This window comes from Lepidochelys kempii, chromosome 11 (genome assembly GCF_965140285.1).
Source record: "Lepidochelys kempii isolate rLepKem1 chromosome 11, rLepKem1.hap1, whole genome shotgun sequence".
In the NCBI taxonomy this organism is placed as follows: domain Eukaryota; kingdom Metazoa; phylum Chordata; order Testudines; family Cheloniidae; genus Lepidochelys; species Lepidochelys kempii.
Genome location: NC_136390.1, coordinates 43542505 through 43830862, shown reverse-complemented (window position 1 = coordinate 43830862; position 288358 = coordinate 43542505). Strand labels below are relative to the sequence as shown.

Genomic DNA, 288358 nt, shown 5'->3' with positions numbered 1-288358 from the left:
TTGAACATCTGGCCCGTAATATTTGATAACATAACTGATTTTTGTTTGTTAGATTAATGCTAGTTACCCCTCAAACTTGTCATTATTGGTCAGCTGCTTGCTTGTTGTCATCACTGTTGAAATGGGCCCTTAGGATAGACTTAAATGCTGGTAGGGTATCGTGTTTTGGACCAGTTCAGGAAGGATGATCCCAGCATAAAATAAATGTGATCAATATTTGTCATAGTTTCATGTCAGACATGTGGGGAAAGGGAGCTGGATCTTGCCTTGAATGATGCTTTCTCCAAGATGGTGAGTTATTTTACCCCCACCATCCTTCTACACTTATACAGCAGTAACTTGGTTAATCAGCTCTATAAATGTCTTGCTTTTCTATTAAAATGTTGAATATAAATATTTTAAAAGTGTGACACCATTATTCTCCCTTTATCCTTATGTGCATGTTTCTTAGAGTTCTCTGTACATATTTTCTCCACTTGACCTAGATCAATATCACCTAGAAGGAGTCTGAGCTAATCTGTGATGGCACATCAAATAGAACCCGGCAGTAGTGTGAGCAATCTGCTGTATGCTTGGACTATAGAAATTATACATGCAGGCGGATGGTTCTCCTAAACTTACAGAAGCACTGATGTTCCTTGTCTAAACTCTCCCCTCACTGAAACCACACCATTCATTGAGGGTCACGTCACAGCTCAGCTAGGCTGAATATTATGCTGGAGGAAGGTAGGATTGCCAGGTGTCCAGTTTTCGACCAGAATGCCCAGTCGAAAAGGGACCCTGGTGGCTCCAGTCAGCACAGCTGATTGGACTGTTAAAAGTTCAGTTGGTTGCAGCAGCCAGCTCTGTGTGGCTCCTGGAAGTGGTTGGCATGTCTCTCTGGCTCCTACGTGCAAGGGCGGCTAGCAAGACTCCGCGCAATGCCCCCACCCCAAGGGTTGACTCTGCTGCTCCCATTGGCCGGGAACCACAACCGATGGGAGCTGCAGGGATGGTGTATGTGGACAGGATCAGCACACAGAGCCCCCTGGCTGCTCCTGCACATAGGAGCCAGAGGGATGTGCCAGCTGCTTCCGGGAGCCACCTGAGGTAAGTGTTGTCTGGAGTCTGCACCCCAAACCCCCTCCCATGCTCCAACCCCCTGTCCCAACCTTGAGCCCCTTCTTGCACCCAAACTCCCTCCCAGAGCCTGCGCCCCCTTCTGCACCCCAAACCCCTCATCCCTGGCCCCACTATGGAGCCCATACCCCCTCCCACGCCCCAATCCCCTGCCCAGCCTAGAGCCCCCTCTCACACACTGAACCCCTTGGTCCCACACTGCAGCCCAGAGCTCCCTCCTGCACCCCAGCCCTTTGCGCCAGCCCAGTGAAAGTGAGCGAGAGTGGGAGAGAGCAAGGGATGGAGGGAGGAGGGATGGAGTGAGTGGGGGGTGGGGCTTTGGGGAAGGGGTGGGGCCACAGGGCAGGGGTGGGGCAAGAGTGTTCAGTTTTCTGCAATCAGAAAGTTGGCAACCCTGGGGGGTCCTTGTTTTGCATCTTTTCACTCCATGCCCTTTTTTATGTGTTAAGGATGATTTGGAATGGCAAATAGCTATTTCTTTCTAACATGGCTAGGGGGCTGGGTACGGCCAACAATTACAGTATCACAAAGAAAGAGGGTGGAAGGTCAGTATCTCTCCTGGAAACCATAAATCCTCCCACCTTGTTATAAACACATACAGTCTCTCTCTCTCTATCTTGCTCCTGCCCCTCCCCAACCTCTCTTACACAAAATTTAACAGGTTATTCACCCTCATTTTTTTAACTTTATCATTTTAATTGAAGACATGCATAATGTGCAGTATTTATTGTACAGAAGTTGTGGTTCACGTTGTAAAGAGTGTTGTGTTCATATTTTGATTGCATTCATGCTTCCCCTGGCTTGTATTTTAAAAAGTTCAGATACAAAATTTTACTATTCTTAAGAAAAAAAGGAAGGGGAGGGGAAAGAACAAAATGCCAGTGGTTTCTCATGTTACTAGGAATGGGCTCTTGTTTCTGGGCTAACAGTGTAACTATTTCTGAACTCTTTATTGATGGCACCCAGAGATAATTAATTTTCATGCAGCTTTCCATACATATTCCTCAGTGACTGTTTTGTCTGGTATCATTGTTACCCAGAGGGTTGTGTGAGGTTTAGATACCATAGAAAGTGAAGTATACAAAAGTGTGGGTGTTTCCCCAGAACCTTGTTAGGAACTGGCATTAGAGAACAAGCTTGTAATAACTCCTAGGTGATATTGAACTAGGTCAAATATTTATATTCAGTGTTTTAATATAGCAAGACATTGATAGAGCTGAGCTACAGGGGATCAGCCATCTCCTGCTATCACTGAACATGGACTTTTTGGGTAACTTTCATCTGTGCTGCAGTTTTCATTGCAGGATCTCAAGATGTTTTGGTCAGGCATTTTTTATCTATGCTTCAGATCCTAGCGTGGCACCATATTCAGGGGAGTACTCTGTCCTTGATGTGCATTCAAAATGTACATTTATATTAATGCAAGTTATGTGAATAAATCATGGGGAGGATAGATCACTCAGGGTGAAATTCCCATCCCTTGATGCTCCCACATAGAACCTGAATAAGTGGACCTTGTGCAGGGGAAGGGGCAGGGTTAATGTGGTGCCCCCAATAAAGTTATGGGGCAGCTCCACAGCCTTTCTTCAATACAGCTGCTAAACCTACACTTCCCCTACAGCAATCTGCTGGCTCTTAGAGCCATTCTTTAGCCTATAGTGTCTACTTGGTTTTGTTTCTTATATATGATCACTGACAGCAATTAAACAAAGTTAGTAGGAAAGACACATGTTGTCTCTCCTAGGGATTTACTAGAGCTGGCTGAAGGAAAAATGCTTAATTTATTCTTCAAATGGTGGGGAAAATCTTCACAAACAATTAGGGATTATTATGAAACCAGCTTTAGCTATTACATATGATGTACATGATATGAATTCTTAGTATGGAATAACCATGTTTTGGAGAGTTAGACATAGATTGTGGAAATAAGTTCTTGGTTTAGTTTCAATAGAGTTTAAAATTACATCTAATATATAATGTATCTTGTTTCCTTGTATTATTACTCTACATACTAAAATGTAAGCCTAACTTTAAAAAAAAAAGCCCACATTAGAGACAAATTCTTAGCTCTCCAAACTTTTTTTTTACTTCAGTAGAGGTAAAGAAATAAATTAAAAAACTGAGGTAAATGGGACCCTTTGTACAATACAAGGACAAATTTTGGCCCTTCCTATGCTTCTGCCTTTAACCTGCAGATTTTATGATGAACTTTTTGGAGCAAATTATTGCACTGAATCAAATTTGGAGTTGTTAAACCAATGATACCCTGCAATTAATCTTGGCATTTACAATTTACAAAACTCCAAACACATTTCTTTTGTACACACTACTGAGGAATGTTACATAAAATTAAGCACCAAGTAATGATTTAATTTGTGGTTAATTAATAATACACAGATGATCACACTGCTGAAAAGTCTATCTCTTGGGACAGTAAGAGAGATACAGGCAAATGAGAATTTGAAACTGGCAGGCTATGAGCTATACATTTAAGAGGGAAAAGTCAGATGTACACCATCAGTATTTCTGCGTACTTTACCACACAAGCCTCATGGAAGGATTTTATCAGGAGAAGCCATCCTGCATGACCTTTTGTGTTTCTTAGATTACTTGCAAGTTTTTTTTGACTCCTTGCCCAGAGCAGGGATTTTACAAAAACTGAAAGGGGCCCTAGCTTAAGTTCCCACAATGGTCTAGACTCCCACACCATAATATGAACTACTGCATTTCACAAGCTACTGTAAAATTTCTTGGCAATTGGTGATAAACAGATATGCCTTATGAGGAAACCTTTCTTCCTTTTTCTTTTTTCTCTGTTCCTTTTTTTTTTAAACGAAAAATAAAATTCCAGACTTAATCCAGAATGAAATCAAACACTGTCACCATGTAGAAATAAAAAGGGTTAGTAATATAATTTGGATATGATGCATAAGAGCTAGATTGTGCCTTTAGGCTCGGCCAAGATGGAATGAATGGGTGGCACACAACTGTTCCACCTCAAAACAGCAACAGGAAGGAATTCTGAGTCATAAGCGCTGCATTCTCCCTGTTCCTTACCGCCCACTTCCTCACAGGGGAGAATATTTGGAAAATTGGACTGCTTTCTACACCAGATGCAGGTTGTCTGATACTACTACACATCACTCTAGTATCAAACTCTAAGGATACTACACTGCAGGTGAGAGTCCCAGTTCAAGGAGACACGCTCACTCTAGGTCTCATGGAGATGCACACTAAAAACAGTAGTGCAGCTCTGGTAGCATGGGCAGTAGCTGGTAGCAGGAGAATCTAGCTGTCCTGAGTACAAACCCATCTAAACCATGTGGGTACATTTGCAGTATTGGCTCAGGCTACCCACCCATGGCTACACTATTATGTTAATCCACTAGCTCGATGAATTTAATTCACTGACTCAATGAAAGCTAGTGTGGGTATGTCTTTTAGTTGGGAATCACACCCCAGCTCCAAGTGTAGACATATCCTATGATAGACCCAGACCCAGGATCCAAATAGGCTGAGCAAGAGGGTGAGGGGAAGCATACTCCCCCTTATTCCTTTGCTTGACTGAGTAAGGTTTTGTCTACATTAGAGACCTTACAGTGGCACAGCTGCACCTCTGTAAGGTCTCCCATGTAGCCACCCTATGCTCTCCCATGGGCATAATTAAATCACCCCAACGAGCATCTCCTGCTGACCTAGTGCTGTCCATGCTATTTGTCTCTTTTTTTCCCCTGTTCATTTTGTGTGTCTTCTATTTCTCTACACTACATTCCCCCCCTCCTCTCCGCAATTTCTTTCTTGCTCCCTTCAATTTGGGTTTCTCCTCTCTCCCCTAGTAGCTGCACTCCCGGTTCCCCTGAATACTATGATGTTTGGCAGGGGAGCTAAGCTGAGTACCAGAGTGTAGAGGCAGCCGTTATCATATGAGATGCTCTGGAGGTGGGTACATTAGGGACTGCCAGAGGAACAGGCCGAGGTGAAGTGGGGGTTGAAGGGATTAGATTTCAAATAAATATCTGGATGATTCAACCAAGAAAAATATTACCCTTTGAAAAAATAAAAAGTGCAAAGTGCTGAAAGGCTAACGAAGTTGCTAACTTTACTTGTATGTAACTTTTTGGATATGGTATTTTTTTTTTTAAAGTGAGGTACCTTTTCAAGCAATCTAGCCCCATTTTCTGCTAAAGTACATGCAGCACTAAGAGCAGTAAACCCTGAAGTCCTTATTCTATATTTCTTTTTCAATTCTATGATGCCCCAAATATTCAGATTATGAGGGATTTTGTGGGTTAATACTTTTATATCCCTGTAAATTAGTGTTGTTTTTAGCAATATTAGCTATTGCCCATTTGTTTAAGATCATAATGTTTTTCTTCTAATTTGGTTTTGCCAACTAGTACATTTTTTTTGAGGTGTGAAAAAAGCCATTTGGCTCATGAAGGCTCATTCGCTTTATTAATAAACACGTACCATCCACAATCTCATTGTACTTGGTGCATTAAGACAGTCTCTTATTTTATGGTAATACAGAACTGATTTTTCAGTATGTAAAAGGCTTTGTACTGTCACTGTTTTACTTTGAATTTCTAGTTAGTGGGGTTGAGTAGATGTAAGAAAGCAGAAGCTGGCTCTTAACACTCAAAAGTGTAATTAGAAGAATTGACTTGACAAAGTATAAGGATTGGCTAAAGCCTGCAAGGTTGCTCATCTTAGAATGTGCCACTGCTGAGTCACCCTTAGGGTTGGACCAACAGTGTATGGTGCCTTTATAGGAGATGTAGGTCACAGTGCCTGGTCTGAGTAGCTGAGCTAACACAGCGGAGGTGTGCAGAGCAGGAATTATCCTCACTTATTCCATGGAATGGCTGCAAAGTCACTCTAGAATGGCTGAATGCAGCTTGTTTACTCAGGTTTCAGAGTAACAGCCGTGTTAATCTGTATTCGCAAAAGGAAAAGGAGTACTTGTGGCACCTTAGAGACTAACCAATTTATTTGAGCATGAGCTTTCGTGAGCTACAGCTCACTTCTGTAGCTCACGAAAGCTCATGCTCAAATAAATTGGTTAGTCTCTAAGGTGCCACAAGTACTCCTTTTTTTGTTTACTCAGTCTCTCCTCACCCCCATGTTGGGGGTGGGACTGAGGAGCCACACAATAGGAGATCATTTGTCCCTGTTCTCTCCTTTCCATATGAGCATACTGTGTAGGAAGTGTCACAAACAGGATGTACAACCTGTTGATGGTTCTACCAAATCGTCCTCCCCCTTGCCCACACATCTTTCACAGTGAAACCTTGCCATTCTGATGCACGTGGGCCTTAGTGCAGAATTCTATAATTTCATTCTATCTTGCCCAGATTTATCTTGTACTGTTCTAAGTACTTATTCAGCAGTTCTACCGAATGTTTTTAAATCATGTTAACAACATTATCTATTATGTATTACACCATATTTTTCAGTCTTATGGTCCCATTTCAGTTCTATTCCTTGTGTGTTGGTATTAATTATTTTTGTCAGTACTATCTGTGTTTGTCAATAATACATTAGATTTTCCATATGTCAGTTCTTCAGCCAGTCAAAGCACCCTGTCCTACTAGTTCTTAATCTTTTTTTCACTCATCAGCCACTTTTTTTTTTTTTTTTTTGCCGACAGCCAAAATTCAAAACTAGAGATGTGCTGAGAGGTGGTGTTTAGATCCAAATTTGGGGTTCAAGGTTGAATCAGGGATAAGGTTGGTTTTGGAACTGATAGTGTAAGTAGAATTTTGATAGCATGAAGAGCTTGTGCTGGTATTCTGCATAGGGTGAATTATTAAATGCACTGTCACTGCTTGCTTTTTTTCTATAACCCTCTCAAAACTTGAGTCTGTTCTGCCCTAAATATAATCTGACAGTATGTATCTTATTACTATACTTAGCAAACTGTAAATAACTAATCCAAAAAATCCATCTTGCTAGTATGTTTCTATGAAACCTCTGACTTCAACCTGGAAGACTTATTTATGGTAGGGTTTCCACTATCAGAACTTTCTAATGGCTGTGTGATTTTTAATAACGTGAAATTTAGACATCTGCTTTTTTTTAAAGTATTAAAAACAAAAAATAGCACTTGTGCTTTTAATTTCCTTATGTCATCCTGTGTGATAAGCTACAACAAGATAATATGTTGCAAGTAATAAGTCAGTGTTTCCAAAGCAATAGATGCATTGTGCATCCAAATATACAAGGCTATTTCTAATTATCTGCATACCATTTAAAGTCCAGGATAATTCAGTGTCCACATCTGTACTTCACCTCTACTTATTTCCATTACCTTGCATATTATAGATGTCAAATTGATGGGCCTGCAGTTCCCTAGAGTGGCCATTATAAATATCAGTACTACAGTGAAATGCTTCCAGTCTTCTGGAACCTCATTTGAACTAAGCAAGTTCTCTATAATGATCATTAATGATGTATTGCTTGCATATAAATGTTGGATATTAATCTTTTGTATATTTACACTATTCTGTCAGAGGTTTGTTCATCCCTCTAATACACAGCTAATCAATGAATGAAACAGTGTTGTGCTTATGAGAACTCTGCATGTATACTTAGTGAAGTACTATTTTTATTTGTAGCTCGTTTGGTGGTGAGCCTTTTCACAATTCTAACTCTCTTCTGTCGAATGAACTGCAATGTCCTTTAAAACCAAACGTTGAAAATGCACTGAATAAATTAAGATGTACTCATAACATAAAAATATTTGCCGATTTTTATATACATTTGCTGATCATGTGAATTCCCCTTTGCACGTGTTTTTCACGAACATTTGAGTGATTGAATCACAAAAACCCAAATGTTCATGGAGTGTTAATTGCAAAGTTATAGAATCTGATGATGATTCATGTTTCAAATTAAAATGCAAAAGTGCTTCTCTAGTCATCCATTGAAGGAACAGAAAAAAACTTAATGTGACTTTTCTGACCAATTATGACTAAACAGTGCAGCTTAACTAACAAGCCCTGAATTCTTGCAGTGACTATTCATGATTTACAGAATTTTAAAAAAGTATATGTGGAGGGGAGAGAGAATGAATAACAAATACATTTGAAGAAATGAACTGCTTATCGACATTCCAAGAGTGGAGAAAAAAGAGGCTAAATTAGTTGAGACAATCCTAAAATTAGGGGCAGGAGTTTTGTCCTGCTCCTGGTGGGATAGGTGAGAGGTGATTTTTGTCCTGTGTGGATTTTTTTAAGTGTGTATTTGTACTGGAATGAGGCAAGTATAAAGCTTTGTCTGAGGTTATGATGAGTGTCCATTTCAGTCTTTTCAGGTGTTGCCAGCTCTTATGATTTTATCACCAGTCTCATGATATTTAGGGGTTTTCTTCAAGCTCCAAATCCTGAAAGCTTGTGAATCAATGAGTATGTAAAATTTTATTTTGAAATAAAGTCAATTTCTAGCCCTAATGGTCATGGAGAAAAGTTTGGAAAAGCAGCCCAAGTGTCCCTTGACGGCTCAAATCAGATAAACATTTTTGAAGTATTGTATTTTAAGTCAATCTTGTGTGTGTGGCATGACTTTTTTTTGTGTGTGGTCTAACTCATGATGGTAGAATGCTTGGATTTGGCAGTAGTGATGCCAATTTAGTTTTCTCCATATTCCAAAACTGATGATGCTACTTTGCCTTGGACTGAAGGGAAGTAGGCTCCTCCTACCATGAAAAAGGTGGCCTGTTAGAAACTTGTAACTGATATCAAAGAAGCAAGGAATAGTGTGTGTACTGCAAGTGAAATTTTTCAATCACACCTAAGGCACAGATCTTCAGAATGTACAGTATTTAGGCTTTTAACTTCCATTGAAAACAATGGAAAATAAGTGCCGGAATGCCTTTGAGGGTCTGTGTGTCAGTGATTTTAGAAGCACAGTTTCCATTGAAAGGGCCTTTTGTGTTCGTGTACATTGGTGTAGCTCCACTGACGTCAGTGAAGTTACTCATATTTATACCAGATGATGATCTGGCTCTCTTTCAGTGCATAGATGAGTGCCTTTCTGCAGCACAGTCAGCAGCCAAGCTGTTTGCTGCTGCTTGTTATAGAGGAGACATGCAGTGTGACTTCTCACTGAGACCTTATTCTTGTGCTTTCATGATTTGTTGTGCTGTTAATCTAAAATAAAGGTCATTCTGACTCAGCAGATATAGAATATGGAAACATAACTGACACATTTCAGTTGGAGAGGCTCTTAGTTGGTTCCATCAGCAGTTTTTAATGATCTCAAAATCAAAAATGAAGACTACAAAAAGTGGAAACATGGATGAATTGCTACGGAGGACTACGAAAGAATAGCACAAGCATGTAGGGCCAAAATCATAAAGGCTAAGGCTCAAAAATGCCTGCATACCTAGCAAGCGACATAAAGAAAATAAGAGGTTCTTTAAATACATTAAGAGGAAGAGAAAGACAAAGAAAAGTGTAGGTCCTCTAATTAGCAGGGAAGGAGAACTAATAACTGATGAGATCAAGATAGCAGATGTTTAATGCCTATTTGCTTCAGTCTTCATTAAAAAGGTTAATGGTGACCAGACACTCAACACAATTAATATTAACAAGGGGAAGGAACGCAAGCCAAAATAAGGAAAGAACAGACTAAAGAATATTTAGATAAGTTAGATGTATTTATGCTGGCAGAGCCTGATGAGATTCATCATACTGTACTTGAGGAAGTAGGTGAAGCAACCTCAGAATAGTCAGCAATTGTCTTCAAGAAGTCATGGAGGACAGGTGAGGTCCCAGATGAATGGAGAAAGGTACTATATTTACTCATCTTTAAAAGGAGGAACAAACAGGTCCCAGAGAATTATAGACCTGTCAGCCTAACTTTTATATATAGAAAGATACTGGAACAAATTATTAAACTATCAATTTGTAAGCACTTTGAGGATGATAATATAAGGAATAGTCAGAATGGATTTGTCAGGAACAAGTCATGCCAAACCAACCTAATTTCCTTCTTTGACGGGGGATTACTGGCATAGTGGGTAGGGGAAAGCAGTAGACATAATGCATCTTGTATTTTTTAATAAGGCTTTTGACACAGTTGCATATGACATTCTCATAAGCAAACTATGGAAATGCGGTCTAGATGAAATTACTATAAGAAGGGTGAACAACAGGTTGACAGACCATACTCAAAGAGTAATTATCAATGGTTCGCTGTCAAACTGGGAGGGTATATCTAGTGGAGTCCCACAGAGGACAATGTGAGATCCAGTAAGAGTCAATATTTTCATTAAATGACTTAGATAATGGAGTGGAGAGTGTGTTTATAAAATTTGTAGATGACACCAAGCTGGGAGAACAGGATTAGAATTCGAAAGGACCTTGACAAATTGGAGAATTGGTATGAATTCAACCGGATGAAATCTTATAAAGATAAGTGCAAAGAACTTCAGTTAGGAAGGAAAAATCAAATGAACAACTACAAAGTGGGGCATAGCTGGCTAGGTGGTAGCACTGCTGAAAAATATATGGGGATTATAGTGGATCATAAATTGAATGAGACAACATGATGCAGTTCAAAAAAGGCAATATCATTCTGAGGTGTATTAACAGGAGTGTTGTCTGTAAGATGTGGAAAGTAATTATCCTCCTCCACTCTGCACTGGTGAGGCCTCAGGTGGATTACTGTGTCCAGTTCTGGGAACCACACTTTAGGAAAGATGGGGATAAATTGGAGGGAGTCTAGAAGAGAGCAGCAAAAATGATAAAAGGTTCAGAAAACCTCACCTCTGAGGAAAGGTTAAAAAAATCCTGGGCATGTTTAGGTTTGAGAAAAGACTGAGGAGGCACCTGATACCAGGCTTCAAATATGGTAAGTGCTGTTATAAAGAGGACTGCGATCAATTGTTCTCCATGTTCACTAAAGGAAAGACAAGAAGTAATGGGCTTACTATGGTTTTACTTTGGGGTGTCTATGGCACGAATAGCTAAGATTCTGCACCATTCAGATCTGATGAGTGAAGTATATGAAAGCAGACATAGGACATGCAGAGTATTTGAAAAACGTGGCTGAAAGGTGCTGTCTGGCAGGACTAAATGGACACTGAATAATGCCTAGCTACACTGGCATATTTAATGACTTGTCACTTGTATTTTATAACCCTTTTGTGGTCTTGAAAATTTGCTTAGTTTGTACCTTGTAATAAAAGCTTGTGGCAGGATTTTTTTTTATTACAAGCGTAGCCCACACCCCCACTTCTCCCACACCAAAAAGTGGTAAATTAACATTCTGAAGCTCAAATGATTTTTATGTCAAAAGGCATGATTTTGTTGTATATTGCTGAAAAACATAAATTGGAGCCCCTGGAGTATTTTGTGTCAGAACAAATCATCTTTGAGAGAGTCATTTCTTTTAAGGAAGTCATTTTGCCAATCACTAATTTATTTCAGTCAGAGTTTCATAATATTTTTTCATATGACTTTGTGTGATCATTTTAAAAACCTTAGCATGAAACCTTCTAATGTGTGGAGGAAGAGTTGACACAGAGTTCTTGAGACTGTTTAGGGAGGGGCTGAAGAACCTAAGAACTCTCTCTAGACCTTGAACGCAGGGCTGTCTTGCCTGAACTCTGCAAGAGATACTACATTTGAGAGCTATTAGCTGCAGTTTTGCTTTTGTCATCAATATCCCCCTTCCAAGGTGTACATGCCTGTCAATAAAATTAGAGTGGAAATTCAGTATCCTATGTGTACATCTATGTGCTTTTCTTCCAACATGGAAGTAACTCACTGCAAGATTCCCAGCTGCCCAGAAGCTGGGACAGTGAATTTTAGAGCTTGTCTAAATTTAAGTATAGTCATATGGAGTAATTTATCCATATGCCTATACTTAAGTCTCTCTAGAAACAATACTCGGTCCAGAATAAGAGTGACCATATAGGAAGTTATGCCAGTATGATTATACTGCTGTGTGCATGCTAGTAAGCTTCCACATATAGATAAGCCCTGAGTCACACTCTTAACTTTATTAAATTGCAGTTTCTGAGTATGAATAACAGTATATGGAATCTCAGAAATTACAGGTGGAAATGATCAGTTAAGTTATCTCATCAATCCACTGGGGGCCAGTGCATGATTGTATCCACCATACATTGTTAGTGCTTTGTCCCTTCCAACTTTAAATGTTACAAGGGATGGGCTTTCGCCATTTCCACTGAGATACTATTCCACAGCTCATACTTCTTAGTGTGAAAAAGATACCCCTTATACTGTGCCTGCATTTTCCTTTAATTTGATGGCATTTTTAACTGTCTGGGGAATTAACAAAAATAGAGTGAATATTGTGAACGAGGAACTAAAACAAACTTTCTCCTATTTTTAAAAATATATCCCCTTAATGATCAGGTTAATGAATTTTATTCATCAGCTGTTTTTGCTGTCAAAGCAGAGCAAGTAGTTTTCAGAAAACAAGTTGAACTTCCCCTGTAAACAAAAGAGGGAAAATACCCCGGATTCATTGTCATGGATTTCTATTAATTTCACGTCTGCTTTAAATAAAGGAGTTTTTGTCATAGTTTACAAATAAAGACCTTGAAATGAAATGTAGAAGGGGGAGTTAACATTAAAAACATACCGGCTTCCTCCCAAACAGGGAGTGCTGACAAGTATAATCATATTACTGAAGTCACATCAGCAATGCGATATATTAAATAAAAACATTGTCTGCAGCAAGACTAGTTTGTATTTTGTTCATGAAAACACTGTTACATCAATCTGCCCAGAAAATGGGATACATCAGAAAACAATGTTAAAAAGGCTTTTAAAACACATCATTGAGATTACAACACCTTTAAAAATAAACAGCACTGAATACCAACGCAGGTAAAATGTCATTGTGAAACCAAGATCTGAAATTCAACAGCATGCTTTATCGCTTTCCAGTGTGTGATAAAATCTGTTCACCAGATGTACTATCTGTCTCCTGTGTAGCATACTTGAGCATCCTGTAGGCCCGAGGCCCATTTATTTCATGTAATTGCCTTCCCTGTGCACACCTCAGGGCACCCTAATTCTCCATTTTATTTCAGGCACTGTTCAGGGTACCATCTGGTAGAGTTAAGCTCATCTCATTTACTGCGCTACTGCAGTGGCTATATTCAGCCCTATAGCATTTTTTCAGTGGAGAGAGATCTTACTGCCAGCTATTTATTGTTGCCTGAAACAAGGTAATCTTTAACTATGCACGTTCAGAGTTCACAGGTGTATCAGTATTCCCTGAAAAACAGGTCACCAGTTTCCACTTCACGTTCTGAAATAAATAGTGAATTGCTAATATCCAGGTACAGTGCCATGTCGGCAGAGCATTTTCTTCTGTTAACTTGTGGGAGCAGTAGTTCTAAATTCTACTCCTGGTATTTCAGCTACTGATGTCTCTTTAGTATCTCATTTTTATTATTTCTATTAAAATGAGCACAAAATATTGTATCACCTTGAAAAAAGGTACCTTACTGAAATAGCTTAATATTCAAAGAAAGCAATACATTTCTCAACTGTACCTCATTACAAGGTTCATTACTATTTTAGGCCCAAATTTACTCCATCCCTCATAGACATGGTGTTATCTTATTGTTTATCATTGTAAATCATTGATTTGATACAAAAGGGTTGAACTTGAAAGTGAGATCGTGGAAAACTTCATCCATTTCCAGCATCTTCCTTCTCCTCTGATTTTTTTTTTTTTTTTTTTTATGATCTCTCTTTCTCCTTTTGGGTTTTGGTCATGTATTTTAGTGGCCTCACTCTTCCCCCCCCCCCCCCCCCCGGCAATATAACTTCCCTTTTTGTGCCTGCAATTTTGAGCCCACAGTTATTGCCATTTAGATGTCTGTCTACCCAATTGTGCTTACAGATTCGGTGTTCAGTGTAATTGCTCCCAATTTTCATGTGCTAATTGAAAGTCCTGCATCCCTAACTCTGACTCCAAAAGATGGGGGTGAATCATCTTCATACCTTTATGGATTTGAAACTTACATCCAGTAGAATTCAAAGAGCCAAATTCTGTCTTGATGTAAATCCCATTGACTTCAGCACAGCTGCAAGGCGCATAAGGCAGTACAGAATTTGCCCCACGACAGCAGCTTTCTCTTGTAGGAGAGAGATGCCCCTTCTCCAAAAGTCGCTATGAAACGGTGTATGCATCATATAAAACATCCCCAGTTTCAACTTTGGACAAATCCTATTGAAGCCTTGAGTAAAGACCACAGAACTTGGCTCAGCGTTTCTTAGGTGTGTAACCAGCTTCTCTAGAACAAAAATTAGCTACTACCCTTCAGGGTCCAATCCCACATTCCTTGTGTACACTAAAATTTCCACTGAGATGAGTGGGATTGTTGACTATGCAAATATGCAGGACCAGGCCTGTGGCCTTGAGAGAAATAGATCCTATTTTTCCTGTCACAGCAGCATGCATGTTAAAAAATGAGCTACTCTTCTCCCGCTAGCCTCTTTTTAACAAAACATCTAAATCATACTTTCATTGCATCCTCTTCACCTGAACTTTCTCTCCAGGCAAGGTCAGGGCAAGATTATGGCAATCTGATGTAGGCACACTGTAACATGGCCCTTTGTGGCTCTGCCTCCACTTCAAGTGGCAGTGACAGTAACATAAGGCCAACGCTGCGCTCTCACCCAGGAGTAGCAGCAGGAGGGTCCTCCTTCGAGGCAGAGATGGCGGCTTGGGAACCTCAAGTACTTAGCCCAGCAACTGGGATATATCTGCTTGGGTAGGTCGGCTAGGCCCACTGCACTTCTTGATACATATGGAGTGGCTTTGGCAGGATGCCCAGAACAGTGGGTCTTGGAGCTAATACCCCATTAAGATAATAGAATCATAGAATATCAGGGTTGGAAGGGACCTCAGGAGGTCATCTAGTCCAACCCCCTGCTCAAAGCAGGACCAATCCCCAACTAAATCATCCCAGCCAGGGCTTTGTCAAGCCTGACCTTAAAAACTGCTAAGGAAGGAGATTCCACCACCTCCCTAGGTAACACATTCCAGTGTTTCACCACCCTCCCAGTGAAAATTTTTTTCCTAATATCCAACCTAAACCTCCCCCACTGCAACTTGAGACCATTACTCCTCGTTCTGTCATCTGCTACCACTGAGAACAGTCTAGATCCATCCTCTTTGGAACCCCCTTTCAGGTAGTTGAAAGCAGCTATCAAATCCCCCCTCATTCTTCTCTTCCGCAGACTAAACAATCCCAGTTCCCTCAGCCTCTCCTCATAAGTCATGTGTTTCAGTCCCTTAATCATTTTTGTTGCCCTCCGCTGGATGTTTTCCAATTTTTCCACATCCTTCTTGTAGTGTGGGGCCCAAAACTGGACACAGTACTCCAGATGAGGCCTCACCAATGTTGAATAGAGGGGAATGATCACGTCCCTCAATCTGCTGGCAATGCCCCTACTTATACATCCCAAAATGCCATTGGTCTTCTTGGCAGCAAGGGCACACTGTTGACTCATGTCCAGCTTCTCGTCCACTGTAACCCCCAGGTCCTTTTCTGCAGAACTGCTGCCTAGCCATTCGGTCCCTAGTCTGTAGCGGTGCATGGGATTCTTCAGTCCTAAGTGCAGGACTCTGCACTTGTCCTTGTTAAACCTCATCAGATTTCTTTTGGCCCAATCCTCTAACATGTCTAGGGCCCTCTGTATCCTATCCCTACCCTCCAGCGTATCTACCTCTCCTCCCACTTTAGTGTCATCTGCAAACTTTCTGAGGGTGCAATCCACACCATCCTCCAGATCATTAATGAAGATATTGAACAAAACCGACCCTTGGGGCACTCCACTTGATACTGGCTGCCAGCTAGACATGGAGCCATTGATCACTACCCGTTGAGCCCGACAAGCTAGCCAGCTTTCTAAGCACCTTATAGTCCATTCATCCAGTCCATACTTCTTTAACTTGCTGGCAAGAATACTGTGGGAGACCGTGTCAAAAGCTTTGCTAAAGTCAAGGAACAACACGTCCACTGCTTTCCCCTCATCCACAGAGCCAGTTATCTCATCATAGAAGGCAATTAGATTAGTCAGGCATGACTTGCCCTTGGTGAATCCAGGCTGACTGTTCCCGATCACTTTCCTCTCCTCTAAGTGCTTCAGAATTGATTCCTTGAGGACCTGCTCCATGATTTTTCCAGGGACTGAGGTGAGGCTGAGTGGCCTGTAGTTTCCAGGATGCTCCTTCTTCCCTTTTTTAAAGATGGCCACTACATTAGCCTTTTTCCAGTCGTCCGGGACCTCCCCCGATCACCATGAGTTTTCAAAGATAACAGCCACTGGCTCTGCAATCACATCCGCCAACTCCTTTAGCACTCTCGGATGCAATGCTTCCGGCCCCATGGACTTGTGCTCATCCAGCTTTTCTAAATAGTCCTGAACCACTTCTTTCTCCACAGAGGGCTGGTCACCTCCTCCCCATGCTGTGCTGCCCAGTGCAGTAGTCTGGGAGCTGACCTTGTTCATGAAGACAGAGGCAAAAAAAGCATTGAGTACATTAGCTTTTTCCACATCCTCTGTCACTAGGTTGCCTCCCTCATTCAGTAAGGGGCCCACACTTTCCTTGACTTTCTTCTTGTTGCTAATATACCTGAAGAAACCCTTCTTGTTACTCTTAACATCTCTTGCTAGCTACAACTCCAGGTGTGATTTGGCCTTTCTGATTTCACTCCTGCATGCCCGAGCAATATTTTTATACTTTTCCCTGGTCATTTGTCCAATCTTCTACTTCTTGTAAGCTTCTTTTTTGAGATTAAGATCAGCAAGGATTTCACTGTTAAGCCAAGCTGGTCGCCTGCCATATTTACTATTCTTTCTACACATTCTTTCTACACATTCTGTCCCTGTAACCTCAATAAGGATTCTTTAAAATACAGCCAACTCTCCTGGACTCCTTTCCTCCTCATGTTATTCTCCCGGGGGTCCTGCCCATCAGTTCCCTGAGGTTGTCAAAGTCTGCTTTTCTGAAGTCCAGGGTCTGTATTCTGCTGTTCTCCTTTCTTCCCTGTGTCAGGATCCTGAACTCTACCATCTCATGGTCACTGCCTCCCAGGTTCCCATCCACTTTTGCTTCCCCTACTAATTCTTCCTGGTTTGTGAGCAGCAGGTCAAGAAGAGCTCTGCCCCTAGTTGGTTCCTCCAGCACTTGCACCAGGAAATTGTCCCCTACACTTTCCAAAAACTTGCTGGATTGTCTGTGCACTGCTGTATTGCTCTCCCAGCAGATATCAGGGTGATTGAAGTCTCCCATAAGAACCACGGCCTGCGATCTAGTAACTTCCGTTAGTTGCCAGAAGAAAGCCTTGTCCACCTCATCCCCCTAGTCCGGTGGTCTATAGCAGACATCACCCTTGTTGCTCACGCTTCTAAACTTAATCCAGAGACACTTGGGTTTTTCTGCAGTTTCATACCAGAGCTCTGAGCAGTCATACTGCTCTATTAGATACAATGCAACTCGCCCACCTTTTCTGCCCTGCCTGTCCTTCCTGAACAGTTTATATCCATCCATGACAGTACTCCAGTCATGTGAGTTATCCCACTAAGTCTCTGTTATTACAATCACATCATAATTCTTTGACTGTGCCAGGACTTCCAGTTCTCCCTGTTTGTTTCCCAGGCTTCTTGCATTTGTGTATGGGCACTTGAGATAATTTGCTGTTTGTCCTGCTTTCTTAGTATGAGGCAGGAGCCCTCCCCTTTCGCGGTCTCCTGCCTGTGCTTCCTCCTGGTATCCCATGTCCTGACTTACCTCAGGGCTTTGGTCTCCTTCCCCTGGTGAACCTAGTTTAAAGCCCTCCTCACTAAGTTAGCCAGCCTGCTTGCGAAGATGCTCTTCCCTCTCTTCATTAGATGGAGCTCGTCTCTGCTTAGCACTCCTCCTTTGTGGAACACCATCCCATGGTCTAAGAATCCAAAGCCTTCTCTCCAACACCACCTGCGTAGTCATTCATTGACTTCCACGATTTGACGGTCTCTACCCAGGCCTTTTCCTTCCACGGGGAGGACATTATCTGATGATTATAAGATAAGTTCAAACCTTTCATATTGTTCCAGGCTGATACTCCTGCTTTGATCACACTCAGTTTGTGTTTTCAAACTTTTCTTTGCAACCATGAGGACTAGAAACTTACTTTAAAAAAAAATCTGATGTAATCACATGACTCCAGGAGCTGTGGCCTGAGGTACTGTTGAGCAGTGTCTGTGTCTTAACTTAGCCCTGGTCAAGGTGATGGGTGAGGGGCTACTTTTCTGGTCTGTGGAAGTACTGCTTCTCAAACAGGGAAGGGATTGTAAGTGATAGCTCACCTGCCACTTTGGTGCTCAAATTGGTTATCTCTCTGCATTATCTGCAGCATTTGACAAGAAGAAGATTCCAGAATCATTCAGAGCACAATCTGTTATGGCTGAGGTAACCAGCACAAATCAATCCTAGACCAAATCATTTCTAAAAATGCATCTTTTCCCGTTCTCCTCCCTTGTTACATTAATGATTGGTAATAGTCAGAGGATGGCATTTCACAGCTGCGTCTGAGAATACTGTCTTCTAGGTAAACTATAATATCGTAATTCCACTTTTTAAAAAGAGAGTTTGTTGTGTGAATTCTGTATGTTTTGTACTCATGGGCAATGACAAATGTAGGTAGATGCACCTGGATGTAGCTGTCTGCTTTGATATAAAATAGGGTTGAAGGAAAAGGATAATGCCCACTGTTATCCATTGTTGTAAGGAGAGTTTATTTTTACTATTTTTAAACTCAGCTGAAATCAGAAGTGCTGGATTATTATCAAACTGACAAATTCTTAATAGCCATAAAAATGCCTTTGGCTGATGTCTTGTAAATCCTTGGAAGTGTCCAATGACCAAATAGATTCATATTTATTTTCCTGGCAATTTACCCCTTTGAGATTGCTTGAGAGTTAGTCTATAAAAATGTTAATGTTGATTTCAATCTGAAGAGTAATTCTCCTCCCCCCATGTATTCTGTCAAACATTGCTTCCTAATAATTACACTTGCTTCCTTGTGCTAAGAGCAAAGTGGATGAACAAAGCAACCACAGGCCTTTGAGGACTGGGAGCTTGGAAATTTTTTAGCATATAATTCAATGCTGAGGCTTTTTGGATACCAAATATACTAAGAAAATATTCCTTAAATAGAGGAAAAAAGATCCACCATGGCCTCAATCTGCAGTTGATAGTGCATGGTGCCCTGCTGTATTCATGCTTTCATGTCTGGGACTGGAGCCTTAACCAGTGGTGAGCTGGAGCCGATTCACACCAGTTCGCGCGAACCAGTGGTTAAATTTTGAAGCCGGTTTAGAACCGGTTGTTAAAGGGGTGGGCAAACTCCGGCCCGCAGGCCACATGCGGCCCGTGGGACTGTCCTGTCCGTCCTGCCTGAGCTTTAAGCTGGGGAGGCCCCCCTGTGAATTTTTACTCACCCAGCAGCATTCCGAGCCTTCGGCGGCACTTCGGCGGCGGGTCCTTCAGTGCCGCCGAAGGCTCGGAGCGACTGAAGGAACAGGTTCTTCAGCTTCTGGCAGCTCATCACTGGCCTTAACTATAATTAAGGCTGTCTGTTTTCCTCCCCATGAGACAGACTAAGGCCTCAGCTATTTCATTGATCAAAAAGGCAAGTGATAATTTAATTTAAAGGGGGAAAAAAAAGAAAAGTCATGGCACACAATTCTTAAATTTATTTTCCATTAGTCAAGTGCTAATTAATTGCCATTAATTTGTAGAAAAACACACTCCAAAAATCCAGCTATGTTAACAAATTCTCTGGAAGAGTCTTGCATAGTCTTGTGTGGACACCAGGGTAAAAAACACCTTTTTAAAAGGTCCACAAAAATCATGGCTGTGACAGCCATACAGTCTTAGTTATGACCATATGAGTTACAACTACCTAGGCAATAGTTGTACTGCGTGCAGTTGCAGTGATATAAAAGTGATACTGAAACAGTCTTCCCTGTTTCTGCCATTGTATAGTGAGGAAAATATTAGGGTTTCCATTGTACAGCCTTTCAGAGGAATTTCCATTGCAGCATCTGAATCTAACCCATGTTTTCTCTAAGTCTGAAGGGTGGCTTCTTAGCCTGATTTCTCTCTTAACCCTGGGAGACAATGAGTGAAGTAATATTTTCAGACCAACTTCTGTTGTTGAAAGAAACAAGCTTTCAAGCTACACACCACTCTTCTTCAAGTCACCCTGAGCTCATTCTTGATCAGGTCCCATTGAATTTGACAAGAGCTTTGCGTGCATATGGCCGGCAGCATTCCCCACCTCCCGCCCCCCGCCCGGTGTTTGTATGGTAAGCCCTGCTGGCATTTCCTGTTTATTTCAGGCTCTGGTCTGGATCTTGGAACACAAGGCCTCAGCCTGGAAATACTGTTCTTATTAAATGTAATATGTGTTCAAATTCCTGACAAACTATTTGGCTATTATATTTTATAGAATATTCCTGTAATAAAACAATTGGTTCATTGTCCCCTTGAACTGAAACTTACAGAATTTCAGTCCATAAAATGGGGTAGGCCCTTTTCCCAGTTATACACAAAATCCATAATAATCAATCCCACATCTGAGATAGTGAAGATTAAAATCAACCATTGTGTAGTAGATGAACAGTAACTATTTTTCATAAGGATTTTTACTGCACATTTGGGATTATGATTTCGTATTATGCACATACATTTTATGAATCCATAACACAGAAATGTGTTCTATTGTTAATACACATTTGCTGCCTATCATATAAAGACTCTAAAAGAGCTATTTTGGTGTCTGCTGTCAATGTGTATTCTGAATAATAAACAAAACTTGGCTAGACATATTCTGTATTCTGGAGAAATAATAATAAAAAAATCATACTCCTGTTAATATTCACTGACAGCATATACTCTAATGTCCCAAAAGGAGTCGTTCCAGTGCACATGAATGTTAAGAATACAGAAAAGTTGCCTAAATCATAAAGGATTGTGGGCGGAGCTGCTGTTGGGTCAGCTGTATCAGTGTTTCACTCAGAATGAAGGGGGAAAACTCAAAGTGAAATAGATGCACCCAAATCTCCGTTCTACATGCCAGTCACCTCTTAATTTCATAATGGGATAGCCCTTCTACGTGAAGAATTTGTCAGGGTAATTTCCTCCAGTGCCAACGCCAGTAAAGTAATACGTCTGGAAAGGGTCATTGCTGTACATACTCAACTAGGGGCTCCAGAAAGCAGTGGCAGATTGAACAACCTAGTACCCACCACAAAGTCCTGAGGAGTACTTTCAAAAGTGTCCTAAATGAATGAGTTGTATGCCGTGTAGTTGTAGCCATGTCAGTCCCAGGATAGTAGAGAAATGAAGTGGGTGAGGTAATATCTTTCATTGGACCAACTTCTGACGGTGAGAGAGACAAGTTTTCAAGCCACACAGAGCTCTTCTTCAGGTCTGGGTGGCTTGAAAGCTTGTCTCTCTCACCAACAGAAGTTGGTCTAATAAAAGATATTATCTCACTCACCTTTGACTCTCTAAATGAATATGCTCACGCGTAACTAAAAAAGATACTTACAATACCCTACCTAGAATCTAAACTGTAGCCAACACTGAATGATATTTAGTTTGAAAAAGCCATAAAACCCATAGGATCTCTTTTTTCTTCTTCTTTAATATTAAGTAAAAACAAAGTAAACCACTATATATCCTACCTCCAGGCTGATGTATGTCCACAAAAATTATGAATGCAGCAGTTAAAAATGACTTGCAATTAAAGGGCATGCTCCTTCTTCCATTGATTTTTTTTTCATGGACTTCAGGCCTATATGCTGAATGCCTCTTTTTATGTAGTCCATGAAGCTGCACCAGCTGGTTTCACTCTGCTGTGATGCCCCGGAATGCATCTTTCTCTGGTATCACTGCTCTCAAGGTAGCACAGCTGGAGCCTGCCACATAACTATGCCATATAATTTTTTAAAAAAATACTACTCATTCTAACTCAGTGTGCTGGCCTTGTACCCGAAAAGTGTGTGTTTGGTATGTATGATATCGCAGAACAATACCTTCTGGGGTTTCGCTATGGAGTTGGCCAGTGCAACTTTGGGGGAAACAGAGAGAAATGGACAAATAGGTCAGACTTATGGTTTGCACAATCAAGTATTTAGCTAGGTTAGTAAGGGTATTTTTCTGGAGTAAATGAAATGGCCTTGTTTAATTTCAGCTCAGTTTTATAGCTGAAACTCTTATCCTAAATTACTTTATATCATATCTGGTGTAGACATTAAAAGGAATCATGCCCACATAAGCTTCAGTACCAGAAGTCTTAATTTTGGATTACTTGTACTAATGGGTTGAAGACAGACTTTGAATATTATTTTGACTATTATTCTGTAAGACTTGGAGCTGTATTATGGTACTTCTAGCTTAACAACCTCTCTGCTAGTAAAGCTAGAAAAAATTAACAGAAGAGAATAAATCAATACAAAATGCCTGAAAGGCAAGGTCTCTAGAAAAACTAGTTTTGCTCAAACACACTTTTCTATTTTGAAAATTCATGCAAGTGTCCATTAAAGAAGAATCCATTTCTCTTGGAATGTTACAAGCATGGCATCCAAGACTAAAGAGATGTAAACACTCAAAATTATAGGGTTTTTAATGAAAATTGCATAACTATAAAGCCTTTTCCCCCCCTACTGCAGAATAAATTTGTATAGGTAATTTCAGAAAACATTTGGAGAATTGGAAGTGTTTTTCTATCCATATGGTTCTTTATGAAGAGGTAATTTTTATCTGTGCTCCACTTAATTGAATATTTATAAGACTGCTTGGCCTCAAAGGTACCTGTTAAAAAAAATACAATTGCCCTAGAATGCCTATAGTAAGATTTATTCAGTTACCCTTTAAGTACTTTGCAAGTTATTTTCATTTTCTTCCTATACAGTAATTTCGCTCCCAGTAAAATCCTATATTTTTCTAATATGCTTTATTTTAATTGGTCAATTCACTCTTAGTTGTACAAATAAGCAGTTTTAAGTTTGAGACTGTAAATCAGTCATCCATTTAAAAACTCTATTTCCTCATACTGCAAGTTTGATTCATTTAGAAGAGAAAAAACATTGGCATGGAACAGAATTATGCAATGTCATGGACACATTAACATTTGGATCAAAATTTTACATTGTGTCAGCCAGTAAACAGTATAAATGGTTCAGATTTGCAATAAATAATTGTCTATTAATACTCTGGCATGGTGTAGCAAATTAAAGTCTCACTCCAGTAAGCACAGATGTAGGTAAGAGCTAGGGCCTAAAGCAAAGCAACTGCCATACAGCATCGAATAGTAAGAGAGCATCATGAAGCATTGTTCTCATTGCTAGAAAAAAGCAATGTCTACAAATTTAAACAGCAATATAGAAGCATAGGAGGAGGTACATGGTGGGTGAAGAATCCAAACATTTCAGATTAGGACCATTATGTTTTAGGTGCCCCGGCAGTGGGAAACATATGTTATAAGAGTCAGAAGGGCATTCTTATTCGTAAAATGGTATGCTGTTTCTAGATCTGAACCAATAATTTATTCCATGAAGTTAGCCTCCTTTCTGTTTACAAATTGTCTGAAACTATCTTGTGATTTGTTTTCAAATGTATTCACTAATTAAATCTTTTTGCCAAATTACTTCTGTGATTTTCTTCATCTGTAGATTGTTTGTTTGTTTGCAAGCAGATAATCCTGAGTATTTGATATCTGAAATTCACAATTTTAGATGCACGGGTTAGTTTTTTTCTTGGACACACTGGGGCATGTGGTATTTTTGCTACCTGATTCTGTGATTTGCATTCATTGACTCAGGGATCTGGTGAGACTACTTGTGTATAGGAGTCTAACATTCAATTTCTTAGCATGTACTGTTTCCTTGACAATTCCTGCAGGTAAACTATGCTTGCTAGTTCAGGGTGGAATATGAACACAAATTGAGGTGTAAACAGGGACAAAGCAAATTCATCAGAAAATCCAAATGAATAGAAATGTTTCTGTTATTCACCTAGCTCTAGCTGATGCACTGTAGGACAGTTGAACCTTAGAATCCAGAGTGTGTTCTCTGTGTACTATGCTTGTTGTTAGAATCGACTCAAAACTGCTGTATTTGCCTTTTCTAACTGAATCAGTCTGTACTACCATAACACAATCTAGTCTTTCTCTACTCTAATGAGAAGGCCTTAGCAAATAAGGTGCTGTCTGTTACATTAACCATAGAGCAGAATATCCCTTTTCTTTTCCATATACTGTTTAAATATGAAGATCCAGTATGCTGGATGACACAGTTTTAACACAGTGTCTGCTTGGATGGCCAGAGAATCTCTTATCTATCTAGGCATTTCTACTGTGTTCATCTCCTTAGTATCTGGGTGTTTGGATCAGTGGGCTTTTGTGAAAAATGTATTGTTCCCCCCAAATATATAGGGATTGCACTTTGTAGGTAGGATAAGCATTTAGGGTCAAATTGACCATGGCCCTTATGCGCGTGCACGATGGGGAAGAAGGGGAAAGGAACTTCCCCCACCCCTTTGTACTTTAAAGGCCGCAGCTCTCAGGGGAACTCAGAGCAGGGAGGCCTGGGATTGAATCAAGATGGCTAGTGAACCACCTCCAATGTCACCCCTTGAGGTCACATTCCAAGTCAGGATTGAGGCACACTGTATTGGTATGAGGGAAGTCTAAACTGTTGCTGTCCATGCTATAGTTGTCCTATGGACAAATAAAAGATAGTCAGCCCTAGAGACTTAATGTGTCACTTTTCATGAACCTTACTTCTACCATTTCTATGAGTACGTACTTAATATATGAAAGAGTCCCTTAATGACAGCTCTCAAAGTTTTGCATCTTAGAACACAAGAATTAACTGGATGATACGTGACAAAACTTCACCAATTCTCCAGAAGATTGCAAAGTATTATTTAGATGAAACCTTTCATAAGGAAAATAATTTTTTTCTGTGTCTAATACATCTCATTGCAGCCCCAACATTACAAAGGCACACAGGCAGCATGCAAAAAATATGATCAGCATATAGGAATTTTCACAGTTAATTATAAAAATTCAAATAAAAAGCAACAATGAGAAGTTGTAGGTGAATGTATTAGACTAATTAAAAATATAAAGAAAGTGGGCCCTGACTGAGCTTTTGACATACCACTAAAAACATAAAATTGAGTCAAGTACAACAGTAGATTCAATATAACAGAGTGGAATAAAATAGCGAGGTCTGAATTTACAATGTTTAAGTATCTCTTGCTCTTCTTAACTCAGTTTCCAGGGTTTGATGAATAGAGCGCAATGCTCAAAATTTCAAGTCCCATGTAATTTACTGTATTAAGTGAAAGATCATCTGCAATTTCCTCTTGTTTTTTAAATCATTATCTATTTGACTAGCAGCATCACCACTTGATTACATCTTCATTGGTCATTTTTAACCATGAATGAGTCATTTTCAATTATCTGAAATTATTTCAATCTACAGATACATATTTTCTGTTTTGAAAAGAGCATTGATTTGAATTGGGGCAGATTTGGTGCTGGTGTGTCATCTTTGGTTTTCAAGTAACCGGTAGCTGCAGGATCATGGTCTGGTAAGCATTTTTTTTCATAGTGGTCATGGTATATGGGTTGTTCCAATGGCTCACTTTGTGAATATCTTTACTGTTGGCCTTTGGTGACACTGGTGAACATACTGGGCATGAATTCTCTTACTTTGACTTCAGTGGAGTTCCTCCTGATTATACCGGTGTAAGAGAGAATCAAGCCTGTTGTTTCTGTAGTTATCTTTTTGGGATAAAATTCTGCCCTCATTCAGGCATGCAAAACTCCAATTCACATCTTCAGAAGTCTGGATTAGAGGGCTGATTTGAACATACCTTTCCTGACTAGACACCTTTGCATCCTTTCCTGCCTAGACACCTTCACATCCATAGCTCAGTTTAGAGTGTGAGGAATTGTCTCCTTGTTATGACTGGAGAACAGCCTGGTGTGCCATTGTGTTTTCAGCAATGTTCACTTCCCCCAAATGATTTGACAATAAGGAGGAGACCATAAGTCCTATAATTAAACAAGAAAGGTGAATTTTCTGCTGATTGTTGACCAGACCGGGAAACTTTCAAGAGGGGTTTTTTCAGTGTTTAGTCTGGGAAGCTCACCTCAGCTCAGCTTCAGCACTTGATTTTCAAGGAAGTCATCTTGCTTTTTATCCATTTCCTATATTTTGGTTGACTTAGAACCCACATACATCAGGCTTCATACCAAATTGAGGAACAGTCTTGAACAAAGTCTCAACCAATTTGGTTTCTAACACAATTTGGCCAGCCAGTGACAGGGCCAAACCATGTTTTAACCTCCCTCTCTCCTCCTCTCCCCACAACATGTTATAGCCTAGGTACAGAGTCAGACACTGCATGCTTATGTGTCAGTGCTCAAAAGGGGTAAGGAGACAGAAACTGTTTCCCTCTTAGATACCTGCACAGGGGACAGTCAGAATCTTGATGCTGAGCATAAGGGATATGGGAGGGGGAGGGAATGTAAGTGCCATCAGGAGTGCTAGACATCCCAAAGAGGACATAGCAAGGGAAAGGACATAGTTAGTGTCTAGAGTCCATCACTGCTAGGAGTGTGCACAATACCCTTTTAAAAGGTGTAGCAGTTGCTGCCTCAATCTGTCACCTCCAGCACTCTGAAAGCATTCTTCCTGCCTTTCTCCATAGTAGGAATCATACCTCTGGCATTTGCCACTGGTGCTGTGCACCTCAGCACATTTCCTTACTCCTCAGCATAGCTGTTCTTTAACAGCCACATTCCAGTGTTTGGATTAGAACAGTTTTACTATGTCCATATGGAGCAGGTGAATCGTGCTAGAAAATGTTTTAACTGGAGAAGTGTTTAACTGAACTGAGAAACCATATTTAAATTCAGTTATTGGTCTGGTGTGGATGGAGCCTCAGAAACCAGGTAAATGAGTAGCACAGGTTCACCCATGATCCGCCTAATGCCCAGCTCTTTTCTGCTGCCACTAGCTCACATGGGTATCTTTTCCGTAGCATCTAAGTTTGATCAGTCACAGAATTACTAAAATACTATAAAACAATAGAACAGGACAGAAAATTGCTTTCTTACATGACGGCAACAACATGCTCCTTCTTATACCCTCTGGAATGACAATGAGACATTTATCTTTGTGCAAAAAATACCAGTTCACTGTATGAATTGCCGAGTTATATATGGCTAAAACATTCCACTCAAAAAGTTATTCTTTGCTAAAATGAAAACTTCCCTTTTTTAAAGATCACAGGGAAAATCTTAAGCTTCTGAACACAATAATACCAATAGGTTAATATTTATAGACTGCCTTAAAACTTTTCTCCCAGTCATTCTTCTTCCTGATAATATTTGCTTGAAACTTGTGCCAAACTCTCGAACGACCTTATTTTTCTTAAATATTTTTAAATCTACTCACAAGGGGAAATGCTCATAAAATTCAGCTTCAGCCACAATCTGGACTACGGCCTGCCAAGCTCCACAGAAATAAATCATCAAGTCATTTTGGCATCCTGTGGGCCAGAAAGACCATCTTCTGAGGTAGATTTAAAGCGACATTGTTCTGTAAGCTATGTCTTCTGTGAAAGAAATTGAGCAGTAGGTTGAAAGGCTGTATTTTTGACTCTTACTTACTTGAATTTCTGCATATGATCATCCTAAATAAATCATGGGTGGGTGCGGGGGGGAGAGGAGACTGTTAATTACAAAATCATGGATCCCAGGACTGGTCATGAGATTCCCAGGCCAGCAGGAACTTGAGGGGCACTGTAGTGACCCCTCTAGCTAGCTGAGGAATGGCAATGCTAGACCCAAAGGAGTCCTGTTCATCTGACTCCTAAGAAAGGAAGGTTTCCTTGTGGGAGGGGTCTAAAATAAACCAGAGTGACCTGTTTTCTGCATCCAAAAAGGCAAGTCACAAGAGACCATAGTCTGGCCCAAGGTCTCTTGACAAACCAGTGAAAGAGTCTTTACTGATTTCAGTGAATGGCACTGGGGTTGTGGCATAATGACAGACATAGGAAACTTGGCTTATTGTACTTGGACTGTGTGAAACTACTGAACGGTAACAAAAACAACTCAGAGGAAACTTGGTAGTGTCAGGTTTTGTTAGAACCCAAAACTTGGGGCAGATTCACAAAATATTCAAGACTCTAGTCTTGCCTGAGAAGGTTTTTGGGTGGAAAGCAAGCAAAATATGATGGCCTTGAAACCAGGCAAAAGTCAGAAGTTTTGTCTGAGTTTTGCTTTTTGTGGTTTCACTACAACTCCAAGGAAAATACTGAGGCATGCAAACTTGCATGAACTGAAAAAGGAAAATATTTGAACTTCCTGGGAAGTGAAGCAGCAGAATCTGGCAACGCTCCAACTGCACCATCAGTGGATCAATAACTGTTTTATGCCACCTCTGGTGGGGATGTAGCTGCTGCAGCCAGAATCTGGGAGCCATTTTCAATTGTCACCTGTGAGATGTAATCACACTAAAACAATTGTGGCTGTGCCTTCTAAAATCCTAATGGAAAAATTTCCCTTGAAGTTAAAAACAATATATGTTATGTGAAGACATGGTTACCTATTTCATTATCATTACTGATGAGCAGAGTTGGGCCTATGCTTTAAAACTTGGACCTGGATCTAGATCTGAAATCAAATTTCAAATACTCCAGAGTTTGTGCTGGTTCAGAGGCAGGGCTTTGGCTGGTCCGTTATATACACAGCAATCATTTAAAAAAACGTGGATTTCCCTCCCCCCCCAACTTCTCTCAAAGCTGAAGTTTCAGCTCATCTTTATTTATACAAAGAATCCTGTTAAATATTTTAGAGATCAACTGAATCAAAATAATTTTTCACCAGGATTGGATGACTCTGCAGATTATGTGTCAGGTTACAAGCAGTGTGGTCTAACTCTACTGAGACAGGACAGTAGGTATAGTTATCAGATAATTCCTCCTTGATTCTCTTTTAATTAAATCTCTGTTTTTGTAGTAGTGGCAAGATAAGACTGATTTCAGCACTGCTTGGTTGTTGGAGCATTTATGCACTTATTTCCCTCATACACCTTTGAGCTGCAAAGAGGTACTGAGAAATACATACCAGGCAGTTAGAGGTTAAGGATCATTTGCATAAATTAGCAAGTTTTGCAAATGAATTCATCTAGTGAAAAGTAAGACACGGGACACTGCATTTTAATAATTGACATTCCACATGAAATGCAATGTTCTTGAGGAGGAAATTGAGCTCCAGGTTGCTATTAGACCCAGCGGAGCTGCAAGAGCTGGAAAGAAATGCCATCTCACATTATGAGAGTTACTGCTCCTGCATAACAACTATCTTCCATGCTGATGGACTTTTTAATAAAATTACTAGTAGGCATAGAGAGGGAATCAGGAGAAATTCAGGCATCAACAATACTGGACAGGAATCTAAAATGCAAGAGGTCTTTATGATGTGGTCTAAACATCCAGCCAGGAATTCATTATGCTCTGCTTCTAAAACAACCTCTCATTTTCCATTTTATTTGGCAGCAAAAATCCCTTTACTTTGTAATTTTACTAACCACTTATAAGATTACTTCAAAGTATGCACGGCTGAGTGGAAATTATAAATTATCTATTTTTGTGCCTTGTCACAGCTTTGGTTAAATTACAAAATAAAGATAAGTGATCCACTTACCTGCCTCCTGCTGTCCTGATCAGTTTAAGAACACATTATGTTACAAATATTGGTCTTGGTACATAAGTAATGACTTTCATAAGGTGCTAGTCAGTCATTCAATGTCAGAGTACCTACATCATGTGCCATAAGTACAAATTATGCTCAGGAAGAGTTGGAAACAAATCTGCCCTTAATGTTTCCTGGCTTAATTTAAAATGATCTTAAAGTGAATTAAATCATTTTACTCAATGATATACTTTCCTAGGTTCAGGAAGAGTAACTATGTCATATCAATTAAATCTCAATGAACTGCAGCAGCCGATAAAATTTTCCCCATTGACTTGTAATATTCCTAGATATTGATGGGAGAGTTATTGTCATTAATCTGAATATAAACCTGAAATCATGTAGGGTGAGTGCTCTGGTAAACTTCCTGCACTGGAAAAATAAACTGATTAACTATACTAGCTGTACACTATCTTTACCATTGTGTTGTCCTTTCTCACTGTGTAAATTGTATACCGATACACTCTTACTTTTTGTATGTGTAATTGTAGTTACCCCATTTCTGCCACTGTATTTTCTCCATATTTTGCAAGTAATCTGCTAGCCAGTTAAGAATGACGGGATGAGATAATGTTACTAAGATTCTCTCCCTCCAGAGCTTGGAACACTTTGAAACTAGATTGTACAAAGTACTAGGAAATATACGGCAGTGAATAATGCTTTACTGGTAGCAGGTTGGACAAGTTCACCTAAAAGGTCTTTTGTGTCTCTAATTTCTATGATCCTATGACATGAAAGAATTCTTGATGGTTTATTTGTATTCTTGAATATGCTGTATTTCCTTCAGCAACAAACCCTCAACCTTATTAATGATATTTATTATAAAAACAATTAAGACTTTTAAACTTTGAAATACAGACATTGAGATTCCTAACTGAAATGAGTTTTGTGGTCTCAGCACACTGTTGAGTTGCTATGGGTCACTTTATCCTCAAAAATGCCACAGACATTATTTAGGCAGATGACAGTCCATGCTGAAGAGTGAATTCATTCAGACTGACTTCAGTGGGGTCAGGACTTCAACCATAGAGTGAATTCTGTAGCTCTCAACCTAAGAAGTATTTTCTAAGTCTTTGGATATATCATATTATGGAGAAGTTCCTTCAGGACTGTTTAGCAAGCCTCTGGATAAATAGAACTTCAATTTTTAACTCTTCATGAACACAAACAACCATCCCCCACAAATATTAATAGGAATGTTCATACAATTGTTTTCCAAGAAAATAAAAAACAAAGGGGATCTCAGATTTTTCACTGTAGGATAATTTAATATGTTTTCCCAACAAAAAGAAAAGGAGTACTTGTGGCACCTTAGAGACTAACCAATTTATTTGAGCATGAGCTTTCGTGAGCTACAGCTCACTTCATCGGATGCATACCGTGGAAACTGCAGAAGCAAGTTTTTTCATGCAGTTGATAGATTTCCACTCCATACAGCTAAATGCAGTGCCTTGCATAATGACAGGTTTCAGAGTAACAGCCGTGTTAGTCTGTATTCGCAAAAAGAAAAGGAGTACTTGTGGCACCTTAGAGACCAACCAATTTATTTGAGCATGAGCTTTCGTGAGCTACAGCTCACTTCATCGGATGCATACCGATGAAGTTTCCATGGTATGCATCCGATGAAGTGAGCTGTCGCTCACGAAAGCTCATGCTCAAATAAATTGGTTAGTCTCTAAGGTGCCACAAGTACTCCTTTTCTTTTTGCGAATACAGACTAACACGGCTGTTACTCTGAAACCTTTCCCAACAAAGTAACCCTGTATCTTAGATCAGTTTAGCCCTACAACATGTCATGTGCAAAAGAAACAGTCAGCTGGCCTAATAGATGCCCACAGCTCCATGGAATGAAACTTTATTCTTAAGAGTGTGGTAGCAGTATAAAGAGCCTTTTCACCAGTGTATTGCTGATGGATCTGAGCTACTTTTCATGTATGGATGCTACAGACTCCTTATATTTCTACATTTTAATAACAGTGAACAGCATAAATTATCTCTAATTCTTGATTCTGCAAGGAAGCAGCCATCTGGTCTAATACCACTGTGACAGTGATATAGGACTGAACACTCTGTGCTTGGTCTGCTGCACAGAAAAGGACAATAGGACATATTTTAAAATGTCAGGATACATCAGAACCATATTCAGGAAAGTTTGCATTTATGAAAATTGATTGTATTGGAGATATATCATGATGCAGATCTAATCATGGCTGCTGGTGTGGTGAATTAAATTAAGAGCTGATTTGAATTTTTCTAATTAAAGATGTTGTTCCTTCTCCCATCATGCTTTCTCTTTCTGTAAAGGAAGCTTATTTAAACAATTTTCAGAAAAGCTTAGTGGGACAAAATTAAAGCATTAACAGAGAGTCCTGAGTTCAATGGTCAGGTACATGAAGTGAGTTTGATTGCCTCATTTCTGTATTCAGTGGGCCCTCGTTTGTATCCCAAAACTATCAGTGGTATTTGCATAATACTTATTATTTGAACTGGACAGGCTTAGTAACAAGCAGATCACAGGTACAGCAAGTTAGCATTGAGGTACATAGGCAGAGTGGTTTGGAGAGCCTGCATGGTGCATGGTCTTGGATTTGCAAAAGTCTCTCATACACAAGACAGAGAAATGTAGCCTTTTTTGGAAGTAAATAGTCTTTAGAGGTAAGCAAATGAGTAAAACCAAAGGTATGGCTTGCCATTGACAAATTAATTTCAGCTTTACTTAGTAGTTTGTTAAATATTTTTGAATAAAGAAGCAAATTTCTGAAAACTTGTTAAGCTGTCATTAAAATTAATGGTATAGTGTATAGCTTTAATTTCACTGGTGGCCTACCAAGTTTTCAGACACTTACATTTGATTTAAAAATAAACTTTAAATACTACTTTATACAGCAGTTAAACTGTGGAGGGCAAAGAGTTAAATACTGTAGCAGGATTTTTAAAGGGCTACATAATTTTATGACCAGTAATAACATTTGTAGCTTTACTTGCTAGAATGGGGCAATCAAACTGCATAATTCAGGGTGATGATTACCATAGAGATATGAAGTAACCCTCCCACCCTTTCCACCATGGCGAACCCTGCATAATTGGCCAGCTGTTTTTCTTTCGGAGCATCAAACATAGTCCATTAGCAAGACAGAACTCCAGTCTTGATGGATAATTGGTCCAATCTGGTATGGTAAACTGTATGTTCCTTAGATGAGATATGGTTGGGTTTTTCAGCCTTCCAACTTGCTGTTCTGCCAGTACGTATGCCAGGACTCTGAATGAAAGGAAGTGGTACTTCTGGGACTAGATATCATCGTTCCTGACAATCAGAGTTGTCAAATGCTGTGACTTCACTTCAGGAAGCATAATTTCTAGAAGCATTATTTCCTGGACTTCATTCAGAATGATGCCACATGCCAGTCTTTCTGGGTAAGTTGTGTAGTATCTGATCCATCTTTGGTGCTCCTCTAGATTCTGACATCACAGCCAATTCATCTTCCCAGTACCATAACACCCCCCATTCCTGGAATGATGCTTTCATTGATTAATTCCACCTGAGAGAGAGAGAGACAAAAACCAAATCAGTGAGGTTAGAACAAGATATGCACAAACAAAGGTAGCTTCCAGCTAAAGTGATCTGAGCATAGTTCCTAATGGGTTGGCCAGAGGGAAAGTCCCTGCTAGAGCTTCTGCCTAAGGACAGCCAGAGCTCTTTGAATCACAGTTGTGGTCATGTATACAATGCAAACAGGGTGAGTACAGTCACCAGATGTGAGGTTATGATAATTAAGGGCTTGATCCTCCATTTTTTGTGCACACCAAAATCCTGAGCAAAGAACCTGGAACCTAACTGTATCTAGCAGAGTCTCACATCTTACATAAACATAGTGTGTGTTTGTGTGCAAGGAATGCAAGGATCCAGTCCAGTGACTGTGCTTTATGTTCAGCCACTAGTTGGCCGCCACAAAAAAATCAAAACACTCATTCAACCCAGAGGTATCCGGAGGTTTTCCAGTGTTGAAGAGCACCTAATTTTTTTTGACAATAGTTTGGCTTATCTCTACTTAAAATTTATATCAGAGCTTGAGGGAAGATATAAAGAGTGATGGGTGATAAATATAATAAAGCTTCTTCAGGTATTCGAGATGCCCCGTTAGCTCACTGATAGATCACTTGACGAGCTAGTGGAAAAGCCAGGGGGTTTTAAAATTATTTCTCCCTATTTCCTTCTGTTGCATATCTGATTCTTTCCTGTTCCACCATTTAACTTTGTGTTGTAGCTTGGTAAATAAAAGTGTAGTTAGGAAGCCTCTGAATGTAATTTTGTAACCCTTCTATTCCATAGAAGTGGCTACAAAGTATAGCAAGAAAATCAGTTTGACTTAACTATTTTGTCCGCCACTTTTGGGGGACCAAAGGAGAATCTATTTAAATCTATTTAGCTTAATAGGAAAAATGAACTTGAGTCTCCTTCCTTTCCCTGACAAAGAGAGTAGTAGAAATAGCAGTTTCCTAAAATTTCCACGTAATTACTGCAAATTCTATACTTTAGAAAATTGCTATCCTGGAAGCTGTAACTAGATGGAAATTAACAAACATACCTGGCCATATTCATATGTATCCCTTTTGCAACTCCATTAATGTTACACTTCTGTAGGTGAATGAGGTTATACAAGGGATAAATTCAACCCACTGTACTGAATTAAGGGTAAGAACTCTCGCTATGGGATGTATTATTAAAACAGGACATTAACAGCAATTTTGTTTTGTAGTTGAGGTGATTCACTCAGTGAAGTTTTGACCTTCTCTTCTCCTTTCTTTATATTTTAAACAAGTCTGTTTCCTCCTGCTAGTGCTTCTTCAACCTAAGATATTTAAGTCATGGGTTGAGGGGAGGGAAGAAGTAGACACTGATTAATGACCCTGCAATCAGGGGTGTTGGAATAATTTGTATAGTGGGGGTGCTGAGAGCCATTGAACCAAACTGTAAACCCGGCATATGATTGAAACCACTTGAAGCCATGGGGTGCAGCAGCACCCCTAGTTCCAGCACCTATGCCTACAATAACTCCTTGGGCTGGGATCTTGTCACGACTCTGAAGTAAGGCAGGGTCATGCCTGGCCAGTGCTTGTATGGGAGTCCTCTGAGAAAAACCCAAGATCGTACAGTAAGTAGCTCTCTTCTCTGTGCGTCGGTTCTCAGCCAGTGCCCAAGATCAGTGCTATGGGGAAAGCAGTGTGCTGTTGAAAGTATTGATTTTTGGGGGATGAGATGTAAACCCAATGTCTTGACTATTTGAATAGAAGAATATCAACTCAGATCATGGTCCAGAACCTTAATATATATGTTAGCAGGGCTCAGGAAAGTATAAAGAAGTAAAACCTTAGGACAAATTCATTGCTGAGATTGTAATCCAGCAAGAAGCTTGCCTTGTCGTGTAATCCAGAAAGAGGCTTGCCTTGTCAATGTGAAAGATTTATCTGAGCATGTCCACTATGGGCAACTGAGGAAGGCTGGAATGGTAAAAAAACTGACCTGGGTTAGAGGGGAAGTGAAGGGATCTATAAAAAATTGTATATAAGAAAGGAGAAGTTCATAGTAATGAATATGAATCAGAAGATAGGAATTGTAGAAAATTTAATAAGGGAACAAAATGACACAAGGAGAAATCTATGTCCAGCTGAGTTAAGGACAATAAGGAGTTTTAAAGTATATTAGGAACAAAAAGAATCCTAACAATGGTTTTGGTCCATTAGTAGATAGAAATGTTAGACTTATCAGTAATACAGAAAAGGCAGAAGTGTTCAATTAATATTTGTTCTATATTTGGGGGGGGGGGAACAGCAGATGTGATCATATATGATAACTCTTTCCATTTCTTTAGTGTCTGGAGAATGTTAAATAGCAGCTACTAAAGTTAAAAAAAAGTTTTTAAAATCAGCAGGTCCTGATAACTTGCATCCATAAATTTTAAAAGAGCGAGGTGCTTGCTGAACTCTCAAATGTTGATTTTTTTCAAAAGTCTTGGAACACTGGGGAAGTACCAGAAGAGTGGAAGACAGCTAACATAGTGATGGTATTTAAAAAGGGTCTACACAATGACCTGGGTAATTATAGACTTGTCAGCGTAACATTGATCCTGGGCAAGATAATGGAGCAGCTGATACAGGACTTGATTAATATAGAATTAAAGGAGGGTAATATAATTAATGCCAGTCAACATGGATTTATGGAAAATAGATCTTGTCCAACTTGGTATCTTTTTATGATGAGATTACAAATTCAATTGATGATAATTTATACATAATAATCTGTAATATTCTTTTGCCTTCTATAAGGTTCTTGATTTGGTACTGCATGGCATTTTGATTTTAAAAAACTAGAAAGATGTAAAATTAACATGGTACACAGTAAATAGATTAAAAACTGGCTAACTGATAGGACTCAAAATCCGAGTAATTGTAAAGGGGAAAATCCTTATCAAACAGATGTTTCTACTGGGATTCCACAGGGATCAGTCCGTGCCCCTACACTATTTAATACTTTTATTAATGATATGGCAGGAAGAATCATCACTGAAAGTTTGCAGATGACCCAAAAATTAGGGGAGTGGTAAATAATGAAGAGGACAGGTCACTGATCCAGAGCAATCTGAATCACTTGGTAAACTAGGTACAAGCAAACTATGCATTTTAATAAGTCTAAATGTAAATGTGTACATCTAGGAACAAAGAATGTAGGCCATACTTACAGGATGCAGGACTCTTTCCTGGGAAGCACTGGTTCCAAAAAAGATTTGGGGGTCGTAGTAGATAATGAACTGAACATGAGCTCCCAGTACAACGCTGTGGCCAAGGGAGTTAATACAATCCTTGGATACATAAACAGGGGAATCTTGAGTGGGAGTGAGAGGTTATTTTACTTCTGTTTCTGGCACTGGTGTGACTGCTGCTGGCACACTGTCCAGCTCTGGTGTCCGCAATTCAAGAAGGATGTTGATAAATTGGGGAGGGTTCAGAGAAGAGCAAGAGAATGATTAAATGTCTAGAAACATGCCTTATAGTGATAGACTCAAGGAGCTCTATCTATTTAACTGAAAGGTTAAGAGGTGACTTGATTAGTCTACATGTATCTTCCTGGCAAACATATTTAATAATGGGCTCTTTGATCAAGCAGAGAAAAATATAACATGATCCAATGCCTGGAAGCTGAAGCTAGACAAATTCAGACTGGAAATAAGGTGTAAATTTTTAACAGAGTAACTAAACATTGGAATAATTTACCAAGGATCATGGTAGGTTCTCAATCACTGACAACTTTTAAATTAAGATTGACTTTTTTCCTAAAAGAGATGTTCTGGGAATTATTTTGGGGAAGTTCTGTGGATTGTGGTATACAGGAGATTAGACTAGATTATCACAATTGTCCCTTCTGACCCTGAAATCTCTGAATCTGGATATGAATGGGTGCTAGTGAGGAGAAGATTACCAAAGCCTTGAACCTTTACTGTGTATGAACAGTGCTGAACAGCTCGTTTTCTATATCGTGATTAGGTTCTCTGGAAGCTGAGCAAAAGAAATCCAAAGAGAGTTTCAGAATACAAACATCAGAAAATCCACTATCTGTACATTCTAAAATTAATTTTCAGTATTATATAACTACAGTAGAACCTCAGTTATGAACACCTCAGGAATGGAGGTTGTTCGTAACTCTGAAATGTTCGTAACTGAAAAAAATTATTTTCAAAAGTTTACAACTGAACATTAACATAATAGAGCTTTGAAATTTTAGTATGCAGAAAAAGTCTGCTTTCCCTTTATTTTTTAGTAGTTTACATTTAACACACAACTGTACTGTATTTGCTTTTTTGGTCTCTGCTGCTGCCTTATTGTGTACTTCCGGTTCCAAATGTGGCGTGTGGTTAATTGATCAGTTTGTAACTCTGAAGTTCTACAGTATAGCCTGGTCCATGTTTCTTGATTAAACAGCAGGCATCAGTTGACTCAGATAGTTTTGTATAACCCACATATCATGAAAAGCAGTTTGAACTTCCTTTAACTAGCAGGAGAACTTCACCACTTATGCAGCTTGATTATTCACTCCAATTCTATGCATTCTCTGATTTTAAAAAAATACATAGGGTTTTGAGAGGAGGAAAAGTAAATAAAAGGACAGTTCCAGTATATTTTCTGATAAAATCTGCCACACTGGAGATACTTCCTCCTCTGTACCATAATGAACTATGTGAAACACAATGAAATTTACTGAATGTAAAAGGAAAGTAAGACATTGCATGTTTCATAATGTGGGAAATATAGACAGCAGAACAAAACAGAAGCTGGATGGTTTTATGCTACATTTTATCCTATTATTTTAAAAGGCTGAAAATATTTTTTCTGGATTAGTGATATAAATAATACTTTTTTGTGTGTTCACTCAGTAGACTGTTAGCAAACGTTTTCCTTTCAATCAATCACTCAAGAAGTCAAAATCTTTAACCACATAAAAGTCTATTGAGAACAAGTTTTATTTACAATGGTGACCTGGCCAAGAAGGCACAGTAACTGAAATATGTGTCATTACTTATAGACAGACAAGCACTGTTGTATATTACTAGAAAGCTCCCAAACATCTCAGAATGCATAAATCAATTATATAAAATACCACAAACATCAAATAAAACAATAAAATAGAAAAGGTCATAACGCCACCAGACAGGTCATGAATAACTGCTACAAGCATCAGCCAGTGATTGATCCAGACTGAATAAAAGACCAAGAGATATACAAGTTGTTCCTATTGGAGCCTTTTGTGCTGTGTTCAAAAAAGTGTCACAACCTTTGATATTGTCTCTAACTTTCATTACTTTGGTCTATATTTCATTATAAGACATTAATTTTAAAGCTTTATATTTATCAAAACTGGGTTTTACATGCTTTGTATAAATGCTCATTCTTAACAGGTATATGTTGCTTTACAATTTTCAGTTTTCAGGCTATATTTATGAAGATTAATAATATTTGGCCCACAGTAATACTGTCTGAGCTATTGTAGAACCATTTATCCAAGAGAATTTGGTCAAGGAACATTGTTGGTGATGACACTTTTTTAGATAACCACATTTTTCCATAATTCAAAGTAACTGATTTCAAGAACACTGACAGTTTGAAATAATATTGAGCCAAATCTTGAGAGGCTGAAATCAGTGGGAGTGGTGAGTGCTCATGACTTCTAAGAATTTGGCTGATTGTTTGTATTTATATGTATTTGTCTTACGTACAGACAGAAATATAACAACAATCAAGTCAGTCTTTAAAGCTGATATAATCAGCATGTCTGAGCTATCTTCAAAGATAAAAAATCATGGATAATGCAATTTTAAATACAAGATCAGGGCTTTGTTAGTATTTATTTGTATGTCCTGTTCCCAGGTGCCTGTGCCCATGCCAAATGCCCACAAGCTCTGAGGGCCCTACTGCCCACTGCCTTGCACCTTATGAACTTATTTACATCTGTGTAAACCAGTGGCTCTCAACCAGGGATACACATACTCCTGGGAGTACACAGAGGTCTTCCAGGGGGTACATCAACTCATCTAGGTATTTGCCTAGTTTTACAACAGGCTAAATGAGAAGCACTAGTTAGCAGTACAAACTAAAATTTCATATGGACAGTGACTTGTTTATACTGCTCTATATGCTATACACTGAAATGTAAGCACAATATTTATATGTCAATTGATTTTTTTCATAATTATATGGTAAAAATGAGAAAGTAAGCCAGTTTTCAGTAATAGTGTGCTGGGACACTTTTGTATTTTTATGTCTGATTTTGTAAGCTGGTTATTTTTAAGTGAGGTGAAACTTGGGGGCACGCAAGACAAATCAGACTCCTGAAAGAAGTACAGTAGTCTGGAAAGATTGAAAACCACTGTAAACCATAGGCATAGTTTGACTTCTATATTTGCGTTGGGGGCAGCCATAGTCAGGCCAGTGGGGTCACACGTGGGGGGAAAACTCCACACCTGCCCATGGCTTGCAGTTTGGGGGGGCAACGCCCCCACATGCCACCCCCAACTATGCCCATGGTGTAAATTCTGCCATTCTGATTAGGTAACATCTTACTCTTGCTTTGCTCAGGCATAAATGACTACCTCAGATCAAGACAGTGGAGAATCAGGTGCTGAGACTAAATTGTTTGTTATCTTGGAGTTTTTCAAAATTAGGAAGCCACATATGAAATTCAGAATGCAGCATGTATAAAAAGATTTATTTAGCACTTTCATTGCACAGCATGTAAGCATGCACCAGATGCCAGTCAACCATAATGTCAGTCAATCAGATAGCATGTTGCAGCACCAGGTTGTAGGGTCTCATCAATAAGATCTGGCATATAATTCAAAGTTCAGACCTTTCCAATGAAGATTTCAGCCATTTACATTCTAATACTGTGCAATTCCTGTTCTCCTAGCCTGGACAAAGTGATTTACTAAGCTGGCAATGCAGTGCCCTGCTTGAAATAGGATTCATTATTTAAAGAAAAAGAAAACCACCATCTTTGTGACTGCACCAAAAGCTTGTTGAATGGAAGGGTAAATGTGGCTGAAAACATTAGCTCAGATAAATTCCACCTCATTCAGCTCCAAATATGGCCATAATATTTATATTGAAATTCAGAGAAACTGGATCATACAGATGCTGTATTCACATCTCCAGGCTTCAGAGGGTTTTGGGTAAAAAAACTTAGAATGCTAAGCCATTTTGGACACAATAGTTTTTGCTTCATTGATGACATATGCATTTAGAAACAAATACTTCCCATTTAAACAACAAACAAAAAGCCCCCTTCAGTTTTCAAATACAGACCCTCCTCGCATACAGAGCCCGAGCAATCTGTTTTGCAACATGACATCCAATATGATTAAGAAATGTAATACATACTAAGAAAGTCTTAGATAATTTACATTATATATTAAAGTATTTTGCATGAGAATATAGTATGATGCAGACAGCAGAAGAATTATGTCTTTCATTAAAAGGTTTGAAACTCAGTGTGTTAGGATGTAACTACAGCAGTTTTTCTGTCTCAGTGAAGGCTTTTTATTTTAAACACTGCCTTGAAAACCAAGGGATGCATATTGCAATAGCACTACTTTAGCGATATGTTTTAACTTAATATCACCTCTTTGTAACGACACACTGTCAGTTTGCCTGATGTCCTGGGGTTATGGGTGAACAACTGTGTTGTCACTGTTCTTCATCTTGGTGCATCTGATGTGAGCTGTAAAATAAGGGGGCATTTTTTCATCATTTAAAGTAACAACAACAAAAAATCCTAGTTCAAAGGCTATTTGAAGCTGTGCATGAAGAATGATCTACATTCAGGTCAGGATTAAAAGACAACCAGTTACATGGAAGAAATATATATATGCCACAGATCTCTTATTTGTAAATCAAGATGTGTATTTGTTGCCTAATTTCAAAAGCAACAAGAACAACTTGCAGTGGTACATTTGGATAGCCTTTGAAGAAATGCAGATTTAATTTCTATGAAACTTAAGATGGAGGGAGGGGAAATATAGCATGATTCACCTGAGAAGGTGGCTCACGTGTTGGGAGAGATCCGGGCTCTTATTCTACTTACTTTGTACTGCTTGAGTGGTACAAAGCAGATGAAAAGTTGGTTTACCTGCATAGGATAATTCCCATGTAGTATACCACATGTATAACCCGATCATACCCCTACCCCATCTTTGTTGCCCTGCGCAGGATGGGAGTAGAGGAGATAAAAGGGATATGGCCAAGATGTTGCTGCACTTCAGTGCTTCCTTATTGTCAGAAGTGCCGCCCACACACCTCAATGGCTGGGGGAAGTTGATTGGGCTGGTAGTGAAGAGGAACAGCTCCAGCAGTGAGGGAGGGAGATACTCGTTGAGGGACACTGGGTAGCTCCTCCCTCCCTTCTTAGAGTCATTGGCCAGTCGGAGGAGGGAGGAAGCGGCTTGTGAGGTTCTGGCCAAGGGTATTACTGGTGGTCCTGCATGTGCTCACTCAGGGAACCACTCTGAAGGGGCCAGGTGGAATGCTCTGTCCCCTCTCAGGATGATGGAGTGTGGGTCGGGGCACACCTAAACTTTGTGTGCTGAGTGGTGGTGCCCGGTGAGGCATTCTGTGCCCATCTGGCATCACCCCACCCCACCCCACCTCAAAAAAACCAACAAAACCTGTCCACTTTACAGGAATCACCAGGGAAATGAAGTAAGATTTAGAAATGTGGGAAAGATTTCTGGAGGAGTTTAATAGGTTTCAATATGGTGTTCAGACTGGTTGCTCAAGGCCAAGCTGCAGGTATAATCCAACACCTTGAGGAGTGAGTTTTTTGGGGTTTACTTTCAAGGTAAGGGATGTGCTCAGAGGTGGCCAGAAAGTTGGGTGGCTCAGGGCACTTTGTGGATGTCACCTTGCTAGAGGTTTTTTCCCCTGTAGTGGTGGCAGTCATCATATCTGGAGCGACAACTGATCCGTGCTCCATATGGTGAGTAGACCGTTGGCTAAGAATGCTTGAAGCATGGGGCAGGTGAGGGCCTTCGTTTTACACTGCCGGTGGTTAAACATCCTTTCTTTTTATAAAGAGTTTTATGTTCATGAACTGCCTGTCCCAGGAGTGGATAATAGTGCTGCTGGGGCTCTATCTCAATTTCAGGATAGCAGATTATCACCCCGCCTGTCAGCAGGGATGCATGGGCAATGCCTTTGGAACCTGGATAGCTATAGGACTAGTGAGGACTCAGTTGCCCTGTGGACTCAGTGGGCCTATCAGAGTTCACAGAATTTAGGGCACAGGAAGAGTTTGATCACAAATGGCCCATACTTATACACCTGGTGGTGGGATACACTGTGTCTTTGGCTCCCTCCACTATATTCCAGAACTGGCTACTGGTACGCCATGTGGGTACTTCATAGTACAGACGCTCTTAAAAGGTGGTCCAGGAGAGAACAACAGGTTATCCATAACAGTGGAGACCCTGACCTGGCTATTAAAGGCTCTAGCATGTGTATGCAGCTGTGGTAGGGAGGCCATTTTATTTAGAGTGGCATTTGTTGCTGCCTCCTTCTGCACTTTCAGAGCTAGTGAGCTGGGCTGTTTGGAGCCACAGACAGATCCCAGTGGTCATTGAGCTCTGAAACACCGGCACTGGAGCTACTTAAATGTCTGGTATAGGAGAGTATGGGTGAACGGTGAGTAGTGCCCCTTCCCTGTGTCTAAGTTATAGTTGTGGCCTGCTGCTTAAAATCCATCCCTGTGTCTGGTCATTTCACTGCTGGGTCTGGAGCAATGGGCCCTGACAGAGGCTTAGAAAAGCTGGCTATGAGGATCTAGCCTTTTGTGTGTATTTTAATGCTGTTCTAGAAATCAAATCCAGTACAGAGGCATAGATTCAGTTTGCAGTAGCATTTTTCTAAAGCAGTATATTGTCATTCAGGTGACTTCGTCTCTTCCCCATTTCAGCCAACTCACTGCTGTACCTCCTACATGCTCTGTTGTTTTTGTCTTCTCCTGTCATCTTCCTACTTTATTTCAACATCTCTCCTCAAGTTACAACATGCATTTGTAATGCCTACAAGCTTATCACATTTTTATGATAAATGTTTGGAATGTTGTTAACAAAACACATGAGAACAATTTTTCTACTGCAAAACTTCTCCCTTACATATTTTCAGGAAACGAACATGGAATTCATTCTTTGTCTTTCTCAAACAACTAGAGACTGTGTAAATGACATTTCACAGAGCCATAATTTCAGCACTTAGCCTTTGAAAAACTGTATTTCAGACCTGCTCAGTAGACACTTGGAGTGGCTAAAATCTCTGGAGATTTCATCCTCAGTGGCATGCTCAAGCCTCTCTCAGCTCCTAGTGCTGCCCAGACTGCACATGCGCTATCTCCGCAGAGCAACTGAGCACGTTTCCTTCAGCCTAGGGGCAAAGCCAGTCTTTCCCTGTAATGGCCACTTCTGGGCACTAGAATTGAGAGCAGGGACTGTCTCTCTTGTACTCTCAATGACCCACTCTGTAGGCACCCAGGTAGTGTGTAGAAGGAAGCCCTCTGATTTGAATGTAGAGGGATAAAATCCAGAGGGGTGAGGGAGGGAAATTACTAGAGTGGGACAAAGAGTCTGATAAGACTGGAACTGGGTATAGATACTGGCACTGGCTAGGCAGGGAGACTAGGAGCTGGGAGGGGAGGCTGGGACTAGTTGGCCAAGGAAACAGGCTGGGAACTGATAAAGGAAATGAGCGGGGGACCTGGGAGCCAGTTGGCTGGTGGGGAGACAATGTGACTGGGCAAGGAGCTGGGGTAGGGAAAGAGACTGGAGCAGGCTGCACAAAGACTGGGACTAGGGACCAGAGGTAGGGAATGGGAAGAGGGGAGGGGAAACGGATCTGAGAAGGACTTGGAGTTCAGTGGGAGAACTTGTACTGGCTGGGCAATGACACAGGGCTGAGGAGCCAGGGAGGGGGAGACTGGGCAAAGGAAATGGGGGCTGGAGACTGAGATTGGATGAGGAGTCTGGGGAGGGAGACTAAGATTGGGAGCAAGTGGGGTGAGGAAGGGAATAGATATATCTGACAAGGAGCTGGGAGGAGTAACTGGGAATGGCTGGGCAAAAAGACTTGGACTGGGTGTGGAGAGGAGGAGAGACTGGTACTTGGACAGTGAACCTGGAGGGGAGACTGGGACTGGCTGGAAAAGGAGACTGGGTGAGACTCCTGAGGAGTGATTACAGGCACTGGGTAAGTCAAGGAGAGTGGGACTGAGACAAAGATGCAGGGTGGGGAAAAGACAGGACTGTGATAGGGACAAGTTGAAGGGATGGGGCAGAAGGGGATCCAACTTGGTGTAAAATGGGCAGTTGAATCTGTGCCCACTACAGCACACTCCACTTCAGAGCCTGTAAAGGAACCCAAGATTCCTGAGTTTCACCCTTCCTGTACTTTCAGTAATTATCTGTGAAAACCTCTGGCAAAGTGTGTGTTTCATTCCCCCCTAGTGCTGGTCCACACAGAGGATGACAGCCTACTATTGCTATTGGTTACTCTGTGTGCTCAAGAGGCAAAGATCTGTATGGTGGATCTAAAGGTTCTGATCATGTGGTTGTCAGTATGATGCCATATGATGGAATTTCTGGTTGTTTTTTTTTTTCTGTTTGTGTTCCTAAAAACATAGGAAATGATACATACACAAACTACATTGAAAGTACATTATTAAAGTTGCAAAGTCAAGCACTCAAAAGTTAGGAAATGCCAGAATTAAAGTTGTTTGTGCAACCTTAATTCAGTCCCCTTGTGCATATGCATTATTATGCTGTCTTTAATTACATGATCACATGCTATTTTCCCCACAGGTCCCCTGCCTCATTCAGTGCACAGGATGAACAGTGATCGATTAATGAATATCTATTCAATATATTATTATAATTACATGGACAACCTTAATTCTGGCATGTTCTAACTTTTTTGACTATGTGGCTTTGCAACCTTAATGTAGCTTTTGGTATAATTATTATATATATTGGTTGTGACCTTGAGAATCCAACTTGATTTCTTCTAATTAAGGCCCATAAGCTATTTCTTTTGATACAAAATATTAGGGAAATACTAGTATTTCACTTAATCTATGTATGTAACCAGGAGCATTCTGTGCTTCTACAGATGTTTGTATCCATAACTAATCATGGACAATTATTAATAAGAATTTAGGGAATGTTGCTTCTTTTGTGGTGTGAAGTTATATAAATCATTCAGCAGAAAGGAGAAGATGCCCTGGAGATATACAGTATATTGAATTTTTCAGAGGAAAATTATGTGTCAGTGTTTGCCATTTGATTCAATGATTGCCATGGCAAATGAAAGCATTTTAGAAAAAATATAATTTACATAGATTATCACTCTTTTCTCCACACCAGGGAGTCTTACATTTATGACAAGGAAATTTCTCTGTGCTTTGATTATCCTTATTTAGGTTTCAGGCCTTAGATGTCCATATAACATTTTGCTTTAGATGTCTTCTGCTTGGTTGAATTATGAAGATTTAAGGTATTGAGGTTTACAACCTGGAGTGGAGGCAGACTTAGGGAGTAGTTCAGAATGGTTAGCCCTCTGTGCTGTTGCTCTGAAATGTGAGATTCCTCTCACTAGTCAGGACTTGTGGCCTTTTCCCCCTTCTGAGGCCTATAAACTTGTCTCTATTGGGGTGGGGGTGGGGGTTTGATGGAGAGAAGGGATGTTCACTTCTGCACATAGCTTCCTATACTAGTTACTCATTACTGGGGATTTTCCCATCCAAAGTGATGATTTTGGCCTCTTTATCTGGTATAATACTTTATCTCTCAAACTCTTGTATAAATGGTGAATGAAGGACTGTCAGTCCCACTACTGGACCAAATATATACCCAGTGGCATCTCCCTGCCTTGTTTTTTTTTTAAAGTATGAAGTGCCACTTAAATTTCACAATGAAATTAAGGGCTTCTGTGTATCTTCATTGATATTGTTTTGCACATATCCATTGCCTCATATCCTAAACAAACGACTTCACATTATCTGACAAATCACATACAATGTTCTTTTTTGGCCCAGTTAATAGAAATGACATATAATGTATTACTGATCCATAACAAGGGGAGATGAATACATACTGCTACCGCAAAATAAGATCAAATTTCTAAGTTTCACTAATGAAATCAGAAAATCAAAATTATGGTTGTAAGTTTGTTTAACTGGCTCTGCTGTCATAGGTTTTATCACACATATAAATCTTGTTATGGTGTTGCTGAGCATCTGAAACTTCTACTGAGCACAGTAAGAATTGCAGGTATCTAGCATGCTGCAAAACATTATATGTTTCAGCATGAAGTTTGAGGCAGAACACTGCACTGCCCGACTTCCTGCTGGCTGACTCAGAGACAGGAACTAGCTGCTGAGACTGGGACAAGGAACAGAGCCAGGCTAGATCATAGAAGCACCAGTAATATGTTTACTTTAGAAGTTATTTGTTGCTATTAGCTAATAAATAAATTATTCTAAAAGCTGGCCTCAGTCATCACTGAAATACTACACCCAACATTAAGCCAATTAGAGCAAAATAGCCCACTGTTCTAAGGTTCCTGAAATACATAAGTAACTATGGAAGGGTGGCTTTAAGTCTACATTTCCTTGTGTGCAATCACTTTGTTAGATCTTTAGCCTTATTTTATTTTTTACTCTTATATATTCCTGTTCAGCTTATACAGAGGTGTCACTGTCACCTGGGTGGCAAGAAGGTGCCTTGCTAATAGCTTGGCTTTGTACCTCCTCTTAATTGTTAAACTTCTACACATTAAGAACTGTGGAATAGGTTTTTAGTTTGCCTTGTGTCTATAATTTACATATTTATTTGAGCAGACATGCAGACTGGACAGTACAGTATCAAAAAGACACTAGAAGTATTAAGTTCCCCAGATTTCACTTATCTTATGTCATAAAAATAGAAAAACTGTTTTGTTTTTTTTTTAAAAAACTGATGGATATGATATACTATTGTATATGTCTTAGGCAGTTAGAGAGATCACTAAAGGATGCCCTGTTCTTTTCATTTAGAATACATTTCAAAATTATTTGCAGTTCATTCCAATGGCACAATAGGAAAGATAAAGGCCCCTATTTCTTATAGTTGGTAATGTTTCTTAGATCCCGAGTTCTGCTCTAAGGCCTTGCAGGATCTGGCACTTAACGTAATCTGCTAGCTTGAAAAATGAAACAGAAAAGACTGATGTAATGGTTCTATCACACATCTCAGTATATTGTACATTAATATTTATGTCCAGGGAGAGTACACTGCACTGGCTTACAGTCCCATTGACTTCCTGTCACAGGGTGGCTGGCCCCAGTAAATGAAGTATGTACAGCTCCCTTGTAATAGTGCATGTCCATTCATGTGGCCAGTTAAGAGGGTGGTGCAGCACCTAGAGCCTATAAAAGGTCAAGGAGAGACCCATGAGGAAGAGAGTCCCAGTTAGAGTAGAGTAGGTCAGGTCTTTGGGGAAAGCTGCAAAGAGTACTCGGCAGGCCCTTCCTGGGAAGAGGGAGGAATTGAAGGCAGTAGAGATGCAAGAGGAGTTTGCTGGCTGGTATCCCTGACCAGGCCAGAGGGCCGAAGACAGGATGAGCAGTAGCAGTTCCCTTTGCTTGCTGGCTCTAAGCTGGAGAGCTGGAGCTAAGGGACAGGAGAGGGTTGAAGGCAGGGGAGCCACAGAGGAGTTTACCTGCTGACATCACCATGGGCTAGAGAGCTGGACCCAGAGGAACTGAGAGAGAGAGAGAACTGGGGAAGTGAGGGACGCTCCCCAGGCAGTGATGCTTCCAGCAGAGGTTGTGGGGGTTCCTGCTGGGAAGAGTGGGGTTGCACTGCAGTTGGAAGGCTTTGGGTGGCTGTAGGGTTGCCAACCCTCCAGGTTTAGTCTGGAGTCTCCAGGAATTAAAGATTAATCTTTAATTCAAGATAATGTCATGTGATGAAACTTCCAGGAATTCATCCAGCCAAAGTTGGCAACCCTAGGTGGCTGCCTGGTACAAGGACACGAGAACTAGGGTATGGTGAGAGATGCCAGGGCTGTATGGTGTATGTATCTGGACTATGCTGAGGGAAATCTGGACTATGGTTGTAGGACTTGTGTTTTGATTTATATGCATGTGACTTTTATCCTAAATAAACCCTGTGAGGGCTGTCCTTCTACTTGGGGAGTGTCTGTGGACTTAATTCAGGCAACTCTGGGTAGATAGAAAACTGCAGAGGGCATGTCTGTCATGCTGTAGCTTGCTGCAGGAGGGTGCTCTGGATGCGGTGGCCCTATAAGACTTCCAAATATACTGTAATAATTTGGCCTGGTATTTAGCAGTTGATTATTTCCACCAGTGGCTCTCAACCTTTCCAGACTACTATACCCCTTTCAGGAGTCTGATTTGTCTTGTGTACCCCAAATTTTACCTCACTTAAACTACCTGCTTACAAAATCAGACATAAAAAACAAAAGTGTCCCAGCACACTATTACTGAAAACTGGCTTACTTTCTCATTTTTACCATATAATTATTAAATAAATCAATTAGAATATAAATATTGTACTTACATTTCAGTGGATAGTATATAGAGCAGTATAAACAAGTCATTGTATGAAATTTTAATTTGTACTGACTTTGCTAGTGCTTTTTATGTAGCTCATTGTAAAACCAGACAAATATCTAGATGAGTTGATGTACCCCCTGGAAGACCTCTGTGTACCCACAGGCGTATGTGTGCCTCTGGTTGAGAACCACTGATTTACACTATCGATATGACTATCTACAAATATAAACAATATAAAAGTGGAGGATTTTGTCTCATAAAGGGTAATTAAAATTGGCTACATATATTTTTATTTCATGTCTTTTCATATCTTCTAAAACTTCATCTCACAATTAATGCAGTGGCTTCCAACATAAGTGTTCCCTTTAGCCCAGCATGTGCTGAGGCCCCAGTCCTGCAAGCACTTACATATATGCTTGACTTCAATGGGACATAAAGGTAAGCATGTGCATATAGAGATAGAGATAGCAGAAGGGCCTTGCTATGTCAATGGTGGATGATTATTTCTATTTGCTGGGGAAGAAGCCTGAATTTGAAATGGGAAAATAAACAACTTTTTTTCCCACTCAGAGTCCAAATGAAACTTTTAAAACTGGGTTTTCTTTCTCCGTAATGAACACCCTCACTTTGAGGCAAACTGTACTTCTGAAGTATGTTCTACCTGCAATTCCCTGTGTGGAACTCCCACTGGTGGCCAGGGAAGATTAGCACAGTGAATTGATTGAGGACAGTCATGGCCTCATCCAAAGCTCATTTGTGTCAATGGAATAATTCCCACTGATGTCAGCCGACACTGGATTGGGACCTACAAGGCTCAAAGAGATCATTCTAGAGAGTTGCTGCATAATTGTGGACCAAAAGCGTTTGAAGGCAAAATTCTTCTCTGTGATCTGCACCGATATCTGCTTACCCATGCTGCAGATCAAACAATTCTGTGTATTCTACACAGAAGTCTCAGCGCCATCAATGATATGTGAAATGAGTGCATGACATCTGAATGGAAATACCCCCTGCAGACATGTTACTCTCAGTGCCTATTCATATTTTTTTTTTGGTAAAAATACTCAAAGCCATATATGTTTGATTCAGACAGCAGTCAGGTTAAAGCCTTATTTACTGTAGTACTTGAAGGGTTATTTGTTTTATTTTGAAGGTGTACTTAATCCATTGTAGTTGGTTAAGGAAACATATCTTAGTGAATCCAGAATTTTTCTTTACAGAACACTTTTTTTTGTTTTGGAAAACATATAATTTAAATGTACTTTCTCTTTTAAAGTTTTCCTTGCCTTGGCTCATGCATGTACAATATTACAAATATATCCGCTCGGAAAAAGTTAACTATGGAAATGATCCAGTACTAGAATAATAGAAATGTAGGGATTGGAAGGGACCTCACGGTCATCTAGTCCATTCCACCCTCCATGCAGAGGCAGGATTAAGTATACTTTAAATATTCGTTGAAGCCAATGAACTCTTTGTATTGATGTCAATGGTCATCCGACTCGGCACTAAAATCATAAAAGGGTGTGTGTGTCTGATTAACTCCTTTATTTCTTCAGAAACAGAGTGCATTAATTGTCTACAGGATTGTTTTAATCTTTATTTATGCTGTTTGGTCTACTTTGTTGATATTTCTAGTACCATCCAGTCTTAAATTGTAAGTGACACAAATTAATTACATAAGCCCTTAACATGGGTGTAGTTTGGCAGGGAACAGGGGGCGTTGCCCCCCCAAACTGCAAGCCTTGAGCAGGTGTGAAATTTGCCCCCCCCCATGCAGCCCCATTGATCTGACTGGCGCTGACTCCCCAAATATAGAAATCAAGTTACGTCTATGCTTACTAAAGCAAAGGTCCCACTGAGTTTAGTAGGAGTTTTGTCTTAGTACTGCCAGACCAGGCTCATAGAAGTTTCAGAAAAATAGGGCAACCTACAGTTACCGTAACTACAAGGTAGCTCCATGTTAAGTATACCAAAACTTGCTTAAGCACTGCTTCATTATCTATTGATAACTGTGCACTTAACTCAGATCACTGGTGTATAACATAGAACAACTAAGGAACTTTGAAAAACATATATTCCAGTTGTGAAATTTTGACCCCATTGATTTGATGGCAAAACTCTGAGGTATTTAGTTTCTGTGTGGTAAAATCTGTAGTCCTTTTGGAATCAAAACTTCCCTTCCCTTTAATAGAATCTATACACATGAAAAGGTCTGCAAGATCAGGCTCTTGTTCCTGAAAAGATTAGATTCATAGATACTAAGGTCAGAAGGGACCATTATGATCATCTAGTCCGACATCCTGCACAATGCAGGCCACAGAATCTCACCCACCCACTCCTGCGATAAACCTCTCACCTATGTCTGAGCTATTGAAGTCCTCAAATCGTGGTTTAAAGACTTCAAGGAGCAGAGAATCTTCCAGCAAGTGACCGCTGCCCCATGCTACAGAGGAAGGCGAAAAACCTCCAGGGCCTCTTCCAATCTGCCCTGGAGGAAAATTCCTTCCCGACCCCAAATATGGTGATCAGCTAAATCCTGAGCATATGGGCAAATGTACTGGCCAGATACCCAGGAAAGAATTTTCTGTAGTAACTCAGAACCCACTCCATCTAACATCCAATCACAGGCCATTGGGCCTATTTACCATGAATACTTAAAGATCAATTAATTACCAAAATCATGTTATCCCATCATACCATCTCCTCCATAAACTTATCGAGTTTAATCTTAAAGCCAGATAAGTCTTTTGCCCCCACTGCTTCCCTTGGAAGGGCTATTCCAAAACTTCACTCCTCTGATGGTTAGAAACCTTCGTCTAATTTCAAGTCTAAACTTCCCAATGACCAGTTTATATCCATTTGTTCTTGTGTCCACATTGGTAAGGAGCTTAAATAATTCCTGTCCTTCTCCGGTATTTATCCCTCTGATATATTTATAGAGAGTAATCATATCTCCCCTCAACCTTCTTTTAGTTAGGCTAAACAAGCCAAGCTCCTTGAGTCTCCTTTCATAAGACAGATTTTCCATTCCTCGGATCATCCTAGTAGCCCTTCTCTGTACCTGTTCCAGTTTGAATTCATCCTTCTTAAACATGGGAGACCAGAACTGCACACAGTATTCCAGGTGAGGTCTCACCAGTGCCTTGTATAACGTTATCTATGGGTCCAGTATTCCAAATTCCAGTGTGTCTATATTCTAGTTTGTCAGCATATAAGATCATTTTATACAAAAGATGTTGAATGACCTTTCCAAATCTGAAGTGAAATGTTACATTTATCTAAATTGATTTTTCCACTCTAGCCTTTACTTCATGTGTTTGAGTACACAGATATAAATCCTCTGATAAATTAATGAATTGGAGATATTTTTAATTTTTTTGTAAAGTCTAAGACAGTGCAAGGTTTGCCTATGTTTTTATTGTAATGTAATTAATTCATTTAAAATATAATTACTTTTGAAATTTAACTTTCTTCACATACATAAAGGGGAAAACCCCAGTCTATTTTATGTGATTGTTGTCTTTCCAGTGATGATAGAGAATTGAATATAGCTATGACCACACGTAAACATGATGTTACCCAAACAGTGTGCTGGTCTTAGAATCAATCCTTACTAGTGAAATTATAGAAGCTTGGATGGCAAACAGTATCCAAAGAAGATAATTGCAACTTTATCAGGCTGTGCTCAAGTAAGTGCTGTCACTGCCTGAATCTGGTGATAAATTGCATTGTTCATGTAGGTTACAGAACCCCTATCAGTATCAAAGAAAAGACATTATGTTTTGACAAAAAGAAAAGGAGTACTTGTGGCACCTTAGAGACTAACCAATTTATTGACAGTGGTGCCTCCTTTGCCAACTTCTGGAAGTGTTGTACTGCACTACTTTGAATGGCTTATTTAATAAATGTTTGTAAATTTTAAAGCAGAACTGTATTACTATCAATGTAAAAATATTTGGAACATTTTAGAACACTTAATTTTAAAGAGCAACTTCAACTAGGTAACAGTTCTTAACGACAACCATGCTAATATTATCGATATTTGTTTGTGGAAAGGCTTTGCTAACTACACCAATCATACAAGAGCATCACATTAAGTATTATGTGATCAGTTACTGTGAGTTTGGCAGGAGCAGTGAAGGGAAGAGTCTAGAGGTGAAATCCAGGCCTTGAAGTCAATGGGAGTTTTCCACGTCTGTTTGTTTATTAAGGCCCCATACCTTCCTTCCTTGGGTTCATTAGCATTGTTGTGCTTGTGCAAGGAGTTCTAGATTAAGCCCACAATCCTAGTATTTAATTTGATAGTATATTATTGATCTTGCCACACAGGACTAGTACTCAGGACACAGCTATGTGTGGTTAAAATATTAGGTGATGCTACAACTATAGGCCTGCCTTGACATAATTTCTTGCCTCATTTCTTAGTGGGCATAATTGGGATGGTGAATGGAAGGTTAAGTTGTAAATACAGGCTTGACAAACAGTACGCTGGAGTCAGGATGGCTGTGCTAGCTAAAATAAGTAGCAACACCTGGATGCTAGGGACTATGAATAAGATAAATCCGGAATGTAAAGATCAGGTTCCATGTGAACAACATGCTGTACAGGGATTCTTTCCTGCAAAGTAACCAAGCCAATTCTAAAAGGTGTGGTGTAATGTGTAGCAAATGCAGTGTCATATGTAAATAAAGGAAGAGATTGTTGTGTAACTTTGGATGTGGTATGCCCTAAACCTACCCCCTACACTGAGTCTGATCAACTCAGCATAGCTTTGCTGTATGCCAAATAAAGGAACCTGAGTGACGAAATCTAGAGTCGAACTAAATGTTTTGTATCCCAGAAAACTGTATGAAGTGCTCTACCAGAACAGGATGAGATGTTCTGGATAAGCCGGGTGGAAAAGGTTTCGGAGGGAGTCCCAACAACAACTTTATTAATTTTAAACAACAAATTGGAATTAAAAGGGAAGTCATATCAACCACCCACTATTTAGCACATAACTATCCAGTGCAAATTTTCTATACCTGGCCTCACTCCTGCTAAAAGAGGGCCCCATAAGCCATATATAGAAGGAAAGCTGTCAAACTACCTCTGTCCTTAATAAAGGGATATACTCCTGCAACTGCATTCCCTGGCTATACCTTTCTCATGTGAGAGTTACAGTTATAGAAGAAAGGTTTCAGAGTAACAGCCGTGTTAGTCTGTATTTGCAAAAAGAAAAGGAGTACTTGTGGCACCTTAGAGACTAACCAATTTATTTGAGCATAAGCTTTCGTGAGCTACAGCTCACTTCATCGGATGCATACTGTGGAAAGTGTAGAAGATCTTTTTATATACACACAAAGCATGAAAAAATACCTCCTCTCACCCCACTCTCCTGCTGGTAATAGCTTATCTAAAGTGATCACTCTCCTTATAATGTGTATGATAATCAAGTTGGGCCATTTCCAGCACAAATCCAGGTTTTCTCACCCCCACGCCCCCTCCCCCCCACAAACCCACTCTCCTGCTGGTAATAACTTATCTAAAGTGACCACTCTCCTTACAATGTGTATGATAATCAAGGTGGGCCATTTCCAGCACAAATCCAGGGTTTAACAAGAACGTCTGGGGGGGGAAGAGGGGGCAGGAAAAAAGAAGGAGAAATAGGTTATAGATGAGGGGAGCCTCAATCCCCATTCAGCTTTGAGACTCTCAGTTGCCTTGCATAACATACCACACCCAAAGCTTCCTTTGGGTCATCAGTTTGCTAACCAGGCATTGAAAAGGCCACAATGCACAGTGGATACCTGCAAAAGTTGAGACATAAACATGGATAACACGAGAAACCATGATCTTTCGGTTACTGAGATGAAGCTGCAAAAGCCCACTCTGCAATTTTGGCATCATGGAAAAAATTCCTTCCTAACCCCAAAATGCTATTGAACTCAACACTTGGGAAAAATCCAGCACTAAACATACAGCTACTAACTAAATCACAGGGTGAAGGGAAAAGTGGATGTCAGATATGGCAGTCAGTCTAGGAGAACAAAGAAATCCCTGAAACGAATGAAGTCCACTTCTATGGCTGCTGGACCCCACAACAGCCATAGAAGTGGACTTCATTCGTTTCAGGGAATCAGAGGCTGCTGAGCATTCACACAGCTCCTCCCCCACCACAAGGTGTACAATAATGTAAAGCAAAGTGGGAGAACCTCCAGATCTTCTCCATCCTTGACCAAAACCCTCCTTATGTCTGGCTGACCAGCTCACATTCCCATTCCTTGGAGCAAGGTGAGTGGTATTTGTTGCCCTCTGCAGTTCAAAATAACATTTTTGCCATGATCTCAGTTTTGTATTCTCATGTTAAGATATAAAGTGTATATTTCCATGGTTTTCATTTCTACTTCATTTCTTGGAAGAGTGGAATTTATCTCCTCTTTACACTACTCATCACCATGGTATCTGAGCACCTTATTAATCACTAGGATGCCTTGTATTTACTCTACTATTTTGGCTTGTGCTCTTCCTACTCACAGGCTGTGAGCCTGCTACTCTTGAAGTAAGTTTCAGTGGGAGCAGGATCATGCTCTTTATTGCTTCCTTTATTCTTTTATTACTTTCTCAGTGCAGCAAGTCTCCATGATAGTTTCCACATTCATAGCTGTTTTGCCCTCCCCCACATACACACACAGTTTGTATGTAGTAGTATAAAGCATATACTTACCAACATGATAGGAAAGTAACACCAGCTTTATAGATGGAAAACGTTTAAGGTGAGCATGTGGCTAATTTTGAGCATTGTCGTTAGAACAACTGACTTTCCCATCCAGCGCTCAATATTGACAAATACAGAACAGGCATCTAATACTTCTGTTCCTTGTTAAAACAGAAAATCAGATCTTGATTTCCTTGCACTTATGCCCATTCAACAACAGATATTTTGGAGAGGTAGGTTTTGAGTTTCGATGTAGCCTTTTCTCTCTGTGTTTCTTAGCTGTTTCTTAAGTAATTCTACTCTGATTTTTAAAGGAGTCAGGGACCACATCAACTATCTTAGCTGGCTTCAATAAAGAGTATTCGGAATTCAAAATAAACTGTCCCACAGGGTATGCCTGCTAACAAATTTCCACTAATTGACATCAAACTGGTTAATTTCCACATAATAAGTGTTGACTGATTCAAGGGCTTGATTCAACTGACTAAGACTTTCCTTGCAATGCTCACATATAGGCAACCTGTTTGGAACACAGAGTGCAATATTTAAGGTCTTGCCAAATTCAAAGATGCTGGGACTTGGAACAGTGTTTTTAATCTTTAGCTCTTTTGGCTACTAATTATGTGGCAGAGGCATAAATTGGGTTTTGCAAATCATTATTTCCATTAGAAAGGTGTTGGAAGCAATTCCACTGAGGATTTCCCTCCTATTTATGCAGCTGTTACTCCCACGGGAGGAGGCCATTGCAGTCCTGGCTGAAGCATGGGCTTCTGTTCTGTTTCCACAGCACTTGGAAGAAAAACAAAATAGGACTAATGAAAAACACACACGGGAAATGCTTTATTATTTCATCATCCTCACCTACTGAGATCTGGCACCACTCTGTGTTTAGGAAGAACTTCTCCCGCCCTCTCTCTCTCTCTCTGAGTATGGTTATAGAAGGCTGACACTCTGTCATTTCCTGTCAGATCATTTCAGAGGAATTTGCTCTTATTTCCTCCCAGCCTCATCCTGGCCTCAGCATTGGCCACATGCCCCAACACCCATGCTGTGTTTACTTAACCACATGGAGCACTGGGCAGGCTATGCTAGAAATTCTGGGGCACCACACACCCATATTAGTGAAACATTGCAAAACTTACCCTTCTATTCTGGAAGAATTTACATTTCTGTAAGGAAAACACCCAGGGTTCAAAACAAACTTATCCAGAGTTTAGTCAGATTCTGTGTTGGTGAATTTTAACTTCTCCACAAAATTCTGACAAAAAGGTCATTCAACCAAAATCAGACTTGGTTGGATTTTAGGCATGTCAACAAACCTCCCCAGGAAATGCATCTTTTTCTTGATAGCTGTAGCTAGTCAAACATGGATAATATGCTTAATTTATCTATACATCTGTGAGTTCAAACTGCATTTCAGACCAATTAATCAGGACCATTTTAAAATCCAAATAAAATTAGATATTTAAATAGATAGAAATTAAATTGTGTAGAAATATTTAACACACCCAACAAATGTGTGAAAGTAAATCAACTGGCAACAGGACATTTATACTTGACATGTGAAGTTTTTCAGTGCTTAAAGTGGTCACAGTTGGATGCCTTTTAAAAAAAATAGACTTAAGTTACTAATAATCTTCATACTAAGATTTATGGTAAGGAAGGAAAAAAAGGTAAATTATCTGACTGAGGAGTCATATCTTCCTTCCCTGGCAGCACAAGGTTTGTTTTAATGCTGTTAGGAAAAGTCCAATTAAAATAATTTCTGTCAGAAAGCTAGGAGATATGTAGCTCCAGCCCCAGTTCAATGGTCTTGAGCTGGAATGACAAATCTTTCCTTAATTGGTACTTAATATGGTTGTGTGGGATTGGTAGTTTTCCGGGATAAAAGAAGATGGGAAATAGAAAACAGTGGAAATTAGATTAATAAATACTTCTCTCTGAAGTAGTTAAATCAACAACCATGATTTTGGGCATCGTTTATGAAATAATAGGTAACTAAGCGTATTTTATGAGATCTTTTAAATGGCACTTAAACACAAACACCTATCTTCAATGGAGAAAGAGAAACTAATGCCTGCCATTCCATTTACAACTCATTTTGTTCGTCCAGCCTGTTGTGAGGGTCTCAATCATTGCACACCTATGAAATTCTGTACTTCTATTGCTTGGAGCACTGTGGACTTCCTAGTGGATCTGTGGTCCCAGCTGAGACTGGAAAAAAACTACAGTTGTTCTTTTGATATCCTTTTTAGATTCATTTATTTTGCTTTATCACTGTTACTAAAATTTATTTAAACATAATAGATACAAACAAGAAAATAGCATACAACATTTCCATTGGCACACTATAGATTTTTCAAATATAATGAGCTATCAAAGAATTTTTAGGATTCATCAGTCGTCCTGGTACATATTTAAAAATGGAAGTTATTAGAAAAAGCCTCGATTGCCAAGATAAAAATATACCCTAAATTCTAATAGTATCAGAGGTATGTTTCTGTGTGATTGAATGTTTGCTATCAATTTAATATTACAGCATCATTATACATGTACAGGCCCAGATTCTGTCATCTTTAGTATTTATCAATAAAACTTCCCGTTTTAAATTAATTGGTCTGCTACAGGAGTAAAGTGCAACTCAACCTGAGGAAGGGTTGCAGAGTCTGAGCCATAGAAAGATGAATAGAATGATCAGGTCATTTAGTTTTCCTTTTGCTGTATAGTACATTTCCTAGTACTTTGTCCAGTTCAGATGTCCCAAGTGATGGGGCCTCCATCACTTACTAGGGAGAGTTTATTACACAGTTTAATAGATCTCATTGTCAGGATGGTTTTCCTGATATTCAGCCTAAGTCTTCATTCTTATTTCTTGGTATACTGTCTTTTTTACCTCCTTGCTGCTTACATTCTTTAAATATTGGAACAATAGATTATCTCATACCACTGTTAGTCATACTCATTTAGGCAAGCTATACACTTGTAGCACTCTTGACCTTTCTTCATATTTCAGTCCTTCTGGGTTCTCCTAGTAATTAAGGCCAATCAAAAAATATTGAGTATTTTCAGTGAACATTTTTTAAAAAGTAACATTTTTGTTTTGTTTTTGAATGGAAAAATTCAATTCCATAATGAACTGAACGGAAGCATAACATGTTATGTTGAGTAAATAATATATGACAAATATCATATTTGACGTATTTAGCCTCTTTTTCTGCTCATGGACAATCCCTGAGATGACAGTGATTGTCTTGAATGTATTCAACAACTCTTTACCTCAATGAGCTGATCATGAACAATTTTGCTGAGAATACTCACTACTTGATAGTCAAAATCTGAGCTAAGTTGCTTACTTGTGATTTGGCAGATAAGTCATATCAGTCTTGCCATCTTGGCATTTATACCAAAATCATCATGGTCCTAGAGGAGCATCTTAAAATAAAACAAAGCAAGTGTTTATTGCCAGACAGTTCTCTCAATCCTCAGCTCCTGAAATATAGAGTCTAATCCCTGACTGGATGAATTGGCAAGGAGAAGGGGAGAGGAATTGATTACTGGAGCAGGGAGGAGCCTGAAGGGATTTGCGCCTCCTCACAACTTCATCCTGTACTGAACTTGGTATTGGCCATGAGAAAATGCAAAGAAAAAGAAAAGTGGTTGAGTCAGGAATGCCACTGCCTAATTACTCCTCCTTAGGGCATGTTTACACTTAAAATGCTGAATTGGCACAACTGCACCGATGCAGCTATGCTGCTTTAGCACTTTAACAAAGATGCTCTACGCCTACAGGAGAGATCTCTCATATCGGCATAGTTAATCCTCTTACCAGAGAGGCAGTAGCCAGGTCAATGAGAGAAGCTTTCCCAGCAACATAGCGCGGTCTACACGGTGGGTTAGGTTGGGATAACTACGTCACCCAAGCGTGTGGATTTTTTATACCCTAGTGACCTAGTTATACCAATATAGGTCTGTAATGTAGACCAGACCTCAGATAGGTATTTGAAACACTATATCGCCAAAGCTAAATATCAGAATTTGATTTTATTATTTGCTCAGTGTTGATAGTGTGCTAAGTACCAGGAAAGAGACAATTCCTGTTCTGAAAAGCTTCCAAACAACTATGACCTAACTTTTTTTTGGATTTTGGTCCACTGTGCCTAATAGCAGCCAAATTCTGATGCAATCCTAGCACCTAATGACATACTATTCATATTTTTCTTTGAGGAAAGTGATTGGTGGCAGTGTTTGTTAAGCACAGATCCATTTTACCAGGACACGTGCACATACATTGTGATTCCTCATGTCGTTTAGGAAATGGTTGTGCACTCTCTCTAGTTGAGGCCTGATGGTCCTATCCTTTAAACTGATGTATATCAGGAGGAACTTCCCAGAAATCAATGTCATTACAACAGTGTAAGATAGAATCATGCCTTGTATGTTTTTAAAGGAAGTTCAATAATGCATATTTGGTAAATTGACATTACTTTACAATAATTCAACTGTAATGCACACAAAACTAAGATCCATTACTTTCAAATAGGAGAATGCTATGTATACAGTAAACTTACTTTGCTTCAACAGACTTGTACAAGGACTTGTTTTCATTAAATCTGGCTTGAATTCAACTTAAAATATTGTTTTCTTTCTTTTTTTGTCTTCCTGTCCATAACTATTCCTCTGCAGTGTGAAAATACCACAGCCTATGTTTGATGTCTTCACCACAGTGGAATGCTTTTAAATTTAATGAAGAGTTGCAATAAATCAGTACATTTCATTCTGCTTTCTATCATCAACACATATATACTTTCTTTAGTATTAATCCCCTCAGAGATTCTTAGAAATCAGAGGGACAGGCTAGAAGTAATTGTTGTTAACTTGTAAAAGGGTGGTGCTGGCATCATACCTGATAGTTATCTTGTCTTCATCTGAAATAACATTTTGATATTGCCCAATTATTAATTCTTTGATATTAGCAGTAAAACAGCATGGGATGGACTATGACATTTAGCCCAGCCCTGCTTTGGGGTGGTGAAGCCCATGGGACTGCTCACTGTACATAAAATTAAGCATGTTCATAAATCTTTGCAGGATTGGTACCTTAGATTGTAAACTATTTGGGGCAGGGACTATATCAAACTTTGTGCTTTTGTTCAAAACTAGCATAATGCATCCTGACTGATGGCTGTGGGTACTACTTTAATATTATACTAATTGTAATCATAAATCTCATGAGAACAGACTTTGTCAAGATTTCTGCTATATCTTAGTTCCAGACAAGTGGAAATACTTCGAGGATAGATTTTTCTCTAGGTATTTTAGTATTTACCCATCTGTTTTCAGTGCACGTTCAGAACAGGAAATACAGATGGGAGTGAACCAATCGCCTGTTTCAACGCCTTGAACCTGAGAAATTTTGGATCCATATTTGAACTTCCCATCAGGATCCTTGCTCTATAATGGGCAAGACAAAAACCCAGGTCCTGTTGATGCTCCCAAAATTTGGGAAAGCTCAGACCCATCTCTACCCGGAAGTGATAAAATACACTAAGAATTTATAAATAACACGTACACGCTCTCATCTCATTGGTATAATTTGAACCTCATTAAAGCCTTTGGTCAATTTAAGTTTGGATAAAGATCCAAGTGAGCTCTTGTACTATCAGAACCAGTTTTCCCACCCCTCTTCCCAGTGACATAATTATATCTTAATTTAAATAACTCTAATTAAACAACACTCTTCTATGAGAGGCATTGGCTTTAGAGGGTTTATTCCTATGTCTAAATGACAATAGTAACCTATTAAGTAAAAGTGAAAACAGAGACGAATTATCTCATAGACTTCTTGATTTCTCTGGGTTTTTTTTATATGCTTTGGTGAAATGGAGACTGAGTATGTGATTTTTACAAATAAGAGTCTATATTGTAGACATTTGTTATGTGCAGAGCCAGTGCGAGGCATAAGCAGACTAAACAATTGCTTAGGGCCCTGAGCAGCTCCAGGGCCCCCCCTATTAATTATAAGTATGTGGTGTGTGTGTGGAGGGGGGGCAAAATATTCCTGCTTAGGGCCGCCAATGGGCTAACACTGGCACTGGTTATGTGATGTGATGTCTGGCTTCTTGGTGGTCTGAAATTGTATTAGAACTCTGTTTATTAACCGAGGTTCCACTAGGGTCCAAGGTATCAGTCCCTAAAGTCATCACATTATTGTCTAGAAAAGCTAATTTAGGTCATATTTAAAGGTGTTTTATTTTCACTTATCTCTTCCTCTGAGTTCTGGACTCATGATAACTCAGGTACCTGACTTATAGGTAGGGCAAGACAAGAAATAGTCCCAGTAAACATTTTTAAACTATTACTAATAAAACATTCCTAAAATAGTTATCTGCTGTATATTCATTATATCCAAAATGCTCAATGGCATAAACAGAATTAAAATGTTATTGGCACTTTGTTTGGGATGATCTGCATCAGGACTTGAACTGGGGGAAAGGCAGGGATATGGTGGTACTCTCATAGATTCTGCCCACAAGTCAAACTCTACCTACTTGAGTTAGCAAAATGACCATGCAGCACAGGTGCTGAAACTAGGGATGCTGGGGGTGGTGCTGCACCCCCTGGCTTGACATGGTTTCCATTATATGCAGGGTTTACAGTTTTGGTTCAATGGCTGTCAGCACCCCCACTATAAACACTGTTCCAGCACCTCTGCCATGCAGGTATTAATCAGACAATGTCCACTGGGCTTCTCAGCTTGGCATCCCCTCACCTGGGTCAGATGCACCCTTGGACAGACCAGATTAAGACATAGCATAGGCTTAGATCCTTATCTCCTAGATTTGTGTGATGATCTCAGAATCTAAGTTCATTTAAAAAATATTTTTAGCCCTCATGGTTCTAAAGAAAAGTCTCAAAATGTGACCTTAGTGTAATCAATATATCGATGTCTGTCTGCCTGAGTCTGCTGACAGCCTCCAGCAGAAGGCAGGGAAGAAGCACTTGGCTTCATATCCATAACCAGAGCATTTCTCAGGGGAGGGAAGTGCTGGCTTGTTGCATTGCTTGGATGTCCACTTAGCTCTGTAGCAGTGGCTCTCTCAGTGGGATTTGGATGTAGTCCTGATTTCTGTGGAATTGGCTTCTCTTTGGTGAGGCTTAAATACACTGTAGGGCTCTGCTCCACCCATATAACCTTTAGACTCCACAGGTCCTACTGAGGGGAGGAAATCTTCCCCCAAATTGTATCCACTTGTGCCACCAAAATAAGACTTGACTCCCAAGAGATAGAGTGATGATTACAGATCTGCAACTTTCTTATATGCTTTGCAAGCCGTGAAATAGTTTAGCAAATAGTTTAAATAATCATCATTGAGCATCTGAGTTAATACTCCATTGTGATGAAATGAGTACTCACTCCCCTCAGAGCTATTGTTTCAGACTCTCTGCAAATGAAGGTATGTGTCACTACATTGGTTTATACTTGTGAAGAAAACCTTGAAAATATTAAATATGGGCTACAGACTTCATTTTTTTAAAATGAAAACTGAGGTTCTGGAGAACAATACAGCAGCCTCGGAAAAGTGCCAGGTTACCAACTCAACGTGACTTTCTTAGGCCGATTTGAGCCCTTATCTCTATCTTTCTCTTGTGGCTTTTGCAGTTATGTGGAATGCAGCCATCCCAAACTCATGCTAATAAAACCTATACAACTCAAAAATGAAACCTTTTTAAAGCCAGTATTTATTTATTTAGGAGCTGTTGGATGCTAAACAAATCTTTTAAAAAACTATCAGATTTCTGTTATGTTATCTGTTATGATAGTTATGTTACTATCTGTTATGATAGTTATGTTACTTAGCAGCAGATAATACATTATCTGAAAGATGACTGTGATGAATGCCATCTATGTACAACATATTGTAATTTAAAGTGCAGAGTACTTGAATATAAAGAAGTACTAGTAAGAAACGTAATTAGAGTTTTGGAACACCCATCGACTAATCAACCCTTTGCACATGTGCAGTGAAATACCTAGGCTATAAGGTTTCCAATTGTCTTTGCTATTAATGTATGACAGCTATACTTTACGTTTTGCCTTGGGCTAAACTCATTTTCTGTTGACTACATCTAAGGCATATAGCCAACTCTTAAGTTCACTTTGGGGTTATGAGGTTTACATTTTATAGGTACTAACGTATAGATACAACAGTTAGCTGGATGTTTTATAATTGGAGTCTCACTCTCCTTTTGTGGGCACTGAACCAGATCGGCTGTATTAGTTTATTGCCCAGAACTCTTCACATTGAATTACTTAAGTTGCTTGTTCATAAAAGAAAAAAAGAAAAAGAAAAAGAGTCTGCTAGCTTTGTGTAAATTCACCGTCAATTTATATTGAAATACAGGGTTTTGCCACTGGTTTGCTTTTTGTTTTTGTGTGAAGATAACTGTGTAACTAATGGTTGGCTCTACTGAACAATTGCATTATTGTTGCACTTAAATTGATCCTAGAGGCCCATTTTAGTGTGATAAAAAATTATAAATGCATAAATTAAACTCTTTCAAAGTACAGGCATTTTACAACAGCTAATAACTTCAGAATTGATCTCTTTTGCCTATTTTTAAAAAAAATGTGTGTGTATATAGCGCACATGGGGATCATTCAATGGTTTAATTACTCTTTATTTCTGGTGTTTACTGAAATTGTACATCTCAGATGCACTGGACCAAATTCTGCTCTAAATTACCTGTGTAACACCAGTAATCCCTGTGAAGGACTGCAGTGAGCAGAATTTGGACTACTGTGTTTTTTTTTAATGTATTTTAAAATAGAGCCCTATTGAAAAGTAAAAATTTGTTAAGTAATCCTGCAGGGTATCCAGTCCAATTTCAAAGGGCTTTTTTTGAAGGATGCAGATAAGTAACAATATCTTGCAAATTTATTATGTATGGATGCTCTTTTAACCAAGCACAGAACAAGACAGAGCTAGGAAAGAAACTGTCAATTTGTCAAAACCAGCCTTGTTTGAAATATATGCAATACAAACTTCAAGAATTCTTTGTATTATGGAGGAGAATAAGTGATGAACTGGAAAGGTTAGTTCTTATTGCAGACATCACTTAAACCTGTCTTCTTTTTATAGAACCATAGGTGTAGCTAGCACTTTTACAGGCATATAAAAAGACAAGGTACTTACCCTTGTAAGTTTACAATCTATACACTTATGCTTAAGCACTTTGATGGATCGGGGCCTTAATCAGACCAAACTCACAGTAAAAATGAAACAGAAAATTGTGGGCTAGGGAGAGAGCAGTAAAGGGAAAGTGAACACTGCTCTCGGGGAAGCACCCCTTAATCACATCAGATGGCACTGTACAAAACCCATAGAAGACAGGGTTTCTACCCCAAGAAGCTTACATGCACAGTTTGACAGACAGTGACACTTGCGACACATTAGATACCAGATAACCAGAATATGGATCAAAGCAGTCCAGACATCTGTTTTCCAACAAGCTTTTGCAGATTAACAGTGCCATGCTTCCTAGAAGAAATGTGATTTTAGGTTACTGGGATGAGTTTGAATAAAGGGATAGGATGATTTTCCAGTGAAGATGGAAATGGATCCAGTTCCAAGCATAAAGCGAAGCATGAAAGGAGGCATGAAAATGAGAAGGATAAGGATACTACAGGAACCTGCCAGAATGAAGAAAACGGTAGAAAGGAATCTTTCAAACCACAGGATAGAACAAACATGAGCAGCAGCACTAAGGCTAGGTTTGCCCACTGTGGCACTCATATAAGGGGCAGATCATGGCAGTCTACTGCAAAGAGAGAACAGTCTTTCGGGGGAAAATTGGCAGGGAAAATCAGGACATCTATTAGTTTTGCTTCCACCCAAAACCGAGATTTGTTTGGTCACAAAATAGTTCTAGCCACAGCCTCCAGGCAGAGACTCCATTTTCAATGAACAGTCACCCAAACAAAACTCTTCTTGCGCAAAGGTTCAAATAGAGCGACTACAAAAGGTGTGCATCCATCACTAATCTAATCCAATCCTAATTTTCTAAAAAGCAGGTGATTTGCCCATCTGGAATAAGAAAACATACTAGCCCTCCCCCAGGCTGGAGTCCAGGTATCCAAATCTGAGAACTTGTATACAGTAGAACATCAGAGTTACAAACACCAGAGTTACAAACTGACAGGTCAACCACACACCTCATTTGAAACTGGAAGTACGCAATCTGGCAGCAGTGCACTCATGAGCACGCGCGCGTACACACACACACAGAGTACAGCACTGTGTAAAATGTAAACTACTAAAAAAGGGACAGTTTACCAAAAAAAAGATTTGACAAGGTTAGAAACTGTTTCTGTGCTTGTTTCATTTAAATTGAGCAGCATTTTTTTCTTCATAGTGAAGTTTCAAAGCTGTATGAAGTCAATGTTCAGTTGTAAACTTTTGAAAGAACAATCATAACATTATGTTCAGGGTTATGAACGTTTCAGAGTTATGAACAACCTCCATTCCTGAGATGTTTGTAACTCTGAGGTTCTATTGTATGTCCTTTTAAGCCCAATCAATTAGAGCAGGCTTATCAGTTTCCTTCTAAAATCATTATTGTAATAGGCATAAATATAACATTAACATTTTGGGAAATTATTTTATAAATCTCATTTAATTATAATCATGAAATCAAAGCTGAACTAATTTTCACCTGAATTGCAATTAACACCACAGAAAAGCCCTCCAATCTTCTACTTTTGAGCAAAATGAATTCCTTTTTTTTACTAGGTGTGTCCAGCATTTAGCACAATGGGGCCATGATGCAAGTCTGTAGGTGCTATCATAATGCAAATAAATAATGATGATGAGTAAAAGTAACTCTACATATAACCTGAACACATTTAACTTTCTCAATTATGGATAAGTGTCCAAAACCTACCTGTGACTGCTGCCTCTTAATTACTCACTCACTTGCAAGTGGAGGAATCAGGTCTACTGGAACAGCCTCTGTATATATATATTATAGAAAAGAAACCAACTTAGTTGTGTAAACAACTATGTGAACTGTACCTCATCCGGCCCAAAACAAACGTGCTATCAATCACTATGGTAAGCTCATGATGGGTATGTGTGTGAGACCTTCAGAGCAGGAAGTGCATACAAAAACATTAACCAGTGTGCGAGTTCCAATCTCCAGTAAAGCCTTAGCTGCTACCGTAGCAATTCAAAGCAAATGAGTTCCCCATTAGCTGTCTCTTAACAACAGCAACAAAGTAACTTCTAGGTTTTTAAAATTAACTCACTGAAGAAAACTGTGCTCCCCTGCCAATGCCTAGGACACTGCACAGCCAGCTAGCATGGGTATAAATAGCAGTGCAGATGATAAAACAAGACTAAGAGTAGAGTGGAATGCCCATGCCTGAACCCCCAGGCTATATACCTATGTGGCTCTCTACATGCCCAGTCAGTGCTTCCCACATCCATGCTCCTGTTTTTAGCAGTGTAGTGTCCTCCTGCCTCCCCCCTGCCAAATCCTGTCAGTCCGGCATGTAGCTACACACCCTGGGTGACAAGTATGTAGGCTGGGGAAATATAAGAGGATGGTGGATGCACATCTGCACGTGGCCACCAACCACTGGTCTCCCTAGGAAGAGGCAGCACAGGAGCTGTGGGAGCTATTATTGTTTCATGAATTTCCCTCATCTGCCCAGGCAATAAACCTCAGCTAAGTCCTAGCTGTTGGCTAGGGTTCAGGATTTGCCTATATGTGGGGCCCTACCAAATTCATGGCAATGAAAAATGCATCACAGACCATGAAATCTGGTCTTTTGTGTGCTTTTACCCAATATTATACAGATTTCACAGGGGAGAGCGGTGTTTCTCAAATTAGGGGTCCTGACCCAAAAGGGAGTTGCAGGGGGGTCACAAGCAGAGGTGAAAGTAAGCCAGTCCAGGCTGGTACGGTGTACTGGCAAGAGCCAGTACAGTGTACCGGATTGGCTTCCCCAGGTGAGAGATTTAAAGAGCCTGGGACTTCTGGAAGCAGCCAGAGCCCCAGGCCCTTTAAATTGCCGTCCGAGCCCCCCTGTGGAGCCCCCCGGGTAGTGGAGGCGGCTGGGCGCCCCAGGGCTCAGGCGACAATTTAAAGGGCCCAGGGCTCTGCTACAGTAAAACCCGGGCCCTTTAAATCACCGCCAGAGCCCTGGGGTAGGGATAGCGGCAGCGGCCGGGGGCTCCAGCAGCGATTTAAATGGCCTGGGGTGGTAGCGGCGGCTGGAGCCCCAGGCCCTTTAAATCACTGCCCGAGCCCCGCTGCTGGTGCCCCGGTGTAGCAGCGGCAGGGCTCTGGCACTGATTTAAAGGGCCAGGGTTTCCCAGCCACCACTACCGCAACAGAGCCCCAGGCCCTTTAAATCTCCACCAGAGCCCCGGTCTAGGGGCAGCAGCCAGGAGCCCCTGTGGCTCCAGCATCAGGGCCCTGGCGGCAATTTAAAGGGCCCAGGGCTCCCCTGTGGTTGTGGCAGCTGGGAGTCCCTGGTCCTTTAAATCACCGCCGGAGCCCCGGGCTGCCACTGCTACCCCAGGGGCTCCGGCAGTGGGGCTCGGATGGCGATTTAAAGGGCCTGGAGCTCCCAGATGCCACTACCACAGCCAGAGCCCCGGGCCCTTTTAGTCTTGATTTAAAGAGCCCAGGGATTTAAATGCCCTGCCTCTTCCGGTTGAGCTCACGCCCGTTCCAGTTGATGCCCCGCCCTCTGCTCAGGACTCCAGTGTACCGCTAAGTCCTTTAAGCTACTTTCACCCCGGTCACAAGGTTATTTTAGGGGGGTCATGGTATTGCCACCTTACATCAGCATTGCCTTCAGAGCTGGTTGGCCAAAAAGCAGAGACTGTTGGCCGGACACCCAGCTCTGAAAGCAGCATCCCACCAGCAGCAGGGCAGAAGTAAGGGTAGCAATACCATACTGTGCCATCCTTACTTCTGCGCTGCTGCTGGCGACGGCTCTGCCTTCAGAGCTGGGCTCCTGGCCAGCAGCCGCCGCTCTCCAGCTGCCCAGCTCTGAAGGCAGCGCTGCCGCCAGCAGCCGTGCAGAGGTAAGTATTGCAAACCACTCCCCCCTCTCTCCCCCGAAATCCTTTTTGGATCAGGACCCCTACAATTACAACACCATGAAATTTCAGATTTAAATAATTGAAATCATGACATTTATGGATTTTTAAAATCCTCTGACTGTGAAATTGACCAAAATGGACCTTGAATTTGGTAGGGCCCTAACTATAGGGGACTGTAACTAAGACAATGGTATTCAATTCTGTATTTTTGTTTATTAAAAACTTTGAATTATAAAGTTTGCTATAGTTATATTGTCCTTTAAAAAGTACTCGCAACAGATATTAAGTTCAAGGGGATGGTTGATTTATTACAAGGCACTTTAATACTGGTTTTCAACTCCTTTTTTTGTGTGTGTTTTAAAATTCTACATCTAGTGCCAGTCACTGCCAGCAAATAGGACACTTACGCAAGATTCACTTTTCTTGAAAAATAACCCCCAAAACATTACTATTTGGAGTGCCTGAGATTTAAGAGTGAAAATATTTGTAACAAAAACCTTCCTGGAAATAAATCCATCAAACTAACAGTTGAAATATCCATATGAAATGACAAGATTGACAAACATCGGCATACCATAAATCTGTTCATATTCTTAAAAAAACAAAGAAATATAAATATAAATATCACTGTCTGGCCTGATACACCTTAGATTAAAATAACAATACAATACACACTTTATTTTGTGTAGTATCTCTGAGACTTTATCTCAAAGCACTTTAGAGTTAAATATGACATAATAGGCAGAAGAGAGAAACTACAGAGAATATGCACAGGAGAAGAGAAGTGTGTTCAGCTGAGATTTGAAGTCAGATTGAGAGTCAATGAGGTAGAGAGATAAAGAAAGGCTGTTCCAGATGGCAGGAGCTGCAGAGCAGAAGGCTGTCTCAACCACCAATTAATTTAATAAAACCCGCCAGTTTCATCCAGAGTGTTGCCTTCACCATGTTAGGAGCAAATGAACCCCAGACTTAAAATGAAACTAAGTGGTGCAAAACCACAAAAACCCAGTCCTAAGAAGTCCATGCTACACTTGCACATAGACTCCTGCATCGATACCTGGCACTCCCAGACTCCTGGGTTGAAACCCCCTGCATGCAGAATTGGGCAAGTTTCTCACAGATGTAATGGTAAGTATGTCATGAGGTTAAAACATTTGGTTTTCCTGCATCCAGTTTCTGTGAGGTGGTGAACACCTGCAAACCCCCACTGACTTCTACTGGTGATGCAGATGCTCAGCACCTGTCAGAATTTGGCCCACTTCTTTAAATCAAGCTGCCAACTGCAAGGGATAGGATCCCTTGGCTAGGCAAAGAGGGGCATGAGTTGGGGAAGTCACCCATGGTGTGTGCTTCTTGTGCAGTAGGAGTCATTGTAGTGAGGCCAAGCTGGCCACAAGACTCACCATATCATGAATCCTCCAGCCCTTTGATGACAGCAAGGATGCATAAGATATACAGAAGGCTACTTCAGCCAGTAGGTTGAAGCAACCTCCAGCTATGCAGCTACTTCTGATCATGGAAGGGAAGATTCCTCCCACTCATGTTCCTGCATGTCTGCCCTGTGCCCAGCCTGCTACTTGGACTGGGCTCTGGGGTTGTTGAAAAGCTGAACAATAGCATGGTATGAAGCTCAACACTGTTAAACCAGCATAAAACTGAAGTAACTCCACTGATCTCAGTATTTATATATTAAAATGAAGGAATGCTAGGAAAGGGCATCTATCACATGCTCTAGGCACTCTTCACAGAACTTAAGAATACATCACAGATAATACCCTGAGTGCAGCAGTACAAATCACGATAACCCATCACCAGCAAGTCAGGAAACTTTAAATCTCAATTCCCCAGCTTGTCAATTTCCCCAATGTCAAAGGACTAGCAAAAAAGACAATCTTTGCATTGTACCACAAAGGTCATAAGATTCAGGCTCCTTTAGACCATGGATTGGGGTGAATTCCAAAGCTGTGAGGTCCTACTGAAAGGTGAACTGTCAAGTTGGAGGGAGGTTACCAGTGGAGTTCCTCAAGGATCAGTTTTGGGACCAATCTTATTTAATCTTTTTATTACTGACCTGGGCACAAAAAGTGGGAGTGTGCTAATAAAGTTTGCAGATGATACAAAGCTGGGAGGTATTGCTAATTTAGAGAAGGACAGGGATACCCTACAGGAGGATCTGGATGACCTTGTAAACTGGAGTAATAGGAATAGGATGAAATTTAATAGTGAGAAGTGTAAGGTCATGCATTTAGGGATTAATAACAAGAATTTTAGTTATAAGCTAGGGACGCATCAACTAGAAGTAACGGAGGAGGAAAAGGACCTTGGAGTATTGGTTGATCATAGGTTGACTATGAGCTGCCAATGTGATATGGCTGTGAAAAAAGCTAATGTCGTCTTGGGATGCATCAGGAGAGGTATTTCCAGTAGGGATAAGGAGGTTTTAGTACCGTTATATAAGGCACTGGTGAGACCTCACCTGGAATACTGTGTGCAGTTCTGGTCTCCCATGTTTAAGAAGGATGAATTCAAACTGGAACAGGTACAGAGAAGGGCTACTAGGATGATCCGAGGAATGGAAAACTTGTCTTATGAAAGGAGACTCAGGGAGCTTGGCTTGTTTAGCCTAACTAAAAGAAGGTTGAGGGGAGATATGATTGCTCTCTATAAATATATCAGAGGGATAAATACCAGAGAGGGAGAGGAATTATTTAAACTCAATACCAATGTGGACACAAGAACAAATGGATATAAACTGGCCACTAGGAAATTTAGATTAGAAATTAGACGAAGGTTTCTAACCATCAGAGGAGTGAAGTTTTGGAATAGCCTTCCGAGGGAAGTAGTGGGGGCAAAAGATCTATCTTGCTTTAAGATTAAACTCGATAAGTTTATGGAGGAGATGGTATGATGGGATAACATGGTTTTGGTAATTAAATATTCATGGTAAATAGGCCCAATGGCCTGTGATGGGTTTTTAGATGGGGTAAGATCCAAGTTACCCGGGAAAGAATTTTCTGTAGTATCTGGCTGATGAATCTTGCCCATATGCTCAGGGTTTAGCTGATCGCCATATTTGGGGTCGGGAAGGAATTTTCCTCCAGGGCAGATTGGAAGGCCCTGGAGGTTTTTCGCCTTCCTCTGTAGCATGGGGCACGGGTCACTTGCTGGAGGATTCTCTGCTCCTTGAGGTCTTCAAACTACAATTTGAGGACTTCAATAGCACAGATATAGGTGTGAGGTCTTTTTTAGGAGTGGTGGGTGAAATTCTGTGGCCTGCATTGTGCAGGAGGTCAGACTAGATGATCATAATGGTCCCTTCTGACCTAAATATCTATGAATCTATGAATCTATGAATCTAGGTCACTCCAGGGATCACCCTGCCAACAGGTTTTTCTCATATATACCAGTGAGCTTCAACTCAGGTACCTCTGCTGATCTCAACTGCAGCAGTAGGGCACAGGGACAGAGGCAATCTCTCAGGTTAAGTAGGTCCTAAGGTATTTAGGGCTATGTCAAGGTTCCTCCCCCACTCTGAACTCTAGGGTACAGATGTGGGGACCTGCATGAAAAACCTCCTAAGCTTATCTTTACCAGCTTAGGTCAAAACTTCCCCAAGGTACAAAATATTACACCCGTTATCCTTGGACTGGCCGCTACCACCACCAAACTAATACTGGTTACTGGGGAAGAGATGTTTGGACGCGTCCTTCCCCCCAAAATACTTCCCAAAACCTTGCACCCCACTTCCTGGACAAGGTTTGGTAAAAAGCCTCACCAATTTGCCTAGGTGACTACAGACCCAGACCCTTGGATCTTAAGAACAATGAACAATCCTCCCAACACTTGCACCCCCCCTTTCCTGGGAAATGTTGGATAAAAAGCCTCATCAATTTGCATAGGTGACCACAGACCCAAACCCTTGGATCTGAGAACAATGAAAAAGCATTCAGTGTTTTACAAGAAGACTTTTAATAAAAAAAAAGAAGTAAATAGAAATAAAGAAATCCCCCCTGTAAAATCAGGATGGTAGATATCTTACAGGGTAATTAGATTCAAAAACATAGAGAACCCCTCTAGGCAAAATCTTAAGTTACAAAAAAGATACATAGACAGAAATAGTTATTCTATTCAGCACAATTCTTTTCTCAGCCATTTAAAGAAATCATAATCTAACACATACCTAGCTAGATTACTTACTAAAAGTTCTAAGACTCCATTCCTGGTCTATCCCCGGCCAAGACGACTACAGACAGACACAGACCCTTTGTTTCTCTCCCTCCTCCCAGCTTTTGAAAGTATCTTGTCTCCTCATTGGTCATTTTGGTCAGGTGCCAGCGAGGTTACCTTTAGCTTCTTAACCCTTTACAGGTGAGAGGAGCTTTCCCCTGGCCAGGAGGGATTTCAAAGGGGTTTACCCTTCCCTTTATATTTATGACAGGCTACGTAAAACCTAAAACTTTAAACGTCACACACAAACTCACAAGAAGCCAGTGCAGATGGTGGAGCACTCTGGATATGTTTGTAGTGAGAAACTCCACCTACCAAGCAGGCCACTGCATTCTGTATCAGCTTGGGGGGAGAGGGGTTGGATGGTTTTAAAGCCTGGCCCCAAATAGAGTACATTGCAGTATCTTCAGGACCGGCTCCAGGCACCAGCAAAGCAAGCCCGTACCTGGGGCGGCACAATTCCAGGGGGGCGGCATTCCGGCCAGCCTTTTTTTTTTTTTTTTGGCTTGGGCAGTTGCGCTCTCAGAGCTTGGGACAGCAAATTTTTTGTTGCGGCGGCAAAAAACCTAGAGCCAGCCCTGAGTATCTTATCTTTGGGTGATGACAGTCACAACCACTTGGCCATATGTAAATGATAAAAAAACCTGGCCAGGCCATTGATTGCTACTACCGGAATCATCTAGTTCCAGCTAAGAGACCAACTGGATCGCTAGATTATGAACCTGATCAACAAATAGACACGCACACTCACAACTGAAGGGTTTTCTTGCCATGTCTTTCAAGATGTGCTCACATAAATCTGGAGTAAGACAGTGGTGAATCAGACCCTACATGCTGAATCAAAGAAGACCTAGTTTCACAAGACATTTTAGTTCTTTGCTTAATGTCTAAAATACAATACAATACACTAAAAATCCAGATTTGGGCTATTGGACAGATGATAATAAAAAATGCCATGTTAGATTTCCACTTATTCGATCAGTCATTAAAAAGATTTACAGTTCATACCAATATCAGATTATAAAAATTGGGGCCCTCCATAAATTAAAAGGGCTTACTCTTGTTGTCATGTAATAAGAACAGTATTATGTCATATCTGAAAAGGTCTAAGGGCCAGAAAACAAGAGGTAATGAGAAGTGATCTTAAAAGCATATAAGAAATTTTAAAAGCAGATTACTGTAGAATGTAATGAAATATTAGTTAAAAAGGTAACTTGCCAAAATAACACTAAACTAACACTTATCCCTGTAATAGCCTTCATGGCAAAATTAGTAATACACTATTTTTTATTAAAGAGAGTCTGATATAATGACACTAAATTCCATGCAAATATTCTAGTTACTCAGGAGTAATTTATTGTAGTTTAACTGGAAATTTTTTCCCTTGGATCTTAAAAGATTTTACAGCCTCAATTTTAGCACTTTTACTCCTAATAATCAATATTGATTTTACTGTATTTTTTTTATTAATTTGTCTTGTTTTATATAGGATCCAAATCTCAATACAGTGTATAAAGTGATATATTATCTTCATTCTAAAATCTCATTCATTTAGTTAAATATTTTGGATCATCAATAGATCATTTTGCTAACATTACAAAAAGACAAAATAGAACAAAACCTTGTTTTCTGTTCATTGGGAAGTGGCGATTTTGTGCTATGAACAAATAGGTAGATGGCCATGGAAGGAAGAAAGAAAAAGAAAACAGGCAGGATGGTCCAGTGGCTTGCTTGTAGCTTTGAAATGCTATTATCTTTTCTCACAGATTTTTACTATAGAGCAGAATCTCTAATTCAATGCATGAGTTTCACCTGAGTCCATATCATATCCTCCTGCAGTAATCTCAGTGAGAACGGGAAAGAGGCCTCAGGAAACTGGACAAGATGTCCCCCACAGAGCTTCCACTACATGCTGTCCTCAGGAAAGAGAGTTTGTGGCCTAGCAGAGGGGGCAGATGTGGCATCCTTCTCCCCTGCAGTTTAAGAAGTTGCTGGAAACTCAAACTCCAACCCAGCATATTCATGGGCATCTGTATAGGGGCTCCTCCTTTCTTCTGTTCTCCATCCTTTTTCCCTCTAAGCAGCATGATTCCCTCAGGAGCCATGACATGTTTGCCTCTCACCCCTGTGGCCAAATCTTTAACTTCGCACTCTGTCCTGGCCCCTTGAAGAAAAGTCAATACTGCTTCTCGCTGTATTAGCTATGTTGGTCTTTGAGGAGATCATGCTGTGCAGGATGACTGCTCCCCAGTTCTACCCACCCTGAGGTGCCTTTCCACAGCACCATACTCTCAGCTACATGGTGTTAGCACACAGGGTTTTCCACAGGCTCCCAGAGTGGGAGGCACATGATGCAGAGGGCCTTCTTCCAGTGCTTCTCTGGCATTCCCTCTTCTGTATTCCCTCCTTTTATCAGAACAGAGGGGAGCCCTGGTCATTTATCCCTGTGTTTCAATCAACTTTATTTAGATAAAATGTGAGATGACTTCCCTTGGAGAAAGATAACTAGGGGGCAAGTGAAATTCTGGAACACTCATGTCTACACTATGAAATTAGGTCGAATTTATAGAAGTCATTTTTTTAGGAAGCGATTTTATATGCTGTGGGTGGGAGCTACAATTACATGTCTTTCTATATTTATAGCTGTGTTTCTGAGATGCCAGGAGTTCTCCAGTAATGTGCCACGTAACAGAGCTCCTTCTGCTCTAAGTGCAAGGCACATTTCTTTGACCTTGTCTTCTCTATGTGTATACATATAAATATTCCAGAACAAAACACATCACTGCAAATACCATTCTCCCAGGAAGAGGATGAGAGAGCTAACCTGTGATACATTAGTCACATCGTTTACTCCACTAATGGAAAGTGTTCAGATGCTAGGGTGATGAGTGCAATAGAAGAACCAATATAGAACAGAATAGACATGCTTTGTGATTGTTTCTCTTGACTTTTCTATACCTGGACAGTCTGCGGTTTTACTTAGATCTCCTTTTCCTTAACGCTGTGTTTATTTCACCATGTTTGGAAGTTAAAAGTTACCTTTTTGCTTCAGAATTAGTTTTGACTGATTAAAAGAATAAATCCCCGGAGCTGTCTTTTTCAATCAGGCATTGCACAAGCACTTGAACTGACTAAGTTCTGCAGAACATTGGAAACATGGTATGCCCAGGAAATGTTTGCCATCACATTAGTGATGCTATAATGGGCATCACAAATCACCTGGACATTAATAGAATGAAATCACTTACTGCTTCTGAGAGCAGCTTTATTCTCAGTTGGTGTCCTGAAGGCACCATGTGTGCAGTCTAGAGTTTCTATCACAAAGGAGAAATTTTCAAATTCCTGTTTTACTTGCTGCTGTTAGTTTAGTTAAAGTCTTTACCTATTGCTTCTGATAAGAGAATTTTGCACATAACTAGCATTGGAAAGAAAATGTCAAAATGTAACTAGTGTCACATGTTGAACTTCAAATGATCTCTGATTATCCAAAAGCAGGATGCACATGACTACTAATGACTGTCCTCTCTCTCTCACTTAACTGCAATAACCCATCAACTGCATTTCTTTAGCCTGTTATTGCTGTTTTGAAATTTGATCATCAGACACATCTGAAGACTTCTCTCAAAGCTCTGCAGATGTGTCTGTAACAGAGGCAGAGGTGCCTGTGTGCACTTCCCATTTGGCTTAGAAAAATGAATAGCTTCTGTCATCATAATCCATGTCAAACAGACAGCAGTGGTAAAATTAACTATTTCAATCAAGGAAATGGGCTGTTAACATCTTTGATTTGCTGTCAAGGAAGAATTCTGAATTGTGCCCTTGTTCCTAGACCAATTTAAATTTTTTAAAGAGATAGTTTAGGTAATGGTCCAGCAAAAGTAAAGAAAGCATATTTATACATTGTCAGGAGAAAACAGAGTTACTGTCCAGAAAATAAAATGTCTATCATCTAAGACTTAGCTTTCTGCTTTTAATTTACTTTCACTTTGTATTAATATAGTGTTTGTTACACCATGTTCAAAAAAGCATTTAGTTTCTCCAGTGTTATTCTAGCACTCAAATTGATAGCTGTAAAACAGATAAATAGTAGCTGTACTCCACTGACTCCTGCTCCATTTTTCATCTTTTGAAATAAAATCCCCAGAGTGTTTTTTTTTCAGAATAAATTGGAGATAAGAAAGTTATCTTTTGATATGTATACTTCTGAACACGGCAGATTTATGGAGCATTTTTTCCAGCTAGGACTTGCACTCTGCCTTTTCAGAACATATTTAATATTAAGAAATAATCATGTAACACAAAATTAATTGACTCAATTAGAAGCTGAGGTATCTAATTCTGCCACCTTCACGCACATTGATTAGTATTTTATTCCACAAGTAGGCCTATTGAAATCAACGGAACTACTTGTGAAGTAAGGTACTACTTATTATGAGTGAAAATGGCAGAATCAGGCCTTAACTCTTTTCCTCTCGTCACTGAGCACAGTTCAGAAAGCTGCCCTAAAGGGCACTCAAGGATTCCCACTTTGCCAACAGTTCTACACCTCCACTTAGAGAGTTGTGGGGAGCAAGGGGTTGCAGAAGAAGTGATAGGAAGCAGGCATTGGCTAGTAAACAGTTCTACAAGGTCTGCTGCAGTCCAGGTAATTTAGAGCAGTCCTTAGGCTGCATCAATTTACACAAAGAACCATTCTGGTCACAGGCTGATGCAAGATCAAGGGAACAGAAAGTTGGCTCAGAGACAAGTCTGCCCTCCGCTTTCCTGTCACAGCTGAGAATTAAACCCATTTTATTTAACTATGTTATCACGTTCATTAATTTCAAACATTACAAAGAGATGATATTTTGGTATATGGTTCTACTTTGTGGTATGACACATAGGAATGTACTAAACATTTTCAACTCAAGGAAACCTAATTACATTTTGACCTGAAATAACATCAGCTTAATGATTCTCAGTATGCTGCTGCATATTATCCCTGTTTTCCTGTTCCAGGCAGACCTTTTGAAAACAATGCAATCTACAGCAAGACAAAATGGTGGCGTAAACTGCAAGAAATGGGAAAAAAGTTTTTAAAAGCAAATGAACTAAACCTCTATATTTATAACTTGAAAGCCCATGCTCCTGCTCCCCTTCATACTGAAGTTCACAGTAGATGCTTACTTCATTCATCTATATAGTCCAGCATGTTTTTCATGCAATGCAATCCATTAGACATCTAGCAAAGGCATTCATCAGACAGATTGATAAGACAAAAAATAGTGAACTAAACTGATAGTGTACTGCAAACAACATAATAAAAAGAAGGAAGCTAGATTAGTAAAAGAGTTAATTTCCCATAGACTTGCCAAACTCAATTCTCAGTGATCCACCATTACTTTAAAAATGGCATCTATGCTATACTATAATGGTATCTATCTAGTCTGTAGGACATTCCATCTTCCATAAAATTTTAGACTGAATGAAGTTGCATTGCTATTAATTTGGGGCTCATTAATCCTACAAGTTGTTGAGCAGAATTGGGCCATAGACTTTATAACAGTAAAATTACTGTGCATAAGGGCCTACTCCAGATCCAACTGACGTCAGTGACAAAACTCTCATTGTTTTCATGGGAACAGGTCCTCCTTTGGTGACCACAGCAGGAGCAGTGCATCAACCCTCCTTCTCTGCAGCATAAAGACTTACCAGACCCTTATGCACCAGGCAATCCAAGGAACAAGCAGCAGTTCCCAGGGTTGGTCTTATATGTGGCTGGTGTACGAGAAGCCCATTGTGCAGCTATTCTATAGAGGATGAGACCTGCCACAGCACTCCTGCTAAGAACCTACACTCTCCAGCAAGCAGGTCCCTCGGGTAGAGAATGCAGTGAAGAAATTATTGCAACCCTGGCTTCTTCTTCTAAGTTCACCCCAGTGATCTCCACAGCCTTATGCACCCCCCAATACCCTTGCTCCCTTACCTATTCTAACCCTTTCCCCATAAGGGCACATTGAAAATGTAGTCAGGTTAGTAATATGGGATGTCAGGGCCTTGGTCTTTTGATCACCAGAAGTGATTCCACTTAACTATCCAATTTATCGAGGTAATTAGATAATGGTGCTAGAGCTACTCAGATGCATTGCTATCATAATCTGATTCTTTGGATTCCAGTCCTCTTGTGTTCGAAGTTTGAATAAAGGAGACTCTTCAATAATTTGTTGCTGAGAATGTGCCTTAATTATGTATCTAACACCACTCTTGTGAAGGAATGAGTCAGGAGAAAGAAAGAACATGACTAGTCAGAGATTCAGAGAGGACAGGAACATAGATTCATAGGATGAAGTTCTGGTCCTATTGAAGTAATTGGGAACTTTGCTGTTGACCTCATTGGGGCCAGAATTTTACCCATAGTGCTTGGAGTTGGAAAGAGCCTTGCATCATTTTCAACAAACATAAGAAATGCCCATTCAGTATGTCTGTCTGTCTATCTATATTAATATTATAAAGTGGATGGACTCAATTATTTTCACAAAATAAAAGTAGCAAAGGGAAGTTTATTGGTATGGTTAATTAATACAGCTGGGTGACTTTTTTGACAAATTGTATTTGGGGGGCTGGAATTTTTTTAAAACATGTTGAAACTTTTTCATTACAAATATTTTGTGTAGGAAAAGTCAAAACGTTTTGTTTTGACTTTTCAGGATGGCATTTCAATTGCAGACAGTTTTTAAAATGGAGGGGGATGGAAAACACAGTGACAAAATCAAAATGAAAATCTTAATTTTGTTTTGTTTGTTTCAAATCAATTCCTCATGTTTTGGTTGATTCAAAATGAAATTTTGTGATTTTTTTTCACTGTGAGGAAAATTTTTGAAACTTTTGTGTTTCAGTTTGAATTGAACTGGAATTTTTTTCAGGTGTTTCAGTTTGGCCCCCATTATTCACTTCCGCTCTTTTAATGAATAGCCTGCATTTGATGTCTCGTGTCGTCACATAAGGAATATGGCCACTGAAATATTCTTAGCATAGATCTGGTGCCACCAGATGAGACTGGTGATAACTAGAGATGGGGCCAAACAAGAACTTCGTATCTAACCCCCTCCATCTTTCTGTTGTATGTGGTACGAGGGTAAGAGGGGTTGAGGAAACTGTAGAAGAGCTCTGATCTGTTAGGACCAGAGCGAACATTTGGGAAAGAGAAGAAAGGGATTGTGGATTAAGGCTTTGTCTAGAAACCATGCAAAATTGATCAGCTTTGCTCACAGTCCTGCAAACATGCATGTGAGTGCCTCCATTGAGTTCAATAGAACTACTCATGTGACTAGAGTGTTCTCCCTTCCTGTACAGAATCAGGATCTTAGTATGGTTCTACCTCAAACTAGGTAAAACTTGTCATCTTTAGTTTTTCCCTGAGCTTTTCAGGCTCCTTTTATACCCCAAATTCTAAATTCAAAGTCATGTGAACTGAATTGCCCTCCCTTCAAAAAAACAAGAGCTCACCAAAACCTTTGTGGAATAAACCCACTGAAGCTACTAATGACTTTCATTTTCTGATGCTCACCCAGTAGAAAAAGAATGCATAATCCTTTCCTCTTAAAGGAAATGAAGAGCTCCATCCTCAGTGTGTGGGAGCTGAGGGGAGAGCTAATTACTTTTTCCATGCCAAGAAAGAAAGGACATGTGGCCAGAAAGAAATGTGAATTCTATTGACTCCATGACCTCTGTGTATATGTGAGTCTGGCTTGTAACTAACTACACTGGAACTGGTGAGACGTTTACAGTGTGTGTGTGGCATGGGTCTCAAAGGCAAAAAAGAATGACATGCAGCTAGAGGAATATAGCATAAATAATGTGTCCATGAAGCAGTCCGTTTATTTGTATGGACAGGCCTTTGTTTGGCCCATGAATTCACTAATCCAGTTGGGTATCAGAATATTTTAATTTTTGCCAGTTTTGAGTTTGGTCTTACTGTTGTAAGATGCCCATGTACTGAGGTGATGGATGCTAGTTAGAAATCTGTGTATAAATAAAGAGAAATTAACAAAACATTGTTGCTCTTACTGCTATTGGTCTGAAAAATCACCTAAGAAACGTCAAGTCCCCAGCCTTCCTATTTTTACCCACTTGTAACTGGCATTACTAAATTATTTTTTGCCCTGTGATTTGATTCACAGTATAGGATCCAGGCCCCTGGAATATACTCATGCAAAACTCCAACTGCTCTGAATGGGAGTTTTGAGTGAGTAAGTTATTGACAGATTGGAGAAGAACTCTGAACACCCGACTCTCAGTCCTAGATTTCCTTTTCTGCATGCTGTCTCTATATGGTTAGCATCCTTGTATTCACTCTGTAATTGAAACTGCAGTGTCTCCATCAGTCTGGCAGTGGGAGATAGGGAATAGGACATGTTTCTTAATTAGTTCTTTGGTGGCAGTTTTCTTTTTCCCTTCTGATATTTTTCAGGATCAAGGATCTTTTTTAATAGAAAAAGATGCTTTTCAGTCACCCCCTTTTCTTGTTTCACGACCAGGAAATGCTAGTTTAATTATTTTTATTCATTGCTTATCGGTTTACTATAGCTAAAAATTAAAGACAGGTATTGCCATATAGGGATGCGCTCTACACAAGAAAGAATATACACATAGGGAAAAATCATTATAAACCAAATTCCACTCATCAGCATTCACAATAATATAATACAAAATAAAAGGGAAAGTGCATGTGCCCATATGAGAGAGAGAGAGAGAACATGAGGTAAAATATAATTGAATAAAACCAAAAAATGTATTATTTTATAGGACTAAATTCATTCAAAAATGTACACATAAACCCCAGGCACCAACATCTACTTTATTCATGAAAGATCACTGCAGAAATTCCCATAAAATTGACAATAAAGGGGATGTGATGTTAAGTCAGTATATTATTATTAGAGGGTTTTTTTAAAAGACCCATGTGTCTGGGAAGCCTAAGGAAGAGCCACTCCAGTCGTGTCCTTTACAAGGCTGTCCTCACATTCTGCAGTAGAAGTCCCACATCAAAAAGGTTCTTAACAGCATCAGCATTCTGAATGAAGAATTAAACCCCATGATGAAGCAACTTCAACTTAACTGGAAACAAAATAGCAGCCTCAATATTTATGTAACATAATTTAGTTCTCATTACTGAACGTTTTCTTCTGTTACAAAAAATAGTAGGGGAAAAAATCATTTTTTCTCTTATCAATGTAAAGGTACGTTTCCACTGTTGCAGCCTGTAAAATCCTCTCACTCCTTATCATTGAAAGAAGGATTAACTGTTAGGGTGACTGTTGAAGTTGTTGAACAAGGGTCTAGATTCAAAGTGTGCAGCCTCACAGGGATACAACAACACTTACTCCGTAGATAAGACAAGAACCAATTCACTACAAGTGAATTATTTTTCTGAAATCCAAATTTAGTGACCTCACTGTTTGATCTGGAGAGATTTGACCTGAGACAGAACTACGTGTCTCCACTTTTACTCCCTTTTGACCTGCCCTTGTTAGAGGTTGAAGTTAGACATCCATAAATATCTCATAGCCAAATATTTTTTCTTTAAGTGAACAGAACTATATCAGCTCTGTTTAGTTACATATACATCATGACATCTCACAGTGAAGTCACCATCCTCTGAAAGGTAAATCTTGTAATTATTAGAGCTGTGCAGAGGATGCAAGTTTAAGTTTTTTGAGATTTCAAAATTTGGCTTCATTCCAAACTGGTACAAAAATGGAAAATTTCAAAATTCTCTGTGAATGCAAATTCTAAAGAAAAAAAGTTTGGGGTTGATCGAAATGTTTTATTTCAACAAAATTCAAATGTGTCATTTTGATTTTGTCTTTTATAGTATATTATAATAGATAACATGATACAAAATTTAAGGTTTTTCAAAGTAAACAGTCATTAAATTAAAATGTTTCATTCCAAAACTGTATAAGTGAGATGTTTTGGCCTGGTTGTAACTTTTTTCTGTTTTTCTTCCTTAATGAAATTCTGGTGAAATTGACCCAGTTTTGTGAACCGTTTAGATTTCAGCAGACCTGCTTATTCAGATGTAATATGGTTCCATCAAAGTTTCTCTGATCAGCTCTAAGAATTAGTTGCTATACTCTATGCGTGAAACCATCTCCTTTTTTGTATGCAGCAACAGTAACTTTCTCTTTATTTTCAAAATGCACTTCTTCCATTAACCGTTTCAACAATAATCTATCAGTAAACTGGGGGGAAGAGGGGAATGAGAACTACCCTGCTTGGAGGCTAGACCTTTCTAAACTTGGGGAAAATTTTTGAAAAGACCCCAAGTGACTGACCTACCTACTATTGGTAGTTATATGACCCCATCACTGAGGACTTCACAATCTTTAATGCATTTATTTATCCTCACAACATCTCTGATCTCCCATTTCACAGAAGGGACTATACAGAGAGACTAAGGCCTGCTTTACACTTAAAATGTAGGTTAACATAGCTACATCTGTCAGGGACGTGAAAAATCCAACCCTTGTGTCATGTAGCTATGTCAATCTAACCCCCAATGTAGGTGCAGCTAAATCAATGGAAGAATGCTTCCATCGACCTAGCTACCATAGCTTGAGGAGGTGGTGTTCCTATATTGACAGAAAAATCCCTGCTGTATCTACACGAGGGGCTGCATCTACACTACAGGGTTATGCCAACATAGCTTCAGTGACATAACTATGCTGCTACAGTCCCCATAGTGTAGACACACCTCTTAGGACTTGCCTATTCAGGGAAATTAATTCAAATTAAGAAAGGGTGTGAATTTAAAGGCAAATAGCTATTCCTGATTAACTATTCCTGTTTAACTCCCTGTGTGGACACACTTATTTTTGTTATTCTTGGATAAAAGTGCCTTGTTCTGAATTAGCTTAATCCAAGTGGATTAAATCTAACTGAAAATCAGTGGGATTTAAACTCAGTACTTAAGACACTTCTGAAAATAAGACCTAGGGTGGGATTCACAAAGGTATTTAGGTGTCTAACTGCAATGATTTTGATGGGAGTTAGGTACCCAAATATGTTTGTGAATCCCACTTATAAGCTTCTAAATCACTTGTGTGCTTTTAATAATTTTACAGCAAGATGGTGCCTATGGTGACAAGGCAGCAGCAAATAATAATGGAATTTATCCAAATGTAGGAGTGTTAAAGTAACGTTGCGTACAAGCAACTTTTAGAGATTTTATTTTATTTTAGAGATTATTTTATTTTTGTATTTTAATATTATTATTTAATTATTATTTTATTTTATTATTGTATTTTAGAGATTATGGAACAAATTGTACCCTCAATTACACTTGTCCTCCCAACTAAAGGGAGTGAAGTTAGTGGGGTCAATTCCATTAACTGGCACATTGTCACTTGTGTAACCTGAGACGGGTATAGCAAGGGGGTAAGTCCCAGTCCAGCAGAGCACTTAACCACAAGCATAGGCTTTAATGTTATGCTGAATAGAGATGCTTTCTTGAATCATGGTCTAAATGCTTAATGTTACACACACACACACAGGTAACTTGACGAACAGGGCCTGAAAGCTTAAGTTGTATAACTTCTATTTTACTCATGTTTTGTTTACATTGGCTTGTTTCAATATCCTGTCAATTTATCAGTAATTTTGGTATCATAAATAGCATGAAAGTGTTAATGTTACACCAGACAAAAAGGCATAAGTTTGATTTAAAAAAATAGAAAGGCAATTGCTAGACCTGTCTGGAGATGGTCATTCAATGATCCGAACCTGTAGGACTGAGATAAATTACTTCTGGTAACATTTTCCTCTTGGAAAATCGCAGATGAGACTAAATGAGACGTTTTATATATATAGTAGCAAACAGTCATAGGTACATTTCATTTTGAAAGTCCCATCTGTCTTGCAATCCAAACAGTTTTTGACACCACAGAATGATTGCAGCACTTCACATTATAGGAAAAGGCCATAGGAGTTGATATACATCAGAATTCTAAAGAATATGCTACGTTTTACCTTACTTAGAAATTATATTGGAAAACTGCTTAAAAATTAGTTCAGTTGTCTTAAGAACAAATTCAATAAAACAAATGGGATTTCTCCTTTGATCCTGTTTTTAATTGACTACATTAAAATTTGCATACTAAGACAAATTTTAGCTGACATATTTCTCAGAGACTGATTCAGCGTGCAGCTTAAAACTAATTCTGTGTGACAATCCACAAAGCCAGTTTAAAATGATAATACAGACTTAGCTATTACCCTCAAAGCAAAAAGCTAATTAGCTCCCTGTTTGCAGAATACTACCAAAATCCTCAAGTAAAATAACTTGAAATGATTGTGACTACCACCAGGAAAAATAAATGTAGAATTCACTCAATAGTGGAGGATTCATCCATGATTAAAGTGGGATAAGGGTTTATTGACTTATTTCTCATAGGAAAAGAAATATCAGCAACACACAGAGCAACTAAAAACAATGACATCTTCTTCACTGAGAGTCTAACAATTACTTCACCTGCAATTAAATTATGAAAAAAAAGTTTCTTTAAAGTTATGCTTCTGAATGCACATTAGTTGGATCCTGCATATTCTTCCATTATCACCAAATGATATACAAAGGTTGGAGAGACGATGCTCCCCATAAGTTATAGGAGTCTAAAAGATGAGCAATCAGGGCTTTATTTTCTAAATCATTAGGCCAGGATCAGCCTGGGAGGCACCCTCTTCATTTTTAAAAAGCTTTCTATTTGGGATGGATTTTGCCTATATGTCTGTTTTCAGAAGTAATCTCCTAAATATCAGGAATGATTTTTGCTGGGCCAGAAAGCCAATTTGCTCTTTGCCTGAATATCTTTGGGAAGAAAGCAAAGGCCTGATTTGTAGCTTTGCCAACAGCCCTGAGTAAGGGGTGCACATAGTTGTGCAGTCCCAGGAGCAGACCAAGAACCAGACTGTAACTCATAAATTGGTCCCCTTGCTTCAGGAGGGAAGTACTTTGCTGCTGGCTAGTTTGCTGGGGGTGTGTATGTGAAACTATGGGTCCCTCCTATCCACACCCCAATGGCCCTTCAGAGGCCATTAAACACTCACACCACTACCCATGATCATGTAGCCCACATAGGGGAATGAATGGCAAGTGTATGTTTCTTTATTCCCCCATGCTGGCACTTTGGGTGAATGACAATCTCATAGTTACAATATGGGGATGGAACGGTAGAGTGGCTAAAGAGCTTTTTTCTGAAGTCACAAGCTATAACAATACTATTTGCACCTAGCTTATGTTCTGTTAATTCTTAGGGGCACAGGATAAATTCTGCATAAAGGCCATCTGGATACTAGCAGGTGCTCTGTTTAATATAATAAGCTATTAAATAGCTGCGAAAAAGAATTTACACAAGACTTCTCCTTAAATATCAGCTTGCAGACGCAAAGGACAATGGTATCTAGGAGCATCAGGAAGCCCTCTCAGCATTCTGAATCTGAAACAATGCTTAGGGATGATTTAGAATCCCAAATGAAGAACAGAGAAAATACAGCTGAACAGCCAGATTTTCCTATATTAATACTGGGAGTCAGAATTTGAAGGAATACCAGCCAATACACTGTGGCACAACTCAGCATGCCCTGATAAGCTACAATAGTGCAAACCATAACGGAAGGCAGATACACCAAAGATCACATTCCCACGTTCTTAATGAACAGTGGGAGTTTGGTGCCATACTCTGACTTTCAGAATAACAGATGATTTAATTGAATCTGTACAATCTAATGCAATCAGTCTCATTTAACTAAATGTCACCAAGGGCTCTATTCACCAAGAAATAGTTTATATATACACACTGAGGAATACAACCCAATTTATGAATCTCCCTTACCACTGTAAGATCAATTGTCATGTACATTACATAGAAAAATAGTGCTACGTGCCTCTTCCATTTTGTTTACATTGTTATTGCTAAATAACACCCTATACAAGTGATATATGAAAGGTGAGTTTACTGCCTAAAAATGGGGGGTGGAGCAAGAGAGCGAGCACTAGAATAAAACGGAAACATACATAATATTATCTGTATTATCTCTAGCTACATTGCAGGGTTGGAGTGTTTGTGATTTTGCTAATTGTGCTAATAAAAATATTACAAGGTCAGAAGGCCTTTCCTAAGTGTGAGTGTCTCTCCTGTGCACCCTGGATGTGACACTGCATCCCTTATTCTTCACAGAGATATTATTATGACAGATTATGGCATAACTATGATGTATGTTATGCAAGATAGATCATGTGGGTATCATTGAAAAGGTTATGATTTACTGAATATGATTATACTATTTGTATGCATGTATCATTTTTTGTATCTGAAGTTAGGAATATTGACTATAAATCTGTATTACAAATCTGTTTACAACTGGGGAATACCCACTAGGCAGAATGCACTAGGTAGATGGCTGACTGGGAAGGGCCATTAGAGAAAACAATAGGCCTTAGAAAAAGTTTATCTTCCACCTGGGAGCCTTCCTGAGGACACTACAAACAGCCTCCGAGTCATGGCTGATATGACACTACAGGGGCATATGACCAGATCACCTGGTATTGGACACCATCTTGGAATACCAGTGTTTTTCCACTGAAAGGCAAGGGACCCAAGCTTGGAGATAAAGGGTTCCCGCCATATGCAAAAGCTATTTAAGGCAGGGGGGGAGTGACATCACTGTGGTTCTTCACGGACTCCCCGCCCAAAGGAGACTCTTGGAAATATCTGAGGAACAAGGACTGAACTGGGGGGAAGTGCTGGACCCAGACTAGAGGGGTTTCTAGCCTGTTAATGGAACACCTGAGGTTTTGAGCTGAAAACAAGTGCAACTTGTCCCTTAAGAGCCTGCAGCCGGCTTAAATAATCATTTAGGGTGAGAATTTGCTATTCATATCCAACCTCTTTAGTATATTAAGCTTAAATTGTATTTTTGTTTATTTGCTAGGTAATTTGCTTTAATCTGTTTGCTATCCCTTATAATCACTTAAAATCTACCTTTTGCATTTAATACATTTATTTTTGCTTTATCTAAAACAAGTATGTGTGGGAGTCATAACTTGGGGCAGAAAGCTGTGTATATTTCTCCCCACATTGAGAGAGGGAGCGAACATCATGAACTTACGCTGTACAGTTCCCTGCAAGTTAATGCCTATGTGACAACACACAGGGACCCCCTGCAAATAGGGCTCCATAGCATCCAGGAGTGCTCTTCCCCTGTGTAGGTTCCACAAGTCCTGCCCACCCTTTGCAGAGGAACTAAGTCATTCTGCTCCATCTTGGGACCACCACCACTGTGGCAGAAAGGACAGGATTTACTCCACTGGTCTCACTGAAGTCCAGGACAGAACTCTCAGTGGCTCCAGTGGGACTAGGATTTAGCCTATAGGACAATGTGCAGCATGCAAGTAGTATCCACCTTCCCTGATTCCTAGGACAACATTAACTTCTAGGAAGACCCTCTTTGCAAATGATAGGCTATCAGCTAATTAAAATGCAGAAAGTTTTCTTGCAGCTGTATAAACAAGTGTGCATAGCCTATGAATGTGTTCCCATAAGATGGGACTGTCCCAAGCAATTCAGGACATGTGGTAGAGTGATGTGCAGTGAGGCTGAAGTCAGTGATCATAAACCATCTTGAAAAGAAAAATATGTGCAGTTTACTGCCAGAGATTACAGAGAGAAAAAACCTGTTTTAAATCAAGAACTGGAGCCCTTTCAGTTCCTTAAACTAGCTTCATGTTAGTTTTGAAGAGAGCACTGTTTTTACACCCAAACCAATAGGTTTAGTCCTCTCTAAAGGGAAAGTATCATAACAAATGGAATCTCTGCTCATTTTTGTACATTTTCCACATTTCTACTGGCACTTGAGAACTACATCTTTTGTAGTGGATCGTTATTTGCTTAATCAGATATTGTAACTTGCTGGTAATAATTTAGGACCCAATCCTGCCACAAACTAAGCACCCACAACTTCCACTAAGTTGATTGTAATGGGAATTGAAGGCAAATCAGGGCTAGCTTCACAAAGGGACTTAGGTGCCTAACTGCCACTTTAGGTATCTAAATCCCAGAATCAGCCACCACTGATATTAATAAAACCTCTGCTCAGCTACCGCCAAACTCTGTAGGCACCTAAGCTCAATTGCCACCTACATTTTTGCAGTAAAAGCTCCCTAGGTGTTTAGGTTTCTGCCTCCGAGCATGGGCACTGCTGCCCCACTCTAAGCATCCAGATGCCAAGCCCCAGTGTGATGCACAAACTGGGGGAAGATAGGTGTTCCTCTGCCGAACTCACTGGTGGGCCCGATCCGGTCAGTGTGCTCAGAGGACGCTTACCAGACTGGGCCCTGCACACAAGCTCTCACAAAATGGGCAGGGGGAAGAGAGGAGGAGGACGATGACAATTTCCCTTATAACTTTCAGTCCAGGGGTTTGACTAGTCACCTGGGATGTGGGAGACCGTCCCCCCCCACCCCCAGTTCAAATTCCTGCCCTTCCCTCTGGCTGCCTGCAAAAAAAAAAAAAAAAAAAAAAGGTGTAGGCACCTAAGTCCAAGAGACGGTTTGCAGCTGAGAGTCCAAGGAGTGGGAAATGCCTCCCTCCAGCCCGAACTTAAGGGCTGAACTCCCTCAGAGGGTCAGGGCGTAGGACACATGCTGTCCTTGGCATTTCCCACTGGCTAGCTCATGCGGGGAGCTGCCTAGCGTGCTGGCATTTGTGAATCCCATTTTTAGGCGCCTGTCTCCCTCCATTCATTGTATAGGATGCCTGGGTGTCTGACTCAGGCTTTGTGGATTCCAGTGATTTTCTAGACCCTAAAGTTCCTTTGTGAATTAAGCCTTCAGTGCCTTGTGGATCCAATCCTCATTACCACATTCCCCTTCCTCCCAATTTTTTTTTGCATCTGAATCTTTTATTTATTTTTAAGTATATAGTTTAAATCTTCCTGAAATCCCATTGTATTTTAGAAACGGGCACATACAAGTCTAAAAATTATCTTTCTACTTATGCCTGACAAAGGATAGGTCATTGCAAGGTATGGTTTATGGGACTTTTTTTTTTTTAAAGCAAAATTTTGTCATTGTTATCCATTCTAAATATTTAGAACCGTGTCAGTCACATCTGTAGAGAGAGGTCTCCTTTAAAGGGACATCTATTTATTCAACAGTGATTTTTATTCAGCTATTTAATGTTAAGCAAAGATTTATTTAAAAATTAAGTTATCTATTGTTTTCATTATATGAATAGTTAACTTATTTATAATGATTATAATAACTATTATTCATAATTCAAATGGTCTTTTAAAACCTGTATATATTAAAGAATAAAAGGTCAATATTGGTTGCAACAGCCATTACAAATAATAATAATAATTAATAACAATAATCAGCAGGTGCAATTTGCAATAAATGTACTACATATCTATGTTGTAACAGATCAAAAAGGGCCAAATTCTGACTCAGTAATACCACTCTAAATCTACTCCCGATTTCAGTGAGTTTCTACCATATTTAAACCTGTGTTATGAAATTTGGCCTGCAGTTTCAATGTTCCTCATAGGTTGTATTTCTGTACAACATACATTAACAACAAACAAGTTAAAAAGCCAATAGCTTTCAATAATTTGAAAAAAAATTACATGATGGTGAAGCTAAGTTATTGTTGTTATTATAAAAATAATAAGAAAAAAACTGTTTCAGACACAAGGAGCCAGATTCTGATCTGTTACCATGATGTAAATCAGGAGTAACTTCAATGAAGTCATTAGAATTCAGTGGGCATAAGTGTGATCGGAATCAGACTTATAGCCACCAAGAGTGTTTGGGTCAAATTCTGCTGTCATTTACATTGATGTAAATTTGGAGTAAGTTCATGGAAGTCAATGGTGTTTAAAAGTATAAATAAATATAGGTTAAAAACACATTTCTTTCTTCAGTTATCTACCAAGATTGAGTTGGGTGCAACATGCATACAACAAAGGTGAGTTAATATAATTCCCATTTGATGGTTGAGGAAACTGAGGCAGACAGAGGTTAAGTGACTTGCTCAAGGTAACAGAGTGAGTCAGTGGCAGAGCTAGGGCCACATCTCCTGACTTTCAGACTCCAGCTCCAACCACTAGACATGCTTCCTCTGTTTCCTAACACAGCTATGATTCTGAAGTGTCATCTGGATCATGAGATGTCATAATATAGGAACATTATTCTGTCTTTTTATAGAATAGCTTTAAAAAAAGAACAGATGGGTTTATTTACATCTAGTGGACCAGCTCTTGCAACCCCCTATTCACCTAAGTAGTCTCCCTGATTTTGTTGTTGCTGTGGTTCTGCTATGGGATAGAACAGTTGGGTCTGTAACAGCCAGTACAAATGGCTGATGTTCCAGCTCACAGGCTGATGTATGGGCTGACAAGGATCACTGTTGCCCAGTGGTAGTGGGTTTTGTCCCTTCTAGCCCGTGTGCACTTCTTTCTTGTAAAACCTAAGTACTTAGGCAGTATGTCGGTGAGCTGAATTTTATCGTGAGTGTGACTCTACTCCTGGGCACTATTTTGTCAGCAGAACCAACTGGAAATCAGCCAGCCCATGGAAACCTATTTTCTTTGAAATGACAGAAAGCTCAGGCATGGGATCAGTTTGTCTTGTTAAGTGGGTCTTGTCTTGGATATGGTTAGCTCCTTCTGAGTACTATCAAGAAGGGGCATCACTGAGATACAAATTCACACTGATATCACCCTGTAAAGTACATTTATTGTCCACCTTGTTTGCTCAAAAATCTGCTGATAACATTCTTGGGAGAAAGCAATAGTTATTGTGAGATTCTGGCTGGAGAATCTGATCAATTAAGCTTTGGCTCCTCTTAAAACACAAACACACAAAAAACTTGACACTCGGCAAATCACAGCCAAAGAGACAAAGCTTAGAACTGCAAAACCTCCATTCTGCATGTTTGTAACAAAGTCCCTCTACCAGTTGGTCAAATACTGGAAAGGACTAAAAATAGAGTTAACTACAAAGAAGGCCAGTCCTTACAGATTTGTATTAGGGCTTCCATGTGTCAATAGCGATCTGTCTTTCAGATTCAGTGCCCCAGTTTCCAGTAATCTCACCTGGTGGTTGTGGAGCATAGTTAAAGCTGGTGTTTCCCAGCTTTTTCTAAGGATGCCAAGAAACACAGATTAATAATTTGGAAAAATTAAAATGACATGCTGAATGGTAGGGAATTTGTAGGCCCCATTTTATTTTTATTAAATAGACTGTTAATGCAAAATGGGTGTTTTTAGGCCATCTCAACAAATGGTATTAAATTCTAAGAAACCGGTGTTAGGGATCTCTGTAACAAATAAAGGGATTCTGTGCACAAGGAGAATGTCCTCACTCTCACCGATCCGTTACATGTTCTGGGATCCTGCCCTGGGCCAACAGCCACCCAGACTCATTCGCCACGCACACTTGTCTGTGTGATAGTTTATTGATACGAAAGGAAATTTTACAAAGAATTTTTTTTGTTACCCATGTGGCACCACTGGGGTAAAACAATAAGTTATCTTACTGCAAAGCAAGGACTTCTGACAGATAAAGGGGAGGCTTTGAGGGATTCAGAAACCCACCCTCAAGAACTAAAATTAAGTAAAAGATTCAGTTATGAGACCACAGAATTGTGTAGAGGTTAAAATTCCCAGATGCCTTTCAGAACCTGGGTAGAAGCCTGTAGTATTAGCTACTGTTACATTTGATGTAGACAAAAAGAACAATAGAAAATGTAGCATCACAGATAGAAAAGGCTTTTGTTATATTGCTAAAGGGGAGATTTTGACATAAACATTTATTCCTTGATAATCCTAAAAAAACCCAGCTTTGGTTTCATGTAGCTGTTGTTCACTGCAAGGTTTATGGAATGCAAAATGTAATTTATCTCCAGACAATAACTAATTATTACTGATTACAAAGAAATAAGTCAACAAAGATATTTTCTTGTTTACTTTCTTATCAGACTGTATCAGGACCATCTGTATTTTCAAGTCCTTTATCCCAAGGGATAAATAATTTGCATTGTTCACTGAATATATTCATGCAAACATGGTATTTGGATTTGATGCACAGTTGCAAAGCCATAGCCAAAACACTTTGGTGGGAAAACACTCATTAATATACAGTAAGGAAAACACACACGTGCACACACACATACACACAGAGACACACAAGGGAGTGGAACCTAAACACCACAGCAAATTCATTGTTGAGAAACTATATAAGGATCAGATTGCATTGGAGTAATGCTTGTGTTTGAAAGCTATTCTGTGTACAATTATCTCCATATTCTGCAGATATTTGTTCTGATTATATTCACATATATATTTGATGTGTGTGGCAGTCGCTTTTATTACACCAGAGGCATGTCACCCACACTGCAAAGTTCAGATCCAAATCTGGAGGAGGCATGAAATGGTTATATAACTTGAACCTTAAAAACTCCAGGATGAGTCTGTGTCCTGTGGGCTCTGAACTGAGAGACAGGAATATAGTGATATCCTATGCCTCTTGTCCTGCTAACAAGAATTCCCATCTCACTCCTGCTTCCTCTTCCAGCCTCTGCTCAGTCAGATAAAGCCCTCTCTTGCTCTCAGCTGAACTGAAAGGCCCCCTCCCCCTTTCAGCAGGCCAAGATTTTCAAACTTCCTGCCCAACTCCTCTCTGCTGCCAGCTTCACTGACCCCACTCTCCCTGCACTCACAGGTTGCTGGCATAGTGGTGGTGGTAATTCTTTCTAGTATAGTACTGTCTTTGCTGATTTTTTTCCCCCATAACTCTTTCCTGGCTTTCCAGGCTCAAGGGAAGAGTCAGAAAATTGGAGGTTCAGGAAAAAGGCAGGGCATGTCAAGAAGGCTGAGTAGCGGGTAGAGGGTTTTCCCAGCAGGGGTAGGCAGGACAGCTCGGACTTGATCTAGGCATGAGTTCCAGCCTTCCCCAGCTGCCAGAAACCCCAGCAAATGGCAGTCTATTTGGTTCCCCTTAACGCTTAAAACGTGGCAACTCCCCATCCTGTGAATCAGAGGGTGCCTTAAGCATTACTTCTTTGTTTGGTAAGAGATGCTGAAAAATAATCGTCAGTGTTATATTATTATTCATCTTGCTAAAGCCCAAAAGTACACGAGGCCCCAGAAGTATAAAGGTTTCAAACCAGTTAAAACTTTACTCTCATTTCTTTGCGCTCCTCCGTCTGTTTATTGTACCTTAGGTGCTGTCCTGACACAATAACTAATAAACTGTTCTGACTTGAAATGGAAATGGAGACAGTTTGTACACATTCCGTAATACCTGCCAGCTCTCACGCACCAGCGCAGTGATACAGTCATGGTCATACAATGCCCTAGGAGCAATAAATGGAGACAGTTTGTTTGCGTATCCTGGTACCTGGTACAAAGTTCATGTTCACTAGTGTAGTAAAAGCATGATGCTCTTGGAGCCTAGATATGACATAGAAATGTACGTATTTACATATGTTTATGTTTATTTACACATTTATTTACTATTGCCCATGAACTGGCCTCTTAAGTCTTATCTCTTATGCCAACCAGATGGCATTAAAAATGTGCCTAATTGAAACCTAGGGAAAATATCCTTTTCAGCTGGTGTGGCAGTACAGATCATTCTCACTAAGACTCTTAATGGGCTAGGGGGAGACTCCATGTCCTGAGGAAGTAACAGGCTACCTCATGGCAGTAAGAGGCTGGAGTGTGCTGATCACTGCACAAGGCTGATTAATGGAGTGATTAAAGAACCAGAGGGTTAGGGCTCTGGCAGCTGGGGCATAGGAAATGGGCATGGGAGAGGGGAAGAAATATACAGCTCCCAGAAATCATGAGATTGAATTCCCCTAACAAATACTTTGATGTTGCAGGTGGGAAGGAAGAAACACATCAGGCAAAAAGAAATAAAGTAGAAAAGCACTTAGAAGTCTGCTGCTTACAAGGGAAAGCTCCCAACATTTTTCTCGCTCAGCAGAAGGCAATAAAGTTGCCTGTTGTGAGGCTTGCTGTGACGTATTGCTAACCTATCTCAGGCCTGAGGTTGTTCGTTCAGGCTCCAGAAATCTGGTCCCTTGGAAAAACAATACAGTAAATGCTGACTGACAGCTTCTCAAACCCAGCAAAGCCAAATAAAACTCACTGCATAGGCCCAGGCAGCCCTGTGCTTCAGCTACATCTCTTACCTTTCCTATTCCCTGTCCTTTTCCTTACTCCTCGGTCACTAGACTTTTAACTAGAGATGATCCAAGGCCACAGCATTTGAATGTAGATACAAATTCCCTCAATGTTCAAGGTTTGGATCCAGCGTTTTGGTTTAAGCCTTTTGTATGGCAATAGATGTACAGATGAGTTTTTGATTTGGTCCATTATACAGATAAGGACCATCCACAGAGTTGGAATCTGTATCTGGATTTAAAATTCCCAAGGCTCAGAGGGGTTTAGATCAGATGTCTGGGAATGGAGGTCTGCATTATAGCCCCAGACATCTGATCTAAAATAACTTTAAACTTGTAACTATTTTCATATTTGCTTCAACAATAGAAGCCTGGGAAACAAGCAGGGAGAACTGGAAGTCCTGGCACAGTCAAGGAATTATGATGTGATTGGAATAACAGAGACTTCTTGGGATAACTCACATGACTGGAGTACTGTCATGGGTGGATATAAACTGTTCAGGAAGGACAGGCAGGGCAGAAAAGGTGGGGGAGTCGCATTGTATGTAAGAGAGCAGTATGACTGCTCAGAGCTCCGGTATGAAACTGCAGAAAAACTTGAGAGTCTCTGGATTAAGTTTAGAAGTGTGAGAAACAAGGGTGATGTCATGGTGGAAGTCTGCTATAGACCACCGGACCAGGGGCATGAGGTGGACAAAGCTTTCTTCTGGCAACTAACGGAAGTTACTAGATCGCAGGCCCTGGTTCTTATGGGAGACTTCAATCACCCTGATATCTGCTGGGAGAGCAATACAGCAGTGCACAGACAATCCAGGAAGTTTTTGGAAAGTGTAGGGGACAATTTCCTGGTGCAAGTGCTGGAGGAACCAGCTAGGGGCAGAGCTCTTCTTGACCTGCTGCTTACAAACCGGGAAGAATTAGTAGGGGAAGCAAAAGTGGATGGGAACCTGGGAGGCAGTGACCATGAGACGGTTGAGTTCAGGATCCTGACACAAGGAAAAAAGGAGAGCAGCAGAATACGGATCCTGGACTTCAGAAAAGCAGACTTTGACAACCTCAGGGAACTGGCTGTATTTTAAAGAATCCTTATTTAGGTTACAGGGACAAACCATCCCGATGTGTAGAAAGAATAGTAAATATGGCAGGCGACCAGCTTGGCTTAACAGTGAAATCCTTGCTGATCTTAAACACAAAAAACAGCTTACAAGAAGTGGAAGATTGGACAAATGAGTAGGGAAGAGTATAAAAATATTGCTCGGGCATGCAGGAGTGAAATCAGGAAGGCCAAATCACACCTGGAGTTGCAGCTAGCAAGAGATGTTAAGAGTAACAAGAAGGGTTTCTTCAGGTATGTTAGCAACAAGAAGGAAGTCAAGGAAAGTGTGGGCCCCTTACTGAATGAGGGAGGCAACCTACTGACAGAGGATATGGAAAAAGCTGAAGTACTTGTCATAAATATAAAGGGAAGGGTAAACCCCTTTGAAATCCCTCCTGGCCAGGGGAAAGCTCCTCTCACCTGTAAAGGGTTAAGAAGCTAAAGGTAACCTCGCTGGCACCTGACCAAAATGACCAATGAGGAGACAAGATACTTTCAAAAGCTGGGAGGAGGGAGAGAAACAAAGGGTCTGTGTCTGTCTGTATGCTGCTCTTGCCAGGGACAGAACAGGAATGGAGTCTTAGAACTTTTAGTAAGTAATCTAGCTAGGTATGTGTTAGATTATGATTTCTTTAAATGGCTGAGAAAAGAATTGTGCTGAATAGAATAACTATTTCTGTCTGTGTATCTTTTTTGTAACTTAAGGTTTGCCTAGAGGGGTTCTCTATGTTTTTGAATCTAATTACCCTGTAAGATATCTACCATCCTGATTTTACAGGGGGGATTTCTTTATTTCTATTTACTTCTATTTTTTATTAAAAGTCTTCTTGTAAAAAACTGAATGCTTTTTCATTGTTCTCAGATCCAAGGGTTTGGGTCTGTGGTCACCTATGCAAATTGGTGAGGCTTTTTATCCAACATTTCCCAGGAAAGTGGGGGTGCAAGTGTTGGGAGGATTGTTCATTGTTCTTAAGATCCAAGGGTCTGGGTCTGTAGTCACCTAGGCAAATTGGTGAGGCTTTTTACCAAACCTTGTCCAGGAAGTGGGGTGCAGGGTTTTGGGAAGTATTTTGGGGGGAAAGACGCGTCCAAACAGCTCTTCCCCAGTAACCAGTATTAGTTTGGTGGTGGTAGCGGCCAGTCCAAGGATAACGGGTGTAATATTTTGTACCTTGGGGAAGTTTTGACCTAAGCTGGTAAAGATAAGCTTAGGAGGTTTTTCGTGCAGGTCCCCACATCTGTACCCTAGAGTTCAGAGTGGGGGAGGAACCTTGACAGTACTCAATGCTTTTTTTGCCTCTGTCTTCACGAAGAAGGTCAGCTCCCTGCAGGAGAGGTCAGAACAAGGTCAGACTACTGCACTAGGCAGCACAGCATGGGGAGGAGGTGACCAGTCCTCTGTGGAGAAAGAAGTGGTTCAGGACTATTTAGAAAAGCTGGATGAGCACAAGTCCATGGGGCCGGATGCGCTGCATCCGAGAGTGCTAAAGGAGTTGGCGGATGTGATTGCGGAGCCATTGGCCATTATCTTTGAAAACTCATGGCTATCGGGGGAGGTCACAGACGACTGGAAAAAGGCTAATGTAGGCCCATCTTTAAAAAAGGGAAGAAGGAGGATCCTGAGAACTACAGGCCAGTCAGCCTAACCTCAGATCCTGGAAAAATCATGGAGCAGGTCCTCAAGGAGCCAATTATGAAGCACTTAGAGGAGAGGAAAGTGATCAGGAACAGTCACCAAGGATTCACCAAGGCCAAGTCATACCTGACTAATCTAATTGCCTTCTATGATGAGATAACTGGCTCTGTGGATGAGGGGAAAGCAGTGGATGTGTTGTTCTTTGGCTTTAGCAAAGCTTTTGAAACAGTCTCCCACAGTATTCTTCCAAGTAAGCTAAAGAAGTATGGACTGGATGAATGGACAATAAGGTGGATAGAAAGCTGGCTAGATTGTCGGTCTCAATGGGTAGTGATCAATGGCTCCATGTCTAGTTGGCAGCCGGTATCAAGTGTAGTGCTCCAAGGGTCGGTCTTCAGGCCGGTTTTGTTCACTATCTTCATTAATGATCTGGAGGATGGTGTGGATTGCACCCTCAGAAAGTTTGCAGATGACACTAAAGTGGGAGGAGAGGTAGATACGCTGGAGGGTAGGGATAGGATACAGAGGGACCTAGACAAATTAGAGGATTGGGCCAAAAGAAATCTGATGAGGTTCAACAAGGACCAGTGCAGAGTCCTGCACTTAGGATGGAAGAATCCCATGCACCGCTACAGACTAGGGACCGAATGGCTAGGCAGCAGTTCTGCAGAAAAGGACCTAGGGGTTACAGTGGACGAGAAGCTAGATGTGAGTCAACAGCGTGCCCTTGCTGTCAAGAAGGCCAATGGCATTTTGGGATGTATAAGTAGGGGCATTGCCAGCAGATCGATGGACGTGATCGTTCCCCTCTATTCGACATTGGTGAGGCCTCATCTGGAGTACTGTGTCCAGTTTTGGGCCCCACACTACAAGAAGGATGTGGAAAAATTGGAAAGAGTCCAGCAGAGGGCAACAAAAATGATTAGGGGACTGGAACACATGAGTTATGAGGAGAGGCTGAGGGAACTGGGATTGTTTAGTCTGTGGAAGAGAAGAATGAGGGGGGATTTGATAGCTGCTTTCAACTACCTGAAAGGGGGTTCCAAAGAGGATGGATCTAGACTGTTCTCAGTGGTAGCAGATGACAGAACGAGGAGTAATGGTCTCAAGCTGCAGTGGGGGAGGTTTAGGTTGGATATTAGGAAAAACTTTTTCATTGGGAGGGTGGTGAAACACTGGAATGCGTTACCTAGGGAGGTGGTGGAATCCCCTTCCTTAGAAGTTTTTAAGGTCAGGCTTGACAAAGCCCTGGCTGGGATGATTTAGTTGGGGATTGGTCCTGCTTTGAGCAGGGGGTTGGACTAGATGACCTCCTGAGGTCCCTTCCAACCCTGATATTCTATGATTCTATGAATAAGAAACATGGGAATCTGCATTCTTAGGCTGCAAGCATAACTTCTCCATGCTTTCCAATGCCACATTTGATAAGAAATACTTTCAGTATTAACATTCAGCTCCTGTATCATGCATGAAGGTTAATAGCCAAGAATATCCTTAGAGAGAAGGTGCACTGCATTTAATAAATGAAGACCAGAATGGGATATGAAAGGAAAGTAAAATTCACCCTCAATCCACTAGAGGGTAGCTCCCTTCCGATAAAGACTGAAACACTTCAGACCAGTCTGAGCAACTCTCTGCTTTTTTGCCTGCACTTTATTTGGCCTGACAAAACAATATTAACATTCATTTCTCTCTCTCTCTCTCTCTCTCTCTTTCACTCACTCACTCACACCCACTGAGCTTCAGTTTCTAATTTAATAAGCCACAACAAAAACATCAAAATTCTGTAGTGACTCTGCGATGGCAGCATGGAAAATTAGCATCCAAGGACAATATGCATCTCAAATTACATTAGCTATCAAAACCTTTTTTTAAAAAATAGACAACTGGTCACTAAAACAATGGATTTACTGTGAAATATGAATTAAGAGGTCCTAAGTTTAAATCCCCCGTACGTTATTTAGCAGTATTTGTGGAGCACAGACATTGCTGTGGAATGGATCGTTCATGAGCATTACAAGGAAAGCACATACATTATATATAATGCTTATAGAAATCTACACTGCCTTCAACATGCCAGCTGTTTCTGTTTGTGACACTGAGTTATTCATGAAATCCAGGAAGACATTTTGTAGTAAAACATGCTACCTGCTCGCTTTTTAAACCACTGGTGTTTCCTGTCCATCTAGTTAAATAATTAGGGAAGCAATGTGGAATTAAACATTATGTGCCAACTCACTTTCCCCCCTCATTGAACCTGCTGGTAAGAGGAGGCAGGAACTGGAGAAAAATATGGCTTACAGGGGTTCCTTAGGTGTTGCTATCATATGGACAGACGGTGAAGAGAATGTTTCCTGTCTGTAATTGTGTTCACTGTTCAGTGTAGCAAACCTTTCTCCTTGTTGCAGTAGAGCAAATGGGGTGTTTAATTTGGGATTCAGTGTAGTCTGGAGTCAAGGTGTAGCAGTTTTATAACAGACATACCATTTTATTGGAGGCTGACGGTTTAAATTCCACCTTACATATATCCATATATATGGAATTTCAACTCGGCAGACGTACAGCATCTGTGTGTGTTTGTGTGTGTTTAGTGGGCTCTCTGATTTCTGAGTTTGAGGAGGTGGACGAATTATGCTGTAAATACATTTGTTTCAGAATATTTCTAATACAAGTGCACTTACAAGCATTCTAAAATGCAAAACTAAAATAAAATAAAAAATTGCTCATCAGGCACTGTTTGTCAGTTCCTCCTTAGATTTTAGAGAACACGGTTGAGATCTCTGTTTCTAGTTTATGACTGACAAAAGAAGCATTTATGTTTTGGCAAATATTTTCTTTGTTTAGCCTTTCCCAGCAAACAGCACCAAAACCCTAAGGAAAGGTATTTGGATCGTGTAATTGCTTCTTTTCTGTTTAGCTTAGGACAGTCTTTTTTCTGTGCAAGGATTTTCTGGCAAGACCACAATTTAATGTGTATGTTTGGAAATCAAATTATTTAGAATTATGACCACATCATCAAAATAAGCCATTTTGAAATGCACTGCCAGCTCACAAAACAGATTGTATGGGGAAGAAATGGATAATGCTTGGCTTGAGTGCATAAAAGTCAGTAAAATCTAAACACTGAGAATTGTTTCATTTTGTTTTCCTCAAAATATAAATCCATCTCTGATCGTGATATTTAAAACTGTTCATGGGGTGGACCCCCTTAGTGTGTGAAGTCTCATTGATTTTTATCAATACCACATTCTGCGAATTAACCACCAGGTGGTGCCCTTAGTTTATGGACATCCGTCCATTCCCTCTTTCCCAAAGATACAGTGAGATTAATATTATTGGAGCAGGAATCTTGTTTCAGACAGGGGATTTAACACCCACAGATAAAAAAAAGGAAGCTTCTGCCTACACTGGTACAATAAACCTGGCTTTAAGAGCCTTGTTACTACTAGATTTAATAGCCTACACATTTTTTCCTCTGTTTACAATCCTTGCACACCAAAGACAGAAAACAATATGGTTGTGTGGGCCATAAATACGTTGCTGCAGATCTATCTTATATAGGGCAAACTGCACACTGACTCTCAACTGTTAGCATATTTCTGTTTCATTGGTGGTTGCTCCTCTGCTGTGAACCTCTGCTTTCTCAAGTATAGTAGAGTAACTGTGTACCTGGGGAAAAAGAAATAATGTTTGGGCAGAGAAATGAAGATGCTAATTCTGCTGTGGGTAATCAAATGCAATTTGCATTTCAGTTACCATTTTTCTAGTTCTCCTTCTATTGCACTACTTGAAATCTAGCTAGTGATAGCCCACCGTCACAGTTTATTATGGCTCCTGTTTAGCCACAAGGTATTTACACTGATGCATGAATCAGCTGTTCATCTGTATAGTTTTTTAAAAAAATTGGCTGAATAACTTGCTTGTGAGGGAAAGACACTGACAGTCTAAAAATTAACTCCTGTATTAACACATGCACATAGCTGCAGAATGAGCTAACCCACAGTATCTTGCCAATGACCTCAACCTTGATCTGGAGGGACCATTTATTCACAAGCAAAACATTTATTCTTAATGCAAGCTGGTCCTGGGGCTGCTGACTATGTGACATTCGGAGCTCTATGAATAACATGAATATATACACCCACAAAGTTACTATGATTATTCTTGTTACTGTTTGGGGGTGTATGTAATGTACACGATTATCTGATCATTCCTGGGGAACTGTTAATATAAAGTCAGGGTTCACTGGCTTTGTACATTTCACAAAGAAAATGTGGATTTGGAATGTGGGGAGATGCAGGGCTCAGGAAGTACCCTGATGTGTACATGAAGCCCAATATGTCCATTAGAAACCTTCTTTATTTTTGCCAGTGCAACTAAATATTCCATGATATTACAATGAACATGTTACATGTCCTTGTTCATTAAACTCCTAGTAACCACCATTTTGCTGTCTGCCCACAACAGCAATAAAATGGTGGTACAGAAGAGAGCTAACACATCGAGCTCGGTATAAGAGTTCCTCTGCTCACACTAACCTCAATTACAACTAGAACCCTGCAAACGTTATGTAGTTGTTGTTACTAAATAACAACAGTTTTTAGATTAAGAAAAAGACAAGGAAATGAGAAAAATGAGATGTGCATCAGCAAAACACACTGGGTAAAAATTAACCTTGAAATTGAGAGAAACAATGTATCTATTCATTTGAAAGCAGCCCTCCTGTGAAATACTTTTTAACTACAACAAAGTGTATCCTACTTTTAGAATATCCGGCTTTAAGATGATGCAAACCTCCAGCACAATATGTGACTTTGTGAAGCTGCAGAAGCTAGGAAAGTATTTTAAAAAATAAAACCAGATTGTAAAAATAATTATAACCAAGTCCAAGAAGAAATTAGATTCATCCCTGCAAATGATGCACCAAAAAGGAGATTTTTTAATATTCTGATTTGATTATTTTGGAGCATAGCGAGTCTCATTTTTACAGGGTTCTGCTTACTGGACACCCGTTTGGGGATGTAATGAAGGGTTGACCAATTACACGTGTGGAAAGGGAATTTTAGTGATTAAGAAAATTGCAGGCTTCAAGAGTGAGTGAGAGAGAATGTAATTTCTCCCTTTCAAGACAGAGCTGTGGAAAATGTATGTGAATGAAACACATTGCTAGAGCCCATATGTAATATATAACACAGTCCACCAGGGGCTGAACTGAAACCAAGACTACTGTGCCTTAGGACCATTAGTTGGTCTTAAACCAGGTGTCAAAAAGGCAAATACTAATGTTTCACTTATTAGGTTATGCCAGCCATCTCCTTACCTTGTTGAAGTTTTTGCCTTTAAAACAAAACTTAGATCATAACACTAGGCTCAAACCATCACAGAGGAACTAAGAGAAGCAGTGCACTTTATCATTTTGGTCTCTGACCTAATAATGCTTTTCAGTTAAATTCAAGTGCTCACTGCCATTTCAATTCAAAGCTAAGGAAAGACCCTTAAGCTTAATTTTTCCCTGTAGAGTTGGTTTTTACTTTTTATGGTTAATTTATTTGGTATTAAACAGCAAATCCAAATCCAACCAAGATCAGCTGCTAAATTATATTTCTGTGCATTCCTGACCCAATGCAAAAATTATCAGGGGAAAATAAGATCTCTTTACAATACTGAAGGCTGTTTTGTGTCTTGACATACACTAATTTTCATTGGATCATATAACGTAAACAAGAACAGTTTGCTAGGCTAATAAATCCAGGATTCTGGTCAAGAAATAAATGTGGTGTCGGTAACCCTTTAGCCAGATAATAGGAAGGAGATTATGTGATTATTTTGTCCAAAAATTAGGCTTCTTGTTTCTAATTGGTGTCATATCCTGTCGAGAGCCTGTAGGGTTTAAATCACAGTCCACCATATTAGACAGAGAAGGAAGCGTTATAGTAAATCTTTTCATCCAGTGGTTGTTGGTTTTTATCTGTTGCCCTAATTTCTATTAAAATACTTCCCAAGAAAGATAACAGGAAACAGTAAACATGGCAACACCACAAAATAATTTTCTGATGCACTATTTCTGTCAGTGTTCAAAGAATAAGTTGTACAGGCTGGAAAGGAAACTGCTGTATCATTAAAACCCATGCAGGCTAAAACAGCCACCCTTTCACCCTTTTGTAAAATGACCCCCCTCTCCACCATATCTCATAAATCTTTCAAACTAGGCTAGAGCCATGTATTGATGCTGCTTCTTGCATTAATGGCTTGAAACTGTTGTGCATCACAGTGCTGCGTTCAAAGGGAATCAAGAGTATTTAAAAACAACTTCTGGTGTAGAATGCAATTATAACTGACAACCAGATGTCTGCCCTGTCTGGCACAACAAGCCTAGCAGAGATTGCAAATGGTCTTGAGACCACTGGATCTAAACAGTGCGTCTAAAGTGACTGATATACAGATAAACAACAATACCACAAATCACCGACACAAACTGAGGAGTTGCTAGTACTGATAAAGATTTTAGAAGTCAGGAAGCAGCTGACCCCTCCGCCCTCGCTCCTCTTACTTTTTACTGTGCCAAACCAAAGCATGTTAGTGAAAAAGGACCTAGCACATAAAGTCTGTTTATATATCCACTGCCAAAAGTTCATCTCAGGAGGAAGACCCCATGGGTAAGTGTTTAGATTACAAAGTCTAAATGGACTCTAGTGAGAAGTATTCAATACTCTGGTTAACTTACAAAGGTCTGGATAATTTGTGTCAATCTCTGTGCTGCATTTAGATTCCTTTCCAAATTAAGTATTATCTACTGGAAGCATTTAACAGTGCTTTTACATCATAAAATTAAAAGCAAACCCTCATCTAGCTGCGATCTGATTTGATCACTAGGAAAACCTATTTGTAGGTGGTACAGGTTTGATATGAAAGTGCACTTCCAATAGGAGTCCAAACCATTGGTTAAAAATGTCCTTTTCTTTACTCAACACCTACTTTAAATATCTTCTGTGTACAACACACTCACAATGCACAGAATCAATATGTGCCTACATATACATTAATACACAGAGAGCCATGAGAAGTTCCAACCAGACCCCGATTTGTGGGAGGGCAGAGCAGGAGAACTCATCTATCTTCATATTCTTTATCTACATATTTCTGTGGATTATTCTTTGTGGGTCTGTAATAGGCAGCAGGTTTAAAACAAACATAAGGAAGTACTTCTTCACAAAACAGTCAAAGTTTGGAACTTGTTGCCATGGGATGTTGTGAAGGCCAAAAGTATAACTGGATTCAAAAAAGAATTAGATAAGTTCATGGAAGATAGGTATTTCAATGACTGTTAGTAAGGCCATACCAAATTCATGGTCCGTTTTGGTAAATTTCATGGCCATTGCATTTTAAAAATCTTGAATTTCACGTTCTTACAAATCATGAATATGTATTTAAAATTATAAACATATAAAGCCCTTAAGTCAACATTTCTCAAATTGGGGATCATGACCCAAAAGTGGTCTCAAGATTAGCGGGGTGCGGTCACAGTATTGATACCCTCATGTCTGCTCTACCTGCAGAGCTGGGCAGCTGGAGAGCAGTGGCTGCTGGCCAGAACCCAGCTCTGAAGGCAGGGCAGAAGTGAGGGTGGCAATACCACAACCCCCCTACAATAGCAAGATTTCATGGGGGAAACCAGATTTCACAGTATGTGATGCGTTTTTCACGGTTGTGAATTTGGTAGGGCCCTAGCTATTAGCCAAGATGGTCAGGGATGCAACCCCATGCTCTGGGTGTTCCTAATCCTCCAACTGTCAAAAACTGACACTGGACGACAGGAGATGAATCACTCAAAATTGCTGTATTCTGTTAATTCCCCCTGAAGCATCTGTTGCTGGCCACTGTCAGAAGACAGGATACTGGGCTAGATGGACCATTGGTCTGATCCAGCATGGCCATTCTTATGTTCTTAATCCAAAGCCCATTAAAGTAAATGAAAAGACACCTTCCACTGATTTCCATCAGTGGATCAGTCCATAAATGTCTCCAATGACATTTTTGCAAGAGTGTGCTATCAAACTGACATACTTTTAAAGTATCAATATATTAGACAGTAGACAAAAATTTCAACACTCCTATTTTGAAATGGGGGATCATGAAAGGAGTATGAAGTAAACTAAAAATAAGCTACTATGTCTTCACAAGACCCTATAAATAGGTTTTTATTTTAATCTATTTTAAAGACACTCTTCTTCTTCAGATATTGCAATTATCTTTTTTTAATTATTTTATTTATAAAACATTTCTCTGCTGTGAAATCTCTTATTTTTGTAGTAGATTGCTGAGTTACAAATGTGAACTCCAAAGGATCTGAGAAGATCCTTCCCTTATATCCCAGAGAGGAAATACATTGCATCACTTTGTTACCACAAGTCTTCACTGTGTTGCAAAAGTATGTAATTAGAATGAAAGCTAAGGGACTCTATAATACTAAGATGGCATTAGTGATGGGAAAACTGCAATTTTGAAAGAGGCCCTATTCCAAATATGAAGCTTGAAAGATTTAGTGTCTTGAAACATCTTTTGGGTTGGTGCAATGTCACTGCAATAAAAAGTGACAGGTTTCAGAGTAGCAGCCGTGTTAGTCTGTATCCGCAAAAAGAAACGGAGGACTTGTGGCATCTTAGAGACTAACAAATTTATTTAAGCATAAGCTTTCGTGAGCTACAGCTCACTTCATCAGATGCATTCAGTGGAAAATACAGTGGGGAGATTTATATACACAGAGAACATGAAACAATGGGTGCTACCATACACACTGTAAGGAGAGTGATCAGGTAAGGTGAGCAATTACCAGCAGGAGAGCGGGGGTGAGGGGGAGCGGAACCTTTTGTAGTGATAATCAAGGTGGGCCATTTCCAGCAGTTGACAACGTGTGGGGAAGGGGGGGTAAACATGGGGAAATAGTTTTACTTTGTGTAATGACCCATCCACTCCCAGTCTTTATTCAAGCCTAAGTTAATTGTATCCAGTTTGCAAATTAATTCCAATTCAGCAGTCTCTTGTTGGAGTCTGTTTTTGAAGGATTTTGGTGAAGTATTGGCACTTTTAGGTCTGTAATCAAGTGACCAAAGAGATTGAAGTGTTCTCCAACTGGTTTTTGAATGTTATAATTCGTGACGTCTGATTTGTGTCCATTTATTCTTTTACGTAGAGACTGTCCCATTTGGCCAATGTACATGGCAGAGGGGAATTGCTGGCACATGATGGCATATATCACATTGGTAGATTTGCAGGTGAACGAGCCTCTGATAGTGTGGCTGATATGATTAGGCCCTATGACGGTGTCCCCTAAATAGATATGTGGACACAGTTGGCAACGGGTTTTGTTGCAAGAATAGGTTCCTGGGTTAGTGGTTCTGTTGTGTGGTTGCTGGTGAGTATTTGCTTCAGGTTGGGGGGCTGTCTGTAGGCAAGGACTGGCCTGTCTCCCAAGATCTGTGAGAGTGATGGGTCATCCCTCAGGATAGGTTGTAGATCCTTGATGATGCATTGGAGAGGTTTTAGTTTGGGGCAGAAGGTGATGGCTAGTGGCGTTCTGTTATTTTGTTTGTTGGGCCTCTCCTGTAGTAGGTAACTTCTGGGTACTCTTCTGGCTCTGTCAATCTGTTTCTTCACTTCAGCAGATGGGTATTGTAGTTGTAAGAACGCTTGATAGAAATCTTGTAGGTGTTTGTCTCTGTCTAAGAGGTTGGAGCAAATGCGGTTGTATCGTAGAGCTTGGCTGTAGACAATGGGTCGTGTGGTGTGGTCTGGATGAAAGCTGGAGGCATGTAGGTAGGCATAGCGGTCAGTAGGTTTCCAGTATAGGGTGGTGTTCATATGACCATCGCTTATTAGCATCGTAGTGTCCAGGAAGTGGATCTCTTGTGTGGACTGGTCCAGGCTGAGGTTGATGGTGGGATGGAAATTGTTGAAATCATGGTGGAATTCCTCAAGGGCTTCTTTTCCATGGGTCCAGATGATGAAGAAGTCATCAATGTAGTGCAAGTAGAGTAGGGGCATTAGGGGACAAGAGCTGTTCGAAGTCAGCCATAAAAATGTTGGCATACTGTGGGGCCATGCGGGTACCCATAGCAGTGCCGCTGATGGACTACAAGCTGTCAGGAACAGTATCCCTGGTAATGTCACAGCAAACCTGGTGGCTGAACTTTGTGACTTTGTCCTCACCCATAACTATTTCACATTTGGGGACAATGTATACCTTCAAATCAGCGGCACTGCTATGGGTACCCGCATGGCACCCCCTAACACACTGTTCCTCAGACGTTCTTGTCAACTGCTGGAAATGGCCCACCTTGATTATCACTCCAAAAGGTTCCACCCCCACCTCCCGCTCTCCTACTGGTAATAGCTCACCTTACCTCATCACTCTTCTTACAGTGTGAATGGTAACATCCATTGTTTCATGTTCTCTGTGTATATAAATCTCCCCACTGTATTTTCCACTGAATGCATCTGATGAAGTGCACTGTAGCTCACAAAAGCTTATGCTCAAATAAATTTGTTAGTCTCTAAGGTGCCACAAGTACTCCTCTTCATTTTACTGTAATAAAAAGAATGTCACCTAAATCACAGCAACATGATGTGCAAACTTGTCCTGTTGGACAAATTGCTCAAGGTGTTATTCAGAGGAGAACTGATATAGCTAGTCTAAGAACCAGCCCAAACTTTTGCTCACTCTTTGAAGCAAACTTTTTAAAATGAGTTGAAAATGAGTGGTTAAGGACCCTTCCCATAAAGGAAGACCTAAGATGGCCTCTCTTCTCTGTGCTTATTTTTCTTGACCCTCAAGTTTGGCCTCCACTCCTGAGAGCCTTTCTGCAAACCCCTAGCAAGCCCAATCAGTCTGTCCTTTGTCTTTTGGGGTTCTAGAGCAGTACCCAGTCCCTCTCAGAATCTCTCCTCTGGGCCCACACTGCTGCTAACTCATCTGCTATGGGATACAACATGAACAAAATGGATTGCTTAGCCCCCACAGAATGGAGAACTTAGATTAAGCAGCAGTGGAGAATAGTAGAAAGACTAACAAAGCCTCAACCTAAGAGAGGGGAATGAAATCATGGCCTTGAATGTCTTCTCCTCAGAAAGAAACTGCTGTGAGGGTGGGGGTATGGTGGGAGAGAGAACTAAAAGCCATGCCTCTCTAAGAGAAGGTGAAAAGTACAGACCACTGATTTCCCTCAACAAGAAAAGGAGCTGCCAGGAGGTTGGGTATGAAAGGAGAAAAGAGAAGAGAATAGCTGGAAAGTAAAGGTTTCAGCCTTCCTCTCAAAGACAGAGGTAGGGTGACCAGACAGCAAGTGTGAAAAATCAGGACAGGAGGTCGGGGGTAATAGGAGCCTATATAAGAAGACCAAAAAATCGGGACTGTCCCTATAAAATCAGGACAACTGATCACCCAAGATAGAGGCCTCCGGGCAGTCCCACCGAAGGAGAGAAGTGGAGCCTAGTGAGGATTGCTCTCGATGGCCAGCATCAAAATCTGGGTAATAATTCAGCTAAGCTTTAAGTAAGCTTCCAGAAGCTTCTTTGAACCAAACTAACCTATCAAGTTGTGCTGGGTTTTGCTCCTCACTACCTATTATTCCTTCATCAGGTTTATCTTTATGCTGGGACTTCTGTTTGTCACCAGAACCCTAAAAACTTCCTTTTGATCTGGTGCATTTTGTATTTACCTATTAGCTTTAAAAATTATTATTATAATTACTATGCAGTATTATGCATAGGTACGTTTCTTTCTGAGACCTTTTTTGTTGACATTACAGAATTTTAAACAAAATCTGTTGTCAGTGTAACGTCATACTGATAATGTTATATCAATCATAACTGGCCTGTTTAGGATGGTAATCATTAAGAAAGGGATAGATAATAAGACAGAAAATATCATATTGCCTCTATATAAATCCATGGTATGCCCACATCTTGAATACTGTGTGCAGATGTGGTCACCCCATCTCAAAAAAGATATATTGGAATTGGAAAATGTTCAGAAAAGGGCAACAAAAATTATTAGGGGTATGGAACAGCTTTCATATGAGGAGAGATTAATAAAATTGGGACTTTTCAGCTTGGAAAAGGGACGAATAAGGGGGGATATGATAGAGGTCTATCAAATCATGACTGGTGTGGAGAAAGTAAATAAGGAAGTTTTATTTACTCCTCATAACACAGGAACTAGGAGTCACCAAATGTAATTAATAGGCAGCAGGTTTAAAACAAACGAAAGGAAGTATTTGTTCACGCAACACACAGTCAACCTGTGGAACTCTTTGCCAGAGGATGTTGTGAAGGCCAAGACTATAACAGGTTCAAAACAAGAACTAGATAAATTAATGGAGGATAGGTCCATCAATGGCGTATGTCTGAGACCAAGTCTGTTGACAGGTAGTGTGGTCTGACAGAATGTGGCATGTTGTGGACCACTCCAGCGTACAACATTCAGCCCCTAAGCAAGCTGGATAAGAGAGATGCATTCACAAAGCATGAGTTAAAGTTGCCTTCAGCTTTAAATTGCTCATATTCCCAATAAACAGACCAAAGACCGCCTTTACCAATAAATGGGGACACAGGAAAGACGGGCTGTCTGTCAGACAAATTTGCTTCTGCATGAGATTCATTCAGGCAGAAACCAGAGAAAGGGAATAAACTCTTTACATAAAGGAGAGGGGAAATTAAAATTTAAAAAATGAAGAAAGTTAAGAAAGTTAAGAATAGATGGAAGAAAGAAAAGGAAAGACAATAAATAGAAAAAAGAAGGAGAGGCAATATGGTGTCATGGAAATAGTGACCTTGCAAAGCAGCATTTGATTCCTTGCATCAGTCCCCCCTACTGTGATGTTATTGACTTGAACTGGGACCATATAGATCATTGTTGCAACCAAGGTCTTTTAGTGGCACCAAATCTTATATAAAGGGGGTCAAATGAGGTGTCTAAGACAAAATTATGGTTATGATTATGCTATCTGTATATGTGTATCATTTTTATAGTTGAAGTTATGAATATTGGCTCTATACTGTCTGTAGTTCAAACTTATGCTATGCTTCTGGGTGATACCCCAGACAAGTTGGTGTCAGCTCTGTCTAGCTTGCTTGATGGCCCATTAAGGACCATCAGCCATATAATTGACCCATTGAGAGAAGGCAGACATTCCTTGGGACTCAGCAAAGTATGCAGGGACATGCCTATGGACAGAACTCAGAGGTTTTTCCAGACCATGTGATGGACAGCTTCTGTCTGGAACAAAGAAAGAAAGACTACATGGCAAGAGAATATAAAAAGCTGCTGCAGCTCCTCCATCTGGTCTTCAATCCTGCTTCATACCTCTGGAGGAACTTGGCTACACTGAAGCTTTGAACCAAGGACTGAAAGACCCATCCCAGCTGTGGATGTACTCCTGAGACTTGATTTGAACCTGCAGTTTATTCTATCCCTGCTGCAAGCCTGAACCAAGAACTTTGCCATTACTGTATGTAATTGATTCCATTTACCCAATTCTAACTCTCATCTATATTTCTTTCCTTTTATGAATAAACCTTTAAATTTGGGATTCTAAAGGATTGGCAACAGCGTGATTTGTGGGTAAGATCTGATTTGTATATTGACCTGGGTCTGGGGCTTTGGGATCGAGAGAACCTTTTTTCTTTTACTGGGGTATTGGTTTTCATAACCATTTGTCCCCATACGAGCGGCACTGGTGGTGATACTGGGAAACTGGAGTGTCTAAGGGAATTGCTTGGGTGACTTGTGGTTAGCCAGTGGAGTAAAACCAAAGTCTTCTCTGTTTGGCTGGCTTGGTTTGCCTCGGTGCACACAGAAACCCCAGCCTTGGGCTGTAACTGCCCTGCTTGAAGCAATTTGTCCTGAATTGGCACTCTCAGTTGGGTCCCACCAGAACCAGCCTCGTTACACCTACCCTCTGTTATCTTGAGCTGATAAGTTAATGAAAGCGAGAGCCCAGAATCAGGGGGAGACTAAACCCCAGGCAGACAGAATGCATTCGCAGGCCGATGGAAAGAATTGAAGTGAAGTTCAGAGAATTCAGAGCCAGTGATTGCAGCAAAGCCCCTAGTGATCCCAGGCGCAGTTTGGGGATTTTGCTGGCTGGGAGCTGAGCTCTAGGATTTAGGGCTGACCATGAGGTGGGATTTGATTGGCACAAAGAATAACCTTTTCTATGTCTGGAGAGACCAAACTGCCCCTCTTGGGCAGCGTGGAACAAGTTCCACAGGAGGCTTTTCTCACGGCAACATCTGCTCTGGGGGAGGCAGGTTCACTCTGCCTGAGACAGCTCACAGGGACTAAAGGAATCTGGGCCCCCCCCCCCCAGGAGTGTCCTCTTGCCTGGGCAAGGTGAGGGCAGAAGTTAGTCATGGGGGCAGGTTCAGCAAAGTCCCAAGGAATCGTCCAGCTAGACAAGCCAGTTTCCCACTCCTTGGAGAGGGATTTTGATCAGTTAACGTTTCAGTGGCCAAAGGCTCAAAGATCTGTTGACAAATGGTTTTTCCTGCATTACCCTCGCCCAGGGAGTGGCACCTGCCCTGGTCACTAATGGTTTTTACTAAGCAGAAGATCAAAACTTTTCCCCCTAGGGGCAGTTGTATCTTCCTCTTGTCCAGCCTCCCCTTCCCCCTATATCTGGCTTTTCACCTCCTTCCTCCCTGCCACCAAAGAATCTAAGATGAGCCCCAGTTTCGTGCTAAGCATTTATTCTGCCACCAGAAGCTCTAGTCAAACCCCTCTCCTCATTCACAGACTTTCAGCCCAAGAAACCCCGACTGCACTTCCTTCCGAGGACATGCCAAGTGAGACGTAATGACATTGACTTGGTGTGCAGCAGAATCTAGTAAGAAGAACATGAAATGGATTTTATTAACACTATTGAGCTGCTTGTGAATGATTTTGTGACTATGCAAATTGGCAATTTCTTTCTCTAAATATCACTGTAATTGGCAGTGAAAGTTGCTACTTGCTAGATTTGTCATTGGTCGCTTTGACACTTATTTCCGCATTAGGGAAATCAACAAGTTGCTAAATCTAGTGACAAAATTGCTAAATTTGGCAACACTGGTAATGATAGCTTGCTATAGAAGATGGCACCCCTTGCATCACATCGGGAGAAGGGATGGTCTAGTGGTTAGGAGACTAGCCTGGGATCTGGGTTCAATTTCCTAATCCACCATATACTTCTCATGTGACCTTTGACAAGTCCCACCTTGTCTCTCTAATATCCTGGGGCCGACATAGCTACAACTACACTGCATACTTAGACAAGTCACTTAGTCTCTCTGGGCCAGATTATTATAGGTATTTAGGTATCTAAAGAAGCGGAGAGACTCCTAGTGGGATTTTCAAAAGCCGCTCAGTGTCTAAGTGCCATTGATTTCAATGGAATCTGGCACTCAGTGCCCCAGTTTTCCCTCTGAAAATGAGAGTAATAGGACTTATCTGTCTCACAGGGCTTGTGTGTTAAAGATTGGGAGGTGCTTACATATTATGGTAATGGAGGTTATGTTAATTACCTTAAATAGCATTGTCCCTTTGTGATCGCTTTCTCTTCAGCCAATGGACACTTTGCCTTAATAATACAGCGAGTTCCTGCACTGATACTGTTCCTTTGTTCTCCCAGGAGCTGTCATAAATGAAAGGACTTCACAGCAGTTCTGATATTGCCCTTCATCTGTACTTATTAGGCATGTACATTGACTTTTCACACAGGACTCTGTGAGCATGGGGGTTAGTGTGTGTGTGTGTGGGAATAAAGTATTATGGCAGTCCCGAATTCCTACCTGATCAGCTGTCTGAACAATACAATTTGGTAGAACTTCTCAATATAAGGTAGAATAAAGTTCTCAAATTACCCTTATTTTGCTGTAATTGTTTTCATTTTCTGGAGCAAAGGATTGCCTCTCTGGACCCCTCTAATGATACTGAGCAGTGTGCTTCCAAGGTGGTCTTATTAGATTCTGTATCCACTACTTTATCTACTACTTCATCCCTTTATCTGCTACTACTGTTACCATAAAAAGAGTAGCCTCCACAAGGTAGCAAGAAACAGACCGTAAATGGACAATACCTTTTTGTTGAAAACAAGTAATGGGCTATGTATAGTACAAATATAGGAAAGAAACATGGGACCAGGCTTGAAGTAATTAACGAGAGAAACTGATCTGAGAACGACCACTTGTCTTAAGTATATACAGAAATACTCAACTCAAGCTATGTCAAATTATAGTTGATAACCATGTGCCTAAGCCCAGAGATAAATCCCAACTCCTCTTTTGAGAATTAGAGATGCTCTCCCTTTCTGCCCTCTGCGTTCAAACCCATAGCCTGAGCTGCTGTCAGCTATCTCAGAGGGATAACTGAGTCTTCAAACTAGGTCCACCCATCAGATGAGCCTGGGGTTTGCTTCCACCCTCCCCTCCAAACTGGGGGTACAGAAGAAAATCCAAGGAACTAGGGAAGTATTATGTTAGATAGATGCTCCACTGATTAAACAGTCGATAGCTAGTTTTCCACCCAGTTTTTCTTATCTCACTTTCCTCTCAGGAAAACCTTTATATGATACACCCTGTAAGGGTTCTTTAGCAACTGGCATGCAGCTAGCACAATGTTCAGTGGCATATGCACATTAAATTACACAGCTAGAACTTCCACTACCTTGTTATAACATTTTTAGTGCATATTATCATCATTTGCATGAATTTTTGCCCTAGTGTATCTGTCTCCAGCATATCTATGTAATTGGTGTTGTGGGTTTATCATCATTCCCACATTCTGCATTTTCAAAGAGCCAGTTGTGATTTAGCCACACAATTCACATTTCAATCAATAGGAGTTTTGTGGCTAAATCCCAAGCAATTCTTGTAAACTGTGTTATCTTCTTTAATCAGAGGTTTCTGGATTGATTTTCTTTGCTTATGGTTTTTGCAGTTGTTTAAAAAAGAAGCAGACATGGTGTAACGTGTGTGTGTGTGTGTGTGTGTGTGTATATATATATATATAAACATGTATACACACACACTCTATTATTATTTAGTCCATTACATCAGTCCATAGCATAATACAGTACGGAATAATGTCGGTTGATATTATGACACCTTGATAATGTTAAAGAAATGCATATTAACAATTGTAACTAATAATTGCAAGTCAATGGCAAACCTCTCCACGTCTTCTGTGGGACCAAAAATTGGCCCATTATAGTTATTAATATGTATCACTCTATGACCACCATAATGCCAATTGTCCCCATGATGTACTATGGGCGTAGAGTTTGCAGTTTTATCCTGAGTTCAGTGGGACCAGGATTTCCTGCTCTATTAAAAAAACAACAACTGTAGAGTCAAAAATGTGGAAATATATTCACATATAGTGGCCAAGAATATACACCAGGCTAACAGCTTGCAAAATGTAAAGCAACAAATATTGTCTCAGACCTACACTGCAGATGTCTTCTGCAGCACGTTCTCCATTCACTCAGTGCAGGGCACTACCACTGACATCAATGGGGGGTTCATGTGCAGAATATCTTGTTGAACTGACTTTACCAGCATTGACACTGATAGTGGTGGTGAGAGACCATTCATTAGACTGGTATTTGTCCTAGCAGAGTACAAAGCTTTCTGGAGGTTCAACCGTCATGCTGCTGTCTGGGAGTTTTTCTGCTGAAGTTACCCCTTTCCAGCTATAGCAATGAAATCAGCACTTCAAAGTTCTGCTCACCCATTTTACCCTCACCTGAGCACCACTCCAGCCACACAGTCACTGTATCGCTTACCCTCCATTTCTTCACTCTCTCTGGCAGTGGGACTCCACGCTTGCTTCCTCAGTCCTCTTTGGGGGTTTCAGAAGAAAATCCAAGGCACTAGGGAAGTGTTAAATTAGTTAGATGCTTCATTGATTAAATAATTTGTAGCTAGTTTTCATATTTACACTCAACGAGTCTCTCTCTCTCTCTCAGTGAGTGAAAATGCTTCTCTTGCAAGATTAACTATTTCCAGTCCATCATGCCTTTCTGCACATCATTTCATTCTACAGATTTCCAATTTGATGGTTATTAAAGGTTTAAAAAGTTTAATTTGACCTTGGACCTGTAAACATATGATTAACAGTTGATGATATTGTTCTGGGATAACTGAACGTCTGTCTTCAAGCAAATCTGTATTAAAGGATTTGTTTTACTTACACTGGGCCAGATTCTGATGCTCTTCCTAACACTGAGTAGTACCGTAACTCCTTCAGAAGCCCCTTTGATTTCAAAAGCACTGCCCCAGGAGTTAGGTGCCACTCAATATGAACAAAGGTATCAGAATGTGTCCCACTGTTATTGGGGCAGGAAAGTCCTTTGTTCTTAAGATTGTGCTGATTTGGAAGATAAACAGTTTGAACAATTTCCCACTCCTTATGTCTTTTGCAAAGTACATGTAAATTCTTACAATATGCTTTAAACCCAAATTAACTACTGCATTTTTCTTTTAAAACATCCCTTTTGGCAGAATCATGGGCACCCTTGCAGTATCACACAAGTGTATGTGTTAGAGGCAAAACAAGCACTGTACATTTGAATATGGAAATATATTTTAGTTCTAGGTTTCAAGGGGCTATTTTAAACCACAGTGAATAAAACAATTATTTTTAAAATGATGGACAGCCCCTTGCTGGTGTCCCTCTGAAGCTAAAACTTTAGAACTGTGTGCGTTAGCGAGACAACGCTGGCATTTAAAAAGTGTATCTTGTATCATCGGTCTCTTTTATCTTTTTTGGCATGCTCTTTAGGAAACAGCAGAGAAAGAAAAATATGAAATTGAACACAGCAAATTTAATTATAAAACAAAACCACCCACCTTGCTTTCAGGGTCAGGAAGTATAATCGCCTCCTTTTGACGCAAGAATGAGTTTAACGACATATGTTAAATGAACAATTATTTAAAATAAAAGGAAATGACCTTAAAAACAGCTGCAGTATCTCAGGCTATAGCACAGAGAGCACTGCAGAAAAACAGACCATTGTGGAACTCAGGCATATACACAATCAGAGTTCCCCAGTAACTGTACCCTTTCAAAAACAAAAACCAATTGCTTCAGAGAATACTGTAATACACCTTGTTCTGTATTTGATCTCACCAATATAGTCTCTCTCCTTTTGCTGCTGGAGCAGATCAAAAGTCACTGGTGGCTGCCAAATGGTGCTATAAAAGTCTATTTTTCAATAAACGGTGTTTTACTGAAGGTTGCAAGCACTTCAGCATTAAATGCACACCTAAGAAGAATAAAAAGAAAATAGCATATTGCAACAGAATAAATTCATTTTTATTGAAACAGCCAGCAGTCACATGACCAAGCATCTAGCCTTTAGGATAGCAACAGAACTAGCTTGAAATGGTAAAGGAATTAACCAGTCTGCCTCCTCCTTCCACTAAGCTTTTCAGCCTGTCGACGGGTTGCATGTCCATATCCTTCACAGCGCATCTGTAGAGCTATTAAACTGGATAATCCCTCTGGCCTTTGATACATTTCTGGACATGATTATTTCATTACTCGCAGTATATCAGTAGGATCATAATAAAAAGGACTTCTGACAACCTGCCAAGAGTTTTGTGGCCTTGTAAACACAAAAGTGCTCTAATAAAATTTTATTAAGTGTTAAAAAGTCATAAAAAGTGAAATAACATAAACTACAAAATTTACTGTCCTCAGCAAATGCTGAAAATATCGTCCATAGTAAAATTAAATTAGCATGTAATAGCCAGAGAAGCAGTGTGGAGTGGGTTTAAAAGAGGATCCAGGACAAAAAAATTGCACTGGAACTGGGTCCTGGGGATTGAGTTTATGGAGATCCTTTCTTTTTATTGGAGGGAAGGTAGAGAGGAATGAATATGCAGATTATGGACAGGGGCGTTCTAAGGTCATTTGTGTCCTGTAGGTTGTTGATACTTCTTTTTTTGGGGGGGAAGGGGTGGGGAGGGGGTTATATTGAAGCTGTAATAGGGGACGGGAGGAGGGAAGCGAGTCATGGGTGCGGCTGTTGTCCACTAGGGAGCGCTGTGAGACTAGAAATCCCTCTGCCGTACCTAGGGAGGGGATGGGGGACCTAACAGGAATAACCCTACAGCTCAGTAGGAATGTTCACCCCCCACTGTAGAAATTATATTCACATTTTTGGCGTTTTCTTACAAATAAAAAAAATGGAGTGAAGAAAACAATGCTGCGGAGTTGAGCTGCCCCAGACTTTCTCACGGGGAAGGGAGAGAAGGGGCTGGCTCCTTTGGCTGCATTGTCCGTGCCTTTCTCCTGCGACTTTCCGTCCTGCAGCCCCGGGGGGACGAGATGTCCCCGAGCCCTGTTTCTGGTGGGGGGAGGCATCAGCCTTAGGCGCTGTGCTTTCCGCTAGCTGTCCTAACATTGCAGCGTAAATGCCACCAGGGGCCAGAGCGTGTGGACCCAAGTAAGTTGACTCTTTTGCTTGCATTTGATGCCCTCTAGGCAATGCCCCGCCACGCACTCGGGGCAGGGGTGGCTCGGCTGGTGTTTGTAAGAGCGGACTGGGGGTCACGGAAATAACCCAGCCGTTCAGGGAAATCCACCCACTGCCCCGCTCCCAAACGCTGCAGGCGGGAGGTGCAACGCGAGCCACAACCTCCCCACGGCCCGGCCCAGGGAGCGGCCGCGCGGGCGGCGCTGCCAGCAGGCGCAGGGCCGCCGCGGCTGGGGCTTGAGGGCCAGGTTCTCGCAGACCTGCCAGGGCTTAAGGCCCCCGAGGCTGGGCGGCGCTGCGGGATGCGTGAGGCTGGAGCTGGGCTGCGCTGCAGGCCTGAGGCTGCCTGAACCCAGCCCGCTGCGGCTGCCCCCAGGCCTCCGAGCGGCCCAGCAGCATCAGTTCTGGCTCCGGCCCCACGTCGCTCAGAAAGGACCCTTCGGCAACCCGCAAGCAACGTGTCCCGCCCACCCGAGCCCTGTGCCATGGCTCCAGCAACCCCTGCCCCGGGCCACGGGGGGAGAGGTCTGCGGAGCACCTCCGAACGGACCTGGGCGTTCCGGGGTCACCTAAATCGCCTCGGGAGGCCCTCTGAGTGCCGATTGCAAATGCCCGGCTGCCCTGGAGAAGGGGGGAAACAATCTGTTGTATATTGGTTGATTTAGGAGTCAACAGTGCTCTGCTGAGCGGGATTGAAGCAAACAGGAAGTAAATGAGCAGGCAGTGCCAGGGGGTCGTGCCATCGCCCTCAGGATTTCCTTCGCTTTTTTGGCTGCACTACGATTTACCTGAATGTTGCCAGAAAGGAAGTAAACGTGTTCCCGTCACATGTAGACACTCCCCAGAGTGCTGGCAGAGCTGCCCCAAAGAGAGGGAATTTTATACTGATTCATGGACAGGACATTTTTTTAAAAGTTTCGTTTTGTTTCAGATGAAAAGGATAGTTGGCTTTCAGGTGGCAAGGCTGGAGGCCAAGCAGAGCAAGATACTGTCTAAGCCTGTTTTGTCTTTGTGCTGAATACATGCTGAACGTGTGTTGAATACCTGCTGTAAAACTAAATCAGAAGTGCAGCTAAACATAGCTGTTTTGTGGAAATATTTGTAGGCAAACCAAAAAAAAAAAAAGTTTTAAGATACATATTCTACACAGACAGCTAACCAAGGCCTTTGTCCTTATTAAGCAAACTCCACATAAAGTTGCTTTTAGGAGTGATTTGAGCAATTGTGTAAGCAATTAGTATTTTAGCAACAGAGGATAGAGTTTTAAATAAAAACAAATGGGTTTATATGCTATTATTTTGAGCCATAGGAAACAGGAGCTAATGAATGAGTAGGCACAGTCTTACAATACTGCTTGCTTTACACTGAATGCTATAAATTGCTAGGTTCCAAAATATGTATTTTAGCTTGTATATGATATTGGCTAGAACCATGTGCATATGTAGAACCTACAAACATAAAATAAATATTCACCACTATGTTTGAAGGCTATAGCAGTAGTTTAAAAAATCCTTATTTTTGTCCCTTTTGGAATTAGAAGTATGAGGTTATTATTGTGTGATCAATATTTAGTTATATTAGCAAATTACAGAAAATGCATTTTTATGCAGACGATGTATTTAATCAATAACAAAAGTCTTCACACTTATCTGACATTTTATTTTTGAAATATCTAATATTTAATATTAACACCTAATTGGCAACACTCACAGAATATTGTACAGAACACGTTTTGGGAGATAATTCTGCGTTTTTTAAAAGGAAGGTTAAGAAAATTACCACATCATATGGTCTCTTAATTTAAGAAATCTGTGATCAAATATATCTTCTGCATAAAGTGCATATTTTAAATGTGAAATCAAAACATTAGTTATTTTTATGTACTACTTAGGGGCATTTTTAAAATTCTGTCACAAAATATCATTTAAGGACTATAAAAATATTGCAGTGCAGCAGAAAAATAGTACAGTCAAGGCTTTGAACTTAATATATGACTAAAAAGTTACTGAAGCATTATAGAATGCTTTATATATATGTGAATAATGTGTACATATACAGTATGTGTATAGCTTTGAGAGAGTTTTTAAATGAAATGAAGAGGTGTTAGCATTTGTATTACTGGAAGAATCAGCATGATCATTAAAATGTTGGAGCATTTACCTTATTGCTCTGATTTTTTAAACACCCTTGAAAAAATTGCTTTGGACTTTGACATGGAGATGTATACATAATTGTTCCTTTTAAATATATATTTTAAAACATCTCATTATATCAGCTAACATAATGTTTGTGGTTATTTTGCTTTGCATTCTTTCAAAGGACCTGATTCTGCCCAAATATATATGCAATTAAAACCTCAGTCATGCAAGTAATCCCACTTACTTCAGTGGGACTGCTGATCTGAGTAAATGGGTTACTGGATCAGTGTTTATATTATTTGAAAAACACTTTCTTTAGACTCGGCATTGTATTTCTACTGGGAACTTTGAACATGTAGCTTTGTGGGTGCAAAGGATTTTCCAAACTGGCTTCATGGGATGTAACATTGGAAAACTACCAAAGATATGCAAATGGAATCTTAAAATAGGAATTGTACGTTTAAATGAGCGTAATAAAAACACAAATGATCCAGGGCCTGATCTTGAGAGGTGATAAGTATCTGCAACTCCTATTTAAAATTCTTTCAGTTCAATCCTGTTAGTTTTAAAACACGAATAATTTTTTATTTGTTTTATAGCGTGCCAAAGTGTGCAAGGCACTTCACATGAGACTTCGTCCCTGCCTGAGACAGTTTACAGTCTGAATTTCGGGCATGACACAAGAGGTGAGGAAGACAAACATAATAAGGGGAGTGGACAATGGTCACAACAGGCAGTTATGGATCAAATCCTATGCTCAGAAACTGAAAGTTGCTTCTTTTGCTGGGTTTCTTTAGATACTTAAAGAATTTTAAACAACCCACTACCCCATACTGTCCCAGTTCTCTGATTTAGGGTTGCCAGGTGCCCAGTTTTCAACCAGCCACCTGGTCGAAAAGGGACGCTCTCCCCAGCCCTCCCCAGGTGAAAATGAGAACGTGAGTGAGGGTGGGGGAGTGTGAGCGATGCGGGGGGGGGGGGGGGGGGGATGGAGTGAGCGGGGTGGGGCCTTGGAGAATGAGCAGGGCAAGGGTTTTTGGTTTTGTTCAGTCAGAAAGTTGGCAACCCTACTTACACATACCTAAGTCTTTCTGAATTAACCATTGGCTTCAAATCTTTTCAAAACACTGTATTACAGAAACAGATCATGGGTGAAATATTGGCCCCATTGAAATCAATGGCAAAACTCCACTGACTTCAGTGGGGCCAGGATTTCACTCATTCTATACTAATACTTTACATCAAACATATGAAAGAAATTTTAAATTGTCTTTAAAAGAACTGAAATTAGCTGTTTTCAAAACTATTCTAATTGGTTGCTAACTATTTTTCTGCTGGTAATAACACAGGTAACATATAAGTGTAAGTTCATGTATGTGACCTGTTCTTATAACATTTTAATTTCCTGTAACTACCCAGTAACTATAAACTAACACTTTCGCTCAAAATCTACTACAGTTCGTTTATATAATATATGTAAAGTTTGTAGATAAGAATAAAAGGTCTGATCTAAACTAAATCAATGGGAGTAGGGACGTTCAAGATACTCATTCCATCCACAATTCATTGCCATCTTCAAATGTGCAATACATTAACACAAGAGATGGGTTAAGCAGGAAGAGGCAGTATTAAATTTGAACTTCTTGCTTTTGTGTATTTGAATCATGCCTTTAGTGTTATTTAAATGATTTTTCTAATTTTAATTTCCCTTGATTTTAGCAGCAATATAATACTTATATACCACTTTTCACCTGATATAAAAAAATCAAATCAGAAAAAAAACAGTATTGCTTTAAAAAAATGTCAGTTCCCCTACAACTACCCATACAGACACTTCTTCACTGACATTTTTTCTGGTCCATCAGATTGGGGTGGAACCAATCCTTTGTATGTATTACATTTTCAACATTTGGATGGAATTTTGAGCCATATTCATCCTGTCCACAGAATGCATTCTCCTTAAACCCAGCCTGAACAAATGTTTCACACCACAGTGTTTGTGTAAATTTTAAACTATAAAGCTACATTTTCTTCTCTGGGATTCTGCAGTGTGTTCACACTGGGCCAAATCCATTTTTTCAATTTTTTTTTCAATTTCAAGAATTGAACGGGTAGCTACACGGGCAGAACTGAGAACAGTATGTGTGCAATGCATTAGGGACAGCAATCCGTGTTGGAAAGGGTTATGAAAATTAGCTGCTGAATGCTCTATAAAAAATAGCTTTTTGAACTGAGTGAACTTGTCTGTAACTCATCAAATTGATTTGAGCCCTTCTCTTTCTCTGCATGAAGGGAAAATGGCTTGCAATCATTCATTTACTTTTTTAAAAGTATTTAAACTGCCCCCAAATAAATTCTTTTTTTATTCACAGTTCTTCTGTAATAAAAACCAACTAAACAGGTTTACATTAAATTTGGGGGGGGAGGGGAATTTCATTCAGGCATAGCACTTGTATATCAAACTTTAGCTTGATGTGATTTTAAATGGCTAAGCTATATACCCCTCAAAAATGTGTGTTTATAATTAATCAGTGGACCTCTCCTTAACTACAATAGCCTTCTTAGTAGCATTTTAATATATACCAGGTACAGTCCATTAAGCTGGAACAAATATAATCCTGAAAAGACAAGCTTTACATTTTCCTGATCGTGGGTAATTTTCCACATTTCTAAGCTACCATTTTGAAGGCATTTTCTTATTTCCTGAGTTTGAAGTACAACATAGCATCTTTGTTGCCTGATTGCTTAGCTTTCCAAAGTTCCTTGAAGTTTGTGGCCCATAAGTCTTGGAGCCTTCAATATAGCTCTAGCTACCGGATACTCTCTGAGATAACATTTTATGAAATTATCTGCAGCTGTGTGATTCTCATGTGCAAGTTACTGCCTGCAGATGTCAAATTCATAGTGCTGTTAGTACTGTATGTCTAGGTCACAGAGCCTAAAATGAAGGCCTGGAGCCAGATACTCACCTGGGTGCAACTGCAAAGAAGAAAGTGGCTTTCATAATGAAAAACTATATATCAAAATTCATGGCTTCTCAAGGCAATAGTAGGAGTGTGCCTTAAGGGCCTGATTCTGCTCACACTGAAGTCAACGAGGATTTTACCAGTGACTTTAACATAAGCAAGACAACGGGCCCTAAGTATCTAGATTCCAAAGCATAACCAGAGTCCAATGTATTCTAACACTTTAGCCAAGATTTTCTGCATAGTCTAGCCATTGCTGCAAAACTGTGTGGCAGAATTAAAGTTTAGATTAAACAGTTGCGGGCATGTTGATGTCAATGGAGCTGCACCAATTTACACTAGCAAATAATCTGACCTTACATTTCTAGCCCTTACAGTTGCAAAAACAGCCTTCCACATATGAACCCAATGCAAACTAATGAGTCTGCAGAATAGCTCTGAGAAATGTGAATTGCACCTATTAATTTCAACGATGTGTTAATTTAGACACCGAATAATGACAAGTTAAAGAAATGGTTAGATTGTTAACTATTAAACTGCTAATATTTTAGCAGAAGCATTCAGCTAACGTGCATTGATAGACATAGGGGCTCCAGTTCGGGCAGCAGTCGCGCTTATACAGCTCATGCAAGGGGTTAGCTCCTTGACTGAGAATCTGATGACACAATTCACTCCTGGATAAGAACAAGTAACAATCTAGCTCCCCTGTGATCTTATTCCTGTAACCTTTGCCCTTCCTCCCTATTGTTTATTACCTTTGCATTGTGTCCTGTACTGAACTAGAAAATATTTGCCATACCCCTTTAACCAAGATGGGTTAAGGTATCAGCAAAAGATACATAGATGGACCTTGTTCCTTATTCTCTCCTGGCTTACATCAACATCAGAACAGATCACCATAAGAAGACTTATACTAGTATAGAAACAGGACAGTTCACAGGAAAGTACTACATGGAATGTGTGGGCATGTCTGCCACACTTTGAATTTGATCAGTTTTGGCTTCTTTGCCTTACAACTGGTGCTGTGCCTGAGCCACACAATTCCAATTCAGACGTGGCTCCCAGATCCCCTTTGGTCCAAATCTTCTCTAATGACACCTTTGACATCAGTGGTTCCTCACTTTTCCAGACTACTGTACCCCTTTCAAGAATCTGACTTGTCTTGCGTACCCCAAGTTTTCACCTCACTTAACAACTACTTGCTTACAAAATCAGACATAAAATTCCAAGAGTGTCCCAGCACACTATTACTGAAAAATTGCTTACTTTCTCATTTTCACCATATAATTATAAATTAAAAGATTGGAATATAAATATTGTACTTATATTTCAATGTGATTCTTGAGTCTGTTTTTCACTTGTGAGCCATGTCTGAAGCCCAAGCCCCCCAGGCAGTGGGGTTGAAGCATGTAACTTAGCTTCATGGGGCTCCCTATGGCATGTGGCCCCGGGCAGTTGCCCTGCTTGCCACCCCTTAATGCCAGCCCTACACTTGCAATCGCCCTAAACCCATCTATGATCCCCCCTGGGAGCTGCAAACCCCAGGTTGAGAAACACTGATCTAGATGAGTTGAGCACCCCCAGTAATATATCTCTGTGTACCCCAAAGGGTACATGTACCCCTGGTTGAGAACCACTGTTTTAAATTATGTCAGTGTAGATTCTTGACTGAGAATCCCATCACACAACTGACTTTATTTTTGCTTAACTTTAATATTGGCACAATAAGTGGAAGGAGCATCAGAACTGAGGAAAAGAAATAGGGATTTCCCCCTACTACAGTCAAACAAAACAAGCCTACTGTGTGAGGGTATACACCATCCCTAGAAGTTAAGTAGAGGAGCATATCAGGTTCATAGGATTTTTCGCCCTCCCTTCAGTCTGGGCTGTAAAGTTTCCTCTTCTCGTATTGTCAGCCCTACAGCCTGGCGAACAAAGAGTCTCAGAAGAGACTCTGTATCAAACTGCAAGTAGGATGTCAAAAAGAATCCAATTCTCATAATTTATGAGAGCATCACTTTCAAAAGGCTTCCAGTGCCTCTGTCAGCCTGAGGTCATGCTCAAACTCAGGTTCCTAAATGGTACCGGCCAAGCCACTGACCAGACAGTTTTACCATTTGGTCTCTTTATATGGTCACATTATTACCCAGTAAATTGTCTTGATCACCTCAGTGCTCACATATCTGAATTATAAGCAAACTTGATTGGATTTTTAAAGCAACATGAAAGAGTGCCCCTTTGATTATATACTTTCACCCAATTTATATTGTGAATAAGACGCCATCCAGTCTTTGCTTACTCTTGTTTAGTGCATGCATGATGTGAAAGCCAAAGCCACAGGAGTAGGATGAACAGCTGAAATATCTCTAATGACAGCACTTTTGAAATTGTATAGCTGCTATTTCTTTTCTATGGTTTCCAAACAACAACAACAAAAGTAATGTCTGTGTTAAGAGCATCAGTCGGGCTCGTTTAATTGGATAATAGTTGTCTGTGTAATTTCTTTTTTTTCCTTCTGATAATTTAAAATGAAAAGGAAGAAAGCAAGGAATTTTCATGAAGGTTATAAAATGTATTTTAGTCACCTGGGAGACCAAACCAGCTATATGATATTTTCCAGGTGCACATGTATGTAGGCATTTTAAAAGATACAGTGTCACCCAGTTAAATATGTATATTCATGGTCATATTACATGTAATTTTGTAGATTGTAGGTTCAGCAGTAACAATGACATTTTGCACTTGCATCTCAGATTCTACAAGTGCATTACAAATATTAATTTATTCTCAGAACACCCTACTAGGCAAGTATTAACCCCATTTAAGAGATGGGTGTAGTGAGGCACAGAGAAGTTCAGGGTTAGGTTGTACCTGTTCAGCCCAAAAGAAGCTCTCTTGGCATGGTGGGGGAGTGAATACTGCTATACCCCATGAAGCAGTTCAGTATGCTCCCCTGGCTACGTCTTCCAGCTGTTGTGAGAGAGGAGTGGAGCCAGGGCTCTGCCTACTGCTTCACCTTTGAGGTGCCCTATAAGGGCTGGGGAGAATTTAGCTCCACTGTCAGTGGTTTGCGCAAAGAATGGCAGAGCTGATAAAATGCCCAAAGTTCCAATTCCCAGCCCCCTGCTTTAAACCCTATTCACAATAGTCCCTCCTAAAGTAATAAAAATGAATGGGGCTATTGAGATGACCATCACCGTTAATACATGCCATGGCCACTTGAAACTGAGCTCTGCTCATGGTAATGTGGATTGCTACAAGACCCTGTGATGATCACTGATTTAACCCAAGTCTCGACCATATTTTAATATATACATTTTACTGTACAGTTTGTTAGATGTGTGAATTATTCCAAGACAATATGTCCTAATGACTAATAGCCAAATTCTGCTACCCTTATGTTGAGTAAGTAGTACTTTACTCTGCAAGTACTCCTATTGATTTCAATAGGTGTAATCCTAAATTAGCAAAGTGTGAGTAAGAGTAGCAGAGTCTTAAACCCCAGTCCTGCACTCCACTAGCTCCTGTGTGCTGCCCCGTTGAATTAACTGGGGTGCTACATAAGCACAGGTTCTGTGTGAGTGGATCTGAATGTAGGACTGGAGGCAATATCAATGCACATTTACTTATTTTAGCTGAAATATTCAGATACACATTAACACTGAAAACATGTTGAGGCTGTATAACTGCTGTTCCTGAATTCCCATTTTCTAGATACTTGTTATCATTCAGTGTCAGTTAGTAAACTGGAAAACATGGGAATTCTTGTAAGAAAGGTTAATAGCGTGGTATACATGAAAACTGCATTTTGGACCCAAAAGTCTCATCTATTGTAATGTATTCTTTTCCCCACTCCCAAATAATCGAAAAAGAAAGCTACCTAAAAGCACAGTTCACATTAAAAAAAGCCATAATTTTAAAATGCAAAATGGTTTAATAGTTTTTAGTAATAATATAACCAGCCAGAAAACTTTTTCTATTTCAATTTTGTGCTTTTATGTAACTTTACTATTCCACATCAGTTTAATGTCAAAGTCTATTAAAAACATATATTCCCATTTGAGATTAGAACCAAACATTCTGTGATCCAGAATTAATTTTTATGGCCAAGATATAATCCCCTGAAGTAGGGTCTGACAATGGAAATCCTGACACACCTTTAAATGTAGCATGATGATTGGCATCACTATCACATTGAAACCAATACACAAAATAAACTTAAGATAATGGCTACATAGTGTAAGCAGCAGTGGAACTGCCATAACTTTTATGTATGACTACATTACACTCTTTAGATAAATGGCTTGATGGAAATCAGCAGTGTAGGGCCAGTTCATTTTTGTCTATCTTAAAAAGGGCTCCGAAAAACATCATTCCTTATCAAATGATCACTGAAAAGACAGCTTCCTGTAATACATGGAGATAAAGAATGGGCTCAGGAGAGGAATGTGCTGTCTTATCAGGATGGACTTAATTGTCCCTAACAGCCAATGTAAAGCTGCATAAAGATTATATTAATTGTTAATTAAGCTAATTTTAACTTTGTTAGACCAAAAAATGCTGAAAAATATACCAACACCCATTTTATGAGGCAGTCATCACGCTGAGGAAGTGTCTGCTGTGCAGGTTTCTGTAGCGTCTATGGTTTGCTGCAGTAGGTCTACCACCACGGATCGTATTTCATGACAAATTCTCCACTTTACCGTATAGGGGTTTTTCACTGTAGAGCCACATAAACTAGTTGAATTTCATGATGAATTGCCTCTGGCCTCCACATTCCACCACCAGCAGTATGGCGGAGGCCTGTCAATCACTTATACCTTGCTCCCATGCCTTTTCCACATCCTATTTCATCTAATACAAGAAAGGCTGTTATGCTATAGAGTCCCCACACAGATTTTGTAAATAGAGAACTGTACAAAAAAGCTACTATTGACATGTATTCTGTGTGTATGTCACTAACAAGGAGGGAGGCAGAGAAAGCTGCACTGGTGGAAGTGTCCTTGTTGCTTGGGCGGTGGTCTAGAGACAGGGTTTGGAGACAGCTTTAACTGTTCTCTGGCTGCTGATGTTAGTTAGTGGCAAGGTCCTGCTTCCATTGCTGATTTCTCTCTCCCCTCCTCCATAAATTCCTATAAATGATGGTATTCATTTCCCAGCTTGTGATGTTATCTGTTTTATGTAAATGTTCTCTGTATGTGAAAGAGTTAGATGCTACCATACCGTGACCTGCAGATTCTTGTAACATTTCTGAACATCTGAAATTGACTTCAGTGGGGCTGCACAAGGATAGCCAATGGGTGAAATTTGATCCTTTTTGTGATTGGTAGCAATTGTGATAGCAATTATTTCAGCCGGTGACATATACATACTGTACCTTACACCTAAATCAGACATGCAGGACTTGATTTTGCTACTGTGTTATTCCTATTTTACACGTGGTAGATCCATTAATGTCAATGGAGTTACACCAGTGTCAAAATGGATTAGTGCAGTAGTGGATCCGGGCCTCAAAAATTGTTCGGTCATTCAGGATAGACTCTCATGTTCCGTACAAACATCTGGTCCAAGCTTTCAGCGCATAACATCATTCATCACTATTTGACATGTTACCACTGCTGCCCACATTCCATCAACACACCACAGAACATCTTTCCTTCTCTCGACACCTTACATTTCATCTGGTCATAGGCATCATTCATGTAGTCTTACAAAAAAATGCCACCATTCATGGGTTCTAACAACATAATCACTAGTTATACAGCAAGTTCTCATTTAGAGTATCATGTCCCCCGTGGTCACTGGGGGGTGAGTGAGTGAATTCTGAGACTGGGGTATGATGTGCTCCAATGACATGATCTGCTCCAAAACAAAAGTATTCCTAATTAGTAAACAACACATTCAATTCATATAATACTTTTCATTCAAGGATCTCAAAAGTGCTTTACAAACATTAATCCTGCCAACACAGCTGTTAGGTGAGTATTATTACTGAATTTACAGATTGGTAAACTGAGATATGCAAAAGGTAAATGACTTCTCTGGGGGCGTGTCTGCACAAACACTTAGTTTGTGGCAAGCTGGGCGGTAAGTCTACCCCCACACCAGCCAGCCTTGCGCTAAGTGTCTCTGATCTAACCCACTTTGAAATGGGAGTAGTTTAAGGAGTACTCTGGACATTTTTCTACACATCAGCAGGGTCCAAATGGCATGTAGCAGGTTAGATTTACATCCTACTTGCCACAAACTAAGTGTTTGTGGAGACAAGGCCTGAAGGTCACATGGAAATCAGTAGCAGAACCCTGGAGTCCTGACTTGTTATTAGACCATAATGCCTTCCAAAAATGCTGAAATGTTTGTTTACCATAATTCTCATAGTTCTCACCCCCTCTTTTCAGCTTCAAATATAAAAATATTAAAGGTCTTCTTTTGATAATCAGTAATAAATATGTGGAAGTCAGAATAAATAATTATTCTGGAGACTAATAAAAGAGAAAAATATTGGTTATTTATTGATCTTGAAGGAAACTGCTTGGGAGACATTACATTTCTGGGGGATCTGGTCTTGTTTGTGTAGTGTAATCTGAGGACACAGGGATTCTTGTAATTTGTCTGTACAAATACCATTATGTTCATTTCATTGTTACAATGCAGTTGTTGTTAATTCTCCTTGCACAGAACACCACTTTTCTGCTAATAGAGTTGAATTACAGATGTGACCAGTTCATGCTGAAGCACTGAAAGTCTAGTGGGTCAGTCTGCTTCAAGTGTCTTATAGTTGTCTGGATCTGGACCACACAGACTCAAGTTGTGCTAGTGTGTCCTTAGAGGAAAGCATTTCCTTCTCTACAAAATGAATGCTTGACCAGTTAGACCTTGCTGTAGTCAGCACAGCTGGGGAGTATGTGTAGCCTATCCAATTGATAAGTTCTGCTCAGCAGAGCTGGTCTGAGTTCTAATTTTCAATGTTTTGTTACTACACAGTGTGTAATGTTATCCTGCCATCTGATATGCATGATGGATCTCAAAAGGGACAGGTGAAGTTTGTCTTTGGCTTGACAGCAGTAGTATATCTGGATCCACAGTCAGAGAAAATAGCTAAGATCACTCTGCTTGATAGACTTTGAATTGAGCAGATAACCTGATAGTATGGAGATCCCACACATACTGTTTAAGTCTTTTAAAAGAGAAACCAACCTCTCTGATGCAAATGTACAGGTTCTAACCTGTGGAAGCAGTTCTCAATGGTTGGAGGGTGAAATCGGCTATGAAATCCAGCTCAGTAGGGCTGATGCAGATGGGTGTTATGGGACATTGTTTATCTGGTACGGATTGGTACTTTCACTTCTATTTTCAATAGAAGTTCTCCTGCTGAAAATCTGCCTAGTGTAATTTGAAGATGTTTTGGAGTATGTGCTTCAATTGCACAGTCATCTCATCAAATGAGGGCTTGTTGTGAATGAGATTAGAAAGGAAAGATAGTCCAGCCAGGAATTTGGGATACTTTGGTTCAATTCCCTGCTTGGCCATAGACTTCCTATGTGACCTCTCTGCCTCAGGTCCCCATCTGTAAAATGGGGATGATAGCATTTCCCTACCTCATGGGGCACTGGGAAGATCAATATATTAAAGACGGTGAGGCGGTCAGATGCTATGGTGCCAGTACCACATAAGTATCTGAAATAAAGAGTTCTTTATTGATATAAGAACAGGAGGACTCGTGGCACCTTAGAGACTGTCATAAATATAAAGGGAAGGGTAAACCCCTTTGAAATCCCTCCTGGCCAGGGGAAAGCTCCTCTCACCTATAAAGGGTTAAGAAGCTAAAGGTAACCTTGCTGGCACCTGACCAAAATGACCAATGAGGAGACAAGATACTTTCAAAAGCTGGGAGGAGGGAGAGAAACAAAGGGTCTGGGTCTGTCTATATGCTGGTCTTTACCGGGGATAGACCAGGAATGGAGTCTTAGAACTTTTAGTAAGTAATCTAGCTAGGTATGTGTTAGATTATGATTTCTTTAAATGGCTGAGAAAAGAATTGTGCTGAATAGAATAACTATTTCTGTCTATGTATCTTTTTTGTAACTTAAGGTTTTGCCTAGAGGGGTTCTCTATGTTTTTGAATCTAATTACCCTGTAAGATATCTACCATCCTGATTTTACAGGGGGGATTTCTTTATTTCTATTTACTTCTATTTTTTATTAAAAGTCTTCTTGTAAAAAACTGAATGCTTTTTCATTGTTCTCAGATCCAAGGGTTTGGGTCTGTGGTCACCTATGCAAATTGGTGAGGCTTTTTATCCAACATTTCCCAGGAAAGGGGGGGTGCAAGTGTTGGGAGGATTGTTCATTGTTCTTAAGATCCAAGGGTCTGGGTCTGTAGTCACCTAGGCAAATTGGTGAGGCTTTTTACCAAACCTTGTCCAGGAAGTGGGGTGCAAGGTTTTGGGAAGTATTTTGGGGGGAAGGACGCGTCCAAACAGCTCTTCCCCAGTAACCAGTATTAGTTTGGTGGTGGTAGCGGCCAGTCCAAGGACAACGGGTGGAATATTTTGTACCTTGGGGAAGTTTTGACCTAAGCTGGTAAAGATAAGCTTAGGAGGTTTTTCATGCAGGTCCCCACATCTGTACCCTAGAGTTCAGAGTGGGGGAGGAACCTTGACAGAGACTAACAAATTTATTTGAGCATAAGCTTTCGTGGGCTACAGCCCACTTCATCGGATGCATGCAGTGGAAAATACAGGATGATTTTATATACACAGAGAACATGAAACAATGGGTGTTACCATGCACACTATAACGAGAGTGATCAGTTAAGGTGAGCTATTACCAGCAGGAGAGAAAAAAAAAACAACACAAACCCCCCCCCCAAAAAAACCTTTTGTAGTGATGTGTCATTACACAAAGTAAAACTATTTCCCCATGTTTATTTTTCTCCCCTACTGTTCTTCACACATTCTTGTCAACTGCTGGAAATGGCCTATCTTGATTATCACTACAAAAGGTTTTTTTTGTTTTTTTTTCTCTCCTGCTGGTAATAGCTCACCTTAACTGACCACTCTCGTTATAGTGTGCATGGTAACACCCATTGTTTCATGTTCTCTGTATATAAAATCGTCCTACTGTATTTTCCACTACATGCATCCGATGAAGTGAGCTGTAGCTCATGAAAGCTTATGCTCAAACAAATGTGTTAGTCTCTAAGGTGCCGCAAGTCCTCCTTTTCTTTTTGCGAATACAGACTAACACGGCTGCTACTCTGAAACCTGTTTATTGATATAGTTTGTGATGTGCAATTTGATCAGACTCAAGAGATTGGCAGGTTTGCAAAACCTGATGCATGTCTACAATATATTAACCTCCTTTACTACATCTTGATGCTAACCTGTTCTCCTCCTATACCTCCCTCCTTAGTCAACGTCATCTTCTTCCAGTGCCTCTCAAAGCCTGGCTTCAACCCCTCTGTCCAGTCTAGCACTTCCAGCAGTCTGAGATTTCTCCCCCGGATGTTCCACTGCCAATTAAGGTTCACATTCTCCAAAACTGAACATCCTACCTTTCCTCCTAAATCTTTCCCAACACCTCTCATCTGTTTCCACTGACAGCTCAACTCTGATCCATCTCTTAGGCTCACAATTCTGGGGTCATTTTCAGTTATTTTCTCTCCTTTGCCAATATCTGCTCTGCCGACATCCACTCTATTACTATTGCCTCTATGCCTGTTGCCTCTCTCTCTCTCCTTTAATACATCTGCTCTTATCATCTCCTTTTGTTGAATGCCTTTCACTAGCCAAGCTGTAAAACTGACTCCGTTCTTTGTGATCTTTTTCCTCACACAGCTCTGTATGCATATACCCACTTACTGCCCTGGTCTTCCTTGCGTCTTCCCTCTCACGGTCCCTCCTTAACATGCACTGCTTCCAAAAGGCCTGTGTTGTTTTTCCATGCACAGAGAGCGAAATATATATCTTTTCAGTTAGATCATTTATACTAATGTAAACAACAAGGGAGAATAGCTATATTATTTTGTATGATTATATGTGCCTCTTGATACCTTCTTGATATTTTTCATGGAGTTAAATCAAAGGAGGCTGCTAGTGGGGAGTAAGCAGGAAACAAACCAATGACAGACAGAAGCTATTTCCAGAGAGAATATCAGGGGCCCTGGAGAGAAACAGTGACTGAGCTAGTCATTGAAAAATCCCCACCTGCCTGTCACCAGCAGGGTGACTGGTCTGTGTTTCCCAGACAAGAGTCTACGATCAAATGAACACTAAGCAGTTAAAACTTCTGGCTCAGAGGAAAAAGAAGAAAGGCAGAAATGGTCAGCAGCTTCGTGCGCAGATAGACTGGATGAGGCAAAGGATACAGCAGGGCTGTGGAACTAAGGCAGAGGCTCTGGAGGATGTGCCTGAAATAACTGGGCTTGCTTAAGCTTTCAGAGTTGAGGAGCTGCAAGCAAACCCTGGCTGTGCAGGCCTGTTGTGGGTTTCGTCCTTTCCCCCCTCCTGGTTGTGTACCGTTGGGCACATGAACAGTATGTGTGTTTGGAAGGAGCTGATCTAAGTCATTTTAAACAGCGTCTGGTCACAGGCACCCAAATGGGAGCGTTGTAACAAGGTGGCTTTCCCCTTTAAGGGCCAGCAGGCCTGAGACCAGTCAGCCCTGCCTCCTTATACCTGTGCTGGGTGTTGGACTTAAGAGGAGGAAAAGCCAGCAGTAGAGGGCTGATTGGGAAGGAGAGCAGAGAGACTGCTCCTAGCCCTACCTGGGTGCAAGAGGCCTGGGTGAGAGCCAGGAGCTGTCTGAGGGCTGTGGTTGGTCAGTGTCCTTTGTAGGAGCATGGGCACAGGACCAGCTGGATGGGTTGGCGAGAGCTCAGGTATCTGTTGAAGCAGGCTGTTGCAGCTGAGGCTCCCCTGTAAGGAAGGGGGCTGGATGCTGAGCTTGGCTGAAGCATCCTTTGTTTGGTTTTCCTTTGTCTAAATGACTCTGTTACCGTGGAAAGGGTAGAACTCTAAAGTGGCTTGGCTGGAGGGCCAAATCCTATCTGTGGCTAGATTAGGCCAAAAATCATTGTGGGAAAGCTGCGGCAGCCTGTGCTGTATGGGAGTGCTTCAGGCCAGGGAGTCTTGTAATAAGTGTCTTGCAGGAATTGCAGTTGGGCCTCTCGTGGTAACATGGTGGAAGCAGGGGGGCTGCTAGCCTGGAACTCTGATCATGGCAGAGCCCTGGGATTCTGCCCAGAGAGAGGTGAAGGTAGCAAAACCTGTCACTTGAGGGTGCACTCGTGAGGGACTGCAAGGGAGTGTACGGCAGCGCCTGCAATGTAACATGGCAGGACGGGGGAATAGGGGGTTTTGTAACATGTTGGTCCAATCTAAAGTGTGGTGAACTATGGTGTTCCACTGGAAAGAGAGTAAGTCAAGGCCTGTCACTTGGAAAGAACATCCCTGGGAGAGACCAGAGGGGCAGCTCACCCCTTAGCCATTCCACTACATAGTAAGGAAAACATGTAAGAAAGAACAAATATATATCATTGCCATGAAAGGGAAATTACAGAATTACAATGGCATCTCTTTTCAATGAAACAGCTATGTATATCACAGCCTATAAATCCTATCAGAGAAAAGGCCTATCTATATCCTCTGTTGCTGGTGGAGATAAATTAATTAACAGAAGATTGAACATCAAACACTAAACAACACTTTGGTAAAAAAAAAATTGCGGCACTAACAAATTAGCTCTTAACTTCCCAATCCAATCACATTGCTTTGTTCCCTTCCACACACCCACCCTTTTTTTGTCCATTGTCTGTTTAGATATCAGCTCTTCATGGCAGGGATCTTGTCATACCTGTTTGTAAAGCACCTGGTACGCTGTTAGAGCTATACAGTCAGTGGTGCTGGGGGTACTGCCACACCCCCATGGATTGAAGTAGTAAAAACAAACACTAAATACGTGGCTTCCATCTTCAGCACCCCCGCTATAAAAATGGTTCCAGCACCCCTGCATACAAGTAGTGATTAATCAGAGTAATAATAATAATAAGCTGTATGCCACTTACTCAGCCCCACCCCACTGTAAACTGCTCTAGCTAGTGCTATTATTCACTCACTTTCACAAATATCAAATTCACCCACAAACTTTAGGGGGAAAATATTTGGTAAAGATCCATGTTCCTTTCTGTATGTATTACATTGTATTTGACATGCACCAATATTTATATCACTGTGACCCATCTAACCTGTTGCTGCTCCTTGACACAGTCATTGAGGCACATGTGCTTTGAAATGTAGATGCTTCCAAGACATTTCATGTTTATCAGGTTGGCAACAGATTTTTGCTGGTGATGAGATTAGTCTGAGTCACAAAGCATTAGAAGCCTGTTTCTGTTTACCTTGCCAATACATTTGTGACCAGCTGTTCTATACCAGGAGATGATGATAAAGCAAATACACAAATTGAAATTGTCCATAATAATCAAGGCACCAAGGCACCATGTGATTGGTCCCATTCAAAGCCTAACTCTTCTCTCTCTTTAGCAAAGCTTTCGGCATGGTCTCCCACAGTATTCTTGTCAGCAAGTTAAAGAAGTATGGGCTGGATGAATGGACTATAAGGTGGATAGAAAGTTGGCTAGATTGTCGGACTCAACGGGTAGTGATCAATGGCTCCATGTCTAGTTGGCAGCCGGTATCAAGTGGAGTGCCCAAGGGTCGGTCCTAGGGCCGGTTTTGTTCAATATCTTCATAAATGATCTGGAGGATGGTGTGGATTGCACCCTCAGCAAGTTTGCAGATGACACTAAAGTGGGAGGAGAGGTAGATACGCTGGACGGTAGGGATAGGATACAGAGGGACCTAGACAAATTGGAGGATTGGGCCAAAAGAAATCTGATGAGGTTCAACAAGGACAAGTGCAGAGTCCTGCACTTAGGACAGAAGAATTCCATGCACCGCTACAGAGGGGGGGCCCTGAACTGCCAGAGGGGGGGCCCTGGACTGGGGAGGAGCTGATTTCCCCAGAGCTGCCAGGAAGAGACACCCTAGCAGTGAGTGAATGCCATCACTTCCTCCAGTAATGCCCACGTGGCTTCAAACTAGATGTTGGCTGGCAGCTCATATGGCACTTCGCTTTCCTTGTTATCACTCCTCCATGTGTTCTCTCTTTAATATCTCTGTGTGCCTGTTTCTCTAGGTTTTAATATTTCATCTTCCTGTGCTTAATGTCTTCTGTTCTTCAAGCATGGAAGAGGGCACTCAATCCACAGTAGTACCTAGTTATAATCTCCTACCTCAGCACCCTTTGGGATTCCAAAGCTTGTTTATCAAACTGTTTTCTGTATGTTTTTCTGTGTAGTGTTATCATCATGATCATCACTGTCAATATTTATGAAGTGCTCCTCACTATAATTTCTGGGTTCATATCGCAAGATTTAGATCTCATAGTACACAGTGAAGAGTGCATATGCCTGTAGCAAATGAACCTTGGAGGGAAACCTGGTCAGTAGTCAGACTACAAACTGTGCAGTTATTACAACAGCTGGATAAAGAGGTGTGGCTTTGCATCACCATAAATATGGCCAGTTTTTGAATCAAACATTTCTGGAAGGTGTGAATTCCAGAAGCAAGGGCCCACTGCGTAGAACATCCACTAGTGCTGCTTCTTATGAGCTTTGTCTTTGGGTCTGACAGCTGAAGTATTTCTGCTGAATATAAATGGCATAATGGGTCATGGAGGAAGAGAGATACTCTCTGAGGTAAGTGGATAGGACTTCATGCATACAGAATAGGACCTTGAATCTCCCCTGGAGATTAAGTGTGAGTTAGTACAATACCAAAGCAGAGGTGTAATGTGCTGCCAACAATCTGTCCTACTTAGGACACAGGCAGACACTTTCAACTGAAGCCTTCAGGTGGCTTTGAAGTTGAGTTTTGGATAGATCTCATTACTTAAACCTTGAGATATGAAGAGGCATACATGGCTAAAGTGAGGTCCACTGAGAGAAAGGGCAGAATATCTTAGCTGGTCATTGATGATAAAAGGCTGTTCTGGATAATGCTGCCCTCTGGAAGTCCAGGATCAGAGAGGAGTCTAGTCAGACCCAAGAATGAGAAAGGAGAACAATTCTATAGTTATCTTGAAAATGTTCATTCTCATGTTTTGTTCTTGTTAGGCAGAAAAAGTATGCTCTGTGTGACTTGGTGTGCTAAAAAAGCAACTCACTGCAAAATGTGCCTCAGATTTCTATGCACAAGCCAGAGCCTCCAGCCCTACTTGGTCTGCTTCCGTGCAAATATCATCCTAGAGGAAAGATCTGAAAAAACAAAATCTGCAAACTCCAAAAATTACGGGGCATGACCTAAGAAAATGTAAGAGGAGCTGCAGAATGCTGTACTAAGTATGCTACTGTGGGAAAGTAACTTAGATTAGTAAAAATAAAAAAGGATAGACTCATAGAATCATAGAATATCAGGGTTGGAAGGGACCTCAGGAGGTCATCTAGTCCAACCCCCTGCTCAAAGCAGGACCAATCCCCAATTAAATCATCCCAGCCAGGGCTTTGTCAAGCCTGACCTTAAAAACTTCTAAGGAAGGAGATTCTACCACCTCCCTAGGTAACGCATTCCAGTGTTTCAGCACCCTCCTAGTGAAAAAGTTTTTCCTAATATCCAACCTAAACCTCCCCCACTGCAACTTGAGACCATTACTCCTTGTCCTGTCCTCTTCTACCACTGAGAATAGTCTAGAACCATCCTCTCTGGAACCACCTCTCAGGTAGTTGAAAGCAGCTATCAAATCCCCCCTCATTCTTCTCTTCCGCAGACTAAACAATCCCAGTTCCCTCAGCCTCTCCTCATAAGTCATGTGTTCCAGACCCCTAATCATGTTTGTTGCCCTTCGCTGGACTCTCTCCAATTTTTCCACATCCTTCTTGTAGTATGGGGCCCAAAACTGGACACAGTACTCCAGATGAGGCCTCACCAATGTCGAATAGAGGGGGACGATCACGTCCCTCGATCTGCTCGCTATGCCCCTACTTTTACATCCCAAAATGCCATTGGCCTTCTTGACAACAAGGGCACACTGCTGACTCATATCCAGCTTCTCGTCCACTGTCACCCCTAGGTCCTTTTCTGCAGAACTGCTGCCTAGCCATTCGGTCCCTAGTCTGTAGCTGTGCATTGGGTTCTTCCGTCCTAAGTGCAGGACCCTGCACTTATCCTTATTGAACCTCATCAGATTTCTTTTGGCCCATTCCTCCAATTTGTCTAGGTCCCTCTGTATCCTATCCCTGCCCTCCAGCGTATCTACCACTCCTCCCAGTTTAGTATTATCCGCAAATTTGCTGAGAGTGCAATCCACACCATCCTCCAGATCATTTATGAAGATATTGAACAAAACCGGTCCCAGGACCGACCCCTGGGGCTCTCCACTTGACACCGGCTGCCAACTAGACATGGAGCCATTGATCACTACCCGTTGAGCCCGACAATCTAGCCAACTTTCTACCCACCTTATAGTGCATTCATCCAGCCCATACTACTTTAACTTGCTGTCAAGAATACTGTGGGAGACTGTGTCAAAAGCTTTGCTAAAGTCAAGAAACAATACATCCACTGCTTTCCCTTCATCCACAGAACCAGTAATCTCATCATAGAAGGCGATTAGATTAGTCAGGCATGACCTTCCCTTGGTGAATAGCCAAGGAAGGTTGTGTTGAGTCCCATTAACTTTCTATCATGGCAAAAAAAAAATGTTTATGTATATCTCTCAGCAGAGAGGAGACATCTTCTGTTGGTGGGTGGCCTGCATCTCAGTCTGTAAGAGAGTCTGAAAGGGTTGCTGCACATTTCTGTATGTCAGGCCTCTCGACTACAGATGTTGCCATATGCCAAGTAGTGCCGTGCTCTGCATTTTCATAATACAGCATTTACCGTTTTAACCTCTTTAGTGGGTGTTTTTAATCATGATGGCTGTCACTTTCAACCACCATTTTTTTCTCTCATTTTTGAATGACATAACACATATGAATTTCCTTTGTAACTTTCTGAGGACCTTAGCCCTTCCTGTCCCTGTTTAGTAGAAAGGGAGAAATATGGCCCCAAAGGCTCCCTGTGAAATGGTAAGTGACAGTTTCATTTTTGGCAGAAGACTTTCCGCTTGTGACAGCTCCATTGCTAATTGTACAAGCACCTTTCAATAGACTCAGAGTCTGTTGTGTGAGCAGAGGGGTTTCCAGGGGCTTGCAGAGAAGTGGAACAGGCAGAAGAGCTGCCGCTTCCCCCTTCCCATATATCTTGAGCAATTCGCACAAAGTTTTCATTTTTTTCCCCCTCTCCCACCTACACAGTGGAAGAGACCCTTTGGCCCTTGATCATGGATATATTCTTAAATGGATGTATGTTGTTCCCTGGAAACCAGGCACTGTTTTTTGTCTGTCACTATAACGAATAAAGGAAAGTTGTGCTCCAGTGAGGCTATGAACAGGTTCAAGAAATTTTAGGCTCACCCTAACCTTTTGCATATTAATGCTTTTTGCTCCTTACAAGAGGCCTCACATTACGTGAAACAGTCTCGTAAATAAACCAATACAAAAACAAACACACAAAAAACATTCTATTAGAGACGGGCTTTGCCCACCCCTCATTCCCCCAAGGCCTTAAGACTTCCCAAACTTTGTCTCATCCAGATCTGAACTTTGTGGGTTAGCCTATGCCTACCCATTGTTGGTCTGAACCAATTAAACATTTAAATGTAATGAAAGAGTTTATTTTTGTGACATTTCAGCTTTTAGTGACATTAAAATGAATCCACTCAAAATTTAGCAACTGACTGAAAAAAAAAATTCATGAGTTTGAAGGTATATATTAAATTCTTCCCAAACTGCCATCTCAGGGAAATGATGACAGACTGGTATTTTCAAAAGAGCTCAGTATCAATAGGAACATAGTTGGAGCCATACTGAGCACTCTTGAAAAATCTATCCATATTGAACATTATTATGTAGAAAATGAAGAGGCTCCTACCTTTCAGCTACATCCTAGGCTTGCTGTGTCTCTGGTAGGAGGATGCTGACTTCCCTGTTCTGAGCCTCAACCTCAGTGATGTACTTCCTGATCAAGTCAGCAGCTCTCAGGATCAGAACCTTTGAGGATCCTCACTGGCTGATTCTCAGAGCTCCATGGACAGATGTCCAATTAGGCGCTTTGGTCAGAGGACAAATTGCCTCAGGAGAAGTTTCCCCCAAAAATGAATTTTTAAGGGAAATATGGGAGAAATAAAATTAGCTCCAGAATAAAGATCTGGACAAAGTCAACATTTCAATACCTTGGCAGCACTGACCACCCTATGTCCCACAAAAAATCAAGTTGCAGACATAATGAGCTGTGTTCTTCCAAAAGCTTAGCCAGCACTATTACACACAGTTGAGGCTTGTCATGTCTAGGTTGTAGGATTTTTGATCTATGATGTAGCATAAATACAGTTACAGATACTTTACTTACCTGTATTTATCACTCTGAAAAGATCATATCTATTAATCACAGATAAGAGCATTGCCTATTGTGCCCCTTACAATTAGAGTGCTCTGCCAGCAGAACTGAAGCAAATGCCAAGATCAAGGAAATGTAAGATCGCTATACAGTCTCATTTCAGAAAACCTTGCGTATGCTGTAACCAGGGTCTTGTATGGATTCTTTTTGAGTTTGCTGCCGTTAAAAGTGAATCCGAACATCCCTGAATTGTGGCTCAAGATCCAAACATTGGGGATTGGGCCTGTCTCTAGTAGTCTTCCAAAAGTATTACAGTAGGTATGCGTCTTTGTCCTTGGGACTCCAGCAGAGACGAGCTACTGGGCTGTACTGGAGAGAACTTTTAAAAAACATATGTATAAGAGCCAATGTTTTCAGATTTAGGCATCTAAGATTAAGCATCTGAATAAGTAACCCCATTTTCAAAGGTGATGAATGCCCACAACTGCTGTTTATCTCTACGCAAATTCCAAGCACACCAAAATCTTGGAGAGTTAAAAATCTGGATCCAATTTTGCAGCTTGAGGTCACTTTTAATTAAGAGTCTGTAGAAAGAAGTTTGTAAAATATTTAGATCTCGTTTTTTTTTTAAACTATTTGTCAGTCTGAAAAAGGCTGATTAACTTTTACTACTAAGTTTAAGGGCTGTTCATATACAAGAGGTCAGACTTGGTGCTCTAATGGTCTCTTTTGGCCCTAAACTATGAATTAAACTCTATGTATTTACAAAGTGTCTACAACATGAAAGCACACAATGTAACCGTTAGTGCACAATAGCAGTGTCCACACTTAGTGCGTGGCAGACTAGTGCACTATACCGTCACATCCTGGCTTGCCACACACTAAGTTTCCTTGTAGACAAGCCCTAGCTCGTGTGTGTGTATGTATGCATATATATATAATATTCCTGAGAACTAACAAGATGCCTGTCTTACCATTCAATTGCATTGCTTTTGTTATTTCTCTTCTCCCCTTTCTTTGAATAGTGTATGCTCTTAAGGGCTGGGGCCTAGTATTCACACATGTCTGTAAAACATCTAGCACACTACAAAGAAATGTAAGCAGTTTCGTGCAGGGAACATCTTATTGTTCTGTTTGTACAGCACCTAGCAGAATGGGGTCCTGGTCTATGATGGGGGCTCGTAAATGCAACAAAATAATAGCACATTGATGCTATACAAATAAATTAATAATAACTAGTAGATCGGCCAGGTACCTGAGCACTAAGAGTGTTTGTTGTAAGAATACTTGCGCCAGACAGCACATTTTGAGAGTGGGTGTTTAATTTTTCTGTGTTTGAAGAGAAACAAAGTTTACATTAGGTAGCTGTGTTTTTCCTATATTTATTTTTAAATCAGCTGGATTTTGACAGAAAACATTCTCATTTTTCTGTCCCTGTACATAGTCTTAATTAATAAAGGTTCCTGTGTGGCGAGGTTTATAGTTCTAGTGCTAACAGCAAAGTCTGAGTTTGTAGCATGAGGCAGATCTGTATATTACGGCAGTATGATAGGAACCAACAATAAGATTAGTCACTTTTATTTGAATAAGGTACCTACTGAATTTCTGTCAATATCACTAAGAGTTCTTCAGGAAAGCATTACCCGTAGATGCACTGGTCTACCCATTTCAAGAGTTAAAAGCCCAATAATAGGCTCCTGATCCCACTGAAGCCAATAAGTGAAATATATTTCTGGCCTAAATCCACTATTAAGTTACAGTAGGAATGCATTTAGTTTATTGACTCTCAGAGTGAACACTGCATGGTTGGGGATCTCTGGGTTATGGGGGAATTGTGAGCTAAAGGAAGGGTGGGTGACAGGGCAGCTGGAAATTCCGGCTGGAGTTAGTGCTGCTCAGAAAGGGGCAGTGCACAGGCATAGATGAAGAGGCAATGGCAGCATGGATTCTCAGTGAGTCAGTTTACTGCTCGGGAAGGAAGGCATATGGGAAAATGGAGCAGCAGTGAGCACCTGAACCTCCTAGAACTGTGGGGTTTTTCCCACTGGTTTTAGGGCATTCACATCACTTGCCCCTCTCTGGATCTGCACATGCCTCCTTTACCAAAGGGATGATGTGTTGAGACTTCTGCATGGTTTACAACCGCTTGCAGTTTTCTGAGGTGCTATTCTGACCCTGAAACATTTTCCTTACAGGAGGAGAAAATTACTGTTTTGGGAAGGGGAGTTGCCCCTTATCCAATGAAAAGGAAATCTCTGAGGACAAAGTGTTCAGAACTACTGGAAGGAATTCTTAAATCCATCTGACCAAAGAAGTGCATGGTTTCTGATATTCTTATGCTTTGTTAACTGGATTTTTCACAGCTGATGATTTCACAGCTGATGATTTCCTTTCTGATGTGTCTGAAAATGGATCCACAACCTACACCTGGTGTAAAATAAGTAAAATGGTGATCACTCTTGTTAAGTCTTCATGAGCATGATCATTTAAACCAGATAAGAATGGCCATACTGAGTGAGCACAGTGGTACATCTAGCCCAGTATCCTGTCTTCTGGCAGTGGCCAATACCAGATACTTTAGAGGGAATGAACAGAACAGGGCAGTTTAGTGAGCGATTCATCCCCTATAATGCGGTCCCAGCTTCTGGCAGTCAGAGGTTTAGGGACACCCAGAGCACAGGGTCCTTAACCATCTTGGTCTATTGATGGACGTATCCTCCATGAAATCTAATTTTTTTTAACCCAGTTATACTTTGGCCTTCACAACATTCCCAGGTTGACTGTGCGTTGTGTGAAGTACTTCCATATTTATGTTTTAAACCTGCTGCCTGTTCATTTTATTGGGTAGCCCCTGGTTTGTATGTTTTATGAATGAGTAAATAACACTTCCTTATTCACTTTCTCCACATCATTCATGATTTTATAGACCTCTATCACAACACATACATCCCCCCAGTTGTCAATCTCTCCTGATATGGAAGCCATTCCATTCCCCTAATCATGTTTGTTGCCCTTCTCTGTACTTTCCAGTTCTAATATCACTTTACGAATGTGGCAACCAGAACTGCAGGCACCATTCAAGGTGTTGGCATACCATAGCTTTATATAGTGGCATATTTTCTGTCTCATTATTGATCCCTTTCCTAAGGGGTCCTAACGTGCTAGCTTTTTTGACTGCACACTGAGCAGACATTTTCAGAGAAACATAGGACCAAGCATGAATGTATAACCACCAGATTTGTTTTAACAAGGTAACCAATTGCATTCTGGCTAGGACCTTGTGGACCAGACCTCATTCACATTTGAAGTCAATAAGAATTTTGCCATGTGACTGCACTGGGAGCAGGCACTATAAGGAACTATCCCACAACAGCAGAATCATTGCATTATTTTACTTATGGAAACATTAACTGTACATTTTACCATTGCTAAAGTGTATCCTTTTAGATATAGTATAGTTGATCAAATAATATATCATCCCATCAGCAACAGATCATGGCTGAGAGTGAAGGCTCATAGTGCTCCTTAAGCTTCACAGAATCACAGAATATCAGGGTTAGAAGGGACCTCAGGAGGTCATCTAGTCCAACCCCCTGCTCAAAGCAGGACCAATCCCCAGTTTTTGGCCCAGGTCCCTAAATGGCCCCCTCAAGGATTGAACTCACAACCCTGGGTTTAGCAGGCCAATGCTCAAACCACTGAGCTATCCCTCCCCCGTTAAGTGATTAAGTGATTCCTAATAATTAGAGAAGATTCATAAGTTATATATGATGTTACAACTAATTTTCATTTTGGGTGACATAATAGGTGGTATTTCAAATTATCAAGCCTTTTTCTCTCCCTGCAAAACTTATCTTTATAACACATTTAGAACAAAATAGCAAGATGGATATTAATTGAGACTCTAAGTAGCACTTACAAACATTGGACCCTTTAAAAGTGCTCAGTAAATCAGTTTGATTTAGAAACATTTACTTTGGAATAAATGACACACACTGTCAATTGGTTTCCAAACAATCCAGAGCCTTGGAAAGAGAGAGAGAGAGCACATTAGATCTGAGAAATGCATTCAGGAGTTTCAAGATTAGTAAACAGTCACTTGAAAAAACAAATACATGACAATTTGGGGGAGGTTGCAGAATGTGGGTTGAAGTCTACTGATAGTTTCTGGGACTTGATGCTCAGGAGATCGGTAATGGGATACAGTGCATTTCAGCTCCAGGTCATTGGGTTGAATCCATGCCATCTCAATAGAGACAGAAACTCATTACAATGAAGTCTGTTCAGTGGCCTATGGGAAATGAATTGTCAATGCCAATGCAGTTCCTAAATGATGGGAGTTTGCAAGACAATTGTCCCCCTTGTTAGCAGTCTCTGTAGAGAAGCCAAGACTAAATATGGTTGTGGCAAACCAAGGCTGAAGCATGTTCAGAGTGGGGAAGCTTATTCTGCCACTGGCTGAACCACAAAGCAAAGATTTAGGACCCCTGTGCTGTCACTAAAATCAGTTTAAATAAACATTCCACAGAGACATCAGTTTTATTATTGGAAATAAGATATTAAAATGGCATGTACAATATGTAGCATTTCTAACATTACAGTATGGTGGTTAACATTATTTTGTACTGAACTCAGAATGTTTTAGAAATATGTGCTAATTCTAAATGAGTCTGGAGATCAATTCGGCCAAGTTTGTGATATTTTTGTCTCAGCTTTTACTTTCAATGAGAGAGCTGTTTTCCTCTACTCTGTCATTGCAGTTGTGTAAAATCTGTAATTCTACTGCCTCTAATTACATACAGCTCAGAGAATTGTCCACTTTCAGATCGAGGCATGAAGATGGGAATGTAGGATAAGATTTTGGGAATTTTCAAGTGAGAAGGAAGGAAGGCTTAAGTTCTGGATAGAATTCATCCAAAAATGTAGGTTGTGTAGTCTTCTCTATTCCCAGCACACGCAAAAAAGCTAAACATGTAAATTAAAGCTACACGAGGGAAACCCTACAGTATCTAATACCCTGGAATATGCAGCCCACTCAGATCACCCCACTCACATATTCCTACCCCTAATAAAACAGGAAATATTGTACAAAGGAAAAAACATTAGCCAGACTCCAGGAATGATCCAAACGTGCAGCAATATAATCTTAGCATTCAGCATGAAATGTAAGTATTAAGATGATTATCTTATTTACATGGTGTCCTGGGTCTCTGAAATCTGTGCATAAACTGCAGAATAGTGGTCCAAATTCTACCCTCACTTGCACCTGGCACTGTCTCAGTTATGTGGTTGCATCCAGTACTAGTGAGGGCAGGTTTTGGCTCAGGTTCTGGATGCCTAGATATCAACGTGATAGGTATTTTGGAAATACCTTAGCGAGACAGATTTGATGTAGTCTATTGGGCCACCATGACACTGACGGATGATCCACAATCCTGAAGTCCTGACCTCAGTGGGAGTTTTGCCCAAGTATGGACTTCAGGCCTGTGCCCAGAGTAGACTGTCTGTGTGACATTGCTTTTTCATAAAAATGATTTGTAAACATTACATCACTGTTCATGGCAGATGGAAGAACGTATTGTAAATATGTAAAATAATGCATTAGTACATTAACATAAATAACGGTAAAATTGCATAGTTTTGTAGAAAATGGAAAATCACTAATGGAATAATGTGCAGTTTGTTGATGCTTGGAGCAGACACCAATCATAAATATTGTGCAACTGCTAAGAGCACTAGCTAACAATAAGATTTTTGAAACTTTCCTTTAAGGGCAAGTTAAATCTTTTATTTACCTACAAAACAGGACCATAATACATATTAAAAGAGTCAACAACCCTTCTCAATCCAGCATGACAGGATCATCTCTAGAGATGAGCATAGAACAGTCTCTGTGCATGTTCAGTTCATGGGTTCTTTATGGAGGCTGCCAATAAGGGTGCCAATTAATGGCGATTTCAATTCTTTTAAAATTGATATGGGCACATGACCCCAATAAACTGGACTGAAACTCAATTCATTTCACGCAGGCCACTGACCACGATGACATACAGAAAATGATGGTAGTCTCTTCCAGTGTGGGCTGGACTTGAACATACTAAAGGTAAAAGCACAGTGCCTCTCACAGGTACTCCTAGGGTGGTATATCCCAAATGTGGGCTTGTACATAAAGGCCCTGATTCAGCAAAGAATTTAATGGCAGAATACTTACACGTTCAGTTGTGCCTCTTGGCCCCAGTTCAGCAGGGTAGTTCAGCCTGCTTTTGTCTTGAAGTCAGTGGTATTATTTACATTTGTAAAGTTAGTCCCCTTATTGAATCAAGGCCAGAAGACACAATTGTTCACAAGTGTTCTTCCATTAAGTAGAGATCTTACAGGATATAAGGGTGCAAAGGGTGCCACTATAGCTCCAATGAATGAATCTTTTCCTTACATTAAGCACATACATTTTCCTTTCATTATATCTAGAAGAGCCCCTGTCGCCTTGTGAATTTGGTTCAGACTTTCTTATTAACAAATGAAAATGCTTTGAAGCCAAGTTACATAGATGACTTGCAAAATGAAAGGCCTTGGCTGTTCAGGCTGTTGTTGCTGGATAAAACAAATAAGGCCTGAAGGAATGGAAATCTCTAATTCCTCCACACATTGAATTTATTTACGGTTCACTTGGCATGAAATATTTTTTCCCCTTTGGAAATTAGTTTTTAAACTAGAAGCAAATTCTGATATTAAAAAAAAAATTGGCCCGTAAAAACAACACCACAAATTAACAGGAATGAATACTTTCACACAGGAAAAATGATTCATTAACTGCTCTTTCCCTGTTGGAGAAGAATGCATTTTTGGCTTGTCCTCGGAGAGTCTAAGGACACTTATACTACAAGCAACGTTTAGAAAAACTTCCTTACATAGAGAAAATTCCAGGCTTCAATTTTTCTTCTTGAGAGAGTTCAGTGGTTGCTTTATTTTGTGTGTGTGTGTTTTTATACACAAAATTAGGTTCTAGCAAAGGGAAAGTGCATTTATGCAAAAGCAATTCATCAACCACTTCTGTGCTCAGAATTCACCGAGGTAATTTAGATACTTTAATGGCAAGGTAGTTTAGGTAGGTATGCAATAAACGTTTTCCCCCAACCCCAACAAACAGCTAGAGTAATGGAAAATGTGTGCTCTAAATGAACTTTTTCAGTAAAGTAATTCTTGTTTTAATTATTTAGCAGTTACCAAATATGAAATAAAACCACATAGCAGACTTCCTTAGAATAGTGTCTCATACTGTGGGAACACTCTTATATTTGATAGTTTTTATATTGGCTGTAATGAAAAGGCTAACATAATGTAATATGCTTCAATAATCTGTTTCTCATAACATTAAATGTGGAGCAAGCTCCTACCCCTATGAGAAGACCCTTTGGATCCGTTATTTGCAATATTTTCAGTTGGCCTTGACCTTAATGATATCAGACATATATTACATCTGCACTATAATTTACTATTGACATCATGGATTAAATTTGTTGTTTCAGCTAATGCAACAGAGCAAGCAAAGGCAGATTGTGAAACAAAGCCAACTACTGAAATACGACAGTTGTCAAGTATAAATTTACAAAAGATATTCAGACTGAGCACGGAAGACAAAAATAAATGGACAGAGAAGCCATTTCTGACAGACTGCAAGGGGCTAGAGGCTTAAACTTGAACACTGTAAATCCAAATGTCACAAAATGCTGCTACAGAGTGTGAGATGTCTGTTTCTCAGGAATATAAATGGTGATATGAAACCAAACTTTCAAGATGCTGTGCATTTTTGAAAAGTATATCATTACTGCCTGATAACAAACGTGGTGATCTTCTTTCCGTTAGCTTTAAAAGCATAGAAAGTCATACTTTAAATCCAACCACCAAGAAATTAACAATATTTCAGGCAGCTGGATGAGAAAATTAGCAAATATCAGTTCTGTGGAGTTTTCTATTTAATAGAAAAATAAATTATATTATATGGTTACTCAAAATTTAGTGTGTGACCTGTGTCCAGTTAACTGTTGTGGGTTTTTTTTATGCACAGAACTCAAGAAAAGTTAGTGTTTTCTTATCTATTTTACAACCATTGGGATAACAGGAGCTATATAAATGTAAAATATTTTTACTATTGCAAATATGTTATGTTATCACATAACTGTCAATGTTTCCTTTTGAAATAGATTTATTACAGTTCCAAGGATGATATTGTATCTTACTGTCTATTGACAGGACTCAATAAAATATGACATCCAAGTATTCTGGGTGTGCAGAAATGCTTATGCATGCCTGCTGCTGTATCCTTTGAAATATTCTGCAGCTACTTTGTTTATTCTAGATACTAAAATCATGACAGGAATAACTGAGGCTGTAAACACAGGAAGAGAACACTAGCCAAGCCATGTAGCTCAGAGCTTTCCAGTTCTCAGTTGAAATCAGCTACAAGAATGTGCTTTCTCCTTTCGTTACAGTTTTGGGAATAAATCTGACATGAGGAAATTAAAACACTGGCTCCATGACCTAAATAAATTGTCAGCATAGATTTAAGAGGAACATATTGTAGAGTAGTCACAAGATCATCAATGAAGCAACTGTGATCTCTAACAAAATATAGAGCGGCAGTCTTTTGGGAACTGTGGAGAGGAATGGTACCTATTTGTGAGATATATAAGATAACTAAAAATTGACCTGCATATTTCAGAATCTCTCTGTGTTTTAAATCCAGTTCTGATCTTGGTGATGTGATGACTCCCTTTGGCAATAAAAGGAGAAGATCTGAAATAATGTATAGAAAGAGTTCTTAATCTCTGTGGGCCTGAGTTTTAATTTCTTCTGCATGTTAAACTCCCATTGACTCCACATAGGTACAGATTGCAATAACACATGATGAAATGCAAAGTTAAAACAGACACTCTTTAGCTCTTCCTATTGTGTCAAAGACCTTGCAAGAGATGATCAATGTAGGCCTGCTCCAGAGAAGTTCTGTGCACCATTGACTGTGAACACCTCGTGGGAGCAGCTTTTATGTGGTGTGCTTTAATACCTAAGGACAGCAACATGAGTTTAAGATTAATTCCAAATGGAGTGTCAGGAGTTTTGGGATCCAGCATTAAATGTTAATTGTAGCATTTTATGGAGCTCAATGATTTATATCAGCTAAGAATGTGCTAGTCTTTAAAACCTATTATACAAGACAAAATTAGATAGGGATATTTAAATTGGCAATGTTGTATTCATATTTATGGCTTCATTCAGCCTATATATTGATTTCCTTTAATCTTTCCATATAAGGTAAATCTTCTACATTGACACACCTGGATAGTGGATATGCTCAGCCAATATACCCTGCTATTTCATATGACAATTATTTTGTAAGTAATTTAAATGATCACTACAGAAGGGTTATTATGATCCGTTAACATCTTTAACAATTACATCTTGCTTAGGTAAATGTTGTTTGGTAGTGTAAAATACCGAAACAGTGGGGGCTGATGAGGAAAAAACAGTATATTGTCTTTTCAGAAGTGAGCAAAGGTTATCCCCATTTGCATATCTGGTGTAAATGTAAAATAAATGAGTTCTATCTTTAATTTACTTTTTCTACCTCAGTGGAAATCCTAGGTGTTAGAAAAGGATTGTGTTGAGGATGCATTCACTAGACAAAAAGTGCTTCTTATTATTAATGGCTGGAGGAGCCCGCTGTGTAATCCAAAGGCACAGCTGCAGTGATATGCAGCCAGTGACAAAGCCAGAGATCTTTCCTTCTCAGTGCCACAAGCCTACCAGCTAAGGGCAAGGAACTTCCAGTGCTGTATATCTGCAAGATAAATAGCAAAAGATATGAATATATGTGGTGCTTACAGTCTTGTAAAGTATTGTTGTTATATCCCCCACATACAATCATTCTAAATATGACTCGGGTGCATTTTTCACAATTTCAGCGTTATCCTGGCTGTTTGTAAATAGAAATAGTTTCTCAGCAGAGATTTAAAACCCTCTAACTGTGCTGCTTTCTGCGGTCTGATTTGGAAACCGGTGTCTCGGCAACTGATGGTGTCAGCAGAGCAGCTTTCATAAGATTCATAACCCCCTTTTACCATGGCAAGCAGCAGGGAACTTATCAATGATAGAAATCATCTAATGAATATACAAGAATCATTTTTATTTGTGTTACTCAGCTATGTCTCTTGCCAGCTAAATAGGAAGAGATTTCTAGGGAAAGACAAGGCTAACAATAATGTTTGATTGATACAAAATGATGTGTTCTTGTGCTTATCAAGACCTTCATCACCGCTGGGATGGCTGTGGTTAATGTCCAGATTTACATGAAAAATTAAAAGAAGTGAAGCTTTGAATGGGCAAGACCAGCCCTTTCATCAGATCAATGGCAGAAACATGTCCACACCCATATAGGAAGTCAATGTAGCTCTGTGACCTTTTCATGAACTTTCTAGGAGACGGAAAGATCATTCAAGGAGGCAAAGGTCAGTGTTCATGCTGGTCACAAACAAAAATCAGATTTAGTCAGGCATTGAAAGATAGTTACTAGGTCCTCTGCTTACTTGAACAAAATACTATTTGCATATTTTTGCACCGCTACAAAACAAACTGGTTTAGTATTTACAGCATTAGTGTAGCACAGCTCTGGTATAGTAAATTTGCTTATTAGAAAGTATTCTAATTTATCACATGTAATGTATCCACCAAGGAAAAAAAATTGTTTCAATAATGTGATGGAAGTGACACACTATGATAAAAGTCTGGAAATTTAAAGTAAACACAAACACACTCCTTTGCTTGTCCTATGGAGGCAAAGATATTGCAAGAGACGGAGATCAATATATGGAGTTATGTGCTACAATACTTATGAAGAAAAAGCATGAGTTAAGGATAAGGTGACAGTAAAAAGAGAACTGCTACTCTAGTATTTGGAATCAACCTTAATGGATCATAAACACAATGGAGTCTTTGTTTAAATAATAACAAAAAATCTAAAATGAAATATACAAGAAATTATCTTGCTTTTGGCAGGTCATAAATGAAAACCAACATGGTGATCTCAGTTTTCTGTAGCCCACTATGGACATTTGTCCACATAACACCACCACACACGATACATGGTAATCTCTTCTTGAGCCTCATCCAGGAATGGACAAGTAGGTGATATAAATCAGCCCTGAAGTCCACTCAGTACAGATATCTGGGGATGTTTGTACCGTATCACCACTTACCAGGGCATGTAGATAATTTTCATTAAAGGCAAAATGAAAAGCAATAAACCACTTCTTTAGGGTGAATAAAGGCTCGCTCAGTGGTGTTGGTATCTTTAAATTTAAACCTCCCAACACTTTCCTTGCTTTTCATTCCCCAACATTAGAAACATCAGGTCATCACTTCTCTCTTTGATCTGGATGGCATTGGCAAGAGAGATAGAGGACCTGAATAGTCATGTCTTGAGAGGCTGTAACCTGAATGCCAGATCTCTCTCCACCTCAGTTGGAGGAGAGAACTCCGAAGGAATAAGACTTAACAGCCTTTCTCTCACCTGAAAAAGCAGAAAGCATTATATATGTTTAAAGTGTCATGCGGCTATCTCTAAATATTGGAAGAGAATAGTAAAGGGCAAAAAACACATTTTTGCTTTGGTTTTAATTCAAAGTTTATTGTGATGGCTAGAACAGAAAAGACACTTAGGGTGAAGTCAGTGGGAGTTTTGCTGTTGACTTTAATAAGGCCAAGATTTCACGCTTGGACAGTAAGGTTTAGATCCTGAAAATAGTCTGCACCCCAGCTGGATGTATTTGCAGAATCTAGTTTAAAGAATCACATAATTAGAAATAGGATAGATTTATGTATTTGACTATTCTGTCTGCCAAAGCCTAATAGCCTAATGGAGCTGGTAGGCAGAGCTGAGCAAACAATGTTTTGTTCTTTCCATGAAAACTTAGAGATTTTAGAAACTTTCCTCTTCTGCACTGGGATGAACCAGACCTTTCAAAGTTAAAAATAAAAACAAAAAACAAGAGAGAGCACAAGACCGCAACATAGCAATGACCTGGTGGTTAGGGTAGGCATGTGGGATACCTAAGTTCAAGCCCCGGGCTACTGGGGCTTACTCTTACCCAATGGTTATTGAATTATTTATACAAAGGGAAACAGCTTCACAGGAGAGATTGAGATGGGCTCACCCCAGAATAGCCAATAATCTGGCTCTCACCTGGGGTGTGGGAGACCTGAGTTCAATGAGGGCAGGGACTGAGACATCCCAGCTGAATGCCCTGGCCACAAGGCCATTGGCTCTTCTCCACTTGTTCTCTCCCTGACCAGAAAGTCCATCCTGGACCCAAGACATTTTTCCTAAAAAAAGTTTTGGTTTCAACAAATCTTTGTTGTCCAATGAAACAGTTTTGTCAAAAAATTCCTGACCAGCTCTACTGCCAGGACGTGTTTAAGGTAAATATTAGTGATGACTAAACTTCAAAAGAGCTCTGAAATCCGTAAGATATTGAGTTCCTTCAACAGCTTGAGAAGTGCACCGCTAGCTTATTATTGCACACCCTGAAGTGTCTTTGCTATTGTAGGATGGCTCATTAATATTACATTTAATTAAAAAATTACAGAGGTTATGAAATATATCAGGGGTGGGGAACCTGTTTTTCTATCACGGGCCATTGACCCACAGAAAAAAAATCAGTCAGGTGCCCCATACAGTAAAAAGCAACTTAATGTAGGGGTTTTTTTAAGAGAGAGAACTATACAACATTGAACTCACCTGCTTTTTTTTAGTGTTTTGGCTGAGGTTGCTTCTCCTTGGCACAGGCACTGAAGAATGAACATTTAGACAAAGGAACGTGCTGCACGGTCAGGAGGAAATGACAACTGCATCATATGCACAAGATTCTGGGCCATGGGCCGGATGAAATTAAGCGACGGGCCATAGGTTCCCCAACCCTGAAATATATCCGTCTACTATGAAAGTAGTTCTTAGTAAAATCAGAGGGGGAAAGTAATAAATACATTTTTCCTTATTTGATTATATTAGTTTCTTATTTTTTTCTAACCCTCACTCTCTTTTTCTAATGTTCTCTGGACTGGTTGGACCACGTACCCCTATCTCGTAGCCCTGCAAACCCAACTGACTTTTCAACAGTTATTTTTTGCTCGGTAACCAATTTTAACTCACTTCCCTTTGTACAAATTAAATCTGGACTTTGGTTCAGCTTTTGCACCACAAAATGAAGGAAAATGTCTCTGAAAGGGCCACACACTACAGCTTCAGGCAGTTGGGAGGGATACTTTCTGTTTAATCACCAAGAACTGAAGTGTATTAGCCCTGGTCTACACTAGGACTTTAGGTCGAATTTAGCAACGTTAAATCGATTTAAACCTGCACCCGTCCACACAGTGAAGCCCTTTATTTCGACTTAAAGGGCTCTTAAAATCAATTTCCTTACTCCACCCCTGACAAGTGGATTAGCGCTTAAATCGACGTTCCCAGCTCGAATTTGGGGTACTGTGGACACAATTCGATGGTATTGGCCTCCGGGAGCTATCCCAGAGTGCTCCATTCTGACCGCTCTGGACAGCACTCTCAACTCAGATGCACTGGCCAGGTAGACAGGAAAAGAACCGCGAACTTTTGAATCTCATTTCCTGTTTGGCCAGCGTGGCAAGCTGCAGGTGACCATGCAGAGCTCATCAGCACAGGTGACCATGATGGAGTCCCAGAATCGCAAAAGAGCTCCATCATGGACCGAACGGGAGGTACAGGATCTGATCGCTGTTTGGGGAGAGGAATCCGTGCTATCAGAACTCCGTTCCAGTTTTCGAAATGCCAAAACCTTTGTGAAAATCTCCCAGGGCATGAAGGACAGAGGCCATAACAGGGACCCGAAGCAGTGCCGCGTGAAACTGAAGGAGCTGAGGCAAGCCTACCAGAAAACCAGAGAGGCGAACAGCCACTCTGGGTCAGAGCCCCAAACATGCCGCTTCTATGATGAGCCGCATGCCATTTTAGGGGGTTCAGCCACCACTACCCCAGCCGTGTTGTTTGACTCCTTCAATGGAGATGGAGGCAATACGGAAGCAGGTTTTGGGGACGAAGAAGATGAGGAGGAGGAGGAGGTTGTAGATAGCTCACAGCAAGCAAGCGGAGAAACCGGTTTTCCCGACAGCCAGGAACTGTTTCTCACCCTAGACCTGGAGCCAGTACCCCCCTAACCCACCCAAGGCTGCCTCCTGGACCCAGCAGGCGGAGAAGGGACCTCTGGTGAGTGTACCTTTTAAAATGCTATACATGGTTTAAAAGCAAGCATGTGAAAGGATTACTTTGCCCTGGCATTTGCGGTTCTCCTAGATGTAGTCCTAAAGCCTTTGCAAAAGGTTTCTGGGGAGGGCAGCCTTATTTCGTCCTTCATGGTAGGACACTTTATCACTCCAGGCCAGTAACACATACTCGGGAATCACTGTAGAACAAAGCATTGCAGTGTATGTTTGCTGGCATTCAACCAAAATCCGTTCTTTCTCTCTCTGTGTTATCCTCAGGAGAGTGAGATATAATTCATGGTCACCTGGTTGAAATAGGGTGCTTTTCTTCAGGGACACTCAGTATAGCCCATTCCTGCTGGGCTGTTTGCCTGTGGCTGAACAGAAATGTTCCCCGCTGTTAGCCACAGGGAGGGGGGAAGGTTGAGGGGGTAGTCACGCGGTGGGAGGAGGCAAAATGCGACCTTGTAACGAAAGCACATGTGCTATGTATGTAATGTTAACAGCAAGGTTTACCCTGAAAGAGTGTAGCGACTGTTTTATAAAATGTGTCTTTTTAAATACCGTTGTCCCTTTTTTTTCTCCACCAGCTGCATGTGTTTCAATGATCACAGGATCTTCTCCTTCCCAGAGGCTAGTGAAGCTTAGAAAGAAAAAAAAACGCACTCGCGATGAAATGTTCTCCGAGCTCATGCTGTCCTCCCACACTGACAGAGCACAGACGAATGCGTGGAGGCAAATAATGTCAGAGTGCAGGAAAGCACAAAATGACCGGGAGGAGAGGTGGAGGGCTGAAGAGAGTAAGTGGCGGGCTGAAGAGAGTAAGTGGCGGGCTGAAGACAGGGCTGAAGCTCAAATGTGGCGGCAGCGTGATGAGAGGAGGCAGGATTCAATGCTGAGGCTGCTGCAGGACCAAACCAGAATGCTCCAGTGTATGGTTGAGCTGCAGCAAAGGCAGCTGGAGCACAGACTGCCACTGCTGCCCCTCTGTAACCAACCGCCCTCCTCCCCAAGTTCCATAGCCTCCACACCCAGACGCCCAAGAACGCGGTGGGGGGGCCTCCGGCCAACCAGCCACTCCACAACAGAGGATTGCCCAAAAAAAAGAAGGCTGTCATTCAATAAATTTTAAAGTTGTAAACTTTTAAAGTGCTGTGCTTAAAGTGCTGTGTGGCATTTTCCTTCCCTCCTCCACCACCCCTCCTGGGATACCTTGGTAGTCATCTCCCTATTTGTGTGATGAATGAATAACGAATGCATGACTGTGAAGCAGCAATGACTTTATTGCCTCTGCAAGCGGTGATTAAAGGGAGGAGGGGAGGGTGGTTAGCTTACAGGGAAGTAGAGTGAACCAAGGGGCGGGGGGTTTCATCAAGGAGAAACAAACAGAACTTTCACACTGTAGCCTGGCCAGTCACGAAACTGGTTTTCAAAGCTTCTCTGATGCGTACCGCGCCCTCCTGAGCTCTTCTAACCGCCCTGGTGTCTGGCTGCGCGTAACCAGCAGCCAGGCGATTTGCCTCAATCTCCCACCCCGCCATAAACGTCTCCCCCTTACTCTCACAGATATTGTGGAGCACACAGCAAGCAGTAATAACAGTGGGAATATTGGTTTCGCTGAGGTCTAAGCGAGTCAGTAAACTGCGCCAGCGCGCCTTTAAACGTCCAAATGCACATTCTACCACCATTCTGCACTTGCTCAGCCTGTAGTTGAACAGCTCCTGACCACTGTCCAGGCTGCCTGTGTACGGCTTCATGAGCCATGGCATTAAGGGGTAGGCTGGGTCCCCAAGGATACATATAGGCATTTCAACATCCCCAACAGTTATTTTCTGGTCTGGGAAGAAAGTCCCTTCCTGCAGCTTTTGAAACAGACCAGAGTTCCTGAAGATGCGAGCATCATGCACCTTTCCCGGCCATCCCACGTTGATGTTGGTGAAACGTCCCTTGTGATCCACCAGAGCTTGCAGCACTATCGAAAAGTACCCCTTGTGGTTTATGTACTCGCCGGCTTGGTGCTCTGGTGCCAAGATAGGGATATGGGTTCCGTCTATAGCCCCACCACAGTTAGGGAATCCCATTGCAGCAAAGCCATCCACTATGACCTGCACATTTCCCAGGGTCACTACCCTTGATATCAGCAGATCTTTGATTGCGTGAGCTACTTGCATCACAGCAGCCCCCACAGTAGATTTGCCCACTCCAAATTGATTCCCAACTGACCGGTAGCTGTCTGGCGTTGCAAGCTTCCACAGGGCTATCGCCACTCGCTTCTCAACTGTGAGGGCTGCTCTCATCCTGGTATTCATGCGCTTCAGGGCAGGGGAAAGCAAGTCACAAAGTTCCATGAAAGTGCCCTTACGCATGCGAAAGTTTCGCAGCCACTGGGAATCGTCCCAGACCTGCAACACTATGCGGTCCCACCAGTCTGTGCTTGTTTCCCGAGCCCAGAATCGGCGTTCCACAGCATGAACCTGCCCCATTAGCACCATGATGCATGCATTGGCAGGGCCCATGCTTTCAGAGAAATCTGTGTCCATGTCCTGATCACTCACGGGACCGCGCTGACGTCGCCTCCTCGCCCGGTATCGCGTTGCCATGTTCTGGTGCTGCATATACTGCTGGATAATGCGTGTGGTGGTTGATGTGCTCCTAATTGCCAAAATGAGCTCAGCGGCCTCCATGCTTGCCTTGGTATGGCGTCCGCACAGAAAAAAGGCGCGGAACGATTGTCTGCCGTTGCTCTGACGGAGGGAGGGGCGACTGACGACACGGCTTACAGGGTTGGCTTCAGGGAGCTAAAATCAACAAAGGGTGTGCCTGTACATCAAGGAGTATTTCAGGCAGGACTGCACGGAGGGTTCCAATAAGAAATGGTGCACCAAAGTTATCGTTATTGGAACAAGGAGGTTAGCCTGGCCTCTGATTGATACATGGCTAGATTAACCTCGCTGCGCCTTCTCTGTGACTGACTGCAGTGTGATCTAGACAGGGGAGGAGGAAAATGAGTACAAAACAAATCTGGTCTATTTCTTGTTCTGACCCACTCCATCTATCCTTTACATGTTTGGCTGGCAGCAGACAAAAAAGGCGCGAAATGATTGTCTGCCCTTGCTTTCACGGGGGGAGGGAGGGTGGGAACGGGGTCCTGACGATATGTACCCAGAACCACCCGCGACAATGTTTTAGCCCCATCAGGCATTGGGATATCAACCCAGAATTCCAATGGGCAGCGGAGACTGCGGGAACTGTGGGATAGCTACCCACAGTGCAACGCTCCAGAAGTCGACGCTTGCCTCGGTACTGTGGAAGCGCTCCGCCGAGTTAATGCACTTAATGCACTTAGAGCCTTTTCTGTGGGGACACACACACTCGAATATATAAAACCGATTTCAAAAAAACCGACTTCTATAAATTCGACCTAATTTCGTAGTGTAGACATACCCTTAAAACAGTTGGGGCCTTTTTGTCAGTTACACTAAGAATGCTTTATGCTGTTTTGGCACTTAGTGAGGATGGAAACAGTCCCCTGACCTCCCTGACTGGTGCATACCTGGTATAAAGGCCATTCACCAGCTATTCTCCTAGATTTGTAGTAAATGGGGTAGATCAGAGCTGAATTCTAGGTGTGGCCAGAGCACATGGGTGCTATGGGAAACAGAGTTTAAGTCAGAGCAGCCATGAGGCTGTTCTAACTTTCACCAAGGCCCAATAATTTCACAGGACTCCAAAGTACAGAGAGCACAAAGAAGGCTTAAAGCCACTGTTACCCCCCACCCACTTGTTGCTACCTTAAGTCCAGAAATGGAGTGACTGAGAATCAGCCCCTCTCATTTTTATTGTAAATATTTTAATTCTACTTTTTAACACCTCAAAATTACAGTGTGTGGATTTTACAGCACTTCTGCTAAAAAATAATTACCCTTTCCAAAAAGTTATGATGTAGTTTATGGGTTTTCATGGCACTTTGGTTCTTGAGCCAGCTCTGCAGATGCTGTACTTTCTATTCCATCAGTAACTAGGGAGGATGTCTAATAGCAGCTATTAAAGTTAAATCAGCAGGACTGGATAACTTCTTGGATAATCCAAGAGTATTAAAAGAATTGGCCAAGGAACTTTCTGATCCATTAATGTTGACTTTTAACAAAGCCTGGAAATCTGGAGCAGTTCCTGAGCACTGGAAAAAAAGTTAATGTAATGTGAATATTTAAAAAGTGAAAATGGGATAACTCCCACCAATATAGGCCAGTTTGCCTGACATTGATCATAGTCAAATATCATGGATGAATGGTAGCATAACTAATGCCTACCAACATGGTTTAATGGAAAGATGGGTCTAGTTAAACAAACTTGATTTTGTTTGATAAAGATAACTGTGCTGATATACTATATTTATGGCAAGGCATCAGACTTAGTACTACATGACATTCTGTTACAAAAATTAACACTATACAAAATCAATGTAGCCCATTTTAAAGGATTAAAAACTGGTTAATTCACAGATCAAATTAAATAAATTGGAAATAGTCATCCTCTGGTGGTGTTTCTAGTGGGGGTCCCACAGGAATCTGTTCTTGTCCCAATGCTATTAAATAGCTTTATCAAGAAAATATAAAATCATTTCTGGTAAAATTTGCAGATGACATAAAAATTAGCGAACTTGCAAAAAAGTGATCAGGATAGCTCAATTATACAGCCTAACCTGGATCACTTGGTAAGGTGGGCTCATTTGAGCAAACGTGTCTTTTCTCACACCCAAATGCAAGGATGTATCACTAGAATCAAAGAATGTTGGTCACTCTTACATGATGGGAGACGGTATCCTGGACAGTTGTGACTCTGAAGTCATGGCAGCTCACCAGCTGAATATGAGTGCCCCGTGTTACGTTAGCTAAGGGTGCTTTGGTGCATAGGAAGAGGAATAACCAATAGGAACAGAATGGCGGTATTACTGCTGTATGTGGCATTAGTGGGACCATTATGGGACTATGGTGGCCAGTGTTGGTATCCACACTTCAAACAATATGTTTAAAAATTGGAAAGGACTCAGAAAAGAGTTACAAGAAAGACTCAGGGTCTGGAAAACTGGCCATATAGTGATAGATTTAAGAAACTCAATCTGTTTAGTGTCTCCAAGAGATTATGGTCTACATGTTTGTACATGGGAAAGAGATTTCTGATTCTAGACAACTATTTAATCTAGCAAAAAAAAAAAAGGGCACAGTGAGCTCCAGTGGCTGGAAGCTGAAGCAGAGGTGCTGGAACAATATGTATAGTGGTGTCCCAGTCACTGTAAAATTGCCCCCATGGGGTCCCCTGAGTAAGCACCAGCATTGTATATTGCTATATATATATATGCATAGGAAAGGATTTTGGGAGGGGTTGAAGGTGTGAGTGTGGAACGAAAGATTCCTTTGCAGGTTGCGAGAGGCCGAAGGGGGAGGAAGAGAGAAAGGAACAGGTTAACTTGACGATCCAGCTAGGTCCAAAGATAAGAAGCTGACTCCAGCCGCCCAAGGCCAATGCACACAAGCAGACTCTCTGATGCCAAGGAAGACAGTAGCCTGGATTCCAACCCCGACCAGCCATGAGAAAAGAGAAGTAAGATGAACAAGACTGCAGGGGATTGCAAAAACTACTGAGACAGTGAAGGCCAGTGAGGGAGAAAATAACAGTTTTGCGTCCCTGAAGCCGGTGTGTTTTGGGAAGGCTGAGGAAGCCACAGAAAGCTGGTTTGGACTGGTACAAAGAGTATGGGGGACAGAGGTCCCTGAATGAAACACCCCCAGAAGAACCCAGGGCTTAAAAATCCTCTCAAGAGCCAAAGCAAGTCGGAGATCAACAGCGGACCCTAGACAGCCAGTGCACAGGACAGAACTCTCGTCTACCCTTCCCCCTCTTCTTCTTACCTTACACCCAGGCTTGGCCAGCCTCGGGTCATGCGTGTGTGAGTATGAAAGTGGGTTAGGACTGGGGGACTAATGCTTTCTTTCTTCCTCCAAGTGACATGGGAGCGTTCCCAGCACTCGCCACTGTTATTTTATTAATAAAGCTTTAAAATTTAGTCACTTGGTGTGCTCCTTCATCTCCTCCCCTAACAATCCTGCGGCCTCAGCTTGATCACCTGACCCTCAGGCAGATTGGTAACATAAATCTGTTACAGCGGCAGCTCTGAGAGCCATTGAACCAAACTGTAAACCCTTTATATTATGGAAACCACTTCAAGCCTGGGGGTGTAGCAGCATCCCTAGTTCCAGCATCTATGAGCTGAAGCATGTTTTAACAGTGAGGGTGGTTAGTCTTGGGAACAACTTACCTAGGAACACGGTGGATGCTCCATCACTTGAAATCTTTAAATCAAGCCTGAATATTTTTCTAAAAGATGTGCTGTAGCTCAAATGGAAGTTATGGGCCTGCTGAAGGAATTACCAGGGGTGGGGGCTCTATGGCCTGTGTTACACAGGCGGTCATATTCAATTACCATAATGGTCTCTTCTGGCCTTAAAATCAATTGAGCTAAAGAAGGGAAATCAGCTGTAAGGAGACGTAGTAGAGGATAGATAAATAGAGAGGGAACAAGCTGGTTACACATTGTTCTGCCTTTGCAGCTAAAGACCTGTGTGGGTATTTAAAAAAAAATCACTTGTGAAACAGTGGTTGGGGTGGAGAAAGGAGGATAGATTTTATTGAAAACAATATTTCCTACTATTATTTTTCTCCTCATCCATTACATCTAATGTGCATAGGGCCAAACTTTTCACATGAGTGATGAAGTTCCAGCTTGGTGTCATTGTGAGGTGGTACATGGCTATGGGATCACCAAAAAGGCCCAAGCAGCCAACCAGAATGCACCTTCAGACAATCAGTGTCCTGGCCATACTCTGGTAACTACTGGGCACTCACCGTAGCTACTTATGAAGTACAAAACCTTAAGTAAGGTTGACAAATACCAACTGTGTCCTGTAAAATTTTGGACCCTAAAGCACAAACAGCTGCTGGATGAAGACATCTGTTCCAGGATTGCTGGGCTCTTTGTGATCAGAGGAGGGATCAGAACTGAAGAGCACAGAGAGCTGGTTTCAGTGATTATGCTGAGTTATTCTGTTCCTGTTTCCTTCAGGGATTCAGTAGCCTTGTCCATAACCCTTTCATAGCCTTCGCATGTGTAATGAATACAGCCTGGGTGGGATACTTTGTGGGGATGGTATGGGAATGTGTGTGCATAGCTGTTTGTACATACATGTATATCTGTGCACGCACCATAACCCCCAACTGCAATCAAACAGACTTGCAGATTCATACTGTGAGCTCTTTGAGTCTGGGATTGTGTCTGTACAGCCCCTAGCACAATGGGGCCTCGAGGCACTAATGTAATACAAATAATAATAAACCCTCGTAATGACTGATGAAAGGTTCCCTAAATTCATTTGCCAGCTGACCCTTTCTGATTAAGTCTGCACTTGGCCTCCACCATTTAAATTTTTCAAATATCAGTTTTCTCTCTCCCCGCAAGAAGCCTGTTCAAAAACAGTTTCCAAATTTCAACCCTTGCAAGGGATTTTTAAAGGAAGACATTTTCTCTGTGCTCCCCTTTGGTGTTAGGCTGGCCAGTGCTTATGGCTCAGGGGGCAGGACCCTCATCAGTGATGGCAGCCAGAAGAGGTCACTCTGGGTCATCCCCCAAATTTCAGTTTCCATATTGAAACTTCCAATAGGCTTTGGATCTAGTCTTCAGTGATTACATCCCCTCCCCCCGCCACACACATAACTTTTAAAAAATCAAAGGAACTTTAAAAACCTGAGAAAAATGACTACCAAATCTATCTTCTGTGACCTTAAAGAAGTTTATAGTGGACATGGGAAGAGAGACCAACATGAAAGGTCAACTAGTTAAAAAAATGGGGAGGCACTGTGGTTTTGCATGTTTTAAAATTTTATATTTTTCTCTTTTATGTTAGTTGCTCATACAAAATCCTAATTCAAGAACTGGCATAAACCAGTGTCTGTTTATGAGCTGCTGACATAAATAAATGTAACAGACACATCGTTACAAAGGGGGTACATCGTAATTTTCACAGTTCCATTGACTTTATGTCATCATGATAGTTTAAACCAGCTGAGGATCTGCCCCTTTGTTTTTAAGTCAGAAAAGTCAAGAGCTTGCTACTGGCAAACGAAACTTATAAAAGGAATACCTTATGATGCAATCTATCCTTAAAATTAAAGCTCCTTCACATCTGCATTCCCTAAGTGATCTGACAGAGTCCTCACAAATATATAATAATCATAATTTTCGTATAACTGTGGTTGGATGGAAAAAAATATTAGCAACATGATGTCTACCAGATTCTGGACCAACTCATCACACAGTTGACTTCCTGTTAGACATATTTTCAAAACTGCACTGCTCACATGACATTCTTACTAAGCAGCTACAGGTGATAAGAGCTACTCTACTTAATTTACTTTGAAGTATCTTTGAGATAGGATTAACCACATGATAGGTGGGGTTTTTTTGGTTGGGTTTTTGATTGGTTGGTTTGTTTGTTGTTTCCCTACAGAAAAGTTTGTGAATTGCAGATACCTGTTAGATATTTGTTTACCCTGTGAACAGACTGTCCATATCGCACCCCAAATACACTAATTTTCAGACTGTTAGAAATAACCAACATTTCTCACACACATGGGGAAATCTGTAACTGCTAAAATCAGCGACAGTAAAAAAGCACTGTAATTAGCCAGTTTAAGTACTTGACAATGCATCTGATTTACAAACTATTATTCTCATCTCTCTCTGCATCGTCTTTCTTCCAAGTCCAAGTATGCATTGTTTTAAAATCAGTTGATTTTGAAACATGTTTTCATTAAACAGAACCAGTTTTGTTGCAGTGTTCCAGGAAGAGAAGAAAACATATTTATATTTGTTGACAACAATATCTCTATCTTTTAGACCACTAGATTATTTCAGTAGCTTCTTACAAGAGACAGGTCTGCTAAGGCAGCAACCACAAGATGACATCTTTGCCCATTAGTTTTCTGCATCACTTGTTATGCACAATGCAAAGGTCATGACTATGAAAATGCAAGCTACTATACAAGTCTAAATAGTTCTAACAAGACAGTATTTTGTACATCTGAATAGTCCAGAAAATTAATGGATAACATTTTCAGCTACTATGATAACACACGGGCTATGGCAAGGAAGTTGGAGGTTTAGATTTATTACTTCTTCCTCAACTCCAGTTGTTGACTAAATGAAAGACCATTTTACAGAATATGTTTAAATATATTGCTTTTCTTATGTTCAAGTTTTTTTCTTTATTCAAATGAAACACCTCACTGGTGTAAGATTAAGAAGGTAGATAAAATCAAGGTCAACGTTTTATTAACTTTTGTTTTAACCCGTTCCCTGCTTAAGTGCATCTGGTCTGAGATCCCCTGTCTGCATTCCCTGGATGTTTAGTGGCAATATTTCAGAGCGTTTAGGTTTTATGGATTCTACAAGAACAATGTAACATGATACTGACAATAATAAACAGATACCAACTGTTTTAGTTTGGAAAGAATTGCAGCCATATAACCCTTGGTGGCCTCTTTTATATGAACTTTTATTTTTCTTCGTACAATGGCTAACATGGGAACTATCACCCGTCCAATAGCACAGCTTGTATTTGCTCAGGAAATGGTTACGTTACAGCAGGTCACCCCTGTTACTTCATGGAAATGCTTTGGTTTGTCTTCCATACAAAACCAGTTAGAGTCGTTTGTTTTACTAACAACTCCCATCAGAGCAGAACCTCAATACTGTCGTTTTTTTTTAATTAACTTCACTTTAACAAGACTTTGTCAAAAGGGCTATTTCCTTCTAAGAAGAGTGCAAATTTTATAAAATCTAGCCATAAAGTACTTAAAAGAACAGACTTTAGAAAATGTTATTTACTTGGTTTTTGCTGTCCAGACGACAAGTTCACCAACAGAGTTTTCAAGAGATATAAATATAATATTATTCTAATCAACTTAAGCATGTAACACAAGAGCACTGGAGAAAAAAGCAGCCTTGCTTCCATATTGCAGTCAGAATGGTTATGGTTACGAATGTCACATCAGCGGTCTAGTGACATTAGTCACATTTAAAAATTTCCTCCATGTTGAAAGATTCTACCAGTTTGAAAAATATTCCCTACACTTAAAACTAGGGAATAATATCGGTCAAAGTGGAGGAAATGTTTTTAAGTGCAACCACTTTAATATAAGATATTGGAAGTCAGATTTTAGTTAAGAAACTTACCATCAGTGAGACTTATCATGGTTGCCTTAATTTTAGCCACTGTTTTCAGAATGGGCCACATGAATGTGAAACATTTTACTGATGTGTGGTAAGCTCTTCATATCTATGTCTCTGTTGTTTAGTGTTACTACATTGCTGTCACATTTTCCACTGTAGTTCAATGGTGAGAAAGCTACTGCAGTCTCAATGTGCAAAAAGGTTGAAAATGCTCCCTGGACTTGAAATAGAGGAAAGGAAAAGCCATCTCTTTGTTACAATTTCAAAGCACTCCAAACTCACTGCAAACAGTAAAGCTAAGAACACCAGGCAATATCAAGTCATTAACCTTTTAGGATCCAATCAAAGCAGTGCGGTGTGACACTTTATTAATGAATGCTTTAATGTGGTATATAAAAGTTAACAAACATGGAAACTTGCAATGATTCATCAAATTTAATAGTCCATCAAACTTTTCATTTTAAAGATTGATGCTTTTTTGAAATAACCAAATGAAATAGAATTTCAGCAAGGTGCCTTTAGTTAAATTTGTCCTAATATTACTAGGACTTCTCAAAATTTTAGAAAATCAAAGTCAGAAAAATAAATAAAAATGAAACAGTTGTATGACCTTCTAAATAACATTGGAACATATTTTATGGAATCTCTTTAGAAGAGTGAAGGAAGTTGTCCTTGCAAATACATTTGCAGTTTAGGTCACACATTGTCTGCAGTCATTGCTAGGAGGCAAAAGCCCCTGTTGTAAAACAGCTGGGCTTCTTGGCTTGGGGCAAAGGCAAATTCCACAGGCAAAAACCTAATTAGACACTTCTAAAATTCACAACACTCTTTCACTCTATGACTATTCCCCCCCCACCCTTTGTATCGTCCCCTCACCCCCAAACAAATGAACATTTGTACTGCCTGGTCACTAGATAAGTTGTCTTTCTACATAAATACAGTCTATGGGGCACATTCCATACTCTTGGAAACAGGAACAACCTCGTGGAAGTCAGTGGAGTTGTGCTATGGTTAAATCTGGCCCTAAGAGTTCTTTTAACCACTGACTAAAGCTAACTTCCTCTGTCCTAGCAGATATCCAGAAATATGGGCTATAGATGCCTTCTTTATCAAATACAAACACTTGGGACTATAACATCAGAAAACATATATTCATATATGGCCCCCATCACCAAATGTACGATAGACAGACGTTTCAAAACTTTTCATAGGGAAAGATGTGTTTTAATTGAAATATAATGTGTCAAGGAGAAATGCCATGAAGAAATAAAGTACAGAATGTGTGTATCCTGTAAAATAAATGAAGAATTCTCATAGAAATGAAAGGCTATTAAGTGCCACTGAAAAGCAGTAATTTACTATGATGATACCATTATATATCATTTACTTGCATTGTCTTGATAACATAAATTGTCGTTCTAACCCAAACGCATTGCTAGCCAAACAGCATGTTCTGTCACACAATTTTTCACTTAAATAAAATAAAAATGGTAGGATTCCTCAATTTTTAAAAAAAGATATGATAGACAAGAGATTTTAACAGAGTTGGGTAATGGAAGACTGCTGTGTTACTCTTGAGATATGTCTATAACTCACTTATGCATTCTGGTATCTGTACAGTATGTTAACTCATGAATCACAGAATAGCTATCATAAAAAAACAATGTCTACTTGATAAAGTATTAAACTCAGCTGAGATTTGCAGTAAAGATGCATGACTACATTTTTTAAAATTATAAGCACTATTATGTCAGATGTTTTGGGTTGTTTGTAAGAATACTGTAGACTTGCATAGCCCATATGCTGTCCAGAGTGCTATACAAGCATTAATTAATTCCTCCTTACAATACTCAATGAAGTATGATCCTCATTTTACAGATGGTAAAACTGAGGCAAAGAAGTTAAGCAACTTGACCACAGGAAAAGTCAGTTTCAATGCAGGAGGTTGGAACTAGATTTCTGATCAAACCTCTTCTCTCTGTTGTCCCTTGCCCCAGCATCCAATCACATCTGCGAGCAAACCAATGGGATCTCTCCCTTCCGCAATTACCAAGCACACACACAGAGCTAGCTAATTTAGAGTCATGAGGCTTCTTTCAACTATCCTTGAATTTAGGGCTGATGTTTTCTCCATTTACTCCTTTCACACACTGACCACAGAGTCAGCCTGGAAAGACAGGCAGCCTTTTCAAACTTGAATGGCCTTCTGTAATCCAGTCTGAGAGAAACATTCTGACGATTTTTCCAGCCTGAGCTGCTTTGCTGGCCTGAGATTTTCAGAAGCCCCGAGTGAAATAAGATAAATGGGGATCTTGACAGATTTTGGTAAACTGCAAACCATATTTAGATTGTGAAGAGGTTAGAGGTGTCCACGAAAAGGATCTTAGAAGGCTTTTGTCATGGCTTAGAGTGGAGGAAGGGGGAAAGAATTAACTGAAATGCTTATCAGTAATAGGAAAGAGAGGAGTTCAGTAGCTGGATGGGATTGGATCTGGTTGTTTTCCATGGAGGAGAAAGGAAGTTAGTCTCTCAAGGTTTATGGGGTAGATGGTCATGGCAGGCAAGTAGGTGAAGGCTTGCATAAGTGTTTGTTGGGTGGGGGTGTAGACAGAGCAGGAGCCCAGCAAAAATAATTTGTGACTTCACACAAAATCAGTCCTCCCACTCTGGTCTGAGAAAGACAATTCTTGGGGTCCTTCACTGAGTATCCCAAGTGGCAGCACCTACTAAGCCATCCTGAGTAAGCTAAATGTATTATTCAATGGACATTAAACATACCGGGACTGATTTTCAGAAATGCTGAGCACCTACAACTCCAGGTAAAATCAGTGGGAGCTCAGGGGATTCAGCACCTTTGCAAACCAGGTCCCTAAAATCATTTTACATTTCATATTCTACAAGGCGTATGCATCTAATATACACCATTGCAATTTGCATTGGATTAAATACTTAAATCAAAAAGGGTTGGAGTAAAATATCATTTTCAAGTGTAATTTTAATCATAAACTAAAGTTCAAAAATAACACCAAGTAGGCACAATTGCTACCTGGTCAGCATTGTCAAGGTCTCCTAGCAAAACTAATTAGTATATTACTATCTATCTACATACCTCTGAAATAAATGTTATTTGTATCTCCTTCTCCAATGACAGAATAGCGATTGTTCAGTAAAACACTGTACCTCTTCTTATGCAGGTTGGTTAGAAGAGCAGCTTAATTCATATTTTCCCCGGTTAGATAGTAAGTGAACAGCAGTAGCAATATTAATCTGCAGTAACCTGTCAGTGAACTCTACAGCTAATATGATGTAGTTATGATTTTACCATCAATCAGAACTGAACAGGCTCTGGACAACCCTTACAGCACTGCCTCAAAAAAAAAAAATCTAATTGTACAAAAGCTTCATTGGTTTCCCAACATTTCTTTTTTATCTGTCACAGACTTTTGGCCTACTACACAACATTTTATTATTGCCCTTATTGCATTAGCTTGTCGGACAAAAAAGAAAAGGCTAGATCTAAGTGTTCCCCTGCATTCCATCATTTGTTTGCATGTGGGATCCTATGTGACAGTTCCATATTGTTCTAGATGTAGATAAATATTATTAGGACATATGGTCTTGTATGAACTTTTGAACCATCGATTGCCAACATATCAAAAAGCTAGCAGTATTTACAATTCTGTATTTGCTAATAATAGGAATACACAGTGAAAATGGAAGAATCAAGTCACACTGGGGTGTTATATTTTAGATTAAAAGAAACCCCACATGCTTTCCTTGGTTAATTTCATTCATGGAACAGTAGAATGGTTAAAAATGGAATATTAAAAAATAAAGGTGAAGTTCAGCAATAGTTAGGGATTATTTGTATTCAAGATGCTGGCAGCTGTTTTATCTAGATATTTTAGTGTGCCCATATTTTTCAGTTTGTAATGTGTTTTGCTTTTAAATTTTATCAATAGACGTATGCATATATGTGTATGTCTCTCTCTCTCTCAGACACACACACACATATTCTCAGTATATTTTCTTTCAGACATGGGTTAGAAGAGATGGGGATATAAACATTGCTAGCACACTGTATCCATATTGTTTCTATTGACAGTTTTAATTGACTTTAATATTTTAAACATATAAAAACACCAAGGAAGATGAACTATTAACTTTATATTTAAGATGCAAAAGATTAAAATGGCTAAACGGATAATCTGGCTTTTCAGAACTGAAATTGCTAAGCAGCATGTTGGATAAATGTTTCTGTTTAAAATGTGCACACTGAGAGCTAACAGCTGGCTGTAAAGTATATCATTATGTTTGTGATTTAATGTGTCACAAACTTTATATTTGATTTCATTTAGCTTTACTGGGGAACTGAGAATATTTTTGCGAGCATGATTTATTTTTACAGTGGTGGAAAATCATAAAGCAATGAATCAGGTGTGCAAATAGTGCATTATGCAGTCTTCAGAATGAGCATCTGCTTTTAATAAAACAAAAAATTATAAACAGTTTCAAATGATTTCATCCACTTCTAACCTCACGCGAAGGCTGTGCATATGCACAGCCCACACCGTATGTTCTCCAGTGTATTGTAATACTCATCATTCATTAATCCAGCAGTCTGTACAAAATTTAGAGAGACCTTTCAAAAAAAAAAAAAAGATCTCTAACATCAAAGAAATCTTTTTTGGCTGTATGTGTAGCAAATGGACAGATGAGTTTTAACCCTCAATGAATCATAATGTAAAGTAGTTCTAATCTAATAAAAATAGCCATACAAAATGAGGAAATGGCTGTTGCATCCTGTTAAAAACAGGCAGGAATGCAGCTTTGGAACGACTGAGGCAGCCGATATAGAAAGACAAAAACAGGATGTCAAATTTTTACTGCAATTGGAAGCAACTGACTTTTTTCTAAGCACATCATCAGCACTTCAGATATTTTGTTAAACTGCCCCTAGGGGGTTCTGTGTGGCTGCAGAACCCCAAAATGCTTTGCTGCAAGCCCACACTGCATCTGAGACGGACAGCATGACAAAGAGTAAGACATATTTTTAAAATCATTGGAAATGTAAACTTTCCTCAACGCTGCTGCCATTTTGACCATCACTCTAGCCTAAGTTTCCTTTAAAATTGACCACAGCAAAGTGAAGTTCTCAAATTGACCTCAAAACTTCAACCTACTGTGATTCAAAATAGCATCAGACAATATATCATTGTTATGGTAATTACATGGGTTTTCAATGTATAATTAGATTGGCACAATTTTTAAAATACCTATATTCAAAACTTTAAAGTTATTATATTCAAATGAGATGAACTCATTTGCCAACCATTTAAGCAATGCTAAATATTTTCACTCTACGGTCCATGTGTATTTAATGACTATCTACATTATGATTTTATTTTTGTGGGCCTGTATAATGCCCTTTATTTCTCTGCAAAATATCTTCTTTCCAGAGGGCATTGCAAATGAATAAGATCTTTAACTTAACTTTTCCTCTAGTCTTTTGACAAGCAAAAACAAAACCTGTTTTAAAATGGTACCCTGTGATTTTCAAGAAATAATGTTGAATTAAATATAAAAGGACAAGAAAAAAATAATGTAAAAGTTAGAGCTGCAGTATGTGTGGAAGCTGATAACCACAAACAGAGAAACATAATTATAAGCTCAGTTGATCAGAGAACAATAAAACCACATACTTCAAAAAGAGTTCGGAGATTAATGACAAAATCATTTAGAAAAAAAAACCTCAAGTAATTCTGGGGTGAACATGAATCATAACAGGATTAACAACATTTGGGGATTTTTTTAAAGCTACTAACAAGTACGTTGGACTAGATTCTTCAGTCACAACAATGTTTAGTTTGCAATTTCACATCTATTTACTACAGAGAAGGTCAGTGGATGGATATTAAAAAACCAGTTTAAATTAATGTGTTTTGCTTGTGGTGCCTCCAGCAAAGCCAATGCTTCGCAACAGAGAATTCAGTCACCTCTGCCATGGCTGCTGTAGGAAAGCCACTATTTAAGGCAGCCATAATGGGGCTTTTTAATGGAATTGAGACTCGAAAGCAATCCAGATAAAGAGGATTTTTTTTAATGTAAGTCATGAACATCAAGAGACATGTTCCCATTTCAAAGAAGTGAATTTTCAGGTAAATAGGGGTTCAGATTATCAGAGTTTTACTATATATTAGAATACACCTTTTGCTGCTTAGTCATTCATAGTCCTCAATTTACCTTCACATCCTTCTTCAGCAAAGCACTTAAGCACGTGTTTAATGTTAGGCAAATTAAGTTAAGCATATACTTACAGACAATTATATGAACCTTTCATATGGTCATTTTTTGGAAAGGCGATATCATACCATGGAATGGAATGATCAATTTTATGCAGGTCTGTAATACTGAGGGTGGACAAGTGAGCCTGTGCCCCTCAACCTTTTTGGTATCTCCAATTTTTCTTTTCTTTTTCTTTTTTTAAATATACAGTTTTAGTCTAAGTTCCGGATCCAAAGTCATCTTTGGAATTTGACCAACATAGCATTGTTTTACCAAGTTTGCATACAGATCAAATCAATAGCATCATGAGAGGTGGCAGTTGCCTAGGTATGTCTCCACAGCATGTTGACTCTGAACCCTAATTATGAAAATGTGTATGTCACCAACTAATACCTCCCTGTTGACTGTATTATTAAAAATATCTTGTCTATGTACTTATCCAGTCTGGTCATATTGTCTATTCATTTGAAAGGACTTTCCCCAAGAATAAGGCTGAAATGTTTAAATGTGGGATAGAGGACTAAGCATTAGGTTTGAAACACTTAGACTCTCTGGAACTATAGGTTCAAATACGGGTAGAGTAACTCCAATTAAAGTACTATTCAGTTTACTGTGGGTGATCCTTAAAGTTCCAACAGCTGAATGGGGGGCCTATGAAGAGACTTTAGCCTGGTTATGCAACAGAGTCAGGTCCAGTGCACAATACAAACATTAACTGTGTTCTAACTGGTTCAGGGGATTTAGTTATCCTTGCAGTGTGGATGGGCCCTTAGATGAACTCTTAAAAAACCAAGCTCCTGTCTTTGCCTGCATTTCAAGTACTGGAGTGTACTTAGCCCTTTGACAATGCACTACACAAGAGACTGAGAGTGTAAGAAATCTTCCCCCAGCCTTGTGCTCCTGTTCACGGTCAAGCAAAATCTAGGCCCTTGCATTCTCAGCATGCAAGGACTAGGGGACTGTAGAATCAACCACTTCCAAGAGGAGGCAAGAAAGGTCAGAGAAGGGCTGATAACAGGGGTGAAGAGAGCATGCTGCAGCCTGTAAGAGGTTGTAGTGGTAGTGTCCTCTGACTTACAATGCCTCCAACTTCAGCCACTTGGCACTATACTCCTTTAACAGATGGGAAACTGAGAAAGAGAGGACAAAGTGATTTGCCAAAGCCATAAAGGATGTCACCCAAGACTAGAACCCAACTCTCAAGCCTGTGCCTTAATAAGAATGACACTCCTCCAGTTGTGTTTTTCTGATATTATAAATAAATAACAAGGAGAACAGTAATAGTAAAGTCTTTTCATAACACGTTGGCCAACACAAAGAACTGCAAAATGCAGAGTTCTATTTGATATTGCCCAGTGCATGAGAGTTCTTTATATTTAAAGAAGGCAGAAGACAAGCACCTATAAATTCAGCAACTACATCTGTCTACATTTCTTTTCTTATTACAATATAACTGTGTAACTACTTTGGATGAAACATTAAGAAGCAAATGAGGAATCTGAGTACAAATCCACTCATCACAAACAAGATCTTCAAGCGAGAGATTACAAATGAGACCTGAAAGAGAGAAAACACTTTATTTATTGGGCACAGTTATGTTGCTTTTAAAATATATATTTTAAAAATCCTTTTTTCCAGTTTTGGAGACACAAGTTGTGCCACATCCATTCTACCAGCTATTATATCTCCCTGCCTCACCCTGCAAAAAAACATAAAGCCAATGAAACAGCGAAAGCAGAGGGAGCACTTTATAATGCTCTGGAAGATCTTCTCTTTGACCAACCAAATAATGGCTTTGACAGGCACTAGAAGAATTCACATTCAGCTCACCCTGTCAGTTGGAGTGCTGGAGAGCAGTATGAACAGGACGCACACTCAGAACACTCCCTAAAACAGTGGCAGGTAGTGTGGGTGACTGAACTTGGAGCTGGAGATCAGAAATACCTACCAGTTCCAAACATAACACTGCCACTCAGAGTGGACTGATCCAAAGTCCAGTCAAATCACTGGGACCCTTTATATTTATTCCAGTGGTCTTTGGAGCAGGCTCTGTGTAGCACTGAGCAAGTAACTGGAGCTGGATGGTAAGCAGTTTTCCCGTCCCAGGAAAGTATTTGTGATTTCAAAAAGTTTCCCCATCCTGAATCTGGATGAGAAGTCAAAATCTCAAAAATGTTCACAAAAAATTGGTTTGGATTAATCAAAACATTTTGTCCAATAATTTCAAAATGTTTTGATTCACTTTCAACGATTTATTATTATTTTTTAAAAAACTCTAATGAGCTTACATTTTGAAACAAAAGTCATTTGGAATGAGGACACTGGCATTTTTCATTTCAACAATTTCTAAAACTAATTCTCAAAAAAAATTTTGAGTCAAGAGATAAGTCAAAACTGACCCTTTATCACAAACAGTTTAGGTTTTTGCAAATCAACTTTTTTGTTTTTGACGGGAAAACATCTCATTGAAAAACTGCCAAGCAGCACTATAAATAACCTGTGCGCCTGCCTACCCACCTTGTCAAACAGGGATAACAGTACCCACCCCGTTGGGCTGAGGATTAACTGGGTAATATTTGTGGAGGGGTGAATATATCTGTGTTGAGTATTTTTGTGCTTTCTGTACCGCAGCGCAAAGGAACTACATCTTCATTGCATTAAAGGTGCATAGTGTAAAGAGGAGATTAAAAGGAAGTTTAAAAGGAAAAATAAGCTATGCAATGAGATTCATAATCAGTACTTGAAAACTGTTGAAACTACTGCTAGAGAGGCTATTTTTATATATTCACCTCATGTATGGAGTGAGGGCACAATTCACAAGCTGATTCCTCCACTCCCAGTGGAGCTAAGGAAACTCTCAGGACCACAGCTGATAACACAGCCTGTGTTAAACCAGAAGACTCGTAGTTGCACTTTGAATTGAGCAGAACATTTAAAAATAATTAATAGTATTTGATGCAAGTAGTATTATTTGATGTGATACGTGCATTATACTTTTTATTGCCAACAACCAGGGCTTAAGTACTTTCTCAGAGGAGGTTGCATGCCAGCAGTTCAGAAAGTAGTCCCTAGGCAGGTCAATATATAAATAGCTTTGCTGAGAGCGCAACATGCTGAAGGCTCCACAGAGCCAACAGCACCTCAAGTCATTTAAAAATACCGAAATATGTCAATATCTCTTTACAAATGCAAACCGTGTATTTAAAAATGTTATATGGGTTAAAATTGAATATAACAATGATGTGAATGGGAGTAAAAGCACAAATATGAAGCCAGGATAAGTAAAGATAAGAGAAAGAGCCAGACTCTCCCTACACAGGAAAAATCTACATAGGAGCAGGAAACCTACACCACATCCTCCCATCAGGGTGTAGGGTTTGCTCACTCCTCTGCGCAACATTCAGAGGGGTTGTGTCATCCCGCCCAATGCTGCAGGTCACCCAAGATCCATATATTGCCTGAAGGTCTCATGATTTTTCAGTCCTTCCTGCATAACCCTACCCTTGACCTCCTTAGCAATAATGCAGCACGGCTCCTGTAGAAACTCAGATACTGTGGTCATGGGCATGGCATAAAAACTTTGATTGATTAGATAAACAAGCAGGAAGGCAGGAGACAACATGCCTTTGTTTTTGTTACTTATTACCTTAGGACTCCACCCAGACCATTACAGCTTGATTTTCAAAGGGGCTGAACACCCAAAACTAATAGTAACTGCTACAGGTGCTAAGTGCCCTGAAAATCAGACCATGACTCCTTCCTTGACTGCTAACCCCCCTTCTCTGCAAAGATTCTTCAGTAATTCCAGGTGACTGTAGCCACAGAGGCTACTCTCTTGTCAGGCAGGATACTTCTATCCTGCATGAATATATTCAATGTTGATTTTGTCCTTGCAAAATAACCCAACCCTAGACCATGTCACAGACCTCCCGATGGCCAGTTACATATAGCTACAGTACTTCCAATGAGGGAAGTAAGAAAGATGTAGCAGTAGGGCTTGGGATACAGAGGAAATTAGGAATGCATTTGTTCCAGCTCTATGACTCCACAGTGCAAAACTAGGCTTTTTTTCTTTTGGCCTTGCAAATCAGACTGACACTCCTTTGGGCTAGGACGTCCTGATGTGCAGCCAGTGTATGTGGCTGTCTGGAGTCTTGTGACTCCCAAAGGCCATACATATCTTCTTCTAAATAAGGCCCTATGTGACGCAGCAGCACCATCAATCATGTCAGCAACTGGCACTGCTCTAGGGACATGATTTGTTAGTTAACGCGGCCTTTCACTGCTAGTTCTCTAGTAGCACAAACCAATGTATGATCTACGGCTTTTAAAAATTTGTCAGCAATAGACTGGAAGAAGTTAAATGAAAATTAGTGGCAGATCCTTGCATTATGCTGATTTACATCTGCTAAGAATCTGGCCATAGGTATTTTACCATCCAGATGACATTCTCCACCAGAGAATCTGTGTTCTGAGACAGGGTAAATTTCGGCTCAAGGTACTCTGCACACACAGTCCCTCTGAATCTAGATTTCTCTTCTTTTTAAAAAGCATAGTAGGTACAGGACCCCTGGCTGGGAAGCTTATGTGTCAGCATTTATTCCTATTGATTTGGCCTATTTCTTTATAAATATGAAAACGAGCATATTTACAGCACAAGTGTCCTCACTACTAATGCACACGGATACATATCAGTATGCTGCATCCGAGGAGTAAAGCTGAGAGCTGATGACATGAGGAGAGTAATTTACTGTGCTCTGGCTTCAGCAGATTTTTTTTTTTTATAATGGTTGTTTCTTGAAGCAAGAGTGGCAAAAACTTCAAAAACAGACTCCAACGAGAGACTGCTGAATTGGAATTAATTTGCAAACTGGATACAATTAACTTAGGCTTGAATAAAGACTGGGAGTGGGTGGGTCATTACACAAAGTAAAACTATTTCCCCATGTTTATTCCCCACCCCACACCGTTCCTCAGACGTTCTTGTCAACTGCTGGAAATGGCCCACCTTGGTTATCACTAAAAAAGGTCGTCCTCCCCCCCACACCACCACCCTCCCGCCGTTCTCCTGCTGGTAATAGCTCACCTTAAGTGATCACTCTGGTTACAGTGTGTATGGTAACACCCATTGTTTCGTGTTCTCTCTATATATAAATCTCCCCACTGTATTTTCCACTGAATGCATCTGATGAAGTGAGCTGTAGCTCACGAAAGCTTATGCTCAAATAAATTGGTTAGTCTCTAAGGTGCCACAAGTACTCCTTTTCATTTTGCGAATACAGACTAACACGGTTGCTACTCTGAAAAATACCTGGTATTATTCTACAGGGCTAGACCCGTAGGGATTCCGCCATATCAGTCAGTCATGAAAGAACAGCTAGGTGGTTAAAAAAAACCTGTTCCAATGGATTATTGGATATTTGCCACATTGATTTAATTTAATTTCCATTACTAATTTTATTCTGCAATGGTTTAAATATAAAGAAACCCTAATGTGTTTCAGTGCGGTCTGGGATTTATTCCTTGAATAAGGAAAGATTCTTATGTGAGAGTCATGAAGCCTTATTGGCTTGATCCTTTATCATAAACATGGGATTCAAGAGTTACAGTGAATAGTAAATTGATACGATAATTGTATTTTTATCTGGAGAGCAACCTAAAAGAGCAAAGAGCAGGCTCTGAGCTCTGCTTTATTTAACTGGAACACCCCAAAAATGTAACTAGTTTTATATTCTCAAATTCCCATGGGGTGTATTTGAACAGTACAGTTGTGTGCGGTACTATTGTGCCTTTGCTGCCCCCTCGATGGCCAGAGTTCTGGGGCTGGGAGCAGCAGCGATACGTGACTATTTCTCTCTCCCTCTTTTTTTAACTAGGCAAAAAATGGAAGAGGGTAGAGCAGTGTGTCTTAAGGCGTGGGGCAGTTAGTGACAGGACTGTCCTTGGGGCTTGATTGTCCCAGTGGGAATGACTTGTATACTGCAACAGAAGAAGTGGCCCTTGGTGGCAGGAGAAAGGGACTGAAGAAACATCAGCCCCTCGTATATTTATCTCATATGTCCCCTAAAATATGTAAATATGAGCACGTCTGTCAGATTTTATGGACCAGCTGAGAATCTGGCCTTAGATTGATGTTTTGCTGATAGCCCAAGGCTAGCTGTGTATGCAGTGTTTCTGAGCAAGGTAACTGGGTCCATCTTCTTGTTATATGTCGGCCCAGTGCCTTGCATAACAGAGCACAGGCATCCAGGTGCTATTGTAAAACAAACAATAAAAAAATGCATGTAGTTATTTAAATTGTGGGAATTCATTAGGGATAGCAGGGTGGAAATGTTCTTCCCATCCCACCTGTTCTACTTCTAGATTTCCACTGAATTTGGTGTTATTTCTTTTCTTACATTATGCTGCTATTACACAATAACTGCCATTTACATCTAATTTATTATAAGCACATGTTGAGTAATAGACCATAAAGCTTTTGCAGCTTCTGTCCTTAGTTACATTGTACCACTGCTGAATAACAAATAAATTGCTAAAATTTATTTTTCAACAGGACGTTGATTAAAAGCTGCTTGAGTTTAAAATTTCCAACCGTCTAAAATGAAATGCCTTCACATACTTCATACACCAGGCCAGCCAGAGAGTTTATTTTCCTTCAGTGTATAAATAATGGATTTTCCCATTTAAGTGAATCCATCATTAGACTAGGTTGAATTCTCAAATGATGACAGCTTGAATTGTCTTGCAGTGAAGCTAACTAGCTGGAACTAATTCGGAAATGGGTATAGAGCATAATTATGGTAACCTAGTGTAAGAGGAAGCATCTCACCTGAGTCAGTCATACCTAACAGCAGGACAAATAAGAACAAAGACTACATTGAAAACACATCTGCCTGGTTATAAACTACATCAATTTTTGTTTGCTGATTTAAATCTCCATATTTAGAAGGGAGCAAGTGTCAAAGCTAAAAATATTTCATACTAGCTTTACTGCTGAGGGCTTCAGGCATAACCAGTAGTAACTGCTTACAATTAATCTTACCTCCAGAGATGAGAGAACATGTTCAAAGAAAATTTAAACCTATTCAAATGTCATGGTTCTAAAACGTATCCTTGAAATTGTATCTGTAGATTTTATTTTTAAGTTTTCAGTAAGCTCAGGTTCTGAGATGACATAGTAAAACCACTGAAAGTCCTCTTTGTAGTGTGTGGAGCACCCCAGAAAGTGCCTTATCCATGCTGAGTAGCACACAGATGACCATCAAAGTAAGGAAAACATGTGATGGAAAAAAAAAGAGCAACCATGTTGGAACTAGGGATGGGGAAGGTTTATGGTAGCAAGACAGGTGCTATCAGAAGGATTCGGAAAGAGCCTGTCAAGGGGGCTATGTGTCAGAAGGGAACTGGGTATACAGGTGAGCGAACAGTTGATTTTTTTTGGTTTGGTGACTGTACCGAAAATCCAAACATTTTTTTGCATTGACATAAAATGACATTTGTGGAGGGCTTTTTCATTTTGTTTCCTTTTCCGGTGTTATTACCCCTTTGTTTTTGTTTGTTTTTTAAATATATCTAATTAAATTTCTAAACAAAACACCATTTTGAAACAAAAAGTTGAAATGAAACATTTTGGCTCTTTTTTCTTTTTTGGGGCTGACACTATTCACTGAATTTGACCCAAATTTGGAAATAGTTGCGGTCTACTGGAAACTGCATTTTTTTCTCAGATAAACGATTCCTTCAAAAAAAATCCACCCACCTCATACTGGGAGGGGAGATGTAGATGAGTGAGCATGACATAAGTGAGGACCTCAGGGAGCTGAATCCAGAGAGAGATCTAGGAGTAGATAAAGGAGCTTCAGAGCATTTTCTGTAGAGAGAGGGAGAAGTCTTAGGGGACAGATGAAGTCCTAGACCAGAAAAAGATTTATGGAACTCTGAAAATAGAAAGAAAGATGGGGCCCTTCAGAGAGACAGCTAAGGATGAAGGACACTTCCAGTGAATCTAACTTTTGGAAATCCAATTAGTTAAGGGAGCTGTGAGATCTAAACTTTCGTCGTTGTTGCATGACTCAGGTTGTAAAGTAATTTCTGCCTCAACATCGATCTGTGGCTAGATGAAGCAGACTTTAATTGCCATTCCAGCTCCATCCGTTAAAATGTCTTCACCAATTCTCCAGTGTCATTAGCTAATCACAGGCTTCCTGACATAACCAAGGAGGTGGGCTATTACTGTGCAAATTTGTTCAGCTTTTTAAAAATGACAGGAGATGCATCCCACAGCCTTGTACCACATTTAATATCTACCTCAGATGTGGTTCCTCAAGAGCCATTTGCTATTGTGATCAATTGGTAATCCCACCGGAGGGTTGCTGAAGACAATCTGTGGATATCACACTGGTGATTGTTTTATCTACACAGCAGCGAGGTGGGTGCTTAGTTTTTTTACCACAACTGTCAAACAATAAAATGCTCTTACAGCAGCAGTTACAGTTAATTTCAGTTTGATTCAGTGGAGTGCCCCAGGGGTCGGTCCTGGGGCCGGTTTTGTTCAATATCTTCATAAATGATCTGAAGGATGGTGTGGATTGCACTCTCAGCAAATTTGCGGATGATACTAAACTGGGAGGAGTGGTAGATACGCTGGAGGGCAGGGATAGAATACAGAGGGACCTAGACAAATTGGAGGATTGGGCCAAAAGAAATCTGATGAGGTTCAATAAGGATATGTGCAGGGTCCTGCACTTAGGACGGAAGAACCCAATGCACAGCTACAGACTAGGGACCGAATGGCTAGGCAGCAGTTCTGCGGAAAAGGACCTAGGGGTGACAGTGGACGAGAAGCTGGATATGAGTCAGCAGTGTGCCCTTGTTGCCAAGAAGGCCAATAGCATTTTGGGATGTATAAGTAGGGCCATAGCGAGCAGATTGAGGGATGTGATCGTCCCCCTCTATTCGACATTGGTGAGGCCTCATCTGGAGTACTGTGTCCCGTTTTGGGCCCCACACTACAAGAAGGATGTGGATAAATTGGAGAGAGTCCAACGAAGGGCAACAAAAATGATTAGGGGTCTGGAACACATGACTTATGAAGAGAGGCTGAGGGAACTGGGATTGTTTAGTCTGCAGAAGAGAAGAATGAGGGGGGATTTGATAGCTGCTTTCAACTACCTGAGAGGTGGTTCCAGAGAGGATGGTTCTAGACTATTCTCAGTGGTAGAAGAGTACAGGACAAGGAGTAATGGTCTCAAGTTGCAGTGGGGGAGGTTTAGATTGGATATTAAGAAAAACTTTTTCACTAGGAGGGTAGTGAAACACTGGAATGCGTTACCTAGGGAGGTGGTAGAATCTCCTTCCTTAGAAGTTTTTAAGGTCAGGCTTGACAAAGCCCTGGCTGGGATGATTTAATTGGGGATTGGTCCTGCTTTGAGCAGCGGGTTGGACTAGATGACCTCCTGAGGTCCCTTCCAACCCTCATATTCTATGATTCTATGATTCTATGATTCTATGATAAATGCCAGAGTTGCAAATTCTAACAATTAAAATCCAAATAAGAACTGTCCATTTGTACAACAAAGTTCTTTGTCCTATCATGTCTGGTTCACATCATAAAAATTAGAGATGGAAAAGAAAGGTTAAATCCCCCAGTCCCCCTCCCTGCTAATGTAGGATTGTTCCCTATAATACATTTTCTAGTGCTTTGTCCAGTCTAGTTTTAAAAGTCTCAGGCAATAGGTCGCTCACCGCTCCCCTGGGGAAACTATTCCACAGCCTACTGCAGTTCAATCTCAGGAAACATTTCTTGATAGCCAGTACACATTTTCCCTTCCTAGACATATCCCATAACTGCTACTTGTGTCCCCCTGGAACACACTGAATAATTCCTTTCCCTCATTGGTGGTGGTCTTCAAATATTGGTAGACTGTTATCATCTTCCCCATTAATCATCTCTTTGCAAAGCAACAGATGTATTTAACTCTTTTAATCCTTCCTTATAAACCAGTCCTTCTCGCCTCGGGATCATCTTTGTTGCTCTTCTCTGAACTCTCCAATTTGTCAATATCTTTCTGGTGACACAATGTCCAACACTGAATACAATATTCCAGGTGCGGTTACCATATAGAAAGTGACTATTTTCTCCCTTCTCCATTATAAAATGCCATTTATGCAGCCCAAAATTGCCCTTTTCATACCATATCACTTTGAAATGTCATGTGTAATTTGCTGTGTGCTATGCACTTAGATTTCTTTCGTCATTGTTGCTTCCTAGGTTTCTTCTTCCTGTTTTTCCTGTTCAGATGCACTAGCCTGTATTTTTCCAAGTTAAGTTTCACTTAGTTATTTTCAGTCTGTATTTCTAATTTCTCTAGGACCCTTCCCATTACTTTTCTTTGCTCATTGATCTTTACAATTCTCCTGCTTATACTTGTATCTGTGAATTTCATCAGAGTTGTACACTCACTGTTCCAGATCATTAATGAAGTAGTTAAATAAGACTTGGCCTAACATTGATACATGTGGCAGCCAACCAGACATTTCTCCCCACTTTGATACATTGCAGCTTATCCTCACCTTCAGTTTACAGTCTTTTAGCCATATGAAATCCATATGAAAACCAATTTGAATTATTTTTTCTATTAAGAGTGTGTGAAGTACAATATAAAATCCTTCATTAAAATCAATTTTATAACCCAGCTATGATTCCTTGTCTATTTAGGTCCTAATCCAAGACCCACTGAAGTCAAAGGAATTCTTTGTATTAACTTCAGTGGGTTTTGGATCAGGCCGTAATATTGTTTTGTTTTGTTTTTTAAGAAAAGCAAACCAGCTAATTTGACAAAACTCAGTTTTTTAAAAAACATCCATGCGATTTACTTCTCATTGTTCTTTTATCTGCTAGATATTTTTTATTTCTTTTTCTTTTAATGTTTATTCCATAGCCATAGTAGGGAGAGATGTAAGTTGGTAATACATTAGAGTTCTCCTCTTTTCCAGTATCTTTTCACTTTGCCTCTGACTTTTCCAAAGTAAATGCCAGTGAATCTAGCTAATACCCTTAATTAATCTAGGACGTGGCTTTGATTTGTATTTGTTCACATTTGCCAACCGCATTCCCTTACCTGCTCTGTATCAATAGCTCCAGTTACTTTTACAGGGTCTTCATCCCCTCCCTCAATTCTGCAAATTTCCCTGCTTTATTTTTCTTTCTGAGGGCAGATTTTTTAAAGGAATTTCGTATCAGAGCCATTTCTGAGTCATTTATTTCACCCTCCTCGTTTGTTAATGGCCCTAGTTTCTTACTAGTACTTTCCCCCCTTGATATATTTGCAAAATATCTTCTCATTCCCCTTGACCTCTTTTGGTTAACATAAATACATTTTTTTTCTTTCCTTGGCTGCACTTATATTTTGCTTGCAAGCCTGAACTGACGGAATATTCTGAAGAGAATCATTGCTTTTAAATATGGTTCTACTGTGTATACAGGAAATATGAGATCTGCTATGTAAACAAACTTCGCTAACTAGCTTCTTCTCCAGTCTTATTGGCTTGAAACAAATGACATTAGTATAGAAATGTTTATATTGCTATGAAATAATCAATCCTGACCTGGGTTTATTGTAGTAGACCTTAACTCTGGATTATAGTATATCTAGTTTTTCTTGATCTCATCATATCCAGGTATAATTACATTTAGTGACCATCAGAGTAAGATGAAATAGAGTTACTTTACACTCTTAAAATTGCATTACTAAAATGATCATTAAGAAGTCAACTGTGAGTGGATGGCAGTAACTTCTCCCAACAACTGATGAGAAAACCTGCAGGACATGATAGCTATCAGAAATGAGAATTTTTTCACTCACAACAAATAAGAGCTAAGAAAGCCAGGGCAATAATGCATATACAGAATAAGGAACAAATTGTGCCCTACATTGCACACATGCCACTCCTGTTTACTTGGAAGACTTCATTAAGCATTAACTAATCCACATAACACTCCTGTGAGGAAGATATATATTATCCCTATTTTTCAGATGGGGAAACTGAGGGAGAGAGATGTAGTGACTTGATCAGTGCTACACAGTGACCCAGTCTCTGAGACAGGAATAGAAATCAAAATTCCTGCTTATTTCACTAGACCATGAAACTTCTCCATTAAAACTAGATTGAGTAACACTCTAAAATATACTGTAGGAAACAATACTGCATTGGTAGGGGGATGGACTAGATAATCCAATGCGGTTTTTATATCTCTACCATCTGCTGTCGTAGCTGTTGTCTATAGTGCTGCTAACTACCTATCAGATATGCTAGTGATATTTTGTAGACCAGTTAATTAACAAGATGATCATTTCATCCTTCCCTTGCCCCCTGCAGGCCTGATACAAAGCTCAGTAAAATCAATGGAGAGGCTCCCGTTGACTTCAATGGTCTATGGCTCACATGGTCTTAAGTCCATGTGACAAATTAATCAAAGCATGTATATTTCAAATGTGGTCAAATACTCTTTGCAAAAAAAAAAAAATCTTGTATCTTAGACATACGATATTTTACAAGATTTCTTGTATAACTAATGTATAAAATTTTCAAAAAGTTCCACACTAAATAGTTCCACCGCTTTCCTTTTATTCCATTTTTTAAAAATGTATTCTTATCTGAAACAAAGAGTTCTTCTTTGAGGATGCAGGGAGAAAGTAAAATAGATTAGTAGTATTGCCTGTTGGGTGGCCTATGTGAAATGAATTACTTATACCGCTATTGCCTGCTCTGTCTTTGATTTTACAGGGCTATCAAGCTAGCAATTTTCAAAAGACTATTAAAATTAAAAGCCTCATTTTACCCATTCACAAAGGACAAACTCGATCTTGTATCTACACAGCCTGAAAGTTGAATCACAGGACTGGAAGGGACCTCGAGAGGTCTTCTAGTCCAATCTCCTGAATAAGTGTTGACATCTAAAAAAGGGTGTGTGTTCAGATGACCACAGGAGCATGTGTGATGTTTGAGGTACAAGACAGTCTGACATTCAAGTAGGGCTCACTTTTGCCTGCTGCCCTCATTCAAAATGTGTGCCATGCTGCTCTTATTTCCCCAACACAGTTGTGAAGGATACATGGCTGTTTTCATAACCTCCGAGTTGTACACTGCTTCCCCCTCTTTATTGCCCCATATCAGCAATAATATTGCAGCATTAATCTTGCTCTGTGACTGGAGGGTAGGTCTGTGGTGGCCAAATTATTTTGATGCGTGGGCTTGCATAGTAACTGCAGAGAGAGAAACACTGTGGGCTGCAAATAGCCTACAGCCACTTCCTTCTCTTGCAACTACACCCTTAAGCTATCGTAGGCCTTTGTCTTTCTTTGTGACCCTCTTGTAACTCTCCTACCATTTTCTATACAGGTGAACTTCTATTATCTGAAGCTCAGTTATCCAAATCTGTTGCCTGAAACACTGATGTCTCCTTATGTCTATTACTTTGATTCTCTCTCTTATTCAGCACCCTCCATTATATTCAATTGTTTTAATTTTTGGCAGGGAGGGAGAGGGGTTGAAATGCTATTATGTTCCTTTTGTGCTTGGACCCCCTTTCTGGCTGTATGCTCTGTAACCCATGGCAACCACATAAAGTCATTACAAACACTCTCAGTCGCTACTTTCTGGCATAACTGCTATGCAGAGGCCCAGGCCTAGAAGCAGTTCTTCTGTGGACTGGGCTTGGCAGCATTAATCGCACTGGAGGGTTGCCTGTGGTTCTTCTAAATGCTCTGGCCTCTTCTGTTCTAGGCAATGCTCAGGAGTAGTACAGGCCATCCTGTCTCTTCCAACCAGCTAGTCTAATGTGCAAGAGTATAGCCTGAACTCAAACCCAGTTCTGTTTTAATTTGTTAGTATGAATTAGTTAATAAAGTTAGCGTGAACTTCTCTAGGGTTTATACAATTTTAGGGCGAGCTTTTCAAAAGCACTCAACATTGGCCTAACTCTGCATCCAGTGATGTAATTGACTGCAAGGCAGGACAGTTAGGTCAACACTGAGTACGTCTTAAAATATGCCCCCTACAGAATTATTTTTTCAATAAACCAGTAATAATTCATAGTCTGATGCTTTTTGCTGATTGTGACTTTTTTTTTAGCTGGGAAGTTTAGTTCTGCTTAGCAGCAGCATGTGAATTTCAGTGAAGATCTGATTTTTACCCAGTTGTACAGTTAAGTTGGCTGAGGCACAAGCTGGTCAGTCATCTGCCCAAAGTTTTAGTGAGTCAATGGCTGAATCTGGATTCAAATCCAGATTGTCCTGGATCTGAGAATTTAGTTTAGATATAAACATTATTTTGTGTTTTCTTTCTTTAATTTTCTGCTTCAAATGTGCATCTGTAGAAATGTCATTTGGAACTGGTGATAAACTGAAATACTTTGAATAAATGTGTGGTGATCCTAATGTGAATGGGAGACTAATTCTTCCCTTGGATATGTCTGTGTAGATACAATTAAATTAATGGGAACCCCATGGGAGCATCTGAGAGCAGAATTTGATCCATTCTCAACATCTTGCTATGTATTTTCTTTTCAAAAGAATATTTCAGAGACAGTCAGGACAATGACAGAAACTCTTGAAAGCTGGCACTGTGAAGTTGTTCCCTGAAGAACCACTACTTTCTGATGGCAGTATTTCAGCAAGTATCCAAAGGTAGTGGTGAAGGGGACAGAGGTACTTTGTATGTCTTTAATTTACAATGGAACAAGAGAAGAAGGTGTGTCTTTGAGGTGACAAGAGCTCCTGAGTGATCTACATTTAATGAGATTGTAGCTTTCTCCTGTAGAACAATTTTTTCCTTTAGAAATGCAGTAAAATGGTGGCCACTTAGACCTAGAGATGGGCTCAAACCACACAGTTCAGCTGCAGATCAAAAGTTTTCTAAAGCCCAGTTCTATTTATAGTCAGAGTTTAGGTTTGGCCCATTGTAGAGGTAGGGATCTGAAAGTCTAGATCCAAGCCAGGATTTGAACATCTCAAAAGTTTCAGTTTGTTCATGTCCAAGATTTTGACTTGGGTTCATCTTGACTTTCACTGTAAGGTATGTTCAGTGTTTCTTTGTTTACAGGCATCTGTGATTTGCTTAATCCTTCCATATTATCTTTTGTAAGAGAAAGTTGTAGCATTTTTTGCTTCTGTTTCTGGATGGTACATCAAATGTTCATATTTGGTTGGTCCTTACTGTTTGCAGGATTTTTGTTTTAGAAACAAAGTTAGGTTTTAGATTTTTTCTCCAGCCTCTGAAGATCTGCATCTATTTTAAATCAATATTTAAATAAACAATTAACGGAAGAGTTAATGAATAATAATGTGATTAATTTTTGTTTACAAATATTTCTGTGCTTAGAAAAGTCAAAACCATGAGAGTACTGTTGTTGAATAAAAAATGAAGGCCACATTTTTCAAATACAGGTACCTAAAGTTGGAGAGCAAAATAACAGTAACCTAAATATCAGCTGTGCTGAAAACTTGCAACTCCCTTTGAAGAAAATAGGAGGTGTGCGTGTCACATCACAATGGTAAAGAAATACAGGAAGAATTTACTTTCTTCTAACACTTGAACAAAGAACTTTCTCACAATGAGAAAAACAATGTCACCTCAAAAGCTTCCCTCTTTTTCTCTGCTTCACTGCAGAGCTTTTGCCTACAACCTTTCCAACTCCTTCCTGGCTGGCTTCCTGCTAGTTTTAAAGAAACAGCGTTCATATCCTTGCAGTAGGCGGTAAGTATCTTTGGAAATCAAGCCCCTTTTCTTTAAGAATGAAATGTTCAATAGTGCACAAGGAACTTAGGTGCTGATTTCCCATTGAAAGTTGGAGGGTATTGGGCAACTAAGTGCCTTAAATACATATGAAAATTTCCTCCAAAGAGCCTAAATTTGCACTGAGGTTTCTAATGTTAAGCACTCAAGTTTGAAAAATTTGGCCCAAGTGAATAATTACATCAGCCTTAAAATACTATAGTTACAATCCAAATGTTCTTAATATGAGAGGGATTATAGGTCACTCCTTCACTGGGGAAAATGAAAAAAATATTACAAAAAATCACCATTGTTTGTGAGGCAGCAGTTTGGTTGCCGGTCCTTCACTCTCCAACCCATGGTCACCTTCTTTATTGAGTAAAAAGACATTAATGATAGGCTAGTTCTTCCCCCTCTCTCAGCCTGTCTTACTACTGGGTTGGAGGTTGGAGTTAGGGAGGGAAGGAGAATTCTTCAGAGGTTGTCCTGTTAGCTAGCACTGTCTGCTCCCTTCCCTTCAGCCTGTTTGTGCCCTAGCAACTTTCCCTTTAGTGGACTTCTTTTTCTGTTCCCTTGAGCTTGAACAAGGAGACTCAAAAAGGGATAGGTTCTCGAAGCTGGGGAGTAAGGTCTCTGCATTTCATCCACACTTAGGTACCTCATACTGCCTGCCTCAGCTAGTCGTAAGAAGAAAGAGGTGGGAGTCTTAAACCTAAAATTGACCATTGTGAGTAAGAATGAGAGGTGGCGCAGGACTACTCATGCCACCCCATCCCATTGGTGTTCTGGTGGGTCTGGGTCTCAGATTTGTCCCAAGAATAACACATTTTGGTAAGTCAGTGTTGCACTTCCTGTCCTGCACACCTATTCTATTCTATGTAGTTCCTGATACCGCATCATCTTAGCATCTGAGTGAAGGCGGGTACCTGGAAAATGGTACCAACATGGGTCAAATTAGTCACCGATATAAGCAACTGCAATTCACAGCTGTCTCTACAACACTCAGTGGTATGGTGTATGCAAATCATTTCCAGCTGCAGCTATGGTTAATAAAAATGATGGGACAATCTATTTGAAAAACTCCAGATCACAAAATCTCAATATCTCCACAAAAGCCATTGTCTTTTATATAATGGGAATATTCTCTTTTCTACTTATGTTTCAACCCTGCATTCCTTGCACATCCCAAACTCCTACTTAAGCCCATTTTGGAAGCATTCAGTTTGACAAGACTGCAGGATCCAACCCCCAAATTGTATGAGCTGAAAGATGGCAAAAGAAGCAAAGTCCAGCTGCATATCCCACTTACTTGAAATGAAACTTTAGGGAAATTCTTTGTCTTCACTGCACTTTCCAATAGAGCAGAAAGCACTTCACAAATAAAATACCTGTCTCAGAATTGCCATTGTGAAGGGCATGACTTTAAATGCACAAGATCTTTAGAATCAACTCTATAGTAAGGCTCTGATCCTGTAAAGGTTTACACTCCTGCTGTACTTTAAGTCAGTGGGATGACTCACCAGCTTACAGTTAAGCAGGAGCATAACTGTTCACAGGATTGGGGGCCTTAATTTTTCCAGAAATGTATTCTATCCTTTACCATTCACAATTAAAACACAGTTTATTTTAAACACCTTAAAATCTGTACCTAAATAAGCTTGTAGCTTTAAGGGTAGTTCAGAGTTATTAGCTTTCTATCAAAGATGCAAGGTTAGCTTTTTACCAAGTATTGTAGAAATCTTGTATTTTTATAACAGATTAAAACCCGAAGAAAGTAATTTTAATTATGAACGAAACATTGCAATAAACGAGTATTTAACTGCATGTTTTACAGCCTGACTCATGTTGTGTAGAAGCAGCTACACCTGTACCTTTTGCCATTTATTAAAAGGGAAGTATGGCTGCTGAACTGAACATTATTGCTATATTGTGTCTGCCCACTAGGTGTCGTTGTTGCTGGTTCTGTGGTGATTGGTGTGGGAGGGGGACTTGAGGAGAGTAGTCATGCTGTAATAAAAAAGGAAGCAAGTTATTGTTGTGGATCCAGCCATCTTGGCTCAATGTATTCCACGACGTGAGACTGGAGGGAGGCGGGATGAGAGAGAGCAAAAGCAATAATATAATAAATTCAGATTTACCCCTCTAGAGAGCTTCAGTTTTGACCAATCTGTAGCATTCTCTGACACCAAGCTCTGTTTTGACTGTTATCAAATCACTGAAATGCTCCTGTGGAGAGCAGAAGAAAAGTCCAGCTTAATAACTCCCTTACCTATGGAATGGGCAAACAAGCAGAAAACATTTCACATTGCTTCGTATTCAGGGAGGAAGTATACAACGACAATTGTGATTTGGTGCTGAACAAACTTGATGAGCAATTTATATCACAAAGGAATGCAGGGTACTGTATGTGCTCAAAGGGACGCTTTACAAGAAGCTGATATCATTTGCTAGAAAATTGAATTTAGGGGCAAAGAGAAAATCAAATCAGGGACAGGAAAGTGATAAGAATGCTGAACAAGGGCTTGTCCTAGAAATCACAGATAAAGACTGATTTCACTGCTGTAGAAATGGCAGAGCTCTCTGAGCTCACAGAAAATTAAAATCAAGAGGGTCCTAGGAGGTCCATTATTGTGTAAATGCCCAAGAGCCTTCCTCTCCTGAAGACCTAGGGTCAAATTTAAAGGGGAGTCTAAGCTGGAGCAATTTACACCTTCTAGCCCCTCAGCATGTAATTCACTGCAAGTTGGACTCCCTTTCAGAGCTACTTGTCAACATGTAACTTAAACCTCCTTACACATCACTTTTGGTTTTGGTCCCCGGAGATAAATTTGGAATAGACTACTAATGAACAGAGACTTGATGGTCTCAGCCGAGTCATTAGTGGATGATCATTTAACATCATCAAGCCAATATCCAGTGTGACACTGTGACATTCACCTGTCAGTGAACCTCAAGTTAAAGGGCGAAGAGACCAAGTACATAACCCCTACAAAGACACAGGTTCATTACATTTAGCAACCTCTGTTCAGGGATACCTAGGACTAGAATAACGGGTTTTTCTGGCTCGGACTGATGTTTATTGGCAGAACTGTGTTTCCGAAGAGTGCTTGTGGCCGTGGAGGTTGCTGTCATTCTTTCATTCTCAGCTGTAAAAATCAGAACATTTAATAAATGGGGGTGGGGGGAGAAATGGAAATGGAAATTAGGGGGCAAGAGGCCTGAACTAGGGCTGCTCAGTCATGGTATCCACAGACAAAAGGGAAAAATATCTAAAATCCTATGCAAATAAAGTGCCGTGTTCTGCACTGACTCAAACCTTGAGCAGCCCTCTTGATGTAAAGGGGTACAATGGTGCATAAATCAATACAGGATTTACCCTATAGATTGTATAAAAGAAAGGTCTGATGCAACCTGAACCGCAGTCTGCTGCTCAGTCAAAGGCATAAGATATCATTTCTCTGCATAGTTGTGCAAATTCAGAACTTTTTGCTTAGCAAGATGACATGTAATGATCAGTTGGAGCCTGTTTTTTCAGGTGAAATTTATGGTTAGAAAATGATCAGCTTCAAAATACAGTTCAGGTTGAAATAACACAGAATTCCTTTTCCCACCAACTCGTAATTGCCTCAAACAAATAAACTTGCTCCTGATTAAGCCTGAAACCAGCACAAGCAATGGATAATTCAGCTCAAACAGCATTTTAGGAGCCAGCTTTCATCTTTACAATTTGTTAGTGGATCCGAAATGGATTGTCTCTGTGTTAGAATGTTGCCACTATTAGTAAATGGCAAAAATTGGAGCTTTCCCATTTTCTGCCCTTTGTCACGCAACGGGTTTCTGCCCCTTAATCCATCAAACTGGAGCTGTGAGCTGGGAGTAGCAGTGCCCATTTTCCCCTTGATATTGGGAGGATGGGCTTTACAAAGCAACAGCTCTCAGCATTTGCCTGCTGCAGGTTTTGGTGAGGCCGCCATATCTAGTCTGTATTGCCTTATAAAAGAGTGCAAGGAAGGCCAAGTAGCAGCCTGCTACTGTAATTTTAAAAACGGCTTACTCCTCTTCTGCCCAAACCCTGCCATTCTTGATCCATGAATTTGCCATAGTTCTAGCTGAATGTGAGGTGACATGTTACTGAGACAGCAGGGACAGATTGGAAGTCAGTTGTGTTTTTTTACTCTACACTCCTGAAAAGTGCTCTATTCTATGAGCAAATAAATAAATAAAGAAGTGTATGAGTGTGCAAGAATTTCTAGGTAAGCGTATGTGGAATTAAATCAGCCCACATTGCACTTGTCTGTGATCTATTTGTGACCAGTGTTTGAGTTAAAATCTTTACTCGGTTTCCCTATAACACCAGTCACTTCCAACTAGGTTTCTAAGCAACCCAATTTCTAAAAATGTCTTTGACAAAAATGTTGTTAAACTCGAGTTACTGGCCAGTTGTCCAGTGACCTGTTTGAATCTTCTGGAGTTTGAAGAAGTTAAAACTTCTGTGAAAGCTATTGGAATCTGTAGAGCAATATGGACAAACACACTCAGCTGCTTACACAAATAAGACAACCCATCGTAGCCACAACAGGTCTTGGAAAATGCAAAGGAGAATTCCCTGATCAAAAGATCACCATGGGGAATACAATATTTTTAATTTTATGTTCTTGGCTAGTCAGATGAATCTCATGGCTTATTAATACAAAGTATAGTCATTCCAATAACGCTTCTAAATGAAATCCTAAATCTGATACTTGAAGGTATCTAGCAATGACAACTTGCTGTATGCAGTTTGTGTCAGTGCCTTGCATCACTAAAGATATAAAGAACAAAGGAGCATCATGCAACTATTGCTTCAGACATGCAGAAGCCAACCCCCCTCCCCAAATAACCCTTGTAACCATTTCTCTACCTGACATATTAGACTTGAGTTCAATTAAGAATACTCTTTCCTATCGTGAGATTTAATTGCTTCTTAATTTGTTAATTAAACCACAGAATTTGTAAAGCGTGACCAGCAGCAGTGTAAGCTTTCACCAAATAGTGCCCCAGCTCTGACCCACAAGGACCATGTGCAGGTGTGAAAGAGGCTCAGTGCCTGGGCCTATCCACTGAGTCTGCTAACAGCGTGTTAGTTAGTACCAACTGTGGTAGTGGACACCTGTCCATTATCCTGGAGGGAGTCTAGCAAACTCCTGTCACATAGGCGACCATCCCATGGTCGCAATCTTCAATCATTGTGGACTAGAGCTGGATTTGAACGGGCAGCCTAGATTCCATTGCAAGTTTTTTAGCAACATTAGCAGGTTTTCTAAGTACATGAACGAATACTGAAAGGCATAGAGGTGCTAAAGTTTTTGTCTTACTGCTAATAGTGGTACCCAGTTTGTGAACGCTGAATTTCTGGTCCTTTCAAGTAAGTTATGATGGACATATAAAACCACCTGTTCACTTACCCAGAATAAGCACAGAAGAAAGAAGAGGTGCACATACTACTTAAAGGGACCTTTGTCAAGATAAAATTGGGTGATATCCTCACTCCCACTCCAGCTCTTACCCAGCGTAAAGGAGCCCTAAAAACACGGTTTCAGCTATGAGAGGATTCCTTTGGCACAGGCAATGCAGAGACAGCCATATGGCTGCCTTTCAAGGCCCCCCTTATAAGCCCCGGTGTAGGGGTCATGCTGGGGGGTGGCTGCAGCACACAATCCTGCAGAGATTCTCGTCTTGGCAGCACTGAGACACATAGGACTGTAAGGAGAAGGCTGTGGTAGCTTAGGCTGGCCTCCAGTCTGTGGCCCTGAGCAGCCTAGGATCTGGAGAGCACAAAGGTAATTTAACACTACCTTAGATCCATCTCCCCTGGTCTGTCAATGCTAGGTTGTACCTGTGAGTGTATATCTACACTGCAATAAAACACCTGTGGCTGGCCTGCATCAGCTGATTTGGGCTTGCAGGGCTTGGGCTGCGGGGCTAAAATTGCAGTGTAGAGATTTGGGCTTGAGCTGGACCCTTCTCCCATGCAGGTCCCAGAGCCCAGGCACTAGCTCAAGCTCAAATGTCTACACTGCAATTTTATAGCCTCACAGCCCAAGCCCTGCAACCTTGAGTCAGCTGACCTGGGCCAGCCAGCGGTGTTTTACTGCAGTGTAGATGTAGCCTTAGAGGATCAGCACACAATCTCATCCAATACAGATTTTTAAAAGATGGTGTGAGCAGTATTACTATTCTGAAACAACTTTAGATTGTTCAAACTGAAATTATTTTAAATATCAAATACACTTCCAACCACTTGTGCTGCTTGCTTACTTTTGCACTTAATTCAGCTTGGAGAGTGAAAATCAACTGGGCTATTTATAGTCAATTTCATTTCCTGATTCTCATGTGGTAGCTTAATCCTTCAGTGTATAGGAACGTATATATTTTTAAAAACCTTTCTATTGACATTTAGAGATGGATCCAGGATGTTTCTAGATCTGGATTAGGTTTAGGCTGTGAAATCATTCAAGCTGTTCTTAGAAGATTTTGGGTACATCTGCCTCAGAAAAAAAGACCCTTTTACTTTTGGATCCTGTCTAGAAATATACCAGTAGAGGACTACAGGGATTTTAATAGAAACAGATACTACTGAATTTGAAGAGATTTGGATTTGAGATTTGGGTTTTGACCCTTTCCATTCATATTAGTTTTTGCAAAACATTTTTTTTGTTTTAGCAAAACCTACATTTGGCATCTGACCTCCTTGATGGTGCCCTGTTAAAGAACACTGAAACAGAACAGTCCACTAATCTATTCCTAACATTTAGAGATCAAAATTTCTGTGGGAGCAACAGATACCAACCCAGTTCAACTTCTCTGATGTGGTAGCAATTAAAGCACACAGTTCCCATTCTGGTAGAGAATCTAGCCCCAATTATGACAACCCCCTTTTCTCTCTCCTCTAGCCTCCTCACACCTCCCTCCAAAAAGTAGTAGAAAGTTTAGAGGAATTAACTTGGTACATGTAAATTTTCATGACATATCACTCTACCAGAATATGAAGCCCACCCTGAACTGGATGATTTGGTCCATGTAAATGCTAGAGCTAAGGCTACTCCAATGAAAGGGAAGGATAAGTTCTTTCTGTGTTAAAAGGAACAATGAGAAACGTTAAGGGCTAAATTTCCTAATGTACATACTCAGAAGCCATGAAATTCACACAGTACTTGCCTTTAAATTTTATGCAGTGAGTGCCATGTTAAAATGCATTTGAACTCAGAGGTACCATGGAGCCATACATGATCCACAGTGGTGATCTTATGTCTAGTAGGACAGCACTTTATCTTAGTGGGATAAGGAAATGTGCAAGATTCTGTAATAAGTAATTATTTAAGAGATCTGAATAAAGATAAATTGATGAGAACCTTTCACAGATAAACAAATATATCTTTATTCTTTGGGATGTAGGAGATAACTACACAAATGACAAGCTTCATTTTATGTGATGATGAACCATGTGTTGCTTACTAAATTGAATATAGTCACATGAAAAAAATAATTAAAACAATTCCTTTACTGAGGAAGGAACAATACCTAAGGCTATTACAAACTTAGATTATTACAATTGAAGAATTTTTTAAAAACTCTTAATTAGTTTTCAATATTTATGCCTCTGTTTCTGTTTTGCAATTGACTTAGCTTAGTGAGTGAAACTAGGTCACACAATTTCACTTTCGGCTCATAGTTAGTTTCATTTACCAGTTTTCAATAACTATCTCTGTGGTTTTGTGTTTGGAGTTCCAGTGCTGCAGGGACACACTGAGATCTAGGTCGTCTGGGACCCCAAACATTCGATTTATTGAACTGAAATGAAAAAGTATGAAAATATATTCGATGTTTGTAAATTCTTCCTTCCCCCACCATCCTTACTTTTTTTCATACTGAAAAAACCACAACACAACAAAATTGGTATATTGTGTTTTTAAAAATGTCCCTCCAGGGAAAGGATAAAGATGTTCATTCTTCGTAGAACCTTTTCGAAAGAGGGAGGAAGTGAGAATAGTTATATAAAACCTGTTGTGCTATGTTTGTCCACTAAGTGGTCCTTAAAGACAGATATTTACAAAAGGCAGATTCAGGTTTATGCTTTCACATTAGATTCCGGGGGGAGGGGAGCTATTTTAATATCAGCTAGTAGATGAGGCCAAAACATTTTTGAAAGTTTTGTCTCTATAACCTATAGTTATGTTGCACATCTATCAGAGTTGAAAACTATAAATTATAAAGGCCTCTCTTGCAATAGCCAGAATTAAAACTCTTTCCATCTCTCACAGAGTCAACTGAAAGTGTGAACATGTTTCCTCTTTTGTTCTGTATAGGCATTAAACCTTACTAACTTTATGCAGTAGTACATATGTATTTTCCAAAAAGTTAGTTTCTAAATATAAGAAATTAAATTTCTCCAACACATTTTAAAAAAGTTATATTCTATGTAGAAATGGAAAACTAAAGTGCATAAAACAGACTTGCATTCACTGCATGTGACCTTTGTATTATGTTTTTGTAATTTGATAGTTTGTTAATGGCTAATTTCTAAATACATTGTACTAATTTCTAAATGCATTTTGGAGTTAGGCACGCATTTCAAGAGTGTAAAGTATGTGATACTGTGAGACTTTATTGATTTATAGAACAATGTAGTATTGACCATTTCTTTTGTTAAGAAATGCAAGCAGGAATGAGATTAAAAATTATTGTTATGAATTTTAGAAATGGACTTCCTTGTTATTACACAGTAGTTCTTCTGAGAATTAGAGTGATAGGTGAATATAAGCAGTGTAATGCGCAAATCTATCTGAAGGGTAGAGGTCTAAGCAACAATATTCTAACAATAATAGGCCCTTGTATGTAGATATTACATATCTCATATTATATAGGGCTGGATTTTAATTATTCCTAGTGCAGTCAGGTTGGAGTGTAAGGGATCTTGGCTCTTCTGCATGGCTATGTTAAGGCTACCTAGAGCACAGTTGAGATGCGGGATGGAGAGCAAGAGCTAGGGACCCAATACTCCCCTCCTCCCCATCAAAAACTGGTGGGCAGGAAGAGTCCATAATAATGGCTTCATGCCCTGTGCACCAGTGGAGTTAGCTAGGCATCAGGAGAGGGAGTAAGGTATGCCTCAAAAAGGAGTCAAGGAATGTACACCATTCCCACAGCAAGAAGAGATCACAGAATGGAATTGTGACACATCCTTCCTGGTGCTTCTTCTGTGGTGGCCCAGGTATGTGCCACCCCTTACTCTATGCTTATCTAAAAGCAGTCTTACCTATAATATTCTCCTAAGAGATCCCCAAATGTTTCATAAACTTACAGAAAGAGAAATCACTGGACTGCAGCAACCTTTTGGATTAGAATGCAGTGCTTGTTTAACAGTGCATAGCACTGCTACTCAAGAGTAGTTTAGGACAAGGAGTGTATCTATTTGAGACTGCAGGTGGAAATTAGGTAGGAAGAATATAATTATCTAAACTGGAATTTGGTCAGGACTAACAACCCTGGTCTTGTAAGAACAGTCATAGAGGGTTTGGTTGGTTATGATGAAATGTTTTTATTGCATGGAGGAAAAATACAAAATTAAATACAACGAAGCCATGTTCATCCTATCTTATAATGGTATGTTGGATTCCTTTACTGCTTTATGGGGTTAGAGAAGAATCTCCATAATAAAGGGAAAAAATAAACAAGCCATATAAAATGAGGTAATGCTACTCAGAAACTGCCATCATATAGCAGTCACATGCATCTATAACTACTCCCAGCAGTGTTTCTTCAGTTTCCTCAGTAGAGCTCCCCATTCATATAATCAAGCTGCCATTATCTGCCAAGCTACTCTAAAAAAATAAAAACCATAGGTGAAATCCTGGCCCCACTGAAGTCAATGGCAAAACTTCTATTGACTTCACCCCAGCTGTCATTTTCACATGATCTGTCATGTCACTTAATACTCAAGAGTAAGAGCAAGAGCTTTGGGTCAATGAGCCCTGTCATAACCATACAGCTAAGAGTAGCCTAGAATTCCTCCTTATCCATAAGGGGTTAAGAAGCTCAAATAACCTGGTTGGCACCTGACCAAAAGGACCAATGGGGAAAGAAGATACTTTCAAATCTGGGGTGGGGGGAAGGTTCTTTGTTTTTTGTGTGTTCTCTTTGGAAGCAGAGAAGCATCAGGTTAGAAAACTCCTTCTCCTATAAACCATCCTAAAAGTCTCTCATATTACAAAAATTATAAGTAAAAGCCAGGCAAGGCGTGTTAGATTATATTTTGTTTTGCTTGTGAATTTTTCTTTGCTGGAGGGAGGTTTATTCCTGTTTTTTTGTAACTTTGAAACTAAGCCTAGAGGAAGTTCTGCTGTGTTTTTGAATCTTTTGTTACCCTGTAAAGGTACTTTCCATCCTGATTTTACAGAGGTGATTTTTACCTCTTTTTTAAATAAAATCCTTCTTTTAAGAACCTGACTGATTTCTCTATTGTCCTAAGACCCAGGGGTTTGGGTCTGTAATCACTTTGTAACCAATTGGTTAGGATATTATTCTCAAGCCTCCCCAGGAAAGGCGGTGTAAGGGTTTGGGGGGATATTTTGGGGGAATAGGAACTCCAAGTGGTTCTTTCCCTGATTCTTTGTTAAATCACTTGGTGGTGGCAGCGTACCCTCCAAGGGCAAAGAATTTGTGCCTGGGGGAAGTTGTAACCTAAGCTGGTAGAAATAAGCTTAGAGGGGTCTTTCATGCGGGTCCCCACATCTGTACCCTAGAGTTCAGAGTGGGGAGGGAACCAAGACAAGCCCCGATAAAACAGTTTGCACTCGAAGAAAAGAGAAGTCTCTAATATTAAAGTTCATTTTTAACTATGCCTGTTCCGAAAAGTGCCTAATTTTCTGACAACTCCATAACTATCAGGACAACCAGCTATGTCGTCAGCACCAAGTCACATACAATGGGCTTGCAGAGACGAGAGGCATCCAGACAATGCTACCTGGTGCCTGCAATTGCCAGTAGAATTCCATATGCTGGGACCACAGACTGAGTGGATAGAAAAGGTGAAAGAAGTGCCCTTGGGAGTTGAGGAGCAGGAGAAGGTAGCAGAAGCAAAGGAGTAATAAAAAGAAACACTTGCATTTCAGCCTCCAATCTGCGATGTGGAAACATTCTATAAGCTATCTCTACCACCTGGTGAGGGAGGAGTACTTGTGGCACCTTAGAGACTAACCAATTTATTTGAGCATAAGCTTTCGTGACACGGCTATTACTCTGAAAACTGGTGAGGGAGGGAAAATCAAACAGGAATGCAGCTGATCTGTGACTCCTTCCCCTAGCTAAGCCAATGCAAAGAGACTGTATTGTACCAACAAAGAAGGCCCATTATACTTCTCTTCAGATATTTTGTCTGTGATTCAGGATGTATGAGGATTTCTAAGAACCACTAGGACATGGACTCTGCACTGGAGTATCCTTTTCATGAACTCCTGCTCATTTTAGTTAAAGAAGCAGGATTCACAAGGACCTTTTAGTACATTAATCACCTTTGGCAAGTGCAGCTCTAGCCATGCAGTTCTACCCGATGCAAAACCCTCACAAGGGAATTTCATCTGTGAATGCTGTGCACGATGGTCCAATGTGTATATAGGAAAGCGAGCTTTTGGCACCTATTCAAAGGCAAAACATACCAGATACAAAACTCCATCCTGTGTGACCTAAGTCATGTGATCCAAATACTAAAATATCCACATGGGCCTATACAAATAGCAGGAGCAAAACAAACCGCTTAAAAACCAAGATAATTGAACATAAAAGCACCATGAGGAAACATCACGAGTCCCTTGTCATTTCACATTTCACGCAACACAAACATGACATCTTATCCCTTAGATTGCTACACATTAATCAAACATACCTCCACACTTGAGAGGATAAATGCTATCTAAGGAGAGAAGCCTTTTGTATATTTACTTTGTATTCTTTAAGCCCTGCAGACCTCAGTAACGAATGGAATCTTAGGCCATTTTTCACATGAAGAGCCAGGATGTCATACAAAATTTCTCGTTTCATACTACACTGTCCTCACATGTTGCCCACATAATTTCTCAAGACTGGGATGTCCTTTAAAAAGCAACACTTTTTGTTGAGATTTATTGTCAGAAATAATGGATCTGGTGAGCCACACTGCTGTGTGCATTTCTTATTGTAGACAACAGCATTATTAACTACACAAGCACTGTCACCCCCCCAGGCACTATGACAATTCCTGATGCACCTTACAAGTGCTGGTGCAAAAGTCCTTTGTGCTGTTTGTGGGCATTCCCATGGGAACTCAATGGAAATTGAAAAATACCATCTACTATTAAATACGCCTTTTACCTATTATTGGTCTACTGGCAAACAACTGTCTGTAATATGTGAATTGGAAGGATTATTTGGGGGGCAGGTTAAACGTTTAGTGATGGGCCCATGTTGACGTTCCATCACTGACCATTTTTAAATCAAGATTGGAGGTTTCTTCTAAAAGCTGTGCTCTAATAATTATTTTGGGGAAATTCTATGACCTGTGTTATGTGGGAGGTCAGACTAGATGATCACAATGATCCCTTCTGGACTTGGAATCTGTGGATCTATAAAAATGTTAAATAATCCAAATGTTTAGGTGCTTATCCTAATCTTTTGGATATTCTGCCACTGCAGGGGCCTTGGGCACTGGTGCACCTCAGCTCGTCCTAGTCTCTGCCTGTGGCACATCATAGTCTAGTCTCTTGTGGGCTGGAACACTTTGATCTCATTTGGTTGTTGGGTTCATGTGCAGGAGCTGGGTTATATACAGGAGGTCAGATGAGATGACCCGGTGCTCCTTTCTGGCCTTGAACTCTATGATTCTACCCCTACCCCACCACTTTGCTGCTTTCACTTCATGTCCCAGCCCCCTTTATGTCCCAGCCCTATCTGAGGCTGCGAGGAGCATGACCGCCTCGGAGGGCCATATGCTGCACATTTCCCACACTCTAGAACTTCCTTGATCACAAGCACCCCAGAGCATCCTGCCTGCCAAACTATTCAAAATGTGTATGGCCTGGTATTGAGCCAAGTGGCTGTCAACAACACAGAGGCTTATGGAAGCATTTGGAACAGGGTAGATAGGAGGTTGGAGGTCACTTGGGTTTCAGGGAGGAAAAGAAGATTTAAGGAGCCTGGGAAGAGAGGGAAATCCAAGCCTTTAAAAGTCAGACTTCAGCTCGTCGTTAGGTGCTGATTGTTTTGTCCATCCCTACTTTCATCTTTAAGGAACAGAATACTTCTATAAAAAGTGAGCTGCTGTTAGTAATAAATAATCTTAACAATTAGCTCCTACATAGTATTTTCCACCCATAGAGATCTGTGATCAGACGACCACAGTGAAGGTCTAATTCACTACAGCTAAATAGTTGACTATTAAACATTTCATTGTGTGAGACTGTAAATTCTAGTTATTGAAGTAGGCTAAATCTTGGTCTGCTTTCTGGATTTGATTGCTTTATAGTTTCGAATTAGCTCCTTGCTGACATTTACAAGAGTCATTATTTCTTCCAAGTACATTATGAGAAGAAGCAATGTGAAAGCAAAGAAAAGGAAATATAATGGCAAAGGCACTAATTGTAACAGTTGCCTCATTTGTTTTTGTACAAATCAATTGAGGCCAAATTGTGCCGTCCTTAATTGAAGAAAACTCCCATTGACTTTAATGCAGAATTTGGTCCGAAGAATTTGGAATTTGTGACTTTTGGTCACATCGTTTGCCCCTCACTGTGGAAAGGATTTCCTTTCATACAATGTCAGAATGTAATAGTGCATTGGAATTTGTATTAGCAGCATGTGTCTTTTTAAAGGAAATGGTAATATCTTAAAGCACTCGCGAAAGTAAAAACTCCAATGATGGTCTTTTCCTGACCAAGGGCTTCAAAATTTGTCCCTGTATCAGTGGAAACCAATGGAGATCATTTGAAAAAAAAATTACTAGTGATATGGGGTGCGTCAGTTCTTGCATACCTAATTTGAGTGCTGAGTACCTGCCATCTGAACATTGGGTCCCTATTAGGGATCTCAAAATGGGCACCCAAAACCTAAGGCACTCAAAATCACTAGTGACGTTGGAAGATGCAGATCTATATTGCATCTGTTGCTAATTTGTACACTACGCAAGCTACTGTAACAAATTATTATAGGGTAGTGTAAAGAGGCCTCTGTATAAATAAGGCCCCATGTATTTACAATTGGGTGAGTAAATCTCTTCATGGTATATCTGACATATATCTTTCTTGACCTATCTTTTCCATAGAGAATTGGGGGAAAAGAGAGAGAGAAAATACATGGGATGAAATCTTGGCGTCATTTGAGTCAATGAGAGTTTCATCCATGTAGAGGAAAAATGGGGTCTTGAGCATGAAGGAAATTATTTTTAAAATCTGCTGTGAGTTACAAGAAGGTCTGATGTTTTCTAAATTATGAATATTGATTAATGGTTGTGCTATGTCAAGTTGTGAGAGTATTGTGAGCTTGAAACAAAGCCCTAGGTCCAAATAGCCTCAGCCTTTGGGAAGTTCTGATCCAGATGCAAACTTTGCAGCTCAAACCCATCTCTAACTTTATGCAGGCTTCACAATAAACCTGCTACAAAAATTAATTTTTAAGTCAGACTAGGCACTTTGTAAAACAAATATTGTAATGCCGTGCTGGAGTTTCTGGCATAGCAAGGCCTAGGGACATGAAGACAGTGAGGTCAAACTGGCAGCCAAAGTGATGGGGCTGATAGGACTGGCAATAAATGTACAATTTTCTTTTTTGATGGAAGGGATGAGAGTGGCGGGAGCCTCATAGGGAAGGGCTGAATGGTGGAAGCTGACTGGCAGACCAAGAGGAGAGGAATTATAGAAACTGAGCTCTTCCCAGTCAATTCTCTCACTTCCTCTAAAAAATAATATGTCTAAAAATAGCATGTTAGCCCAGCACTGGTTTTTGTTAACAACACCCACTTGAGCTCTGCTCTCAAGATTTATTATAATACCATTAAACCCCTAGGGGTCATTACAATCTTGCCTTTCATTTGGTCTGTACATAAATAATTGATCATCATAAGGATCGAAAACTGTGGAAATGAAGACAACTTAACACAGATATTCTTTATGACATCAATTACAGGGGAAATCATTTGATGTGAACAGAGAATATTTCAAATGGTACAATGATGATAGCTACTAAAATTACTTTATAGGCTAAATGAAATGTGTACACTCATTGGTTCTGTTGCCCATTTACGGAGAAAGTGTATTACGGTTCAAGGGAAAAGATGCTAATTATCTGAACATACATAGGGTGTGATTCACCACCCACCTTACTGCAGTTTTACACCTATATGACTTCCATTCAAGTCACCAGCCGAAAATTGGCATGATGAAGTGGTGAATCAGGCCCATAGTTTGTAAGTAATTTACTGCTGTCAGTTGCAGTACGGAAGGAGGAAATGTTTTGGAGTGCTTGTTGCTGACAGTTAAGCCCCTGGAGTGTGCATGCTATTGTCAGCAGTGGAATGTACTATGCCAGCGGTGTCACAGGGTTAAAGTTTGAGAGTAGCGGTTACAACAGTAGCTGAAAACATTTATGACATTAAAACCTGGGGACAGGCTGAAATACTGTAAACAGTATCCCTGAACCTGTTGAAAGGATGTCAGAGTTCAAATATTTTTGTATGAGGCAATTTATGTAGTGTTGACTGCTGAATTTATACATATGGGGGTAAGCACCAGGCAGCTGGTTTGGTTGGAGTGGACATTTTCTCTCATTGTTATTAGTTGTGGTGTTTATATATGGCATCATTCCATTTTCCCAACTGGCACAGCGATAGGTAGTTTGGAGGGTATTCAAACAATACTGGGAATGATATTAAAAATCTATGTGAATGGTAAGTATAGGGGTGCACTGTATTCCAGTAAGGCAGAACAATGACTGGATGCGTGTCTTCTGTTATTTCTTTAATTATAAGGGACGTACTGAATATATAGAGTGATAACGTTGTTTTATTTCATAAGTCATTGGGAAGGATGTTATGCCAAGTGAATATTGGATTTTGAATGTGAGTAAGGGAATGAAAGGGAATGTGTTTCAGTGAGCAGTGCTGAGTGAAAAGTTGCTGGTCTGTATCTTATGACATGTATGTTACAGTCTGGCTATATAGAGAGCACGTTCTAGAGGCATGTGACCTCCACTGAAAATATTTTGCTTGGTCGTCCTGAAGAGTTCAGCGGCAGGAAATTTAGAAATTGTGCTGTGGAGAAAAGTGAAACAGTAAATTTGAATTCATGTCATCCTGAAATCAACAGGACCACACGCTGAGAAAGTAATCACACATGAGTGAAGGTGTCAAGGTCTTGAATTTTGACTGAATTATCATATTAGGATGATATTAATCCTGAAACTATTGACGGATCATATTATTATTTATTTGTATTGTGGTTGTGCCTAGAGGCCACTGTTGTATGTGTCATTTTGTGTAACAGTAATAATACTTAACAATGAATTGGTTACAAGCAGCACCATGAGTGGAGAGATTTTTCCATACAATGACTGAACACAATAATGTAAAAAGAAAAGGAGTACTTGTGGCACCTTAGAGACTAACCAATTTATTTGAGCATAAGCTTTCGTGAGCTACAGCTCACTTCATCGGATGCATACTGTAGAAAGTTTAGAAGATCTTATTATATACACACAAAGCATGAAAAAATACCTCCTCCCACCCCACTCTCCTGCTGGTAATAGCTTATCTAAAGTGATCACTCTCCTTACATTGTGTTTGATAATCAAGGTGGGCCATTTCCAGCACAAATCCAGGGTTTAACAAGAACGTTGGGGGGGGGGGGTAGGAAAAAACAAGGGGAAATAGTCTACCTTGCACAAGGTAGCCTATTTCCCCTTGTTTTTTCCTACCCTCCCCCCCCAGACGTTCTTGTTAAACCCTGGATTTGTGCTGGAAATGGCCCACCTTGATTATCATACACATTGTAAGGAGAGTGGTCACTTTAGATAAGCTATTACCAGCAGGAGAGTGGGGTGGGAGGAGGTATTTTTTCGTGCTTTGTGTGTATATAATAAGATCTTCTAAACTTTCCACAGTATGCATCCGATGAAGTGAGCTGTAGCTCACGAAAGCTTATGCTCAAATAAATTGGTTAGTCTCTAAGGTGCCACAAGTACTCCTTTTCTTTTTGCGCATACAGACTAACACGGCTGTTACTCTGAAACCTAACAATAATGTAAGGAAGCTCTCTGAACACTTTTTGGGTGAGGCAATGCATGTAGTGGAGAGGTCTGCTGAGGATGTAGCTGGCTTTGAAGAAATAGGTTGTGGCTTGATATCATTTTTATACAGTTGTTTTTCTGGTATTCTTTTCATTTGATAAAGTAATTTTTCCCTCCTCTCTGTCTCCAGCAGGCTGCTAACTTGAAGCAAGACTTCTGCATGTCTGCTCTTCCCTGGGCAAGGGTGTGCAGCCCCGTCACATCCCCCACTAAGTTTCCATATATGTGTCAGTTATAGATAAGGAGGGGATTCAAAGACACCAATGAGAGGGGCGAGGCCATTGTCCACCACCACATCATGGGTAGGTAGAATGTTGAGGCTTCATTTGTTAATTTTGCACTGTGTTACACACTCAGAAACTGCACAAAATCTTTTTTTTTTACAGTCTGACCCTAACTGGCTGTCTTTTTCCTTTCAGATCAGAGGAATGGAGATCGTAATCCAGCAGCAGCCTGAGGAACATTAGTGTGTATTTTTACCCTTTCTGGTGTATTTGCATGAAATCTTGTACCCTAATGAGGCTCTTGGATTGATTTCCCTTTTAAGACCTTGTGGGAAATGGTTATAGCGAGCATTTCATTTTTTGTACAAAGAGAAATAAAGATTTTTTATTTTGTGGTAATTCTATGTTTGGTCTCTCCTCTCCCCCGCCCCCCCGGCCCCCTGACACTTGCATGGCAGCAAGAAGGCTGGGCAGCAGGAGAATCACAGGCGGCAGCAAGGACAGTGCCTCAGGGGAACAGAGTATGGTTCATGGAGAGGCAGATTGGGCAGTATGAGGGATTGCACAGTAAAGCCCAACCCCATTTGGACTGAGGTTCAGGAAGAAAAATGGCAGGCAGGAAAGGCAGAAGATAGAGGAAGTAGGAGGCCAAGCAATAATTAAAATGGCTGATTCCCTTCAGTAGCAGCCATTTTAAACCCCACTTATTCATACATTATTAGGGAACAGATATGTACAAATAGCAATCTGGCTAAATTACCAGATATCTGTACAAATCAATTGCAAGTTTGGGAAAATCCCAAGTGTAATAGAATATGGATGTGGGGTAAGGAGGTTGGGTGCTTATGAGGTAGGGTTAATTTCCAAGGGGTTAGAATTGTTCTAGGAAGTTTATGGAAATCTCAGGGTGTAGTACAATCTCTTGTTGCTTTATACTGTTGTTTACTTTCTGTGTTTCATAATTTGAGGCATACTCATGTATGAAGAACAGATGTGCAGATGGTAGTTTTTGACTAGCATGCACAGGGGAACAAGTATAGTTTAGGAATGATTTTAAAACCAGATTTCTTAGAAAGGTATGTCAAAGTAGTACCATAACTGGTTATCTTTCTGAAAACAGACATACCTGTGAGACGTCTCTAAATCTCCACGGGAAGAACAAGTCATGCCAACTGGAAAACATTGAGAGGAAACAGTGTCTAAGAGGTTACTCCAAGTTCTATTCCCATTGCAGACAGATGTAATTTGCATGCTTGTTACTCTGGAAACTTTTCAAAGTTGTTTTTCCACTGCAAATAGCAGCAAAGTGTTCTGGGGACGGGGGAAACAAGTATTACATCTTTTAAAGCTGGCTGTCCCCTACCATTAATGGCTCTTCTAACTAAAGGGACGAAATTAAGGTTGAGGACACCACAGTATGTTCAATGTACGTAGGTAGCAGTAGACATTCATATTCTACACACACACACACAAAGAAATATGAGAGAAGGGGGCAGGGTTTGGTATATGTGAACACTAGGACAATCTGCATCTGGCAGCCGAATGCTAAGCACTGATGGAATGATTCACATAAGGAGCATATTTTCCAATGATTCACATAAGAAGCATATTTTAATTATAACAGTACGTTAGCACATTTCTATCCCTAGGTCTGCAAGCACTTTACAAATGGCAAGTAAACATTATTAGCCTGATACCTGTTTTGGGGTTTTCTGTGGAGGAGGGGGAATCACATTGCCTGATGCTACAGGCTCAGCTGATCTGACCCTGGCTGCGTGGCCTGCTCCCACTCCTTTCAGTCTTCTGGAGCTGACTGGCCTGTGTTCCCCATTCTATCATTATGTGGCTAGCTGATTCTGCTGCCCCACTTCCAGTTTTCTGGTGCTTACAAGCCACTCTGAGGGATGGAATCTTCTGGGGAGAGGATGAGATGCCCACACCCACTCTGCATTCTTCTGTGGATGGACAGTTTGAAGTCTCCAACCTTGGAAGAGATGAGGGAGGTGGGAAAGGGTTCTCAGATAGTTCTGCATTTAGAATGCAGTGGTGGCTCTTCCAGATAGGCAGGGTAGACTTTGTTTATCATGCTTTGAATCAAGTACAGTATAACCTTTTCCAGTTTTGACCATATTTTTACTACTCAAAGTCACCTAGTCACTTTCATACGTCACCAGATCGAGTGCAAGAAATGGAAAGCAGAAAATGCCATCTGGCAGATTTGATGGAGGTTAAAAAATGGAAAACAGGCTGATTGGCCAACCCGTCCCACACTCAATCCCACAGGAAGTAGGCATGCATGGGGTAGAGAGAAAAGAAAGCAGTAGGTCATTCAGTCACTCTCAAAAGACCTGGAGGGCAGCAGCAGGCATCTTGGTTGGGCCTAAAGTAAGAAACTAGAGATGAAAGGGTTTCCCCTAGAAGACAAGCAGTCAGGAAAGAAGGACATGGAGGGTGGTTGGTGACTTCGCCTCCCGCCTCTGAAAGTGATATGCTGGGGGGGTGAACATTTCATAACCTCTAAAACCATTTGATTTGAGTTTGAGTACTGAACAAAGGTTCAGGAGATTCTTGTTTTAGCCAAAGCAATTAATCAGTCTCTCTATATTACTGCTTCATGCCTTTCCTTACAGTATAACCACAATCACATTCCCCTTTGCCAAAATAAATCTATCTTAAGGGGAGGAAAACCAAAACAAATGTGTCATTTGATTTACTACGTTGGGAATACGTAATTGTCAGGTGCTAGCAGTGGCTGTAGCTACATCAGAAGTTGCTCTTTCACGGTTCTTGTTGGGGCACCCATTTCTGCTAAATGAGGGTGGGGGTAAAACGAGTGTCTGTAGAACCACAGATTTTTTAAAAAGCAAATGATGACTATCTTTCATTTCTCTTTGAACTTCTTACATAGTTTTCTGTATGAACAGTTATTGAATTGTCATGATTTATATAAAATGGTAAGAGCTGAAACTATTAACCAGTTTTTAGAAAAACTCTTTGATCCAGATTTTTAATGACAAATCAGGTAACCTGTGAAGTCACAAGGGTGACAGCAGCCATTACTTCACCAGAAAGTGACAATGCAGTTAAGCGCTTGCTGGCATTTTTATAAGTAAACATACACTCTGAAACATATAGCTGATATGTAAAACACCCACCAGGTGGAATTCAGCTTCTGCCATGAATAGTTTTAATCCAATACAAGAGTGGCACAAGAACAGCTGTATGTCAGAAGCATTAACTTCCTAATGCAAGGCACCCCTAGAATTGTCTGTGCTTCAGCCTAAACTTGGGCTTTCCTCCCTTGACTTTAATGGGATTAGTGATAGGTTTAAAGTTGGGAACATGCTGAAGTACCATGCCAAATCACATCCTTAATGTTGTTCACCTAGTATCCTGTCCTGCAAGGTACTGAGTGCCGTGGATATCAATGGGATTAGAGAGTGCTTAGCACTTCGCAGAACTTCGCCCTTACAGGCTTCTGACTGCAGGCTGAATGTGCCAGGCAGGAGTCCGGTTATCCAGGAGCACCTGTGCTTAGGATAGCAACATTAGTTACAGTGAGAAACCAGTGAAATTTGTGACCAAAGGAAGTCCAAAACTTTAAGTTACAATTGTTTAAAAACAAAATTGCATTGGCCTGCAGCCTTTGGTTCAGCCAAAACTTCCTTGAATTTCACTGGGACATTCGCCCGCATGAGGAACACAAAATTAGGTCCTCTAAAGAAAAACTTCAAATATATCCATAAATGTTCCTTTTAACAGAGTTTTGTAAGTGTCTTTATAGAACAACTCCTTTATATTTTTGTTAATTATTTAGAAGCGCAAAAACTGCTGAATGCATTTTTTAAAATTATCCATCAGTTGAATTTTTTTCTTACTGTTTGAAGTGTACTTTATCCCTGTGTGTGTACTTTATCTCTATGTGTGTAAGAGAGCAACCATGTGTCTGTTTTTGTTGTAAAGTCCTGTTTTGCCCCAAATTTGTTGGGTGATGTTGATCAAGACAAAGAACTCCTCAGTGTCCTCATATGTAAAATAGGGATAATGAAATTCACCTCCTTACAGTGGCGTTTTGAGGCTAGAATCATTAATGTCTGTAAAGCACTTTGAGAACCTTCGATGGAATGCACTACATGTGTACAGGATATTATTGCTCTGCTAACACTCCTTAGTATACGTGAGAGAACTGAAGGGAATACACCTGACTGATTGATTGTTATGGACCTGTTATGGACCAGCTCACTTATCTTGTGCTTGCATTGTAAATATTTAACAAGAAGAATTTCCCTTCCCTGCATAGAAGTGCTTCACTGTATTAATATATTTTAAGAAAAGCAATGACATACAGCAACTACGCTCCTACCATACCCAGTCTGAACCCTGGAGTTGTTCTATTGTATCTTTAAAAGCTTCTGAAGACACAGCAACATAACATGAAGGCCAACTGCTGCATGTTGGGAGAGATGATCAGTCGCTTACTTTTTTGAAGTTAATTCAACGATGTGTTCATAAGTCCAGAGTGAGTTCTTAGACCTATTGGGTTAATGGGAGTTGTTCTCTGCTTAAGGCCTGAAGGCCCAGATTGTTCAGACCGCCACTGAAGGATGAATCCAAAGTTCTCTCAAGGAAGAAAGTTTGAATTTTAAGAAGCACTCGGTGTTGGCCCAACTCTTCTCCCATTAAAGTCAATGGGAAAAAGCTCTGCTTGACTTCAATGGGAGCAAAATTAGGCCTACACTGAGTGGTTTTGAAAAATCCCACGCTGAGAGTGGGCCAAACCAGTGCTGCGAGTACTTGAACTGGTTTTTGTTTCCACAGCTGAATTCAGGTGAATTATGTTAATCCTACAACAAAAAGAAAGTACTTTTCAAAGCAAATGCAGTATATACTTTTATCAAGAGCTCTTGTATTCAACTTCTGTCTCCAAAATGGATGTTTTCTCCCTTTTGGGGAGGCTGTAGTAGCCTCTGAAGTAATGGGCTTGTGTACACAAAAATACCTAGTGTGTTTAAAGGTAACAATTTAAAGGCAGTAGCCTTGGGCCATCAGGATGATTTAGTAGCTTGGTTGTCTTCGGATCAACAAGATATTTATTGTAGGATTTTTTCTTGAAATCAGCTTCCTGGGGCCTTCCTGGTGCTAATTAAATCCTCTAGTATTTATAAAGGAAAGGACTTCAGTCTCCAAAACTGCCAGTCAAAACACTAAAGCCTTTCACAGGCCATAAATTTACTTACAAATAGAAACCATCATTGGGGCAGTTGTAAAACTCTCCCTGAGGACGGTCTGTTCTGCAGCACCAACAAATCAGCAAAAGGGATGGTTGTGATATTATGGTTAATGTCTTTGTGGTAAGAATTTCCATTCAGCCAATAAAGAAACTTGTGCTGATGATATAGAGCAGCTACCATCACCTTTCATCAGTACTGAGGAGAAAGGAAATGCCGGATACTCCAGATGGGAATCTGCTACATGTACAGTAAGAGATCTGTGTGCATTTCCTGTGATTGTTAATGAAGGACAGAGGGGGGTGTTACTGATCTTTTTGAAGTATTATTTGTGCTAATGGCCACACCCTAGTGATTGCTATTTATGTTACTGTAGTTTACAGTAGTCCATTAATTTTTTCAGTAAACCTTACTGAGACGTGCTTGCTGTTACATGTTCTGCTGCATTGAGGATTAGGAGTTATGGAGTAAATTTCCTCCTGTTTTTCTGCAAAAGTCCCAGCATATTCATCAACACTCATACAGTCTTTCCCAACAGATTTCTGCTTATTTATTAACAAATAAATAAATAAATAAATGGGAATCTTTGCCATGAACAGTTCAATCTGTTGGGCCTCGAGGCCTCTTTTTCCATCACTTGTGGTGTGGGATGACTTGAGATTGTGACCACTTCCTTAGATATCTATCTTGTTTTGAGATAGTCACGATTCATTTAAGTTTCTCTTTGTAAATCATTCCTTTCCACATAAACTTCAGAGGAGAGATCACTTGTGTATTAGATGAATGGTCATGTCTATTGGTAACAGTATGAAATAACAGAGTACAGTTATGGAATCAGGCCATTTGGCTGGAGAGTAAAGAAAGACAACATAATGTACAGGCGGTAAAAGCTGTGCAGCAATAAGGCAAGGGATTCATATTGTCAGCTCGTAATTATTTAATGCAACATTGAGTCACAATATCCCTGTACTGGTTTTATGATTGAAGAAGAGGTTAATTCTGTGGTTATTAATGTCATGAGCCTGATGTGTGAGCTAATTGCTTCCGCTGGCTCTCCAGGATATCCAGTGGTAGTTTATCTACTCCATGTTTATAGGAGATGTGGGTGGCCATGTTGTTACATGAGGGTTGGAGGTGAGACAAAGGCAGGTTCTGAATCTAACCCCAACCTTCTGGACTGACAGCATTGCAGAGGAAGCATACAGCTCCCCAGTGAGAAAACAGTGTATTATGTCATTTACTAGTTACCTGCACTGGCTAATACAAGCAGCAGCATTACCAGGCTCTGGGTGAGTCAGGGCCACACAGCAGGGAGTTGGGTTGGCCAAAGGGGTAGTTTGCCTCAGGACCCCATTTGAGAGGGATCCCAAAATGACAGATGGGTGGCCAGGCCAAATTTGAGCCGCATTGTGACTTGGAGCATGGATTTACAATGCCATTCAGATTTGACGCCTGCCACTGATAGTGCAGGGAGCGACTTGCCTGCCGCAGCTAGGCCCCAGATCTCACTGTCACTGTGCTGTCAACATTACACCAGGCCTGAGGAGACTCACCAGGCTGAGAGCCCAGAGCTAGGATCAGGGATGCCACTCCCACCATGGTATAACTTCCCCTATCCCTGCAGGGAGGGCAGTGACCCCATAGGCCTGGGCCCTCTCTGACACCCACCCTGTCCCCTATTCTTGAACGCTTTCATTTCCATGGTAATTTTTGGAAGGGTGAGGGCCTCAATTTCAGATTTTGCCCCAGGCCCCCAAAACCTCTGAATAGCCCTGGGGGGGAATTGCATTCAATTCTTCTCTGCTGAAGAGAGGGTCACCACTGCAAGAGGCCACTGAAAGGGGAAAGGTAGGTTTTTTTTTAAAAAGTGTGGGGGAAATACTGATGGAGGGGAGAGTATTTTGTTTCCCAGTACGGAAAGGAGGATTATTGAGGGGTTGAGAGTCTGTTCTGAGGCAGGAGAAATCTGAAGACAAAAGAAGACGCGAGTGTGTAAGAGCAGGAGACCTTATTGTTAATGACAGGGGACACTGTCTGAGGGAGAAAGGGACAGTTTTCATTTGGAATAAAAAATGTATCCATGGTTTCTCCATTGCTGATGTTGGGTGTTTTCATTTAGAAAAAAATATTTCACTGCCAACACTAAAAGCAGGACAAGAAACCTTTGAAGCAGATTAAAAGCAGTTAGTGTGTTTCAATTTGAGAGTCACAACTGAACAGATAAAATTCTCCAGGCTGTGATCCAAAACCAAAACACAACTGCCGGTATTTTGGTAAATGATGCTGGATTTTGTCCCATCATCTGTAAGACACTTCCTGTGTGTCTTTTAAGCTCTTGTCTGGAATGTTAAGTGAGCAAACACAAAACAACAAGGAGTATTACTGCACTGTATGTCTGGCATTTGCTTGCTGATATTTTAAGCTTTTTATTAGGTACAGTCTGACAATGCTGCTTGCACTGTTCTGTTGTATGTATCAAATAAGGAGACAACTTTGGCAAATATGGCTTGCTGCCGCCTCAATTTCTAGTAGAAGTCATGTTACATCGTAAGCTTGAAGAATCCTTGTCCAGGTCTCTGGTGGGGTGCACAAATCTCATTCTAAGTCAAGACAGGAAGGGTTTGATAGTCCATCCTGATAATGGAATTAAATTGTCCTAACCCTGTAATGCCTGCCAGAAGTGTAAAGCTTAAAAGGAGGGTAGTCTATGGTTAGTAATCAGAAGGCAACTGGAGATAATGGGTTCAAAGAGCTGGCTGCCTTGATAGACAGAGGATCTGTCTCATAAGTCTGGAGGCAATTGGATCCCAGAGGCTTGAGACATGCTACCAGCAAGAGAAGGAGTTTTCCTGTGTGAAAACAAACAGACCACCCATATCCCAGCCTTCTGAGGGCCCTCTTAAAATGTGGTCACTCTAGCCCTTTGTTTGTAGTGCAATTTGGGAAAGCTTGACTGTCCACCAAACTTGACCTATCCAGAGGACAAAAAAAGTTGACCAGTGGGATTCTGGAATCCCTTTGATGGACTCCCAGAGCATGAGTCGAGTGAGGCTGTGTCTACACTGCAAAACAATAGAGCTTGAACCCTGGGGCCCAGCTTGACACAGTTCAGACTTACAGAAAGGCTTCAGCAGTGGGGAGGCAGAGGGATATTACACTGCTAAAAATAGCACTGTAAATTTAAATTACTTTTAAAATAGATAACATTGACAAATACTTTAATAGCATGTTAGCAAGGACTTTATAGCTCCTCCGACATGAAAGAATTCCAAAGAAACATCAGAAGTTCTTCTCATCTTACACTCTATGTGTCAATATTAGCCTATCGCCAGCTCCACTGAGATTTGGGAACTGTACAGTACTAAACAGTGGGGATATGCTGTGTTCTGTAATGTGTCTGAAGAAATGTGTTTCATTAGCAGCTGAATGTCGACATTTCACAAATGCCCCTATAATAAATGTAAATGTAATTATAGAGAGCTGCCGCAGCATGCTTTGTAAACTGAGGATCATTTTCATTTTGGTGTGCCCAGAGTTCTTGTATTACTTAAGGAAACTGATTAATGCTGTCAGGAGCAACTCTTATGTTACCAGCACACGGGCTTATTGAAGTCAATGGCAAAACTCTCTTTGACTTCAGTGGTGAAGGATCATGTGTCATGTGCACAAGTGCACAAGAGCACTGAGTCAATTGTTTGAGGATTATAATCTAAAACTTTAGGGGAGAATTTGAATGAAAATTATGTAGAATGGGTTTTAGTACAATGTCGGCAAAGACCTTTAAGAGCAGACAGAGAAACAAATCATATCCTTAAGGGAAAGCTACAATACAACATACATTCTAAGACTATTTCTAACAGCCAAATGCACAAATAGAAAGATCTGCTACTACAGATGGACCTGAACCAAAGCTCCAGATCTACACATCTCTAAAGTATAGAAGAATCTAGATCTGGATCTGAACTTTGAGTTGGACCTATCTAGATCTACTTGGAAATTTTTTGACAAAATATATTCCCGACTCCTTTAACATTTTGTAAATGAAAAGTTCAATTTTTCTGTTTGAAATGACTTTCATTTAGAAACATAATTTATAGTAAAACAATTAAATTTAAAAGGCTGAAAGCTAAACAAAATATTTCAAAATTATCAAAACAAAATATGCTGATTAATCCAAGCCATTTGTTTGTTTTAATTGGTTTGTGAAAATTTCACTTTTCATCATAGTTTGGGACAGGAATTGTTTTTTTAAATGTCAAAAATTTTCCTGGGACTGGTAAACTGTTCCCTGCCCAGCGTTAGACCCTGCTCCATTATATCTTGGGAACATCAAACAGTGCGACTGCCTGACATGACAATGTGCAGGCTTTAAATGTTTTTAACTGTTCTGTAATATTTTTAGAGAGACACCAAATTTGAATTTACAGACATTGAGTAATGTTTAAAAAACCCCTATTTTCTGATAGGCAGACCTTTAAATTGCATGTCCTGAGCTTTTAAAAATGGGTTTTCTCTTCCCCTTGATGTTTACAAAGGCGTGTTGGGTGAATCTGATAGCAATACTACCAACTGTGCTTAAGCATACCCCTTCTCTCAGCTCATGTCTACTTAATGCCTTTTAAGTTTCAGCTTTGCTGCTACTCTTGCTCGTAAACAGTCTTGCAGTGCCTGGGGAAGAGTGTTCATGAGAACAGTATTAACTAGTGTCTGAGACAGGAAATGCAACTGACTATCGACAAACAGTGAAAATGATTGTGTGTTCTGGAATGCACAAAGTCAACAAACTGAAAAAATAATGTTGTCTAATCTCCTTCAGTTACATTAATTAGCAACACCAACAGGTACAACATTTTCAGCTAGAAATTTGATTTTCAAGTTAACAATATCCTTTTAAAATGTACTAATTATATAGGGCAATGCCTTTTGCTCTGTTAGCTTCCTAGTTGCTAACAGCTTCTGCTGGTAAAACTGCTGACCTGCAAACTACTGGCTGAGACAGAATCACATAACCTAAAATTGTAGGGCCCCAGCATAGAGTAAATCTGATATTTGATGGGAGCATGTTTAGGGCTGGTGTTCTATAAAAGGCCAGAGAAAAATGATCCTATATTAGCGACATCTGAATTTGTTGACAACAGTTGAAATTATTCTGCAAGCAATTTGGGTCTTTCAACATGTTTGTATAGGGTCTAGTGTGGTTTGCTCTAGGGGCACCATAATAATATAAATAAACAACAATAATAATTCTATTACAAGTGCACATTTCTTGATTCTTCTTCTTTATTATGTGCTGTCAAAAATACTGTAGGAAACAATATTCTTTGGCTGGGGGGAGGGAAGGAAGTAAATGGTGTCAAATTACAAGTATATGAATATGGTTCTTATACATCCTCAGAGATGCTAGCAACGTCCTAAGTAAACATCCTGCAAAACTCATTTATTCAAGACCTCTGCTGCAACTATAGCTGAAGCTTTGCTGCTGACCAAGAGACACATGTGGCTTAGAGTTAATCCCAAGAAGTCTCAGCAGAGGGGAACTGAAGCTACAGCACACTTTAGGCAAAAGAACATATTGGAAGAGATCATAAAACACACTAGACTGGGATCTTTAGTTGAAAGGAGAAACTATTATTCTTTGGGTTGAAAAGTGACCTGTGGCTTTAGGCATTAGTAATTTTTGATAAATGATCTATTCTTCCCTTTCCCCTTCCCCAATTTGAGGGGCAATTCTTTTCCACCATAAACCTCAATGCTAGACAATACACTTAGTAATTAGTTTATAGCAAGGTATCTTTCATAGCCTCATATTAGAAAGAAAGTATACTGGAGAGTCTTTAAAAATGGCTTCATTTTATTTTATTGGTTGACACAGTGAGATAACTTTATACGTCTTCAGTCTCTGGAAAAGGCTTGCAGCTTACTACCCTCATTAAATATATTTATATGTTAATAATACATTGATTTAAGATCTTTATTCCCCCTGTTTTATGATGTGGTTGTGGGTTTTTTTAATAGAATATGTATCAGTATGACTTTTGGCATGTTATGAAGGCTACTTTGCTAAAGCACATTAACTGCTTTGGTCAAGAGCCACGTTAGCTGCTCTATCAATTACACTTTTAAATGCTTGTCACATTAAAAAGCAGCAGCCCTGGGCCATTGAGGATTTTTTCCCCTTCTTTTTAGGCAACGATTTTTGAGTCCTCTTACTGCTTTTGATCTTCTTCTCCCTCTAGAAATGTGCTTGTTTCTTTTATATAGTGGAAAGTTCTTTGTCTAAAGAGAAGCTTTATTACTTATAAAACTCATTGTGAAATCAAAATACTTGAGGTATTTTATTGTAATTTGTATTACTGTAAAATGTTATATTTTCCAATTGTTATAGCAGAGTGGGACAGCAGATGCAATACTGCCATTATTTCCTATAGGGAAATACTATGGTATCTTACCACACAACTCCATGGTATCTATTAGCAAGTGTTAACTTTTCCATGGTGACCATTGCATACAGTCACACAGAGCAGGCTAAACTATTTCCCCTAAATACATTTCTTGTTGTGCAGAAGCTTTTCTGCTTCTAAGAGACAGGTAAGGAAGATTCTGAAACAAAATCTCAACTGGCCTTCAAAATCCATGGGTATTTAAAAAACACTACCTTTGTGTTCAGTAGGCCAGGGATTATTGCAATGGATACATTGGATCACAACTGGTATTAAAGGAACTATTATGAAATCAGCATCTTTGTCATAGGATAAGGGAGATGGACCAAAAACATGAGAAGGAAAAGAGAAGGACACACATGTGAAGGGGGGAAAAAAGTGAACAGTCCTATGCTTTCTAATGTTTCCCACTAGCTAATCTCAAATAACACAGCTGGCAGACATATGAAAGTTTTTATAGTGTATATTTAGGTTTTTCTATGAATTGCACAATAAATAAATACATTTGACATCATAGCCAGCTATGTATTTTGCAAGGACGCCTCCTGACACAGTGGCTGATTATGCTAAAGCAGCTTTCCCTGAAGAAAGCAGTCCATCTGGGAATGATATACAGTGGTCAAATCACCAATTTTAGTGCTAAAACGTTGTGCCCTTCCAGACACAGTACAGGGAATGACAGCCAGGAACCTAGAGGAGAAGTAAAGTCTCTTACTCACTGTCTAGTTGTTGGGTACCCCTAAGATATATAAAAGGGAATCAGATCCTCTTTAGGGTTACCTGCAGCAACCCGAGTTAATAGCAAACTGCTCTTCCTCTCAATTAGGTTACCACTCAATGAAAGAGCTCAGCATCTCCTTTTCTACATGTCTCCAATGTTCAGTGCTTAATCTGTAATGAAAGAGGTGCTGGGGCTCAAGCAATTTTTTTACTTTTTTACTATAACTGACACAGCAAGCCCAGAGGTGCTGTGGCTATGAACTGCCAAGCCTAGAGGTGCCGAGGGTCAGCCCTGGCACAAATTAAGTGTTACAAATGCTAATGTTACAGTACTGTGTAGCTGTTTGAGCCTCTGTGTAATGTTATTTGGCTTACACGTATTTTATTATATTTGGCTGTTGGTGATAGTTAGATTAAAATTATTTCCAGATTATAATACAGGCAACCCTAAACTTAATGAGTGCTGTTAGATCATTGACCATATTAAACCAAAATTTTTAAAAGGCCATATATCAAACTGTGAGGAAGCCATTAAAAAACCTGCAGCATTATTGGCTTAAAGCAACTACTGAACCTTGGGAAGAGATTTGTGCCATGTTTCTTATGACACTGTAAAATCACCAAGGATATAAACCAGTCATTGGCACTCTCTCAAAAAACACATCATTATAACAGTACCACTGCGACATGCGCACATAATATTTATAAAAGCGAGACTAGGAAGCCAGCTGACAGCTGTGATGTATCATTTTATAAAAGAGAATATACATGACAAAATGTTTCAAAATGAACACTAAAAAAATATACTGTCAATGTTAAAACAATTCAGCTGTTCCTGCATGCCAGCATCAGCTGGGGCTTCCCCAGAATATGCTTGTGGATGACCTTTTTAAAGACATATATCATATATTCATGTATTGGCTATGTTTTCAGACAATCTTCCATATCTGTGCACAATGCTGTGTACTGTATATGGTTATTATAACACTATGTAATACTCTGTTGGGTTTTCAACTGTCTTGTTTTTCTTATAGAAACCAGACACATCAGTGGCACATCAGCCTGATTTCTCCCCACAAGAGACAACAGACTACTGGCCTCAGCAGTATGGATGCTTTATGTGGGCTCATAGGGAAGACACACCTGGGACCCAAAAGGGCGCTTTCCCCCTGCTTCCCCGGTTATATAGCTGTGCCCTTGTGAGACCCAGGGAGATGCAGCATGGCCTACACTGTGCTTCCTGACTGTGTCACAGCTGATTGATTCATCCATTCTCAGGGGAGGGCTTATAAACTTTGTCCCTTCATGGGGCTTCCAGTGGCACCATGGGGTTTGCTGCTGTCAGCTTTTCCTCCACCAGGGTCAACATAGGACCAGATTTCTGGGCCTTCTGGGAGCATTGACCAATACTTTAATGGGAGCAGAGAGGAGGGAATTTCCCCTCCTTGCTGAATTGGCCATGGTGGCGAGTGTTTTTTCACCTTGTTCTCAGTGTCATGGGGCCCCCAGGACTCCAGGAGGTTGTGTTAATATTCTTGTTGGTTGCAAACATGCATGTGGCCAATGTGGATAAAGGGGTCCATCAAGCCTGGCTAAACCTGAGCACAGGACCAAGAATAGGAGAGGGTATCCCCTGCAGAAGATGCGGTCAGGATGATCTCCAGTGATGGGCAGGGCAAGGAATTCTCTCTCCCCTATGTAACTTGTACCCTCCTATGAGAGAAGGGGAGCAAGGGATTCAGAACTGGTGTTGGAATATTTTTTTAATTCGCGGGGGAGGAGGGCGAGTCAAGAGGCCCCAAGACGAAACGGCTGGTTTTGTTCAGCACAAAGGGTTCAAGTATAAAATGACTTTTTTTCACTCATTAAACTTTCTGGATTCATCAGCATTTGCACGAATGCTCAGCTTTGACCCCAGGGGTAGCAGCAAGCCAAATTTGAATTACTCATATGCAAATATATTGCTGAATCAGACATTTTATTTTTTGACCCATTCTATCCAAGGTAGCTGTCTCTTCTTAGCAATAAAATTACTTTTGCAGAAGGCCTGACCCATCTTAGCCTCTAATTCTTGAATAATGAGCATTTTCTGAAAGACTGTCTAAAGGAATGGTGCATAAAAGACTGGTGCTAGTATGCCCCAGGCTTAACATGCTGTACCAACTGGCAGTTAAAATGGGATAAAAATCTGCTAAAGTTTTAGGTTCGTAAACATGCCTCAAAGTAGCCCATATTCGTCATTTGTATGTGGTTGTGATATTTCATTCAAAGCATACCTTGTAAGATACCATATGATATGCTGAAACTCATTGTTACGTCAATATATGTGTATCATCATTGTGTATGGAATTATGATATTATGCTATATGGTTATTATTGAAGTATGTCGGGTGTCTGGGAGACACCCACAGCTAGCTCTTCAAGGGCAACAAAGGAGGTGACCCTCACCCAAACAGGCATTTAGTGACAATCACAAGCCATTAACCAGCAGGGAATTGTAAACAAGAGATTTACAATTCTGTAAGAGATAGGTGTGCAAGCACCACACAATGAGGATTTTTTCAATGCTGTGACTCAGCAAGGCCCACCAGGACATGTCTAGGCCAGTATCTTTCCTGGGACATGAATTGAAAATATAAAATAAGGAACAGTGATATCATGAGATGACCTCTCCTCCTCCTCCACCTACTCTGAAGGCAACAAGAACACTGGGAAGACAAAAACTTTGAACTGGGGAGATTGGTCTCAGGCTGAGAAGGGAATTCAGCCTGTCTATTCAAAACTGCAACATTTGGGGGGTGGGGCGGGGTGAGAAAAGCTGTTTAAATTCTAAACTTTATCAGACTGAGATTTGAATAAGACTGTGATTTTACTTTTATTTCTTTTGTAATCATCTTTATCTCATATGCCTACCACTTACAATCACTTAAAATTTATCTTTCTGTAGTTAATAAACTTATTTTAATGTTTTATCCTTACCGGTGAGTTTGTCTAAACTGCTTGGGGAATCTGCTCAGATCACAAAGGCTGGTGCATGTCCACTATTCTTTATGGAAGTGGCAAACAAATTAATGAGCTTGCATTGTTCAAGAGAAGCTTTTGAGCAATGTAAGATGGTACATTTGTGGGGTACAAAACTGGGGGGATTTCTTGGTGTCTCCCAAAGTACAGTTCATGAGTGGCTTCGAGAGCAATTCATGTAATTTAGCTGGCTATGTCCCTGCATGTTGTTGACTGAGTGATCACAGCATCTGGAGAGGTATGCTGCTTGTCACTAGCAAAACATTATGAGAGACAGCCCAGGCTGGAGAGTTAAGGGGGCACAGCGATCCCACAGTTCCGGGATCCCATCACACACACATTTTCAAAAACAACTTACAATATCAGTGGTGAGTGTAAAATTGCATGTTAATTTATTTGTATCCTGTGATTGCACGCGTTTAGAAGGCTAATTTACAGATTCCACCTGTAAACTTTAAGTGCAAATAATTGTGCCCGCATGTGCAAGTACAACATTGCATCTGCAATATTAGAGCCCAGGCTGAGGCCTGCTCAGAATTAGGGCTGGACTATTTATTTTTTATGGGGCCATCTCTGAAATAACTGTTGGTCACAATCTAGATCTAGGACAAAGATCTGGCTTCCTGCTATTAGTAATAAGACATTATGAACAAATGCATCTGACTGGAATTCATCAAAAGAATAAGTAAAAATTAGTACACATTTGGTAACAATTTGATTCCAAGTTTAGCTTTTTTTCGGGAAGGATTAATGATCAACACTGGAAGATGTAATCTAACTTCAACCTGAATAACAGAAAATCTGCTCTTTACATTTAAATTTATAAAGTTAAAGCTAGATTTAGAAAGTGGCAATTAGTTTTTTAACAAGACATAGGAAAACGCCTTCATTTTCATCTGACCAAAATTATACTTGCTTAACACTTTATTTTAATAGGTGTACAAAAGTCAGCTGGAAGTTTAGGTACAAGATTTGCTGTAGGTAGGAATAATCTATAAAACAACAAATAAGATGTAAAGAATCCTGAATGTATTTGTCAGGCATATTATAAATAAAATCCAGAGATCACCCTGGTTCTGGGTCAAAATTGCACAACAGCCAATAAGATTTCACGGTCAATCTATTTTTTAACCCTGATTCAACCACAAATTTGAACCCTGAGTCTCATGCTAATCTGTATAAAGCCACCACTTTCTAAGCCCCTTTTCAGAATTGGTCTCAATGAAGTAGTTGAAAAGGTTTTTTTTTAAACTATAACTGTCTGTTGTCAGATACTCCCGGGTATGGATCTCTGCTCTAAGTGTCTGTATGGTAGTTGTGTTTAGTGTGGGGGGAGGGGCTGAATATTGTTTAGTCTGAGTATTGACAAACATTTAAAAGATGGCCTTAATGCTAGCAAAGAAGGGAAATAAACACTTTATTGTCAAAGGGTTCAAGTCTCAGCCACCACAACATACACAATCATCCAGGAATCACAAGTCTCCTAGAAAGTGTCTCCACAACCTAATATTCATTAAAACTTGGTGACTGCCAGAAATGGAGATTTGATGTTCCGGTTCAGACTCAAGGGGAAGTTGTCTTTAAATTTCAAAATGCACAACACAGATAGCATGGGCAGAGATGTGTCGCTTTTTGAGGCTCACATTCTTCAGGTCAACTTGCTTTATTGACTTCAACCGGAGCCTCACTGAAAGCAAGAAGCATGTGGACTAACAAAAAGGAAGTTGGGTGCCGTTCTTGGCCTCTGTCCACCCTCTTCGCTTAGGGTTTTTTGGTTTGTTTGTTTTTTAATTTCTACAATCATTTATAATATTTATTCTTAAAACAATATACTTCCTCAAATGGCAGATTATGTTTCCATAACCTCTTCTGCATTAAGTGCAGAATATAGAAAGAAGCATTTTCCAGCTTGGTGAGAGTTCTCTGTCTCAGGATAAATTCTAATAAATGCCTACAATTTATAATTGATACTTTCAGGATAGTCTCAAAGAATTTCAAGCAATCTAGAATTCAACAGCAATCAACAGAATCAAGACAAAGTGAAATGATTACAGCGGAACATACTGAAAAGTGAGATTTAAATTGATGTTGCATATTATTCATTTTGACAACCGCAAACTCATATTAAAGATAGCAAAGACTGAGGAGACAGCAACTAGATGGGGTAATACTAATTACTAACAGAAAAACAAATCTGAATTTGAATGGATGCAAATACTGCTCTGTGAGAATTATAAAATACATTGCAGTTCTCCAGCACCTTTGATCAAGAGAGGCCCCAAAATGCTTTTCATACTTTATATACAATGGTAACCCCAACACCTACCACTGAAACACAGCTGCCCCTGGGTGGAAATACAGTAGACTTTTCACAACAGCAACTCTACACAATAATGATTAGAAGGCAAAGTGAGAAACATCTTAAACTGAAACTGCACAGGAAGTGTATGTAGATTGGTGCGGAAACATGTTTTATTATTTGGGATTAGAGGGACTGGATTTCAGAAAAATCTAGAATAAACTCCTGACCACACTACACATTTACTGTGTGATGTTCGCCAAGTCACTTAATTTACCTGTTCCTCAGTTTTCCCCTCTATAGAATGGGAATAATACTTTCTCACCCAATTTGTTGTGACGTTTAATTCATTAATACATAAAAGGCTAGGAGATCCTTGGCTGCAAGGTGAGGCATAAATTCATAGTATTAGAACTCAGAGCCTTTGTTTAGTTTCTTCCTAAATCCAGCACCTCCAGTAAAAACAAAAAACATGTCCACTTTCATCTTACGTGGGCAATGATCCAGTACTAACACAGTGGGCAGAGTGCATCTCCTGAGTCAGCAGCAGTACCACTCACTAAAATGCCTGGTTTTTGTTTTTAAGATCACCTGTCCAATTACTGATCAGGCAGAACCCTGCTTATCTTATGAGAGCTGAAAAGATCAAAGCAGAAGCTACTATGGCTGCAGGCCCTTTCTCTTTTAGATGAGGCTAAATTCCCTTTTTAAAATTAACTACCTACATCTGGACTGAATGGGAACTTATCTTTGAATCTTCTCCAAACAAAGAAGAATCAACTGTTCCCATTTTTAGTGAGAGGAAGAAACGTAATGGTAGTAGGAATTCATTCTAATATCACCCCTGCCATACCTAAAAGCAAAACAGTTGTTACTACAAAGGGCCTGGTCCAAATAGATAGTGCCAGCTTTCAGGGTTCATCTAAACTGACCTTCAGATTATCAGAGTGGTCAGCCATGGCCAACCCCAAAACATTTCCTGGGGTTTACTTACAAAAATCAAGGAGCTACAAGAGACTTGCTGAACTTCACCATTCAGATCCATCCATCCTGTTCCTCCTTCCTTTTACAGTCTATTTAATGTGTTACAAGCGCTTTGGGACAAATACCTTGTCATCTTGTGCTGATTGTAATGTGGGCACTGCACAAATAATACACTCACTTAGAATCAGAGATGTCATTTTCTGTTAGGCCACCTGATTCTAATCCCAGGTATATCAGTTACCAAGTGGTATCCGGTGGTAATGGTTAAAGAGGGATTGTAGTCAGGCAATCCAGTCCCTGACAATACTAGTAATACAATACTATAGTCCCTGACAATACTCTCTGTAAAAGGCTTTGGAATTGTTCAGTGTGACAGTCACTGATGTAAATGTAAATGACTACATAATTTGGGGACATCTAACCAGAAGTACTGTAAGAATGGTGTTCTGCAATCCTTAGGCCTTACCTACTATCACAGTTGTTCAACTCAGGGGGGCAATATAAACCAATGAGGGGTTGTGGCACCATTTGCCCTGCAAACCTGGGTGCCTCACAATGCTTTGCTGCTCTAGCTCCCAATATGGGATGCTCACAAGCATGTAAGTCACACCCTGAGTGTCTGTGTGCTAGATAGCCCTGGTTCAGCAGCCCTAACTACAGCACCACTCTGGCTTCCATCAGCCTTGGTTACAAGCAGCAAGGTGGCCCCAAACATGCCCAGTCCCAAACTTTGCCAGAACTGTGTGCCCTTCCTGGGCAGTTTAAAGAAAATGGACCATTTGTTCCTCTAAAGACACAAAAGCACATCACAGCATATTGACTTAACTGGGCTAAATACACCCTTCTGTTTCAACACAGCACTGAGTTAGTTTATAGTAAAAATAAAACAAATGTATTAACCTGTGTCCTATTGTTACGTGATTCCAAGTCAAAGGAATAAAGTTAGAAAGGGTTACAAGCAAATAAAACTGAAAGCATGCATCTAAAACTTAATTTAGCAAGTTACAGGCTTTGTTCAAGATGGTTTCTCCCCTATATTCAGTTTCCAGAGACTTCACCCCCTTTGGATGAAGGGCTCACCTTTCTCATCTTGTTCTATTCCCTTATGTCTGTCTAGTGATACATGCCAAAGATGGCTTGTGTCTTAGCTTATATCTTCCAAAGTTCAATGACTTTGTTTCAAGAGGCAGGATGACTTCATGCTATTTTCCCCTTCCTGTGGGTTTCCCATGCCCTCGTATAATTTCTATGTAAATGGGGCTTCCATTGTTTCTGATTCCACTATACTTAACTTACATCAGAGATGAGTAGATAGCTGTGACATTCCCTCCTGTCTGGGCAGACTGTATAGCCTAATATCAATGAGTATCCATAATTCCTTGTATAGTGTTAATACATACATTTCACAATGCTATTAATCACCAATGCATCATTAGCTTTCAGAAAAGATCTCGCTCTATATACTTTTATAATACAATAATATTGCATATAATCAGTTGATTCAGTTGCTTATCACCTGAGGGTCAGTTCCCACCTCCCATCTTTAAAGATCAGTAAATCTTTGCAATGTATTCTTTGAAAAGTAAAACCCAGACCAAGGTTCTCTCTCCAGTTGGGTGTAGATGCCATGCTGTCTTCTCCCCGACTTGTAAGCTTTGATGGGTCTGCTTAAATGATGTGTAAACAAATTCTCATTCTCTTTTGAAGTACTTTAGAAGTAATTCCCAGGAGGGAAGAACACATTCCTTTGTCTAGTGCAGACCGGTTTACCAATGCTCCCTGGTATACCAGGTTGACACTCACTGTAGTCATAATTTCAGCATGTATTCATAACTCTTAATGCCCACTATGTACAAATATCACAACAGAATATTAATAATCAATGACTTATTGTTTTTAAATGACACCTCACAAGGCGTATTTTGTGCAGATTATTACAATAGTGTATAGAGTGTGAATACAGGGGTACTTAGTGCACACCTACCCATAGGAGAACAACAGTCTTATTACCAGCCATAGTCATTTTTGAGGGTTGGAATGATGATATTGTAGTATACAGAGACAGGGACTATTTTATTATGCTCATTAACTGATGGAAGTGGCAGGTATTTTAAATCTACCACATCTGTAGTACTACTGACATTTCATTGAAAAGTAAAATATATTATACAATATTCAGGGATGGCTGCCTAAGGAAAGGGTTTACTTGAGAAAGACAGCTTTCGGAAACTGAAAGAAACTTAAAGGACTGATCAGCCAATGAGAGATTTTTCTGATGATATAATGCTTCTAGTCTTTGTTTCACTGCTGAGTATGTCATTCAATACCCTGATGGAGTCTGGAAGAAAAGTGGTAAGAAAACTCAGAAATTGCTCTGCAGTACATTACGTTCAATTAACTTATTAAACTAAGTAGTTTTGTAACTCATCTTTGGATTATTAAGTACTATTTCTTCAGATACAACATGATTTACTTTTCACTTAGTAGATGTCAAAATTTTATCTAGAGATGATTGCAAGGGCAATAAGTCTTTTAAGTTAACTGTCCTCTGAAATCTGAAGGGCCTATTCTCTCCTCTGAAGCTACTCATAATTTCTATTATTGTCAATGGGAACTACATGTGCGTATTCAGTAAAATGTAGACCTTGAATGGGTGCCTCCCAATTTTGAGAAGATTATGGTAGCGTTGAACATAGGAAATCACTTTACTTAATATCACACTTAGAACAGTACTTCCTAGGGCAGTTCTAAACATGTAGCATATGTTTGGGTACACTTAAGAGCTCTATGACCAGCCTAGAGACCAGGCTGAGTTACAGTCATCTTTCTCCCAAGATTATAAAGCAAAGGCCAGCACCGACTGCTCTAAAATAGCTCCTCATTACAGAAAGAATATGGTAAGGGAAAGACCAGATGGAAAGGGGCGTCCGAAGAGTTGAAAAGTGGACTCAGCAGCTCTCATTGATATAGTGGGTTTGAGTACATCAGATAGAATAGGCTAAGACACTTTAAAAATTAATGAGCTGTTCAAGTTTAGGATTACTCAGATGGACAACCATCAGATGACAAAACTGCATATGAAAACAAACATTGTAGAAATTTAGGGTCCTAATATCTCCCCATACTTATACTATTGTAAATCAGTATCTACTTAATTGAAGTCAATTGAGTTACAGTAGTATAAATGTGAGGAGAATGTGAGGAGTAACATATGATTAACACCTTAAGGCCCCTTTACACTACCACCTAGGTATAAAGTGGCCTTAATGTAAATTAAAGTCAGGTCTTTACTGAGCAATGTTGTTGGGAATTAAAAATGGTGACTAGACACTAGATTAGATGCAAGATTTTAAGATACAAAAATCTCTTGAGGTATTCTTACAATGTTGCTTAAGTATATAAACCATACATTTTCCAGACATAAGAAAATTAAATGTATACACTATGGATTGTTTTAATTTTCAAATAAATATAAAATATTTACAAAAGAAATCCAGACACTTGTCTTACATACAACCTAAAATAGGGTATTTTCCACCTATAATTTAATAAATCTACAGCATAGTACTTAGGGTTTTGTATGTTATCCCTGGCCTTTAACAATCTTCTTCTTTGTCAGGGTACCACTGCAGAGTGACTGATTTTTTCACAGGCTGAATTCTCCATATCTATTCTCATCTAATAAATTCATCCCTCCAATCAGTAAAATGAAGAATACACTCTGATAAGCCCTTGCATTTGCATTTACCACTTCCACAAACCAGCAATACCAGTTCTGAAAAATCTTGGGACAAACAGACAAAAATTACTTAAACTAAATAGGTACTGTGATGTGGCCTGTGCCCCACACTGGCAAATAAAGCGTTTACAGGGAGCCCGAGGAGCCAATTACCCAGCTGTGGAGAATGAGACTGGATGGTTCCTCCAAAGGAAAGACTTCAGGGCCATTGAGGGAGGACAGACAGGAGAGCTGCAGGAGGGAGCTTATACTCTGGGATTGGCACTGAAGGAAAGAGGCAGCAAAGGTGAAGGGAACATTTAATATGCACAAGCAGGATCTACGCAGGCCCGTTATTGTGCAATGCATTGGTCCACATTAGAATTTACACTCCACTAATGCATATTACCCCACTGTGCAGACAAGCCCTAAGAGACACCTGAAGAAGGCTCCTTGGTTTAAAAAAAACCCCAACCAGCTAGGAAAAGCTTCATGGAGAAATGAAACTGCAGGGAGAGGGGACTGGAGAGCACAGCTCCACAACAGATGCCTGCAAGATGGCAAAGTAAGAAGCTCAGGGAACAAGAAAAGGATGATGAGAAACACACCCTAGATGCATATCACAAGGACCCTGGACTGGAACCCAAAGGAGAGGTCAGAGGTCAGGCATGGGTTCCCCTACAACCCTCTTGCAGGAAGGGCAGTGTAAGCAGGAATGGGGCAAGGACTATTGAACCTGGACTAGGACTGAAGGCTGGCTATGTGGTCTTTTTGTTTGGACTTATTTGGGTACTCCAGAAAGGGACAGACCATAGGGCTAAGACACAGAAGTTGCAAATTACAATGTCTGATGCCAGGAGGCACTATGGCAGTGGGGGCAACCACTTTAAGGTACATCTAAAAAAATTGTAAATGAAAAACCAACATTAAGCCTTCGTCACATGGAAGAAAGGACATGGCAAAGCAGAGTCGGAGCCACTGTTTAAAATTTTATTTTGCCAAATATCTTTCCTCCCCATACTCCAAGAACTGCTTTATTCACTAAGTGTGAATTCAGAGTGTGAATTCCCAGTGGTGAGCAGTTATTTATCCAGGTAGTCTCATTGACTTCTATGGGACCACTCAGGTTAGTAAATTGGTTTCCAAAGGGGAGCAACAAGATACTGGACAAAACTGGGTCAGCATTACTTGGGGCACTGCTGTCCCACAGATAAGATGACCAGTGTATCAAAATGAAAAAACAGGACAAGTGCCAGTCAGGGTTGGTGGGAGGAGGGGTGAACCTTTAAGAGCTTTATAGAGAGCTAGGAAATAGTGTAATTACAGCACCAATAAGATACTTCATTATTTAAACATAAACAAAAACATGATATAGAATTTTTCCAACTTCAAAGCTGATAAAACATCAAAATGTCAATTTTTTAATAAAAAGCCCCATCAAAAATTATTTTAGAGTAACCCTAAAATACAAGCTGCTCCATTCATACATCACACCATCCTGGCCTGTTTCCCACCCCCTTCTCAGCTGGGGGCTGGGGGTGCTTCTCTCCTTCTCCAGTAAGGAGCCTATTTTCTGCACTCATCCCCGTCTTGCTACTCCTGGCTGGGCCTTTCTCCTGTGCCCTGATGCTGTTGCCCTAGCTGGGCCCGATTCCTGCAGCCTTGGTAGTGTTGCTGGCACCACCCACCAGTCCCCTGAGGTAGTAGTCTGGGACTGCCACTAGTGGCCTCTTCCTGAAAGTGTGGCGGGGGCTATGTAACATGGCTGCCCAGAGTTTGCCGCTGTGCCATCTGCTAGTGCGGGATGTGGGGGAGTTGTGGACTATAAAATAGGACATTAATATATGAGGTTTTACAGCTCCATATTTCCAGGATGGAGAGCTGAAAAATGGAACTGTCCAGGGAAAACACCAAAGGCCTGGTCACTTTACCCATAGAAATACCTGTAGGGTGAAGGAATAATGCTACAGAAAGCAGCCATCCTTCCCACTCAGCTCAACTGTTATTATTCAGTTTTAGGTTTTTATACTACACCAATCTCCATGGTGTCTGAGCACCTGCTGTCCTCCTCTACCACACTGAACCTCTGCTTCCATGGTGTGAGAAGTGGGATGAGAGGGAACAAGCCAACAGTCGCGAACTCTTCCCACCCTACTCAGCCGCCTAAGACTAACCTACTAGATCTACGTCTCCTTTGCTCATGAAAGCAGACAGACAATCTAGCCTCCCATGAAATGTACCCAACAAACCAGTTTAATTCAGAGGAACTGTGCTGTGTTGTTAAAGACCCATAATCTGTCATAGTCAAGTGAGAAACTAAATAATTCACATCAGAAAATCATGCGTTGTTTTAAAAAAGATATTCAGTACATAAACCACATTCAAACAGTGTTATGAAGTTGACTTATAGCCAGAACATTCTATTTAAGTAAACCTAAAGTATGCTGTTCCACTTTTTTTTTTAAGTTTGAGGCCAGAAGGATCAGACCTAACCTAGAATTTCCTGAATCATGTGGTCTAATGTATATTAAATATTGTTTTTTAAGTTGTTAAGTAAATATGTGATAAACTATTAATCCATTAGGAGAGGAACTGGTCTTTTCAAATAAATTCACTAATCTTCAAATATTGAATATTATAACATGGTCAAATTTCACATTACTCTTTATCTAAGTGAACATATAGTTTCAAGATATATTTAGGAAGGAAATGTGTGTTTATTGATTGTATGAGTGAAATGACTTTAATTAAGGAAACAGGCTCACTGCCAAAAAGTGCATACATGCTATTAGTATGAGCTGCTTACTATAACAGCACAAGAAGTCATTATCAAAAGCAGATACCTAAGTTGGCTACAGCATACAGTCTGGTCAGACAAATCCTAATACTGTACCTTTTTGTGACACATAGATGCTCTTCACTTTGAAAGCAAACTCAACTATACACAACCCTGATCTTAGTTTTTTCTGCAGAATGCTATGTAAAACCCTTTAAGCTTGAAAGTAAAGCTAATTGTGAGTCCTCTAACTGAGCAAGATTCTGTTGTGAAGATTTTGAGGTCATATGATACAATGCATCTCACCATTTCAAGATGGGATATGGAGAAGAAAAGCTGAGAACCTTTCAAAGAGGCAATGTAAATACCTTCCTATTAGTTTGTACTCTTCTAAAAATGGTTGTGATTCATTACATTTTTCTCCAGGTTTGGCTGAGGTTACATTTCATGTTCAAAGATAAAGGGAGTAATTGGGAACCAAAAATATTAAGATTGTGCAATATGTTTTTGGCTACTGTCACTTACAAAGTTCTAGATGTTTCAGTTCCTTGCATGAAACATTAAACTGAAAATGCTACACAAACAACAGTAATAATTAGTGAAGATGAAACATCAGTTGTTTGGATTTGGTTTATTTCATATCTGCATTCAAACATTCTGATCTGTATTCACACCGCTTAGTCTAGGCCTTGGTCTGGGAATCCCGTGGGAATTTTAACAATTCTTCTGGTACATCTTGGTTCAAGTTGTTTGGCAAACAACAAAATAGCCCCTCTCATGGTATTTTAGTGCTTCCACACAAAACCAAGGAGAGGAGCTCCATAAAAATGAAAAAAGTTAGTTTTGTGACCTTCAGGAAAAAGTTAGTTTGGGATACAGTATGATTTTAAGGGGAAAGCTCAGTGAGCTACTTCTCCAGAATGGCTCATATGTCATCTCTGCAATTCAGAACTGAACCTTAGCCTGGTATTAAGTGTGGTACTGTGCTGGTTGAGTTGTCCTGTTTTGGATGAGAAGTAAAACTGTTCTAAGTGTAGGGGCCCACTATACTATGGGGTCTCAGTTTAATGATAGCTAGTGAGAGTATGTGTCTGTGAATCACACCAAATATGTACATGTATGGGTAATAGCCATATAATAAATTGCATTTGTTGTGCAACTCGAAGTAGGTAGCCTGCTCTCTGCCCACTAATCCACATCCCTGGGATTAATTCTAACATTCTAAACCCCTGATCAGACCACACTATCCATTTTTATTTAAACCAACCTGCCAAACAGAGGTTCCAGTCTTTCCCCTCCATGGTAGAAATTTTTATACTACTGAAAATGGGAGAACCCTAGTTTTCAAATGCTTCCTTCTAGCCATGGAAAATGTTGCGATATCAGAATTTAAACTTATATCACTTATATTTGGAAAAAACTATTTTAAGTCATTTATAGAGATATTTCAAATGGATTAATTTTACATTTTTTCTTCCTTTGAGCCCTGAATAATTGAGGTAAAATCTTGGCCCCACTGATTTTGGTGAGGCCAGGATTTCACACGGATTCTCCATGAGGCAGTATAAAATAAATATATTTTTGAAAGGTTAAATGCTCGAGCAGCTTTGCAGTGAAGCAGTATATACAGAGCACACAATGATGCAGAATGGGAAAAGGGTTTATCAACACTTGTCTGGGAAAACCTTCATAATTTACTCAGGGTATTCTCATTCTTGATTAATGCAACAATCACAGATGAGTGCCAATAAAATCTTTATGTCATACCACAGAATCATGTTTTTCATTATATAGTGTATAAATGAAACAATTTTTAATATTTATAGTGTAAATTATATATACACACTCATCTATAACACATGCTCACACGCTCGTGTGTATGGATCGCTCCCATTCGACTTGAAAGTATCAGACTGTATCCAGGACATCTGTAAAACCAGTAGCCAGTACTTAGCAAACATTTGACAAGTCATCAATAAACATCTGTATTGAGCCTTGGAGAAAGGCTGTGCAAAGGTCCTCCGGAGAAGACATATAACCAGCAGCTGCTTTGGGTTAAATCATTTTACAGATTTGAAGACATAGTTGGGATTTTAGAGCTGTAGACTTGTAGTACATTGAGTCACCAGTAAGGGGAACCCTCTTTGCAGTAAACCTTCAAACCTTTACTGCTTTGATTGAAAGTGTGGTTATAAAGATAATGTGACATTTTGGTTCCAAAAAAATTATGTTTAATCAGAAGGCAACCAGAGATAAGCAGTTTAAAATGAAATCTGAATTACAATTTCAAATCTCCACTTTTTTATACTTCTCAATGAGATTGAAGAGGAAATGTGAATGAACCTGCATATCAAATACAGGCATTAACCCGTAACAATCTTAAATAAAAGAAAAATAGAGGGAAATAGGTTTTGTCATATTACTCAGAACTTCAGAATAAATTTCTCTATTAACTGGCATTCTTATTAAAATAATGGAAAATAAATGGTTTATATGATAACATAAAACTTAGTAATTTTACCCATAACCGAATCAATCTGCATTTTTAGAGCCAGAGAAACACAACAATTTGGAAACCTAGAAATTAAGGTTTTAAATATTCTGATAATTAATAGCCTGGGTAAATATACAGATAAGCCTCACTAACATAGGTGCACCAGGATCAACTCCTGAAAAAAGTTATGATAGTTTGAGACCCATAATTAACCCTTTTGCCGCCCTGTGTATGTTTGATTCATGACTACATTGCTATGTTTGCAGCCTATGATTATACAATGTGCATCTCCAGAAATGATAAAATGTTAATATGGTGCAATGGACACAGTGTGAATATTTGTAACCTGAGTGGGGAGTAGGGATGGTGTTCATGGATTGAGTAGAAGTGGTATATGTTGAAGAATGGTGTGCATTGCAACATCTCTTTTGGTAAATAATCTAGCTATAGACTCACTTATATAAAATGTGAGCTACTATGGAACTGTTGCAACTAATGTGCAAAGAACCACCTCCTCTCCCTTTCTTAGTGAGTGCTCTTCCATTCAACTCAGGCTAGAAAAGACTCTTCATTTACCCAGATTTTTTTACCTAGTAGTAAATATTTAACTACATGGAACCACAGGCTAGTGCAGAGATTTAATGCAGGCCATAAAATCTAAAAGTAAATACCACTCTCAGTCAGAAACCAGAATTTCTGCCATGGTTGTTCAAATACCCTTCCCTCTAGACAGCCAGTGAGAGTGGCTGCCTTTCTCTAACTTTTGAATACACCATAAATGCCTACACAGACTGACAGCACATCAATATTAATTAATAATTCACAACTCTGTCCAAATTTTTCCCTGCATGTAATCACAACTCTAAATCTTTGAAAACCTTCCTTTAGCTAGCAGGGGAGCAAAACCATTTCACTCCTTCCACCCTACATTGTTTTCAGTCTCTTCTGAGGTGCATCAGCAAATATATGGGAAAGTCTGTCTTGGATGTTTCTAGATGTTCCAATGCTTAGTGCTGTAATGCAGTTACATATTGCAGATGGGTGCTTTTATTCCTCATTGGAGCCATTCCTAGGATGCACCGTGTTTTAGTTATAAAAATGTTAGGTACGTGGAATGCTTTTGCCAGCTGCACCTAGTTAGGAAGTTGCAGCCCTAGCTTTCAAATATGGATCTTGCTCCTGTAATGTAATACATGCCTTCATCACCTCAAGATGAGTCATTGCAATGTGCTATATGTAAGGTTACACCTTAAATCCACTGAGAGAGTGAAGTTGGTGGATCACTGATTTTGGTGAATCACTTATTAAGTGACGTACCCTGCTAGCAGGGCAGCTCCTGTGCTCCCACAGCTGCATGGACTGTAGCTGCAGTGCCTGCCTATTGGTCTCTAGGGGTATGTCTACACTACGGAATAAGGTCGAATTTATAGAAGTCGTTTTTTTAGAAATCGGTTTTATATATTCGAGTGTGTGTGTCCCCACAGAAAATGCTCTAAGTGCATTAAGTGCATTAACTCGGCGGAGTGCTTCCACAGTACCGAGGCTAGAGTCGACTTCCGGAGCGTTGCACTGTGGGTAGCTATCCCACAGTTCCCACAGTCTCCGCTGCCCATTGGAATTCTGGGTTGAGATCCCAATGCCTGATGGGGCTAAAACATTGTCGCGGGTGGTTCTGGGTACATATCGTCAGGCCCCCCTTCCCTCCCTCCCTCTGTGAAAGCAAGGGCAGACAATCGTTTCGCACCTTTTTTCCTGAGTTACCTGTGCAGACGCCATACCACGGCAAGCATGGAGCCCACTCAGGTAACCGTCACCCTATGTCTCCTGGGTGCTGGCAGATGCGGTACGGCATTGCTACATAGTAGCAGCAACCCATTGCCTTGTGGCAGCAGACGGTGCAATACGACTGGTAGCCGTCATCGTCATGTCCGAGGTGCTCCTGGCCACGTCGGCTGGGAGCGCCTGGACAGACATGGGCACAGGGACTTAATTTAGAGTGACTTGACCAGGTCATTCTCTTTAGTCTTGCAGTCAGTCCTAGTGAACTGTCTTATGGTGAGCAGGCAGGCGATACGGATTGCTAGTAGTTGTACTGTACCATCTTCTGCCTGGCAGGCAAGAGATGAGGATTGCTAGCAGTCGTATTGTACCATCTTCTGTCAGGCAGGCAAGAGATGAGGATGGCTAGCAGTCGTACTGTACCATCTTCTGCTGAGCAGCCATGAGATGTGGATGGCATGCAGTCCTTCTGCACCATCTACTGCCAGCCAAAGATGTAAAAGATAGATGGAGTGGATCAAAACAAGAAATAGACCAGATTTGTTTTGTACTCATTTGCCTCCTCCCCTGTCTAGGGGACTCATTCCTCTAGGTCACACTGCAGTCACTCACAGAGAAGGTGCAGCGAGGTAAATCTAGCCATGTATCAATCAGAGGCCAGGCTAACCTCCTTGTTCCAATAAGAACAATAACTTAGGTACACCATTTCTTATTGGAACCCTCCGTGAAGTCCTGCCTGAAATACTCCTTGATGTAAAGACACCCCCTTTGTTGATTTTAGCTCCCTGAAGCCAACCCTGTAAGCCGTGTCGTCAGTCACCCCTCCCTCCGTCAGAGCAACGGCAGACAATCGTTCCGCGCCTTTTTTCTGTGCGGACGCCATACCAAGGCAAGCATGGAGGCCGCTCAGCTCACTTTGGCAATTAGGAGCACATTAAACACCACACGCATTATCCAGCAGTATATGCAGCACCGGAACCTGGCAAGGCGATACCGGGCGAGGAGGCGACGTCAGCGCAGTCATGTGAGTGATCAGGACATTGACACAGATTTCTCTGAAAGCATGGGCCCTGCCAATGCATGCATCATGGTGCTAATGGGGCAGGTTCATGCTGTGGAACGCCGATTCTGGGCTCGGGAAACAAGCACAGACTGGTGGGACTGCATAGTGTTGCAGGTCTGGGACAATTCCCAGTGGCTGCGAAACTTTCGCATGCGTAAGGGCACTTTCATGGAACTTTGTGACTTGCTTTCCCCTGCCCTGAGGCGCATGAATACCAAGATGAGAGCAGCCCTCACAGTTGAGAAGCGAGTGGCGATAGCCCTGTGGAAGCTTGCAATGCCAGACAGCTACCGGTCTGTTGGGAATCAATTTGGAGTGGGCAAATCTACTGTGGGGGCTGCTGTGATGCAAGTAGCCCACACAATCAAAGATCTGCTGATATCAAGGGTAGTGACCCTGGGAAATGTGCAGGTCATAGTGGATGGCTTTGCTGCAATGGGATTCCCTAACTGTGGTGGGGCCATAGACGGAACCCATATCCCTATCTTGGCACCGGAGCACCAAGCCGCCGAGTACATAAACCGCAAGAGGTACTTTTCGATAGTGCTGCAAGCTCTGGTGGATCACAAGGGACATTTCACCAACATCAACGTGGGATGGCCGGGAAAGGTACATGACGCTCGCATCTTCAGGAACTCTGGTCTGTTTCAAAAGCTGCAGGAAGGGACTTTATTCCCAGACCAGAAAATAACTGTTGGGGATGTTGAAATGCCTATATGTATCCTTGGGGACCCAGCCTACCCCTTAATGCCATGGCTCATGAAGCCGTACACAGGCAGCCTGGACAGTAGTCAGGAGCTGTTCAACTACAGGCTGAGCAAGTGCAGAATGGTGGTAGAATGTGCATTTGGACGTTTAAAGGCGCGCTGGCGCAGTTTACTGACTCGCTTAGACCTCAGCGAAACCAATATTCCCACTGTTATTACTGCTTGCTGTGTGCTCCCACAATATCTGTGAGAGTAAGGGGGAGACGTTTATGGCAGGGTGGGAGGTTGAGGCAAATCGCCTGGCTGCTGGTTATGCGCAGCCAGACACCAGGGCGGTTAGAAGAGCACAGGAGGGCGCGGTACGCATCAGAGAAGCTTTGAAAACCAGTTTCGTGACTGGCCAGGCTACGGTGTGAAAGTTCTGTTTGTTTCTCCTTGATGAAACCCCCCGCCCCTTGGTTCACTCTACTTCCCTGTAAGCTAACCACCCGCCCCTCCTCCCTTCAATCACCGCTTGCAGAGGCAATAAAGTCATTATTGCTTCACATTCATGCATTCTTTATTCATTCATCACACAAATAGGGGGATGACTACCAAGGTAGCCCAGGAGAGGTGGTGGAGGAGGGAAGGAAAATGCCACACAGCACTTTAAGCACAGCACTTTAAAAGTTTACAACTTTAAAATTTATTGAATGACAGCCTTCTTTTTTTTGGACAATCCTCTGTGGTGGAGTGGCTGGTTGGCCGGAGGCCCCCCCACCGCGTTCTTGGGCGTCTCGGTGTGGAGGCTATGGGAACTTGGGGAGGAGGGCGGTTGGTTACAGAGGGGCTGCAGTGGCAGTCTGTGCTCCAGCTGCCTTTGCTGCAGCTCAACCATACACTGGAGCATACTGGTTTGGTCCTCCAGCAGCCTCAGCATTGAATCCTGCCTCCTCTCATCACGCTGCCGCCACATTTGAGCTTCAGCCCTCTCTTCAGCCCGCCACTTACTCTCTTCAGCCCGTCACTTACTCTCTTCAGCCCGCCACCTCTCCTCCCGGTCATTTTGTGCTTTCCTGCACTCTGACATTATTTGCCTCCACGCATTCATCTGTGCTCTGTCAGTGTGGGAGGACAGCATGAGCTCGGAGAACATTTCATCGCGAGTGCGTTTTTTTTTCTTTCTAAGCTTCACAAGCCTCTGGGAAGGAGAAGATCCTGTGATCATTGAAACACATGCAGCTGGTGGAGAAAAAAAAAGGGACAGCGGTATTTAAAAAGACACATTTTATAAAACAGTGGCTACACTCTTTCAGGGTAAACCTTGCTGTTAACATTACATACATAGCACATGTGCTTTCGTTACAAGGTCGCATTTTGCCTCCCCCCACCACGTGGCTACCTGCTCAACCTTCCCCCCTCCCTGTGGCTAACAGCGGGGAACATTTCTGTTCAGCCACAGGCAAACAACCTAGCAGGAATGGGCTCCTCTGAGTGTCCCCTGAAGAAAAGCACTCTATTTCAACCAGGTGACCATGAATTATATCTCACTCTCCTGAGGATAACACAGAGAGATAAAGAACGGATGCTGTTTGAATGCCAGCAAACATACACTGCAATGCTTTGTTCTACAATGATTCCCGAGTACGTGTTACTGGCCTGGAGTGGTAAAGTGTCCTACCATGAAGGACGCAATAAGGCTGCCCTCCCCAGAAACCTTTTGCAAAGGCTTTAGGACTACATCTAGGAGAACTGCAAATGCCAGGGCAAAGTAATCCTTTCACATGCTTGCTTTTAAACCATGTATAGTATTTTAAAAGGTACACTCACCAGAGGTCCCTTCTCTGCCTGCTGGGTCCAGGAGGCAGCCTTGGGTGGGTTAGGGGGGTACTGGCTCCAGGTCCAGGGTGAGAAACAGTTCCTGGCTGTCGGGAAAACCGGTTTCTCCGCTTGCTTGCTGTGAGCTATCTACAACCTCATCATCATCATCATCTACTTCATCCCCAAAACCTGTTTCCGTATTGCCTCCATCTCCATTGAAGGAGTCAAACAACACGGCTGGGGTAGTGGTGGCTGAACCCCCTAAAATGGCATGCAGCTCATCATAGAAGCGGCATGCTTGGGGCTCTGACCCAGAGCAGCCGTTCTCCTCTCTGGTTTTCTGGTAGGCTTGCCTCAGCTCCTTCAGTTTCACGCGGCACTGCTTCGGGTCCCTGTTATGGCCTCTGTCCTTCATGCCCTGGGAGATTTTGACAAAGGTTTTGGCATTTCGAAAACTGGAACGGAGTTCTGATAGCACAGATTCCTCTCCCCAAACAGCGATCAGATCCCGTACCTCCCGTTCGGTCCATGCTGGAGCTCTTTTGCAATTCTGGGACTCCATCATGGTCACCTGTGCTGATGAGCTCTGCATGGTCACCTGCAGCTTGCCACGCTGGCCAAACAGGAAATGAGATTTAAAAGTTTGTGGTTCTTTTCCTGTCTACCTGGCCAGTGCATCTGAGTTGAGAGTGCTGTCCAGAGCGGTCAGAATGGAGCACTCTGGGATAGCTCCTGGAGGCCAATACCATCGAATTGAGTCCACAGTACCCCAAATTCGAGCCGGCAAGGTCGACTTAAGCGCTAATCCACTTGTCAGGGGTGGAGTAAGGAAATTGATTTTAAGAGCCCTTTAAATCGAAATAAAAGGCTTCATTGTGTGGACTGGTGCAGGTTTACATCAATTTAACGCTGCTAAATTCGACCTAAAGTCCTAGTGTAGACCAGGGCTAGGAGAAGCTGAAGGTCTTGATTTGACATATGAAGCCCCAGACGGCCTAGGGCATCACCTCTCTTCCTGAGCATCTTTCTACGGTGAAGGTCAGCAGGTCTTGCAAAAGTGCCATGGTTATTTAATTATCACAAGAGAGAGGGTGGCAGATACAGCATTGACTGTGAGGAGTCTTTGGCTCTGGAATTCACTCCCTCATTGGTCCAAAATAGATTGATAAGTAGGGAGGACTGAGGATATGTGGTGCATTGGGATGGGATGCATCTTGCACATATATCTACTAGCTGATATCTTAATTGCTATGCTGAATCAGGGTCTGTGTACCCTGTTGTAACCACCAGACAAAACTTCTTCTCTGTTGCAGTAGTTTCCTTACCAAGAAATAATAAGAACACATTTATTTGATTTCTTTGTAGGTATTTCTATTGCACTCCTCACTGCATTATCTGAGCACCTCAAAGACACCAGTGAATTAAATCTCATCCCTGAGAAACAGGAAAGCATTATCTCCCCCATACATCACAGCCTTCCTCCTATACAACACATCCCTGGTCAAAAGACTTCTTTGGCTTCCTAACTATTGCCTTCCCAGTCCATGGATTTATCCTTCCCATGCTTTGTCCATCTCTCTGAACTCCTATCTTCCTACTCACCACACAAACCTACATCCTTTTAAAATGACCAGGTGGAATCTTGGTCCCATTTAAATCAATGGAAGTGTTGCTATTAAGTACAATAGGATTCCTTTCTGTTCCTTTTTAGCTCTCCATAGTAGCCATAGGCTATTTCTGAGGTTGTACTTGTCTGTGCTTCAACAATTCCATGCTTTCCCAGTACCATCTGAAAACGTACTAATGTCCTGGGATTCCTAGCTATGTCTCTAATCATTCAAATACTGTGCTCTGGGATCTTCATTTTCCTTATAATAAAAAATCACCTTACACTTACATATTGCAAACAAGCATCAATTCATCCTCTACTGGAATGCAGCCACATCTGAGATGGAACACACACACACACACACACACACAAATGTTTACCCATTCATATCAGTGCTATAAATTAGCTTAGGGTATGCGTACTATGGGGGAGCTGCTCAGGGAGGGAGAGTCTCAATGGCACAGTCTAGCCTCATGGTTCAGCACTGATAAAAGGGGAATACTGCTCCTGACTGCATTTCCACCACCCAGCTTTCCATGGCGCTCTCCCAGCCAAGCACTAAGCAGACCCATACTTGCTTAACTAATGACGTCTGATGAGATCACATCCGGAAGCAAGGCAGCTGCCTACTAAGCATAAACTTCTTGAAACTTGACAATTTTACCTTTCTTCAGATCTTTCCCGGTATATCAACAGCTACCATGTATATGCTATATTGTAATCCAAATACTTTAGATGCATTGATTGTGAATCATTTTTTAAAAATTATTTGTGAAGCCTACTAACAGAATACACTGACTCTTTATATAAAACTCAGTGTCAAGCAAATTTCATTGATCAAACTTATTTTCAAAATTTGCACAGCACCCTTGGGTTAAGTCAGGAACAGGGTTATCTGCAAGCATGTAGGAAGACAAGACCCGCTCTTCAAAGACCTTCCAAATGAAACAGATAACCAGGAGATGAGAGAGGGAGAAAGATGCAATATAAAGGCAGAGTGGGATAGTGGTGATGGTTAGGATGCATCTCAGTCCCATGATTTTTATTTGGATTTCTTTTTCTTAAGCTTCCCCCTCTCTCCTGTTGTGTGGGTGCGTGCTAAGGATTCCCTTGTCTCAGTTTCATTCACTTTTGTTGTCATTCAACCCAGGTGTAAGGTGCATATCCCGCAAGTAGCTCCCAAAGTCTCTGAAGCATCCCAAAAATTATGTTGGGATGATGTGATGATATTACATCATCAGAAAGTACACTTTTGGTGACAAATTTTCCATTAACTTAATTTGGCCCTCTTGGGGCTTCATGAATGAGCAACCAAAATAAATAATAACAAAATACGAACAAAAGCGGAATTTGGGGCAGGATTTTTTATACTTAAATATAATTGGGCTGCAGATTTTAATCTACATTAAATGTACAGTGTTTTAAATAAAATAACATTTTTACTTTACATTAATATTGACATTGCAACTAACTCCTTCCTAAGGGTTGGCTGGACCAGTCAATATGGCTCTGTTAAAGCCATTACAAGGTGTTTAGTCAACGATCTGTTCATGAAAGTCTCCATACTGCTATAGACAGCTCATCGCTGGTCTCTTTATCAGAATGTGTTTTCTGAAGAAAATAGCTATTTAAAATATTGGTAAAATGATGAAAAAAATAAACCAAAAGCAGTCCTAGAGTAACTATGTTCACTTTTATGGTTACACCAGGGATGGATTTGGCCCAATACATATACTTCCAGTCAAAGTGGGCTATAACTTTTTTCTGTGATTGGGATCCCATTCCCATTGTAAACATGTTCATATATATTTATATATAATACAACTGTTCATGTTAAAATATCCATTTGACAAAGTCTCAATATTACAGATGGCCATGGTGCTTTGTAGCAGCTCTGTGTTGTGTCAAAAATCTCTTTCTTAATGCCTTTGTACAAGGTCCCTGGACAGCTGTTACAATGTATCATGTGAAAGATCCCATTTAATAATGTCTCCACATACAACAGATTGACACAATCCTGCATTAATACAGCTGCAAAGAGTAATTTGCTTCTGTAAGGACTGTAGGCTCCATCCTAAGATTACAATGGGGGGAAGGTGTGAGGGGGAATAGCAACAGTTCTATTATGAAGTTAAGTTGGTAGGTAAGCCCTCTACTATTACCTCCTCTCTGTCTCTGGGAATCATCCCATCTTCTTCCATAGTGAAAAGGTACTCCTCCTTCACTGTAGAAATACTAAAGATAAGAAACACGGTTGCCTCTTGCTTTGAACTGAAGACAGACGACCATACTATCAGAGTGCTGAGTAGGAAATTCTAGCTATTATTTATCATGTCCCAGCAGAATGTAACATAATGGGATTTGATAGAGAAAAAAGCCTTTTTCTATTATTGTGACTGAAAAAATGCATTGACAATCCCAATCAAACTATTAGATATGATAGAAAAATATAAATGTAAACTCTATAATCTGCATCTGCAATAAATGCAGAAGGTAGCTTGAGTTCAAGAATAATTTTTTACATTTTTGTAATGTGGCTGTTCTAAAGATGTTTTCTAAAAGATTACTGGATTTTCCTTAGAAATAACTACTCTATTGTTCTTTTATAATGAAAAAAGTTATATCTACTGACATCGCCTAGACTTTTCGATACTGTTTACTCATCTCAGAAACAGCCAAATGTGGAGCTATATTTCTATAGGAATTCCTATGCCGTCCTTGCTTTTCTTTTTCTTTTTCTTTTTTCTTTATTTGTTTGTGTGTGTGTATGTGTGTGTGTATATATTTTTTAAATAGGAAACCTTATTTCTACATCCTGGGTACAATGTAGTCCAGACAAGTTGTGACTGAAAGTCATTGCCATGTAGGAGCATATCCTGCTTACCTTTCTCAGACTCATAGTCTCTTTGAATTCAGTGGGACTACTCAGGAGAGTAAGGTGAGAAATATTTGGTTTGCTGGTCCTATTCCAGCAAAGCACTTCAGTCTATGCCTAACTTTAAGCTCATGAATCGTCTCATTGAAGTTAAGCACATGTTTGAGTGCTTTGCTGGATGGAGGCCTAAATGAATAACTGATCACGGTACTTTTAGTGAACAAGACTCTAGCACCCTCACAAATGATACTATCTGGCTAGAATGAGAGAATGGAATAATACATAAACATTAGCAGAATCAATGTCTTTGTTATATGCCTCCTGCATCAGCAACTTCAACAGCTTAATTATATATTGCACAAAAATGTATTTGCTCTTATCCATGTTAATGATATTGCCTTTTAATTGTGTGTACTTCTGTATTCTTTTGTTATGGGAAGATAAATAAATAAATAGCATCTGACTCCCTGTTTCATACTCCTTATCCTTTCCTTTTGCTGAACATTTTCTTGTTCTGCTATATCTTTATTGAGATGAGTTCAATGGGAAGGTTTTGGTGTATACAGTTACTCACAAAGTTAGAGTTTGCAGGTTTGGGGGCTGGATCTTGGGAGGAGTGGGGGGGTAAAAAGGCTACAGTGGTAAATGAATAACAACATCTGTACTTACATTTGCTAAGATACAATAATAAGGGACATCAGTTTTAACGACTCACTGGATAAAATGATTACTAGCTGGGGATGGGAAAAAGTTTCCCCCAGTGATGTATTGAATAGTTAGCTGCATTAAGAGTTTTTATGCCAATGAAGCATCTAATATTGGCCACTATGAGAGATAGGGTACTGTATTAGATCACTTAGCAGTCTGCTGTACTTCTTTCTAAAATATTTATTTAATGTACTTTTCCTGCTGCTGGAGTCCTAGCTTATTACACCCTTAACAACAAAACAAAATTATAGTATTTAAAACTGAAGAGCTCTCTCTTACCAGTTATCTAAGATGCCCATCATCATAATATCTAGGCTTCATTAGAAGAGTTTTAAAATAGAGCAGATTCATGGTGGTCCTATAATCATAGGTAATGGGGAATTAAAATTGTGATTAGAAACAATTATTTGTATTGGCACTTTCATATATTACTAAAGTCATGTTGTCCTTTTAATAAGTCACTGCCCAGCCATAGCTCTTTTAATTGACTATGGTGCAGGTACTAATTAAAAAATTGTTGTCTTGGAAATGGTGCCTTTTATTTTCCAGGCATCCCAAATCCTTTTTCAAAGTATTGAGTTAGATCTCATGTCTGTGAGTAAAAGAAGCTGCCACTGTGCACTCAGCAATCCACTCCCACAGATTTGGAAAACAGTGTTATTAAGGTGAAGAGGTGACCAGGACCAGAGATAGAACCAAGCTGCAACCTGGATTTCAGTCACCTCAGATATCGGGGTGTTCAGATTGGGTTTGCCACTGGTTGTCTCTCTAGTCTTATTGGAAACTCCTGAAATCCACTTAAGCATCAGTCACAGACAGGCAGAAGTCTAACCCAAAGGATGCCACCTCCAACAACATATCACCTTGCTGCTACTGCAATGTAGTGTTAGCATCGAAGTCATGGGGTGGGGTGCAGCACCATGCTCTAAGACCACAGCGTAGTGCCATGTGTCCTGCTTGCTTTCTGAACCAGGGCTTGAATTTACCCACAACTCTCTCCCACCCACTGTGTTGCTTCCCTCAGCCTGCCTCCTCCCAGGGCTCTTTGTGCTATCTTTCCCCTCCCCCTGCAGCTGCTGTATTGTGCTCTACATCTCCAAGAGGCATGCTAGCAGCCAGTGAAATTGATCTGACTCCAGCACTCAAACACCAGCACAAAATGCTGCAGAGCTGGGGAGAGCTGTTGGTTTTATTTATGCTGTTGGAGTGACAGGGAAACAAAATGGAGGAGTATGGGGAGACAGATAACACAGACGTGGGAGGTGGATAACACATTGCAGCTATAGGGAGATAGAGACAAATCAAACAACACAAGAGAGGCTACCTGGACTCAGGGGAAGGGGAGTTGTGAAAGATGGGCAGAGAACAGCTGTGCATGGATGGAAACTCCTATGCCATGACATCTAGAAAGGTTGAGTTCCAGAGCAGGTGCAGAGGAAAATATGACAAGTACTGGTGCAAGTATGGTAGTGGAGAATCCTGGGGCGTGAATGGAGGTTTCCTGTTAAATAGGTGCAAACTGATTTACCCAAGCCGGTGCAAACTGGGCAACCTACTGATTTCTCATGGAACTCAAGTCTGTCCATCTGTCTGTTCTTCCCTTCTCCCTCCCCCTCCCCCTGCCCAGAGGTCTTAGGTAGCAAGACGCAGCTCATACTTCTGAGCACCAGTATTGCCAAACCCAAGAGCTCAAAAATTATGAGCTTTTAAAAAAATGCTATTATTTTAAAGCTAAATAATATATTTGGGGGTCCTTTTATTTGCTTTTTGCTTCCTACATCTTCAGGGTGTGCTCAAATCACATTTTCAAGATTTTCTCTGCAACCATGAGGACCAGAAACTTAATTTTAAGTATATGAAAATAGAAGTTCTTATGAAATCACAGGATTCCAGGAGTTGAGGCTTTAAATCAAGACATCAAATATTGTGAGACTCACAATTAAAAAAAAAATCACAAGAGTCAGAAATACTGCACCCACTGCCGGAGCATGATTAACAAACATCACACTAAAACTGGTGGAATTCCCATGGCCTGGGGCCCCTTGCATCTGCAGGATTGATAGCATTATCTGAAGCAGCCTACTTCTCAGCCCCATCTGGCTTGGCACTGCAGATTGCCCCTTCTTCCTCATTGGCTCCTGGAGGCCAGTGTGGGAACCTTGTCAGATTTTGCCTTGTTATTGACGGGAGTGGCCTCGCATAGTGCCTGATGCCACATGATGCTGCACAAGAAATGTTCGTGCAAATGGACTGGCAATACACAAGGATGCACCAAGTAGCCAGGAAAAGTGGGGGTGGGAATGAGAGAACGATTGAGCAGAACACCTTCTTTCTGCTGACAGCCAGGAGTGGGACAGAAGCCTTGAAACCACAGAGTAATAGTGTCAGAACATTGTTCTGCAATTATGTTTTGTTTCCTGCAACCTCATTTGATAACGAAGTGGCTCTTCAGCCATTGGAGGCTAAGTACCGTAGCACTGGAACATTATGGCTCTGCAGCCAACAGTATCAGCATTTCCTGCTACTGGAGATAGAAATTTGAAGGGTTAGCGTATGTTCTATGTAGAGTGTAGAGCCAGGCAAATAAAGAAAAAAAAGAAAGAGTACATTCACCAATTGGCTTGACTACTAGTCACAACCCATTGCATTCAATCATTTGGGATGAATGTATTCACCTGGCAGGAATGTTCATGAGGAACAAGTGTTGCATTAATATATATTAAGGAGCGTAGAAGTGTTTTTTTTTTAGCCCTCATGGAAAGTCTCTTTTTATTATGTATGCCAGAAAATTGATCAGTGACAAGTGTTCAAATAATTTGCATACAGAAAAAGGGGATTCTATCAGCTTTGATCATTCAATCAGAGTAAAGTTCATCTTTGTGGGAGACAGAGCTTTCTAAGGGACTGGTGTGAGACACTAGAATGAACTCCCACGGGAATGAAGGACTATGGCAAACTTACCACCTTCTGCTCTAAGTGCAAGGTGTGCTTCTTTGCCATTGCCTTCTCTAACAAACACACAACAAAACACTACCCTCCCCACACAATTCTCTCCCTATGAAGAGGATGAGAGGTAGAATAAACCATCCATGACAGTTGCCAGTCATTTGAGAGAGAAGATGGGTGAGGTAATATATTTTATTGGACCAATTTCTGTTGGTGAAAAAGACAAGCTTTTGTTCCACACAGGTCAGGTCTACAACAACACTGCAAATGACAGAGGTCAGTCATGTCACTTAACACACTGCTGGAAGGTGCTCAGATACAACAGTGAGGAGGGTGGCCTAAGAACCTAAGAGAATAATCCTATAATTTACAATGCATGTAGCACCCAGTCAAACATGAATGCTGCCATGGAAAAGGATGATTCAGCAACATTATAAACATAAGTCTCATAAGAGGCATTTAACTACTGTATCTCGATGAAGGACTCAGTACACTAATTGAAATGGACTAGTCCATTAAGCTCCCCAATTCTGGGAAAGATTGGAAAGAACAACCTGATTGTCAAATACAACTTTAAAAAGAGAGAAATTTAACAAGTTAATGTCAAGTCATTTTGATCCACCACTGATTTGCTAATAGTTAAGGGGCTGATTTGATGAGTTCACTGATGTCAAGATACCTTTCTAATTGGTACCAATGATATATAGTAAAGTTGAGCACTCACAATTCCCACTGAATTCAGTGACAGCTGAGTGTGCTGGGCACTCATAGAATTAGAGCCATGGTTAAAATCTGTAACAATTACAAACTGCCTAGGTGCGCTGACATTGAACTTGAAGAAACGGACTCAGGTGTATCATCAGAAAGAGCAAAACTAAAGTTGGCTGTTTGCATAATGTTGTCCCGTTGGCCAGCCAGTAACTGAATATTTTGGGCCTTTCAGCATTGTTGCCATTAGGAGGAAAAGTGGATTATACGAATCAGGTATATTCTTTGGTGTAATCCTGTTTATTTACAAAGTATGCAATGTTCTGTTTCCCTAAACACAGGAGCGACAAACAGCAGGCAGTTTCCTTGCTCACAATTTCCAAGTATGTAGTTCCACTCAGTTCTGTGTCCCAAAGAGCTCTGTCTCTCTTCTTCCTCTCAGGGCCATGCTCATGACTGAGTCTATCCTGTCCACTGGCTCTATTTCATCTCTTCCCGACCCCTCCCCACAGCTTGTCAGAAGAATTCCTAGCCCCTCTGTTAGCAATTAGGAACTCCTTCAGCCCCCACTGCTATAGCTTATCTTGTCTCTCACTAGATAGATTTAGCTGGAAAGGAGGGTGCGTGATATACCAGTCAGCTTTTACCTGGTCTGATTGTTTATAACTCAAATACCTGTCTGATGGAAACCATTAACACCTTCCAGCTTAACAATAACCATTATAATTCACTTTACAGCACGTAGGAACAGATACTTAGGAGCATGGATCCTAGAAGTTAGAACAGAATGCTGCAGAGACTCCTTCTGTGGAGAGACACTAAGCCTCTGAGCTAAATTTGCTGTAATCCAAAAGTTTAAATACAGAGATCTTCCACATTTGTTTCAAATCACACAGAACATTTCAGGAAATGCTGCACAGAGATTTATAGGGACCCCTAAACACAGTCCACTTTGTGACCGATACTCAGTGCTAATCCCTTTAGGTTTTGCCTTCCGAAAAGCCAACATTGTTACTACTTCTCTGGTCAAAGGTTACGCTTCCTGCTCTCCATCAATGCAACAGACCTGTGAGTGTTTTCAGATATTAGCCAGGTCACTTTCTTGCAAGAATCACTCTTGCCAATAATCTGATTACTGTGGCTAGTGAAGTTAATGCTGTTATTAAGAAGGCATTACCTACATCTTTCCTTTTTTATATAGGTGAGGTAAAGAAATGCAGGCATCACACTCTTCCATAAACTATCAATAATTTTCAGAGTTGTGAGACACTTTAATTTTACACACCCAGACCTGCACAGATACATGTGGCTAGGAAAATCAGCAGGTAGAGAAAAAAAATTCAGGAAGGGAGAATACTATTAATGGGAACATACAGGCTAGATCACAGTTTACACGGGGTGTACTGTATCTGACCTATTTATCAGATGAGAATCTATGCGCTGCACAATTAAATCCCTTCTATTAGGAAATGCAAGACCCCAAGTGTTGGAGAGGTGAAGAGAGTTCATCATTTGACAAATCACTGTCTAATTTAGATGTAATTCTTTGGGTTTAGTGAAGGTTTGAGAAAGATAGTTACTGGTCTTTTCCAATTGCTTTAGGGGCTTCCTCTTTTAGCCTGTTAGTCAAACTTCTAAGAGTTTTATGTAACAGAAATCTGATACATACCAACAGATAATTAGTGAAGAAAAATAAACTGAATTTCTATATGAGCCGAGTTATTTACAGTACACAGATGTTTAGAATAGTTCTCAGTTCAGGTGTTGGGGCTGGGTTTGACATCAGCTCAAGACTCAAGTTTTTTTAAGCATGTAAAACAGTCCAGTTCACCTCTGCCTGAACTTGGACCTTTCTCTCTGAAAGGCTCTGTTTTCCTGGAGTCACAGACCCTTTCCATTTCTGCTCCTCCATGCTGATGCAGCACAGTTTGTACTGAGTTGTGATGAATTTCCGTTCTCCACATATTTCAGTACTCAGTCCTTATCCAGGAAATTAAATCCCTTACAATAAATAAAAGGACACCACAATGATTTACCTATATGCAGAGCTGCCTTTAGTCCTCAGTTTCAACAAGTTTTCATTAAAGGTGGCTAAACAAACATCTCAGCATCTATCTACTCCACTAGCCATCTCCCATTCTTCAGCTAGCTTTCTTCTTTGTTTCTTCTGATAAACCCTCCAATCTTACATCATTCCCTTAGGGCAAACTTTGAAGGTCAACTAATTTAGCAGAGCGAAGTTTAATTTGCTGAAGGAGAGGATTATTAATTTGTTCTCCTTTCTTTTGTTGATCTTCCAAATCTCCTACACACTTACACATCTGCAGCTTACATCCAGTGAGCTAGTGCATATGTTTTTCAAATCCCTAAAATATATTGGAAAATAATGTTCATTGCCTCTTCTGGGTATTTCGTATTATTTAGAAACAGTGTTTTGAATTCTATCATTTTGTATTTGTAGTCAGATTTCCCCATCGCAACATCTATTGCTGGCAACAAGTCAGCACCAAGGAATTGATTTTTTCATGACAATTCAGAGAGAGAACAGGAGAGAGAGGCAGTTCTACACAATCAAAAAGTGATACTTTTGGAGAGTCAAGTGGGTCAAAATTCAACCTGGTGAGACTTTATTGACAGAATAAATTTAGAGCATTTTAGCTTGTTAATTATTAGTAATGCAACACCCAGAAATATAGTAGGTAATTTTCAGATCAAATAGTTTCTGCTCCAAAGTCCCTACAATCTTAGGCCCTACACATGCACAATGGTCCACCCTAGCAAATCTGGTGACTAAATCGGACACTTAGAAGCAATGCAGTGAGTATAGGTAAGAAACAATAGGTGGCATGGGGTGAGGAGAAAACATTTTCAAACATGTACATGCTTATTTTATTATATCTCTCTCTCCAACCTTTGGAGGTAGTTTTTCTTAAATTGTCAGATCTTTGGGCAGGAATCATGTCTTTGTATGTGTTTAAACAGGCCCCAGTACAATGGGGACTCTATTCTTTATAATAGGAAGAATATTACAGTAACAAGGTCAGTTACAATACAGTGAGTGCACTTCTTAATGGTTCCAGTAAAATTAATTCTTTATACTAAATTAACTTACTTCATGTAGATAATTTAAGAAGGGGCCAAAGGAAAAAAAAAAGGATCATGACCTCAGATCCCAGGGATCCTAAATAATAGCATTATCCACAACACAGTTAAAGCAAATAATTAATGTTTTGGCTTTGGAAAGTTATTCAGGAAATTGGATGTTCAATGAAGGTTTCCTGGTGTTTGGTCTTTCTGGAAGAACCCATCTATTGGTGACTACATACTACAGCTTTCTAGCACTACATACCTTGTCTAGGCATGGGCAGGGGTATATCTCCTTACATCATTCACGAGCCACCAAAGCCATTTTTCACTGCAGTTTTCCAATCTATGTACCATGTCAGCAGGGCTATCCCCTAGTCCTGAGCGATTGGTATGGTCCAAAACTATATTTCAATCTCAACCAAAGCAAAAATCGCAAAAGACAGATGTGATGCTACAGCCACTGGTCTTATTAGTGTTGTCTCTGAAGGTCCTAGAACATTAACCGCAGGAGAGCTGGAGTTATAATACTGCTGATACTACTGCTTCTTTTGCAGTACTGCTACTGTGTATTCAGCAAAGCCGGAACTACTGAAGAAGAGTGTGGTATTGATGATGAATGACAACTTAAAACAAATTGATACTATAAAAGGCTCGTCGTCAGGTAATCTAGGCCCACACATTAATGAAAACTAAGGTTTTAAAACATATTGCAAATGCTTTCATGAATAGAAAAAAAGATCAGCGAGCACAGTTTGTTTGAATTTAAATATTCCCCAGCACTGTTTGCAACACAAACACTGCAGCACTAATCTAGTGCACCAACATGAGTAAGAAAAACTTTTTTCATAATGATAAATAAATGTGAACTAGTCTGTTTTCATGTTGAAGTTAGATTTCCAAATATTCAGGTTCGTACAGTAACTAGTATGAATCTGATACTGAAGAGATAGTTCAGTGTCTCCGATTCTTCTTCTTCAAGGCCTTGTCTACACTCGCAATGTAAGTCGATCTAAGTTACTCTAGTTAAGTTACATAAGTTATGTAACTTACGTCGACATAACTTATATCAACTTAACCCGGTGTCTACATTGCACTATGTCAATGGGAGATGCTTTCCCGTTGACTTATCGTGTCTTCACCAGGCCCGCTAAATCGATGTCCACTGCATCAATTGCAGTGGCACTGATATAGCCCCAAGTGAAGACAAGCCCCAAGACTGGATGACCACAATGGTGAATCATGCTGGGAAATTCTGTAGAAGGAAGAGGAATATTCTGTTAATGGTTTCTTCAAAACCCAGAACAATATTTTCCATCTGTCACAAAAACCAAATGTCATCGACATTTTCTACTTTGTGTTGACAGGAATGGCCATTGCAGTGAGCTGTGTTTGCAAACCCTAAACTCATCCTGACATACAAATACACAGATGTTGCACAAAAATCTTTTTTCATTTTAATGAACATTTTAAACCATCTTTTTAGAGTAACAGCAGTGAGATAAAATTGGCATGTGTAGTGAAGAGAATATGCATAAGGATTCTTCCATTTGTTATTCCACCCTGTTACTTGAATCATATTTAGTTCTCATGTAGCCATGTAGATCAAATCTGAGAGTTAGCAAAGTTTGCTAATAATTATTTGTTATTCATGCTGTATGATTGGTACATAGTACTGTCTGAGCACCTTCCAGTAGGGCACTTAGTGGCATGATTAACATCTGTTGAATGTGGCTTGTTCTTTTTCTGATCCTCTTCTGGGGGGGAGAATTGTGTGCAGTGTATTGTATTGTTTTGTTTTGTTAGGGTTTTGTTTAACATACATGCTGCTCTGGATTTGTGTTAGAGAATGCATGGCAAAGAAGCGTACCTTGCACTCAAGAGTGGAAGGTAATGAGATTTGAGGTGGTAGTTACTTCCTGTGAGAGTTTATTCCACAGTCTTGACTAGCCCTCAGGAAAACCCTGTCTCCAGCATAGATGAGCTTTTTTCTTATGGTACAAAGTTCCTTTGTTCCTGAGAAGCAGAACTGTCAGCCACATTGCTCATCCCTGAGCTGTAGGTCATCTTTCTGATATCCTGGACCAAGGCCACTGAGTGCCTTGAAGATAAGAGCCAAGACCTTGAACTTGCTTCAATATTCTATGGGAAGCCAGTGCAGATAGCAGAGGATAGGTCTGATGTGCTCCTGGTAGCCCATTTTTTCTGAGGAAATGAGTTGCCATTACAACACTCTCCTTTCTGACCTTACAGAAAAATCTCTTCTGGAGCCTGTTTCTTTGGTTCTGATGGTTGCATCTGCTTCATACGTCAGTCTACTGCTCCATATTCCACAACCACATGGTGAGCTTCTTTCAAGCAATATATTGATTTTAAAATTGCTCTCGACTTTTATTTAATTGACTTTATTTCTACATATGCATCTGGCTGCTTTACGAGGTAGAAAGATACTGGATTTCTTACTATTCTGGTCAAAGATCCCATGGCATTTTCTTGAGACTAGGACTGATAGTTCTAGTGTTTTGACCAAATACAACTTTGGTTAACTACATTTTGTCCACTGTACCTAGTATTCACCACTCTCCACTTTTAAATTGTTGTATAGTGTTGCTGTGTACTGTTTAAGCATTTTGATGCTGTACACTCAGAGCCTGATTCCCAGTGAGCACTATACGTGTGTGTAGCACTTCTCTCTCTCTCTCTCACACACACACACACGGTAGATAGTAAAAGCACTTTGGTGCTCCATACATTGAAGATATTATTAATTCAGTAAATGTCCATCCAGACAGGAGTGCTTTGATTTTTTTTCTTTTAACAGCATCTATTATTCCTCTCTGTTTCCAAATAACAATGTTATATATCTGAAGAAAACAGTAATTTTTAGTCACAAAGCTTGAGTCATATGGTGATGCCAGTATTGGCTCTTCTAGTTAGTAGTAATTATAGGTGGAGAATTATCACTTAGACTTTCCCATGAATCTGAAAGCATTCATGTGCTCTCTGTGGTCAAAGTATAGCAATTCAGCATATTTCAGTCACTTATATTTGTTCTCCATCAGAAAAGTCGTCTTTCTACCTCTTAGATTTGCTAAAAAGCTTTTAAAGTTCAATACAAGAAAAAGGGATCAGATTTCTGTATGACAGGAACTACAGCAACATGGAAATCATGCAAACCCACAGAACTGTAACTGTTTAGCATGAGAAACACTGTCGTTAGCCTGCCCTTGGGTTTCTAGTGTGTTATAGTAATAGAACATACCATCATTCTAGGTATACTCTTTATAACTACTTCATTTACAAACACAAGCACAAGCAGGTGGCAATTAGAGTATATAGGTATGGAAAGACATGCCACCAGGTAATGTAATGAAGCAGCATAATTCATCCTTTGCTCTCTGCATTATGTAGGGGGAAGCAAATGTGCATTAATCATGCAGAAAGCGGGAAAAGGAGATATGATGTGTACCCCTCCCTAGGCCTCACATAGCTGGCAATAGGTTCACCTGTTGAATAATGTATATTTTGACATACACATCATTTGACAGGTAAGGCCACTAAGAGGGGGGATGTTAGGAAGCAGCCACTTTTTACCAACAGAAAGGCGTGAACAAAGGGTTATTACATTTAAGGTAAAGTAATGCTGACTCAGTTGGCATCCACGGAAGCAGATAGGGCACCACAACATGTTTTCAGCGATTGGGAGATATTCTTATTACTCCGGAATTTTGTCTGTGGAGCTAGGACAGAACACTGTCATCTCTAACAGGTGTAACAATTCCAAGGAGAGAGAGAGAGAGAGAGAGAGGAGGAATGGACCTGCTGTATTGCATTATCCATGCATACAGTTCTTCTTTCCACTCTAGCACTCAACAGTCAGGGCCCCCTCTCACAATACAGAATCCACAATTGCTGGACAGAGGCATTACTACCTTTGTTATGTACTAAGTGAGGCTGTTCTTTCACTTGTTTGTTCACTGTACTCTACTTCCATTTCTGAAGTGGCTGCGTTTCAGTGGTGAGTGAAATGATCTTTGTACGTACTGTATGCTACAGGGCCTTCTGAATCCTGGAAGGCTCTGTATACATCAAATAAATCACTGTAAAAGGAAATTGCTAATATTTGGTTAAGCTTCACAGACCTCACCCTTACAAAACCCCCACTGAAATCCAGATTAAACACTGAAATCAGTGGGAGTCTTAGCAGGTAAGGTCAACAAGATGTGGTTCAATATATCTGAGACAGTAGACTGAAGCCATGTGAAACCAGACTTATGTTTTTTGTTCTTTCTGGATAGCATTTAGTTTTTTGCCCAATCATCTCCATGATATCTGTGTATTTTCAATAACTAGGATAAATCCACCCCCTGGGATGTCCGCAGTGCAGATCCCAACTGAAGTTATGTGGCTCAGTCGGGCCACTAATTAGAGAATCCGAATCAGATCCTGACTATTGCCCAAGCCACCAACTCCCATTCCCTGAAAAGCTTTACCGCCCTAGGCATTACAATGCTTAGGGCCCTGTGTATTTATACTTAAAATACCAGTTATGCCTGCCTCATTCAATACAGCAAGAAAGGATGCGGAATGAATTTCTCCCTATAAGCCTGTTGTCCAAGGAGAAGGAATACAAGTCCACCTGGCCCAGAAAAACTGAATGGATCTAAATGGTGCAAAAGAGGACTGAAATAATAGCTCCAAACTGGAACCTAGAAGAAAGTCTGTGTACTGTGTGACAGGAGCAGGACTCTTTCCCAGTGCTATGTGAGATGGGCACAGCTGCTGCCCAGAACCCCCTTTGAAAGCCTTTCAACACCTCTCGAAGGCCAGATCTTTATGATACCTAAAGCCTCAATCTGGGCTCCTCTCTTCCCACATATGCAGGGGCTAATGCAGCCCTCTATGGTCCCACCACAAGAAGGGGCACTAGAATTTGTAGCGTCCATCTCAAGAGATCTCCCTGCCTCCTAACACCTGAGTGCAGAAGGGTTGTCACAGAGCTGATTGCTGCCATCCTGCACCCAGATCAGCTGTACTGTGTAAGAGAAGGTTGACTGTAGCCTAAAGCAATTTGTTTGTACAAGGGCTTGATGCTGGAATGAAAGTAAAGTCTAAGACACACAACTGTGCTTATGTTTAGCTGTGAGCTAATTGTTCAGGTATAGAATTCTCAGCCCCCTCGTAGTGCAGCAGACACTTCCATAGCTAGCCTTGCTGTGGGAATGGAAAAGAGTAGCAGGGATGGCCTGCTGCTTGGCTACTGGACTTCAGCATAAGATATGTAGGTTTGCGCTGTTCACCTATGTACAGGCCACGGCCCTGTGCAAAAGCCCACAGAGGAGAACAAATTAATTCAAAATTCAGTGACTCCAGCAGAGCACCTGCACATTTCCCCTCAAATCCCAGCTGCTAGTTTCCACGACCTGTAGCAGTGAAACAAAACAAAACAAAAAATTAAGCAGTGAATGGGCACCTGGGGAGCTCTGTGCTCCATAGATCCCAATCATGACTCTTCCTCTTCACTCTCCTCCAGCATCCTTCCCCAACGCCATGGCAGGGTGTCGAGGCCAAGGGCTGCGTTATCAATGGCTGCCACTCCACTGCCGCACTCTGATCGCCGCCCCGATGGAATGGCAGAACAAAGACGGAGTTAATGCTACTCAAAGGAATATGAACTTTCTACTAGACTTACCCTACTTATTTCACAGTTCTGCTGGGGATGCTACTGCTTAACGTCACTCATTTTTTTCCATGCAGACCTTTGGCCATGTGTTTCCTATGTAGAGGGAGTAGGGTGGCTCCATGGAATAGGGCATCCCGTGTAGCCACCTTTTCTCTTCACACCCTCCTAATGGAGCTTTGTTTTGCTCCTTTTTATGCTGCCAAAAGTGAAGGGGGGCAAAGTAATTGCCATAACTGATCACATCATTGATCCACTCAGTCTATTATTCTGCTTATGGCAGTGGCAGTTACTTGATGCTACAGAAGAAGCCCTCGATAGACTCCTATCTGGCTAATTTTCAATTCACAAAAATCTTACAAATGACATTTATCATCTTACATACTTTCAGTTTATATTGAATAAGGCCATAAAAATGATTAAGTGTAAATATAAAAGAAAGTCACAGGAAAATCAGTTCTGACAGATGTTCACTAGCCTGATACACTACATATTACTTGCTTAGCTGTTTTCTCTTCTTACCACTAGCTGGCAGTTAAGGTAAGTTAAAGATTTTTTTCCTTATTATCATTATACTAAATATCACCTTTGTTTATTTCAGTTACTTTTCTTTTTTGTTCTCAGCTCTGTTTTTTTAGCTTAATTTTATTTTGCTTGCTTTTGTTTTTTTTACAACAGCTTCTTTTAAAGTGATGTATATTTAAAGCAGATCATATGGAAAATATCTAACTAAACAATATCTATCTCCCTGAAAATATCGTACTGTTTAGGAAGGTAACGTGGAATTTAAAAAAATTATTCACACACAGAAAAGTGCTGTGTAAGAAAAATAATCAACAAAATACACATTTGGAACTTTCTAAACCTTTGTGCTGGTTGTGTGTTAAATTTTTAACATTTACTTTTAATTATTTATTTTGAATTTTGGGCTACCTATTTTCAAAGCTTGAATTAAGAATTCAGTTGATCAATTTTAATGATATGTTGCACCAGAATCTTTGAGGTTCGACGCTCCTTAGGATCAGACCCATTTTGAAAACTAGGGAGGTCTGACTTGCTGAGGTTTTTGTTTTTCTTTGATTTTACAAAAATCTCTGGGTACATATTTCTAGTTAATAACATAAACTAATATTTCTAGATAGTATTTCTAGTAATACTTTTGCCGTTTCATTTGGTCTCCAGCCGACAGGAGAAATTTGAAATGTATCATACTCACTATTCAAACTGATAACATGTGAAAGGTCCAGAAGAAACTGTTTGTAAAATTTCTTACACAATATGTCTTGTAGTGCTGCTTTGTGTCATGTTATGTGGTTTTATGTCCTAATCTGACATTATGAGATTACATGATATATTTGATCTTTAAACAAGTATTTCTTTAAAATGTTTGGCAGGCTTATAGCACTTCAGGTATTATTTTTTATTATGGACAGATAGGTCAAATCTGCAAACAATTTAATGGTCATATATCTCTACCCTTGTTAAGTCGATCCTCCCAGCAAGTGTACTACAGGCAGGAGGAACAAATTAGTAGACTAATCTTTCAAGGTGCTAAACACACTCAACTCGCATTGGTTTCAACTGGGAGTTGAAGTCTCTCAGCACTTTGCAGGCCTGAGCCTCCAATTAGCTTAATTTACAGTCTCAGTAACACAGTTAGTTGGTACATCCTGCAGGTATTTCAGGACTACAGCTATCTTTTAACTTTGCCTCCTGAAATCTGAGTAGGAGCTATGCAGTTTTAGAGCAAAATGACTCCACATGGGTCTCAGCTCCAGTTTTGGCTGACATTTTTCTTTCAGCTGAGAATTCGGACCTCAGCTCTGCTGAGCATAAGAAAATATGGTGTTCTCATTAACACCTCGTCCCTGTTTCCAAATAAACTGCCTCACATCACCATTTACCTTACCAGTGTCTGGCAAATCAAAAAGTTTTGAGATGTAAAAGGGGAACAAACTTGACACAGGAATTCTAAAAAGTAAGTAGTTCCTTGCTCGAAGAGATGGAAAGGAATAGTGCCTGGAGTACACACAGCCTAGTGTTACAAAGATCTAACTTAGTAATTCTTCAACTAGATTGTTTCAAGGGGGCTTGCATGAGCTGTGTGCTGTCTTGGTTAGAACACAGATGTTTCATCTCTGCAGCCATAATGGAGGTACCGGAGAATGTTTCCTCATGTGCTGGCTGTAAATAAAGATTTGGAAGCCAGGATGCAGCTGGGTCCTACTTTGAGCTGATTCACAATGTAGCCTAAAGGGGATCACATCACCTCTTTCTCACTCGATCAGCACAGATGAAAAACCTGATAAAAAACAGAGTCACACCAAACACCTGATCCTTGGCCTCTGAAGTTTTCCTACACATAGCAATGTTTGTTTAAAAGGTATAAGAAGGGATAGTTGCCATCTCAGAAAGATGCAGATTCCACGCACTGTAATGATTAAAATATTCCTTTTGCTCCCCAAAGCCTTCACTTTTTATTCACTCCTCCCTGACTTTTCATCACTGCCAAGTACTGTATTTCTGCTTGAGGAACAGGCAAGTGACTCTACTCTGAACCAATAGCCAAGATGCGCAATAAATCAGTGGGGCCGGATGTGCTATAAAAATCATATGGTGCTTCCATTCCATCTCTTCACAATGCGCATTAGTAGCAAAGCACATGAAGAGCACTGAAAACAACAGGAACAAAATTCACCAAACCCAGGATGCTCCATATCCTTGCTCCTCCCTCCAGCATAAGCAGCATCTTTTGTGTGGTCTTACCCACTGGACACATGAGGTGTGCTAACGTGGAGCAGGGGCAGAGGGAGTCAGGGGAATGTCCATCCAAGAAAGTGGGAGGGAATGTGCATGACTACAAAGCTGTGGGATGCACAATGTTCCCCCAAGGCCTCTGCTGGTGCATAAAGGAAAACAGTCCCAGGCTACTTTCACGTAGGCACCAAAGGTATTGTAGAGAGAGGAACATGCACAAAGGGGCTCTGGGAGCGACTGGAGGGTCAGCACCAGACCCGTAGGTTCATTACTAAAGGAGCTACAAAACAGAGACCAACCATTCAAAGTCAGAGTGTGCATGAGGACTGTGGGGGTCTTCTGTCTCAAGAGGCCTCAGAGCACCCCTTGTCAGCAGGAAAAGTGGGGTGTTCTGTGAACACTGTAGCTGTAAGTGAAGTCTCACTTCTTGGTAGCCATTGATAGCCCCAGAGGGATGACATATAAAGATGTCCTACTTTAGGTGTAAGGAAACCACGGGCCATTTAAACATAGGCCATTTAAACATTTAAACATGTACATTTCTTCAAGAGTACAGAAAGAATATTGTAAATGTTTCTCCACTGAAAAGTAGGTTTTCGCTAGGCAGGGTGTGTTTCATGGAACCATCGCACTCCATGTTTATACTCTAATAGCAGCTTACTAGTGAAGCAGCACTTCGCTGTAATAGCACCTTGGTGGTGAATACTGATGTTAAAAGCTGGTTTTAACATTTAATGAGTATGAAGTAGAGCTGAGTGAGTAATGGGAAAATGCCTTTGTGACCACATTCGTGAAATCAGATGTCGGGATTTGATTCAACCCTGCTTCTCGTCCCATTCATCTATTTTTTCTGGAAAGTTCAGGTTTATGTCATATAATGCTTGGGGAGGGAGCGTCTATTAATGTGAATACTTGTTAGCATAAGGAGTCTGATACTCACACCGGAAGAGCTGGCCCATACATCACTACACATATCAGCTTTGTCTGTTTGAGAGTGAGGGTGTTAGCGAGCAGGAAGTGAGAAAGCTCATGATTACATCACAAACAAAATGGAGATGGGACAGGCAGCAGTATAGAAATGGTCAGAGGAAAGTCAGATATCCCTATAGCAGACTGGGCTCTTGCTTGGAGACATTTTCAGCATGCCTCAGTTCCAGAACATGTCATAAGGTTCCAGTGGTGGGGCCACAGATACATTTGTTCATCACGTACCTGTGCCATTCATACCATGCTGGCCCAATTTATCACAATGATAACTCCTCATCTATGGTGTGAGTGTATGAACATATGTGCACATTCACCTCTAATTTCCTCAAGACAATTTTAGTAGCTTTGGTTCTTGAGATGTAATATCTCTTTTCAGGGGCCCTGAACTCTCAGTAGCACTAGACTAGAAAAGCAAAGGAAGTCTCTCATTAAGTATTTCCTTATTTGTTAAATGACAAATTTGTTAAATGACATCTTACAGGAAGTTGACCAGAAGGGAGACTTTTAAAAAAATGGGTGGTGGGAACCCTCTAATTACTTAATGATGATGCTTCAGTGCTGTTTCTAATACAGAAATAGTTTATTTCTGTATTGATTTTAGAGCTGATAGCAATGCCTTTAGTTAAAATTGCCTGACATTTCCTACTATGAGACCTTGTTTTGATTGCTTATAACTTTGCCGAATTTTAATCATTTGAGGGGAAATTTTCCATGCTGAATGTCTGCCTCAGGCTGATTTTATTAATTATTATAAAGTTTCAGCTAAAATGTTTCCACTATTTCTGAAAGTCAGGTTACTGACAAATGCTTTATTTTGTCCCTGTTAAAAAATTTCTTCCAACCTTTTTGTTGAGAAGCTCTTGGAGCTCCATTCATTGGAGCGGGGCCTTGAAATTTGGCAGAGAGGTCAGACTGGTGTCAGAGATGTGCTTTTTCTGTCCCTGTGAAAATCTACCCAAAGTTGGCTAAGTTATAAGCCTTCAAAAAAATAACTCAGTTTGCACATGCTTAGGAGAGAGTTGTAAGAATTTGGCAGCTAAATTCTCCAAAGATTTCATCTGCAATGAGCATGATGCAGCCCCTTACAACTGCTGCATGCTGACCAGACTTTGCATCCATCATTCCACAAAGCAACTGAGCATACTTCATATTAGGGCTTCAGGGACTGATCAGGACTTTCCCTGCAATTGCTGTTTCCAGGGGCTGTTGTGGTGCTGGACACAAGAAGTGAGAGCAGGGAGACTGTCTCTCCTCCTATATTCTTAATACCTCTCTTGCTGTGGCTCAGGCAGTAAGAAGGGGAAGGAGGAAACACCTGATTCAAACACAGTGGGATGAGAAATGGGGGAAGACTGGGAAAGGAGGTTGCAGGAGTCAGAGGGCAAGGAGGTGCCAGGGGCAAGAGCTGGAGGGCAAGGAGAAGCAGGGAGGAGGGGTAGTTAGAAGCACAGGAGAAGGGCCATAGAAAGAACAAGATGGAGAATTGGATAGGAGCACAGGGAGACATTACCATGATTCAACCCCAGAGCACAGATTATCCTGTGCACTAAAAGAGGCAGGGGTCCTGTGAAAAAAAAATAGGAGGTGACCATGCAATTAAAAGGTGTAACATAATACGTATACACTAGGGGGTGAATTAAGGTTGCTCAGGCATCCTTCAGTGTGGCATTTCCTAACTTTTGAGTGCTCAGCCTTGCAACCTTCATGTTCTTTTAACACACTTTTTTGGCTATAATGTAGCATATGGTAAAGGCACCTACAGCACGGTCTACCGAAATCTAAATAAGTAAATACGTAAATATCTTTGAGGTGATGTCCAAAACATGTAGCCATTTTAAAGCCAGGTTTTCCAGCCTTGTTCCTTTCTACTTTCTGGTAGACAAGAAGAAAATAAAATCATCTTATTGTAAGAAAACAAAGGCAAAGAAATCTATGTATAGTGTCTAGTTCCAGAAAACAGGGCACCATAGAGAATACCTGTGGCATTTAGAGATGTGTGCTTAGGTAGGCTCTCATACAGCAGAAGGATAGAATAGAGCTTTGACATCTCAACTGACCCAGTGACTATTTTAAATGAAACTGAATATGAAACAGGTTGACATAAAAGTTACACTCTGGTCTTAAAAGATCTTGTTAAGTGCAGGTAGTCACTGATTTCAAGGCATAAATTGATACCGATCCGCAAGGATCACAAAGGAATTGTTTCCCTCTTTGTACAGCACTGAACGGTTGACTCAGTTAATTATGGGAGGCTTTTGTCTCTTGTTCTGAAGCAGCAGGAACTGCCAGAGGCAGGATGCAAAACTTCCTATTACACTTGGTGTATGGAGTTTGTTATATCTTAAATGCAAATACCTTTGTAATATCTTAAATACCTTTCTCTGCTCTGATTATTTCAGAGTTTGGCAATGATCATTTGTACTCCTAAATCACCATTGATCTGAAAACATTAGTCCAACATTACTAGATTTAGCCCCTGATATACAGGTATTACCATCTCCATTTTATAGATGGAATAATTGAGACACAGATAAGTTAAATAACTCAGTAAAGAACATTTTTAATAATCATTCAGGCTTTTTTAATCTTTCCTTTCAAAATTTAAAGGCATTAAACCATATTGTGGCCTAATTTCCAGCAAATTTTTATTTGCTTCATATATATAGTGAAAGACCACATCTACTTGTAAATCCCAAACCAGCAAAGCACTGAAGCATATGTTTAACTTTAACTAGGTGCCTAAGTCCTATAGAAGTGGCTGGGAATTAGGCACATGCTTTAAGAGCTTTGTTGAATAAGGCTAGACCATTGAAGAGGCGCTAATCATTAACTTCATTTTGTTTTTGCAATGCAATAACTTAAAAATAATCAAAGGAATTTTCAACAGAAATAATTTCTGAGACAGACATTCCACGTCAAGTATATTGTATAGCTCAAACAAAATGTATGAACTTGAAGCAGTTTGCTGAGTGTGTTATAAAGGAGTTAATAATATCAAACATATCACACAGAAGGTCAAAATAGATCATCATAATGGTCCCTTAAAAGTAAACTCCTAAATATTGGGCGTCTTAATTAACACAAAGGAGGACTCAAGTATACCAGTGTTAGTGAGTGTAGTTTGAATGGTTGAATGATTATCAGTTTTTTTAAATAACATTTTTTTCTGCTTACAAATAACAAGAAAAGCCAAATCTGACATACACTCAGTGAAACTTACATTTGTGTTTTTAACATTATCTTTTTTCTGTGTAATTCACTGGTTTAAAATGTTTAAATGACTGCTAACAGTGTAATATAGGTTATCTTGTTCATATAGACATTTGATATGATTAAGTACCTCAATGTACTTTTTCTGTACCAGCTTTAATACTGCCACCTGCAAAGGTTATTATTTGAAATCTAAAAGAGTAGGCTTGTTTTCCTGAAAACAGGTTATCAATTATAACTTTCTTTTATTGAATGAGTAGTGATGTCTCCTCTTTGGAGTGTGTTGGATTGCACATATATGTATTCAGGGACTTTCTTCTCATGTGTGACAAGTAAGTTTTGTTTCTAACTTTCCAGATGTTTTAAACAGCAGAGGGACAACATGAAATATTATTAGGAAGCAAGAAGCCTAGGACACATCCACAAAGCAACAGCTCAACGAGATTGTGAACTTTTCTTTTTTGACATTTGTAATGGAGTGGTCTTTGAGAAAGAACATAAGGCCTAGAGCGCTGGATTGTGAAAGTGTGAAATAGGTGTTCATTATCAATATTACATTCTCTATTAAGTCCTAAAGAAAAGAAACAAAGTACAAACCAACTGCAAGGTTGCTTTTTCCCTTTCCCCTTGCCTTTATTTTGAAATGATTGAAACAATTGATAGATATATTTACCTCAGAGAAACACGCTGATGAACTTCTCATAGAGCTGAGAAAAATTGCTACCGCAAAGCTGTGAGACTCCATTTTGAAACAAGTGGAGGGGGTTGGTAGGCCAGGACCTATTATTGGTGGGGCTAAAGAACTATAAAGAATGATTCAGCAGACAAGCTCACTCTATTTTAGCAGCATAGTCTCTCTTATCAGAAGTGTTTTCCTGCCCTAATTCTAATTTGGGAGCCTAGATTAGTTGGAAAAGTTCATTCTGTTTTAGGAATTGAATATAGACTGGGAGCATTGTGTAGCTCAGAAGCTCATTCCTGCTTGACAGTGTAGTTTAGCTTTGAAGCTTGTTCCAGCTTGTGTGTTTCGTTTAGCTGTGGAGCTTCTTCTAGCTTCGGGAGCTTACACCAGTCCTGAGAACTGCTAGATTTCTCACATCCTCCAAGCGCAGTGTGACAACGTTTTTAACAGTTGATGGATAACATGTGATATCACTTTAAAACCACAGTGTAATTTTTGGTGACAAGAAGAAAGTGAATATTGTCAGTCATTGTCAAAGGAGACAGAAAAGTGTAAATTTGTTATTGTTCCCTTGACAACTTCTGATCATGCAGTTTGTACATCGCTTCACTCTTAAGTGAAATGGACCCCATGTATTTCCATGTACTTTTAAGGGCCAGATTGAGCTTTAAGCCACTGGCCTTGTTGTAAAGAGCTGAGGAGCACAGAAGTGTTCAGAACTCACCACAGAGGCACTAGAAAAATGCATGCTGGATCAGGAGCTCTGCCACCCTTCTTCCCTCTATAATAGTTGACTTACAGGGAAAAGAGACAGTGGCCCACCACACTCACACCCTTTGAGAGTCTAGTATTATGTCTGTGCTTCCTAACCACATTGTGATTGGCCACCAGATTGGCTCAATGTGATCAAACTCAGTCAACATTTTGAAGCTATACAAAGAACAGAACTCATGGTTAGTGGCAGATTTATTGCTCTTACTGACCAGGAATGTAGAAGACCCAGGTTCAAGTCCCTGCTCTGAATCAGGCGAGAAAGGACTTGAACGTGAGATTCCCCCACCCTAGGTGAATACCTGAACCCCCAGGCCATGGGCAGGGCAGGGAGTGTTTGTCTTATGGGCTTTTTTGTGAAAATTTTTACAAGGTCTCATTTTCTTTCTGGGGCAGAATGAAAACAAATTTCAATGCCTCAAAATTCTTCACATAATAGAGCGGTTGTATTCCGGGCAGCCTTTGTCTATACTCAAAAGTGCTTGGAAAGAGGTTACCATAAATTGACTATAAAGCTTTTCCCTACCACAGAAAGGAGGAAACACAAGGAAGACTGAAAAGCCAAATTTTAGCGTGCTCTGTTTCATGTCATTTATTGCTCTGCTTTGTCTCTGCCACCCGCATAGTCAATAAAACAATAAGGCTATTTGAAAAGTTAGAGCAGCTTTTGTTTGACTAACAGCCTGCTCCTTGCAAGGCATTTGTATTTCAATGTATTGAACATTTTCTTATGTATTAGACATTCAACCCTGTAAAAATAGATCCAGGAAAAACATGTCTTATCAACTTGGCTACTGCCCTTGCATAGCTTAGATTGTAGCTCCTCAGGCCAGAGATCATTGGCCAGTTGCTCCACTGTGGTCTGGCTGCTTTGTGCCTCTCCTGCAATGCAAAGCAGAAGGAAAGTTGGCTTAACCAGCTGCTGAAATCTAGAGGCAAAGGAGAGCTCAAATTGATGCTCTGACACTGGGAGCTTGGGTGAGGAAAAGGATCTGAGGCCAGATTACCTGTGCCCCTGAGGCTGCTCTGAGTTGAATTGGGGGCCTCAGCTGCCCCCATCTAGTCCTACGATCAAGAGGGTATAAAGTCACCTTTGCCCACCCCACGGCAGCTGTGTTGGGCGTTGCTCCAGTGCAGCTCAGCATCTGGCCCCGGGTAGTCTCAGAGCCCAGGCACTTTAGATATGTGATATGACATTTCTATCTTTAACAATAGTTGTTAATGTTTATTTGTGAAATGATGAAACCTTTCACCAAATTTTGAAACACAGAAACTAAAAAAACAAAAATGGGGATACCAGCAGGTTACATATGTACATAGCTCATTTGGATTATAGGTGATCACAGTTTTATACCCAATAAATGGAAATCTCTCATGCATTAGAGTTTAATTTATATTATATTATTGTATATAACAGTATATCAGTCTCTTGTGTTTCTAAACAAGTTGAAGTGAGAAGCAGACCGCACACCAAAAGCATTATGAAGCAGCCTGCCAGTAAGGATACAATAATGGCTCATTTCCTGACCATTAATTCAGACATCATGCAATCAGTCAAATGAATCCATTCTCCTTTGCAGCGATTTCAGTGACTGCTGCCCTATTGTCACCAGTGGAAGGGACCCTGACTCAGTAGCCCATGTCTTTCTTTAATTAGAGCCAGTGATAACCCCTGGACAGATCAGTTTGCCAATGGCAATCTATCATACAGCCTTCGCTTCCTGGCATCAATAGATTACTGTCTATGAACAGAATATCTTTGATATAAAGACAGCTGGAATGAGAACACCATATGAGGCAGCAGAAACTTACCTACTCTGGACAAATTAAAGTTCCTACATGCAGCTTCTCCACACAGCCCAGCAGGGGTTTTAGTGCAACCCCATGCTTTCTGTTTTAATATTGACCCTGTATCGAAACATAAAATGATATTGGTGCCCTGAGACCAAGAACCCTTTGAAAATTGCCTGCTTCTCCTCTCTTATTTTGGGGAGAATCATAGCAATGCTTAGGGTTCATTGCTCACAAGAACACTCCACATTAATCAACGTTTTAATGAAAAAAACTTAACAGCTGATCAGCTTTCCAGTATTAGTTGCTGACTCAGTCCCTGGTGTATTATGAAAAAAATAGAGATATTTTCTATGCAAGCTATAGATTTCATTGGTGTTTTATTCCCACATTAATGGCTCGCTTTCTTCTTCACTGGATTAACAGCATTCTTATCAAAGGCAAACAAGTCTGAATTTCACCTGATTTAATGTTTAATTACTATTATTATTTATGATTGTTTCTTATGGTGTGCACAAACACTATAAAATGTAATTTTACAAGCCACAACACAATGCCCTGCCGCTGCTGGGGTACAATGATTATTCTAAAGCCTCATCAACAAACTATTGCACAGCAACAATAATTACTTTTCAGCATGAAGTTTAACTTTCACTGCTGCTCTGCTAATCAATTGGGCAGATACTGCACTGTGAGTGAGAGGCACCTCCAAAAATATTTTGCAGAACTAAGTCCCCTTCTGTACCTTCTTCCTACTTCTCACCCCATGAGAGAAGGAATGGGCGCAGGATTAGGAACCCAAAGCAGCACATTTCTCTAAGAAGGAAAAAGATAAGGTGGGTCAGGGTGCAGAGCAGAACTGGAGCCTTGTTATATCTGCATATCCTCAGGTTCAGGGTTTGAAAGCTGCAGTCCCTGTCTCTTTTACTCAGAAGGGAGCATGCTGATTTTTCTGACTACTTTCATATCTCTTCCCCATTGTTTTTAACACAACAAGGGATGATCTGATCCACAGTGGTAGGACTGCAGCACTATTAACTATTGAGTGTAGACAATTTAATTTGTGCAGAGATGGCAGAGATCTCCTGGAGGGCCATGGGCATATAGTACTACTCGGACTGGAAATTATAGAAACAGCTCTGCTCACTTTTAGCCTATTCAAGGTATTACTTGTATTGCAAAATCTTGGATATGTTTGCAATCAGGAAGTCACTGAAGTAGCTGTGCCTACACATGGCTGACATTCTGTTATTTAAAAAGCCTTCATGATGACTGTCTAATAGTAGGAAGATTCACTGTTGTTGTAGCTGTGTTGGTCCCAGGATATTAGAGAGACAAAGTGGGTGAGGTAATATCTTTCATTCAACCAGCTTCTATTGGTGAGAGAGAGAGAGAGAGAGAGAGACACACTTTTGAGCTACACAGAGCTCTTCGTCAAGTACGTTGCTGCTTGGGACTGGAAGTGTGAAGACCTGATCCTCCAGCCACTTCAGTCAACTCTCGTTGACTTCCCTGTGGACGGGGTGGGTTCTTAAGGCTTTTTTCCAATGGAATATTGTCCTATTCTTAAGAATTCCCAGATACAATAAAAATATAACAGCAGCAGTAAAGGAGAGACTAATTTGGAGAGACTAGTTAGTAAATTGCTTATACAGAGTGTAACAGCACTACCTCTGCCTGTTAAAATTCTGTTAGCACACCGTGAATTACCTAACCAGTGGGTCTTCTAAGAAGGCTCTGAATGTGGTAGGCAAATTTTCTGGTGCTTCACTTGACAAAAAGATGGATTTAAAAAAAACTCTAGGGTATCATTATTATCACTGATGAGAAAGACTGCTTTGCTTATTTGTATTAATTACAGATTAGTGCTTTAAATAGCTTCAGCTCTTGCACATATTTTGAATTGATGTACTGGGGTGTGTAGTTCCTTGCTGAGGGCGGCTCTACTCGACAAACATTGACTCAACCGCGGTGCACAGTGAAGTTGTTTATGTGTTCAGGATCTGCAATACAGGAAAAAAATATACCTTGAAGGCGTTTCCATTAGGGGAAAAAACTAGTTTACAGCTAATGCCGTACAAAGCTCTGTGCTAAGATTTTAAATGGAAACTGTTACTGATGTACTGCCAGGGTCTTGCAGGGCTCACATGAGCCCCTTGTTAACAGAGACAACGCCAGGTCTCAATTATTTTTACTCTATTATTATTTATAGGAATACCTAGTGACTTCAACTGAGACTGGGGCCCTCCTTGTCCTAGACGCTGTCCAAACTGCACTGTCCCCTGCTCTCAAGAGCATGCAATCTGAACAGACAAGACAGTGGGAGAGAGAGGAATTCTTTTTTTATCATAGAAGAATCATAGAAGACCCTATTTATCCCCATTTTACAGATGGGAAACTGAGGTACAGAGCAATGAGTGCATAGAAGTATGTTTCCAGACTTTTCCCCAAAACTTTAAGTGAAGCTGAGCAAAAATTTTAATATTCAACTCCCAGTTGTCTGTATCTTTTATGTAGAATGTGCTGAGCTTTTAAAGCATTGCATAGATTTCAGATAAGTTGCAAACATATTAAATATTATTTGTTCAAAATCTGACAAGCACCACATCATAAAAATGGTACTGTCCTGTAAAAAGTACTTGAAAACACTGAAATAATGGCATTTCTATCTAATTATAGGCTTTTCTTTATTGATCAAAGGAGTATTATCAAGAAATTGGATAAATTTAGTAAGAACATGAAGGTTCCAGTCTTCATACAGAAATTAAAAAATTTCCAGGAGAAGCAATGGATTATTTAAAAAGGAAGAAGAAAATGGAAGGTGTTGTAGGAATGGTGGCACCTCTTAGCCATCCAATGATTATTCATTGAGTAAATGGGTTAAGTATTGTAGAGCAGACCATGGAAGAAAAAGGTTTTATTCAAATGAGATCTCTGGGATTTGTGATTGTTCCAGAGAGATCCAGTGCTCTTGAGGGATATTCCTGCACCAGCCAGCTAACAGACCTAGCTGAACTGTTGATTATTAAAGGGTGAAGTTAGGAGTTTGTCTGATAAAGGAGATTGACTCTAATTTTGTATCTGTTCCTGCCCAAATCCATGTTAATATGCCATGCTGCAATTGTCTAAAGAAATTTAACTGTGTTAAGGACTAGAGGAAACTTGGAAAGGGCAATTAATGAAGGGAGAAGGTTTATCTGAATGGTGTTTATCCAAGAAAATAATTATTTTAATGTATATTGTGGTAGTGCTTAAAGGCTGTAACCTCATTATGCTCAGCTCTGCACAATTATGCTCATCTCCATAACCAAGAGATGGTCCCTTCCCCAAAAACCTTAAAATCTATGTATAACTAAGAAGATTTCCAGTGTCATTTATGCCTGGAAAATACTCCCCCTCCCCTCAGATATTTAACTGATGTGGAAGACCAGGAGAAAAGAACATTTTTTTCTTTAACAGCTTCTAAATGCTTCAGGCTAAGAGCCAAAAGAAGAACCTCTATTTTATTTTCAGTACAGAAAATTCTGCAAAAGTATTATCCTGAACCCATGAAAAGGAATATTATTGGGTTACTGGCAAAAAGTAGCATCAGCCACATCTAATCCAATCCAGTGAGTAACATCCCTGGCTTTGGACTAGTAAAACAGATGCTGGAGCAAATTATTTGGGCTGAAGGTGCCACTGGAAGATAAAATAAGGAAAATCCAAGGCAGCCTGCCCTAGTGTCATTTCAGGCTACTGCCCTTCGATTCAAAACCATTGAGAGGGATCTGGGATGATGGGGCCTGATACATGTAACTTGTCTACATAAGACATGTGAGTACAAACGTCTCTGCTCCAGGTCAGTGAGGAACCACCATTCAGCATGAGCAAAGCCCTTTGAACCATCTAGGGATAGGATAACAATCGAAGTGTTACTTATGTTAGCAGAGTGAATTGTATTGAATAACTTCTGCTATTAGATCCCTGGAAAATCTGTATAAATTCTACTGATCATAGCCCACAGGCCAGTAAAGGGAGAAATTCTGCTATCCAGGTTGCTAACATTTGGAATAAGACTTCTACATCCTTGCTGATGAAAGAAACAGCCTTTTCTGAGGCACACTCTGCAGGGTCCTTATCGTTTTTGCATACAATAGTGATCATGCCCCCAAACCTGCTTGGAGGCCAAGAAGAGAGGGAGTTGTCTAAGGTTTCAGTGAACGTGGAGACCAATATTTTTTCCACACTAGTTTATAAAATTCAACCTTATGCCTCTCATGGCCCAGGGAGCCTGCTCTACGTCATCAGTCGAAATGTTATTTTCCATAATTCATGAGCACTGGAGCAAGGCTAGGCACTGGGATCTTGGTTAAGTACTCATTAATTTCCTCTGTGTTTTTAGAAATGTCAGAGGTGTAAAGCTGAGAATAATAAAAGTCAAATTTCTTAGATATATCTACTGTGTGAATAAGAATATTATACTGAACATTTCTGCTAGTATACAACCTCTACCATGTGCGTGTGTCTTTAATTGGTATGCAAGGAGTTTATCTACTTTAGCGCCTGCACTTATCAGAATAGATATAAAATGGTATAGCGATCATGGCTGCTTTCAAAGAAAAAGATATGTTCTTTTCAAGGGTGTAAGTGTAATAAATCCTTCAGGTTTAAGGACTCTGTGGAAGAGAAGAGATTCTGTTCTGCTGACAACTGAATGTGGTAACTTTCCTCAAGGAAAATAAATCAGGCTTCTATATCAAAATATAGTAAAAAGTCATTGAAATGTGCTATTCCAGAACATGTAATACAGAATGTCTAACTAGCTCGTCTCACCAATTAAGACTCATTTACATCTCAATTTGTTTTTCAAATAGTTAATGTAGGTGACCTGTCATTGATTTAGAATATTTTCAGTCTGGAAATCTCTTGCTAAGCTACAGTTCTACTGAAAAACACTGTTTTAAAATAACCAATTAGCTTTAAAAAATCTAAAATGTATTACGGGAATTAATTTACACTGGAAATAGGGACAAAAAGATTTAATCATCTCAGAAACTTTCAGCACTGCTGTAAAAAGATTAGCTAATATCTTACTGTAAAATAACTACAGGAGGCTTGAAGGATACTTTTATAAGGTTATTTTCTCACAGTATATTTGTGAAAGTAATTAGATATTTTTGTGCTTGGATATTACAGTGATGAAGGCCACATAAGTACCTAGATAGATGTGTTTAAATTGATCTATCAGTATGGTACCTCCCAATGTGCACTTTTTCATATAAGCCTAGTAACGAAGGTTAACATGAATTTAAATAATTTATTTTATACTGAAGAATGAACAAAAAAGTTGAATAATGGTATGGTCGCCTCTGACAAATCTCCCAGCGATTAAAGAGCAGACTGCTCCTGAGTACCATTTGCTTGCGTTTTGTTTTGTTTTTTTTTAAATCTTAGCAACGCACACCAGACAGCATCTGACTAAACATAATACAATTTGATTTGTGTTGCAGTGGTCCTCCGAAGAACAAATCTGTAAAATTACAACATGTGAAAGTTTAACACAATGATATAAAATGGCAATGGCACGGTTCATATCTTAAACTGACAGACTGATGGTGATTATTGCAAGGACAATGCCCTGCACATGTCAAACGATTTGCAAATAATGTATGTCACCTTATCCTCCATTATTGTTTTTGCAGAGGACATAAAGTGTGTCACTAATATTAAACTGTCTGCAAAAAAAAGCCTAGCTCAGCTTTTTCCTGGCTGAGAACGCAGAGCCATCTGCACAGAGACAAACATGCATATGGCCATCATTTGTCCAACATCTTACACAATGTGAAGGTTTTTACTTGAAATGCCAACCTGTGTGGCAGATGATGTATGTGTTTCTTCAGTCCTGTGATTACCAGCACAGGGCTGCTGTGCAGTGCTCTTCACCTCATCAGTTCCACAAGCTGCACTCCAAGGTGTGTGAAGCATTTGCAGCAAGATGGCTTCTGACATGCAGCAAGGCAAAAGCATTCTGGTGTGAATATTTGACTCCAGATTTTGTTCAAATCAGGGTCATATTCTGACCTGTAGAAATTAGTGTGGGTAGAGATTTAGCACTACAAAACAGCAATTTGAAAACTAGAATGAATATATTTTAAAGATGGAAAGCAAAGGACAGTGCTGCTGTCTCCTGGGTGACTCCAGGCAAGGTGGGGGGTGGGGAGAGACTTTATAAATGACCTGCTTTTTTTGGAAATAAGCAGAGGCCAACACAATATTTGTCATTACTATTTGTAAAAGTTGTACCATCCTCACAGCCAGGAACAAGATGGGTTCTTTGTCTAGCTCCTGAAATACTGAATTTATTTCTACTATAAAATACATTCAGAGAATAGCTTTAAAGGGTTATTTGCAGTGGGCTTCTGTTGTTAAAATGTTATTAAAAGATGCGGTGTAGTGATCCGAGCAAGGAACTGGGAAACAAGACTCCCAAACATCTATTCTAGATTCTGCCACTGACTCACTCTGACCTGTGACAACTTATTTAATGCCTCAGTTTGCACCTCTGTTAAACATATATAATGTCACCACTTACTGACAGCACATGCCTACGTTTTGTGTGTGTTAAGTACTTCAAGATTGTTAGATGAAAATCACTAATTTCAGCGTAAATTATTTATATTTTAAAATTACTATAGTGTCATAGCCAAATGATTACAATTAACTTTAGTTCAACGCAAAGCTCGACTTCACTAGAGTGATTTGGAGGGTGCACTGAAAATATAGGGCTAATGAAGCTTCAAATCTATCCTTACCACTATGCATTGTCCTTTCTCTAAGTATTTTGAACATTTTACATGTCATCAACTGTATGAAAAAAATCTACTTCTTGCCCTATGCAGCTTTTCTGAGTCTGCCCATAAGTAAACAATTTATGCTCATTGTATTTATTATACTATATAAGGTAACTAAATGAGAAAATGCAAATGAAGAGGAAAAACCTGCATTTTCCAAATGATTTTGCATCATTCATAATTCTGCGCAATTCTGCTTTCCTATGTAATTTTCTCAAACAAACAAAACCCCAGCATAGTGGCCTGCCTAAATGAATTTGGCCCTTTCTGCCTAGTTACTGCAGTAACTGGAGATTAGAGTTAAATCTCTTACTTTAAGAGAGGTAGACATCAGACTGCAAAGTAGTCCTTTGCACACACAGTGTGGTAACCTGCTTCCTTTAGCCATAGAGGTTTGAAACATTGCAGTCATGTGGCACTGTGAAGGTGGCAGGACTGCAGAAGCAGGCCCTGATACATGTATCTTCCATGAAGATGGCACAGGTCTCACCTCCCCTGCTTTTTCCAGTTATAGGATGAATGGCTGGCCCTGGGCAGAACATGCCACCAGGGCAAAAGTGGACTGGAATTACAAAAGGCAGTCTGGAGGGAGGAGGGCCTCAGGTAGGGTCCGGGAGACCCACAGGAAGCCAAACAAAATAGCATCCTTAGGAACCAGTGTTGCAGGAGCTATTCAATCCTGCCACAAAGTCATTTCCGTGCGAACAGCAGCAGCTTCTGCAACAAAAAGCAATTTTGGAGGAAGTTGTTTGAGAGAAGCATGTTTGAGCATAACAATGTATGCCTTTGCACGCTGGCTCAGAGACCCTGCTCAGGATGGAGGCCTAATGCTGCAAGGCATTATACAACCAGTCCCCTTCCCCGCAAAATATTACAACCTAAGAAAGCAAGTGACATACGAAAGTGGGGGAAGAGGTAAAGTCAAAACTACATGAAATGTAAATAAACAGATCAAGTACCAACTCTCTCCAGCTGGCTACCAACCTGGTGGTCACTGACTGGTTTTTTAAAAGTGCTGTAACAGAGGTGGATCTTCGGAGAGTTGAAAGAGGAAAAAGCCTTACAGATCAGTTAAGCTAAGACACTTCTTGACTAAGGGGTGGCATAGAAGAAAATGCAGACATGTTTGTGTGAGAAGCTGACCAATTGATGGAGTCCAGAGGCATTCTGGATATTAGGAAAGAGGTTACAATAATCAAGGCAGAAGACTAGGAGCTGGGTGAGACTTTAGACTGTATGGACAAAAAAGAAAGGACAGATCTTATAAACATTGTGGAGGAAAGAGTGGCAAGGTTTGGACAGTCTGGAAGTGCAGGGTGAGAGACTGAGGAAACAGAGATAAATCATTTTGTTAAGGGCTTGAGTGTCAGGAATAATGGTGTTGCTGTCAACAGTGATGGGGAGCAAGGGGGAATGACCAGAGATGGTTTAAAAGGAAAGATTGGTGCTCTTTCTTGGCAGGAGAGGTTGAAGTTGGCAGCGAGACATCCATGAGGAGATGTCAGACAGCTTGAGAAGCAGGATTAGATAGAGGGGGACTGGTCAGAATGCTGATCATGTGTCATTGGTGTAAGAAGGGGTAGTTGAATTGTACAATTAGATGAAGTCGCATAGAGAGAGGATGTGAAGTCAGCAGAGGAAGGGCCATAGAAACAGGCAGCTCTGGAGACCAGGCCATGTCAGAATTTGGTTGGATTACCTGGATTCGGGACAGTTATTTTCCAGTACCTGTTGGAAGCTGAGTAATGAGGAGATTATGCCACTGCCTCCCCGCATATTGTCTGCAGCAAGGCAAGCTCATCCACTTTGCCCACCTTCCTCACAACCAGTTCTGATGACAGCCCATTTAGGTAGATGGATGCTCCTTTCACTTGCAATGGCATTGGCTGTTTCTTCTCCTTAACCAGTTCATTGTAAATCCTCTCGTTTCTGCGTCTCCACTCCCATCTCCCCAAAATAGCATGTAACTGCACTCATGATTTCAAGTCAACCTCCATACATAGTAGATTGGAAGATACACTAATCTTAACGCTGGCTAGAAGTAGTTAGCAGTTATTGTGCATGAATAGTAGGCACTTTTCCAGCATTAATAGCTTGTCTATTACAATGTGCTAAATTTGCAGCAATAGATAAGAGTACTTGACATTCTATATACAAAGAGCCTGCAACATGACATGTTATAAGCCAATGAATTTGAGTTATTGGAAGCCAGGGAGAGCCTCTAAAAACACCGTAACTTCTATTTTTCCTCTTCCCAACCTATAACGGACAAAGAATTCAACCTGAATTTAGCCCTCATACACCCCTCTCCTTGGGTCAGACCCTGTTGAATCAAAATTTCAGCTTGGTGTCAGTTTTTACATTTGATTGATAAATCCCTTGACAATAGAGTTTACAGGGAAAGTGCTGACTGACCAACCCCTCAAATTGGCCTCGTTCAGGCAGGTCCAATTACTGAGACAGGTTGTGTTATGCCACCATGGCATGTGGGTTTAGAATTACTGGAGTAGATACAGACACTATTCTAACATCAGAACCAAATGGCTGGTCTACACTTCAGATTTAGTGGTATAATTGTCTGTCAGTGGTGCCTTTTTTTTTTTTTTTAAAGATAAACCAACTTAGTTATATTGGTAAAAGCCCTAATGTGGTTGCAGTTATACCATTATAAAGGTGCCTTATACCAGTATAACTTGTTCTGTTCCCGAACCTTGTAAGCATTTTTATATTAGTATAACTGTATCCATGACCATGACAGGCAAGCCTGGCATTCTGCTATGAAGGAAGCAGAACATCCTTGTGCCACCTTGGATGACAGAGGAAACGTAGACACCAACTTGCCCTGGCACGTCTCCTGAACCCTACATGTGGAAATTGATTTCCAGACAAAGTCATACTGAAATACGAGTTGACAGTCTGTCAAAAACAAAAACTGTATCCTCATTAGGGGGGGTTGCTGCTTTAACCATACATGTATATTTCAAGTGTCAAACTTTCTGCTACAGGCAAACCCAAATAGTTAAGTAAACATTTCTTTCAAGGTATGCCAATTATTGCATGATCACCCCCAAAACTTTTACTTTTAAAAAACATAAGGTGCTGTTGGGGTGCAAGTCCAATATTATGCACTTATTATGAGACTCAAAGATTACATGTTAACAAAATGGGAAGAGACAGAAGAGTGAGTAGCAAAGCATGATCTACATAGCGAAGTAAGACTAAGCACGCTAGTATTCTTCACTTCCAACTCCTGCATTTATTGTAAGACCAGATAATGAGCAGCACTTTTTTTTTTTTTTTGGTAACAATTCATTAATCAGAGAAATGATCCTTGCTAGTGTTTAGATGTTTTACTTAATTTGGTACTTCTGGCCCACTGCCCCACAAGTGCCAAAATTATTATTTCTCACCCAGCAGGTGATAAATAACAACTTCAGTCATGATTAATACCATGAATTTCTCAACCTGACTAATGCAAAAAACTTGAAACCTGCAGAACAAGTGGGTGATAATTGTTGCGAGAGCCATTGGAGCTCTGCTCTGCTCCTAAAGAAAGCAAGCCACAGGAAATGAAGTGTTTGCTAGCAGCCCAGCTGATCCTAAGAGGCTTCATTAAGCACAGCTCAGCAGCATTCTCCATGTTTAGATTTGTGATACTTTTTTCCCCCACAACACCAAGCTTTAATTATCTTTGAGAAACAGAAGACTGCCACGGTAATTTTTTTCTGAAAAAGCCAGAGAACATAGCAGATAAATATCTCATTAACACAGTTCAATATTGTAGTATGTACCGGTTGCTAGATGTACAATATCTTTGCAACATGATAACTGAGAACTCCACTCTCAGGAGGAGGTTTTTAAATAATGCAGTGTTTCTGACAAAGCTGGCCACAACATCGCTTATAGAACACAGCCCCACAGAAAGCCAAACAAAGTGGAACTATTTTCAGAGGGTGAAAAACAAACCACTGGCCTGGTATTGGTGACCAGCTGAAACAAAGCTGCATTGCTAAAAGACCTGTGGGTGAAATCCTGCCTCCATTGAACTCAAAGGGAGTTCTGCGATGGACTCCAACGGAGCCAGGACGTCATCCTGTATCCTCTTGGCTATTTAGTTTGGCACAGAATGGAATAATCTTTGCTGCCAGGGACAGTGTTGCATTCAGTCTGCTTAGTCTACCTCCTTAAAATTCATCTCCTTGTTACTTTTTTTTTCTTGCTTGTTAAGACAGTATTGGAATCCAGTTTCATTTAATGGTCCATAAAACAACTCTACAGCTGAAGTAACAATATGCTTGGGGTAACATAAGAAATTGAGGCTTAGTCAAAAAAAGGCTTCTCTTCCCCTTGCACAAACAACTCCCAAACCATTTTGATTTATTGCTAAGATTGTAGACTTGGGTTCTTATAGCTTTCAGGGTGATAATCCCATTTTTATTGATTCTATGCAATAATGTAATTATTAGCTGCAGAGTGAAACAGTCCTTCATTGTAGAGAATTCTTTAATAAAACCTTTACCTACAGAATACTCTGGATGTCTGATTACAGTAGTGCCCAGTAGCATTACCATTTTATACATGGAGTCACAACAAAAATTGTATTGTGTGGGTTGCATTTCTTTTCTCTCTGGCTTCCAGATCAAATGTTAGTTTGTAGGAAAAATGAAGCTTTGTCCAAATACCAGTGTTTGTCTTTGACCCACCATAAATTCAGGCACACTAAAAGGTACTCCAAATCAGTGTAACTTTGTTTCATGCTTGTAGGTACTTCCCCTTGTTTTGGGGCCTCAATTCTGGCTTGTTCCCTTTTGTGATTAAAGTGTAGTGCTGGCCGCTCTGAAAGAGGCCTTAATAGTGTCTGGAACCAGTCAGGTTGGTAAGCCACCAGGACCAACCAGGGGGTGTTGGTAAGCCACCAGGACCAATGAGGGGGTGCACCAAAGATAGCTCAACTTGCTCTAAGGGTATGTCTACACAGCAAAAAGCTGTGCAAAGGCTAGTTTACATGAGCTAGCTTGAATCCAGCTAGCACAGGTAACCACAGCACAGCCTCAGAGCCAAGTATGTACGCTGGGTCCGTGCTGGGATTGTATTACCCAGGCTAAAGTCTGCGCTGCATTGTCTCTTATTACTATTGCTACCCACACTGGCTGGATTCCGGCTAGCTCGGGTAGCCTGTGCACAGCTTTTGCAGTGTAGACATACCCTTCATATCATCATGGCTCCATGACTTGGACAGTTAGTGAGACCAGTCCGACCATAATCCTATCAGCACTTATCGGGAAGCAGGACCTCTATTTTCACTAAAGCTTTTTGATTCATTTGAGTCACATCAAGGTGGGGAAAGAATTCACTATTTTTAAAACGTTTAGTACAGACTTACCATTGAAGAATCAAACTGTTAATTCTCAGGAGAAAAAGGCATTAAGAGTAAAACAATGTAAGCAAATATTCTATACACAATTTAAATCAAGAATGTACACTCAGTTGTACGACACACATCTTTTTACGTATTTGAGTCTCATTTTCATCTTACCACTCAGTTTCCAGTGGAATTAATCTTTGGAATGTTCAAAGATACCAAGTCATGGCATGAAAGCTACTGGCATTACTGTGTTAGAAGTCTTATTCAATTTCTCTAAATTAAGTATATTTGTGATCGTTCCAAGCCTTTGTGTTTTGTGTACACAAGGTAACCTTTGGGAGTTTATTTCATAAATATTAAGGCCAGAAGGGACCATTGAGATCATCTAATCTGATTTCCTGCATAAAACTTCCCTGAATTAATCCCCACTTCAAATCCAATAGCTGAACTATAGCATTTCTTTTCTTTCTTTTCTTTTTTTTTAAGAAAGACAGCCAATCTTTATTTAAAAAGAGTCCAGAGATGGAGAATCTGCCATAAGCCCTGGTAAACTGTTCCAATGGTTCAATTACCCTATTAAAAATTTGCACTTTATTTCTAGTCTGAATGTGTTTAATTTCAACTTTCAGGCATTGGATCTTGTTATGCCTTTATCTGATAGAGTGAAGTACCTTCTATTTTCAAATTTCTGAAATTTACAGACTAATCAAATCACTCCTATGTCTCTTTGTTAAACTAAACAGATTGAGCTCTTTTGGGCCTGATCTACACTACAAAGTTAAGTCGACATATATTCATGGAGGATAGGTCCATCAATGGCTATTAGCCAGGATGGGCAGGGATGGTGTCCCTAGCCTCTGTTTGCCAGAAGCTGGGAATGAGCGACAGGGGATGAATCACTTGACGATTACCTGTTCTGTTCATTCCCTCTGGAGCACCTGGCATTGGCCACTGCCGACAGACAGGATACTGAGCTAGCTGGACCTTTGGTTTGACTTAGTAGGGCCATTCTTATGTTCTTATGACATATGCTGCCTTAGGTCGAGTTAATAATTTGTGTGTCTACACTACTGAGTCCCTTCCGCTGACCTAAAGAGCTTGTAAAGTCAACTTCTGTACTCCGCCTCCGCAAGAGGCGGAGCGCTTCAGTCGACATCCATGCATTGACATGGGGATAGTGTAGACACTGCACTACGTAATTCGAATGAATTGGCCTCCAGGTGGTATCCCACAGTGCTCTGGAGAGCACTTTCAAATCCATTGCACTTCAGCCAGGTACACAGAACACAGCCGCCCACCTGTTAAAGTCCTGGGAACTTTGGAATTTTCATTTCCTGTTTGATCGGCATGGAGAGCTCATCAGCACAGCTGACCATGGATGCTCAAGGCCGCAAACGCACTCCAGCATGGAGCGCACAGGAGGTGGTGGATCTTATTGCTGTGTGGGGAGAAGAGTCTGTGCAGGCAGAGCTCCGAACCAGCAGGAAAAACGCTAACATCTATGCCAAAATCGCACAGGGGAGAAGGGCTACATTAGGGCTACCCACAGTGCTGAGTGAAAATAAAGGAGCTTTGGCAAGCATACCACAAGACAAGGGAGCTAAACAGTTGCTCTGGTTCTGAGCCACAGACATGCTGCTTCTATGAGGAGCTGCATGCGATTCTAGGTAGCATGCAGGACATGCAAGATGAGATGGTGCAGATTATGAGGGAGCAATCAGACATGTTGAGGCATCTGGTTGAGGCTCAGGAAAGGCAGCTGGATGCTAGAGTTCTGCTTCAGCCTATGCTTAACCTGCTGCCATCGTCCCCAAGTTCCACATCCTCCTCTCCCAGACATCCTAGGATGCGAGGGGGTGCGGGAAGTCCAGTATCTCTTGCACTCAACTCCAGTGGAGGGTACAAAGACCAGAAGGCGCCCATGCCCACACTTTGATTGTTATTGCAGTGCAATCGTAAGCAAGCTGTCCTTGTTTGTCCCCTCCCCCCTGCCAGTGTTATCAGCCCCTTAGCCCTAGGTTATCTCACTTTTCTTTGCTGTCTCTCAGTGTTTGTGAGATTAATACAAATAAATGGATTGAGGAGAAAAGGCTCTTTATTCATTCAGTACACTGTGATTGGGGGGGTGTAGTTTACAGGGGAATACATACAATGAAGGGGACAGCTTGGTAAGGAACAACACACAAGTGTCACATTACTGTGGCAGGTATCAGAGCAGCAGCCATGTTACTCTGTATCCGCAAAAAGAAAAGGAGGATTTGTGGCACCTTAGATACTAACAAATTTATTTGAGCATAAGCTTTCGTGAGCTACAGCTCACTTCATCAGATGCATTCAATGGAAAAATACAGTGAGCTGTAGCTCATGAAAGCTTATGCTCAAATAAATTTGTTAGTCTCTAAGGTGCCACAAGTCCTCCTTTTCTTTTTACATTACTGTGGGTCATTGATAAAACTAGTTTTCAAAGCCTCACGGAGATGCAGTGCACCTCGATGTGCTCTTATTGCCCTGGTGTCTGGCTGCTCAAAATTGGCTGCCAGGTGATCTGCCTCAACCCCCCCACCCCGTCGGAAACTTTTCTCCCTTGTTTCACAGATATTATGGAGCACACAGCCACAACAATGGGGATATTGCTTTCACTGAGGTCTAACCTAGTAAGCAAACTATGTAAGCAGTCTTTTAAACGTACAAAGGCACTGTCAAGGTTCCTCCCTCACTCTGAACTCTAGGGTACAGATGTGGGGACCTGCATGAAAACCTCCTAAGCTTACTTTCACCAGCTTAGGTTAAAACTTCCTAAGGTACAAATTAATTTTATCCTTTGACCCTGGATTTCCACTGCCACCACCAAACTTTAACTGGGTTTACTGGGAAACATAGTTTCGACACGTCTTTCCCCCCAAAATCCTCCCAACCCTTGCACCCCACTTCCTGGGGAAGGTTTGGTAAAAATCCTCACCAATTTGCATAGGTGACCACAGACCCAAAAACCCTTGGATCTGAGAACAAAGAAAAAGCATTCAGTTTTCTTACAAGAAGACTTTTAATAGAAGTAAAGGAATCACCTCTGTAAAATCAGGATGGTAGATACCTTACAGGGTAATTAGATTCAAAACATAGAGAATCCCTCTAGGCAAAACCTTAAGTTACAAAAAAGGTACACAGGCAGGAATAGTCATTCTATTCAGCACAGTTCTTTTCCCAGCCATTTAAAGAAATCATAATCTAACACATACCTAGCTAGATTACTTACTAAAAGTTCTAAGACTCCATTCCTGTTCTATCCACAGCAAAAGCAGCATAAAGACACAGACCCTTTGTTTCTCTCCCTCCTCCCAGCTTTTGAAAAGTATCTTGTCTCCTCATTGGTCATTTTGGTCAGGTGCCAGCGAGGTTACCTTTAGCTTCTTAACCCTTTACAGATGAGAGGATTTTTCCTCTGGCCAGGAGGGGTTTTAAAGGGGATTACCCTTTCCTTTATATTTATGATAGGCACATTCCACCACCATTCTGCACTTGCTTAGCCTATTGTTGAACTGGTCCTTACTGCTGTCCAGGCTGCCTGTGTACAGCTTCATGAGCCATGGGAACAAGGGGTAGGCTGGGTTTCCCAGGATCACAACTGGCATTTCAACATCACCAACAGTTATTTTGAAGCCTGGAAAGAAAGTCCCTGCTTGCAGCTTTCTGAACAGACTGGAGTTCCTAAAGATGGGCGCATCATGCACCTTTCCTGACCATGCCACGTTGATGTCAGTGAAATGACCCCCATGATCCACTAACACTTGCAACACTATTGAGAAGTACACCTTTCGGTTTATGTACTGGGTGGCAAAGTGGTCTGGTGCCAAGATAGGGATATGCGTTCCATCTATCACCCCATCGCAGTTAGGGAACCCCATTGTGGCAAAGCCATGCACTATGTCCTGCACGTTTCCCAGTCACTACCCTTCTTAGCAGAAGTCTATTGAGTGCCCTGGCTACTTGGATCACGGCAGATCTCACAGTAGATTTACCAACTCCGAACTGATTCCCTACTGATTCCTTCCACAGAGCTATTGCCAATTACTTCTCCACTGTCACAGCAGCTCTCATTTTAGTATTGCTGCACTAAGGGGCTGGGGAAAGCTCTTCGCACAGTTCCATGAAAGTGGCCTTGAGTATTCAGAAGTTCTGCAGCCACTGCTCATTATCCCATATCTGCATAACCATGCGATCCCAGTCAGTGCTTGTTTCCTGGGCCCAGAAGTGGCACTCCATCGAGTTAAGGTGATGCGTGACTGTCACTAGCATCCGTGAATTGCTCTGCTCCATGGCTTCCAGCAGGGCTCCTTGTGTGGCATCACATTGTTCTGCGTGGTGACTCCTGCTTCAGCTGAGCAAATACTGCAGGATAAGGCGTGAGGTGTTTGTAATGCTCACAACAGTGTACAGCTGAGCAGGGTCCATGCTTGCTATGCTATGGCGTCTGTGCGGGTAACCCTTAGGAAAAAAGGCATGAAAAAGGCTTGGTTTGTTTGCCATTGATTTCAGGGAGGGAGGGAGGGGTGTAAGTGCATCGTTGGAGGCTAATGCCATGTTCCTATAACCACCTGCACAAATGTTTTGGTCCCATGAGGCATTGCAAGCCCAACCCAACATTCTACTCGACTCCATGCACTGTGGGAGAGCGACCCACAGTGCAGCGCTCGATGAGTCAATGCAAGCCCTGCTAGTGAGGATGCACTCCACCGACACAATGAGCATAGTGGGGACATGCAAAATCGACTTGTTTAAATCAGAGGCTCATGTCGACTTAAATAAAATTGACCTAATTTTGTAGTGTAGACACTCTCTGAGTATCTCACTATTAAGGCATATTTTCTATCCTTTAATCATTCTTGTGGCTCTTCTCTGAACCCTCTCCAATTGTTAACACACTTCTTGAAGTGTCGACAGTAGGGATAGGTGTACACTTGGTGCTGGAAATGTGGTTTCCAGCTCGAGGAGATGTCCACCTTAGCTCATTATTTTTAGTGCACTAGCTCCATCAGAGCTAGTGTGAGTACATTTCCTCAAGCTGGGAGTCACCTCCCCAGCTCCAAGTGTAGCTATACCATAGAACTGGATGCAATATTCCAGCAGTAATCACACCAACACCAAATAGAGGCAACAACTTTCCTATCCTTACACGATATTTCCCCCATTTAGAGAGACAAGGTGGGTGAAGTAATATATTTTATTGGACTAACTTCTGTTGGTGAGAGAGACAAGCTTTCCAACTACACAGCTTTCAAGCTTCCTCAGGTCTGGGGACACAGACCCACCTTGTCTCTCTAATATCCTGGGACCAAAATGGCTACAAAAGCACTGCATAGAATATATTCCTGTTTACCCATCTAAGGATCACATTAGCCCTTTTGGCCAGAGCATTGCACTAGACACTCATGTATTGCTGATTATTCATCAGGATCCCCAAGATCTTTTTCAGAGTCACTGCTTCCCAGGATAGAGCCTCCATCCTGTAATTATGACCTACATTCCTTTGTTCCTAGGTGTATGGCTTTACATTTGGCCGTACTGAAATGCATAATGCTTGTTTGAACGCAGTTTACCAAACAACTTGGGTTGGGCTCTCTGTCTCAGCAACCTGTCCTCTTCACTATTTATCACTCTCCCAATCACTGTGTCATATCAGTGTATCAGTGATAAAAAAATATGCTTTTCTTCCAAGTCACTCACAATATAATAAGCAAAGGACCAAAAAGACCCCCTGCAGGACTCCACATCAGCTCAGTGACAATTCCTCATTTAGAATTACAGTTTGAGTCCCAGCAGCTAGCCAGTCTTTAATCCATTTAATGTAGGCCATCTTGATTTTGTATTAAATCAAACTGTTGTGCTACACCAAATTAAATGCCTTACATCAACACTATTAAGCTTTACTGGTATCTTTTTTAATAAAATACAAATCTGGTTGATAATCTCATTAAAGAGTGACAAATCTGTTACATTAGTGAGCACACAGAATTTCATAGGGTTAATGTAAAAAATATGACGTATTAAAAACTAATCGTGCAGTCAGATTTTACATTGCAGTTTGGTTAAGTTTAATAATTGTAATATATCAACATAATGGACCCCAAAGCACTTAAAATACTTTATAAATATGTGCCATATAGTAATCACTCCATCTACCACTGAAATGCAGCTACCTCTGAGGTCAACACAGCAACTGTCCCAGTGCTCAAGAACACCACACAACACTTTAGGCTAGGAAGCAGAGAATACTTTTTTTCCAATTGAAACTACATTGGGAATTTTGAAAACTCAATTACTCAAACAATAGAAAGGGTAGAGGAGATGGTGATTAAGGGTACAGAAACTATTTAATTTAGCTGCAAAGTCTTATAGTCTTGCATCTCATCTTACTTTAATACTGAGTTTTCAATCTAATTCACTATTCTCTGCATCCTTAAGTGCACTCTGAGTGGCTCAAATAGATTTACAAAAGCTTTATTTGTTTATAATAGATCCGTATCTTTTGCCAACCATTTTCATGGGGTTTGAATTTATATTCTGGAACAGACATTCAGAGAGAGTTAATGCATATGGCTATCTCAGACTTTAAGGGGGAAAAAAGGTTGATTTGATGTTACTGAACAGGATTTGCAATCATTTCTATTTCAAATTAGTAATGAGCGGATCGTACAAAACCAAGTTTGTATAGTAACCGTCATACAAAAGGTTATCAGAGTGCTGTACAAAAAAGAAATTCAAGGCTGACTGGCATCAATCCAGAAAGAGCTATTCTAAAAAGCCATCCATTCACATATTAGAAAAGACTAAATCACATTGCTAGGATTAATTCCCTTCAGAAGAAAGAGTTCCACATCCAAAGTGCTGCATTACTAATGCTCTTCCTCTCTCCTGAAACATGTTATTGCTAAGATATAAGAGGTTACTGAGCTCACCGCTGTGTTTTCAAAGCACTCTAAATTTTTGCTACAAATCTGGTGTTTCACTAGCAACCACTGCAGAGTCTTAAGAGTAAGTGGTCTATGTGCTCAGGGTTTTGTACCTGTGAGTATTCCTGCAGCTGGGTTCCATACAAGCTACTGTTCAGACACAAAGGACAGAAGGGACCATCATGATCATCTAGTCCAGTGGTTCTCAACCTTTCCAGATGACTGTACCCCTTTCAGGAGTCTGATTTGTCTTCCATACCCCAAGTTTCACCTCAATTGAAGGACTACTGGCTTACAAAAATCAGACATAAAAATACACAAGTGTCACAGCACACTATTACTGAACAATTGCTGACTTTCTCATTTTTACCATGTAATTAAAAAATAAATTGATTGGAGCCTGTTTTTCCACTTGCTGAGCCTTGTCTAAAGCTGGAATCCTGGATAGCAAGGCTGGAGCCCGAGCCCCACTGCCCGAGGCTGAAGCATGTAACTTAGCTTCGCGGAGCCCCTGTGGCATGAGGCCCCAAGCAACTGCCCAGCTTGCCGTCCCTTAACACCAGCCCTGCACTTGCAACCCCCTAAACCCATCGCGCAACCCCTCTGGGAGTCGCAACCCCCAGGTTCAGAAACACTGATTTAGATGAGTTGAGTACCCCTCGAAAACTTCTGTGTACGCCTGGTTGAGAACCACTGATCTAGTCTGACCTGCATATTGCAGGCCACAGAACTTGCTCACCCAGCCCTGTAATAGATCCATAACCTCTGGCTGAGTTACTGGAGTCCTCAAATTATGATTTAAAAGTCTTCAAGTTACAGAGAATCCACCATTTACACTAGTTTCAAGCTGAAAGTGACCCATGCTGCAGAGAAAGGCAAAAAATCCCTGGAGTCTCTGCCAATATGACCCAGGGAAAAATTCCTTCCTGACCCCGAATATGGTGATCACTGCTTGAATATGATACTCAAGATTTTACACAGGATCTAGTCAAATCTGAAATTTCTTTCATCAGAGACAAATTAGTTTTTATCTCAAGAAAAGGAAAAGAGTATTGCAGTTAGGTGTTAATCAATACTTCATTCTCCTCTGACTTAAAAAACCCTCACATCCATGATTTTTGGTTTTTGCATTCATGTGACCTATGAAAAGCAGGTACTCAAAACGGGTATCTGAATCTTCAGTGTAAAAGTTATAATTAATATTTTGATAATAGAACATCTCACCACATAGTACTTAAAGAGTTTAGTTTTTTATTTTTTTTTTTAAATGGTAATGGGCCAACATGCAGACTTGGGAAATTCCAGAAGACCAGAAGCAGGAATGGAGCTACATCTTCCAGTTTTAATAAGCCTGAACTGCTATGTTACAAACAAATGCTAGACCTGCATAACACTCACGTTTGTGTACTCCTCTGGAAGAAACCCGGTGTTCTAGTACAGGATTGAAGAATTCAGTAACCACATTTCAACTGTGCAAGTAATAATGGCAACTTGTAACATTAATAATAGTAAGATCTCAGTTAATAATTAGGTTAATAGTTATCCTGCTGATGAAGCTGTGAAATGTGACAGGCTTTCCAACAATTGGTCTTTGCTACCTTTATGAGACCCCAGGGAACATAAGTCAAAACCTCATGATTAATGTGTAAATAATCAAAACCATAATTATTTTTGATATTGACTACGGCAAACCAATGTAGCCAGAGGAGTGTAATTTCATAATGCAGTGGACCTCACCTTCTACATCACTGAAACACAACAGTTCCAACAATCAGGCTATTGAGCTAGTGCCTCACTGTGCCTAGGTTTATTGAACCTAGAGTTTTTTGGCAGAAAGTTGACGTTTCTTGTTTTTGGACAGTATTTCTGAGCAACATCTCAACTTAAGTTTTGGCAAAATACCATGCACAATTTAATTTATAAAAGTAGCACAGAATGCTGCTATTAGATGTGCCTGGAGATACTACTTAAGCACCCGCAAGGCAAGCGGGAGCCCTAAATCGCATGCTAAGTAACTTCATAAGTAGCCTCACTGAAATTAACAGGACTACACGTGAAGTAAGATACTACATGAAATAAAGGTGGCAAAACCTGGATTTGCACAAATAGTGTGGGAGAAAATTTGTCACCAGATTACTTTTTGGGAATTTTGAAGTCCAAAGACTAATCTGCTTTCTAATATATTGGCCACTAACAAACAAGAAACAAAACTGATTTTTAAGTCTAATTTGATTTTGTATTAAAAACCAAAGAGCAAGGCTTCTGGCATACCATAATGGGTTATTTAACTTCAAGTGCTTTACTATCATACTAATGCACCTAAACATACCATAGGAGAGCATAAAAAAACCTTAAGGAGCCGAGAGGTGTGGGGAGAAAGAAAAAATATGCCCAGAGAAAAGACAGCCACGTCCTTCTACTTGAGAGAGGAAGAAGAAAAAAGCCCACACTGTGGGCTTCAGAGTTTGGGAGCAATATTGTCAGGCTGGAAACAGAAACAGCTGGACACAGACATTTAAGTGTGCTGGAGGAGGAACAAGACAAGCTGAAAAATAGGAAAGACTGAAGAAACAAATATAAAAAACTCAGAAACAAATGTGAAGAGATCAAGAAAAAGCAAAGCCAAAAAGAAGCACTGAAAGACAAAAAATGACAAGTGACAAAATTAAAGACTGATGCAGTAAAAATGACTGATGCCTGAAAAATTTGATTTGACTACTAGTTTTTAATCAGTTGGTTGCCAGAAAACTAGAAGTCTGTTTTGCCATCTGGTCCCAGATAGAGAAGCTTTTGTTGAGGTGAAATAATTAAGATACTGTAAATAGTTCTTTCACTTTTAGCTCGGTAATTCAAAACTAGAACAGATTGGCGTGAGAGAATCAACACCCCAAAATGGCCTGTCAGGTTCCCTATCAAAAATGAGCTAATAATCTCGATGCCTTTTCCATATCCACATCACAAAAAAAC

The 288358-nt window shown here is 40.4% G+C and overlaps 2 long non-coding RNA genes across 3 annotated transcripts; one reads left to right on the top strand and one right to left on the bottom strand.

Moving 5' to 3' along the window:
• Nucleotides 1–55807: 55807 nt before the first annotated feature.
• Nucleotides 55808–119243, bottom strand: LOC140895678 (uncharacterized). The gene is made up of 4 exons (XR_012154308.2): nt 119161–119243; nt 117260–117395; nt 115914–116000; nt 55808–56580 (listed from the first exon to the last, which is right to left on the bottom strand). It is a non-coding gene; the product is annotated as an uncharacterized LOC140895678 (long non-coding RNA).
• On the top strand, nt 118225–205798 carry LOC140895676 (uncharacterized). 2 transcript variants are annotated; one of them, XR_012154306.1, is made up of 4 exons: nt 118225–118580; nt 121348–121434; nt 205319–205487; nt 205605–205798. It is a non-coding gene; the product is annotated as an uncharacterized LOC140895676 (long non-coding RNA). The 2 variants fall into 2 exon arrangements; XR_012154305.1 differs by having other exon boundaries at nt 205316–205487.
• The last annotated feature ends 82560 nt before the right edge of the window (nt 205799–288358 follow it).